The 261947-nt window shown below is 40.8% G+C and overlaps 24 protein-coding genes across 42 annotated transcripts; 9 read left to right on the top strand and 15 right to left on the bottom strand.

Annotated features, from left to right (window-relative positions):
* Nucleotides 1-3843: 3843 nt before the first annotated feature.
* Nucleotides 3844-10513, bottom strand: LOC136774447 (uncharacterized). The gene is made up of 4 exons (XM_066728748.1): nucleotides 10503-10513; nucleotides 10254-10425; nucleotides 8982-9106; nucleotides 3844-4158 (listed from the first exon to the last, which is right to left on the bottom strand). The coding sequence occupies exons 1-4, from the start codon at nucleotides 10511-10513 to the stop codon at nucleotides 4053-4055; spliced, it is 414 nt and encodes a 137-aa protein (XP_066584845.1). The 3' UTR covers nucleotides 3844-4052.
* A 2406-nt stretch (nucleotides 10514-12919) lies between these two features.
* On the top strand, nucleotides 12920-16826 carry LOC136774316 (uncharacterized). Of its 4 annotated transcripts, none has more exons than XR_010822781.1 (5): nucleotides 12920-14168; nucleotides 14963-15123; nucleotides 15723-15839; nucleotides 15910-16189; nucleotides 16269-16826. XR_010822781.1 is itself a non-coding variant. In XM_066728525.1 (5 exons), exons 1-3 carry the CDS (start codon nucleotides 14713-14715, stop codon nucleotides 15776-15778), a joined length of 390 nt encoding a protein of 129 aa, XP_066584622.1. In that variant the 5' UTR covers nucleotides 14177-14712; the 3' UTR covers nucleotides 15779-15839; nucleotides 15910-16189; nucleotides 16269-16826. The 4 variants fall into 4 exon arrangements, 1 of the variants encoding a protein (XP_066584622.1); XR_010822782.1 differs by lacking the exon at nucleotides 12920-14168 and adding an exon at nucleotides 14177-14850; XM_066728525.1 differs by lacking the exon at nucleotides 12920-14168 and adding an exon at nucleotides 14177-14885.
* Nucleotides 16827-17618: 792 nt separating this feature from the next.
* Nucleotides 17619-30041, top strand: LOC136774475 (uncharacterized). The gene is made up of 4 exons (XM_066728790.1): nucleotides 17619-18255; nucleotides 28255-28403; nucleotides 29205-29495; nucleotides 29908-30041. The coding sequence occupies exons 2-4, from the start codon at nucleotides 28358-28360 to the stop codon at nucleotides 30036-30038; spliced, it is 468 nt and encodes a 155-aa protein (XP_066584887.1). The 5' UTR covers nucleotides 17619-18255; nucleotides 28255-28357; the 3' UTR covers nucleotides 30039-30041.
* LOC136774098 (uncharacterized) lies at nucleotides 20924-28010 on the bottom strand. The gene is made up of 7 exons (XM_066728193.1): nucleotides 27601-28010; nucleotides 26989-27203; nucleotides 22878-26101; nucleotides 22626-22687; nucleotides 21877-22483; nucleotides 21634-21754; nucleotides 20924-21518 (listed from the first exon to the last, which is right to left on the bottom strand). The coding sequence occupies exons 1-7, from the start codon at nucleotides 27681-27683 to the stop codon at nucleotides 21325-21327; spliced, it is 4506 nt and encodes a 1501-aa protein (XP_066584290.1). The 5' UTR covers nucleotides 27684-28010; the 3' UTR covers nucleotides 20924-21324.
* A 3877-nt stretch (nucleotides 30042-33918) lies between the features above and the next one.
* On the bottom strand, nucleotides 33919-48322 carry LOC136774473 (uncharacterized). Of its 6 annotated transcripts, none has more exons than XM_066728786.1 (9): nucleotides 43733-44670; nucleotides 42840-43217; nucleotides 42514-42777; nucleotides 41407-41852; nucleotides 39453-41316; nucleotides 38427-38512; nucleotides 38246-38319; nucleotides 36146-37975; nucleotides 33919-36015 (listed from the first exon to the last, which is right to left on the bottom strand). In XM_066728786.1, exons 6-9 carry the CDS (start codon nucleotides 38470-38472, stop codon nucleotides 33925-33927), a joined length of 4041 nt encoding a protein of 1346 aa, XP_066584883.1. In that variant the 5' UTR covers nucleotides 38473-38512; nucleotides 39453-41316; nucleotides 41407-41852; nucleotides 42514-42777; nucleotides 42840-43217; nucleotides 43733-44670; the 3' UTR covers nucleotides 33919-33924. The 6 variants fall into 6 exon arrangements, with proteins under 6 accessions (XP_066584883.1, XP_066584881.1, XP_066584884.1 ...); XM_066728784.1 differs by lacking the exon at nucleotides 43733-44670 and having other exon boundaries at nucleotides 39453-40182; nucleotides 41111-41316; nucleotides 42840-43294; XM_066728787.1 differs by lacking the exon at nucleotides 43733-44670 and having other exon boundaries at nucleotides 39453-40182; nucleotides 41196-41316; nucleotides 42840-43294.
* A 2394-nt stretch (nucleotides 48323-50716) lies between these two features.
* On the bottom strand, nucleotides 50717-95918 carry LOC136774476 (multiple PDZ domain protein-like). The gene is made up of 38 exons (XM_066728791.1): nucleotides 95557-95918; nucleotides 95371-95442; nucleotides 94916-95295; nucleotides 94723-94848; nucleotides 94536-94651; nucleotides 75023-75165; nucleotides 74352-74662; nucleotides 73909-74043; nucleotides 73620-73778; nucleotides 73366-73530; nucleotides 72879-73113; nucleotides 72511-72812; nucleotides 72213-72434; nucleotides 71942-72115; nucleotides 71688-71849; nucleotides 71369-71611; nucleotides 71033-71263; nucleotides 65012-65120; nucleotides 62930-64553; nucleotides 57788-58715; nucleotides 57199-57303; nucleotides 56782-56907; nucleotides 55563-55721; nucleotides 55302-55399; nucleotides 55024-55228; nucleotides 54856-54946; nucleotides 54589-54785; nucleotides 54418-54512; nucleotides 54282-54348; nucleotides 54086-54136; nucleotides 53914-54015; nucleotides 53726-53797; nucleotides 53490-53622; nucleotides 53244-53398; nucleotides 52993-53148; nucleotides 52783-52917; nucleotides 52527-52700; nucleotides 50717-52448 (listed from the first exon to the last, which is right to left on the bottom strand). Exons 2-37 carry the CDS (start codon nucleotides 95384-95386, stop codon nucleotides 52530-52532), a joined length of 7899 nt encoding a protein of 2632 aa, XP_066584888.1. The 5' UTR covers nucleotides 95387-95442; nucleotides 95557-95918; the 3' UTR covers nucleotides 50717-52448; nucleotides 52527-52529.
* A 1360-nt stretch (nucleotides 95919-97278) lies between these two features.
* nompA (no mechanoreceptor potential A) lies at nucleotides 97279-107457 on the top strand. Of its 3 annotated transcripts, none has more exons than XM_066728402.1 (17): nucleotides 97279-98036; nucleotides 99540-99675; nucleotides 100203-100288; nucleotides 100422-100683; nucleotides 101137-101418; nucleotides 101723-101998; nucleotides 102146-102442; nucleotides 102605-103481; nucleotides 103554-103958; nucleotides 104297-104478; nucleotides 104794-104972; nucleotides 105311-105459; nucleotides 105970-106206; nucleotides 106324-106699; nucleotides 106785-106954; nucleotides 107033-107176; nucleotides 107247-107457. In XM_066728402.1, exons 2-17 carry the CDS (start codon nucleotides 99600-99602, stop codon nucleotides 107452-107454), a joined length of 4206 nt encoding a protein of 1401 aa, XP_066584499.1. In that variant the 5' UTR covers nucleotides 97279-98036; nucleotides 99540-99599; the 3' UTR covers nucleotides 107455-107457. The 3 variants fall into 3 exon arrangements, with proteins under 3 accessions (XP_066584499.1, XP_066584498.1, XP_066584497.1); XM_066728401.1 differs by having other exon boundaries at nucleotides 102134-102442; nucleotides 105311-105450; XM_066728400.1 differs by having other exon boundaries at nucleotides 102134-102442.
* A 493-nt stretch (nucleotides 107458-107950) lies between these two features.
* LOC136774233 (myb/SANT-like DNA-binding domain-containing protein 3) lies at nucleotides 107951-109279 on the bottom strand. Of its 2 annotated transcripts, none has more exons than XM_066728404.1 (3): nucleotides 108821-109279; nucleotides 108434-108684; nucleotides 107951-108367 (listed from the first exon to the last, which is right to left on the bottom strand). In XM_066728404.1, the coding sequence occupies exons 1-3, from the start codon at nucleotides 109087-109089 to the stop codon at nucleotides 108012-108014; spliced, it is 876 nt and encodes a 291-aa protein (XP_066584501.1). In that variant the 5' UTR covers nucleotides 109090-109279; the 3' UTR covers nucleotides 107951-108011. The 2 variants fall into 2 exon arrangements, with proteins under 2 accessions (XP_066584501.1, XP_066584503.1); XM_066728406.1 differs by having other exon boundaries at nucleotides 107951-108361.
* Nucleotides 109280-109460: 181 nt separating this feature from the next.
* Nucleotides 109461-110623, top strand: bisc (biscotti). Its single transcript, XM_066728407.1, has 3 exons — nucleotides 109461-110135; nucleotides 110200-110281; nucleotides 110345-110623. The coding sequence occupies exons 1-3, from the start codon at nucleotides 109934-109936 to the stop codon at nucleotides 110619-110621; spliced, it is 561 nt and encodes a 186-aa protein (XP_066584504.1). The 5' UTR covers nucleotides 109461-109933; the 3' UTR covers nucleotides 110622-110623.
* A 290-nt stretch (nucleotides 110624-110913) lies between these two features.
* LOC136774232 (mitochondrial potassium channel ATP-binding subunit) lies at nucleotides 110914-113851 on the bottom strand. Its single transcript, XM_066728403.1, has 10 exons — nucleotides 113636-113851; nucleotides 113229-113538; nucleotides 112984-113151; nucleotides 112499-112912; nucleotides 112115-112426; nucleotides 111838-112061; nucleotides 111594-111768; nucleotides 111345-111523; nucleotides 111110-111257; nucleotides 110914-111051 (listed from the first exon to the last, which is right to left on the bottom strand). The coding sequence occupies exons 1-10, from the start codon at nucleotides 113692-113694 to the stop codon at nucleotides 110971-110973; spliced, it is 2070 nt and encodes a 689-aa protein (XP_066584500.1). The 5' UTR covers nucleotides 113695-113851; the 3' UTR covers nucleotides 110914-110970.
* A 14675-nt stretch (nucleotides 113852-128526) lies between these two features.
* On the bottom strand, nucleotides 128527-132105 carry LOC136774091 (forkhead box protein D3-like). Its single transcript, XM_066728186.1, has one exon. It carries the CDS (start codon nucleotides 131398-131400, stop codon nucleotides 130276-130278), a length of 1125 nt encoding a protein of 374 aa, XP_066584283.1. The 5' UTR covers nucleotides 131401-132105; the 3' UTR covers nucleotides 128527-130275.
* Nucleotides 132106-137938: 5833 nt separating this feature from the next.
* On the bottom strand, nucleotides 137939-150690 carry Dab (DAB adaptor protein). Of its 2 annotated transcripts, XM_066728900.1 has the most exons (7): nucleotides 148881-150690; nucleotides 146403-146617; nucleotides 145787-145930; nucleotides 144565-144717; nucleotides 143795-144043; nucleotides 143464-143709; nucleotides 137939-143395 (listed from the first exon to the last, which is right to left on the bottom strand). In XM_066728900.1, the coding sequence occupies exons 1-7, from the start codon at nucleotides 148915-148917 to the stop codon at nucleotides 139223-139225; spliced, it is 5217 nt and encodes a 1738-aa protein (XP_066584997.1). In that variant the 5' UTR covers nucleotides 148918-150690; the 3' UTR covers nucleotides 137939-139222. The 2 variants fall into 2 exon arrangements, with proteins under 2 accessions (XP_066584997.1, XP_066584998.1); XM_066728901.1 differs by lacking the exon at nucleotides 143795-144043.
* Nucleotides 150691-151429: 739 nt separating this feature from the next.
* cue (Protein cueball) lies at nucleotides 151430-158653 on the top strand. Of its 2 annotated transcripts, none has more exons than XM_066728902.1 (7): nucleotides 151430-151715; nucleotides 154281-154490; nucleotides 154845-155028; nucleotides 155214-155831; nucleotides 155921-156238; nucleotides 156323-156605; nucleotides 157116-158653. In XM_066728902.1, exons 1-7 carry the CDS (start codon nucleotides 151634-151636, stop codon nucleotides 157218-157220), a joined length of 1800 nt encoding a protein of 599 aa, XP_066584999.1. In that variant the 5' UTR covers nucleotides 151430-151633; the 3' UTR covers nucleotides 157221-158653. The 2 variants fall into 2 exon arrangements, with proteins under 2 accessions (XP_066584999.1, XP_066585000.1); XM_066728903.1 differs by lacking the exon at nucleotides 151430-151715 and adding an exon at nucleotides 151857-151956.
* Nucleotides 158654-159301: 648 nt separating this feature from the next.
* CIAPIN1 (cytokine induced apoptosis inhibitor 1) lies at nucleotides 159302-160670 on the bottom strand. The gene is made up of 5 exons (XM_066728907.1): nucleotides 160369-160670; nucleotides 160004-160299; nucleotides 159795-159939; nucleotides 159608-159720; nucleotides 159302-159524 (listed from the first exon to the last, which is right to left on the bottom strand). Exons 1-5 carry the CDS (start codon nucleotides 160520-160522, stop codon nucleotides 159411-159413), a joined length of 822 nt encoding a protein of 273 aa, XP_066585004.1. The 5' UTR covers nucleotides 160523-160670; the 3' UTR covers nucleotides 159302-159410.
* Nucleotides 160671-160796: 126 nt separating this feature from the next.
* LOC136774533 (tRNA (guanine(37)-N1)-methyltransferase-like) lies at nucleotides 160797-165682 on the top strand. Of its 2 annotated transcripts, XM_066728905.1 has the most exons (6): nucleotides 160797-161043; nucleotides 163392-163564; nucleotides 163639-163885; nucleotides 164168-164582; nucleotides 164659-164800; nucleotides 164877-165682. In XM_066728905.1, the coding sequence occupies exons 2-6, from the start codon at nucleotides 163421-163423 to the stop codon at nucleotides 165297-165299; spliced, it is 1371 nt and encodes a 456-aa protein (XP_066585002.1). In that variant the 5' UTR covers nucleotides 160797-161043; nucleotides 163392-163420; the 3' UTR covers nucleotides 165300-165682. The 2 variants fall into 2 exon arrangements, with proteins under 2 accessions (XP_066585002.1, XP_066585001.1); XM_066728904.1 differs by lacking the exons at nucleotides 163392-163564; nucleotides 163639-163885; nucleotides 164168-164582; nucleotides 164659-164800; nucleotides 164877-165682 and adding exons at nucleotides 161362-162790; nucleotides 162883-163288.
* Nucleotides 165683-165988: 306 nt separating this feature from the next.
* Rh3 (Rhodopsin 3) lies at nucleotides 165989-168441 on the top strand. Its single transcript, XM_066728906.1, has 5 exons — nucleotides 165989-166257; nucleotides 167105-167320; nucleotides 167400-167781; nucleotides 167854-168038; nucleotides 168107-168441. Exons 1-5 carry the CDS (start codon nucleotides 166034-166036, stop codon nucleotides 168210-168212), a joined length of 1113 nt encoding a protein of 370 aa, XP_066585003.1. The 5' UTR covers nucleotides 165989-166033; the 3' UTR covers nucleotides 168213-168441.
* A 64-nt stretch (nucleotides 168442-168505) lies between these two features.
* On the bottom strand, nucleotides 168506-193739 carry Shab (Shaker cognate b). Its single transcript, XM_066728908.1, has 11 exons — nucleotides 193527-193739; nucleotides 186823-188289; nucleotides 182200-183046; nucleotides 181759-182066; nucleotides 179027-179110; nucleotides 176874-177146; nucleotides 173708-173935; nucleotides 173308-173533; nucleotides 172399-172761; nucleotides 170933-171142; nucleotides 168506-170843 (listed from the first exon to the last, which is right to left on the bottom strand). The coding sequence occupies exons 2-11, from the start codon at nucleotides 187942-187944 to the stop codon at nucleotides 170608-170610; spliced, it is 3897 nt and encodes a 1298-aa protein (XP_066585005.1). The 5' UTR covers nucleotides 187945-188289; nucleotides 193527-193739; the 3' UTR covers nucleotides 168506-170607.
* A 455-nt stretch (nucleotides 193740-194194) lies between these two features.
* Nucleotides 194195-195447, bottom strand: Tcs3 (Probable tRNA N6-adenosine threonylcarbamoyltransferase Tcs3). Its single transcript, XM_066728490.1, has 4 exons — nucleotides 195308-195447; nucleotides 194790-195231; nucleotides 194543-194721; nucleotides 194195-194466 (listed from the first exon to the last, which is right to left on the bottom strand). The coding sequence occupies exons 1-4, from the start codon at nucleotides 195420-195422 to the stop codon at nucleotides 194195-194197; spliced, it is 1008 nt and encodes a 335-aa protein (XP_066584587.1). The 5' UTR covers nucleotides 195423-195447.
* Nucleotides 195448-195572: 125 nt separating this feature from the next.
* UK114 lies at nucleotides 195573-196499 on the bottom strand. Its single transcript, XM_066728492.1, has 5 exons — nucleotides 196376-196499; nucleotides 196143-196303; nucleotides 196007-196075; nucleotides 195887-195942; nucleotides 195573-195800 (listed from the first exon to the last, which is right to left on the bottom strand). The coding sequence occupies exons 1-5, from the start codon at nucleotides 196444-196446 to the stop codon at nucleotides 195729-195731; spliced, it is 429 nt and encodes a 142-aa protein (XP_066584589.1). The 5' UTR covers nucleotides 196447-196499; the 3' UTR covers nucleotides 195573-195728.
* A 141-nt stretch (nucleotides 196500-196640) lies between these two features.
* LOC136774298 (serine/arginine repetitive matrix protein 5) lies at nucleotides 196641-200146 on the bottom strand. Of its 5 annotated transcripts, none has more exons than XM_066728486.1 (6): nucleotides 199759-200146; nucleotides 198773-198829; nucleotides 197841-198679; nucleotides 197587-197738; nucleotides 197116-197495; nucleotides 196641-196780 (listed from the first exon to the last, which is right to left on the bottom strand). In XM_066728486.1, exons 3-6 carry the CDS (start codon nucleotides 198672-198674, stop codon nucleotides 196740-196742), a joined length of 1407 nt encoding a protein of 468 aa, XP_066584583.1. In that variant the 5' UTR covers nucleotides 198675-198679; nucleotides 198773-198829; nucleotides 199759-200146; the 3' UTR covers nucleotides 196641-196739. The 5 variants fall into 5 exon arrangements, with proteins under 5 accessions (XP_066584583.1, XP_066584582.1, XP_066584585.1 ...); XM_066728485.1 differs by having other exon boundaries at nucleotides 199902-200146; XM_066728488.1 differs by having other exon boundaries at nucleotides 199984-200137.
* Nucleotides 200147-200331: 185 nt separating this feature from the next.
* Nucleotides 200332-202357, top strand: bora (aurora kinase A activator-like protein bora). The gene is made up of 7 exons (XM_066728491.1): nucleotides 200332-200444; nucleotides 200539-200719; nucleotides 200797-201122; nucleotides 201193-201487; nucleotides 201567-201652; nucleotides 201722-201913; nucleotides 201984-202357. The coding sequence occupies exons 3-7, from the start codon at nucleotides 200871-200873 to the stop codon at nucleotides 202161-202163; spliced, it is 1005 nt and encodes a 334-aa protein (XP_066584588.1). The 5' UTR covers nucleotides 200332-200444; nucleotides 200539-200719; nucleotides 200797-200870; the 3' UTR covers nucleotides 202164-202357.
* A 1163-nt stretch (nucleotides 202358-203520) lies between these two features.
* LOC136774445 (zinc finger MYM-type protein 1-like) lies at nucleotides 203521-204032 on the bottom strand. The gene is made up of 2 exons (XM_066728747.1): nucleotides 203936-204032; nucleotides 203521-203861 (listed from the first exon to the last, which is right to left on the bottom strand). Exons 1-2 carry the CDS (start codon nucleotides 204030-204032, stop codon nucleotides 203521-203523), a joined length of 438 nt encoding a protein of 145 aa, XP_066584844.1.
* Nucleotides 204033-207577: 3545 nt separating this feature from the next.
* LOC136774698 (carboxypeptidase B-like) lies at nucleotides 207578-209797 on the top strand. Its single transcript, XM_066729116.1, has 8 exons — nucleotides 207578-207690; nucleotides 207772-208081; nucleotides 208186-208497; nucleotides 208586-208676; nucleotides 208758-208903; nucleotides 209000-209056; nucleotides 209138-209222; nucleotides 209472-209797. The coding sequence occupies exons 1-8, from the start codon at nucleotides 207590-207592 to the stop codon at nucleotides 209675-209677; spliced, it is 1308 nt and encodes a 435-aa protein (XP_066585213.1). The 5' UTR covers nucleotides 207578-207589; the 3' UTR covers nucleotides 209678-209797.
* Nucleotides 209798-210281: 484 nt separating this feature from the next.
* Nucleotides 210282-257463, bottom strand: LOC136774082 (uncharacterized). The gene is made up of 9 exons (XM_066728165.1): nucleotides 257319-257463; nucleotides 253544-253651; nucleotides 236398-236476; nucleotides 222344-222361; nucleotides 214660-214862; nucleotides 214262-214396; nucleotides 213400-213605; nucleotides 212676-212900; nucleotides 210282-212584 (listed from the first exon to the last, which is right to left on the bottom strand). The coding sequence occupies exons 1-9, from the start codon at nucleotides 257461-257463 to the stop codon at nucleotides 212489-212491; spliced, it is 1215 nt and encodes a 404-aa protein (XP_066584262.1). The 3' UTR covers nucleotides 210282-212488.
* Nucleotides 257464-261947: the final 4484 nt, after the last annotated feature.

Genomic DNA, 261947 nt, shown 5'->3' with positions numbered 1-261947 from the left:
AGCTTCTCGTGAGAATTTTAAAATGGATTTGCCAGCTTTAAGATGCGCAAGCGCAAATAGGAAAATCTGTCGATACAATCCTTCTTACTTTTCTTTAAAAATTACAAAAGAATCTCGCATCTGCTCGCATCGTGTTAAAACATTTATATCGCATATCGCTCTCACAAAACTATAAGTATCCACATTGTGCAATAACCATTTTCATATAATTTCTATAATTGTATTTTTGTATACAATTAATATAATGATTTCTAAAGGCCGTGGTACATTTAAGTCTATGATACATTCATATGTGTATATATACATAATATATATACAATAATTTATCTATTATAGAAACATATATGTACATAATACGTAAATTTGTAATCACAATTCATCGATACATTTATAGAATGTACTCTATATACTATCCCTACTATTTATATTTACATAGAAATAGGTACTAACTAAAGTTTGGTCGAAAATCTTAAGTTAAACGGACTTTCCTAAATTTGTCTGTAATCCGGCTACTTATAAATTTCTTTAATCCTAATAAATCTCCTACTTTGGAGTACTTTAATCGACTTTCGTGAAAGATATTCTTACTACCTATTGATTTCGAGCGAACTTTGCGAATAGATCGGCCTTTGTTATATATTTAACAATAAAGAAAATCTGACTTCTTTAGCGCTGTAAACGAAATTCGGTAGTATAAGTTAAAAATCTGTTAAAATCGTTATAAAAAATTCTCGTTATTGTTTTATTACTCGTTATCTAGTGGAATAAAACTCTGGTGGAATAATGGGTTTTCGGTCCCAAGCGTTGGTCGCTATTGAAGTTGACAAGGGGGGATTGTTCGATACGTCGGATGCACCTCTGTAATGCTACGAGTTACGAAACCTTAAAGAAGAACAGCGAATCGACTCTACAGTGTGCGTTTAATCTTAGCACTCATTGTGCCTTAAAATCACCTTAAATTTTCTAGTTTAACACTTTTACATGAAACTCATTTACGATACTATACACATATCCATTATAGGTTTTACGCGTAGTCTTTTACACCTTTAAACTATCGCTGCACTTAAAACCAATTTACTTTGTTTATTACCTTGTGCCCTTCTTTTGAAATATGGACCATACGTTATCGGCAGAAACTGTGCCAACGCAGTGGCTGACAAATTATGGAAAATAACGCTTATAAATAGACTTTCATTCGCAAATTCGCTCTACAAAGCTATCATTGCTTTCGGTAATAAAGCTCATTGCGCTTAAACTTTTCTACGTGCTTTGTATAAACGATTAACGCAATACACTATTATAAAAATGCTACACACGCATCAGCTAGTGAACTTCGCGCATCGCATCAAGCTTTGGTTGATACTGCATCACGGTGGAAACAAACTTTTAGAATCCAATTGTACTTTCCATTTTAGTGGACAAATGAAAAATCGAGCTTCTAATGGGGAGAATAATGGTACGAGCTCCAATGCAATTATCATGGTGCGAAGTAATAAAAGTTAGAGAACAGTTTCTGACAATGCGTTTGTTGAGAGTTTGTATGGTACTGAAATACGGTTACACATACTTATCGAGTTGGCGAAGCTAAAATACACTGAAAATTCTAAAAAGCAATTCGTATTCCTTTTCCTCCCCCTTCTATCTCTCACTCTCTCTTCAAAATTTAAATCAGCATAACGTTAAATATAAATAAGCACTTTCTCGCCTGAGAGAAAGTAGTGTACAAAAAAGTTTCTCTTTCTTTGCTGTAGAAAATTTTAAAGTTTTGCTCCAAAAGGGAGTTCTGCTAAGAGAGAAAATTCAGCTAAGAGAGGGACGATGTAGTTAGCGTTGGGAACGGTTAAAAGGGAGCAAAGCAGAAACTAGCAGGGGTAGACGCTATGAAAAACACTAAATTACTTTAAAAATTCTCCACAGTGTACTTGATACCAGTGTATATACGTCCCCGTGTTACGTAATCTTACTCGGCTAGCAAATTTGTAAAAAAATCATATTGCCATACTAATTTTTAAAAAATGGTAATTAATACCAGCTCCAATTATTTTGCACTTTACCTCGACTGGAAATCTTGTGAAAACTATTCGATATAATTTTAGAATAAATTTTTTGGAATTATAAAGAAGCAACGATAGAATAAATTTTTGATGGTCTCAAGTACTTTTGGTTTGATGATAATGATTAAGATTAAATAAGACTTGGACGTTAGACGGTGATATAGTAAGCTCTTGGTTTCCCTCTGGAGATGGTAGGGCTGAAGAGAATCCTTGGTGTTGACGGGGAGAACGACCAGGTCGCCCAAGAGGGCGGTGGACCTGTTCGTCAGGAAGGGTAATAGCCTTCTTGTCGTTTGCGAAGCTTTTCACGAGCGATGTAGCACAGTGCGATTGTAATCAGTATCGCGATTGTAATCCCCATTCCAATGCTAATCCAAATGATCTCTTCATTGATACCGCTGTATCCTTTACCTAAAAAATCAACAATTATTCTTTTAGAAATAATTATACAAATTGGGTATTGCAGAATTTTTAATTACTTTCTTCGACATTTTCAAACAAAATGTACTACAATAGAAATTCATCATACAGATTAAAGTGAAATAAAGGACGTCATTCCTGGTTCTATTTGCTCGTTCCACAACATTTTAAGCCAATGTTGCAATGTTTTCTCTGATTTCTATCAAATACATTGTAGATACAATTGAAAGTTTATCAGAGAGATTAAACTTAAAATATAACAATAACATATTTTCAATCTCCATTACCTTTCATTTATCTACATTTTAACACCACTATTTCCAATTTATTTAGCAATTTTCAAGAAAATATACTGTTTGTACAATAGAAACTTTATCAGAAAGATTAAATGCAGAATAAAACAACATTGTTCCATATTATATTTGCCCTTTCGTTCATATTTTAACTCACTATTGCCATTTTTCACTGGCATTTAACAAATAAACTGCATATACAATTGAAAATTAATCAGAAAGATTAAACATGGAATAAAACAGTGATTGCAGTGGCAATGGAGCTATTTAGTTTTCGTTAACGAACGTATTTTTAATCAGATCCTTTGGAACGTGACAACGTAATGGGGGAAAGCATTCGAGTGCGAATTTCATAGTGTATCGTTTTGCATTTTTACGAAGGCCAACATTTTAAATGAGGTGGAATGTTAACGATTATAAATTTACCTGACCGAATTAAAAAATGAGAAAATTTCAAGTTTAAGAATTCGATCAATAGTTTCAGAACCTCTTTTTCTCGTTCGTAATAATTCCTACTGTGCTCATTCAGTCACTATTTCTAGTAGACTACATGAATTATTGGTAGCTTCAGCATTTTTGGCAACACTTTTAAATTCAACGTACAATGATCAAACATCCAAATCTATGCACTACATATTTGAAAAATTACAACACTCATGGACTACTATGTGCTGTCATTGTAAATTTAAATAGTTAATTTTAAAGCAATTTTATATATACTAATAACTATTAATCCATTACAAACAGTTGTTATATTATTTACATAAATTTCAAGCTTTGATAAATTTACTACATTTCCCCAGTGTTTAATTTAATATCTTAACATTTTAAATAAAATACGAACAATAAATAATAAAGCATAATTACAATATCAATAAATAAAGTTATTGAAAAGTGGTATTTCGCAAGTTTTATGGCAATTTTTCGTATATAGAACGTTTTGTTCAACTCTTCGATTCCTACTGGTATTATATCTATTTTAGTGACAGTCGTAGTTTTTTTATTACCATTGTAACGAGTGCTGTAAATGCCAACTTTGCCGGCGACTCTTCCTCCAACTGGCATGGCGTACCGTTTCTTCTTCTATGCAGCTCTTGATTGCTCTGTACCGCAGGATCAGGAAGATACTGGTTTCTCAGCCGAGTCTAAACTCAGCGAGTGCCAATAGTAGCATTCAACTTGCAGCATTTAGAGCGACTTGAGAATCGACGTTTCCAAACTTGAAGTAATAGCCAAGTTGAAGAGAGGAGGCTGCAGCAATTAGTCGCTTATTTGATTGGTTTTCTTAAGCTAATCTTGAGAGAGCTGGTATCATCTCTAAACTTTGGGAATACTTGGTAGTCAAGTTTCTATACCTCCGGTCAATTTCTCTCTCCTTCTGATGATAAGACCTAAAAAACACAAGCCAAACAAAAGTTTTATTTTACTCTTATTCATTTACTAAAAAATTATTTACCTACTGTGAGACATTTTTTGTTCAAACTTTTTTCTCAAACTAACTTTCAGCTTTTTAATGGTTCTCGAGTTTTAATTTTTATCGATAAAAGAAAAGTTTTTATGACAAATTTATGAGATGCTTTGAGGTAAAAGTGTGGTTTTAAAGCCCACACCCACTCAGACTAAAATTATTTACTCTTTTCAAGAGGCTTTAAACCGGAAGAAGCCAACTTTATTGTTTAATCAGAATCTTGAGCTGTGTACTACGAGCCTGCTGCATACCAACACAATAACAGTGAAATTAAATATTTAATTGTATACGTATATGCAAATGCTGCCCTAAAAATAATGAAATTTATCTATAGGGTGAGCTGATAACGTGCACATGCATCACTCCACATTTTAACTATATAGTTGTGTTAGTATGCAGCAAGAATATTGGATCTCCATTTAAAATTTTTATCGCGCGAACAAAAGAAAAGTCTACGGGAAGATTTACGAGACGTTTTGAGATAAAAGTGTGGTTTGAAAATCCACACTCACTAAGGGCACAATTTAGCCTTTTTAAGCGATTTTCTACCAGAAGGAGCCAACATTTTTGGTTAAACCGTTTCAGCCAAAAATTATCCAATTTTATCTTCTATTTAAATTACTGGAAATAATATAAAACATAGACGGATTTTTTTAACGCATATATTCTTATAGTTTTGAAGTGTGATATTTTAGGATATGTTTTTTGTTTTATTTATTTTAACGTATTTTTAATATGCCCATTTAAACGTTAAAGAACGTAAACATTTTTAGATTTATTCCAATCAGCTATAATTTTAGTTTGGAAAATGGAGTTGTATTATACTAAAATTTAATTAGTATTAGGTGGTATACAAATTTGTAATTTAATAAAAACAATTTCCACGGTTTTACTTGTCCGACTCACTCAAGCGGTGAATTTCCAAGCATTGTCAATGTGTAAGAAGCGCTACCATAATTGAGTTAACGATGATGACACTCACGATATTATTCACTCGCGAAAGATTAATTTTCTAATTTCAATAAATTACGCGGATTTGTTAAATGTCGCTTAAGCGACGTGAAATTTTCAAACGGCACCACGCGACACGGATTTCTTAAACGCGCACTTTCAGCACAAAGCGCAAGGTCACACACCCACTGCACAAAAAAATAAAACCAACGAATGTTCACTCAAATTCTTTCGAATTAATTTTGTATTTCTGCAACTTTAATATAAAGGTCGCTGAAACTTCCGGACTGTGAGAATCGCACACGACACACGTGCTCTTATGATATTGTATTTCAAAAGATTGTTTAATTGCGTAGATTTGGAAAAGTTCGGATACACAGCACACTGGTTAGGCACCGACGTTTTTCACGATTTTTTCGACGATTTCACTGTATTTTGGGAGATATTTCGATTTGGAATGGGGAGAAGCACGAATTTCGGCGAAATAATCGATGAGAAGCGTGGAGAGTGCAGCGGGGCGCGCGAAAAGTGAGAAAAAGTGAAAAAAGGGGCCCGGTCGGCCCCGTTCGCCGTTGATACCAGTTTTCGGATTTGTGCGAGCAGGTTCTACCCTCTCCCCACCCCCGCCTTCCCGCTTTCCGCCATGTTTTTTTTGGTTTGCCGAATCAGCCGCGCCGCGACCGGCCTTTCCGAATTTTCCAACGGCGAACTGGGCCGACCGGGCCCTTTTTTTCACTTTTTCTCACTTTTCGCGCGCCCCGCTGCACTCTCCACGCTTCTCATCGATTATTTCGCCGAAATTCGTGCTCCTCCCCATTCCAAATCGGAATATCTCCCAAAATACAGTGAAATCGTCGAAAAAATCGTGAAAAACGTCGGTGCCTAACCAGTGTGCTGTGTTTGTGATGTGTATCCAAACTTTTCCAAATCTACGCAATTAAACAATCTTTTGAAATACAATATCATAAGAGCACGTGCGTCGTGTGCGATTCTCACAGTCCGGAAGTTTCAGTGACCTTTATATTAAAGTTGCAGAAATACAAAATTAATTCGAAAAATTTGAGTGAACATTCGTTGGTTTTATTTTTTTGTGCAGTGGGTGTGTGACCTGGCGCTTTGTGCTGAAAGTGCGCGTTTAAGAGATCCGTATCACGTAATGCCGTTTAAAAATTTATTTTTTGCGAGTAAATAATATTGTTGGTTTCACCATCGCCATTGCATCTTATGCTTAATGGCTTGAAATTTACCGAATGCGAGTGAGTCGCACGAGTAACACCGTGGAAATTGTTTTTATTAATTAGAGCCTCGAGTTATATATTGACTCTTCAGTTTGAATTTTTATTGATTTAAAGAGGATCATCCAAGATAAATTATTAGACTCTTCACAATAAATTAGCATGTAACCAATTTAATTAAACGATTAACGATTATTTTTATAAAATTCTCACTGTTAAGAAATGAAAGTTCAGTGGAGTGAAAGGTTTTGCAAGCAAAAGTTTGAATTTTCTACCTCAATTAACCCCGGATAGAAAGCTCTTGAGATTTTGTACCGCAACGAGCCAACTTTTTTTCAAAGGAAATTTCCAACTGTCGTCAGACGCTCCAAATGGAATCTTTATCGATCAAGAGAAAGCTCTCTTCCATCATTTTCTTTAAATATATTTCTAATCTATTGATTAATGGCAGAGCATTTTTCTGATTGAACGATTAATTATTATTTTTCGAGACCCCCTATAAAAACAAATTGAAGCTCAATTGACTTAAAAGTTGTGCAAATAAAAGTGCTGTTTTTCTTGCTCCATTTACTAACAAATTAAAGCTTCGTCGACTGAAAGGGTCCCCTGCTAGGAAAAGCTTCAATTTCCAACCCTTATTCATTCGAGAAAAAATCTTTACACCTCGCGCGAGATTTTGCACCGCAACGAGTAAACTTTTTTTAAATGAAACTTCTTACTGTCGTTAAATGCTTCAATTTGTATCTTCATTGAAGAAGAAAAATCTGTCCGACAAGTTTCTTTAAATTTGTTTCTACTCTATTGATTAATAATAATAGGACGATCTTTTTAGTCGAACTATTATATATATATATATATATATATATAATCACAATTTTTCAAGACTTTCCGTAAAAACAAATTAAAAATCTATTGCCTTAAAAGTTGGGCGAACAAAGATGTTGTTTTTCTAGCGACCCTCGCTCTATTCACTATGAGTAACAAATTAAAGTTTAGTCGACTTAGGTCCTACAAACCAGTCTTGTTTTTCTACTCTTCTTTATCCCATTCAATATATGAGCAATAAATTAAACTTTATTCGTCTGAAAAGGTCTGCAAGCAAAAGCTGGAATTTCCAGTCCCATTCATTCGAGGAAAATTCTTTACACCTCGCAAGAATTCGAACCGCAACCAGTCAGCTTTTTTGCAAACGAAACATCCTACTGTCGTTAGACCCTATAATTTAAATCTTCATCGAAAAAGAAAAAGCCTCCCCACAAAATTCACAAGGCGTATTTTGAATTTATTGATTTATATGATAAGGCTCTTGAACAATGCACGAGAACGAATAAAACTTCGACTGATTAAAAAGTTTTGCAAAAATAAAATATTATTTTTCTGCCAACCCTAATCCTCTTGACCATCATCAACAAATTAAACTTCAGTCGACTTATATATATAGGTTCCTCAAACGAGTTTATATTTTCCACTAAATTTTACCCTATTAACAAAGAGTAACAAATTAGAGTTTTTAAACCTTCTAAAAGATTCTGCAAGCAAAAGCTGGAATTTTCAACTCTTATTCGTACCAGTGAAAATCTTTACTCCTCGCAAAAATTTCAACCGCTACGAGCCAACTTTTTTCAAACAAAACCTCGAATCGCTGCTGGGTGTTTCAATTGGAATTTTTCTTTATCGATCAAGACAGAGCTCTGATATAATTTTTCTATAACAATTTTATCTATTCACTGCACGAGACAATTTTTCCTTAGAGTAGTGAATAAAAATTATATTAACAATGTAGGGTCAGTAGTAGTGCCTAGCGTTACCAGGAGACCAATGTGGCTCCATGGACCAGTTAAAACTTTCACCCATATATATATACATACACAAAATACACTCCACACACATTTAACTAAAAGCGCCGGAATGTCCAGCGGGTGTAGCAAAAAGAAAAAAGAACGCAGGGAGTTGCTGGCAATGGGCAAGCAATTTGGCGAAAGGAGAAAGGAGAAATCGCATTGGGATTAATGCGATATTCTTGGCAAAGCTTCAAAGCCCACTCGACTTAGCGGAAATATCGATGCTTTGCATGAATTTTCGCGTAACAGTCGATCAGGCTTAATCGCTTAAAATGAAGGACGAATTGCGAGAATGAATTTCAAATCAAGCAATTCACCCGGCCCTGTTATTCTCCTTTCGCTACCTGCGTCTGTATTTTCTACATGCACATGCACATGCACCTAACACAAACACGTAACGATTATCGAGCTGGTACGTGCGAATGTTTAAGCAACGATCAACGATGCCAAATCGGATTGTTCACTCACGCCATTCTCAGCGTTAATTATTAATCAAACTTGGGAGATAATTCGCGTCTTCGTAATTATCTCGATAAGCTTGAAGCATTGTTCGGTGGTTGAAAAGTTCGATTGGAGGCGGAACATTTGTCTTTTTTAAGAGGGCAGTCTCTGGGATAATTGAACGATCTTGGAAGAAAGGGAGGAAAAAACAGGATGAAGGATAGTTCTAGAGGCAGGGGGAGGGGGAGGGTGGATAAAACTGTGGAGGGATCTCTTACCGAGTTTCAGAAGTTGGCGAATGAGTGGCGAATCTTGTCCGGAAGCAGGTAGCTTTCGCAAGAGCTCTCACGACACTCCCGAGGCAGGAAATTGTCAGCGATAAGAGAAGGTGGAAAGAAGGAGGCTGTGGGAAAGAAAAAGTTTAATGTTACAGAGAGAAAAGAGAGTGGTGTATGGGTAGGAGTGAATCGGGGGGTTTTTGGTAGACAAATGAATTGGTGGAATTGAAGATTCGCTGATGGTATATACGAAGTTCCGGTGATAAAAGGGCCAGGGTGTTGGAAGTAAAAAAGTTTGCAATTGTAGAGAGTAAAGAGGGTAGTGTGAGAGTAGGAGTGACCTCAGCAATTGCTGGTAGACAAATGAATTGGTAGAATTGAGAAGAGTCACTGATAAGAGAGGCGCAAGGTGCAAGGAGTAAGAATTTACAATTGCCAGAAAAGAAGAAATGCTTAAGTAGGAATGACCTTAGAATTTTTTTGTGAACAAATTAATTAGCAAAACTCGAAATACACAAATTTTCAGTGATAGAAGGAATTTGTGAGAAATGAAAGTTTAACTTTTAATAAAAAAAGAATAAACTGTATGGAGAGATTAAATCCACTAACTTCTAGTAAACAAATGAGTGAGTAAAGTTGAAAATTCAATAACAATACACACACGCTGTTAGCTATAGCAGGAGAGAGAAATAAAAGAAATCAACAGTACAGATAAAAAAGAAGGTAGTTCATTGTTAGGATTAAATCAACGAATTTCTGGCAGACAAATGAATTTGTGGAATTGAAGATTTACTGATGGTACACTGTGATAGTGAAATAAAGAGGGGTGGGGGGTAAGACGGGGGATGAACGACGAAGTGGGGATAGAAGGTTGGGTGGCAGGTTCAGTAGCGAGAGCGTAGGAAAGAGCTGACGCCCGGGGAAGTAGCGTGCGCGTGTTTTGGTCAGACACGGTTCTCTCGACTGATTCGTGAAAAAGGCGCGGTCCGTAGCACAATACGGCGTGTCACGTCACAACACGAAGCGTCACGTCTGAGTCGGCGTGGTTTACCATGGATAGTTGAGGGAAGGGGTGTAGGAAAGGGGCAAAAAGTGCGTTGACTTTGCGTGAAAATCGTGCACGAGGTGGAGGGGGGAGAGGGTGGAGGTGATAATGAGTCGGATATAGCTGGATACATACATATATATGTGTAATAATATTATGAATAGAGGAGAGAGAAAGAGAGAGAGAGAGAGCGCAAAAATCGTAGCTAGAGCGTAGCGAGGCAGGACCTGGTGGAGGTAGATCCTGGCAGCGCTGCTAGGTTGCCGTGGAGCGACTGCCACGCCGAGTCGAGCCGAGATGGGCTTGGGATGGCTGTGGTCCTGGGGGTGGCTCAGGGTGGGGGTGGACCAGTCGAGAAACGATGGGCGTGTGCGTAGAGCAAGCGAGACACTTTCGTTACTCGACAAGAAGATTCCAGCGAAAACAGGATGGAAAAACCTTCTCCACCCTCTTCTCTCTCCCTCGTACAGCACTACTTGTTTACCATCTTACTCTTGGGAAGAGAGAGAAAAGGTAAATATATATATATATATACATATAAAGCGAGGTATTTTTTACAAGGATAAATGAGACATGTTGGATCCCACTCCACAAGATTCTTGAGATATCCTAAAGGACATCTAAGAGATGACTGGCAAAGCTCTTAATTAAACCAGTTTCAGAGATATCTAATTAAGAGTGAACTTTGTGGACACCCATCGGGTGTTTCATTAATGAATTTTCAGAACGTCCTTCCGCATTCATTCAACGTTTCACGGATGAGCTGCTCAATTATTCTCGTCTAATTCTAACTCGAATTGACTCGTCGAGTGCTAATTTACGGATTCCCAAACTCGAGCTATTGTTTAGCTGGACAAGGATCGCTGACTTCACGGTCCACTGATGCGAATTGCTCAAACAAAATTATATATATATATATATATGATCAAATTCATTGGGTTTTGTTGATCATGCTGCGTTAGTTTTGATATTAATTAACCGTGCTTTTCTTCTTGCTAATTAGCTCACGTTCATTGAATAGGTCAAAACCTTTCAATCCGCTTAGTGTTAATGTAAATCGCTAGGTATATGTATACATCGCCTCTAGTTAGCAGGGAGAGGCTAAAATAATTTGCATCCCTCGTTAATTTCAATTGTACCTTGTGGAATCAGCTTACCGTACTCTTACATACCAAGTTCAGAATGTCTGTGTTTGCATTTTTACGATAATCTTACTGTAATGATTTTCTTCTGTTGATGCTTTAATTACTCGTACCTAATTAGTTTTAACTCCTGGTAGGAATTTTGAAGCAATAACTGACGAAAGTTGATGCTGAAGCAAATATGCAACAGATAAATTCCTTGGAGTTTGAAATTTCGCTTATTTTAATTTGTAGCCTTTCATCATCAATATTTGGTTTTAATAGAGTTTTCAGTGTATATATATCAACACAATGAACCTATAAATTAATAATAGCTCTTATTAATGATTTCTGGCTGGAGTTATTTGGTTTACTGAAGTAATAAGCTGTTTAAACTTATAATAATTACTGTGATTCTGTTGGTGGCAGGAGAACTTTGGTTGGCTGAAGTTTACGTTCACAATGTCGCCCAGTACAGACTTCTGCTTTAATATTTATGTACATATAGATATACTCTGCATAAGGCGTAGTATGTTTTATGGGTTGTTGATATATTATGAGCCAGTTGCACGCGTATGCAATATCGAGTAAAATACTGTACGATAATCTCAGTACTCGAGCAAATCGTGTAGCAAGTCTTGATAGAAGCAGCGTCTCTTCCTTGGATGAGCGGATTATATGGGAATCAAAAATCTCCCCCGAAGGCTTCGATGAAAAGAATGTTTAGCCAAGTGGAAAACATTCATGTTCAATAGTATCTCGGTGAGCCGATAATCAGTCCACCTTTAGAGTTTTTCCAGCAGCAAAATACTGTCGCTTCAACAGCTATACATACCTATCTTGGCTCACTACTGACGAAGAATTCTTGAAAACGTTTTTGTTTAGAATTCTCCTCATATCGCGACATCCAACGACTGACAACAGTGACAACCTTATACTGAAATTTTGCCAGTACTTTTTCTTTCCTTCCAACAATAACTGACAGTACGGCTTACCGCTCTAATCTGCTCCGGTTTTTATCTGTTCAAGAGAAATAAAATATAAATGTAAACACTACGCTACGCAGTAATATTAATTCGAGGAATTATCGGAGGCCAAGCTATAACCGTGATACAATTTCAGCAACGGAAATGTTTGTAAACAAAAAACCAAATTTTAAGGATAATTATATAACAGTGGTTATTATTGACTCATTGCAATTATTTTTCAGTCTCGCAATTGAAATTATAAATTCGACTGTAGTAAAATATTTGTAAATTGTTTTTTTAACCTACCATAGTTTGCAAAAAGTCCTTTTGAAGTAGTAATGAAAAAATTATGTAAACATTTGAATATTTTATAATTCAGTCAACCTTTGTATGTTTTATCGTATAATTGTACATGAGCAAGGATGATATAATCTTGTAAAAAATTAAACACGTGTAAAATTTTATATCATTTCCCCCGGAGCCACTTCCTTTGACGCAGTCAGAGACAATGCACTTAAATCCTCTATATTAAACTAGGAAAACTGGCATTCATTTTTAGACGTCCATTGAAACGATCAAAGCGGTCTTGAACTCGATCTCTTATTCATCTTTGGATTTGCTGGCTTACTCGATTCTGTCATTTCCCATCTGAATGCTTCCTGCATACTACTCAATTCATATTTACCCTACCACCACACTCCCCTTCCATCTGCCATTTAGATTCTATTCAAAGTTAACGTTTGAATATTAACAATAAGCATCTGGTCAATAAAAATTGTTCATCTTTAATAGACTTACCTTGTAAAAAATAATCGCCTAAAAATTAAGTTCGTTATAAAGACAGATTATTCAAAGTTGCTAATTACAATTTGACTATAGCTTTTAGGTTATCGAAGCTTGGGTTCGGTCATAATTTGACATGGGGCAAATATGAAATTTGCATATCTCTGATATTGAGCGTGTCGCCTTCCGCTGAGAAGGTGATATGTATCGAAAAAACCTTCATAGTTCTTCTACCTTTCCTTTCCGTTCAGTGATGCTAAAATGATAAGAGCATGCAGGACGAATATCGATATTGCTACTGTCTATATGTACCGAAAAGCGTCTATATCGAGGTCGATCGCTAAAATATCAAGATAAGACCACTCTCGTAATATACTGCAGCTCTACCTAACTCCCGCTTTTTACATTTACACGTGAAAACACTGTACAATTGCTTTTTGTTTCTTGAAAACCATCTTACACCCAAAGCAAAATCAATAAGCTCCTCCAATTGCTTATACCAAGGTTATTGTTGCATCAAACGCCCACTTTGCGAAAATAAACGTTTATTTCCTCACCAAACACAAATAAAACTTCACTATAAACACATTTTTCGAGAGTAGCGAACTTTTCAAATGAATTTGTATTACGTGTAGGAGTTTTCCAAGACTGCAGACTTCCCCCATCAATTAGCACCGGAAGTCAGGGAAATCTTGCGAGCCAGCTGTTTAGATTTAGAGAGGTTTATTAGCTTGGAATTCTGGTAGAGAAAATTAATCCGTTGAACTACAGGGCAAGCATGGATTACACTTAGCTTTGACATTTCGCCGTGTCGATAACTATCAATATATTGGTTGTGCCTGTATAGTAGTATACACCTGCGTCAACTTCTAAAAACACATACAGAGGACACAACAGTACGATTAGGTGTGTAGCGAACGGATGGGGAGAGTTGGAAGCTGCAACAATAACGCTAGAGGAGAAATGTATTATTCAGTTTCTGTATAGCGACTGTATACCGGCCGGATTCCGTGAGACGAGTAAATATGGCCGGCGGAAGTTACGAAGCTTTCACAGCCGAGGATGGGAATTGAAAATGGCAAGCCGCGGCGGCAGTCATCCTTGATTGAATAAAATTTATAAAAAGCTAAAAGTTCAACACTACACTGCTCTTCCTGCCGGAAACGGAGATCTCTGATAAAATATTGGATTGGATCTTTTCGGAAGGATCGTATAGAAAGCTTTCTCACGAATAGAACTTGTGCAAAGTGGAATGGTCGTTATAACGAAGGTACGTGTTGCGTATTAACATGTCGGATATGTCGCGAGTTAGAGCAGCGTTGGGTGTCTTCAAAAGTTTGGACGTGTTGAAGTTGAATTGAAAACGTCGGGAGCTAAAAGTGTACGAAGACTACGAAACGAAGGAAAAGTAAGAAGTATAAGGGAGGGGATAAGTAGGCGCGAGCTCTACCGGCATTGGCGGCACTACCGGCTGTGACAAGAGATGTCAAATGTCAAGTGCCTGTGGAATAACCTTAACCCATCTACTTACAACTTCACAGTATACCGGACTAAGTTTCATAATTATATTCGTTCATTCATGTTGATAAGATATTTGATTAATAATATATTTTTAACAAGAGAGTTCCTTACACTTTGATACGAAAAGCTCACAGTCCCCGCAAACGATGTAAACAACTAGAGGTCAAGTTGGAGTAGGTTATATGCACGGTGCAACAAATATGATGCAATCCAATCCGGACCCTATGAGGCGTATAATTATATCATTCGGCTCTCAATTTCAACAGAAAGAGTGAGGAAGAAAGGAATGAGAGATGGAGTTTGAAAATAATATTGAAGTCGTTAGATCGGAATTATTGGCATCGGATTATCGAGCCTATCGGATTTTCCTTTTTCCGATCACCGCGTCTAGAGGGAAATCATCGGTGATACTTATCAGTCATCGTGCAAAAGTGATTAATACATTCTTTCCAAAGATAGAAAAGCCGTAATAGTCTTAATATATCTTTTTTATGCCATTTCACGTTAATTGCAATTAGTCTCGGTTCTCTCTGCCTCACATAGAAGCGCATCATCTACAGAGCACCCAGCATGGCGTCTGTTCGTCTCGTCCCCTAACCTATTAATTTTTGACAATCGATTACACCGAACAAAAGGAGCTTGGAAACTGGAGCGTGCACAATCTATGGGAAAATACGAAGACTGCAAAATACGCCATCTTCAACGTAAGATCGATGAAAATTCAAGTTAAACGGAACCTTTAGACAGGGTTAACGATGTAACCTATAATAACCATGTTCGACAATTTTTTCGAAATCACTCAATCTTGGCGCTAATAATTCGACTCAACCTAACAGGATGTGGCAGTTTTTCACGGTGGTTATGCGATGTAAACAAAATTTAAGCACGGAATGGTTATAGGGCCATAGAGGCCGATTTAGTAGGCACATATTTATTTTATTGACTTCCGAGTGTAAGTGTACGTAGTATTGGAACAGCCATAAGCTCTCAGCGCTCGCAAATTCAGCAACCTCGTCTCGCACCCTAGGGACCGAATCTCTAGCCTTTGCCTCTAATGCTCGTATGATTTAATTTTGCACCAGCCAATCTAACGGTCAAACCCTTTACCAAAGTCCCCCTATAAATTATTATAAAACCACCGGTAGACTACGTGTCGTATTCTATTTCACGTTTAATCGCGCCAATGGTGCCTTTACCCTGTAAATAAACGTGTTATCTATTAGCTTGTCAATAAAATTGGTTAGAATTCGATTCACCATTCGTAATTGGAATATGACTCGACTTTTTTATCATCCCAAAACAGGTGCTGTGTCAACAATGCTTATGTACGTATTGCGAGTGTCACTTCAACTCCAATAGAACAATGTCTAACTAATGGAAATGCATTATCCAGAATTTGATACTCCAGAGTCATTAACAGGTAAAAAATCAATTCTATTACACAAAAATAATAACAGAGCCATGTCTTACTAGCTTATTATTATTTTCAGGAAGAGATTCAACAAGTTTGTTGATTACGGCCTGAAAATTAAGCAGTTATTAAAAAATGTATCTCTGGTAGTGACAATGTTGGATTATATCAAGAAATACGATTGGTAGTTAAATAATAAACGAGTTATTTTGGCCTTCCGATCTTGCTCAAGTTGGGCCTGCCTCCTTGGATCTGATTACATTATCTACTAACGAGAAGCGCAAATTATCGATAAACAAGTACTGCCTGGCGCCTCTAATCATTTAATATTCAACGACGCGTGAAAACGCTTGAGCTGGGTAAAAAAGCTGACGCTCTCGTGCAAGATTAATGAATGAAGCGAAACAATACTAATGGAGAAATAATCTGTTCCATTAGGAATCATAGAGACGCGCACCGAGCCTATTAGTGAAATCTGTTATTCGAATGGCTGTGTCAAAGGCGTGACCCCAATTACAAGATTTGCCTCTTCCATCAGCTACGTGGACCAACGTAAATTTAATCTCCAATTCAGCCGATATTAATTTACTTTATCAACATGAATTGCACCAACTATAATGACTGGTGCACTATCGATAATAACTAGCCACGTAACGCTTTAACGTCATAATAGGAACAGAGGAGGGGGTCTCCACGCAGTATTCAATATATGTCAATAATTTTTAAAGCCCCATCACTTTCCCATGTCCTATAATCAATATACAATATCTATACATCCCCCGTTACTTATTCCTCAACCCTCAATAAAGTATAATGTATGGCAGAAGAGAAAACTTTACTCATCCGTCATTTATCACCATTTCTTCTTCTATTTCTTTTAAAAATCAGCGATAATATAACGCAAAAATGCCAGCTGTACGAAAAGTTTGATTAAGTCCATCAAAGTATTAGTCCACTATAAAATATAAATGTAAAATTGCTCGGCACCATTTTCAAGTGACAATCCTTGGCAATTGATTCTGACAATAAATATATGAAGATATTTTATCGCCTTTGATCTTGCACAATTGAATTTTTTAATATAGTATAAGGCTGAGGACAAAAAGGACGAAAGCCGGGAACAAAGGGTTAATGAGCGCGAAATATGGATTAAATTTACAGCCGTCAGTGGTCCACTTTGGATTAATTAGTGCCGCAGCATTATTGATTTTACATTCGAGGACACATAATTGTGGATTTTAGAATATTAATCTGGCTCGCGGACGCTGGAACGTGAAAAATTGATAAGGAGAAAGTCCGTAACGCATTAGTTGCCTACTGACTCTAACCATGCAGCATTCGCAACTCGAGTCTCCAGAGTCAACGTGACCCACCTAACCTTAAACGCTCTTACGACCTTTTTCCCCCTGCAATTGAAGTGAAAAGGTTCCGTGGAGAGGAGAATATTTTTCTAATAATCGAATATAGACCATGATGGATCGCACCAAGACCTTTAACGGTCTTGAATTAAACTTGCTGGATGTCCCCTGTATCATTAATAAGGTTAATATTGGAATAACACTTTAATAAAACTCATAGAACGTGCTGCCATTCGTGGCAGGAGTAGAAACTATAACAAAAAAAAAATCCAACGTTAACCATAACATAGAATAATAATCCTTTAATTACAGGGCTGACTTTGATCGCAACAAGGATTCCAGACTAGATCCTATGAGAACAACGAGGGATTGGATATTGAGTAACGGAATGCAAGCCTCTCATTGATTTTGGCTTACAGATAGTCAACGCTCTCTCGTATCGGATATTAATTTGCTTAGCGTTCCCGGCAGGATACGCTTTATCTCCTATGGAAAATCGAGAGGACGTCAACTCTCCGCGAGGTCAACGGACTCACATGCATGAAACGGGATTTCGGATGACTTTTAATCTCGCGCGATATCACTCGTACGACCGACGAGCTTGAAGAAATTAATATGGAAAAGGGGGTTGGGGGATAAGTGGAGAGACGTAGAAATACGCACCGGAGGGTAAAGGGTGGAGGGTGAGGGGAGGTGGAGTGGTGGAGGAGGCCAGGATACGAGGAGCGAGTGCGTCCAGGAAGTGGCGAAAGGGGAGGAGACCCAGCGCCTGCGTCCTAACCACTCGCGGAGCGAGCCCTCATCCGAAATCCAGGATCCCAGTCGCGACCAGAACGCGCCACCGGTACACACGACTCGGGGCGAGAATAGTCGTGGAACAACATCATCACGACCTGCCGTACGCCAATAGACCAGGGCGTTCTCCTGCCCTGCCCTGGCCGGATTCACCCAACGCAACGCGATCCAGCGTGTCCTCATCGAGCCATCTGACGCAGAGACTTCACAGATCAGTAGAAACAACCCACTTGGGTCAGACACCCGAGCTCTCCAGTACAATTCAGCTACAGGTACTTGCCAAACTCGCGGCGTATTTATACCGGCTGGCTGCTTTATCGCACAGCCAATTCCAAGATTATATTTTCTAATTTTCAATGTTCATCTCTACCAGATGGCTTTTCCGTTTATTTTGAATTCGTGCGCGTTTGTTTTGGATCCTGCGGCGCGTGTGTGAATGGCTCTCTCTCTCTCGTGGGGCAGGTCAGTTTCAGCCTGTTGTCGTTTTGATGAGCCTGCTCCGTTGCTTCTCTTCCAGTTTAACCATAATTCGCCTCTTACATTGTCCTCGAGAGCTTTTGAAACTCGAGTTTCCGGCTCCAACACAAATTTCCTTTTTCCACTTTCATGCCCCGAGCTTATCAAACTGACGTCATACCCGGACCAATTTCTATCGCTGGATTGGACCACCCATGCTTTCCAAAACCAGAATCAACTGTGCGCGATACCACTGCGAAAAGACGAATTTACTCTCAGGGGTCTACGTCCTTTCCTTCTTGTCGATAACAGTGGTTTTGCATTATCGAGAGCAACTCGAGCTTTCCATTTAACAGTCCTTTATCTCCTTTTCCTTGAGACACGATTGAATAAGCCACAAGCTCGAGGGATCGATCGTGAAAACGTACATTTTCCAAGAATTTCATTAATCTCTGCGTCCAGCCGCATGCTATCCTATCTAATCTCGTCCCTTTTCCTCCAGGCGATCTGGAAAAAGATATTTTTCAGATAATGAACATCTGTCCTCGTGGAGCAAATACGTCTAGTGTTAAATCTCATTTCCCTATTTGTACCATTCGATTCGCATCCTTCTGGATTACACATCGAAGGAGACAAATTGGTAGAAACATGCGTTTGATTTAACGCTATGCGTTTTAAAAAGATATTTCACATCGTAAATAGTACAATTCAACAGCTAAGCGATAAATCCTATTAATCTTGATTCTCAGTGTTACGTGTATATCTAGAAATTCAACCATGTGACAAAGGACCGAATCATGTTTCAGAGCCGGTAGCTGGTATTCGCTACTATTTTCAGGTAAAAGGAAAACTGGATTGTACGCTTATCTCTGGAAGAGTTTTAACACTGATGCTCCCCTAGCCATGCGAAAGCAATGATATAAATCATCGTGGCAAGCGTCGTATTTGGCAAGAGTGAAAATAGCATTGATAATAATCAATCAGTGGCGTAATCGCAACGTGTAAATTTTTCATCGTGTCCGGAACAGTCCTGTGTTTTCCAATTTCCTACGCGAGGTTTTGTTGTCTTGGCTACCGTAGAATTTTAATGGTCACCGGGCGTTGTTCCGTGTCAGTGGGGCGTGGTGGTGGTGCTCCAGGACAAACGGGTAGCTCGGTAGGTAGGCGGAATAAAAGGCGCAAAGCCGAAATCGAAGTTACCCGAAGGCAAATTCATTCAAATGTTCCAGCGACGAATATGTATGAATATGCAAAAAATGGTTTGAAGAGTCAGTGATAAGCACAGCTACGTCACTTATGTGGCTTCGAGGATCTAAAAAACAAAATTGATGTAAGGAAAATGGCAGTGGGAGAGTAAAAGAGATAGAGAAACGAGGCGACACCACGATACAAGCTGACCTGGTGAACTTCTTTAATATTGTGTGGACAATTGCGTTGGCTGCACTGAAGAGTCATTGAAAAGGTTGGCCTTCTTTTAAAGTGCAGTCCATCCAAAGTACATCTCTTTCTTTTAAAGCCGAGCGTCAAAATGTTAATCGCTCTGCCTTCCGCTCCAGCTTGAAAGCCAAACACACACTTTGCACCAAGGACACCGAGCGTACACATTACGCTAGACTTACCCTCTTTTCTTGCTTTTCTCCACTAACTTTCTCCTAAGCAGAAGAAAATGGAAGAAGAGAAACAGAAGTTGAGAAAGAGTCTAGCTGACTATGCTGTATTTCCTATTTCGTTAATTGTGAATTGCACTAACGAGGAGGAACCCTCGGGATAGTCTTGATCGCCCTTAGACATTTGCTTCGGATAGATTGCATTGGTGCAATTTGCAAAATGAAATACAGCTGTATCACTGTCGGTCAGACATACTGCTCCAGAATTCTGATAATGCTGAATTCTGTGGCGGTCATGAGAGACGCGAAACAGCTTTTGTACTAAATTCAAACCATCTAGCCAAGATTCGCCATTGTTAATTGGTCGAGATAGAAAAACTTCTCTTTTTGTATCATTCCATCTTCGTTGTATCCCATGTCGTATATCCAATAATTATTGGTCAGACGTGAGGGGCTAATATGTGCCGTGCAGCAGGGGAATCTGCCTCCCTTAATCATTCCCTCCGGTTAGGTCTGAATTCCATGATATTCATAACCATTAGAATACTACTCGAGGCCGGATCACAGTTGCCTACAGGTGGTCCCGGGCAAATCAATATGGCTCTTCCGCCGCGTGTTTCGTGGACGGAACACGTTCTCTCTTTCTGTACCTCATTCTCTCACCCTTCTTTTCATACCTTTTACTTCGCAAAGCTGTTGCGAACGTAAAAGAACTGACGTCGCATTGCTCATTTCCTTTCCAACTATTCGTTCCAACCCTATTTCGCTCCGATACATCTATTTACCATGGCTACCAATACATCGATTTGTCACTGTTTCAGTCATCGTGGTCAGGGCTTAAGAGAAAACATTAATAAGAATACGGAATAAGATTTAATCTTGGTTTGCCTGAAAAAAATTTAATTACTGACATTGATATCGTTAACGAAAACCTAATTTATGTACAATCACAATTAGATATTATAAAGATAAATTAAATAAAAGATAATATACTGTTCTAAAAAAAACAATTGTTATCTTAAATTACTATATAACAATATATAATGAACACCTTGTTTACGATGGTGGTTCTCGTATTTTTTTACTTTGCTAAAAACTTTTATTATTGTAGAACTTCCATTTGATTGATTAAATCGAAAAGAAAAAGATACGGACCAGAAGCTATTTTCATTTTCCAACAGACGCCGGATAATGTTTTCTGGTGGGGAGGAAAGAGTGTCCAGTAAATTTGGAAGGCATAATGTACACACTCTGTATTATTCAGGTGTGTACTTGCCTTCAGCTAGACGTTTCCCCTGTGCTATCCTGGTCGTCCGGTTCGATAAGCTGAGCTGGATAGCCGAGTGCTAACAAGTGTTCCTCCGGCAGTAATTCGTGAAGATAGGAGTAGATAGAAATTAGCGTGTATCGGCTGATGCAATCTACCGCCCACGCTTCCGTTATCACAATAGCACCAGTTTTCCGATGCCAAGCTTGAAAAAAAAAAAAAAAAAAAGAAGTGTAGTACAAACAACCTATTACAGAACCCGAGCCAATAATGGAAAAAGTATTGTTGCAAGCAAAAGAAACAACTTGCGAGAGACTTACTAGTAATGTCATCTTTGCCTTCGTCTGGCTCGGCTATTACAATGGCTTTCAATTTGCTCCTCTGAGCGGCAAGAGCGTCCATCGATTGAACCACAGTGCCACCGGTGGCGCGCAATATATTCTGAAACAAAAGTTTGCTCATACTATAACACAGCCGCAGCTTTCAAATAAGAAGAAACTTTCAGGCCAGAGGCAGAGAGCGAGGCGTAAAAGTCTAAGGAAAATTGTGAAACGTGAATTCACCTGGTACTGCAACAGAGTAATATCCATGAAAGGACCAATACAGTAGAAGGCAAAGTCCTCGAAGAGATTTTTGGAGCGTAGGCGTGAGTTTCTTGGGCCTTGACCCAGCGTGTCGCAATCCACGGCTTCGTAGGGCTCTTCATCTACGAGCTCTTGGCTCCTTACGCAAGCCTCCACCCATGGAAACCCTACTATCCATCTTCCATAGGCGACGCCTTGCAGATATTTGAGAGTCTTGGGAGCACCTCCGTTACCCTTTATCTCGACAATTACGTGGGTCACCTCGGTCTCGAATTGGGTAACAAATTTAGCTCCGAACATTCGTGCGAATTCCAACATACGATCTGTCTCAGACACCGTTAAACCGGTGCAAACGAAACACAAATCCCGCTGCTTCACATTTCTGCTTTTTCGCATATGCGTTAATCTTTCATCGTCGTTTCTCGAATTTACATTCACGGCCATTGATGATGCACCAGGTCCAAGACTGTTCGTTGCTTCGCGACTTTCAGCTACAGAATCTATCATCTCCAAGGAGAGGCTCGACGTTATTGGAATGGTCGTTTTTTCCGCCGTCAGTCCACTGTCCAATTCACTCTTCACTGACCTATCGATTAATAAGTTACATATAAGTATTCTGCACATGTACATGATATTAGTTCTCAGTCAAAGCTCAACCAAACTTGGTCTTTATAACGTTACACTAGGAACTTGCCAAATATTCCACTAAACAGACAAACTTTACTTACACAGTCTCAATTTGCTGACTGCACTCAACGTAATCATCGTCCACGTTCTGCACAGCTTGCACCTGTAGATTAAAAATAAACATAAAAACAAGGAAACTCTTTAACGGAGAGTGCCTTACGTATTTTACGCTTTGTGCTGGCACGCAAATAAACTTTAGCCCTTTATAGGTTGAGATAATTATAATTCACGAGCAAGGTGCTAGTGTTAAAGGAAGAAAAAAGTTATTGGTGGATTAAAATTACGTTGCTTACCTCAGACCTTTCAATGGTATTTTCTTTGTCGGCTATTTGTTTGCGTGGGCTTGCTCGGCTAGGTTCGACCGCGCTATTTGGATCAGCCTCGTCGCTATAGCCGAAGAAATCCCTTTCAAACTCCTTTAAGCGAAGCTCTTCCTGCGTTATGTCCATAAGAGAATCCAACTCCATCGTGAATTCCGCGACTCTGTCAGGCGCTTTGGCTTCTTTATTTACCCCATGATCGTTTGCCGCTACATTTGGCGATGAAACTCGATTTAGCGCCTCGTATTCTTCATTGTCGTCAGCAGCCCCATTCTCGCCATCCCGCAACTTTTTATCATTCACGCTCTTTACGAGACCTCCACTCGCCAAGATATCGTCGCTTCCGGGGTGCTCGAGATCCGCAAAGTTATTTTGGGATTCCTGCCGAATCCCAACGGAAAGATCGTTGTTCTCCTTATTGGATCCCGTTGAACACGGGCGCTCCCTTTGCGGAGGCGACGAGCTTTCGTTATTTTTACCTGCTGGCTCATTACGCAAGCCTTCCACGTTTTTCTGCTCGGTGCTCTCGTTTAAGCTCGTTACTCTATTATTAGGAATTAAACTGCTGTCTGGCATAATGGATTTATGAAATTTATCGGGCTGCACGCGGCTCTGTGCCTCTTGCACGTGCATAATCGACGAATTCCTGTGGGAGTTGCGACGAGACGGTTGCAGCGTCCTTGCAGTCTTTTTATAGGGTGACTCTGAAAGTACGGAGTTGGCATCCGAGAAAACGGACAAGTTCAGGTTCTCTCCCTTGCCGGGGATGATCGAGCAGACTGGTTTCTTCGCGCTGGACGTGGCTGCAGTATTTCTATTAGCCCTGTTTCTCGTCAATAGACTGAGAGTCTTAACCTTCTTGGCTGGTCCCTGGGATGGCTTAAGCTCAATCAGGGAATGGTTATTACTATCCCTATCCAGGCTCGGATCCAGCTGGGTCGTCGTCAGTGATTCACTGCGCAACGTACGTTTTCTCTTTGTTATTACCTCGGACGGGCCTCCTGACATATCGCTCTTGGCAACACTACTGCTGCTACCCAGCTTCTTAGAACTTTGTTGCTCTCTCCTTTCCACCAGAGTTTTTTGCGGCGACGGTGAAGCTCCGATAGATAAATTGGACGATTCCGCCTCTCCCATTGTGCCCGATACGTCGGCAAAGTTGGAAAGACGTTTGGAGGCCAACCTTACGGATTTCCCACTTGCCATCCTCGTGGATTTGGGAGTTTGCTTTACGGGGTGCGGCAAACTTTCGTCACAATGCTGGCTTTGTTTTGTCGGCGTTCGTGTCAACCTCTGTTCCAGGGTTGAATCGCTCGGCTTTGTCGCACTTGCCTCTCCGTGCAAAACGGCCAGTTTGCCGAAGTTACTCCTGGTACGTTGAATGACCGTTGGTAAACTGCACTCCTCGCTGGAGTCGCTGTCCTCGCTGTCATCGATGCACACCGAGCGACGCTTGATCTTATTGATCTCATCCGTTAATGGCCATTTCCTCCTCTTGCGCGATGTTTTTTCCACGGGATCCATCTCGCCAGGTTTAATGTCCTCGGCGGCATTTTCCTCGTCGAGGAGGGCCCTGGCAGACGCTCCGTAAACCCCGGGGAATACACTGCTATTGGAAACAGGATCTTCCATCACTTCGCTCTTTGGCACACCAGCCTCGTCGACCTCTACAGCGCCAAGGCTTTTAGAGCTCCCACTTTTGGTAGACCCTTTTCTCGGTACACCAAAATCTTTCAACTGAGAGTCTAAACTGGGTGACATCAGTTGGACGTTTAAAACGACCTGTTCGTTTGGAACTGTCGAGATTGGAACTCTATCTTTTGCTTTTACCTCGGATACTGTTTTCTGTTTTTCAATCAACCCATCGCAAAGCCTGTTTCTCTTGAGAAGTCGTGCTTTTAACCGGTTCTTATCGGTGTCCAAGTCAGTTTCGCAGGCGAAGGGCGACGGAGGGATCGTATTCAGGGAGTCTTGTATTTCCTTTGTAGATCCTGTTTCCAAAGGTGCTACCAAACAGTCCTGCGACGACTTTTTCAAGTCGCACTTTCGAGTAACGATTTGAGAATCAGTGCTTTCACACTGATCTGCCTCTGACGTGCGTGGAATTGAAAGACGTACGGTCCTTCTCCTGCTGCTGCTTTCCTCGTTGTCGTCCATCTTGCCGGTAACAATGGAATCTCGCCTCGGAGAGCTTTCCCAATTGCAAAGACCGTCATTTTTCCAGTCGCACGAATCCGACTGTTGCAAATGACGTGGTTTTCTTCGGAAAAGTGCACGAAATATGCGCGGAGATTGCTGTGGACTGTTGATCTCAACGCTTCTAGGATCAGAGTCCTCGTCTTGGTGATAATCGGTGACATTTAATGGTCCCAAGTACAAGAACCTTGCTACTTTTGCGCGTCTGTTACGGGTTCTATAAATTTTGCCTAATTTCTTAAATTTACAGATATTCCCGTCTTTCCTTTGACTGCTTTGACTGTCTATTGAACTTATGCTAGCATGCTTGAGCAACTCCTGTGGCGCTTCGTTGCCTGACGAATCTGGAGCATTCGGTATTGCTTTGCTCGGAGTAGCTTCTACCCTAACAAGATTTTCAATCGTCGACTTAAAGGAGGTATTCTCTACCGAGGCTGCTTTAGTTTCCCCTGGATAATAAAGTTTCGTTCCAGGGTTACCCGATGCCTCATCCAATGCATTGCTCGGACTATTTGTACTTGCTTGCCGCTTAACAGACGAGCCTTCACCTAGCTCTGCAGCCCCGGAATTAACGACTCCCTTGCTTGGCGATGGTACTCCTATTATATTTCTTAGCCAAGCCTCCACTTTGCCATGTGAGTTTACTTGCGGACTGCGTCCAGCGGGAGATTTTAATGGCGATTTCTGTTCGCCCTCGTCTATCGTAGACAAGGGTGCAGATTTTATTGCATCTAAACTCTTCTTTTCCGCTATTTTTTCACTGTTATTGCTGCTGGCACTGGTCTCGACGATAACTTGTGTCTCCACTTCTCTACTTCTGCTGGTACACGGCTTGGCTTCGTTCTTTTCAACTGTACTCGAATGTTGTCCTGCATTTTCTTCTGCATTCATCACAAATTCAATCGATTTCGTGGAGCTGGAACGGATTGTATGAGGCGCTGAATAGTCTGTCGTTGAAACACTTTCTATGGTGTCTCGCGGCCTTATGGATAATGTTGACACTAATAGAAACAAATTTAAAAGAAATTATTATTTTTCTTGGGATATGTATACAAAGGGTGACAGGAGAAAGAGAAGAAAAAATCATAGTATTCTACCATTATGTAATATTAATTTAAAAGTGACATCAATTGTTTATTATTTATATAAAATAAAGAGGAAAGTTTGTTTTAGTCTCTATAGTTAATTGCAACAAGAATTTATTTTATTAATGCCGCTTAAATCATTTTAGTTTTTGCAAGTATGCTTCTAACAAATAATTGTTTTGCGTTTCCTGTAATACTTTCAGACAAAGAAAGATGATTGAAAGTCATTTAATATACTATATCTTCTTATAGCAGCTTAGAAACAAAGATGAACTTCCTTATTTATTCTAAATATAATCCTAAATAATTGAATACTTTTAAATTAATAAATTGAAGATAGAAAATTATGATTTTGATTATTCTTTTTTACAATATATTACATTATTTAAATGTGTTATAGAATGATAACATTAAAACATTTTTCATACTCTACAACAGAATAAAATAAACAATCTTGTAACAGCAGGAGATTGGTATTAAATAAATTTAATTTTCTTCAGCTATGAGTCTAAAGTTTCAAAACCTTTTACAAGATTGCATAAGTTACCATAATACAAAATTCAAATATAATTTTTATACAATACCTGTATAAATTATAATTGAATATGCAGAACTATATGTAACTAATATTGAACAAAAAACTTAAAAGAGATAAAACAAGATTTTCAGACATTCTCTTAAACAGTTATTTATGAAACCTGGGGAATATAATTTTCATAATTAAACTGCTCCGGAAAAAATACTCTTGAGTAAGTTATTTCTTTTCATATTAATTAAGATATTTAATAATCTATTATACTTACCATCAATACCCGAGTCTTCTTGAACACATGTAACTAGCTTTTGAAACATAGAGGTACATTTCACAATATGTTGATCATCAAAAAAGCTCCGTCTTGTTAAGTGATTGCCACAGAGTGGACACTGAGCATTTCGTTTTTGTAAGACTGTTTTGATGCATGTACGACAAAATAAATGACCACATTGTGTTCTCACTGGGTGGTTAACTGTTTCTAAGCTAAAAACAGAATTATTTGTTATATATACACATATAAAATACAATTCGCAACATGAGAATTTGGGTGAATATTAAGAATTTATTGCGTTATGATATAAGCTTGTTTTCTTGCTCTGAATGATTTCTTTGTAATCAAAATAAGCATTAAATTTTATTTAACTAAATAAAGTTTGGGGTAAATATGTGCAAATTTAAAACTCTTTAATAAACATGAAGTGCCAAAAATTGTAGTACTCCATGTCAGACTCAATATCTAGTTTTGTCTACTAGATTAGCAACTCATAACATAACCTTCTACTTTTTAATAGATTAGCAGAAAATTAAAAAGTTGTCAAACCAGCAAGAGGAATCATTGTAGCTAACTTAATACTTTTTAAGATGTATTGCAAAAAATTACCATATAACACATTCAAAGCATTTTTTTAATCGTCCTATTATTTCCAGCATACTGTCAATGGTTTTGTTATAGTCCTCAGCCATTTTTACTGAATAGGGACAACAAATTTAAAGAAATAATTTATACGTAAAATATTGGATAATCATGAGTGACATATGTGGTGCATGACTCCAGAGTTCCTTTCTTTTGCAAGTGTTTTCAAGGCATTCAACAAGTGTCGGTCGCTAACCACATTTCTCACTCGCACTAGCAGTTTGGTTATGTTATACCAGAGTTATACTCAGCTAGCTGCACTGCCTATGCCCTATACAGTGCCTACCCTGGCTGGCCTGCCCTGGCCTACCCCAGCCTACCCTACACACACTGCCATAAGTATTTTATTCAATTCTATTCATTCTGCACAGACTCCATTTACTACACTACTCGCTACTGGTACTACTACTACTGTATCACTACCAATCCACAATAGTGCGAGTGATAGTACCTGAAAGCATCTCTGTTGAGATAGAAGTATATGTATTAAATGTGTATATGAATTGTGCGGTCCTTAGACAATATGGCGGTTCCCGCGTAATACTTTGCCAAAAAAGTTAATAGAACAGTACGAACAAAGTGCAATGAGAAATTTAAAGCACCCTCTTCTTCTTGTTTCAGAATCGCACTGTATGAAAACAACCTCTTGATCTCTGTTAATCAGCAAACAAAACTATGCCGCGTCTTACTACAAAATATAACGAAGGAACCTGTTGACGGCGATATGGGCTGGTTCTTAGTCGCTGGTGTTTTGCTACTTTCATTATGCGGTAAGCATACTTCCAATTACCAAACATGGTGAGAAACTTAATATGTTACTGTACAGCGGTACGAAATAGATGAATCTCGGTTTCAAATCCGCTACCACGCGAAACGAAATTTATTTTTTTTCTCGACAATTAATTGACATTATTTCAAGCCCGCGTATCTATATATAGATTCCCTATAAATTGGAGTCATATCGAGTCAATTTAGCTCGATAAACGATATTTATTGAAACGGAAGAAAGTAATAAAAAGACTTGTTTTATGACGTCCGGGAGACAAAAACAAAAAATAATTTCTATTTCAAATAATGAAGGATTCCCTATTAGCTATATAGCTTGAAATTACAAGATGGGATCTCGTAAAGCTATAATATTGAAAAGTTTATCTCGAATGCAAATGCTTCAAAGGAAAGTTAAATACCGATCATTAACTCCCATATTGAAAAGAAGCTAAAATGCATCAGTGAAATTTGCATAAAACCTCGGACAAAGAGGTCCGTTGGCTTGAGAGTCGAGTAACTTTTTTAAATTTCATTATAATAATTAATCCAAAATAATTACTTGTATTGGCATAGTACGTATTTTTTAGAAGTGTATGGACGCTCGATAGAGGAAGAATAAAATTGAATGGAGCATTGCGGAAACGAAACAATTTATATTTAAAATAAATTGATGAGAGATTTGATTTTGAGTGATGTTGAGAGTACGGAGTGGCGTGAACAAATAACGATGGATGGGTGTGACGTAAATTTTGCACGCTGTCATCGACTGGCTGGACTGGGAATTTGCCATGGTAAATATACAGCGGCGGGACTACCATTGCCGCAGGGAGGGTCACATGGTCAGCCACAAGCTGGGTCGCCGAGCACCCCGGGCCCTGCTGGAGGTGGAACTGGTGGTGGCACTGTGACTGGAAGCGGTAGCAGCTCTGGACCAATAGGTGTCACTGGTGCTGGTACCGGGGGAGGCGCAGGTGGTGGCGCTGCTGGAGGTGGCTGGTCAACTGGACCGCCACGACGGGGCCGCGGATGGCGTGACTGGCGCCACGGCGATCCTACCTTGATCAAAGGACTTTGGAAATCCAAGGGACCTCTGGGTAAGTTCATATTTTAATCACGAATCTCCGACCCTTTCAATATCTCTTATCTTTTCACCTCCAAATTAAACGAACCAATCGACTCCTCCCGCTATTTGCGCAATATCATAATTTTACTAACAAAACGATCGACCGGAAGACCTAAGCACGACCATTTTGCTTTTCCCTTCCGAGTAAGAAGCCCATTTCCTTTAACTCGCGTTTTATTTCGTTCCAAATGAGATCTTCCTTTCGTGTCCAAGCGTAAAGTTCATGGCCTATCACTATTATATAGCTTGTAGGATATGTCTCAGAACATATAGGACTTGGTTTGGTATAAGGGTGTGTAATACAAAATGGTCACTAGCTTGTGGTCATTCTGGTTTGATCGATTGTAAAAAATGGTAAGGCTTTATTTCCGGTGGCTGTATAGATTCCCTAGGGAACGCCGAGGTTTACATCATCTTGGCACTGCTGATCGGCTTCATTACGGTGGTGATTGGATGCTGGTTATCGGACAACTGCTGGTCGCCTGAGCCAGAAGGGGTGGTAACACTCGCATAGCCTAGTGCTGACTTCCGAGCATCGAGGCGATAACAAATAGCACGACGCCCCTCCTCCTACACGATTCTTCGGGATTCGAACGCGGCATCCGGTAACACAGCTGTTCCCAATCCCTACCAGAGTCAACAGCACTTAGTGGCCGGATACTACCACCAGCATCAACAACCGCCGCTTCTCGACATCAACGACAACAATACGCTTTTGCACGCATTTACCGACCGATAACAAAGCTCACCAAATGTAATTAAGGAGATTAGCCAGCGGCAAATGCAGCTTATAACTCACTCGCGTCCACGCACACAGTCCATTTTTTCTAGTAATTGCTACTAGTTACATTCATAAACCTCAAAGCAATTATTGACAGAGAAAAAGTTTACTTTTTGTTGATTTCTTTTTGTCCTCTGGCAATATATGTCGCTTTCTTTCGAATCTCCGTTATTCCGAGCTACACACTCGTTCGCAAACTCATTCGCGCTTTAGCTTCCACGAATCTCTCTGTCGTCCCGAAGAACGAGAAACTAAGCGGTCCAATGAAATTGTCCCTCTTTGGTTGGGGAGGGGGGAGGGGCTCATCGTCGTCGGCATTCGTTGCATGCTCCGGAAGTTTTTCTACAATTAAATGTTAAAGTAGACATATTTGTGGGTAGCAGCAACCCGCAGACTTGTCAACGAAAACGAAACGCAATTTAACGAAAAATTCAGCCTTTCAATAATCTTTACTAATGTTAATATAAATTCGACTGTACCGTCGATAAGCCGAAGCGCCCTCTACGAAAGGAACACAACGGTAAGAGAGTGTCGCCATCTCTGATGCGCGTGAATCGAACGTGTACCAGAAAGAACGAGCGAGTTGTTGAAAAGTTCACGACATTCAAGTCATTCCAAATGATTCAAAAAAGGGAAAACACAGTGGATTCCCGAGCGTGGATAAATCCCTGAGTCTTACGAGTTTTTTCATAATTAAGTATAAGTGATTGACGAAAAAAAAGAACGAAGCTTTGCCCAGTGTACCTTAACCTCTGTATGATATTATACAAGGAACACGAAAAGTGCTAGAAGCGTCAGAGTTTAATGGTTAAGTACAGTATACAGCGCATTTAGTGCCTTATAATTGATTTGAAGAATTTTCGAAATTTGCTTTCCCTACTTTTATGCCAATCGATAAATCCCTTTTAATTGTTATGCTAATTTAATAAAGTGAAATTTTCTAAATACGTAAAAAGTCATAATATAACCAGTAGCGTAAAAGCTGGTTGTAATAGAGGTAATAAACTTTATAATAATGTATAATTGAACAGCATAAAACCTCTCGTATAACTTCTTTATGGATCTCTATGCGGATTTTATCGCGTAGAAGGATTTTTATCGAGGACCATATTAGTCTCAACTCAAGGCTATCTCTTGATTTTCATCAATCTCCCTAATTTTCAGCAGGGTTTATCTCTTGTTCGCGCGAAGAAAAAGTGCCATTGGTACGCACGTTTAGGACGCTCATCGAGCAAAAAGGGTAAATGAGATACTATCTACTGAACCAAAGTGGACCAACGCCAAAACCACATATGAAAATTCTAAAAAAGGGTCTTAGAATTGTACTACGATCCGTTTGAAAGTGTTATAAATACTCGTCGTTTTAATTCCTCGGCTGACGACGCTAATTTATTTTTGCTTTCAACGCAAAAAGAAACAAGCCTATCCTATAACTTTATGGATCGCGCCGAGGGCTTAATCGTCGATAGTTAAGTCAAATTTATAGATATTCATATATATATATATATATATATATAATATACTAAGTATACATGTACAACAGCTTCTACTCTATAATACTGTTTATGTACTACTGTCTAAAAAGTTTTATTGAACTTTATTAAGTATTTGCAAAATTATAAAATAACACTAATATGAAGCTTGAGCAAATGCGAACACCTACATTACACTCATGTACTGTAAACCACCATAACATCTTTTTCTAGCACCTTCTTTATTCGGAGAAACGTTTTGTATGTTTATTGTAAATAAGTAGCGTTTATGGATTTGAGCAGCACAATTTAAACACTGGGTGAGTGAGTATTCAAAAGTTCATTCCTCTACCATTGTCCAGTTATGTCATCGTTTTCTTCAATCACGCGGGATAAACGCTGTATGGTCCATAAGAATATGTACAAAATTTTTCTTTTCAACATTGGTCGCATTGATAAACATGGCAATTTGCTTTACATGATTTTTTTCCCTGAACTCTTTGATCGAACGTGCCCTGATAACGATGGGACACGCATCGATACACTCGAATGTCGCTAGTTTCCGGTACATTTCAGAGGTCTCCAAGCACCGATGGTCTTCAAGATATCGCGTCATGGCTGACCTGGCGAGCTCGGTCTACCGAAGCTTTTTTCTCAAAGCAAAACAGAACAGTGTAAACAAAAAACAAAGCAACAATACTCATTATTAGATATGTCCATATCTCTCTTACAAAGCCGTCTATTAACCAGTATTATGTATGTGTGCCTATACTTTTTGTCTGATATAGTATAATCTACATTATTCATTGTAAATACTATATATGCAACTGTACCTTGAGTGACTGATGCACTTTAACTGACTGTCAATTATATGGAGTTTTACGATATACACAAAACTTCATCCGGAGTAAGTATATTCTATGTATTGGTATACCGTGTACACCAGATAAGCATGTACCATTTTCATGTGCGTATATCAGTGTGAGATGTTATATGACCTCAGTATAATTCTAAATTAGATACAATCAAAATGATATCCGTAGGCCTTTGTGCGTATAAAGGGAAAGGATATATATTGGATGAAAAAGAAAAACTGTTAAGATTAATGACATTATTATAGTATACCAATATAGTATGTATGTCGATAAAAAAATATGATGTATGTATATTATATCTCGACGAATTAAATCGTCGATTGATAGATATTGGCAGCACGTTACATGCGAAGAACGTGTAATTCTTACCTTTTACAAGTTACTCTCATTCTCCATTATAAGAGAAGTCGAATTTCTCAACTTGCACAAAGGAATTGCCAAATAAGACGAGCTCGTAGCGATTTCGATAATACTCTTTATTCTTCCTCCTGTATATTTATGTATTTACAATATCCAACGATTCGTCCATTTCTCTGCCTTTTATTCTGTTTTCATAAATAATACATTATTGGTGATGTAAATAGCGTGATAATATTTTTCAACGGAAATTTGCGTTCTTCCACCCCGTTACACGTAATACATATATTATATAGTACACATGCTATACGTTATAAATCATTGGCTCCGCTATGTTACACGAAGGTACCTGTATTTACAGTTATAATTGCAGAATGTTTATTTGCATCCCCAAATGACGCACCAATATTATTGAAAATGTAATTAATACGTCTACACGCTACCAAAACGAGCGAAATGATTTAGATGCCATGTGCTTTAAATAAATTAATATTATAGTATAGATAATTATGCTTACAAATACAAATACAAATAATAATAATAATAATGTATCATTATTATCATGATTCCAATCCGAGTTGGATCTTACTTTTGGTATGATTTATACTTTAACCTGTGCAAAGGTACTACAGAGGGAGCGAAGAGAAAGAGAGAGACAGAGATGGATTATCACACGACGCGACAGCACTAAATCAATTCATACTTTTCGTTATTAAAAATTCCAAAGAGTTATATTGTTATAAATCGTCGCTATCATTTCTTATTCTCAATTTCCTTCGTTCTAGTCTTTTAGTACCTTCCCGGTTACACCAGTACGAATAAAATAATTTGCTCCACGCAGAGATTGTATTGGGGAGGACCAGATTATTGATCCGAGCTACAAACGTAAACGCCGGAGTACTCCGTCGTGCCATTTCAATTCTTCTTGGAAAGCTCCTGGAAGAAAGCTTCTATCGGCAGAGTGGGCTCATCAGTGCTGATCTTGAAATGCGGCGATACCACGCGGCTCTCAGGTGAAACGGCCTTGAACATACCAGGCTTATCGTATAACGCTGAGGCCGAGCTGGTCAAGTCTGCTACGCTTTGGGAAGCCTTCGCAAATAATTCCTCCTCGTCGGATTTGACCTCGAAACGAGTCGTGTTTTCAATTTCATCCTTCGTTTCCGGTTTCGACTGCTCACCGCTCATGTCGGTTGGAGCCTCGACACCAGTTTCCAGCACGCTCGCTTCCGGTTTGTCCTTACCAGAGTCCTCAGAGTCTCCACTTTCACTCTTCTCCAGTACTTCAGCTTTCTCTTCCGGTTTCTCCTGGGAGACCGGCGACATTCCGGAAATCCCCTGAAGACTCTGCGGCCCAACTTCGTTAGTTTCCGTGCTGAACGTGGAAGTAGCAGTGCTCATAGTCGAGTAGAAACTGGTCTCCTCGGCCGCCATTTCGGTAGCAAAGTGGACCTTCTGTTCGCCGGCCTCCCTATGAGGATTCAACCTCTTCATGGTGGGTCTACGACGTATGGACGACGAAAAAACGTTCTCCGGCCTAGCAGTGCTTTGTTTCCACTGATTCTCCGCACTTTCGCTATGCTGAGTGCGGTTAGAGCTGCCTGCACTTCCGGATATCCGGCTGCGATAGACGTTACCGTTGACGGGCTTCCGTTTCGGGACGAACCTGTTGATCCTGTCGGCGGCGTTGCTTCCGTCCTCTGGCCTGCTGTCGCTCGGTGTTGTGGGTGATAAAGTGCTCGTTCTATAATTTACTCGTGACACATACTTGTACCTGCCAGTAGTCTCTCGTTGAGACTCTCCGCTCTGCTGCGATTGACCCTGTTGACCCTTGACACTTGACAATCTTTGCTTCGGAGCGACGGATGCAGCTGTTGAAGCCGTACTAGCTTCCGTTGTCGATATTTGCGCTATTCTACTTTTGTAATCCAAACGACTCTTGTAATCCTTGATGCTGAACCTCGGTCTGGTAGCGTTTCCGAATCTCATTGGTCGTATCTTCTGGGGCTTCCCTGTCGTCGAGCTTCGAAATTCGGTTGTAGTGGTCGACGGTGGAGTTACTGTGGTCGCTGATGCTGAGTTCGTGGTGGTACTGATCGGTGACACGAAGGAATTATCAGAAGCCACGTTTCCGTAATTGACTTCCGTTTTCCCAAATAGTTCCTCCAGAGGAATGTTGGACTCCGAGTTTACCTGATGCTGCCTAAACGGATTCTCGTGCGTTGGAATCCTGTCGGGTTGAATTTTAAAACTATCCGTATGGTACTCGATTCTTGAGATCATAGTCGTCACTTCCGGTCTGTCATTGACGCTTTCTACATCTTTGGATGATCCGTGATCAATGATCGACTGGGAATCGTTTGGTTGAACGGTCGTAGGACTTTCCTCGTTCTCGTATTTATGACCGTTTTCCGTAGAATCTCTGTAAGGATTCGCGTAAGTGTACACGATTTCCGTTACAATTTCTGCCTCGAACGGTTCACCAGGATTCACCCTGACTCGATGGCCGGGTCGTTTTCGAATATTCGTTCTCTTTTCAGTCGTAGTCTCCTCGTAATTTACCTGAGACGGTTTGACTCGTTTCCGTTTTGGTCCTTCCGGCTGATGCTGGCTGCCTTCCGGTTTGCTGTACTTTAGAAAATCGTCGTCCAGACTCTGAATCGTTATTGACTCCTCGGTAGTAGTCGTAGGACGTCTTCTTCTGAGAGGTTGACCAGGCCTTCGAGTTCTTGGTCTTGGAACGGAAACAGGTGTGATGATTTCTGGTTGCGGAGTACTGCGCGTGGGTGTTTCCTCTATTGGGAAGGTTGGTAAAGCAGTTTCGGGTGGTTCCGTGGCTACCTCGGTTACCGGAAGTTCGTACGTAATCGTGGTTGGTTTCTTTCTTCTGTATGGATTGAGCGTTGGCTTGTGTGGTCTGTAAGGACGGACCTCCACGTGTTGCTCCGGAAGTCGAGTGGGACCATCATTGCTCTCCAAATTAATAGCTGGTTCATCCTGGCCAACCTTGAATCATAAATATAATAAGAATCTGTTAATAATTTAACTATGTACAGAAATAACTAATAATGCAACTTCGAGAACTCCACTAAATATTTCTTGAAAGTTTACGCTACAGTAAACCAGTTTAACGCACCTGGGGCTGTTGCACCCTGTTTGGCTCCGAGTAGGGAGCCTCGGACGTGACCCTGGGAATTTCGTACTCAGCGAATTGAATAGTGTAAGGCTCCTGAGAATCGATGAGAGAAACTTGGCTAACGGCGTGTTGCGCAGTGACATTCGCGAGTTTAGAATTGGCAGCTCTCAGTCTAGCAACCTCTTCAGCCTCAGCCTCTTGTTTCTCGAGTTCCTCCTTTTCTTTCTGTTGACGAATTAGTTGTTGGATCTCCTCCTGCCTCCTCTTCAGCTCCTCCCTCTGCCTTTTCTCAATTTCCAGCTTCTGTTGTCGTTCTTGCTCAGCCAGTCTCTGTCGATCTCGCTGGATCAACTGTTGCTGGATGAGAAATTGTTGCTCGTTGAAATGCTTCAACGATATGCTCTCTGGAGTCTCGTACTCCGGCTCGTCGGTCTGAGGACGCAGGTCCAATGGCAAAATGGAGCTCTGATATTGTTGACCTTGCTGCTGCTGCTGCTGCTGCTGCTGCTGCTGTTGCTGTTGCTGTTGCTGCTGCTGTTGACCCGGTGTAACGTATACTATCTTCGGAGCCTGGTTAACCCGATTAGGCCTCACCGCAATTTCCGGTTGGAACTTGCCAGGTGGATTTACCCTCGGCAAAACTTCGTTAATATCTGAGGTGTATTTGCTCTTGGTACCCACCGTTTGCTGCCAGTAGGGCTGTAAATCTTGCTGCTCCGAGACGTAATAAGTCCCAGCTAAAGCTGGGTACGAATTTTGCTTATAACGATTGTTGTTCTTGTTCTCATGAACTCGCCCATCCTGGGTGGTCGTAGCTTGCGTAGAAGATTGCATGACCAAGCTGGACTGCGATTGAGAAGATGGCGTCGGTGAATGAAGCTGGGGTGGTACCAGGGTATCGTAGGGCGAAGAGGGTTTAAAGCTGTAGCTAGAGTACACCGAAGAGGGTGTGACGTAGCTGATCTCGTGGCTCTCGTGAACCAGAAAAGCAGGATCCCTCTCGTAGGAAGTCTTGTAGGGTCTCTGATGAGTCACTTGACTGTAGAAATTCCCGCTACCAGCTGGACTCAAGAACTGACCGTTATGAGACTGGGACTCGTAACGCTCGTAATTCTGCGATACTCTTTTATCCTTGTGGAAGTCTCGAGGGGGCTCGTTTCCTGGTGGACGTAGGTAATTCGTCTTAGCAGAATCAATTTTCAACGACTCAAAATGATTAACAGGCTGCCTGGCAGGTGGCAGCTGCAGAGTCTGTGGCATTGCATAGCTGAGGAAGGGCCGGTTGTTCTTCGTGGAAGAGGGGGAATTCGAGGACGAGGAAGCTGAAGAAGATGCTGAAGAGTCGCTGCTGACGTAACCCTTGACGTAATAAGTTGCAGCTCTAACAGGTTCCAGAGGGATCACGTGATGAGTGGCGAACTGCTGATGGCGGATGGGCTTCCGCTGATGGTCCAGCTCGAACCTGAAGGCATCCTTCGGTGGAGGTATCAAAAAAGTGTATTCCTGGGTCTCGGTAGCCCCGAGTGGTGGGGCCGGTTTGGCTTGGCCACGAGCCTTCGTGGCTGCATGGCCAAATACCGTGAAACTACCAAGAATCGAGGGTGGACTCATGTACTCCTGATCGTTGGACGCCACCGGTTTATTCTTACGCGTCGACTTCAACTTCTCCGAGGCTGCCAGGTGCTCCTGAAGCTTGCCCAAGACGGGATGGAGCGGGCCGTTTCGCTCCAGGTTACTGGAAGGCGAGACATTCGTGCCGATCGTATCCTCGTATCCGGTTGCTCCCAGCGGCCTCCATCCGTTAGCGATCATCGATGATCGTGCCGGTGCCTGTGTTTCCAAATCAAAACAGAAGTCAGTCAATTTTAAAGCATCAACAAAATTCTCCTCGCGCTACAAACGGATACAATGATTTCCCGCAATATCCGCAGCTGATCCTAATCTCGCTAATTATGCCAACGAGCGTTTCTCACTCGCTTTCACTCCGATCGCGGCGATATCGATGCTGTTGGATCGAACTGGACTGACTACTGACGAATTACTTAGTATATATGTATATATATATATATATTTATAGTATGGGTGTATACATATACATACCACAGTGGGATCGGAACGATCTACTGGCACCGTGATGGCTCCAGTCAGAGATGCTAGAAGCGCCACCAACAAACCTGTTTTCATTAAACACAACATGTAATTGTGTAAGTTGGCTAATCAAGAATTGTTCTATATATATATATATATACTGTGCTGAATTTTAAAATAGTGTAATACTGACAGTGTAGCGAGAAAGTGCGGGACATCGTGACGATGCATGGAATCATGTATGCCGAGGTTGGTCCTGGGGACGAAGATCGATCCAATCTGAAAGATGAGTAGTTTGTGTTAGAGCGTGTAATATATTATGTATGTGTAGTACTTTATGCTCTGCAGTAGGACGATTTATCGTAAAATACTAGAAATTTGAATGCATCGCCAAGTTTGCCTTGCACGTGGAGCATGATCAAGTGGATACAAAAACGAGTCATTATATATAAATCGTCTTGCGAGTGGAAAGAAGATTGGGTCCAAGATTAACGTTGATGTATAATTCGGGGCTGAAAATACAGTAGACCTCGACTTTAATCAATTTTAAAAATTGATTAATAAAAATTCTTATCTATACTTTAAGATAGCAGAATAAAATTTATACAGTTTAAATAGTTAATTCTTTTGTCATTAAAGTGCTTTATCTATATTCTTCTATATATTTAAGTTTCTAAAACATCTATCATTAGTATTGCTAAATTAACATGGTTTGGAAAAAAAGAATATCATTGAAATATAATTTTAAAATACGATCATTTGGTTTAAAAAATTCTATGTCATGTTAACAGCTTCAGTTTCATTCAAAGTCTTTTTTACAGACTTTATAAATTTGTCTTTGAAAAATGAATACTCCATCTTTAAAGCATAAAGTTTTTACCGAAGAAAAGATCTTTTCAGGTTTTTCAAAATAACGAGCAGATTCCTAGTAAAATTAACCTGAAGACGTTTGGAGTTTACTGGACCAAAAATAAACTGCTATTTGTAAGTTGATATCTCATACATAAATACATCATACAAGCGTTAAAGGACGGATGATCAAAGTCATTACTCCAGCATGTTAATACGGTCGCAAAGGCGGTACTAAGAGTGCTGCCACCTGGCCGGCGGATGGCGAGGATCAATAAAGCTCGATGCATCCAAATTTAACGCGGATTTTCGCGAATGATTTATTCCGCTCGCTACTTCTGACGCTCGCCACGAAAGCGCGCCAACTTACACTCTTGCTTGAGTTTAGGGATTCCATACTCCTACTCCACTTCCCCGATTACACCGTCCTATCCAACCCATTACCCCACACACCTCCAGACGCTCGGATATACAACTCGCTACACCTTTCCACCTCTCCTGGACGGCGCTGCTCGATTTAACGATATTTGTGCAAAGTGAATCTTTCACGCAGTAAAATCAGGTTAAATATGTTTGAAAGTAGTATATTAGAAACGTTTGTTTCCTCCCGTGGTCAACCTAGCGAGACCAGACACTGCATAGCGCAAATTCTCAGAAAACACAGCGCTCATTTGATTAAACGTGATTTCTCCCACAGAAAAGCGTAATGTCATTGTTTTCATGGCTCTTCGATTTTGCATACAAATTCCACCCTTTTGTTATATCTTGCTCCTTTATGCTGCACACAAGAGTTTTTGCCGCCAAAAGACGGCTGGAGTAGAAGCTGGTCAAAATGGACAACCGCGCACTGTGCAAAATCGTTGAATACAGGATGCTTGCTCGCTGAATTATAAAAGCTGCCCCTGGCCAAGGCCGACGCTTTTGCTGAATTAAAGAACCCACGTAGGACAAAGAAAATATTCTACTGTTCTCGTCAAGTCCATTTTAATCAATTTTAGAGCAGATGTAATTTTTTTATACTCGTTCGCAGGTTCTACGTACAGTAGCAGTTCCTTATTGCGAGATTTTATCGATTCCTTCGAACATTTTCATTTTTATACCTGAAAAAAGTACATTCGTCGTTTATATAAAAAAATATAGCAAAGAAAAATAGTCACGTGATTCTCGTCTCTTTTTTTTCGACAGATGTTCTTATCTGATGGAGTGCGTTCGTAATAAGAAATTACAACAATCGTCTTGCATTGTACAGAGTTTTACTGTTACGAAGATAAATGAATGTTTACGTCCATCTACCATTTAGCGTTCAACTGAACCTTGTTAAATGTAAATACACGTGCATAAAAAATTCATCGATAAGGTTAATCTTCAGTGCCTTAACCCAATACATTGACGAAATTTTAGAAGCATGGTGAGATTTCATAAAGAAAAACTCCCGCGCTATTAAGTTTCGTGGGATCAATCGGCGGTTAATTTGGTAGAGTGGGAACTTGAGACTCGTGCAGGAAGTTGTTGGTGCAGTATAGAGGCAAGTTTCAGGATGGATGGAGAAATAGGAGAATATTAATTTTGAGTAAGATCAAGATGGATTTTTGACGCTAATTTATCAAGGCAGAGGCGCTAAAACTAGTGGAAAATGAAAAAAAAAAAAACAGAAAGTGGCGGAGGCGGGAAATTCTTGAGATATAAGAGTTTTGAGAATTTTTCCGCGCCGCAGCCGTTAGAGGCCGTTCGCGATCCTACGGAGAGGCGAGTTCTGCTCTGCTTCCTACGTATAGCCACAACTGAACGGACGGTAGGTATACGGCCTTTCGCTTTCCACTCGCGTGGAAGGAATAGAACAGAGCGGAATGGAGCAGCACGCATTCATCCTTACAGTACATTACTGTACGGTACGCTATAAACCACTCATTTCTTTCCTTTTTCTCCTCGATTCTCACTGTGGCCACTTTCAATGCCCCAAATAATTATCAACGCGCTGCAACTTCATTAATGCACACGCGACTCTCCGATATATCCAACAATTATTACCCTGGCGACTCCATTAAGGCAAAATAACTTTCAAACAAACTGCCAATCGCTCAAAGCATTTATTATCCACCTCTCTGAGCGTCACCTTTCCTCTCGCTGAATGCTCGACACTTTCGTTAGCCTGGATAATTATTCTCACTGATTATTTCCTTTTTTATCTCGAGCAGATAGCCTTCGGTGTAAAAAACTGCACCATCTTGCGTCCGCTGAAACAGTTTTAAAGGAAATCCTCCATTAAACTATTAAATCTTTCTCGTCGCAAACTTCCAAATAATTCCCAGTAATTTCATTCGTACGGTGAAAACACTCATCGACATTGAAACTCTATTTTATGCACGAGTATCGTTGCTTTCTCATAACATCACTTTTTTCCTCCTTCAATTTTAGATAACAAAATGGAGCTTGAAAACTTGTCGCAGCGCTATTCTTGACAAATAATAGCTGCATGATGGATCTTACAGAATATTAATATTATTCCTGCACTTATATGTGTTGGTCGAAACCTGGAATATATAATATATAGAGATGCAATATTTTTGTTTAATGAAAGGAACGAAAATGTGTAAATTTTGAATAAATAACAATGAGAGAACTCTTAATATAAAGATTAATTTGGAGATATCAATCATGTGAGAAAAGTTTTCCTGATGTTTTTCTTGATGAATGACAAAGCTGTGTGTCCTATGGTTCTTGCAGACTATCAATATCACTGTTATCCTCTCTTTATACAACAAGTGGAAACCTGGAAAATACAATAGGTAGAGAGTCAAATCCATTGTTGCATGGGAGTGAGGAAAATGTGTAAATTTTGTCGAATTAATACTGGTCCTGTGTGTTTATGCGATATTCGATTTGAAGATATTAATCGAGTGAGAATTCTCGGCACGTGCAACGGACACGTTAATGCCCGACTATTGTTTGTTTAACGTACAATAATTTGTAGTCAAGTAGGGGGATGGAACGAATACGTGTTATTTATCAAATCACGTAGGTAATTTGAGGTTAAGCGTCGAAACAATCGTCATTGTGATTTAAATCGAGCGTGTTATCTTTGCTCTTGTCTGGTTTTGCTAAGCTCTTTATCGGCACGATATAATCTTGGCCATGTAATTGTACGCTTGTAACACACTACTGAATTTGAATGGGATTAGATGCTCGTAGCGATGAAAGAGAGTAGTTCAAGCACATAGGTGGAAAGAGCATGTAAAATCGATCCTGCCATTTGTATACATCTCTTCCCAAACTCTCGCTCTCGTGCTACTAATGTCGTTTGTTATTGTACTCTCCCCCTCTTACTCTCCCCACTAACTCACTCTCTATCTCCCCCCCCCCCCCAACCGCCAGCCCTCACAGCCGTCCCATCTCTTTAGTATTAATGCAACATTCATAGGTACGTATATTACCTTACGTGAAAACGGAAGCTACGAATGTGCACGGAGGAGAAATAAAGCGATTTCTCAAGCAATCATCGTGGTGCAACAGGACCGTCTAGCGAAGCAGCGTATACCAGGTGCCTTTCCCATCGAGTTACGTGAAACAACTGGAGAGGATTCTACAACAATCACGAGCGCCGTTATCGAGCTATGCTAATATTCAGTCGAGACAGCTCGTTTCATTTTAAAACGCTTGATTCGAGAACAATCGATCCAACATTGATTTTCCGAGATCTGAAAAAGGCGTAAACTGTTAATAATTTAATTATTGATAGGACGTAGGATAGTTGTGTTACTTCTCGTGAAATAAATTGATGTTAAGACATCTCATTTGGATCCAGAAATGTTCCTTTTGTTGTGACGTCTTTCACAAACTGTTTTTTTAAGTGTTGATACGTGTTGCAAGATGGCGACTGAGAAGAAGATCCGGCGCGCCTCTGGCTAGGATATTGAGCAATAACGAAGAAGCGGTGGAGAAGTTTGAATGGCTTTCCCCGCGAAATAATGAAAAACTTGGTAAATTATGAGGCTTTCCTGATAAGATCGGGCCGTTGAAAGAATGACGAGCTGCTTCGGGTGGCTTGGGCAAGATGAGAGAGGTCACGCTTGACGCGTGGCATCCGTGGACAGATCGAGAGACGAATATCAGATGAACGTCCTCCCTCCCTCCTGGTCTATTTGAACATTTTTGTATATTTTCTATTTAACCCGAAAACGTAGTTAGGAAAGTTACGGGACAACGGAAGCCTATCTCGCCGGCTAATGATTGAGACGATAAACTTTTATGCGTAATTAAGACATTGATGTAGGAAAGTTGAGTCACGCGAATTTCGTTACTTAGTTCTGTTCCGTAGCAGATGGCGCTGAGAAATGTGAATACGAGGGTAGAGAAAAAAAAATAGCTAAGCTGGCAAAATTGTTAATGCAAGCGTGAAGAAAGTTGGCGCGAAAAATTCAGCAACGAGATCGTTACTTAATGAGTTTATACATTCAGAAGTTACACCGATGGACGCTTAGAGTTAACATTAACGCTATTTGAAACGAGTACTACCGGGAATTACGTCACTGCTTTCCTTTCGAAAAATTCATGAGCTATAAACTCACCCGTAATTCACTAATTTGCATATTGAAATTGGTAAGGAGTTTGTAATGGACAATGAGCAATGAGCATTTTTCTAGATGTCATTACCTGTGTAAACTTTCCATTTGAGATTGAGAGAAATTCGAGCATTGCACGCTTTGTTATTAGCCTTACATATTTTCCATGATATAGCATCGTGCTTAACGCAAAGTAGTACAAGAATTCCGAACAAGAATGTTTTTTTTTTGAAGGATTTTCATTTTAGCTTTGTTTATCTTCATACCATAACCTCTACTACGCATGTGTTTTACCACCAATTTTTTCCAGTCTAAAAAATGCAGAAACGTCGAAACGCTTTGACGAGACGATTTGTAGCTAGTGATGTGCACGATATTCGTAGTTTCCTGTTAATTTACGAGTATTTCCCAGAGGCAACGGGAAACATTGCAGCGGTTTTATCTCGCGCAACGATCACGCGTAGATGAGCGAAGAAACGAATTTCATAACGAAGAGATATGGCATGAGGTATCTGGGGAAATATTGCATTAGATGCAATTCTAACGAATTAAGATAAGAGCATTTGGCGTCCCTAATAAAGTATCGTTTATATTTAAACGATTTTTAATGCAGTTTGTATCGCACGATGGCGTTAAATATCACTTAATAAATTGCACAATCCTGTTACCTTCCAATTCCACGCATAATTACAAGCTTTTCTATCACGTGCCTCTAACTACATACTTCAAGCCAACGAAAAAAGTGCCAAGTTTTATTTTTACGGCAATATGAGTAATAAGAATGTGTGTATGTTTTCCTTGCACTTGCAGCCAAGTCCCAATGGACCGTAATTGTTTTCAGTACTCCGCAAAAAATCACAGAAATTTCACAGTTCCGTTCCGTTCCGTCCTTTGAGAATTCTCCGCTTCTTTCTCTCTTGCGATAAATGTAATTACTGTATTAAAATTTATGACTTTTCCGGTATGTAGAATTTCAATATTGGCGATACAAGGAGGCAGCAATATTGGAAGTTTCACAATTTGTTCATCCGTAAACGCTGATAATACATAGCACCATCTACTTTTAACATTCGTAGTTTCAAAAGTGTTCCTAAAACATTCCAAAGTGTCAAAATGAGTTCTAGAACTTTTAGGAACGTTTTTGATACTAGTGTGTTATGTGAGTAGGGGGACGGTGTGAAAGTGTAAAACGAATAGGAGTGACCGGAAGATCAAGAAATAGCGGAAAGGAAAAAGTGTGAAAAGCTGTGTGTATTTGGGGGAACGGAAGGAATGATTTGTGGTGAGAATGTACTTACTGTACGCAAGGTGTGTTGGATGGAACGGAACAGACCGGAGAGGGCGCGGAAGAAGAACATGAAAGCGCGTGGCTAATCGACGTAATGATCCGTGTAGAAGGCGTAATCAAGAGCTGTCCACTGCCTTGGTCAGGTTTCCAATGTAAATGTAGGTCGTTGTGGCATTCGACATATAGTATCTTAATATGCATACCTTAAACTGGTGAGTTCCGCTCGCCTTTAGGTCGCGCCACGAATGAAAAGTTTTGCCTGATCAAAGGGAAAGTTATTACGATTTCAGGTTAGAATCTGTTTAGGTTATGGCGCCACCTGTCACACGGCATTCGAATTTGCACAGTTTCCTAGGTGTGTTTCTCATTGTTCAAATTTCGACCGAATAAGTGGATCGTTATTTCTCTTTTCGCGATGAATTTAACGCCTTGAATTCCACGCTGAAACGTTCGAAGGGAAAGTTATGACGATTCGAGGTTGATACTGATTCTTGCATGGACTCGTTCGCGAGTCACGTGTTTGCCGTGGCGAGTGGCCATTGTCATCGCGACCTCGATGTATATACGATTGCGATCGAACGTTCGTGTCCGGCAAACCGATTCTAACCTCTAAGTTCGATAACAATAATAGCCAGACGAACAGGTAGAGAAAACGTGGTAATATTTCCGAAAGTGCTACTATGCGTATTGTAAAGATAACCAAGCCAGAAGTAATTCAAGCTACTCGAGCGTGTCGGTAACGATAGTAAAAACAATCTTGCTTCATAAAATCATATACACGTATGTACATGTAATATATACTAATATATACGACTAATATTCACTACAATACTGAATTTCTATCCGGGTTTACTTTCTTGAAAGCCGGAATATCCTTAATGAGATTATTTCAAGAAATATGCGATTTTCAACCATTATTCAACGGCCCGTGTTTACATACTGGCTTTCGAGCAAAAGCATCGAATTAGCAATGTCGTCCATCATAATTACGAAGAAAGGATTTTAGAAATAAACCAGATAATCGGCAATATCCGCCAGTCGTCATTCGTTTATTATTGTTTCGGATGTCAAGCGTAAAACCGACTGGTTTTCGAGATGCTTGAGAAAGCTCATTTTCGGAATAGAGCCAAGTGCCTAAATAGGCAATCGAAGCGGATATAATCGTTGTAAAATATCATCTTTTCAAGCGGAAAGTGCTGGCCTCGCTGAAATATCGTTACCGCAGAGGGTGGAATTATGGAAGAAGCATATATGTGTATATCGAGAGCTTGAAAATGAGAATGGAAATAAAAGCATGTGTGTAGTTGGTCACGCCGTTTCTAAGTGGGATTCAATTTTATATGGACGCGTGGTTTCTCGATAACTGCAATGGTTATCGATTTAATTATTATGCATTGCTTGCATTAGTGGTAGGCTTCGGTAATGTGTATGCATAAAATACAGTTCGGTATACTCGCACCATCCGTCATTTACATATTGAGCAGCTTAGATTATAAACCTCTATGTGCACACCCTACCCCTTCTCCACACGGGCGCCATTTTTTATTCCCTTAATAAATGATTCATAACTGTCATCCGTTCGTTCGAACCACAGCTCTGCATTATCTTAGTCGGCTAATCTTTTTTTACATTTCTCGTTGCACGAAGAAATTTCATTTGATAAATCCATCTTCTGGAATCCTGACTCGAATAAAAAAATCTTCAAGACGCGCAATGAGAATTCTAATCGACGTTGAAGGTGGAATCTAATATTTCTGCACTGGCATTTATTTCTCTATTTATTTCATTTTTTCCCTCTCGTATCTCATTTGCAAATATCACCAGAATTGCAATTTTTACGACAATCACAAATATTTTTAACGGTTAAATTGTTCCGTCGGATTGAAATTGCGCACTGATAGATGAATGATTAACAAAGATTTTTTGTTCTAGTTTATGCAAGGATAATTACCGTGAGGTTAATGGAGCCGATTGATGAAATCAAGCGGGAGCAGGAGAATGATTAAAGGCGAGTAAAATTGAAAAGAGAGGAAGTAAAAGTGGAATTAAAAGGAACGATGGAGCAAAACGTTTTGAAAACGGCACGTACGAAATTGTGTTTAAACCGAAAGAAATATTTATCTTAATCACGTAGCGGCGTTTCTCCGTTGGCGCATGACTGACTGTGCGTTACCAATTATAATGGGCATTAGGTAGCGCACAAATTTCTAATGATAACACCAACTCCAATCAAAATGCTTTGTGCCAGAGAGAGACAACTGCCTGCCAGCCAATTGGGAGATTTTTTCCTCATCGAGTCGGCGGTATTACAAATTTCTGGAAGGAAAAAAACTTTCACCCATGCTAGACGATCTCTCTGTCTTTCTTCATCTAAACACAATCGACTACCGCTGCAGTTTTTCATAGCACGCACGCGAGGCTGATTTTTTTTCTAAGAAAATAATAAACGAGAGTCGGTATCCCAGGTAATCGAAGCACGCAGCTACGCTCTGGGAAATTGGCGAGCGTTTTTGTAGAAACCCTCGAGGCTCTCCGAATAATTCTATTACCCGAAATCCAAAATACGACTTCATAGTTCAACGTCACCTCTCTTCACTGTCCAACGAATTAATTAACCGGCATGTTTGTAATGGCTCCACACTGTCATCCATGCGTCTTTATTAATAGTCCTTTTAATATTTTCAGCTTTACGATGGACAACTTACCAGAGAAAATGACCTTGAAAAGGCGGTTGAATTTCTAGAACGACTACATGGAGGAAGCTGGATGACACTTTGGATAAAACGGTGATGTCAGAATTAATCCACAGGATTTTTGCGAAGGGTTGGCGGACGAAGGTTCGAGTAGTGGTAAACGTGAAACGAGTGTGGGGAGAAGGAAATTAAAGAGGAGAAGCGTGGCCGAACGCGACCCAGATGGCCAAGCGAGGAAACAGAGAAGAGCGGTTCCGGCTCGGAACGTATTAATCGTTCGTACGGAACTTCAGTTTCGTCTGTTTCAAAGCTGAGCTTTTCATCATCTTTTCTTCTTTTTGCCACGCCGATGGAAATGGATTTCCAGGCTGCTAACGCATATAATCTTCGAGTGCCGCGAGTACCATCGGAGTTCGGAACTTCCGGTTTGGGAAAACGATGGATTCGACTTACCTTCGGTGGTTGGATCCTGCGCTGTCGATATCCTCCGTTTGGCGCAAAAGGGATGAAGGAGTGATGATCTTAGGGTTAAGTTATCGAGTGATACACGCGTAGGGTTGACGGTAAGTCAACATTGGCGTCGGTACGCTTGCACGGTTTACTGGTCCGCGGTAGACGAACATACTGGCTGACCACCTGCTAGCGTTTCCATTCGTACGCTCGAAACTTGCCGCTCTTCCCCCTCCCTCCTTCTCCTCCTACCGCAGTCGATTCAGAAGAAGAAAGTAGGCTTCGCCTGACCCTTTTTATTCCGTGAATCGACTTCACTATTACTCGCCACGAAATGAGATGTCTCCTTCGATCCCGATCGGCTTTCCACACCGTGGAAAGTTAAATGTGAGCGAATCGGTATGGTCGACTCGACGAAATCTTCGCGCCAACTCCCCTCCAAATCTTTCTCTCATCATCCGGCCAATGTTTACTCGCGGCAGGTGAGTCCTCGAGGATGCGATGGCGGGTAAAAGAGCGAACCAAGTTTCGCATCTTTCCTGTTTTCTCTTCCATCGAGTATGAAATTATGTTCTATACTCCATTAATAATAGTAATAACGTGTAACCGGTAGCAGTGGCAAGCTGTACCGGCTGCGATTTGACAGTCGCACGAGACACGATATTACATCACGAGGTGCGCTTCGACGATGAACGATTCCCTCGAATGAGGGAGAATCGTCCGATCCCTCAGAATCGAGCTGCGTGAAGAGTTTTCACGAGAGATTTCTTTTCATCGCGGTAATGCGTTTATTATAACGATGAGTAGAAATCTGGGCTCCGCCGCGATTTGGAGAAGAATCTCGGTCGCGAAGCGACGACAAAAAATCGATCGATTTCTGTAGCGTTGCTTTTATCGCTCGAAAGGAATCGATCGTTAATTCCGGAACGATCAGGTTTTCGGAGCGGGGTGATATAATACTTACGTCTTTTCTGGAAAGGAGCAGAATGCTCGGTCGTCTAAAGCAAGGTAAGGTAAGGTAAAGGTAAGTTAAGTTAAGGTAAGGTAAGTATAGCTTTTATATACGCACGATTCTGGTCGTGGTGACAAGTTTTGCGAAACGCGCGCGTAACGGCGCGCTGGCCACTTGACGCTTGCCTGGACTACTTCTACGCCGTACGTGTATTCGCATTCCAAACTTTCTTAAGCAATTATGTCATAACGCACAGCCACTGCCGAGCCCGTGTTCTCCTTTTCGCATCTCTAGCAGATGCCACGTAGGCCTAACGCGTTACTCATTTTTTTCCTTTCCTCGCTCTTCTTCTCATTCTTATTCGATCCAGCTCCCCCCCCCCCCCCCCCCCCCCACTCCGCTCCATTCACAAAGCTCCCACTGGTTCATTGGTATTTCCGGTGCAAGTGTCCTCTTCATCGCCATCCTTCAACTTTATCCAAGAAACTCCTCGCGATTTATATATTCGCATAATAAAAACAAATAAAAAGCCCCATTCTAGCTATGAAAATATACGCGGGCTGATCCCTACAGAATTTTCTACTAGCAAAACCTTACCGCAGAGAATCGACGATGCCTGCGGCGAACATTTTATTCTCGAACGGCGAGCTTGTTTTATTTACGAGACGATCCGCCAATAAAACGCATCCTGCCTTTACCGCAATTGCCCTGATAAACGTTAGATTTCATCGGCAGGATTATAATAAACTGCCGATGAAAGTCCATTGATTTTTCAGTGGCGCTGGTAAGTGGTAAAAGCTCTCATGGTGCAGACATAATGGGAACGAGAGTAACAGTTCGCCTAAAATCATGATATGTCATGCATAGCTAAGTGGGAGCGTAGAGAAATAAGCGAGCAGTCGCTGAGATACGGGTCGTTAAACTCGTGCGACAAAGCGTCATAATTAGCGCAGACTCGTTAATTAAAACTCATTCTGATATAAGAGCCCTTTCGTCATTCGTTTCTATCGCTCTCTCGCATCGTTTGTTTTTGTCATATTTTCGTAAGTGGAACGCTAAGTATTAATGATTAGCGTGCCAATTAATTATCCTTTCTCCCGTATATGTGGCGGGGCTAACGACGCCATCTTTCAAGGTCAAGTTTGATTTCCAGACTGACCAGCTCGATTATAAAACTGCACGAAGCAGTCGTATGAACCGAATCTCGCAATTTTCCCTGCAATTTTATCAGTCTCGCGTTGAATTGAAAATAAAAAAGATTACCAACGCGCCTAGTCTTGCGAGAGAATCGTGCCAAACCAATCGAAAACGATTTTATTGGCCAGGGCTAGCCTACGGTAAATCTTTATCCGTCAAACCAAATAACGCTCCTGACAGATCTTTATATGCACGTATACAAATAAAAGTTTTTCTTTTCACTCGTACTGATTATGCAAATCGAGACTTTCCTCACGATTTTACGCAAAGAACGGATCAAAATAGAAATTCGCTGTGTGAATCTGCTGTTTCGTACAATCGACTTTAAAAGTGGTACACCTAATTTCGCAAATGATCAACTCTCGGCAATAACACTGGCGATCTCACATAAGCGATAAACAGATGCATCGATTTGCGCGAGCAGACGGGGACCCTATTCTACTGCATTATATATATACAGTATACAATATGTGTAAACGTGATAGAAATACGCTGTTGCTTGTTTTCATCAGAGTTTCTATTTCTTATGTATAAATTATGCTGACTGAGAGACTTAACGTCTATACAAACGTATTAATTAGAACTAAATACAGGACACGCTTTTAAAAGCTAAATAAATATTAATGGTTAAGAAAGATCGTCGAGTGAGAGGGACTAATTGTTAATGGAGGAGTCGACGGTGAATTTTGCGTGTGTGTGTCAAGTTGAATGGGTGTTGCTGCGGATGGACAAGTTGCGAAGGGCAGAATTTTTCAAACAATTTTTTCATTCTTCACTCTTCTATGGATTTCGGTACAATGAAGCGTAAGTTAGAGCGAAATTAACGAAAGCTTATACTACATGCATAATATAACAAACCGGGTAAGGCCAGTTTCGATTCGATCTACATTCTCAGAGTCCGCGTTCAATCCATTCTACTTCCTCCACTTTTCCAACGTTAAACGGTAACATACTAGAGAATTCCAGAGACCAGAGTTCGTTTCACAATATTCCATTCAATCGTCGAATATTGCGCATTCTCCGCCCAAAGGAAACGCGATTAGCGACTGACTCTGGTCTCCGAAGCTCGCAACTCTTTTTTCATCAATTAAAAGGTAGAAAGTCGAATGTACGTCATTATTACCATTATAATGGCGGATTAACCATGAACATATCCGAAACGATAGTTTTGATTGAACCAACACTTTGCTCGCGCACTTTTCACTTTCTACTCTCTTCAGTTAATTAAATCTAAAACTACGAACTAGAATAGATAATTGGATAAATTCAACTATATGTATTCAACAAGCAGTCTAGTCTTAACAATCATTATTTTTTTTCCATCGTAATACGCCTACTGCCTCAGTGCAGTTGGCGATGACGATGGATCATACATAACGGGTAACTTCATAATTTCCTCTTCCTTAAACGCATCGTGCTTCGTAAATGTAGCTAATAGAATTCTAAATTGCTCGACTTAACTGTAGGTATAATGCGAATCGTACAAGCGATGTCGTTCGGATTTGTATTTAAGACGCACAGCACGTTCGCAAAGAAAAACCGACATTTTTTGTCCTGGAGCTCGCATCTGCAATCTCACATTCGTAAATCTCGTCGAATCGCAGACTACGAGCCCCATGACCTTCTCAACAATAAGAGACGCTTCACATCTTCTACGTGTAATAACTTGCCACGGCTATGTTAAGTTACAGTATAATCTGTAGTTGCATAAATAATCTGTTTCTTACTATAATATAGTATATATATATATATGTATAAATTTATCAGTACCAATTAATTGCCGAATATGAACGATGGCAGACGGAATCTTTACAAATTCAACGTAAATCGACATTGGTGCCTATAATCGACTAGAATAATCTGTTACCGGCGCATCGTCGATATGTATTATCGACATTTTCCCTACTAAATATAATATCTTCTTTATCCAGTTCGGTCAGAGATACCCACAATGGCCTCCGATTAACTTGAACTGCTCTATAACTGGTATTTCGTGTCTTATCGTTAATATTTTGTTGGTTACCGACGCAATAAGGTATGAGTGCTGCCCTCTAGCAGCCAGCGCTTCAGGCTTCTCGATCTCCACACAGATTTCTGCTTCCTTTTTACACTTTAACGCACTTATTACAAAGATAGAGTTATTTCTTGTATCACACTAGTTTCCGCGGTACCTGCAGATCCCTGATCTCCTGTCCCTACAACAATCTTGATTTCTGCCTGCAGAATCCTAAAAAAGCAAGATATAATTTTTTTTTTCAGAATTGTACGAGGTTTGCTGATAAAAGGTGGTATACGCTTTGCTTACCTGTCATTGCTTAGCGGCAGTGTACCTTGCCAGCTTTAGTCGTAGCGGATTAGAGACCTTCATGTGAAAAGCAATATCATCGGCGGATTTATCTCGAACGTCTTCGCCACAAACGGAAAGAACTCGATCGCCTTTACAGATTTTTCCACTTTCCAGCGCGCTACCGCCTGGTGCCTGTGCAAGCGAAACCATAAAATCTTTTATCTGACGATGGAGGAAGGAAGATGGAAGAGCAAATAAGAAAGATGAACGTTACCATATCCGACACGTAAACTCCTTTACCACTCTTGAATCCTGTGCAACAGAGACCAGCTCCTTTGCCGGATTTCTTCTGCAACTCAACTTCTGTCTCTTCGATTGGATTCTCCTTTCTGTGTACCACCATTTTTACCTACAATTTATTTGCGTCGCTGTTATCTCTTTCACTCTGTATCACGCATTTATGCTGATGCGAAAGTAAACTTACAGTTCCAGACGCCTTCAAGACGGCCATGTGTGCTTTATTGTACTCTATCGCTTTGAAATTTTCTCCATTCATATCTAGAATCTGGTCCCCTGCCTGCAGCCGATTATCCTTACCGGCTGCGCTATCCGGAAATACTTCCAGAATAAAGACTCCGTTCTGAAAGTTGAGCGAATGAGAAGTCCAGTGATTTTTTGGTTGATTAATATTTTTGTTTTATACAAGAAATCACGGATTTTTTTTCGTGAATATACCTGAGGCGTGTCAGAACCACCAGTAATAGTGAAGCCTATGGATTTATCTTTGTCCCTCGTAAATTCAATAGTGGTGTCCCTGTCGACTCTGATTTGGCAGTCTTTGGGGTCTTGGGGAGGCTCGGGCTCTTTAGGCTTTTCTGGTTCCTTCGCAGCTGCATCAGAGAGAAAAAGGGAGGAAAGAAAATAAAGTATCGTCGGTGTGTCTGTGGCAAATCCGATATATCGATTGGTCGTGACAGTTACCCGGCTTATCACCGCTGGCGGACGTGTCTCCACCCTTCGCTCTTTCCTCCTCCTCTTTGGCAACTTTGCTCTGGTTTGGATTGCAGACGGTCAACGTCACTACGCCTTCAGCTTTCTTCAGCAGACTGGTGGCCTACATTGTCGTGCCGATAAAAGAAACCGTTAAAATCATGTACAGCCTTGGTCGCTACGGTTCTTAAGCGCTAATTGTGAGTAGTAAACATTAAAGAGCTCACCTGGTCATAAGTGGAACCCAATAAAGAATCCTTGTTGACCGCTAGGATCATATCGCCCACTTGCAAACCGGCCTTCATCGCCGTATCGAAGCCAACGGAGAAGAAAAAGAAATATGAGAAGTTAAGAGATGTAAAACTTGCTGCATTCTCATGCTTCGTTTATCTTTATTTCAAAGACAAGCACGTACCTGCTCGGCAGCACTTCCTTCTTGAATGTCGGACACGAATATTCCTTGACCCACCTCGGCGTGCTTTCCTTCTATTATCATTATGCCAAGTCCATATTGACCCTAAAACAACATATGTTTGTGTAATAAATATCATGGATATCTCGATCGTTAAAACACCAATGGTTCTTACCTTCTTCACTGGAATATTGCGAACACCTTTGTAGTGATTGAACAGGTCTGCCTGCATGTTAAATAGAAAGAAACCAAAGACAATTAGACGACCAGTTCTTTCCTACAGTTTTAGTTGAATTCTTTGCGTCAAACATGTAATGCAGTACAGGAAATTTAATACATATGTATAACGCAATAAAGCAAGATCTACTCACGTCTTCTAACGTTGCTGGGAATTGAACAATCGGTTTCACAGCAAGGTCATTCAAACCTGATGATTTTCTGTTTGTAAACAATGATTAATGATAGTAACAATAATACAGTTTCTTTAGGCTATCTACTCTCGCTCACCTGACGACAATGATCCTGAAACAAGTGGCAGCCATGCCCTTGATCATTGCCGATGCGTTCAAATGGCAACGACCTTGAAATACCTGTCCATTCACCTGTAAGATATAAAAGTAAGATAAGCATTGGTTCTCAGAGCTACGAAAAATAGAAATTGAAAAACGTGGCAGGTACTTCTAAAATCTCATCGCCAACTTGCAATCCTCCTGTTTTGTAGGCTGATCCCTTGGGGTTGAGGCCACAAACGAATACAGCCATTTTGTTTCTGTCTCTGTGGCCAGCTAATGAAATACCCAAACCAAGCCTGTCCTTTTCCACTTTAGCCAACATCACCTGCTTACCGTAAGAGTGGTACTTCTTGTAAATTTTCTCTGAGAACAAACAAACATAACAATGCAGTTCCAACAAGGCCACATAATTACATAACAAAATTACACTCACTCAAAGTGTAACCATACTCGTCTTCCTGTTCCGGATCCGCATCCGCTTCCTCCTTCGACCTTCTCACATTGCCAGCACTTTTTCGGGAAATCTGTGAATTAGAATTTAATCAAATAGCTTATTTATACTAAATAAAGAAAAAAAAGTTGATAAGTAAAGACGACTCACTTCCATACCACCTTTGGTATAAACATTTCCCTCGAGTTCACGAGTGTCCTCTTCCTCCCCCGAGCTCTCCTCGGAGGAGTATTTCCTCGTCGGTCTCTCGGGTCTCGAGGCATTATCATCGCGTTCCTCGCTGACTTGGCGAAGCGTGCCGGAATTCGACGGAGGCGAGGGTGCCTTTTTGCGAATTGACTTTTTCATAGAGGACCTGCGTCGACGTTTAAAAATAATAACAACTCTCTCTCTCCTGTTTTCTTGCAGCAAAAATTCTCAACTAGTACCTCTTTGCACTGGGACCAGCGCCATCTGAAGCTCTTGTACTCTGCCTCTTAAAATCTGACCTTGAAGCAGTCGTACGTTCGTTCTCAGCAAAATCCTGCTGAAACAGGGATGTATTTTGAGAAAATCTGGATGAGAGATAGGATTGGGAAGATTGCTCGAAATGTGCACCTTACAGAGGACGATGCACCAGTAAAAAAGGGGAAGAGTTAAGGTGAGAGAGATACGGTACGAGGTAAGATTTAAGATAAGCCTGCACCAACCTGTATTACATCAGCCTCGTCCAATCCGGATGACGATACGGGTCTCTGGTGGAAAGAGCTGGTCGGTGCTCCTGAAGAAGCTGGCACTCTGCCCCCACTACTGGATCTCTTGTCACTGTCTCTCTCTCCCTCTCGAAAATGACTCTCGTGTTCCGGGCTCTGCGTAAAGATAAAACACAAACACTGAGACTCGTTTAGCCAGGCGTCCCTGCTGACATTCAACGAGACTCGGAAAACATCAAGGCAAAAGTAGGTCACTTGAAAAATGAACCGACGTCTTTATCCATACAAAAGGCAAAGATCACGAATAAAGATAAACAAATATACATAATAGAATAGATTGGACAGAGCTGAATAGCAGCTTCCTACGAGACTTGTATACCACTTTTTCAATCGAAATCTCTTTTCAGCAAAGAGCAATCGAGGCTTCTTAAGGTTACAGTGCATCTATATAAACATGGACGTTTGTGTATATCTGTTTGGCTTTGGAATGGTATATAGTGGAACGTACGAAAGTGACGCATTTACGTCCAAAGAGTCGATGCATTGCGAAACGAGTGACGACTGAGCAGGGAAAACTGGTATTGTCTATCAGGAGGTTTCGTGCATAACAGGGGGATGGAGGGGATCAGGGGGAGGGTGGTGAACGGGGACTTCGACCCAGGGGGTTGGTAGGTGATATGGTGGTGGTATTTCATCATGGTATGGATGATGAACGCTCGGTTGCATCGAGGTAACCCGTTCACTCAATCTTTACAACCAAACACACACGTGTATCACAGCTACCCCTCCCCAATTTTCACCTCCCCCACCCCACTCCCTCCATCGCGTTCCACATTGCCCTCTTCCATCGCTATATTTATTCCATATTTCTGTCTTCGTCCTTGCTCACGTTGCCCCAAAGATGACGCTCGTCAATCCACTCTGTTTGTATATTGATATGCCTCTCTCGCTTTATCTCCCTGTTTTTGTAGGAAAGCAGATTACTGCAGATCTGTGTATTGGAACGAAGCCCCTCCCTGGATTATTGGAAAGTCGTAGCTAGGTGCATCGTACGCGTGGAAGGGCTGTTCGCCGATAATGGCTGTTCGAAGCTGCTGGGTCCTTCCATTTTTAGCGGAGGGTGCTGAAGAGGGGACGAATAGTGGTCATGGAAGGGGAAGGGGAGTTAATGGGAGGAAGGAGATGACATCGAAAATCGCTTGCCAAGGGAGCTCACCAGGTGCACCAGGGACTGGACGAGGAGACATACGGGATTTCCTGCTGCCTGGATCACCTCTACTGCTCGTTCGTGACTACTATGTCGCAAATCCACCCCGTCCACTTCGATGATCCTGTCGCCAACCTGCAAAAATCCATTATTTTCGCGGTTTCCCGCAAACTCTGTTAATCCAACCAGTAAAATATTTGCAAATTTTATCCTATCGTCCAGGTTTGACCTTGAACACCTTGACTGTAAGGTAGCAGAGCTCCGTACAGCCAAATGGAGTTATCAGAAAACGATATATCTTTCCCCCACCATTCCTACTCCCAGAGTGTATGTTTGTGAAAGCTTGGAAGTCACAGTGGGGCAGAGAAAATATATTTTTCTGGTAATTCTGCAGTCAAGAGGTGTTTTATTGGTCGTTAACGTTACCTTCAGCTCTTCTGTTCTCCCTGCTGGACTGTTAGGTAGAACGTTTTTGATGAATATACCGGATATGTTCTGCGACTTGCTGGATCCGCCATTTCGAAGATCGACCTTAAAAAAAAAACAAGCTGTCAGTTGAGTAACGTCCGCTTATTAAGCGTGGAAACTGTGTCAAGCATCCATTGTTAAGGAGTATAGACGATCAACATCTGTGTAATGAAAGTAAATCTCGGTCAGTCTAGGCTCGATCGTTTCTGACCTTTTATCATGGAAATTTGTAAAGTTAAACTATAGCAAAGAGTCGTTCAATGCTGTCTCTTGCAGTATGGGTAATTGATTCGGTTACACTTCAGCTAACTTCAGTCTCTGTACTTCATCTACTAAATTTATACATTATACACAATAGCACTAATGAGAGGACTTAATCTCTTAATTTTTACAGAATGAATTTTTTCTCATGGAAAGTCGAGAAAATATATGATAGATGTAGTATTTTACTTTATCACTAATAATACTTAATCTAACACTGATTTTTGGTTCTAGAAGAAATTTTGTATGGAAAAACGAGAAACCAGTTGGTGATGTATCAACTTACTTTACCACCAACAATGCTTAGGCCAAGACTGGTTTTTGGTTCTCTGTGAATTTTCACGAGTCTTTCCGGTCCCCAGTGCTTGGACCAAGCGACGTTGCCGTCGCGATCCCGGTGCGTGACGGTCATGTCTGTTCGGTTCGTGACGAATACCACGCTTGGGAACTGTATGGGTGAAGAAGTTGGGGAACTGCGAGCAGATCCGTCGGACGTGTAACTCCCGGGGTAATCAGCCTCGAGTAGCTCGTCGTCGCTGCATTGAATGGCCTTGCACTCTTGGTAGGTCTGGACCTCGACCTCCTTTCTTGGACTGGTCAAAGGCAGCTGCTGAAGAGCGACGAATTCATCGGCAGAGATTTCACCAGGAAGACATTGGACACTTTTGGATTCCTGGAATTGACTGGGTAAGCCGATGGAGGCTAACCGAAGGTCACCTAAATCCTCCAAGGAGCACTGGACAACTTTATCCTCTCCTTGAGTTTGAGTTTGCACCTCTTTACGAGGACTCTGCTGGAAACTCTCGCACACGTGAAACGGACTCCTCCTGGAGAGTTCTTCAGTGGGACTTCCGGTACTCTGTTCAGGACTGCACTGCGTGCTCTTGTTCTCCTGTTGAGTCTGTGTCTCAGCCTCCCGTTTCTCTCTAGGCGAGAATTGTGTCTCCTTTATGTTCTGCTCGACTACCCTCTGCAATATCTCCGAGGCGGAAGCCTCGACTGGTACCGCCGCTTCCGGTAGATATGACAAATCCGAGAGAAATCCGTCCCGTTGGCTCTCGAGTGTCTGACTCTGGTACTGCAAGGAATGCTCCTTACTGATGGGGACGCCCTCTGTTTCAAGAACCACCGACTCCTCCGATGGCGATCGTCGCGTCTGCCTCTGAAGACCTCGACTCGGACTCTTCCGGCTCTCCGATTTGCTGATCCACTCACTTTAACAAAGAACAACGAGTTTTAGCAACAGCCACTATCCTTTCTTGACCAATGAAAAGATATCCGTTGGATGAAAAGTATACCGTTGCTGCTAAACGACGCTCAATTGCGTGCAATCGCTCTCTTAATTATCGTTATCGTTCCCAATGGCGCCAAATAGCCCACGTGTCTCTTAATCTCTCCTGAAGAGGCGCTCGTGCACACTTCAAAATTGTGCAACTATGGCCGAAAATACGAAAATTCACTGGCGGGAGAAGGATTACCTTTCGAGATTTAATCGATAGACTTGAAACTCTGGATGCACTCGATAAGTTCAGAGAAACGAGTTCGTAGGACGCACGGAATAAGGCGGGATTATGTCGATGCTCGAGAGTGGCTGGAGAAAAATATCCGTGAGTTGGTGAAAAAAAAAAGGAATAGGGAGATATATCATACCGTAGGATGGAGAAATAAAGAAAATTAAAGAATCGTGGAGTTCGGAGTTGGTTTGGTTACGTACCGAGGCAGCCGTTCACTGTCGTTCTCCGTTGATGCCGTGCGTCACTGCAAACTGGCTTAGTCTGATCTAATAAACAACAGTGGCGCTCGCGAGTACTCACGCGCACACACACCGGATATACCGACGGACAAACAGAGCGCGCTGGAGAGAGAGAGAGAGAGAGAGAGAGTGAACTGAAGAAGGACGCAGTATCGGCAGATGCGTCTACGCGATTAATGGAAGGAGAATGCGAACGTGCAACCAGACATTCGCGCAGCTATTAGCGTACCACCACAAATTTCCACCACGTGCTACCGACACCACCACAAACGGCACAAACCGTTTCGAAGCTTCACTCTCCTTTCCCTTCCAAATCCTAAGTCCTAACCTCTCTGTCAGTCTTGACGGCGCTAATACATTTCTGACGATAGGCTCCCCACCACGAATCCCCCCTCTCGCCCCTGCTATATCTCTCTCACGCTCGTAAAGTTTTCTAACCTAACCATCTGTCTTAACCCACCGCGAATATGCATCGACTACATAATCCCGGCAAACGCTAAACAACCGATGGCCTAAATACGGTTATGTCTCGATTCGACGAAGATTGCAACGTAAACTTATGTACGGATATATACAAATGTGTTCTCGAACGAGTACTATATTGAGTATCGTACTGACTGACTGTGCTACGTGACGCGACAATGCCATATTTTTCTTGACTCTAACGTTTCTCTTGATAGATGGGATAGTCGAGTGAACGACGCTTCTCTTATTTACATAGTAATGCTCGACTGCTCGAGTGCTTAAGAGCCTGATGCTAATGTGAACTGATTCTTTTCTACGAATTTTTGTACGAGGAAATTGTCGTTGGCGGGGAAAACCCATTGAGAGAGCAAGCGTAGCGTCTCTCGCATGAATTTTGATGTCCGTGTGGGTTTTAGTTTCCAACGTTGGAGCGGAATTGATGACGATGATGTGCTCGATTGGTGGTGTCTGGAAAGCAATTTGGACTGTGGTTGTCTGGAGTGCTGCTGCTGCAGGCATCTTACGTAAATGCCTGAGACGATAGCTCCTCCATAACTAACCTTACGAACGTGAAAACAGATTTCGCTTGGAATATATTAACGACGCAAATACAGATTCGAGGTTGTTATGCTGAAATGTTAATCAGTCTTTGAAACGCAAATTTCAAGCGATTGAATGGGAGAATAATTTGACGAAAATGGAAAATATTTTGAAGATTGCGTGGTGCAAAAAGACGTCAATTGGCTAAACAGCGAGTAAGGTTATTGAATTTGCAAGAGGAGTTTGAACGAGCTTAATGCGAAGAGGTTGAAATCATAGCAGGATATGTTCTCCTAGTTTGTTTTTACTTTCTTGTAAACAGAATTGTTTGCCATCAATCTGCTAAAAGCACAAGCGAGTAACCATAAAAATAAACAAGTTTTGTTTTGGGTTCCATTTCAATCGCACAACGCTGTTCTTCTAGAATTCAGCCGAATTGTTATTATTATTAGCTTTGGGAAACCATTACGGAACGAAATCTAATGAAGCCTATCAAAAGCGAGCATCCAGACATCGCAGAAAGTTATTGGAAGAATTGGAATTTCTTCCACGAATGGGAATAAAAGATAGCGAAGGATATATTTTTGCTTATTATTATGCAAAACGATTTTTCAAGCCTGGAAAACGCTTTGAATTTCAAATATGGTAAACAGCGAATACTTCTCGCAGATTTTGAGAAGCCATTGAAATCTATCATGGAGTGGCGGAATGGAATTGAGCTATGTTCATAGGGAACAAGAAGAATTTACAGTAGAAAAGTACTTAAAGAAAAAGTTCACCGTACTCGTCTATCGCTTTAATTCGCCCAAGAATTCATTTATCTTCGTGACTATAGAAGATATCATTTTTTGCATAAGACCACTCCGAATGCAAATAGGAAGAAGTTTCACAAAGGCTCTCTCTCCATGTGAAAAATATATATGTCTCATAGCATAATTGAATTTTAAATCCATGCTCCAGGGCGATTTAGGTAATACGCCTTATACAAGGTGTTCAATTAATTCCTGCCAAATGGAACATTTCACATACTAGAATGGATAATTTTTATAAGAACTTTTCTATATTATTTTCATTCTAACTTTTAATTAAAAATTTATTAAGGTTCAAAACTTCGTTAATTGGAAATCCCTATTGGTCAAACTAACTGATAGAACCAATAAGAAATTTTTTGAGTAAGAAATGTTCAATCTTGAAAAACTTTTTAATTAAGGTTTAAGTAAAAAAAAATGGTATAAGAATTTTGTTCTAAAAACGTTTCGCTTTGTATGAATTTATCTGTTTGGCACGAGTCAACAGAACACTCTGTATATAAAAGTTCGTATACTTTCCTCAGTCCAGCTTGAACAACAATTAGCAAAAATTAATCCAAGAACTTTGTAAAGAAGCTCGGCTGTAATATTGTATAATTGAGAAAGCTTGGTTCCTGGAAAACTTTGCCAACTCTCTCTCTCTCTCTCTCTCTCTCTCTCTCTCTCTCTCTCTCTCTCTCTCTCTCTCTCTCTCTCTCCAATTTTCCGCAATGTTTCCCGTCGATCCTTTGATGAGCTTGAAAATTTTCAGTAAGTAATCGGCTTCGGAAGCCGATTTCATTTTACGATCGAACGGAGAACCGTGACGGTGGAAAACTTGGAGATTTTGCGCCTTCTTCTTGTAATCGATATTCTCAGTTGAGAGTTTATCGAGATGTACGATAGAATTAGAAATTGAAATGGGTTACATATTCGGTAAAAGCTAAGAACGGGAACGAATTGATTGAAAACTATTGAAAAGCGTTGCACAAATTTGGCAGCACTTTTTTGCAATTTTCAGCTAACGTAGAGGCTGAATCTAGCACGTCTTCTCCAAGTTCTCGAAGCGTGGAAAAGCTGCTTTAGATTTGGTACCACGAGACGCTTAAGTAGTGCCTCGGATTTCGGGAAGCCATTGAAGCTCTCCCGAAGCAGTGATCGAACAAAAACGCCAAGGAAAGTGATCGAGAAAATCTCTAAATGCAAATAGTGGCAAAATGAAACCGAGGCTCGATATTGAAAAAGTCTCCTTACCCACGTATTAAAAATACGTTAAGGCAGGGCCGAAAAAAACAATTTGACAGAGTGACTGAGAAAAGTTTTCTCATTCTTGGAATATCGAAGCTCGCGGATTTTCCGGAAGCCATCAAAGCTTACTGGAATGAACGATCGACTTCCATGAATAAGCGCAATGCAAAAAAAGTGGGAAAAGAAGCGAATTCCTGAGATATCTACTAGCCCCAGTAGTCCAGGTCAATCATAGCCGCGACCGACTTTCGAGCTTTGCGGTGACCAGCGGCGCAAACACTTTTTCCCCACCACGGGCTCCAGCACCTCGGCATCGTTCCCCCATAACTCCAATTTCCCGATTTATAGCAGCAGTGCGCGAAGGGTGCCAGATGCAGACCCGCCAAGGCAAATCGAGCGGAAAATACAGGGGATTTCGCGACGACCTACATTCTTCGGCAATTATACGTATTTCTTTGGGTTTCTACGGACACATGTGTAATCCAATCCTAATCTATGGAAACGACAAGGCAAACAATATCGTTCGTTGATCGATGTTCGAAGCCCCATGCGATATCCGAGTATCTGAGTCTCTTTCTCTCTCTTTGAGAGGTCACGCAGTTTTATAACTCATTTCTGATAAGATAAAATTTACCTTGAATCGGTAGAATCACTTCGCTGTCTATCAGAAGACTCGTCCAAAACGATCAGTTCCACTTGCTCACGCGTAGCCAGTCTATCGAGTCTGTAAGTGTGACGTTGCGACGTTTTGGACCTAGAACCTTCACTTCCGGTTCTACTCAAAAGTGCTTTCCCCGCTTTATCCGCTAAATCGTCCGTAGCGGTTGGTGACGAGGAGCCCTCCTCCGTCGAATTGGAGACCTTCGAAAGATCCAAAAGAATCTCTGGCTTCAGGTTCCTTTGCGACACCTTTCCGTCACCTTTGACCTCGGCAGGCCCCATCAAAGCATTGTCCGAAGTGGATTTTGCCAACGGGGGTGGTTGCAATCCACTACACTCACCCCCGACGTCAAACGACGTCACTGTCCTCACTGTGGAAACACTGAGCACTTCCGGTGGTTGGTGAACCTCGACCTTGCAAATTGGCATGGAGTCGAGGCTAGCAGCAGCCTCTTCAACGCTGATGATCCTGGCTTTGACCAGTTGAACTTCCGGCAGTGACTGGCTCAAATCTTCGCTAACCTCCTCGAAGAAGATCTCCTCGACGTCTTCCTGTATCCTAACCTCCTTCCTCACGTCGTCCAACAGAGACTCCTTCGACGATTCTCTGGAAACGTTTTTCCTCTTGAGGGACGAAGGACGACTGGTATCATCCAGTAATTCCAAACTGGATCGCTTCGACAGCGTCAGGGATCCTTCCTTCGGCGGGACCGTCGCTTCCTCATCGGGAACCGGAAACGACGAGGGACCAGTCTCGCTAGTTCGTCTTTTGAGACTGCTCTTGCGACTGGAAGCTCGCGAAAATTCGCCAGGGCTCTCCAAACGTTTCCCACGTTTTTCTGGTTCAACCAGCGGTACTTCCGGTGCCACTCGATGCTGCTGCGTGACGTCAGGACGGCTCAAGCCCATATTGTGCTTAATGAGGAACTCGTTGACTCTGTCGATGCACTCCTGTTCCCTGAGACTCTTCCTGCGCTCCCTGGACATACGCAGCTCGGATCTGTCAGTTTCCAGACAAGCCCAAGACTCTCTTCTTCTGGGAGCAGTCCCATCCTCCCGGTAGCTGCGTCTGGATTTGTCCTTCGAGCTGTCCTTTCTCCTCGACCCCCTCCTCCTGCTCTGCTTCTCCGACAAACTATCCGATTTATCCAGCGACCCCTCGTCCCCTTCCGTCGATAATATAGTCTCAGAATCTAAACTCTTATGGCGTTTGAGAGTCTTCTTCTTCCGTCGCTCTCGATGACCGAAAGATTTCTCAACTTCCGGTTCCTCGGTCCCCTTTAATTTCACTTTGGGCGCCGCAGGCTCGACGCTCTTCGAAATCTCATCCCCTCTCCTCACGATCTGCGTACCCAAGTCTGAACTACCGTTGTCTCGCACCACCGGAAGTCGATCTTCCTCCGTCGGGGACTCGAAGGCGTCTTGGCCAACTTCCGGCGACACTTCGGCGATCGACCCTTCGCTCTGCGACATTGCTAGCCTCTTCGCAGGGCTGCAGACGGGCGTTATCGGGGACGCATCTTTCCACTGATCCTCGTCCTCATCCTCCTCCTCCTCCTCCTCTGCTTCCTTCTTATCCAACGACAAATCTGTGATTCCTGTCGAGCACACAAAACACGTATTCTCGTCATAAAGTCCTCCAAAATCCACGAACGAAACGATACAAACCAACTATTTTTCTACTTGCTCCTTTTAAGACCAATTTTTCTAAACGATCCTCGTTTCTCGTAAAACTAGCAGACTTATTAAGCGTTTATGCATTAAAAGTAGCAAATGCTAATTCTTGGCAAAGAAGTATCAACTTCGCAGTATTTGCTTTTATAAGGCAACGTGCAGCAAAATAACCATTAGCATTTACTACTTTTAATGCATACCACTCTCAACATGGTAGATGTGCATAAAAGTAGTAAATGCTAATGGTTCTCTATATGACCTTATAACAGCAAATGCTAATGATACTTCTTCGCAGAGCATTAGCATTTATTACTTTTGATGGATAGAAGCCAGTGTCTGAGAAATAGAAACAAAACTAAGGAGTCGCTACGTCTGACTGTACCTGATCTGGACGAGAGGAAATCCTCAAGGTCAGCTGCACGGTCGGTGGTCTCGCTTTCATTTGGCAGACTGTGGCTTCGCTTGATCATGCAAATCGGCGTGGTCACCCTCTGCCAAGTCCATCCAAGGTCGCGAAGGCAAGACACAAAAGTCACTCGATTAGTCAACGCTCGTGGAGTGAACAAATCGATGACCTGGCGCACGTGACTCTTAGCCTACGAAATTCTATCGTGGAATTATTGACGTTCGGGTCAAAACTCGACCTTCGTACATTTTTCGTCGTTTTTACGGGACGTGGCTTTGGAAAGAAAGGTATAGTATATATTACTATAATTATTATATAAACACGGACGGATGTAACGTGTACAAAGAGTGGCTTGACCCTCTTTGACGTTAGACAAGAAAAGTTTGGATGCAGAGTGGGTGGGTCGACTTGCGAGTAGCACGACTGAAACCATACAGGTGAGCTTTCGTGAAATAAAAACTCGGTAAAGCTCCATGTACGTTTTCACTTTGAACCGTCAGTGATATAATCCGAAATTTTCCCTACACCGACCAAAACAACTTTCGTACACCCTTCTCAAACGTCAGCTCGATTAACTGTACGTTAATTATTCACGTTTAATCAGCACAGGGATACCGGAAGTTGTTGCATCGCACAGCCAAAACTGGATTGCTCGAATCCTCGCGCGAGAATCGTTCGGTCGACGTTCCCCACTTCTCCGCCTCACACTTCACAAGATTTCGAAACACACTGCCAGTGGATCCTGCCTGCCTGCTTCAAGCATCGACAAAGCGGACAAAATGTGATAAACAATTGCAGAAATTTTAACGGAACAACCAAAACTGAGTATGTCAGAGAGAAAAACTTACCTTATTTTGTATGCCACCTCCTGCTCATCCACTCGATTAACCTTCGCATACTTACGTCATTTAGCCCCGAGGTTTTTCTTCCACGCGAGAAATGTTCAGTTCCTTCGTCGGAATAGACAAAGCAATCTCCACAGACTTATAATGCAATTTGCAATGAAAAATGTGCCAGAAATATTTGTAAGAAAACTCTAGAATTATTGTAACCTCGTTTCTACAACGAACACGATGAATCATTTGCTAAATTCGCAAGGAGTTTGAAGAGAGGAGGGGATGAGAATGTGGGATTCGCAGAAGCTGAATCGATCGTTCGTCGCCGAATTCGATGTTAATTCTATGGAATCTTCATTATTATTATTATCAAAGTAGGCACACAAAGAGGACGTTGTACTTTTGGTTCTCGTTTATTTTTATATTACTATTATTATTAATTTTAATTAATATCAGAATTAGTGATAGTACTATTGTTATTTTCAATAATTAGTATTAATATTTTGGTCGTTAATTGTGGTAAACTGATATAACTCGCTTCGGAAATGATCCGCCTCTGGCGCTTACGCGTCGTTCTGAAAAATGAAAAGAAATTTCAGAGTTAGAGGAGCCTGCGAGCCGATCGTGATTCTGTTATTTTTTTTAAATAATACGTAGGGCTTGTGGTGTCACGCTTATTACCATATGTATTCCACTCGGCATTCTCTATACTCTAAACAAAGCAGTGCTTGCGGTGTACCGCTGCAAGAGCGAGCATTCTACAGCTAGAACCATGTTCACTGTATTTGTATGTATATATATATTTATGCATGCTGTGTACGCGCGTGTGTGTGCATATGCGTGCGGTTAGAAGGAAACAAAATTCGAGCGAGGAATTTCAGGAAAATCGTGCTGTGTTTTGGTCGATTTGTATCAAGCGGCCAATAACAACAAACATACGTGTCCTCCTTCCAACCTGACTGAAAGCTTCGAGCAAAACAAGCGTTCGTTTGCCTCTGCCTGAATTCTGGGCTGAGACGCGATTGAGCTGCACTACTGCTACGAATGAAACGAGGGAATTTCTCAACGACAGTGCAGCCAAAATCGATTCGGGACCACTGCTACGCCGTTTCTCAAAGTCAATGTACTCAATATACCCCACTAAGCTCTGCTTTGAACAGCAGCTGACGTCATTTTCATTTATTCAGCTTGACAAACAGCACCACGTTTTCTACACCGTTTCGTTAATCGATAGAGTTCGTTTACCTATACTACTTCCTGTACCATTGTATTAAGAAACAAAACACCTCTCTCTCCCCCTCAAACGCCAAATTCGTTCTATTTAGTTTGTTTATAACTATAAACATAAATCTTAGCTCGATAAATAATATATTACGAGTAATGTATTAGCTAACTGTAATTTTCTATTAAAAATACAATTGTTACCAAAATTTTTGTTATATTGCATTAATATTCTGAACTACGAAATGATAATTGACAAAATGATTATAATTTAATGTTAATTGTACTTTTACTGAGAATTTTTACTGGCAAGATTGTTTAAATTATTTTCCTTTATTGCATATAATTAGAGTGTGAAGTTAAATATCCATAGCTTGCATTGGTTCGCTCTTTGATTGAATTTTAGCAGATATATGTAGTTATAATTAATTTAATTACTTTAATTACATGCGTGATGAGCACTAGTGTATAGTGACAGTGAGGGGGTAGGGTGTGCATCGTGAGTGTACTTTATTTATAATTTCGTGCAAAGCTTGAAATTCGTCGAAATGGAACTTTGCACGTACACTTTGTGAAATTGATTCCTAGGCACTTCATCTATAGTGTACTATAGGAAATTGGCAGAGAAAATACGGAGTGAAGTTAGCTGAAGTGCCCATGAATCAATTTGGCACAGTGTAAGTGCGAGAACGTGTGATTAAAAGCTGTGCAAGAAAATATAACACGAATGGTGTAAGAAAATCAGAGTACCAATATGCATGTGTATGTAAAAAGGTTTTAAAGAGGCCTGTATCGGGCGAGCTTTCTCGAAAATGTCGTGTAAAGCTTAAAATTCGTCGAGATAGTGCTTTACACGTATGTGTGCTTGGGTGATTAAAAGCTCGAAGAGTAAAAAGCCGCGCAAGAAAATGCAAAACGAATGAAAAGTTAGTAATGACAGAGTGGTGGGGATGAAGAAGAGGAGAGGGGATGAATCGGTTGATATGATAAATGTTTTAAGAATCAGTACAAGAAGGCAATTTTAATATCGGGAGAAATAGCAATAACAATAACAAAAACAATCACAATAACAATGATGATAATCGTGACTCGCGCGTGCCTTCGAGACTTGGCGTTTTAAATGAGAAAAAGAGGGTTCCTTTTTCCTTATTTTCTTTTTTTTGATTTATCCAAGCGGTGAAGAAGAGAAAGCCTGGAGAATCGATTATTACGTAATTGCGTTTTGCGAGGAACGGATAAAAGGGTTTACCGGGAAAGCCAGGTGTCCAGTTGCGGTTACCCGAGCTAAAACTCATCCGTTTCTCGTTCTTTTCCCGAGTATCGGGGTCAGAGTTCAGGTATACTATAAACGTAGCATGATAAGAGAAGGAACGTATACGATCGATCCCACGAGCCTCTTGATAATAGTGAAGAAAGGTGCCAGTGAGTAGTACACAATAGCGGACTAGTAGTAGAGCTCTATAAAAAGGTGAACAAAATTTGACAATACTGTGTGATATCGAGTTAACTTATTATAGAGTCGAGCAGTAGGAAAGGTTGCTAATTAAATGTTAACGTTCCACATATTGATTTTACTTGCCTCACTTTCGGTCTCTTTTTACTTCGATTCTATCAATACCACCCCCCCCCCCCCCTATACTAAAACTGTAATACACTCTCAATTTCACACTTTCCATTCAAGGAAAACTACCAGTGGAGGAATTATGGGATCAGATATCACGTTGAAAGGCAGTCTTGTGTTATTTATTTATTTTTGGAAAATTCTCTCATTTACCCTCCTCATTCACACTTACTTTCATTCAACCTGTTCTTTAGTCATATATATATATATATATATATATATATATATATATGTATATGACACTTCTTCCGTGCAATGCAATAATTTTTCTCGAACGTATCACACGCTGGATAACTTCCCTTTTCGACCAAGAGAAGCGACCAGGCGTATAAACGTGCATGTGTGTTTTGTGAGTTTGGAGAGCATGTGAACTTGCTGTCGCAATGCAATGAAATGGTACACGTATAGAAACTGTTTTTTCAGCTACTCTACCAGGCAACTTTCATTCACTATTACAATCGTTTTGGTCTGTACTTACTTAGTCGTTGGTCGAGATAAACCTCGCATTCTCTCTGTTTTCGCTTTGTACTCCCGTTTCTACTCTCGTGTCCCTTCCTGTTCTATTACTATAGCTCGCGTGTGCCACGAAAACAATAAATTATCGAGAGGGAACGTCGACCCGAGGATTTTTATTTCACGTTAATTGCTATTTTTTCCTCATGAATTTTTTTAACGAGCCTTACCACCTCTAGCTTATCTAACCAAGTAACAATAACTTTTCGACGAATTATTTTGGATTTTTCTATCATTTCTTTCGTATCTAGTTTAATAATTTTTTTTTTATTGTTTATATAATTATATACACATATATATCATATGTATATACACTGCTCTGCATGGAATACTCGAACGAGCACCAATTTCGCGCGTCGAATATCTTCGGAGTCTTAAAATAAGCCAGTGCAACGAGAATCAGCTTTTCGAGCTGTTAAACTCTGCTTTTAAACTCATCGAATTTCAAGCCTCCTGACCAATCGATTGATTTAACTCTGGAAGGCTGGCGTAAAAATGACGGCTATTTTTGGAACGATTGGTTTCCTCCAGGGTGCTTAGCATTGAATATTATTATGGCTTGTCCAACTCTCAACCAAACTTTTTGCCTGAGATATAATTTTAAAGGTCCTGTTCGCACAGTTGGTTTGGGACAGGGTGAGCACCAGGAATCACAAAAGTGGATCTGTCCATTATGTAGATCACCTTTACTTGCCACGGCAAGTACGTAAGCTTTGAGGGAAAATCCCTTTAATAGGATAAAACGAAATCCTCTCATGGTAGGAGAGCTGGAGTGGGGGCGGTTGGCAGTGAATTATCTTGTACGTGTATAACTTTGAAAGATGAACAGAATTAGATTTACGTTTCCTGATATGCTCAACGCTTTCTTTCCAAATTATTATTATTATCATTATTATAGGTGGAGCAACTCCGTGCTGATTATGGTATGTACATGTGTCCTTGACCCTGACTCGTTGGCAAGAAAAAAAATCTGTGAGCGATAGACAGAACAAAAGCGTATAAATGATAAGAGACAAAATAAACATTAGGTGCGTGCGTTAATTGGAATATATAGTAGTTGGGATGGAGGCAAGGAGGAGTGGATATAAATGAATGAACGAAACAAAATAAACGTGTACGGCACCCTATTTATTCACTGGCAGTACACAGCCCTTTAAAATAATCTTGATCGCGTTTACCTTACTTAAAAAAAGTCACTAGATAATTCAAGCACTACAGAGGTAAAAAATTGAGCGTTTCGCACGATTATGCCGTAATCACGAGAGAAATAAAAAAACAATAATGTGACGTGGAGATAGGACTTATGATATACCTAAGGCATATGATGAGGTTTACAAATTAAAAGCTAAAAGTAAGCTATGCCAATGAGAGCGATACGAATTTAAATCTAACTTGTGGTGTATGTATATATATATATATATATTCTGTAGGAGAAAAGTCACGTAGTCAAAGGATAAACGATTCGTAATCGTACGTCACCCGTCTCGAAGACACGCGAGTCGCAATAATTGACCTTAAGAGGCAATAAACCGTTCGAGTCGAGTAATAGGGAGTTGATAGGTTCAAGCGGAATGGAACTGGTCTCTGCAACCGAGCCACTTAAAAGCTTTCAGATTTAACGAGGCTATGCTGGTGTTTCAAGCCCTCGATCAAATCCATGTGATGCGGTGGCTCGATCACGTTGACCTTTCGTTCCCTAAAATATTCCCGCCTCTGTTTGTGACTGTCCGTGATCGAGCCCGTGCTCGTCTCATTATTGCAATAATTCCTCGTCTCGTTTTGATCCTCATCCTCCTGATCGCTCACCTGGACAATGCTATCTGGTATAGGCAGTGGCTTGGCCACTCCGATGCGCACGGTCCCCTTCGGGGCACCTTTCAACGCCTGCACTGCCATATCGAGGGAGGCGTTCTCCAGAGCAATGTCATTCACAAACAAAAGACGGTCGCCGGGTATCAATTGCCCGTCGACCTGAGCCACTCCACCAGGTACAAGCGATCGTATGACTATCACAGTTTCATTGGGGTTCATTGGATCCTGATAAAGAAACAACAGTTATTTTTAATCTTTCGTGTTCTCCAGTAAAGATATACGTAACTATTGGTTTATTACAAATTATATTCTTCAGGTTCGTTTGATTACCTGATAATCCAAAATGGAGAACCCAAGGCCCCTCTCACCCTTAACCAGTTCGATAATCTGAGGTTCGGAGCTCCACATTGCAAGACCCGTTAATGGCTCCAAGGATCGTGATTTCATTTTATTCAAACTTGCATCCGTTACTGTAGCTGTTGTCGTTGTGGACGCCAAGGAACCATCGGATTTGGCCTTCACCAAACGATCAGTTGTTGGTAACAAATTTTGCAACGATCCTCCAAGGATGCTCTGTGAATCACAGATTCGTCGTAAGATTGGAGAACGTTTATGGTGGGAAAAGATGAGTAGTTGTCATATTGCTTACTCTAGTTTGAAACGCAGCTTGATGCTGAGCAGTATCAATAGGACAGAGTGGATCTTGAGATGCGATGTTCCGTCCACAAATCATTCGAACGTGTATGGGTAATTCTTTGAGTACACTAACTACTTCCATATGATTTATGCCTAGCAGTCGGTAACAATTTACCTAATAAACAATGATAGATTTAATTTATAATACTATTACAAAAATTATTTATCTATTTTAAGTAATTCTATCATTATCATTCTGTAGATCACCTCGAGCAATTCATCTCCTGAACGCAGCGTGCCATTTTGTCCAACTGGTCCTTCAGGAAGAATAGATCGAATGTAATGATGAGGCCTTACTTCCTGACCATTTTCAACATCAACGGTACCTTCCAAACTGATACCAAGTCCACTACCTTCCGCGTATTTCTTCAGTTGAGCAACCTTTGAACAAAATTAATAATTAAATCAAAGATAAAAGCAAAAAAACACGAATCAGTGCAAAGCCTCAATTTAATAAAATCCTTTCAGAAATATTTACCACTATCTCAGTCTCTGGTCCAACAATTTTCTGCCACTTATTTTTAATTGCAGCTCGAACTTGAGGCGTCAGCTCGCTCGATGGATCGCACAGCAGAGCCTCGACATTGGCGTCTTCAAGATGGTCAATTTTCTTATCTCGGTCAGCTTCTTGTAGAACAGCGCTGTCTACAGTCGTGTGGGATTCGCCTTCTGGTTCTATTTCAGTGGTCGTTTCTCCATCCTGTGATAAATTAAAGCATCAAGCCTTCTTCTTTGACAACGCTCTTTGAGAAGACTAGAATGGTCAGGATCCTTACCGCACTGATTGGGAAGCTTGGTAGGCTCGTGATAGACGGGGAGCTCGGCTGAGGTAGTCGTAGTTCGCTAGCAGCAATCGCCTGCTGCAATTGTTCGAATTTTGGTCCCCTAAGGTATCTCTCCAGACAAAGAACCACCGTCTGTCCCGTGCTTCTCAATACTTCAACAGCTTCATGATTAGAATAACCTTGAAGAGAGTGTCCATCAACCTCCACTATTCTATCATTGATTTGGATCTTGTTGCTCAAATCTGCTGCACTGCCTTCGCTTATGCTTTTAACAAAAATCCCAGAAAGCTCCTCTGTAAAGTAACAAATCAAGTTATAGCTTCCTGCTTGAATCTCTGAACTCTCAACAGTTTATTTACCTTTCTCACAAACGTATCCAGCAATAGTGATTCCAAGGCCGTAAATATCCTTCTTGAGCTCAACGGTGAAGCGTTCCATTTCTGGCAGTGAATTAATATCGATGGGCTCAGTCATCGTCAAGACTGGTAGTTCAGCTGGAAGCTGGATGGGGAGTGGGATAGTTGTTGGTGCAGCTGGCACAGCTCCAATTGGCATAGGATTTCGCACCACGTCCACGATGAGACTGGGCCTTGCCTATAAAAGACAGAAGCCACGAATTTATAGCTGCAAGTTGTTGCGCAAAAAGAAACATTGCCAATGGAGATACGGATTTCCTGTCGCTTGAATAATAGCAGTGGTACTACTAGTAGTAAGAAAAGTAGTAGGATCCGCCAGTAGTACTAGTCAAGGTAGAAAGAGACACACTCGAATGGTTTCGATGAAAGACATAAATCGTCCTATATCCTTTTTATTGGGAGTTCTCCTCGGCTGCACATTTACACTTACATGAATATCAGTATCAGCCTCTTGCGCGTATTTGTAATCATGGTCGTAGCTGCTGTCGGCTGGACGAGTATAGGACTCGGAGATGCTTTGCTCCAGGTATCTGTCGAGCTCTTCAGGGTCCCACAGGATCTTCGTAGGGACGATTGGTGCGTGACTCTGGAGGGCCTGATGATAAATTATATTCGGTTATACAGAAAATCAAGGATCGCTTATAAAACAAAATAATTTTTAAAAAAATATATATATATAAATACCTGAAAATCCGGCGAGGTAGGCTCGACCGGTCGTGCAACGACCAACCGCACGTGCGTTCCAGACTGTCGCAGAACCGAAGCAACCATTTCGCTCCCCATTCCACGCAGGTTGACATCACCGATTTGCAATATGTGATCCCCGCTTTGGAGCCGATTATCCTACAAAGAGTTTCATTCCACGATCATCCAAATAACAAACATTTGCCTCAGGGATTCGCAGGTTCACCGCAATCCCTATTGTTTCATCGTGCCAATAGGTGCTCGCTTTATCAGCGATAACGACACTCACTCGATCGGCCACACCTCCGGGTAATATCGTCCTGACGACGACACCTGTGCTGCGTCCACCGATGATCCCAAATCCAAGACCAGTTCCATCGTTGATCAAGTTTATCACTTCGACTTGTGCCCACTCTGTATTCAACTATGTAAATAAGAGAATTTAATTAATATGAATGAATAAATATGACAATTGTAAAATGGCGATGAAAAAATGACTTGATTCTAATTAAGCATTCCTTGAATAGTCTCAATGATATATTATTAACTTGTCATTAATTAACTTTAATTACAGTGGATTAAATTTTATTTGTATTAATTAATTTTTTGTCAAATCAATAATTTATTTAAAAACAATAAGTTAGTTCATTGAAATCAAGTCATTTTTTTACCTGTTTATATTATATATATATATATATATATATATATATTTTTGTTAAAGGAAAGTTTTACCACCATGTCAGAGCTACTCTTGGAGGCGTCGCTGACGGCGGAAGGGCTTCTCTCGATGACGGGGCCTCCAGGAAGCGGTGTAACGGTTGGTGTAGGGGTTTGTGTAGGTGTTGGGACGACCGGTGGCTGACCAGGCTTGTTCGTTGGAGTGACCACTGACGAAACCGAGTGTTCCTTATCACTGGAACTGGTCTGAGTAGTCGTTGAGCCTCCTGCACCTGCGACACCACCTGCGGATGCCGCTGCTCCTGCGACCGGTGTCGGTATAGAACCTCCGGACAATTCATCCGTCGGCAAAGAGCTCCCAACGTCTAAAATTCGATTAACACACACACATATATATGTATATGGATTACAAGAAGAAGGCTTTTTAAACGAACAATTAAGTTACTGGCAAAAATTTCTCAAAGTCTAAATTCGATAAATCCACACACGTTTCACAAGAAGAAGGCCTTTTAAATGGATAATTAAGCCTTTTAAAAAAATTTCCAACGTCGAAATTCAATAAAGACACACGCGTGTTACAAGAAGAAGGCCTTGCATGGAGAAAATGATGGATAATTTTAATGACAAGGCCAGATTGGTCCATTTTTCTTACGGTTGCTACTGGTTAACGAAGTTTCGGTAGAAATTAAATTTTTTCCTTCTAGCTGTGCTAGGAACTCAATTACCTTGGGCGCTTCTCGCTACTACTAGCTCAACCAGACCACGGGCCTTCTGAAGAATGGAGATCGCCTGCTCATGGGAGATATTGGAGTCTAGCGGCTGGCCATCGATCGCCAATATCTGGTCTCCTTCTACCAGCCGACCGTCGCTGTAACATAGATAAAGGACACCTTGAATTAGAAAAACAATCATTTTTATAATCCATATAAATACATGTATCATACATTAATAAAGATAATCCTATAAGTTTTTATTTAAACAATTTATATATGTATATGATAAAGATCAATTTAAATTCATACAGTCTGTCAGCAAACAATCATATTTAAGGATTTTCTTACTTCGCTATAGAATTGAATTTGCAATTGGCATCAGAAAGGGATGTTGGAAAAGTCTTTGGTTATACCACTGTTATGCTACTGGAAGCACTCGACGCGCTTTTCTTGTGAAAAGGTCTCGTCAACTCGTTGCTGAATTGCCTGGGGAGGGCGAAGGCGATGAGTATCCGTGCTTTCTTACTCCGTCGTGCTTTGTAAATTATGAATGCAAGGAATATTGCGAGAGCGTTATACGCGCGCCCCACCACCTTGCAGATTACTTTCGCTCTTTCAGAGCTGCAGCTTTGCAAAGGAAAACTAAATGGACCGGAAAAGCCTGCAGAGGTAGCTGTACCCCGGAAAAAGGCGACTATATAGTTAACCAAGCAGCCAGCGAGTAGAATAGGCACGAGAATCGACGATAATAAGAATCGAAGTAGTAAGCCCAGCCATTGGTCAGCCAGAACGCGTTTTGCCGGGTTTATTCAACGATACTCCACTGACTCGCCTTGCCAAGGGGAACTAAACAAATTTCACGTTTGCCTCGGTCCCTTCTGGAAAATTACATTTTACCTCTATTATTTAAACAACCACTCCCCACGACAATTTCAACAATAAAAAGACTCTGCGAGGGAAAAGCTAACCTAGTTCAAATTTATTTATCCTAAAGAGCTTGAAACAAGCGGTGCAAAACTTCTTACGCCACAGGGCATTTTTTGCTCTTCCAGTTCATTGGATTTCCTGTAAGATTCCAATTCTGCAATGAACTAAAATCATTTCAGACAACGTGTTTTTCGTGGATTCTTTTCTCTTTCGTATTTACGTGCTGTCTCTCTCTCTCTCTCTCTCTCTCTATACATATATATATATATATATATATATATAACGTTTACAGGTTTTGGCAAACGGACTATTCTAGATATTCCAATGTTATGTACGTTTTGAAAATATTGCGTTCCCTCGATACATTCTGCAGCTTCGTACGACAGGATGCTCTCAATGTACTTGAATGAAAAATGCAGGAAAAATGTCTATGCAAAATAGAGTGACATACAAATATGGACACCCAGACTTCCGGCAAAACCAACTACTATATATATGTATTGATTTGATATTCCCAGAGAGACGAGTGATAAGATATGATATAACGTATACCAAAGTCCCAAGATTCTTCGTTTTCTGTCCTCCTTTATTTTCCTCCCTCAACTATCTATCTATCTATCTATATATATATGTATACGTTACTCAAGATTCTCCTCGCCAAACTTCCATTCAACGATGCTCCAAACTTCTCAGCTACGAATTCTATCGTGATTAAACGCTGCGTCACGATTGTCGATGAGAAAACCTCTCGAGAAAACTGTGACTTACGTGATGAAAGCACAAAAATCTTCAGAGTCACAGATACTTCTTCTTCTTCTTTTTGTCTTTATGCGATAAATTCGTATACCCATTTATATCACACGTTGAGAAATTTATGGTATCGGTATTTTGTTTCTTTGTACAAAATTCTGGACAATTTTTTAAATTTTACTCAAGTCAAAATTTAATATTAACCAGGATTGTATTTTTTCTAGTTAAATAAAAGATGAGAATTGTCGATAAAAAAACCCCTGAAGAAAATTCAGACTTGCGTGATAACAGCACAAAAATCTCAGAGTCATAATTCCTTTTTCTTTCTCTCACGCCATACGGTAAATTCGCAAACCCACGTATATATATAAAACGTTGAAAGATCAATGATACAAGTATGTAATTTCATATAAAAAAATAAATCAAAAATTCTGGGCCATTGTTTTAATTTCACTCAAAAAACCAGCATTGAATATTAACGAGGATTGTGTATTTTTGGTAGTTAAATAAATGATGAAGGGAGAAGCTGAGATGAAATTAGTGGGGCTCGAAAAGCGAAAATCAGAAAAGTTTCAGAGAGAGTATTATTGGATCAATATTGAAGTGATGTTTCATTGGAAAAAGCATAAGTTGTTCTTAGAGGAATGAGGTATTTCTGTCGATCCATCAAGACACGTTTAAAATTATACAGGTCATTTTGGATTGATCGTATCTGAACGCGTTAATATTTCACTACTTCCATTCGTTATCAATACGACATGATAATTATCATGGTATTTACGAGTTTCCATCCAGAAAATTTTAAAAATTTACAACTCTGGTGAAAAATAGAACATTGTTTTCCTCTAATAATGCCATACTACTCTGATAAATTAAAACATTTTAACAAACATAACCATAAAACTGCTAGAAAAAAACATTCGAAGTAGTACAACTCACTTATTTCGCAGACATGACTAAATTTAAGACTTTTATAGTATAAAAAATAGCCAAGACATTCTAATTTATGGGAACAAAACGAAAATATAAAAAATGTTTATAATAAATTTTATTCAAACTCAGCAGCAATGCTGGAAGCAAGAAAGAATCTACGGTTTTCTCTGAAAACTTGATTTACGTCTTGGCTTCGGTGAGGTAAAATAAGAGGAGAGATAAATCGTACATCAGGTAATAAATAAAGAGCAGGTATAAAGGACCAAAGATATCATCACCAAACGATTGATTTTCCAGCTTCGCGAAACATTTTAAATAAAAGTACAGAGAATTTAGAAAATAATCTCCTTAATAATTCCAACCCCTGCAATATTTCCCCAGCGCATCCGTCTTCGCGTTACTTTTTCTGTTTCTATTGCGATGGACGCTCGATATTTTCTGCCGGCTAACATTCAGCCTCGTTTACTTTGTTTTATCCGGCACCGCGTGTGCTCAATTTTCAACACGTTGAGAAACAGTCTTTTTGTTTTTTAAATCACCAACCTGGCGTTTCCGCATTTTGACGACTCCAACTGCGTCAACTATGCTGAACCGTGTCGAGTTCTCGAATCAATAACGAATCTCCCTCCCCCCTTGCTCAACCTGCTAGTATCTTCTTTCTCTCTCCCTCTCTTTATCTTTCCCTCTCAATTTTTGTCTCTTATAAATCTCCCCCACCCCTTCATTTTTATTCACCCCCTCCAAATTCATCATCATCATCCTCCCCCCCCCCCTCTTCATGGTTCTCCCACATTCCAACGCAACATCCATCATCCATCCCAGCATCTCAATCAACCACCGTTTCTGCCTTATCCTGTTTCATAACTCTTCTTCTCCAAGCCATACAAGCTCCTCCAGCTTTCTTTTTCATTCAATTCGTCCCTGCACAATATAGTACCCTGTAATACGCTTCCTTCCCAGAGGCTGCATTCATTATTCTTATTCAAGCCGGCGAGATGAAAGCAAGTATTTAAAAGTATTGATATGCAGTGAGCTATCGATCGTGTTAAAATAGGACTCGTACCACTTGCTAGAGGGGGGTAGAGGGGGACACGCACACATAGAAGCAAGTGAAGCATTCTCTCAGTCCCTAAAGTACCCTCTTATTTTTGTTCATTTTCATTAGCTGCATTGCGTGCCACAGCACTGCTTAAAAAAACACCATTTATCCTACTTTCCTTTAATCCGACATCTCAGCTTGTTTTCAGTGCGCAAATGCCAACCCCCCCCCCCCCCCTCCTGCCTCCCATCGTCCTCTTCGCCATCCCAATCCAGTATTTTCCACTGAAAAGTATTTCACGATTCTTGTTTCGGGATCTTCCGCTACCAGTCTCCATTGATTCTTCGTTAACGAAGTTTTATGTAAATTCCATTCATTGGTTTCCTCGTTGTACTGCCTTTTCCAGAATCCTCATTTTTGCCCGATGTTAGAACGTGTCCTTCGACCTTTGACCCGAGCACACTACACACATGCAGACTAGTCACGGCTATGAAGCAAATTGCTGACCGAATATCTGGGCGAGTGGGAATTCTTTTTTCTAACCGAATTGTTTGAGAATATAGGAAAGTTTCAATATTTTCTTTTCCCAGTTTCACCCAATAGCAAATAAATAAGCAGACTTGCTTTTTTCATCTCAATTTCGTTATTCGCCCCAGCTGAGAGTTAGACTGAACTTTTTACCCAATAAAATTGGCTACGTAATTACTCGAGGTTTCACAAAGTTTCCAGTTTTTCACAGATTCATCTGCATATTGAAAGGTTCGATCTCAGCACTCTCCCTGTCTGGGGAGATGGCGCTCGAAAGGATTTTAATTTTTCGAAATGTTTACTAATTAGATAGAAATATGCTGAACAACGAGAATTACGTTTTATACGCGTAAGCACGATCAAAGATTTAATTTTAATATAACTAGTTAGGGAAAAGTAGATGGGTACTGATTTGAGAGGGTTTTAAGTCTTAAAAATGATTACTAATTAGATAAAAATATGCTGAACGATGAAAAATATATTTTGCACGTGCAAGCCATGATAAAAGGTTTTATTTTAATATAGCTCATCAGAGAGAAACCGATAAAACGTGATTCGAGAAGATTGTAGCGTTCAAAAGTGATTACCAATTATCAAGCACAAATTTACAGGGTGAAAATTATTGTTTACTCGTACCACTTGTAATTACAAGTGTAAACGCAATGAAAGTTTCGTTTTCAACGGTCCTTATCGAGGGAAACGAGGTGAAATGAAAAACCAGAAGGAATTTTAACTTTTAAAAGCGATTACCAACGACATACAAATATGCAGAACGATGAATATTACATTTTACATATGTATACTCCATAGGAAACTGACTCTTTAACCTTTTAGCTAACTTCCTCTTTCGGTGTAATTACTATAATTATAACAACAATATATAATTAACAATAAAAAGCATAAACTTATAGGTAAGAATAGAATTACAAAAATAAAGAGTGACAGCTCAATTTTTTAATTAGAATTTCCTGATTGTTAAGTACACTTAATTTAATGTTTACTCCACTGCGAGTCAAACGCTTTGGTACAATTGTAACTGCATCAACGAAGCGACCCCGATGTAGTCTTAGTATATATAATAGGGAATTGCACCACGGTGCACCAACACACACGTACACTAATGTCCAGCACATTCCTCCCTCCCCCTCGTTCTCTCAACAGAGTCTTATTAATCAACGGAAATGCCATCTTTGTTAGAGTACGTCGAGCATAGGTCGAAAAGGACAAATTGGATGAAACTTTTCGCCACATCCAAATCCTTTATATTTGCATATTAAATTTTTATCACCACCCTGGGACCTCGAGTGTACGCTTCTCAACTGTTGGTGGAAATATTTCATGACGCAGCCCCTTAGCATTCCCATTGTTAACTCCAATTGAGACGTTAACATTAATTGAATACATTCACCCTGCATATTGTGCAATCTCACGAGTAATTTACAAACGTTTCTCCAAAACGTCTCTCTACTCCTATAGCCAACCCTCTCTTCCTCACGTTATTACACTGTAATTTTCACAGATGAAATCCCTCCCATTTCTTACAAATCTGTCTCTCACAATGCTCTTGCTATTAAACTCGGAGAGACTCGACTTAGTCTCTCTATATAAATTCTTTAAACCATTTTTTCATTATCACAAAAGATTTTAATAACGAATGACTTTCCAGTGAAATTGCAAATTTCATTTTGAACGTTTCAGGAAAATCAGCATTTTTTCTCACTGAGAATTGTAATTTATGTATGTACGAGCATACAGGAAGCACAAGGTATGTGCGTCCCATATATCGTGTTTACTGAAGTATGCTAGCAATGTATAAGTCATACGTTAAAAAGAGGAAGTAAGCTTCGCTGGGAGAACTTTTTGTCCTGGATAAAAGACGAATTTGATTCGCGTCACGCGCTGATTTTTCAGCCTGAAACTACCTCCGACATATTTAAATGTTTACCAGCTAAACATTCGTTTATACGATCCACGTCTGCTGGAAAATTTTTTTATTAAAAAGTTGTAAACATTGCACACGGATGCGTCGAGATATAATCGAATTCCTTGATCGATCAAGCAATCATTTACGATGGTGCATTATGCTACGCACACAGGGAACTTTAAAATGTCGACTACCAATTTTCATCGTGATTTGTTTATTCTCTCATAACGAAATTTCATTTTGTTCCAATCAATCTTGCACAATCGAAAATCAAAATTTAACTTTACTTTTTTTCTAACGAACGTTTAAATTGCATCGAAAGCTCTGCTCTCTTTATTCAGATATTTTCGTTTGTTTGGAAATAAATGGTATTTATTGGATCCAGCCTTTCCTCATCATTTATTACGTATTTAATTTTCCAACGATACTAGTTTACTTTTACGAAAAAATTTCAACGTCTGGCTCCTGTACGAAGTTAAAAAATAAGCCAGTCGATGGGAGAAATTATTATAGGTTCAAGGTCGTCCCAAGTCGAAAGAATCTATGCGTCCTGGAAGAAAATTTTCCAGTCGATATTGGCTAATAATAGTTGTAGCGGTTGAAGAGTCAGCGGCCGGCAAAGTGTTATTTTGATTTCCCCAAGCCAGGCACGCGAATCATAAATCCTACCACGACCCAGATTAATAACAGCGTGAAATTCATCGCACTCTCGTAAATATTGTCCCGAGCTGCCCATCGCGCAAAACCAAATGTCGCTTTAAAATTACCGCAAAAGCAGCAAAAGTGAAATTTTGTCGAGCCTCAAATTTTACAGAGATTATTCCCAGCCACGAAACTTTTCTCAGAGAGTTAAAAATATTTTACCAAATATAAGCCAAGCGAGGAGTAATCCGAGTATTTTATTTGTTGCTTTAAAACTATTGCAAGAGCGAGAAAAGGCAAAGTTTTATTAAATAAAAATCTGACAAGCTTCGTATCAGTCACGAGGCTTTCTGAAGAGAGTTGAAAATATTTTACTAAATATGAGCACAGCGAAAAACGACACAAGTATTTTATTGTTCCTTTCAAATTACTAAAAATGCAACAAAAAAAAAAAGGAATTTTGTTGGGCTAAAAAATATCACGAAATTCTTTCCAGTCAGGAAATATTTTCTAGAGAGCTGAAAATGTTTTACCAAATGCGAGGAGAACGAAGAGGGAGACGACTATTTTATCGTTGCTTTAAAATTTTACTGCAAAAGTATAAGAAAAGCAAGATTTTATCAAACCACAATGTGACTAGCTTTCTCTGAGTCACGAGGCGTTTTGAAGAGAGTTAAAACTGTTATACCAAATCGGTGAAAAAAGTAAAGAACGATGTGAGTATTTTATTATCGCTTTAAAATTACTGCAAAAGTAGAGAAAATCGAAGTCTTATCGAATCAAAACGTGACAAGCCTCGTGTCAGTCACGTTGCTTTTTTGAGAGCGTTAATTATATTTTACCAGGTCCAAAAAAATCAAATAATGATAGGAGTATTTTATCGTCCCTTCAAATTTACCACAAAATTTAACAAAATAAATTTTATCCAACCAAGTTTCATAATGAAATTCCACCCATTCACTAGATTACTAAAAAAATAATAAAAAACGTTTTCTCATATTGGAGAAAATTGAGTAACTACTTTTTCATTAATTAATTATTATAACACATTTCATATAACGCATAATTAAGCATCACTGACTCCAAAAATCCCAAGGGACTACTGTGAAGCCTGGAAATTTTATTGTGTCATGTAGCGCTTCATTAATTTATTTGATTGGCGGGCCTGAAAGTGTAGCGAGCTCACTAATGGTGGAGAAATTCGCCATCCAACACATTCGCAGGGAAATGAACCAAATGAGTCCAACTCGTAGTTGGTTTGTTGAAAACAGCAAATGAATGAAACGTCGCCTCGACATTATGGTAAACAGGTCGACACTGTGAAACGTTGAAGGGACAAAAGGAAAGCTACAAATGGCGAAAAATCTCAACATGATTTATATTAAATATAAGGGAGGAGGGGGGGGGGGGTGAAGGAGAAGCATTGGAATCGAAAGAAAAATTTAATACAATAAAATGATAAAGAGAGAAAAATCGTAAATCTCGAAAAATGATTTGACAAATTTTACTAGGTGGCTAATTTGTTAATAGGAATTGTCTTGTAGCGATTAGAGAATATCAATGAGAAAACATTGAAGCGAACGAATAGTGACGTAACAATAGAGACGTTATAGAGTTTATATAGGCATCGGTATATAACTGGAAGAAGCTAAGAATGGAAGAAATTAATCGACTGAAATTAAACATGGAGAAACTACGCTCCTTGAAAATTGATTTGACAAATTTTCCCAGAAAGATAATTTGTTAACAGGAACTGTCTTGTAAGAATTAGAATATCAATGATAAAGCATTGAAGCCAACGCGAATAGTGACGTAACAGTAGAAACATTATAGAGTTTATATACAAGTGTGTGTATAATTGGAAGGAGCAAAGAATGGAAGAAATTAATCAAGTGAAATTGCACATAGATAAATCGTAAATCTTGAAAATTAATTTGGCAATAAAAACGTGACAGGAAGATAGTTATAAAATTCGCACAAATGTAATTTATAATCGGAATTGTTTGTGGGGATTAGAATATCAATGACGAAACGTTGAAGTTTACGACTGGCAACGCAACGATGCGAACGTTACACTAAATTACATCCAGCATTGGTATACCTAAGTTTGACAATAAATTAAATAAAATATAAAATCCTGTGTGGTACAGTGAAATAACATATAAAGTCAGTTCCCATATGCTACTATTACAAAAAAAGTCCTGCAGATATGACATTGGCATAACATAGTTGGAAACCGAACAAACGATGGAAGAACGTCGAGGAGTGAATCGAGGGAAGAATAGAGAGACTGTTTAGCTCGCAGCTCGTTCGATGTGCGCAAGTAATGAAAAAAGGGACTACAATGGATTAGAGGGCTTCCACAGTTCACATAAATTTTTCGTAAATCATTTTACTCCATGGAAAATATATTCGTCGACCTTTCGGCTAACTTCACTCCGTACTTTCTCCACCAAATTTCCATACCACACTATAGCACTAAAAGGACGATTCAATTTTCCAAAGTGTACATTACACATTGAGGCTGGCTTATAAACTTAAACTTGAGAAAATAGCCACACACGAAACATTCTAATAATTTCTTTTAAAATCGCACTCTATCTCTTCCTCGATCAGAAAACAATTTAAAATTAGGATATTTCGTGTGCAACACTCTTATATGTATATGTATATAATTTAAAGTACATCTTAACGAAAGGTGGTAAAAAATGTCAGAAAACAGTGCTCGGAGGCCCTTGAAAGGAAAGAGCTGGAAAGACTCAAACAAGTTCGCAGGTGCTATGCTAAACCGTAACGTATATCTGTGCGTGTAACATTGGTGAACCGAGGGGGTTTTATAAAGCTGGTGCGTGGGTTGGGCGGAAGTATAGAAAGGAGGAGGGGGGGGGGGGGGCAGGTTGCTCGTATGGTTGCCCTGGTGAAGCGTGCTGAATATCGATTTCGGACTCTTGGGAGCGCGTGGAAAATGATATTTCCAAAGCAGTGCTCCAAGTAGCTGGCGGGAACTTTGAATACTTTCAGGAGGAAAAAAAGAATTGCCAGAAGAGTGGCTGAACGCGAAAGGAGCGTTCAAATCGATTCTTCGGGATTAGGCTCTTCACGCCACTTTATCGGAGTCCTGGTCTACTTTTACATCGTCCTCCGCACTCGAATACGTGAAAAATATTGACAGAAATCGATTTCATTCAAATCTGTTGATATTTGAAGGAGTTTGGGTTTCTGCAGCTTTCAGCCGAGCTTTTAGCTCTGGGAAAGTCTGAGAAAAGAAGGGACAAAGAGAGAGAGAGAGAGAGGGTTTCGATCGCGTAGTTTTGCCGGACTGTGCTCCCTCCAGTTTTCCCTGTTGGTACGACGATCGATCGTAGTCCGTCGGGAAACATCGACCGTCAAGAGTATAACGAGTCGCGAGAGGGAGGGGGAGGGGGGGGGAGAAGAAGGAGAGGGGAGGGAACGGTGGCCGTCAACCGTCGTCGTTGTGTACGTCCGGGTGGGACTAGTTTAGGAGAGGGGGTTTAAAGAAAAAGGAGGGGAGGGGGGTGCAACTCCAGCAATAGGTGGAGGCATGACCGACTTTGCTCCTCGTTAAAGTTGCATTAGGTAGACGTAGAAAAAGAACGTGGAGCACGACACGAACCACCGAAAATACTTTTAAAAAATTAATAGCTCTGTACGGCAAGGTAACGCTTTGCAAGAGCTTATTACATTGCACCGTGAAAGAAAGACTGCGCCTGTAGGTGAACAATTGCCCGTAGTTGGAGTTTCGGGACAGAGGGGCGAGGAAAAAAAGTTGTGATAAGGCATTGTGCAGGAAGCTGGCAAAACAGAAGGAAAAAAGGAATAACGGACGAGAGGGAGAGCTAGGAGAGTTATTTATGTACGCGTGGAGGAAATTTGCTATTAGGCGGAGAGTGAGATATTCTGGAGGAGGACGCCACACGCTGAAGTGGAGAGAGAGTCCGAGCCTAATTAGGAGAGACTTCTCTCCGTATACAAAAGAAAACAAGAAACATTATGTAGTGTATATGTATATAGCTAGCTGCTTGCTACGACCGGACTGAAATATTGATGTCCCGGGGGTTAAGCACCTCGAACGTTTTTCCAACATACTATAGCTGGCGAGTTCAACCCTGCCTCTGTACAAGGGAGAACCGTTTGAGAGAAGATTACATCAAAACAGAGAAACGAGGAAAGAGAGAAGGAACGAAGAAAGCAAATTTTATCCATTGCCTGGAGAACATCTGGGACCAAAGTGGCAAATTGACGAGAAATATCGATACAAATTCCATTTGCTTCTAACCGGAAGTGTCCGTAGGTCCAATCTCTAAGACATAAATCACGAGTTGGGTATTGCCTTTGTGCAACGAGGAGTTGTTTAAGGAGATTAATTTAGAAAGAAAGAGCATCGAGAGAATTTTATCCTTAGCTTTAAAAACAGCTGATCGGACCGGCAAGCTGGGAAGAAAGATCAACACAAATTGCATCTGCCTCCAACCGGAAGTGTCCGTGGTGCATCTTGAAAGGGACGAGAAAAGCTCATTGGATAACACTGCTGGGTATTTACGAATCGTTTGCAGGATATTCGCCTCTCTGGAGGATCAACTCAGGTATAAACAACGGATTAAAGTAGCTGCGAGTAATTCTTGACATGGCTCGGGCTTGATAACATCCGAAGGGTCGTTGACTGAGAACGTGTACAAGTAACGCACGAGGGAATAGCCGTCGTACAACCGTCGACTTGGGTAAATCCTGCTAAAAACTGATACACCATTGCATAATTTACAAGCTTTAGATTGAATTACAACGCAGCTAATTAAGGGATTCGGATAATTACGTGGAACGTCAGAGGATATTGGTTACCCAAAAGAGGAGCTTATCAGTCTTAGAGGTGCACCGAATTGCGACCCAGAGGGAGGGGGTCGTTCAATTACAAATCTCTCCACTGTAATAACATCTGCCTTCGCGTGTACATACTAAATCTAATACGTGGCACGGTAAAGATTAAATGGCGAAGGTGCATTAACGTATTTTACGAGGTTTCAATCCTCTTAATGAAACTACCACTACAGTACAACCATATATACATATACATAGATATACACTAGGAGCTAGTTGGATCGCAAGTTTAAGCAGCTACGCCAGTCGCGTATTGGGAAATGGGAACTTTGAGATTTGTGGAAGCTTAACGGGGGAATGGAGGGAAGGTTATATGGGGAGGAGGTGTTAAGGATGAATGAATATCGTTTATAGGGAAAGAGTGATGTCACGCGGATAAGAGGTCTTTAGGAAGGTTGCCTTATCGAAAAAGCTGTTCCGGACTGACGCGCTGCGAAATGGAAACGCTAAAAGCTTGTATGGGAAGTTCGCTTTCTCTCGAGCAGGAAGAAACGAGGCGACTACCGGGGCTCGGCTGAGTCGGGGATGAAGCTGGAGATGTCGGCTAGTCATTAAGAAGCTACGAGGGTGAGCTTGGATGGAAAACCCTCTCGGCCTGGTTGCATTCACCGCTGGTTCTCCCCGATCTTTTTTTTTCTCACGTCGCTTAAACCTGTCGAGACATCCATTAAATGATTATACCGATCAGAAAAAAAATCCCTGCAGATCTTTCCAACTGCGTCAGAAGCTTTACAAAAAGTTCAAACCACAATATGGAGATCCAACGAATAAATACTTGCCTGTCTTGATTCTCTTGTGTCGATTTCTCACTCTCAAGCTGGTTGCTAGCAGTAGCGCAGCTACGTAGCACGGTTTCCTCTTGCCGAACTGGCACATTTGATTATCGCGGCTTGCACGAGCGTTTTAATGGATCACAAACTTCCGTTTCACTGGGATCGCCGGATAAAAAGCACTGGGAGGCTCCAGCTAGGCAGTCTCTTCGCTCGAGCCATAATGGCTAAGCACAAGTGTTGTGTTTCCCGAGAGTGTAAAGCTGCCTGTTTTTTTTTTTTTTTTGGTTAAATTCTTAATAATGATGAAGAAGAATGAGAAAAGAGAGACAGAGAGAGCGGAGTGGGAGAAAGGAGAAGGAAGAAGTGTCTGCAATGGCGTCGTTGTCTTCTTTTTATAGCTAAGAAGAATGGCTTATGTGCAATGATCGATGCAGTTTTCGTTTCTCTCTCTCTCTCTCTCTCTCTCTCTCTCTCTCTCTCTCTCTCTCTCTCTCTCTCTCTCTCTCTCTGTACATCTATCTATCTATCTCTTTCTCCCTCAATATTTCGCCTCTCTTACTTTCCCAGACAGATATGCTCTGGAATCTCCTACATGAAATTCTGCCAACAAAAGCACATGCTATTTTCCATCCGCATTGTTTTGGCATCAAAATTCAATTTAATGAGTTCTCCTACTATTGTATATGTGAAAATTATGCAACACGTTATTGAAGCTTCCAGTTATTGGACGTCTCTGTTTTTATAATGCTCCTATATATATATATATATATTTATGTGTTAATAATGAACACTACTAAACTTTCACAACTTTTTTTACAGAATCACAATTTCTTAGCACGTCTATTGTTAAAGTCTGAATCTGCTTCTTCGGTTACACTCAACTTGAACCGTTTAACGCCTGGCGTAATAAAATAACAATAAAAAGTGTTTCTTATTCTTGTAATCTGTTCTCACAGTCGGTTTATGCTTTGTTTAAATCGCAATTTTCCGTTTGGACGGAAGACTGAGGATAAGTATAACAATTTTAAAATCCCTTGCAGCGAAATCAAAAGTGGAACAAATTTTGATTCATCTCATCAGCAGATAATTTACAACTTTGTTTCTGTATTGAAAAGAAGATTCAAGATCGGAAGTATTAACAGTGTGTTTTAAGACAGATTTTACTGCGAGGATCAAGAAGAATCTTGGTAACTCTTGGGTCAATTTAGAATTTTGCTGGAAAATGATAAAAAGTTAAAACATTAAGGGCTGCAGGGAGACCCCAGCATATTCGAGGTACAGATTTATAGCTGATATCTCGGGGACCAAGTATCGTTGTCACTTTCGGTCCTCCACTTTTATAACGCTATAAAAATGTCCAGAAAGATCCTAGAACTCTGGTGGTAATATTTCCTCAAGGCATGCATTTGCCATAAATATTTTTGAAAATGCGTTATTCGACTGGATTTCACGCTAGTATTTTCTCAGCACAATAAAACAAGGACGACTCCCGTTCATTGCAAACGCCTCTGGTTTCCAGCATTGTTTCTACCATAAAAAGCGTTGCAGGAAAGTATCGTTCGATGGCGTTCGAGAAACCCAGTAGCGTTCTCTCATAAGTTACCATAAATGTACGATCACGCCTGGAAATTAACAAGAAATTTTTTTCTCTTGGAAATTATCTACTTTTCCTTGTACCGTGTTCAAGTAAAAATAGTTTAACTAAAAAATACTAAATAATATATAGCTACGGTAATCGATACCGAAGGCTGGTCGATGGATAAAGTTTTGGAGTAACTCTGGAATTTTCGTTAGTTTCGTAAAATTGGAAAAACCTGGTGTGGAGGGATATAAAAGATAGCAATCGCACCTTGAAATTAACAATCCCAGAAATTATCCACTTTTCCTTGTAACACGTTCAAGCGAAAAAGTTGTATTACAAAAATATAGCTACACTCATCGACACCGATGACGGTCGATGGATAAAGTTTTGGAGTAGCTCTAGAATTTTCATTAGTTTCGCAAAATTGGAAAAACGCAGTGAGGAGAGACATAAAAGATAACAATCGCAACTTAAAATTAACAATTCCAGAAATTATCTGCTTTTCTCTCTAACGCGTTAAAATTACCAAATAAAACTAAAAAGAAAGTAATACAGTTATACTTCTGGATAACAAAAACTGATAGATGAAGAAAGTTTCGGGGTGAAGTTGGAATTTTCGTTGGTTTGGCCAAATTGAAAAAATGTAGGGGGAGGTATGGATGAAAGATATACGATAGTAAGCGAGGTTGAAAGGGACGCGTTTAAAAGTATGTAGAAGGAAGCTTTGATATAGTTCGGTCAAGTTCAATAAGTTTTCTCGCACGAGTTGGTGGAAAAAGTGCGTTGATCGAGCAACAAGTGAAGAGCTAGTCGAGACTCAGTGCTGAGGCAACCGCTGGTATAGAGAAAGCTACTGTTAAAGACTCCCCTCTCCCTTTTTTGGCCAAGCAACGTAAGCTCCTACACATAGTCCCCGGGCAAAACCAGTTAGCGAACTCGCCGGATTAACGATTGATACGCTTAATTTGTGTACTATCGATGTCTCCAAGCGCACACCACCTACGCAATCAGCGTCCAAAATAGAATTTATTTACGTGCGTTTCAAATCCAGTTTAAAGCCCTTCGATCAACCTATAATGTTTATTCCGAAGCTTTTCAAATGGTATTTGCGATACACGTGAATACAGTTGAAAAGTAAACTAGTCATGTATATAAATCCAATTATTAATCGATAAAATTCTATATAAGATATTATGAACAATAAATGGAGTCTTTGTCGATAAGCTCGAAGGATATTACAAATTATCGTGCTTTACAGTTCTGCATTATTTGATTCCACACGTTACGCTCTGTTATCTGCACAGCTCGTTGGAGACAAGAACATTTGGTCAAGCCATATCACCTTCTAAATCAGATTCAAAAATACAATTTATCTACGAGCATTTAAAATTCGGTTTAAAGCGTTTGACCATAAACCCTCAAATTTATCGAAGCTTTTCGAATGGTATTTGCGATATACGTGGATACTGTTGAGAAGTGAACTAGTTTGTCCATAAACTCCAATTATCAGTCGATAAAATTCTATAAGATATTATGGACAATAAGCGGAGTCTGTATCGATAAGCTCGAGAGATATTACATGTTATCGTGTTTTATAGCTCTGTATTATTATTCGATTCTGCACGTTACACTCTGTATTTGCACAGCTCGTTGGAGACAAGGACATTTGGTCAAGCACGTATCACCTGCTTAATCAGCTTCAAAAATAGACTTATATTTACGTTCGTTTAAAATCCGAGTTAAAGCCCTTCGACCAACCCATTAGGTTTATTTAAAGCTTTTCAAATAGTATTTTTCATATACGTGAGTACAATTTGAAAAGTAAACGTGCAGTGTCTATAGAGACCGTGCACGCTAACACAATGACAGTGAGATAAGAATGTATATTGGTGTATATGCATACTATCAGCGCAAACTATCGGTCAATTTTCGCAGTTTTTGAGTGTAATTTATTTATACGTATACAGTTATACATTGGCACTTCGCTATCATTGTGTTGGTGTGCACGGTCTCTATAATACAATCATTATGCAATTCTATTGTATAATATATTATAGACAACAAATAGAGTCTGTGTCGATGAACTTGATGAGTATTACAAATTCTCACGCTTTACAATTCTGCATTATTATTATTCGCTTCCATACGCCACGCTCTGTTATCAAAATTCGTCGCAGATAAGAACATTTGGTCAGGTTCTATTCGAGCTTTACGGATTTGGTTACTCGTGCATCGATATTGCATCCCCTTTGGTTCTCAGAGAAATTTAATACAGCCTCTCCGTTATCACTGTGTCTTTATCAGCAACGTTTGCTAAATTACAGCGTTTTACGAACTCGAAAACGCGAATCGCGCGTTTTTGAGAGAATCCGTGTAAATCTTTACAAACCAAATAAGCAATTTCCAACGTTTCACAGTTGTTATTTGCTGCGCTCGAATCAGCGATTTTACACGGGCCACAGCGTTTGTCGGTGACGGCGTTGAATGGATTTCGAAGGAAAAATATGAAATCAACGGTGACGATTGCCAGGAAACTGTTGAAACGCTTCGTAAGTGCGAATAACGTAGATATGTAGAATAAGGATCTCGTTGAGAATGGATAATTCAATCGGGGAGAAAGGATCCTCTCGCTCGTTTCACCCAATTTGCTCAACTCTGTGGAAATAATTGGAGTATCAGCACAGTGTGGTCATTAAAATTAATCGATGCGTATCGCGCAAGTTGGAGTAAAATAATTCGGTTTAATCGTATTGTCGCTACCACGATGGAAATCGAATTTCAGTTGCATAACTGTTATTAATTGAAGAATGGTACGATTCTCTTTGAAAAAGGCATAATCGAGGAAATTTTTCCACGGTAAATGTCTGATTGAATAAATCTACGGATAATAAACGAATGGCTCGTGAGGAAAATGAATCGGAGCTCGTTTGATTTTGCGAAAGAGTCGGTCCCTTGATTGATCGATGCTTGGAGAAAATAGAGAAGGATTATACGGAGAATAAAATGATTGAAAAATGACCGAATGAGATTTTACAAGCTCGAAGGTGAAGGAGCATTTAAAGATCTGACTGAGAGCCTACCGTCTGCGTCTTGGAGTTCCTTTGGAAGGAGGACGTTCTTAAGTAGGTACGAGGCTGGTTCTCGTTAATTTCCACTGCAGTTTTGCGCGCGGTAATCGATAGCAAAGCTCCCCGGCGCCGCGCACAAGTAATAAACAAACTCGATCCACCGTAACTAATTAAGCCGAATTAGTCGAGAGCGCATTGCGAGTGAGAAGCTCGAATGAGTCGATCGACGGAAGTGATTCTCTCCGCGGTATAAAGCTTCTCCGAACGAGAGGCGTAAGAACTTGATAACGAGGATGGAAAAGAGAAATGCTGATCAGATGAAACGCTGATAAACGAGATCCACGAGGTAACGGAACAATGAGAGTTGGCGGAAAGGAGAACAGCTTTAATCGATGGATCTGGCGTGGATAAAAGAAAATCTGAGAAGAGTACAATGCACGTTGAGAGTGTTGGAATAAAATATAATGAGAGAGATCGATATTGTCCGGTGAAACAATGAGCAAAGAGAGTGAACGAGATAAAGCGATTAGGTGATTAACCGTGACTGTTAAATAAAGCTATGTTTCCTGGCAATGAGTTTCCGTCGAACATTGTAACAAAGTTTGCAAATGGCGTACAAATGTGCTGACGAGGGATTATTAATTAAGGTAGATTGATGAAAAAGCGATCGTATTGATCTGCTCCGATTTCGCACGGAGCTCAAACGTGGCGAGTCAAGGGATTGATCAATTTCCTCGTTGAGCCGGCAAAGTGTTAACTGCACGTTATTAGAGCGAGGTACCAGCTTCCACGTGCCGAGAGAGAATACTCGTTCAGTCACCCCCGACTCTTCTTCCTTTTTTCCACATTGGCCGCTTTATTCTCGCCTCGCACGCTGAATTTTTTAGCCGCGAACAATGCGAGGCTTTGCTTAATTTCGCCCAATCGCTGCCACCCTTCTGCATTATTCCACCAGACAGCGGCACCATTAATAATTCTCGTTCTCCAATCAGCTTGCATCAGCCTTTCTTTCTCTCGTGATTCATCACCGTCAGGAAGCTCGCTTCATTCTTGCCGAGCTTCGTCTGGACGTACCGAATTAATATCAAGCAACGGCCATAACTTGCATTCGTATCCTTTCCTTCTGTTCCATCAGAGTTTTATGAACACTGCAGTGTTTTTCTTCTCATTTTTGGCCACTTTGCGTTGCACGCTTCAAGTCTGCGTAAAAAAAAATAAATAATGAGGAATGGGGATCACTGGGGGATTCTGCAGATATAGAGATAGATAGATAGAGTGGGAGAGAGATAAAAAGGGGAGGGGGGATATTTAATGTTACGCGGCGCGAATTTGGAAATAAAAAAATGGATAGACGAACCTCCTCTCGGCGAAGGCTCCTCCAAGACTGAACTGGGATGGGAATGGGAGGTGCTTTTCCGAAGGCACCTTTTCCTCGAGCAAAGCTTGCGAGCATGCGTGACATGACCGACCCGAACACTCGCTACAGGGTGTGCCATGAAGCGCGTTGCTCCCGGAAAATATGCTCTCGTACTTTACCGCCTACAACTATCCTATTCAGAGACTCTTCTTGCGTGTGAGGGATCTCTTCCCCTCGGCACTTTCATGGCCACATCCCTTTTCATTTCTATACAACTCCGAAGATACCTTGCCTCCACTTCCTCTTCTTCTTTGCTTCCTCTCTCTCTTTCTCTCTTTCTCTCTTTTGCCTGCCATCCAAAATACTCTCTTGCTCTCTTGGAAAATTCATCTCCAACATTTATGCTCGCTGAAACCATTAAATAATGAGCCATAAGAAAACTTTTCCTGTATAGTATATGCAAATTGTAGAGTCCCTTGGATAATTGATGAAGATATATGAATGAATTATATTTTGTTTAAATCTTTTAATAGAGAATAGTGGAAGGTCTGTAATTTGTTCTCTGGAAGACTGTAGAGTGATAAGGGACCTTCAGAAGAGAATCCTCTTCTGGTTTCTTATCCCCATGCAATTTTCCCTCCTGCAGCATCATCCAAATGCATCGTTCGACGTTTCGACAGAATTGCATAAGAATTTAGAGCAATGCTATCATTTGCAGGAGCATGCAGTGAATATTTATGCCTCGTGTGGTGCGAGCAAACTTTCCTGCGTGAGCTTTTCAGCTTGAATCGTTGAGATAACGATGGAAAGTTAGAGAGCTTCGTTCCCTCGTCTCGTTAGTTTATTCCCCGAGCAGGAATCATTGGCTGGCAAATAGATCGACGTGCCAAGCTATATTGGCCAACCACCGAATTGAATGCACAAATTTACACTGGGGATGATACTCAAGAAGGATATAGATTTACACTGGTTGCACCATCTATGTAAAAACTATTAGCTATGCTGTAATTGGATTTTCAACACTCTTATTGGAACTATCAATTAAGTTTGAAGTGTTTAATGGAACGTAAGGATAAAACAATTTACAAAATCTTTATTCTAACACTTACCAGCCAGCAATACCGCTTGACTGAATTTCTTGTAAGAAGATACCAAGCTCTCCTCTGTCCTTACTGCGAAGACCAACCACGCTGAATCCCAAACTAGTTCCATCTGGCTTGTACAGCTAAGCATAGAGAAATAAATTGTTTTGACGTTTCTTATTGTAAATTTTCATTTTATTTCTCTTTAACTCACCTGTACAGTAAATATTTGACGTCCTTTTGCAGCAGCTTCAATGACTTTTTTAAATTCCTTGGCATATGTAGGTGTTGTTATAGGAGGCATCCCCATAACATCAGATGTGATACTAGGGCTCGTAACCTGGTCAAATGAAAAATATTATAAAAGAAAACAAAGTTTTTAATATTGATAATAAAAATTAATTTACCTGTGCACTAGTATCTTCACTGCTGCTGTGTACCAAAGGAGCAACAGGAACTCTTTGGTCCTCCAACTCACTACTATCTTGGAAAATATCCGAATACATATTTGGAAGGGGCTGGGTAGAAATATTTGGCACAGATAGTTCTAATTGACCACTAATATTAATGTCAAAATCTCTTGGCAAGATAGATGGGTGTTGTCCAAGCTGTCCATTTAATTCCAACAAAGAATCCTGTATTGTTACTATACTACGGAATACAGGATCTTCCAGTAGGGAAATTAAAGACTTCAAATCCTCGCTTGTATGCATTTGAAGCTTCGGATCATCGCAATCATCCACACGTTCCTGCACATGCTCCAATAAATGGAGAGCAGTGGATATATCTAAAAAGCAATTTTGTATAAACATCTTTTCCTCAAGTAAAAAGAGAAAAATTATACTCAAAAATGAACTCTTACCTGTGCTTAAAGGCATTTTGATCTCCCTCGGTACAACTCAATAATAATGTAGAAAATGCAGATCCAGCTCTCCTTTAAACATACATAAAGCCAACTAATTAGAGTCCTGGCAAACTCCCAAGAGAGTAGAAAAATAAAGTAAAATTATGATGTGTACTCTGCAGAAATTAAAGCACTATTTCTCACCTTTTCCCACCGAGAGACAGCCTCCACTAAGAAACGTTCTAGATATCACCGGGCACTATTGAACGATGAAAATCTATTCGTTAGCGTCAAAAGTATATTGAATGTTTAATAACATTTTTACACGATCCGAACTTTGACAATTCTTTCTATACACAAGGAATTCCGTGCGCAGCTGATTCACCCAGAGTCGCAATGGCCATGCGCGAAATCATGTATCAATACCGAAGCCACCCTCTTCAGTGTTAATTAAAGCGTTAAATAGTTTACTCTCATTATCACGTAATTACACACCGCTTAGGGAATGCGTAAGTGAAAAAGAATGTGAATGTGTTTTGGTGAAAACAGCTGGTAAATACCCGCGATAGGTCTCTAACAAGTCATAGATGGCGCCAGCATCCGAAAAGCAGCTGATTATATAGCTGTATATGTTGTATTATACATATGTACATAATGTAATAGTGTTTAACGGTCAGTAACGTTCAACTGGTAAAACTCGTGAAAACAGAAATTCCCTTGCTCTCGCAATTATTCCACCTTTATTCTTAACGCTTTGTTATTATTCGTCCATGCATGCTTGTTGTTGAAGAGCTTCCACTGCGATACAACACAAACTCGACGACGTTATTTGGAATGATTTTTGTTCCTGCTGTTCTTCTCACAATGGAGTCGTTAGCGTGTGTCAAAATCACTTCTGGTACACTGCGTGAAAACGCAATGCTGAATGCCAGCATTAAACGTTAACGAATCTGCTTGTAGGAACGATATTTACGATTCTTCTTAGAAAACTGCTGTATTATTGCAACTTACTTTTCATCTAGGCTACATTTAAAATACATTTCAGAGATACATTGTTCAAAAGAAATGTTAATTTCAGACTATTCAAATATTTATAATTGAATAAAAAATATTATTTTTACTTATGAAAGTAATGCATAAAAAGCATTAGTGAGGGAGAACAGAGAGGAACTAACGAATTAATAATAAAACGTTTGACTATATATACAAGGAAGAGCTGGAAATTTTTATCATGTAAAAATTAAACAGACAATTATCCATGTAACGTATTCAACTATATCTGTAGCTACATTTTATTTAAACGTCTCTTGTATTTTGCAGGTGAATAAAACATTCTCTACCATTGAAGTGTATACAAAATAATCATTATACATCTTCCCAATAATAAAACAATTTTTGCAAATTTTCAATCTTTTAATTTCCCATTACTAATTATTCCTAAACATAATATCTCTCAGTAAGCACTACCAAAACTTTTAAGTGAAATCTGAGGTGAAATTAATAATCAAAAGTTTGTTCAACGAACTAAAACCATTATCCATATCAGAATTAGTTATTCAGCGTTAATGAAATACAACAGAAGATAATTGAAACGACGCTGTATGTCAATGAAGTTACACCTTAATGAATAATTTCCGTCATTACTATCAAAATTCGGTGGTATTAAGAGAGAAAACAGGCAGGTATAGTTAATTAATTCGCAGCGTCCTGCTTTGCATCCGGATCGGAAGGGCCAAAAGCATGAGATCGTTCCCCGTATAGATCGCGATAATAAGAACGATCTCACAGGTCAGAAAAATGAAATGTGAATTTCTAACGAAGACGAAGTAATGGAAACTAAAATTCGGAATGAAAATTACGCTGGCATAATATATATATAACCAAACACAATACGCTGGTTTGGTTAAATATGGAGTGATGAACTATGACCTTTGCGTAAGAAATTTCTATAATCGATGATTCCTGGAACGCTAGGACAACAGTGGTGGCTGGCTTGGCACAGGATGGATGTTGATGTGAGTGCCCTGAGTGCAGCGTAGTCGGGTGAGAGTGGCGTGGAATAAAGCTGGCAGAAACGGTCGGAGCGTTTTCCCGGATGGCCCCACGGAAACCGGACAGTGGTCGTCGCACAATGGGCGAACTTCCGGCTTTGCAAGGCCAGAAGTCGGACGTGGGGGCGCCTCCCCTCTCCATCCCCCTCGCACGGATCAACCTGCATCCACCTGCTCTTTCCAGCATTTCGCTCGTTATCTCACAGGCCTATTTGACTGCCTCGCGTTGCGTTATTTGCCTTTTGCCTGCCCCCAACGACGACCACTGCCATTCAGGCCCCCCACGTTCCACACCAATACCAACGCTCCTCTCATCCGTATTCTCGCGTAGCACCACGTTGTCTCTTGTTGATTCGACGCTTCTCGTTTCGTCTCGTTGACCAGTATTTCCCGGTTCACACCGATCTCCAACGCCAGTTTGATTACAGGTGCCATTCGCGCTGCGAGTGCTCGCGGGACGCGAACGTTTTCTTCTTTGTCGTCCAAATCTTAAATTGTTGCGATCAATATTCCACAAAAAAAACCAACGCCACACAACGATTCATTCATCGTCTCTCCACTTCCCTGCAGTGAACGCTCATAATCCAAGAATTGGACCACTTTGGCTGCTTGGATCATCTCTTATATCCCTAAGTAAGAAATTTGTTATTAATTATTCATTTTTATTATATGTTTTCTTAAGAAGAGTTTTTTAATGGTTAAAAATTATTCCTACCTTTTAACATTTATATTGATTATTAAATTTGCTACTTACGACAGTTTCAAGTTACTGCTAGTAGTGCAGCTCGATCATTCTTGTTCCCCGAGACGCCAGTAGTATGAAATTAAATTGCGCTTACCTTAACGCTAACTTGGTAAGACTTCATGATAGAAAAGCTTTTTTTCAATGCTTCTTGCATTACGATCAATGCGCTTTGAAAATTTTCCAATTTGTAAAATTGAATATACAATACATCAACAGTTTTTCAGTTTATGTGGATAAAGTTGTTTTACACACACACGTTCTCGTGAAATTTCGTTTGGATTGAAAATTCGTCAAGCTAGATGTGTTATTAATGTTTGAACGATCCACAGGACAGCAAAGGTAATTACCGAGGCGATAGAGCGTGCTATAATTAATAAGCATTAAGCAGTTTTGCCAGTCGACCAGCACGCTCCAGGCCAAACACGATAATTGATGCTTTCTGTCGTACGATCCGCGTAATTTTACGCTGAAACTGCGTATACGAAACACTTTGACCGATGAACGTCCAATGATTTGGAAAATGAAGCTCCGCCAAAGCCCATAATAGTTGTTTCTTTGTTACGTCAATAGAGGTCCAATTAAACTACGAAATAAAATAGCTCAATCAGTTTTTTCTAATGTTAAATATTTAGTCAGATTTTTCGAAAAACTTACCTGTAATTTTAGTAACTTGACAAAACAAACGATTCGTCAATTGAAAGTAAAAAATATAACTATATATAAACGGGACACAATGACTATAAGGTTAGTTTTTTTTTCACGACCTGTACAGGGTTTTATGAGATTCCTAACGAGCACTCACCCTGAACATTTCACATGTTGCGACAACTCGATGTGCGTATACAACTTACACGTGGTTTGGACTGTGTGTGTGTGCATGTAGGAACACGAATGGAGGGCCACACACGCCCGTAAGGGCAACCAAGCGTGTTTCCAACTTTCAGCCATTACATTATTAGCTTCCTATTATCTTCGCAGTTATCGTGACTAACGCACGAGAACGCGAGAACTCTATGAAAACCTCTCAAAGAGATTGAGCCAAACTCTGCACGGATCAGCCCTGATCACAGCCAGTGCTCAGCGTCGTTCCATTCTCGATCGATAAATCTCTCATTTCCAGACTATCTAAATTAATCCATGTATAGTATCAACAACGTTCCTGAATTACATTTAAATGTAACAGATTCACTCCTGGAATGTTTTAGAAACGTTTCGACACTTTTTTCGATATAATTGAGATTATGTCAATCGTAGCAACAATGCTTTTCGAACTCATAAACGTCGTTATATAAATCTTATCGAGGCGATTTTAGCGTCTGTTTTTCGTTTGGATGAGAGATTTATCATACCTGTCCATCGCTTCCTCTTAATTAACATATTCCCGCTTGCAGAAGGTCATCGTGGATGGCATGACCGCTCGATAGCAACGACGTATCCATCGTACCATCAAAATGGGGAGGTCATACATGCTCCTAGGGCTAATTTGCATCGTTGGGCTGCACTCGATGCTCAAAGTGCTTGTCGCAGGTAAACATCAGCCTTGCATTCTTCAAAATGATTTATAAATTTTTCTTGATACCCCTATTCTTTGACACTATTCTTCAACAATAACAAGCTTATATCTAATATTTTTTTATTTTTGAGATACCGGTCGGGTGGGGGGTTTGTTAAATTCCAGGTCGGTAAAGCAGTTTTCGCGCGAAAAAATAGCTTGGGAATATCGAGTAGTGAATGCAATCGATTTCCGGTCAATCGCGCTCTGAAAAGTCACTTTGTTCTGGGCAAATTTCTCGTTGGCACGTAAAAAGCGTTCTATACCGGACATAACCTATAATCGGGACATGTTGCGTCGTATGTTCTTGCGAAATGGCGGGTATTCATTGTTGGAATCCGAACGTCCGTGCTACTTGTCGCGCGAAAAGTGTCCCGGAGGTGATAATAATCACGCTGGTCGAAGGAAGTGCCTCTGATATTTTACGCGAAAAGGAAATAATAATTCGTGTTTGACGAATAATGTGCATGATGTCGATAAAGTGATTTTGTCGCTTTTCCAGCTCAAACAACGTGTAACGGGGGCTTAGGACGAGTGGTCTACGAGAGACTACCGGATCAGCAGCTTCAGGGATTCGATGATGATGTGGTACGCCCCTTCCCCAATTCTCCTCTTCCACACATTTCCTTCTCGAATAATAAGCCATTGTGCCGGAAACATGGCTTAAGGAAGTGTCTCGATTACGAAAAGAGATCGATTAAGTATTAATTAAATTCCACAGGTGCGAGATTCCTCACCACCCTTTAGAGTTTTGGAAAAGTGCCAAGATCTATGTTTACGGGATAGGACGGCGACGAATAATTTGGTGCGTGCTTGTACGAGCTTCGATTTTCAGCCTGGTAGCAGAATAGCCTCTTTCAGTGGTTCTGCGGAATACGAGGAGAGCACTTGCTATTTAACCAGAGAGCAAGCGCAGCCTGAAGGCATCGGCAACCTCATGCTAGTCCCAAACAGCGTTCACTTCACCGAAGTTTGCCTTGGCTGTGAGTATCTATGTACAATTCAACCATAGACCGATCCACATTCATCATTCCAGTCTCAAATTAATACGAACACTCATAACGCTCTGGAACTCTCCAAACTCCACCGTCCATTACTATTCATTGCTTGCAGCATATTCACATTCATCCCACAGTTGCTTTTCATCATAAGGTCACTATGAGACATTGCAAACTCCCTTCTGTCAGAATAATAATAAAGACACGGATAAGTTTATCAGAGCCCGTGTGCAGGAGATTATTCAGTAATGCAATTAGAAGAAAAAAAAACATTTTTTATTATAAAAAATTGACAATTGAATATTTTTTAAAAGAAAAAGAAAAGGTGTATCAATATATCGATCATTACATTTTAAAAGATTGAATATATTCTACCAAATCTGTTTATAGATTGCTTTTGTTTTTATCGTCTAACGTAGATTGTTTTGAATTTTAAAGCCAGCCGTATCGAACGGGAATGTCCGAATCGTCGATACGTATTCGAAAGACATCCGAGGAAGAAGCTGAAACTGCCAGTGACGGATATCAAGGAAGTTAGCGCTTCCAATAGAACGGATTGCGAGGACAGATGCTTGAACGAGTTCAGCTTCGTTTGTAGATCAGCAACCTACGACACAGCTCTAAGAAGCTGTTCCCTCAGCCGTTTCACCAGAAGGACTCATCCAGAATTACTAGAAGACGACCCCAACTCGGATTACTTAGAAAACACTTGCTTGAACGGTTAGCTTGTTTGTTTACGTTTCCTCCGCTGCACACAGACACTGTAACTCGATACTGCACTATTTTGTCGAGAAAGCGAATACAATGCATCATTCTTAGGACGCGTTTTCGTTGAAGTTCTAATAAATAATAATTGAGTGTAAAGAAATAAATTAAAACATTGCTGTGTGTTTATATTATACAAGCCCCGTCGCTTGTTGAAGTTTCAACATAAACTTAACCTAAATCGAATTTTCGGGAATGTTGACATGGAACAGCGTAATTTTAAGGTTAACTAAAATTTATTTTTTCGGTAATCCGCCAGCGGAACGCAGATGCGATGGACTTGCCGTGTTCGTGAAAGAAGAGAATAAACGACTTCGAGGACCATTCGAGGTTGATATCTTCACGAATCTTACATTGGACGAATGCCAGGCCCTCTGTCTACGAGCGGACAAATACTTCTGTCGAAGCGTCGAATTCGACGAGCAGACCAGACAATGCGTCATTTCCGAGGAAGATTCTGTCTCGCAAAAGGATGATATTGGCATTAGCAGTAGCCCTAGTCATCATTTTTACGATTTGGTCTGTTTGGATAATCGTAAGTCCGAAGTTACCATTACTACTTCTCTTTATATTTTGAATTCGACCAGTGCAGTAGAGATGTTTCGGAAAGGGAAGGGAGGGGAAGCTTGAATCGAGAATTAGTCAGCAATACCAACTTACGAAAACGTAGATCCATCCATAGCACGTGGTTCGGAATACCCAGAAAGTTCGACGTCGCACCTTTTCTCCGATGGACGTCGACCGGACACGGCCTTTCAGCGTTACCGGAACTCGAGACTCAGCGGAGAGTTCCACTCGGAAATTACAGGACGCAGTTTGAGCGAGTGCCTGGACGAGTGCTTGAGGCAAACTAGTTTCCAGTGTCGGAGCGCTGTTTACTCCGAGCACTTTCACACTTGCCGACTTAGCAGATTTAACCAACGAGATGGACACAGAATAATCTACGATGCGGATTATGACTACTACGAAAATCTCATGAGTGAGTAATTATTTTATAACCTCAAGATCTTGTTAAAAATGTAGTATTCTTATTCGACAGAAATAAGCTTTCCTGGGAATTGTGTTATATATATATATATATATATATATATATTCCATTCGAACGAGCGTTCACCGTACTGAAGCTAAATAATTTTCGCAGATCAATATCTCGACGGCGATAGAGACACGAGCCCCGGATATAGACCGGATCCACTGGGACAAGATACCAACTACGGTCGACCTTCGGTAGGAAGACCGGGTTATCCGGATGATTACGACAAGAATTATCCAGGAGGGATGAAGCCGGATCGATTTCCTCTTGATCGATATCCAGACCGTAATCAAGATCGTTATCCGGACAATAGATACCCAGATCGATACCCTGTTGACAGGTATCCTGATAGATATCCAGACAATAGATATCCAGACAATAGATATCCAGACAATAAATATCCAGATAATAGATATCCAGATAATCGATATCCAGATAATCGATATCCAGACAATAGATATCCTGACAACAGATACCCGGACAGATTTTCCGATAATCGGTATCCAGACCGATATCCATATCCTTTAGATCGATATCCAGACACAAGGTACCCAATGAACAGTCAATATCCAGTTGGCAATGAATATCCGACGAATGATCGATATCCAATGGGTGACCGGTACCCGGTTTCGGATCGCTATCCAGTTTCAGATAGGTACCCAGTGATAGATCGGTATCCAGCCTCTGATCGGTATCCAATAAAAAATTCCGGTGACAGATACCCCTCCGTAGAACCTGGGGAGAGATATCCGGTTGGCAGTAATCGATTTCCAGTTATGCCAAATGGTGCACGTTATCCAGTTAATCCTGCTAGATATCCAGAAACTCCAGAACGTTATCCTGCCACCATAGATCGGTATCCATCTCCCGTCGATCGTTATCCCATTCCCGAGGACCCACTCGACAGATATCCTTCAGGATCTAGACCCCTAGATAGATATCCCATCAGCGAACGTTATCCCGATAAAGATTCTTATCCTGGTCGGTGAGTAATGAGTTTTATTAATGCCATAAAACATCAAATCCTTGGTTTCAACTATTTTATGCGATTCTTTAGTTATCCAACGGCAGCAGGAAGTAATGGTCCATTCCCACATGGATTTGTTGATGATGTTCGAGGTACTCAAGGATACCCTCCGGAGAGACCTTTGTATGGACCAGCTCGGCCTCCTGGTGCTGGATTTGCCGGAACTGTAGCAGATGTCACTGCAGGTGGAGGTATCATAGGGGGAGGATACATAGGCGAGGGTGGAGTTTACAACACCAGACCATTTGGTGGAAACGTTGGTGGACCGATCATAGGCAGACCTCCACTCGTTTCTAGGTGCGATGAGCAGGACAATTTTCGACAAGTTGGCCAGCGCACCAGGGTACGCAAACCCTTTGTCAGGCGTTACACAACAGCGTCCTCGCTGGCCCAGTGTGAACGAGAATGCGCCGATGCCAGAGATTTCGTCTGCAGGTCTGCTTCTTGCTTCTCCATAAAAGCTAGTATAGCCTGTAGAACGTTGTTTAAGAAAGAAGAGAAATACTACCTTAAATTAAACGTCCCTACTACATTTTTAAATTTTCGACCCATATGCAAATATTTGTAATTTTAAGTTGGAATACCTTACCTACGTTGAACAACCCATGCAAATGCCTTCAATTTTGTGCTATGTACAAAATAAGTAAGGTTGCTTACGTAGAAAACCTTGATGTTTAGCATTTTTATTATTATGTAAAGTCAGGACGTTTTAATTAATGAGGGTAGAGTAGCGGTGGAATGAAAGGTAAATAAAAGTAATGTTATATACATAGGTCTTTCAATTACCGGCATTACGCGGCGCCATACGGCGCCGAAAGGGACAACTGCGAGCTGAGCGACCGAGACTCGAGGGACATGGATATGGGCAACCCAGTTTATTACGACACTACTTCGGACTATGACTTTTACGAGAGGAACAACGGCAGGCAAGGAGCGGACTCCGAATGTCTGGACGGTAAGGATACATCAGGATTCCCTTCGCAACGATTCCAGTCACATTCGCCGCGATGGCCATAAAAACAATATTAACAATTATCCAATCTAATTCTGTATCACTATCTCTCTCCAGTAAAAGACAACGTGAAAAATAAATTTCTGTGCTTCATTTATTGATGCTTTCCTGCAATTGAAACATCCATGAAGAATTTAAATTTGGAAAGAGAAGTATAGATCATGTTTGTAACTGGAGAACCGTGATAAAGACATTAGAGGAGCCTTTGATTAAAGAAGATGTCCAGTGTTGGTGATACAATGCGTTTTCGACTTGCAGTGAGTCAAGTCTGCAGCGAAGATGGCATGGAGTTCACTCTGAGGACACCGGAAGGTTTCATAGGAAGGATTTACACTTATGGTTATTACGATCGTTGCTTCTTTCGCGGAAATGGCGGAACCGTCAACGTCCTCCGCATCAGTGGTCCCCAAGGCTATCCCGAATGTGGCACTCAAAGAGTAAGAAATTTGCTCCCATCTAATTCTCATCTCTTCTTCTTTCAATCGTCGTAATGCAACTGTTTATCATTAGCAATGAAATTTATTACTGCGCGATACGCTATTATAGCCTAAACGATGCGCTTTTATGTAACATCAATCAAAAATGCAATGATTGAAAGCAAAAGAATTAACATGTCTATTTTGCTCACATTTGCATAATGACAGCAATTTGCAGTTTTTCTTCGCCATTTTTATCGTATAGATTATGCAACTCTTGATAAAAGTATATCTGGAATTGGCATTGTTTTGAAACTAAAATTGTGTGAATCTAAAGTATGCATTTTGTATTGTTTCAGTATGGTGACACGATGACCAATATAGTCGTTGTTCAATTTTCCGATTATGTCCAAACTGGCAGGGACAAGCGGTTTAATCTGACCTGCCTGTTTCGAGGCCCAGGAGAAGCTGTCGTCACTTCCGGCTACATCGGTGCCGGGTATGCCAGGTCATGTCGATCGAAACCAAAAGCCCGTCCCATTAGCGTTGGTCCGACTGGTGCAGGCGTTTACTCTTTATTTTTAAGAAATTCTACAAAAACTTTCCTAAACTTAAGAGTAACTTTTCACGAGCAATGTAAACGCCGGATTTATAAATCGAACTAAGCTCGAACTTTAGCTTAGCAGTTATTCAGTATATATATATATATATATATATTAAGTTAAATGTAGTGTATTGAAAATTGAAGTGAGATAAGATTATCTTAATTAAGACATCTTTAGATTTAATTTTGAATTATAAAAACGGCGTATGAGTTTTTCTTAAAAATCTTTAGTATCAACTGAACCAGTTGGAGGGAAAAGAAAGGAGAGAAAATCAGTGCTAAGGTCTCGGGCAATCTATAGTACACAGTTTGCACAATTTCAAACTATCCTAAAATTTATATGCACTTCCTCAGTGGCCTATCCTGGAATTTAGGTGGATGAAGGAACGTTACTAATGTGTAAATAATTTATAGATCAGGGTCCCCGATCCCCATCGAATACCTTCCGGCGGAAAACACCTTAAGTTCCAGGGTCCGCTTGTTAATACTCTATCAAGGAAGGCCGACGACAACCATCGCTGTCGGTGATCCACTAACTTTCCGCCTCGAGGCACAAGACGGATACAATTATGCAACCGACATATTTGCCACGAACGTTATAGCCAGAGATCCATACTCCGGAAGAAGCGTTCAACTTATTGATCGATACGGGTACAAGCTTAACTATATAACACCAAGATATAAATTTTAATGCAGAATTTGAAATCTGCTTTGTTTTATATTCTTCGCAATATTTCTATTTTGTAACACTAATGTAATATGACGTAGCTGCCCAGTGGACAATTACGTTTTCCCTGGTCTGGACCGTCTGCGTGACGGCGACAGTCTGGAGGCCAGATTCAACGCTTTCAAAATACCGGAATCGAACTTCTTGGTGTTCGAGGCTAACGTCCGAACGTGTCGCGACGGATGTCAGCCAGCTTATTGCTCAGGCGGACCCGGAAGGAGCGAGCCCTCCTTCGGACGTAGACGTCGCGACGTCAGCAATGAGACGCTGGAAGAAAATGCTAACTCGACGATATCGAATTTCACGTACGAGGAAGAAAATGGAACGAGTATTCTCCCAATTTATAATACAACCGTGGTAAACGTTAACATGGTAAACGATGGCGAACAGGAGGAACAAGTACGAGAAATGATTGAGGTAATTTTACTTGGTTGCATCGCAGCGTTTATTAATTGATTCAATTTTTTCTCTGTTTATAAAATCTGGCGAATGATCGTTTTAGGTACTCGACTCGAGATTGGATATAGATGATGAGCTTGTTTTAGAAAGACAAACAGCCGTTCAAGAAACAGTCTGCATCACACCTAACGAATATTATGGTCTCGTAACGGTTGTCGCAATATTGGTCGTACTACTTGCGTCTGTCGTTTTGCTATCTATGATGGTGTACAGGTAATTTGCATGAAAAAACTCGTACAGTTGACTAAACTATTTTTTCGTTCGTTTTTTTATACTGAGATTTTTTTATAGGAAATATGCTTATGCTGTACTAATGAAAAATCGTCGCGTGGATAAGTCGAGTAGTCGCAGCAGTAGTTCAGGAGAAACTTACAGTTCTCGAATAAACAATTTTTCATTCTTAAGAGCAGGATTGCAGAAACCGTTTCAAGCACCGTAAGTAAAAGTTTTGAGATGAATGAATGTAAATGAAAAGTATAAGTAAGTTTTTCTTATCACTCTTCAGGTCTATATCGAGATCCATTAATAATACCGTAAGTCATCGCTCTGAAACTTCCTCAGCTGGAATGGAAGGAGCAGTTGGGCTATCTAATAGTAGAAGATCAGTATTCGATCCTAGCGAGCCAATTTACACTGACCCATCACTTTTCGAAGTCGGACGCTCGTCGAATGCGCCAAAATCAGCACGCAACGACAACTTTCACCTTATGTAAACAAATATCTTTAAAGCCGATTTAACAGTCTACTGTATCAAAGAGAAATCGCTGACAATATTTCCATCGTCGCTAGTCAAGCTTCTTTTTCTCTACTTCAACTCGTAACTGCCTATACACTGCATTTAAATGCGAGACCGTTCAAAGCATCTCCACCAAAGACGAAACTTTTACGAAACTGTGTTGTAAATAATTATACCAGCACTTAACATTTGCAATCCTATGAAAATTCATATACCATCTTCTATATCTATAGGTTGACATACTACTAATTAATACTATTTCTATTTTCATAATGAAAGCTAAGGGAGGAGCAAGTGTAATTTAAGTATTAAGATTGTACTGCGAAATTCCAGTACGTATTTATTACATTCATATATCAATTTGCATTAATGAAAAATAAAATTACATTACGTTGGTTAATCTACAGACACACACTTAATATTATTTACTTCATGCTTTGTTTCAAGCTTCTGAACTACGTGAAACATTTTACATGTGTGTGAGAGAATTGTAGAAAAACTTGCTATTATTGCGATTGTGATCACTGAAAACGTTTAATTCTCCTTCATTCTGTCTAGTTTGTTGTTAAAAATTAGCATGCGAAGTCTAGCTTCTTCCTTGCGAAAATGAGCTTCCTCCAGTTTTAATCTAGCTTCCTCCTTCAACGTCGCTGCTATATCAACTTTCATTTGGGCTTCCGAAAGAGCAAGCATATAAAGCTCCTCTTCTCTCTGTAAGGATTTTCTAGGCTTCCGAAGAATCGGTTCCTGAGAAGATACTGGAAATGCTGTATGATTCTGAAACGAATTGGATTTAATGGTGCAGCGTCTCTTTTCCGGTATTTCATCTTCGATTACATCCCTCATTGACCCTGCACCGTTACCGGATTTGTCGGAGCAGTTGCCTGAAACTAATACCGGAAGTACATTCAAAATATTCATCATACATTTGTTGGAAAATGCAAAAACTGTAATACCGGCAGAGGTTGGCTCCTGGCAAGCTTCAAGCTCCATTTTCAAATTGGATCTCAGAGGTCGAGTAGGAATGCTCTGCAGTGTGAATGGTTCAGAATCATCGGGTTGGAACATGACGTTTGGTGGAAGACCAACAGTCGTTGGAGGAGGAGCAGAAGTTTCGTAAGCAACTTCCTTAAAATGCTCATCTTGCCAGCGCGATTCAGTTGCTTTATTTTTGTCCTTGCTTAAGTTTTCGGCTCTCGTACTACTCCTTATGATCATAATAATCACCATTAATATGTAATTAATTTTAATTCCTTATATATTTTTTCTCTCACAAAAGTAAGAAAAATATTTTACTTGTAACCGGTACTTTGTTAATTTTAAGTGCAATTTTAGATTTTTACCGGGACTTCCTTTCCTCTCGATTTTTTTTGCAAGCCTTCATATTTTCCCAACAGCGTCTTAATTGGACCGCAGATCTGGATCCTTGAAGACCAACTATGGAATTATACTCCTCGGCAAGTTGAGTCCATGCAGATTTCCGCTTGCACACTGACACGGGATCGGACTTTTTGTCCTCGACGTCTTCGTATTTATTAATTAAATTTATCAGAATCTCTCTCTCTTCAAAGCTATAAGTCTTCCGTGTACCTTTCAATGAGAAGGAGGCCATTTTCGCAAATAAAGATTTAACCAACTGTTTATAAGTTTCAATTGTTTTCTACAAGTGAACGCGGTTCACTCCGATAAGTATACCTTTGAACTTATTCGCAGTTTTTGCTGGTCAATTATTTCCTCATGTTTACCTCCACTCTCTTCAATCGTACATTCAAATTTAAACTTGGTTAATTGAAATCTTCACATTTAATTAATGGTTAATCGAACCTCTTTATATCATGGTGAAGCGGTGATTATAAATGATGTATAATTAAGCATATTGGAGAAGTAATAAAATTATAAAATCTACTTCAAATATGTGTTTAGTATATATAAGATTTCTACTTTACCTTTTGACTGTTCTCGTTTCCCGTTCGAGATCTCGAAAGGAGTCGACTCGCGTATAACCTCTCAAAAATAGTATAACCGAATATTTATCTCTGTATTTATATACTTGCAAGTTTCAAAAAACAATGGGGATATTTTCTATTTGCTTGTAACAAAATACATTATTTAGCAGTATTGATACGATTAATAGTGTTGTCAATGATCTGTAAATATATAGGATTAACATAATTTTCATGTGTGTTGATATTTCAATATATGTTTAGTACACACTATTGTCAACAATGCTGTCATCATCTAAAAGTTTTCTTCTTCATTATCTAAATCTTAGTCTCTTTATTAAAGAAAAAACGAACACCTTATAAATAGGCTACTGCTAGATTCATGAAGGATCCACATAAATGAATTTTTGTAGATATGCTCAAGATTAATAGGTGGTTTTAAACAGTAGCAAGATTTTGTGTTAGTGTAGTGTACTAGAACATTATTTGGAGTAAATTGTAAAATGAGACGGCATGTATCATCTCGCGTATTTTCTTAGCGTTTTTTTTATCTTAATAGTGATTACTTTACCCAGCAATGGTGCTGATTATACATATGAAATTGATTGTAATAATTTACGAATGGGACAGTATATTTGCCCTCATCCCGATTATGATTTCATAGACCCAAAAACTCAACAGCCTAAGGGCTGTACGAAAGAAAATAAGGCCAAAGGTAAGCATTAATTTATAATATTTTGTTCTGATGTATGATTAACAGTTAATTTTTTATTTTCCAGTGTTATGTTTAGCAGCAGATGGTCTGATTTGTACAGAAACTAAAAATAATACATTTAAGAAGGACATTCCTTGTAAATGGACGTGAGTATACATTTTTTTATGTTTAAAGTAATCAGCTTTTAATTAAATCCTCATTTGTTACAGTAATGGCTACTCATTTGAGACATCATTACTTCTTTCGGTATTCCTTGGAATGTTTGGAGCAGATCGATTTTATTTGGGATATCCAGCAATTGGGTTGCTTAAATTAAGTACATTAGGATTTCTGTTCATTGGTCAATTTGCTGATGTGATACTAATAGCAACACAGATAGTTGGGCCAGCAGATGGTTCACATTATGTTATGCCATATTATGGCGCTGGCCTCAATATTGTTAGAAGTAATAATTTCACATATAGAGTGCCACAATATGATTGTTAAAATATGATAAAGATTATGTTATACCAAAATTTATCAGCATCATTTTGTAATCATACGTTATTTTTACCTATCTAAAGTGCAAATCTTTGCTTTTACAAAATACCACTCTCTTGTAGATAGTAATTTAAATGAATCATATGTAAAAATTGTTAACTACATAATGACTATAATATAGTAAACTTGGTATAATCTATATATAACGACAGAATAAATAATTGTTTTTAAAAAAGGAAAAAATTTATTCTCTTAGTACTGTATATAACACTAACAAATAATTACAAACTATTAGCCAATGGAATAAAAGATTTAACTTGTACTTTTAGAGTTTTAAATGCTAACATTTATTATTTTAAGCATTCTCTCTCTCTTGTTCATTTATTAAAGTGTAGTATATTCCTTTCTTCTTCAAAAGGCTTGAGTGACTGCCCATCTAAAACAATATATTTCTCTATAATTCTATATATTTAATTAATTATAATACTGCTTACCTCTGCTATAACACCACGTTGTAGCACAACTATAATATCAGCGCCTTTGATTGTACTCAATCGGTGAGCAATGACGACTACTGTTCTGCCTTGAATAGCATTGTCCAGAGCTTTTTGTACAATCCTCTCACTTTCATAATCCAAAGCACTGTTAACATATTGTTTATGAACAAAGTATACAATATTTAATCAGTTATTTGTACACTCCCTAAAACTATATTGCTTTCAATTATACCTAGTTGCTTCATCCAAAATTAAAATTGAGGGCTTCTTAATCAACGCTCGGGCAATTGCGATACGTTGTTTCTGTCCTCCAGAGAGCTGAGCACCTCTTTCACCAACTTTAGTCTCATATCCATCAGAAAACATTGAAATAAATTCATGCGCATTAGCCTCCTTTGCTGCACCGATTATCTTAAAAAAAAAAAAAATAATTCGTAATCGTCAATTCCATACACATTTATTATTTCGGCAATAAAACTACCTCTTCGTCCGTAGCGTCTGGTTTCCCATATCTAATATTTTCCATGATACTTGTTGCAAATAAGATTGGTTCCTGGTCTATGTAACCCAATACATTTCTTCTTAAATAGCTTGAATTCAGAGTTCTTATATCCATACCATCTATGCTAATTGAGCCTTCATCGACGTCATAAAATCTTTTGCAAAAAAAAGATATGTAATAATACCTAAGATAGTTTAATTACTAATCAGAATACTATATGAACCTTTCTAATAGTGCTGCTACTGTAGACTTTCCATTTCCACTAGCTCCAACTATAGCAACAGTTTTTCCTGCTGGAATAACTAAATTAAACTTCTTTAAAATTACTTGATTTGGTCGTGTAGGATAACTAAATGTAACATTCTTAAAGTTAATATTTCCTACTAGAGACTCATTTTCAATCATTTTTCCACCAATCATCATTGGGGAAGGAGGCATATCTAAAAACTGGAATATTTTTAAGTTAATAAATACATTATATTATTTAATTGTTTACTTACTTCAAAAACCCTAGCGCCAGCGCTAGCTCCTCTTATATAAGAACCAAACAATAAAGACAGTTGTGACAGTGATCTCTGAATGGTTTGTGTTGCCATCAGAAAAGCCATGAGATCTCCTGGAGATAACTGTCCAGTTGACATTAAATATCCACCAAAATATAATGTAGATAATAAAATGCCATTCAGAAATAAATTTGTTCCAGCTTGAAATAATCCAATACCAAAACCTAATCGTTCATATAATTTAGATCCTAATTCAGTTTCCTTATAAAAATTTTCAGTTTCCTTGTCCTCTGCTGCAAATGCTCTTACCTAAAGGATTGGGTACATTATCTCATTTCTCTTCTCTTTTTCCTATTTAAAAATATGGAAATGTTGCTTTACCGTTTTAATATTTTGAATTGCTTCTTCACAAACAGCTGTTGCCTTAGCAAATTGATTTTGGGCTTCTGTAGATAACTTTCTTAAACCTTTTCCTATAATTGTTCCAATAATTATTATTGATGGCATTGTAATAACCATTGCAGTGGTTAATTGAGGAGATATCACAATTACAGATACTACACAGCCAGCAATTTGTATAATACTTCTTAATCCTTGTGAAATACATGTTTTGAATGTACTCTTAAATTCCTGTATATCAGTGGTTAAACGATTTACAATTTCTCCTGTGCGATTTTTATCAAAAAATGCAATATCCTGCATAATAATAGATCTAAATAATTCATGACGCATCTGTGCAGCCATCCTTTCTCCAATATGGGATAACATAAAAATATAACCAAATGTAAACAAAGCCTGCAGAGAAGATACATAAGAAAATTGTTCAGCAAAATATAATTAACAGATATTAATTGAGTTTTACTAACTTGTGTAACATACATATGAATCAACTTAATGGCTGGCTCCTTTAATTGTTGAAGTACATCATCTGTAGTATTGCTATTACCACTTTTTGCTACTCTTGTTAACGCATTTATAACATCTCCCACACTTTGTGGTATCCAAATATTTAATAATGCTACAACTAATGCACTCTGTATACAAATGACCACTTATACCATTTTTAAAATTAAATTTTAATAGTTCATTGAATCTTTATTGTTATACTTACCGATAAAGCAAGTAACAGGTACCAAATATGTGGATATAAATATTTAAAAAATATTTTCCATCTAAAAATCTCCTTGGAATTTTGATTTTGCACATTAGTTATAATTGGTTTAGCCTTAGCAAGTACTGAATTTCTATGTGATTTTAGAAGAAGAGCTGTAAACGTCCCTAAGCTTCCAAGTCCAATTATAACAAATGATGGTATTTGTGAACTTCTAGATTGTTTACTAATTTTTGGTGTAGTAGTAAAATTTCTCCTGACATTTTTTTCTAAAGTTCTTCCTCTTAGGTTACTATTTAATGGGAGAGTTCTGAAAAATTGATTTGTAATAAGCTTCATTTATATTAATAAATGTTTTTGCCTTATCATGGATATGACGTGATAAGTAAAAACTTAAAAATGAATACCTTGTTTGTACAGCATTTATATAACATTTATAAAATAAAGGTAAGCGTAAAATTGACATTTTTATAAAAATATATTTTTGTACAGGATATGTATAATACTTTTAATACATAATATTTAAATCACCGTATACTTCATAATATCTGTCGATATCTGTTTTGTCCAGTATTTGCTTTACCGTGCCTCTTCACTTGGTTTTAAAAAGAGATGCCAAGAGAAAAAAGAAAATTGTACCCTCTCTCCCCCCTACCCATCGTTCGTATACAACCAACGCATGCGCAACAGATAACCCGCTGCTCGCTTGCGCCTCGTCGTCCTATCCAAGGTAAGAGTTGTGTACTTCATTGTCGACCATCGGACTCTTTTGCGGTTGATAAGAAGCGCATGCGCATATTGTGTTGGTAAAACAATTCTTTCTTGCGCACAAATTAATTTTACCGACACTACCAGATGACAGTATTGACCCGAATGTCCTCAGTGTTTATGAAAAACCAAATTAAATCAAACGAAATGAATTGAAATTCCTCAAATTCATTCCTAAATTGAGGTAACCTCAGTAGCAAAATTGGTACCAGTGACGTTAAAATGATAAAATTGTTCTATCGGAGAATTACCACAAGGAGTCATATTTTTGCACACTAATAAAAAAGAATATGAACCAATCCAATTGTATCTTGAATAAATACAGTCTTATGAGCGATTTAAATCATTAGGCCCAGTTTCCACCGTATCGAATCAAATACACTACACAAGAACCACGATATATCAAATGTGTGTGACTTAAAATCTACCGGAAATCCGTTTCTCTATTTTAAACTAGCAGAAACTGATGAATAGCTCGAATGAGGCCTAGGTCGTTTAATAAATCGATCATAAACTATTATAAAAAGCAAACTAATCGTAAAACACAAGAAACTCTCTATTGCAATAAATATGCAAAAGCAAGTCGAACTTGAAAATTTATTATTTTTCCAGGCATCTATTTTATACGTCGATTATGTTTTTGTACCATACGACCTTTTACAAGCTCCTGTTTAATTGCATTACAACTGTGTGGCATTTTTTATAAAATGGATATAGCACCACGTCGGTCGCAAAGCAGTAATTTCATGGAGTATTTGTCAGTAAGAGCCGAGTAGGTAAAGTACAAAAGAAGCATCGCGGGTCTCCCCCGTAGATGGCGAAGGGATGTTGAGCCAAGGTAGCGTGCGTTTTAGAGTGGAGTTAATAGCAGTACAGGCAATTAAACGTGGCAAATACATAAATACACGTTATTAACTTTGCGCTCAAAGAGCTTTGCAGAGCGATTAGGCCTTTTACTCTCAACCGTTCACCCTAAAGCCTAAACCTCCTCCTGGTTTATCGTCAAGCTGCAATTTCAGAGCTTTTTTATCCTTGTGTTGTATTACCTTACTGATCAAAGCCCGTGCTCGCCAATGACATGGAACGCCATGGTCTTAAATGTGCCAGGCGGAAGTAATTTCACGTTCATTCTACAATTACATTCTTGCAACTGTGCAATCCACCAGAGTAAATCTCTCTCTCTCTCTCTCTCTCTCTCTCTCTCTCTTCATACTCGTCTTTTACCATTTTTACACAAGACCTACTACAAACAGCAATTGCTTCTATAGTCATCCATCCGTACAATAAGCCTCCTCGAAATTATTCCTTGCTACATTGACAATTAACCCTCCCCCTCCCCTTGTTATCACAATTTTTATCCACTACAAATTAGCAATTTAAAGAAAAAAAATTCCTCGTCCAATCGAATTTCGTTGATACAGCAATTTGTAATTTAGCAAATATAAATTAGAATACGTTACTGCAAATTGGTACTTTACTGCAAAGAAGAGGGCTTTTTAATTTGCATGAATTTTACATACTATCAACCTCGTTGAGATTTTTCTGCTTAACCCATTTTTTTTTCTCAGCAAAACGACACTTTTTTTCTGCTACCATATATTCAACCGTATATTGTCTAAAATTATAGCAAACACCAATGAAGCGCCGGCTGTGATTGCTAAACATAGAGTCCACGCAGTGTTGCATATATATAGCAACATTTCGATGGTTTGCTGAATGATAAAATATTTTACGCTTGGATTATTTCACCAAATTACACGATGCATTTTTTCACGCTACGTTTTATCAGCATTTTCACAAGAGGAAACATATGACAGGATGTAGATTTATTATTAAAGTGTTAATAATCACGGGCTGTATTGATCCGTCGATAAAAAAGATCATTAGAGTGAAGGTGACCTTTAGCTTTAACGACTTCTAAACAGATACTTACGAAATAATATTAAGACGATTTCGAAGCGAGAGGAAAAAAAGAAGAAGGAAGAAAAGAGTTCGAATTTATACATCGATTTCGTAATTCTGCAAAATACAAAGAGAGACGGGTTGAAAAATTATTGCAAAATTGAGGAAGGAGATGAGAGATGAGATAGCGCAAGAATATAATAATGGTGGATAGTGGATTAGGGAGGAGAAATGTGGCAGGTAGGCAGGAATCGTTGCAAGAAGAATGAAGCAAATGAAGCCTCCTAAATTTCAACACCCTCTTTGCCACTGGGCTCTCCCTTCTCGATCCCCCCCCCCCTTTCCCCCTATCCTAACCTCTCACAAACCACCTCTTTCTGCTTTATCCCCGGAGGCTGTGCTACATAGTTATACTGTTACTCTCGCGTTCCCATTCGGTTTACTTCCATTTATTCCATAATCCCTGCCACCTTTATTTTCTCCGAACCTAACCTTACCAAAATCCGAAGAACGTTCCTATATCTTCTTCAGTGGGCCTAGAAGACTGGCCTAGACCGCGTAATGAAAATTACGGAACGAGCGTTCCTAAAGTGCCAATTTATAGACCATGCAAGAAGAGGGGCGCGAGAAAGAGAGGTTAGGAAATTTCAGTGGTGAAGGAATCGAATATTTAATAAAAACAGAGTAAAGGGCTTAGAGCTTTGACTTTGGCTGTAAATAAAGAGAGAGAGAGACGAGGAGGTAAAGATTGCCTGCATTGAAGAGAGAGAGAGACTGTAGGAGAGAAAAGGAGTGGGGAGAACGAGCGTTCATCTATGAAACAGCCTGTAGGTGGCGATGACGCAAAGTCAGCACGAGCCAATAGACTGGCGGCTGGTGGCTCGCCGAGGTGACCGGGGAGCGCCGATTGGGCGTGGTTCGAGGGTTTCGACGACCTGGTGGGGGTGCGCTGAAGTGTGCCCCGGGGTGTAATATCATACCCCGCTAGGTGGATAAATAGACGCACGAGACGACACTGCCAGGGAAGAAATCAGAGAGGACCGGAGCAGGGGCCTTTAAAACGGGATTCTCTTCCTGGAGAGGGGGATTGGAGAGGGGATTCTCTACTGGGATAAAGGGGGGGAGGAGGACCAAAAGGGGATGAAGGAAAGTTTGTAGGGGATTACATTACACGAAGGGATGAAAGGAGATGGAAAATGGAAAGGGGGAGGTATACTATAGGGAGGGGGTCGCGCGCGCACACGACCAGAGAGAGAGAGAGAGAGTTTGGGGTGGCTGAAGGAGGGTGCCCAGAGGAATTGGATGGCTGTGCCGCTTGCCAGGCTAGAACAAATAATGGTTGTAGTCAGCCTCAGCTTCTGAGGTATTTTCCTCTCCTGTGAGTTATACCTTGCACTTATGCCCGCACGTACCCACGTGCCATGCTCTTTCTCTCTCTCTCTCTCTCTCTCTCTCTCTCTCTTTCTTATCCTCTCCCTATCTATTTTTCCCACCCTCTATTTATATGCATTGTGCCTTCATTCAGAAAATTATTTACAAGACAAACGAGAGGGATTAAAAGAACAACTGTATAACTATATATATATATATATATATATATATAATTATTATCTCCCTTAAACACAATCCCAAATTTGATGCAGTTGAAACTATAAGAATAAAATTAGAAACGAGTTAAAATCCAAATTCGAAAGAAAATATCTTCAACCCTTTGCTCTTTGTCCCCCTGCGATTGATATTTTTGACAAACGATAGCAGGATCGATTTACTTTATTATTGACACAGCAAGAATCGTGACGTCTATAAAGTGTCATCGTGAATTATGACAGAGCGAAATCGACATATTCCTGCTATATGGTAAATAGTATTTTAGCGCGAGCGACGGAAAGCCACGCTTTCGAGGGATTTGGGGGATGAATTGGAAGGATAGTTGGCAAATATCTCGGGTTTAATAACAAACGAGTGGCGGAAAGCATTAATGGTCCATCGTTGGGTCTATTTACCGGTGGCGCAGAATTACTGCCATAAATTGTAGGGGCGTTAAAACGCGAAAGTGGAGGGCGCGACCATTGATTTCTTCGGGGGAGTCGCCATCCCTTAATGTACATCGCTGATTCGGTGGCTTTGCACGTCGAAATTTTCATTATTGCCGCCATAAATCATACCGGTCAACCAAAGAAAGGGAAATCATTCGACGAATCACCTCTTCTTGCAAAATGCAATCGTATATATTTGTCGATTCGATACTTTGATCACCCTTCGTCTCTCCGCGTCCTAAATACATTCTAATATTTGTCAGCTTCCCACAAAACTCTCTTACAATGAGAAGCTTTATTAGAACGCGTATCAACACAATAAACACTGACACAATGGCAATAAAGCAGGAGAATTTGTGGTATTATAATATTTATAAAATATATATACCGTCAACTTTGTTGCTATTATTTTTTGCAAGTTTTTCGTAAACGTGTATAAAATATGACCTCTAAAAGTTTATTTTTCGCAGGAATTTATACAATAACCTTGTCCCATTTTCCTAAAATATAGTCATTGCATATAGGTGTACCCATATACGAAGCAAATAGATAATTAAATTTATATAGACATTAATATTTAACGAACTGTGCGTTAAAAGGGAAGTTGAAGAATTTCGTGAGGATGAATATTTTATTGGGAGCAATATGTCGGGTGTTTCGGGAGTGTGGGCCCTAGTAAAATGATGAAAAGGTATTTATGAAGGGTCGGTAATAGTTTTGCGTGGTGGCTGGTGCATCTGGACCACGCGAGCAGGTGCCAGCTCCTTTTTTTTCAATCGTCAGGTCCGAATGGGCCAGGGGCCGAGGGGGCCAGTGCGAGAGGTTTTGTTGGGTCACGTGCTGCGATCAAAATAAATCTCATCGTATAATCGGATTTACGCTTCGGTTCGCATTAAACGTCTCCGATTATAAACTCGGGAGCTCATAAGCCGACACCGAGTCAATAAATTTATATCTCTCCTGTGCACATACATATATATATATATATATACATATAGAATCAATGTTTTCCAAACAATATGTTCCGCAGTGTCGAATTAAAATTAAATTCGCTGTGCGACAAGGAAAAAGACTCCTTTGGTCTTCCGCGCACACAGAATTTGATTGAAGAAATTTTTTAATATCTCGACATGCATAATAAATTGCAATTAAACGCCGACGAGTTTTCCCAGGGATCCTGGAATGCGGGCTGGCGGGGGGTAAATTAGAAAAGTGTTTGGTGGGCAGAATGCGCCAGCAGCAATTTTCCATTAAACTCGAGGCCAGCCAAGCATCCTGGCTGGGCCGAGGGAACTTTATAAAAATGTTATGAGGAGTTTAATTAGCCGACATTTAATTACCCAGCGCCGAGGAAGACCGGCCGAGCAACGGCGAGCTAATTGCAAAGTTTTCCACGAGACACTTCGATCCAAGTGCCGTATGCTGCCATTTCTCGCTATTGTTCGGGCTAAATGCGATGCAGTTTAAAAGCACGAACGGTGCCTCGGGGAAAGGAAGTGTTTTCAACTCCGGGAGAAGCGCTAAGATCGACTGAGACCGATTAGCCACCCGGAATTGATCAATTTCTCATAATTCATCCTGTGCTTTTTTTTTATTTCATAATTCACGAGAAACCATAAATCGCGCGCTGATGGAGACCCGAATGCTTCGGGAGAGCTTTTCCGGATATATATATACAGGGTGAGGCAGGTAAGCCGCCACAGAATATGAATGCTAAAAGGCGCGTATCTTTTTAACTATAAAAGATATTCCATTTTTCCACAGGACCTTTCTGAATGCAATTAACAAGAGAGGCTTCAAATATGGTCTATGGAAAAATTGAATATTTTTTATAGTTAAAGAGATACGCAACTTTCTACGTCCGCATTCTGGGGCGGCTTAAGTGCCTCATCCTGTATATATATATATATATATATATATAGGAGTGGAAAGCTCCGATTTAACGAATTAAGTGGAGCTTTCGTTTATTGTTTATATCACGTGAGTTTTCCTTTATTCCGTGTTGAGCTTTTTAGAAAAGAATTTTCCGGTTACGGAAAAGCTTGAATTTTAAAATTAAGCGGAGCTTTCATTAACCACGTGACGCGTGAGCTTTTTGTTATTGTGTTCTGAGTTTTAGACTATATAGGGGTTTTGAGGTATACACATGGAAGTTGAGTTAAAAGAATTAAGTGGAGCTTTCGCTGATCGTGATGCGAATTTTTCATTAATCAGCTTTCAGCTTTAAAGCACAGCTTCTGGAAAATTAAGCGGTACTTTTACTAATAGCGTCTGTTGTTAGATTTTTGTCAGTGTATTCTGAGCTTTAGAAAAATATTTTCCCGATACAAAAAAAGCTCTAATTGGAAAATTAAGTAAAGCTTTCACTGATCGCGTTACGAGATTTCCGCCGGTTAGTTTTGAGCTTTAGACAAGAGTTTTTCGTATACAACGGAGCTTAAATTGAAAAAATTAAGTGGAGTTTTCACTTATGGTGATGTGAATTTTCCGTTTATTCGTTTAACGTCAGCGTCGACTGCTCTCGAATTGGCGAATCGAGCATGAGTTAACTCGACGTAGGAGTGTATCTCACTGAATGACAAAGCGAAAATCCCTACACGCGAATTGTGAGTTCTGGCATCCATCGACACAACACACAGACAGACGCGTGCAAACCGATCTCCTTGACATATTTACCAATTGCTCTTTGTGCTCTTCCTCCTCTATCAAAGGAAACGCTAATCTTTTCCAATACGCCGAATAACAATGGCCTAACTTCGCTCGCCCCCTCGAGAGAGAGAGAGAGAGAGAGAGAGAGAGAGCTTGCAGGAAAACACAGATCTTAGAGTCCCCAAAGAAACTAAATTTCTTTTAAAAGCTCGATCTTGATCATGAAAAATCTCCTAATTATCAATTTCGAAATAACGAGAAGAAATAAACATTAATTCCTGCCGCTGAATTAAAAATTGCAAGAATACAAAAAATACTCTAATTATAAATTTAAAAATAAAAAAAAACAAGAAGAGATATTAATTGATAATAAAACTGAAACAGAAATAACAAGAAAGGTTATTCCTTATACAAAAGCTTTGAGAGTCTAGAAAAAAAACGTGGAACAAGCCGAGGTTCGGCAGATGAGCCACAACCGTTTGTGTCGATTCTTGGGGGCGATTCACACGATGAAGCGAAGTGTGCAAGGGAGTTGGCGGCTATTGGCGAAAATCTTTGATCGAATTTGTTGTTGACGGAGTTGGGAGTTGGTTGGAGCTAACTGCTGAAAATCGTCCCTGGTGTAGCCGAACGCGGTTGGTGCGAGGGGTGCCCGATCGAGTGTATATCGTCGAGGCAGCTCTAATTGTTTTACCCCCTGCACCCCTTTCATCCCCTCTCCCTCCGCACCTTCCACGTTCGCCGCACCCTTCTTTATCGCGCACCGCGTCCACCGTCGCTTTCTTCCTTCATTTCCTGCACGATCCTTCATTATTTTTCCATTTTCCAACTTAATCTGGCATTCTTATCTCGCGGAACGACGCAAAAACTAATCGCGTTTGATTAATTTTAAGGGAGTGTGAAAGTCGCGCTACGGTACGCCCCCACCCTCTGCGGAATCACAGTGGATATATATATGTATATAACAGAGACACCCGCAGTGCCTATCATCCACGCCACTAATGCCTAACAGGTTAACGTCTCGCATGATTATTCCATTGCCTCCCTCGATCCCTCCGATCCCCTAACTTGTCCTAATTTACCACGCGCTTTATCCACCCCCGTTCTGCTACTTTTCCTCCCCCCCCCCCCCCACCCTTTCCCCCTGACAACTCGTCAGTCTTCTTATTAAATCACCAAGTGATAAGTATGTTATATACCACGTTGCAGTAAAATTCTAATTCTTCGATTATAGAATTAATCGTAATTCGTTTTGGTTACTCTGAGAATTTTTCTTGAAACTATAAATTATTCATAAAGGATAAAAGCTGGATCGAGGTTTGGATATTAATTAGAAAAGTATTAAAAAGTGAGTTTGTTAAGGAATGCTCTAATATTTTTGTTACTATTACTTAATAATACGTAGGTGAAAAAAAAAGTTTTCATCCCTCGTTCTCCATAACTATCAATTTTAGTTAAAATATAAAATTTCACGTATAAAAATGTATCACAGAGTTTTTCAGAGATAAAACGTAGGTTCAATTGCAATTCGAAGTTTTGTAAAATGAAAGAATAATATTGTAAATAATGGAGTTATAGTTTGGAGAAGACTCTGATGATGAACTACAATCTATAGAAACTATATTCCTTGTTCTTAACTGTTTATTTGTCTCAATTACCAAAAACATAGAAAAATCAGAATTTGAAAATCGAGCCTTCGTGGTCAAGAGAGAAAACATAGATTGGACATTTGTTTGAATTTTGGTAAAATAAAAAAAAATGATAGAAAAAGTGTGGGAGGTGAGTTTGAGGAGACCATTGGAAAGTTTTGATTACGATCGCGTAATAAGATGCGGAGAGAAGCGACAGAGCGTTAGCGCCGGGGGTTATGTAACTCGAGAGGATTATTATGGAAAGCGAAGTTTAAATTGTCGCGACGTCGTCGTCCTGCCGGCGGCGGCGTCCATGAACCGTCAAATTTAAATCTCGCTAAGCCCGGCCATTAGAGCCCACTGCAAACAGCAAACACTGCATTAAACTCGCTCTCTCTCTCTTTCTATGTATATACGCACACTACACATAGACACGAACCTATATATACATGTATACATTTAGCTATGGATACATAAAGGGTCCCGCAGTCCTTAAACGCGAAGCCAAGTGTCCATTCCCACGGGGATTTTCAGAAACGTCCTCGATGCCCAGCCGTCGAGACGCCTAAACACACGAGAAAATCACACGATTTTGCATCGATCGATGATCCTTCGCTGGATCACTCGGATTTTCATGGATCTTCTTTAATTTTGAAATATTTGTTTGCTCTGGTCCGACTAGTTTCAGTGTTTTTCCACTGTTCAGTTTGCAGAAAAATGTAGATCATTGATCCTTTGCTGGATCATTCGGATTTTTATCCATAATTTTCATAGATCGTCTTTAATTTTTCGATATCCGCTTGCACGTTCTTGTCTGTCCAGCTCCAGTCTTTTTCCACTGGCCAAGATATTCAGAGGAAAATCTAGCGAATCAACGAGGCGTGATGAATAGATATACAGAAATGGAGGAATGTGGCTCAACAAGCGGATCTTCATTGTTTCGCATCGTATCGGTATTTCTAGCCGCGAGTATCTTCTAGAAAACCACTTTGCTCGACTGCCAGTAGAATCCTAGGAAAGTTTTCAGATATACAACCATTCCAAGATACTCCTGTTCATTATAAATCTGTCTCGCCGAAGCTCACCTTTCACACTGGTATAAATAATACATTCCATATTGAAATTATTTGTCCAAAATCTGTCTTAATTCTATCTCGAATAATCTCAAAAATGTAATTTTTAACAAGAATAAAAAAAAAAGAAAATTTAACGTTAATAAAATTAACCAGATTAATTCTTTTACATCCAAAATTTATTTTACTAGAATTCACACCTTTAATACTTACACGCCTCTTAAAAATTTCATTTTTAAAACTCTCCCCAACTAAATCAGACTATAATTTTTCAATCTGTTTATCGTCCAGGATAAGAGATATGTGGATAAAAAATGAAGAGAGAGAGAGAGAAAAGAAACGAATAACGTTAAGATTAATTGGAGGTGTGGCGTGGATAAAAGTAGAAATTGGATGGAGGGTTATCGATAATCAGTAGTGGCTGAGACCCGTCTGAAAGCGGTCCAATAACCGAGGGTAAGATTTTCTTTAAGCCAGCGCAGAGCATCGGAGAGGGGAGGATCGAGGAGGGTTGAAAAAGAAATCAATGCCGGAAGAAGAGAAGAGACACGCGCTCGGCTGGTCCCTCTTTGTTAGACATCTCCACCTCTGGCTTGGACTCGGCGGGTAGGCGACCACCCCCTCCCCCCACCCCCAGCAACATCTCCTCCTCGCTCTACGCCTTCCACCTCCGCAAAGACTCGGCTGCTCGACATCCCCAGAGGTCTCGACCATGCGAAAACTTTGTCCAAGAATCTAATATCATCCTTGCCTCCCACACATTCTCAGCATTCTTCCGTATAGGGAAAAGCGTCTCCGTTATCGGTCATGCAGTACACACATACATGCTCAACATCCTGGAAGGATTTGCTGCTCCAGCTGCCGCGACATCGTCATAATATTTCTCCAGGACAACTCTATGCAAAATTTCTACTTCGCTCGGATCTTATTTTTATATATCATTTTTTAAATAAATTCTGTTTCCCTTTTTTTTTATTGTTTTTCACAAAGAAAATTTCTACTTTGCTGAAGAATCTTATCTTTAAAATAATTGTCTTTGTAGTTTTTTTTCTACTATTTAATAGTTGCTTTATACTACTCATCTTCAAAATTCTTAAGAAACTTTCGGTTTTCGTGAAGCAGGATATATAATATATATAGGTTGAAATTTACGGAAGGATTTGCTGCACCAACTGGCGCGACGTCGTCGTAACGTATCTCCATGCAGGACACCTCCATGCCACGTTTCTGCCATTTTCAAAAACCAAATTGCCATTATTATTTAACCTACCTAAGTTTATATTTTTTACATTTCGCTAGATATACACTACAACTCTCCAATATTGTTTTTGCGCACCAATATTATAATAATAACAGTATGTAATACGTATTTGTGTAATATTGTAATCCCTGTTATCATGGTGAATTTGCGATAATGAATTTACTATCAAAGGGAGATATTTACAGTTGAAAATGTTTTGATGGAATTTAGTGCCTTAGGGACAGGTAATGGAAGCGGCTTCCGGTCAATTTGTCCGACAAACCAGCTCGCTAAAACTGATCGATAACGACTGGCACGAAGTAAAATAAAGCCAAGAATATATCCGCACGTGTTTCGACATTCCTCTTGGTCCACGATTTTAATAAATTCCTACGGAAAAGAATAATCCTCGCAAAAATTCCGGCAACCGGAAGTGGAGCGGAAGACGAACGGTACCGATAAAACTGAAATAGAGAAAACAAAGCAAGAGCAGTGGAAAAGAAAATCAGATGGACTGGAGAAAAAATGGCTTTTTTGTATCGTATAGTTTAAGGTAAACGGACAGAGAATACGGGAGAGCCAGCAAAGCGGTAAAGCATGTGTAATTCCTGAAAGCAGATCTCTGGCAAAGAGTGGCATAAAAAACTTTGTCGAGGATCCTAATGCGATCCACGAAACGAGACGAGACGATATGCCATATATATATATATAGTGGCTGGTTTCACTGGTGTACGTGGGCACGATACTCTGGATTGGCTTGGGAGCAGCAATGGTAACAGGGATGGGAATAGCAATAGCAACAGCAACAGTAGTAATGGAGGATGGTGGGTGTAGGAGGAAGAGGAGGGTGGGGGTGGGGGGTGGAAGTCGCAGGTGTCCTGAAATTCGAGATAGAGAAGAGAGTCTGGGAAAGAGAGGAGAGGTGGTAGAGTGGGAAAATAAAGAGGGAGGGTGAGAGGGTTCGATGGAGGGGATTGGGAGGGGGTGAGAGGGGTAGTCAGGGAGAAGGTGGGGTTGCTATCTTAGCCACCACAAAGCAGTGATAACATTTTCCCTCCCGGACAGAAGCCTAGCAACCCTTCTCGCCGCTTCCAGGTCGATATCCGGATAACGCGTTGCTCTGGGCAACCGGAAGGCCACGCCCGAATCTTTCAAGATGGCCGCCGTCAGTGGAGTTTCAGCCCGATACACCGACGCGTTCGCCTCCTCCCTCGATTATTCTGCTCCCCCCTCCCCCTCCTCCACTCACACGACTCAACAGCGAGTCTCGAATTATCATAATATTGGTCATTGCTTGCTGTCAGCCAGATGAAGACCAAACACCCTGTACCTTCCACTATACGCCACTTCCTCGCGAGCTTTCTTCGACAACCTGTATAATTCACCACTTTTCTCCTAACTTTTTCCTCGTGCCTCTTCCCCCCCCCCCCCCTCTCTTTCTTATTAGTCACTTCATCTACTACACCCTGTATGGACACTCGAAGGATTCGAGATGAATATACCTGATGTAAATATTAATTTTACTCTTTTTTGTGAATAAATCTATGGGGAACCTTGAAACTTTTATCGTACTCGTCGCAGTTTTAAAAACAGGTATTTAGCTACTGAAATCTGTATACTCAAAAAATATATAAATATCTACTATGTAATTCCTCTAAACTGGAAGGATTCAAGGAGAAATTATTACAAAAATTAATATACCATTTTCTCGGTACCTACACCTATGGCAAAATTAAAAACATTGACAAATATGCTAGTTTGGAATAAAAATTTTGCCCACTCGTTAAATAATTATTATCAGTTACTCCTCATGAAATTAAAGATTCCTGCGATTTGATCTTGTATTCGTTCATCGATCGTAGGTGGATATTAAATTTCTTTTGTGATCGCAGTGGATGTTCGTGGCTAATCAGTGGATAATCGGGGGTGTAAATACATCGTTGGGTATAAGAAGCAATTTCTAGAGTGGAGGAAATTCTTTGTCTTGGGGACTATTTAGACGGATAGTAGGGGGGGGGGGGGGATATACATTTAATTTTGAGGACGATGGCTGAACAGAGGTGGGGAGGGGGAGTAAAGGAAGGGGGGTGAGAGAGATAAAAGAATGGTTGGTATATCGTTGTCACGATCGTGGTTCCTCGCGCGTGTACACCCCTTTAATCGTCCGTCAAGTGTGTATGCACTTGGAATGTAATATATCCTGCTCGGCACGTGACGTCCACGTGTCGCTAAGTGTTTGTTTCGGTTTGTATTGTCACCACGGTTAGAGGGCTTTGCCAACTATCGAGAAGCACTCTGCCCTTCCATAATTTTGCACTCAGGGGTAAATAATTCGCTGTGCTAGTCGACAATTAGCTCGATGGGAAAAAACTTCGTTACGTATATCCAACGATGGTATAGATGCTCCGATACAAATACTCGCCTCCAATCCGTGTAATCTTCTGCACCCAGCCCCCCCCCCCCCTCCTTTTCTGCAACTCTAATTATAAAATCGCACACGTTGAACGCCGAGTGCGGAAAATTTGTCTCGATTCGCTTATGCAAACGCGCGCCTCTTTTGCTATTCTTTCCTTGACCCTGAATATATCCCCACTCGTATCGCATTTATCGTCGCTAATTCCACAGTTTACATACGTGCAGCGTACTTAAGATAGTCCAATCATAGTTGTTTTCCTTTCTGCTCTCGCATATTCGGGAAGCAAATATCGTGCACTATTATTCAATAATAAAACCTGCAACGACTGAATAATCTACGGAGAATCGCATCGACAATTTTTATTATCAAAGAAAAATTTCCACGTCTCAGTTTGGCTGGATACGATTGTTTCGTTGATTGACAAAATTACGTTATAATAATAATAATAGAATAGAAGAAATAATAAACACGATTAAAGTCTGTAATTAAAAAATATTAATTAAAATCGTTAAACAATGTTTATCATTTTCTCTGATTCAAGAAGAGCAAGCAGAAATACCAATTTTAACTATTTAATGTTAATTACTTTAATTTATATATATAGACTATTTTTATTTTTGAAGAAATTTATGAATTTAGTAAGACAGGGAGGGAATAGAGAGTTCGTGGGGGGGGGGGGGGGGGATAGATTAGTGGTGGAGAAGGGAAATGATAAATTTTCACATGGAATTAAAGAGGTGAGTGTGCGAGTGGGAGGTTGAAACGTCTGACATAAAAGGCAGCAGGCTAGTGTCGACTGCTACCTTCGTCACTATCGAGGAATGCAATATCGTCACCCCAAGCGACAAGAGTTGTCTTCGTATCGCCTTTTGGAGCCCTGCTACAGGGAGTGGAGCTGGATTAAACTGCAATGAAAATCCACTCAAGCTTCCATCCCTTGTTCCTGGCTGTCCATTGGTTCTCCAAGCCTGCGCCGTAGCGTGTAAACAACTTATTACATTGCATCAAGCTCATTTTACCTTTCTCCCTCTTTTTTTCACCAAAAACAATAAGCACCCTTACCTGCTAATCCTTCTGGATTATTAGCAGAGCCCCATTGTTTCTTATCTCACATAATCTAGATTAAACCTGCCACACTCGTGTGTACTCAATGATATTTTATCCTTGCTGATATTGTTATACATAATTGCAACTTTTTTCTTTCAAATAAGAAACTTACCTGCCAATTTTTTGGATTATTAACAGATTTTCATTATTTTTTCTTTCGAGTTGTTTGTTTATCGTTACTGGTATACTATATTTATAAACAATTTCGTCTTTTCTTCTTCTACCAAAAATAATAAATAAACTATTAATTACTAATCAATGTTTCTTCAATATAAGATTCTTTCTATTATTTATTCTCTTGCTGAATAAAAATTCGCATTTAATTGTTAATTAAATCATTCAACCCTTCCTCTGTTTTTTCTATTCTCGCTAAAAACAATAATTACCCAAACGTATCTGCTAATCTTCCTGGATTATCAAAAGTTCCCCATTGTTTTGTCTCTTCGAGAATCAAGATTAATTCTGCGATACTCGTGTGTACTTAACGATACTTTATTGTTGCTGATATTACATATTGTTATAAATCTATCCTTATGACACATACAGTCGCTAGTTTCTACGAAGACGGACTTAACGATAGGAGATTTTTCAGATAATTGTGATAACCTATAACTAAACATATATTTGCGCCTCTCGCGTTTATGCAAAACGTGGCGCTTTACGCTATTAGGACCCATTGTTCGAGATACACGAAGAAACTTCTTACATTTTCTATTTGTGTATACTTATAAGTGTGTATATGTGTTTGCATCGCACACACCCATCAAACTGACATTATACGAACGTCTGTACTTTCGACGTACAACTATATATATATATATATATATATAGTATATCAATCTCGAAAGGTGTCATTTTTACAAGTCTCTATACAATATTAATATTTGTCAACGAAAAGAGAAATTAATGATGCTACGCCATTGCATTGTTTCAGCGGAAGAAACGGTCTTTGAGATCTTATGCCAATGGGAAAAATTTGCCTCGCGTTCCTCTTCATCATTATAATTATTATTGTTTTGCAGCATCGCTAAACAAGCGAAACTCGCGCGAGAGTCGAGATGCGAGTGATCGATTCGGCAAGAATGAATTTTCGCTATCGCAAATACACGGGATTAATAGTTCCCTCGCGAGTGTGCTTCTTCCGTTTAATAATAGCACGGTATATGTACAATGGATGTCTGCTCGAAGGTTCGCGGCCAATTGACCGGAGCGTTTACATGAAAATCCAAAGAAGAACGCCCTGAAATAACGGAGTGCTGGGCACATATTTGATCGGGCCAGTATTTACAATGCCGATATTAATCGACCGCTCCTCGTTTCATAGACCAAAGGACCATCGGGGGACTCGACCATTTCCATCTGGCAAAACGATCTTGGCCTTGCGAAACAATTCGTAACAATCGCACATATCGAAGGAAGCTCTCTATACTCAAATTTCTATTGCACTAACCTTTATACAATTTTTGACGATTCGCTCGAAGAGTTTCTTCAGCTTTTTTCTTACGTTATGGAAAATATCTTTTTTTTCTAGAAGGGGATCCTAGACGAGAGGGAGACGAAAGTGGGATAGGGTTATTTGACTATTCGTGATTTTTTTAATGATTAGAAGGGTGGTCTCGTTTTTTGTTCAGGGATTCTTTGGTCGATTCTATTTGGAAAATATCAGTTTTTTTATCTAGGAGTTATCCTAGATAAATGATACGAGAAGATAGGATAAAAACAAAGTCTGACCTTGGATGTTTTGATATTGATAAATTTTGTTATCAATAAGTACGTGGATTCAAAAGTTTTGCTTTTTTCTCAGGAATAATTATCACTTTTAGCTATTTGTTTGCTGATATTCCTGGAAAATAAAAAATAGAATTTTTAACCCAAAAAATTATCCTAGACAAAAAAATTGAGATAACCCGATTCAGACTCTAGATTTTCAAGATATAGTTGAATTTCTTTGTTAATAAGAAAAAATAAACAGGAAAATTTCACTTTCCAAAGAAAGAATTATCGCCCCAACCAAATATTATAAAAAAAAAACTATCCTAGACGAACGAGAAGAAACCCCAAGCCAGGCTTCGTAGTTCTCGCAACATTAGCAAAGTTCAGAGTGGAATTCCAAGAAATACACGAATGACGAGATGTCACTTCTCGAGAACCTTAATGTTCCTTCGATCGAAGTGATCCAGTGAGCAGGCTAAAAAAAATAGACAACCTATGGAAGAAAAATGATCCTAGACGAGGGGTGAGAAGGCCGAAGCCTGGCTGCGGATCTCTCGATGCTCGGATGGGCTGAGATCGAGGAGTCCAGCGCAGGATTGCTCGTTGGTGGATTGTTTGCCTATGAGAGCGTCGATGCTGAAGTTGCGCTTCTTCTCGACGGAGGAGTGCGGTGTCAGAGTGTGCGAGGTGTTCCTGGCCGCAACGGAAGCGGCTGCGGCGGCTGCAGCGGCCGCGGCGATGGCGCCGGCCGAGGGTTCCATCTGCCTGAGCGGAGGGGCAGTGATCGGTACCGGTTTGTAGAGCGGGGGTGGTGGTTCCAGGAAGCCACCGAGTTTCAAGGCCTCCAAGGTCGAAGGGGAAAAATCCAGTAGGGGCAGACCTGGAGGCGGCGACAAGTATGCTGCTGGGTAGGCCAGGGCTCCGGGGTGACCTTGACCGGTGGCACCACCACTGGGACAAGGCCCCCGGTCCCCGCAAATGGCGAACGTCGCCATAATCGCGCGGTCTCGCAAGACGTAGTGGGGGGGAGGCCTCTTGTACCTCTTCCTGCGCCTCAGGAAGCTCCCGTTATCGAACATGTCTTCGGCCAAAGGGTCCAGGGTCCAGTAATTCCCCTTGCCGGGATTCCCCGGTTCCCTCGGGATCTTGATGAAACAGTCGTTCAACGACAGGTTGTGCCTGATGGAATTCTGCCAAGCCGGAAATTTGTCGTGGTAGTAGGGGAATCTCGACATGATAAACTCGCAGATACCGCTGAGCGTTAGTTTTTTCTGGGGCGACTGCAGAATCGCCATTGTTATCAGTGCTATGTACGAGTAGGGGGGCTTTATCAGGCTCGAGGACATTTTGTCCGTGGAGTAGGCGCTCGTTTGACCCGAAGAACTGGAACTTCCGGTCTTCTGCTGCGACATAGAAGAGTAGGACTTCTTGGAGGACCTTCCGTTTCCGGTCCGGCTCCTCGAGCCGTTTCCCACTTGTACACTGGGGATCGGTGAGCTGGGGATGATGGGACTCGACGAGGACTGCGAGGGGGACAGTTCGTTCTTGTCCAGACTCACCGGATCCACTATCATGCTGCTACTGTCGGAGTCCCGGTCACTGTCCATGCAACCGTCGCACGATAAATTCGACATCATCGTCGTCGTCACCCGGAGAGACCTTTGCTCCGGTCCACGAGCATCGGCACTGCACGACACTTTAGATTTTTTCTCTTACCTCTGTACTCCTACCTTTATTATTATTATCATTAACACCACCACCCACTATCACCCACTACCACTCCCTGCTTTCTTCCAAAACTCCTACTCTCCTCTAACCTACCATCTCTTCTTCGCTCTCCCGAAGAATCTTTCACCGAAACGCTCCGTTTTCCCCCATTCCCCTCGTCCAAGTCATTCAGTAGAAAAATAAACGTCGGGCCAGACCGAGAATCACGGGCGAATCTTCATGATTCCAAGGTCTTTCTTCTTCCTCTTGCGAATCTTCTGGGTTCCCTCGACTGCGTCCACTTTGAGGGATTTCAAGCCACCCGAAGACACACGATCCACACGGTTTCTTCCTCCGGCATACTTCACCGTCGCAAACTGTCACACGCGACTGTACCACCGCGCTATCTCGCCTTAATAGACTGTTTTCGCAACGATAACAGATTTTTTACAGTCCTCCCACTGCAATCACTGCTCTGCCTCTCCACTAACAAAATTCCTCTTCCTCGAGTTTGCCGCGAAACTCTTCACCGCACTGTTTATTATTATTATTGTCAAAAACCCACCCCCAGTCGAAGAACAATTCTCCCGCGCGAGGATCCGTTAAAAAATTTAAGGAGGGGGTGGGGGGGTGGGTGAGAAAAAAATACCCGAAGAAGATTCGCAGCAGCGGAGGTTTTTTTCACGATGGTTGCACGAGGTTTGAGGTTAGGCAGGCGCGAGCGCGATTGTAGGATTGCTCGATGCGACGGTCGTTCACGGGGTGAGACGAGACGAGAATTGATTGGAGGGTGAGCGCGGTGGCGCGTGGGCGGGTTGATGGACCGTTCTGGGCGGTGCTACCCCTCCACGGGACCAGTTCCAACCCCTCTATCCACTCGCAGCGTCCCTCTCGTCATTTTCTTCATCCCCCAACCCCTCTCTTACGGAAGGGGTGGGGGTGGATGCCGCGGAGTTAGGAAAATAGCGGGATAGATAAAGGGACTTTTGACGGAGGAGAGAGGGCTAAATTGTAACACTCCGGGGGCTGCTTTGCTTTGAGTGCGACGATAAAGGAATGGCAAGCGCGCTACCGCGAAAAAAAGAAGTCTCAACGTCAGCCTACCAATGTATATATACATATATATATACGTGTACCAAGCCACACCGGCTCCCACCGAGTCTTCCCGCGTCCCCGGAGCTTTTCTTCGAGCGCCCGGTCCGTGCCAACCGTCTTTTTCTACTTGCACTACTCTCTCCCGGTTCGCCGATTTTCCAAGCGATTCTCCATTCGATATGCGAATTGAGAGAGGAGCTGCACGCATCACGAGTTAGTTTCCCCGAGGCTGCTCAAACAGAATCTGTATTACGTCGCGGTGGTATAATACGAATAGGTGGATGGATGGATGGTGAGAGGAGGGGGGGGGGGGGAGACAAATAGACAGAGACAAAGAGAGAGAGAGGGGGAGAGAGAGAGAGGGATGAAAATGACGCGAGAGACTTGTTTCGATCTAACCGTATATAGCTTTTGGCTTGCGACACGGTTCGGCTCGGCTCGGCTAGGTTCGGCTCGCTTTCGTTTGGTAGGGATAACACACGCGAGAGAAGAGGAAAGAAACACGGACAAACCCACCTGGAAGCTCCATCCGTTCACAGAGCCAGCCGAGAGAGCGAATATTGTGTTTACCCATACGCACAGCTTTGCGATGCAAATAATCTGGTATTATTGCACTTACTCCACATACCGAAGCTCAAACATCTTCTCCAACCCCAACTATCTACCCCCCCCCCCCTCCCTCTATTTTACCTCTCTCACTCTCCTTCCTCTTTGCTCCTTCCCCTCCAACCATCAACATCCCTCCAGTCGTTCGACCTCCTTTGTCTCCTTTCGTCATGGTACTTGTACCTACCACATGTATATGTATCTGTATTTATATATGTATATAGGAACGTTCGCTCGGCTCTCACGACAAACGAATTTGCATATTAAATTCATACCAAGCGAGAAACGCGAAAATCAGTTTTTCCTCGTAAATTAAACATTTCGAATCATCGTTATTTACTCGTTGTCGACCATGACTCTTTCCCGCGGCTTCATCCACTTGCCTCGCTCGGCCTCTCCGTAAAGCGAAAAAGCGAATTTTCGCGTCGATTCAGCGATCACGGGGACTAAATCCGCGTCAATTCCGGCAAGCTTGGTCAGGGTTGACAAGTGGTAGGGCTTCGAATGGAGACGGCTCCTCTCCTATATTCAACTGCAAAACTCTTAGACGCTCGTCATTCACCAAGGAGGGATTGCGGATTCCAAGAGTTCCTACCTTCGATTCGGGTCGATTTGATCCCGTTGCTTCTCTCTCTCTCTCTCTCTCCCTATTACTCGTATTTACCTCTGGACTTCTTCACCCCCTGCAACTCAATTTCCCAAAACTCGCCATTGTATCACCTGAATTCCAGGAATTTTTGAGTCTCTTCGAATCGAACGTGCAACAATACAGTCTAATAACGAGAATTCCAAAACCTAAGTAATTATTACTCTTATGATTAAAAAACAATCACGAAATTCTGTTGATTTTATAAGATTAAACAACATTTATAAAGAAATAAAAAATCTGTCGAGTAAATAATAATTTAAAAAATATTTCCATAAAAGAACAAAATTAATGCAGTGTGACATATAGAAATAAATAATTGGAAGATATTTTCAAGAGCCACATTCCGCAATGGACATATTTCGGAGGATGAAAGCGAATTATTCGTTTAGCAAATAATGAACGACTGTGAGAAGCGCGAAAGTTTCCGAGTTAGAGGGGGATGAGGCTGGGGGGAGGGGGAGGGTGGGTGAGCAGAGGAGAGTACTCAAGGGGAAAAAAGGGAGCAGTACTCGGGCGAAGGATGACTCGTCGACTTTGGCTCGGAAGATTATGCCGCCATCTTGGATGTTGGTAAATATCTGGTGAAAAAAAGAGGCTCTCGTGGATAGCAGCAAGGGAGCCGGCGTGGGCGGAGAAATAAGCCGACGTTACTACTTGCAGTGGTCTAACCTCGCGTGTCAGTGTGCAAAAGTGGCTGCCAGTCACACCATTGCGATTCATTGCAGACTCCCCGCTTCTCTTTCCTCCCTAACCTGCACCTACACCACTACGCGATTCCCACCACTACTACCAAGCTCTCTCCCACACTGGCTCGAGTTGACGTTGCTGACGACCGAGACGAACCTGACGAGACTGCAGAGCGAAGAGGCTTGAAAAAAACGCAAAGAAGTGCGAAGAGGTCTTCGCTACAAGGCGAATATTCCCGCTACAAAGAATATTGTCGGCTTTGCACCTTTTCCAAGACATCCTTTTCTCCCCACTTTGGACCCTCGTCTGCCCTCCACTCGTCTTTTTCTACTTAGAAAGCAACGATTGAAAAAAGACTCTCTCTCTCTCTCTCTCTCTCTTTCTTTTGCCAGTCGTTTAATACCCCCACTATTTTACCAGCTGCCACAAATTTTACGTACACTTGGACTGTACAAATGTATACTGTATGTAAATAGAAAGTTGTTCGGTGCAAGATTTAATGTTACAAAATTATCGTGCTTTATGTGTGAGTATTGGTTACAGGGGAATAATAAAAACTTTGAGAAATTTACTGAATTTCATTGCTAAATTTCTTGTGGTTTTTTTTTCATTATTTTAGTATAATGTTTTTTTATTTAAAAATGTTTTTAGAATTTTATTTTGTTTCTGGATTATCATTTGTAGCTCTGAGGTAGATTTTGATTAAATATATTATTCTATTTATATATGCACAGACTTGACTTATATTTTCGACAAGAAATATTCTAGAAAAATTCTAATATGGTAGATTACATTCTACGTAATTAATCTTGACGATAATCACCATTGACGATTAGACGTTATTAGGTCCAATCTGTTGGATATGTACACGCTAGCATTGCTATTGGCTTACAAGGCCAATAATGTCAATGCGTCAATACAGCGTTCGACCACTTTAATCGAATCGATTGTTACATCCTATTAATTTTTCTTTATCATTAATACTAGAAAATTATTTTTGTGTGCAAAACACAGTTGATTTGACAAATATCAAGCGACTCTATAGTGTTCCAACAGGTATTCTGCAAATAAACGTGGCTCATTTGTTTAAACAAACTCTATTAATGAAAAATTTGCAAATAAATATTAATATTTTCAAGAATGTTGTCATTAATCATTTTTTGTTAAGAAATTGAAATCAAACAATTTTGTAATAGAATATTTCACTTGTCATTCTTTAATGACACTCTGACATATATAAATGGCAATAAAACGTCAGAGACTGTATCAGGAAATTTCTTGCTGACGTAAGAATCGTGTGTTAATCGTGGTCGTACGGATTTCCATAGATTCGTGTTTATCTCTCACCCCCACTCCCCCCCCCCTCTTTTATATTTTTTATTAACGTCAAGAAAATAGACTTTAATTTTGCAAAAATAAAATCCAAGTTGGCGTTAGTCCACAGGGTCGGCCATTTTGATCGGAAGAAATCTAAAGAGACGAGATTAAAATACAGGACACGAGTGACTGTATTAACAATTTCATTTTGAGCAGGGAGAACGAGTAGCGTGGCTGTAGGTTGGGGTAAAAGGGGGTTTGAGAGTTGAGATGGGTACTCGAGACTCGGGCGGCACGGATTTGAAATTCAATTCGATGCAAATGGTCGTCAGGCTATGTACTTACCGCTAACCGACCAACAAGATCGAGGATTCGTTGCTTGGGACGTGGCAAACACTCGCCACCTTTTATCGTACTTATGAAATATTGATAATGAACCGCCTAACGTGAATATATGCACAGAGTTAACGATCCTGTCGTTCCTCAATTTCACTTTCAAGGCCTAACTATACTATTTCCTTCGTTATTTTTCACTCCTATTAAAATTTAGCGAAGTTAAGTTTTTTATATATTTTATTTTGAGTTCTCTCGTAATTAAATTTTAATAATTGCAAACGAATCTATAATTCCAAAAACATGGAATAATTTTTCAAGAATATTTTTTGTCGCAATTCCATTGAATAAAAGTGTAAATATAAAAATGTATAAGTGCATTCAAAGATATTTTCAAGTATTCGTCTTTCTGCTGTAGATTTACACTTAAAAATTCAACAAAACAAACGAAAACTTTGCAATTTTACTTGCAAAATATAAACAATGCAAATATAAAAATAAAAACTGCACAATATTCTCAATAATTTTGCAAGAAAATTTCGCAGCACTCGATTGAATTGACTCGTAGGAAAAATGGCAAATTCACGACTATATTTGCGAGTGTTTCAGCAGCATGAAAGCGAAATCAAGCGTAGAGGAGAATTGGAATTAGAATGGATGAGGATTTGTCTGAAAGCAAATGGCTCGAGCACAAATGAATACACGTAAATTTCGTGGTACACGTACTATTATATACTCTAAGCGAGCTCTCTAACTGCACAAGTTTGTATATGTAGAGATGCACTTGTCAGGGTTTGGCGAAAGCAGAAAGGGCGAGGTGGAAGGAACGATCCCAATTACAAACATTTCTCGTGGCCTTTCAGAGTTGCATTTTGCCAAGAGGGTCCGCGGAAAAGGGCATTTCAGGCCTCCCCGTACCCTTCGCACTCTTTCAGCCCTGCACCAACCAAAGTACTTTTCACCCTCGAGTACTCACGAGCACATGCGGGTTGATTTTTTCTTTCGCCTTTTTTCTCAGTCTCGCGCGAATTGGTGCACCAACTTTGCATTAAGTCATCGAGAAATCAGAGGCCCCCGAACCTGCATCGAGTTTGGATCGAGTTTTGAGAGAGCGAAATAAATTTTCGGTAGAGTTCTGCGAGTGCTCGAGGAGGCAATTTTTTTTCTGTATATTTTTTATCGCGTTTCTATAGGGAGGTGATGCTGAGAGACAGGGACGATTGGTAAGGCGAGGATTTAAATAGGAGAGAGTGATTTAAAGAGGTGGGGGGGGGGGGGGGGGAGTAGAAATAGTACGTAGGTGCAGGGCAGACTGGCAAGAGAGAAGGAAAAATAGGAAAAAAAGTCTGGGAGTGATAATTTGTTAGCATGCGCGCACCCCAAATGCGCGAAATCCCGTCCAAGTGCGGCTCGTGCGCATTGTTTCTTTGTTTGCCAGGTGTTTCGAGTGGGGGAAACGAGTGGGGGTCGCGCCATTGTTACGAAAAGTCGTGCAACCCTCGACAAAGACCGCGATCTAATGCTCTTTTATTGTGCATTGTGTCCGACCAAATGAAGGAACGGGAAGCACGCGAGCCTAGGGAACTGCTTGCTCTGACCTAACCTCACCTCACTCCCCCCCCCTCACCCCTCTCTCACCCTCTACACCTGCCAAAGCACTAAATTCTGCTTTCTGGAAATTTTCAGCCACTCTTGTCTCAAATTGCAATTTTATACTCTTGGGAAGGGATATTTTAAAAGAAAACAATTGTTTTTTTTTTTTTTTTTTTAATTCACGTATGGCAAAAGATTTATTGTGTTATCGCTTGTCTTCTATATATATATATGTATATATACTATATATATAAATTAAATCGATAAAGACAACAAAGTGACTTGACACAAAAATTCGTCGTGGATTTCTATCTCCAATACTCGATAACCTCCTGTTTACCAAATTTTGCCTGTATTTGTATAGTGTCTCCTGTTTATATCTGGTTGCGCAATGTCAAGCGTGCAACCGCTCGAAAGCTTTTGAAAACAGTGAGTGTATAAACAAGGATTTTGCGTGCAACAAATTACTATAGGGGAACGAGGAAAGCAGGCAATTGAAAAATATTCTCAAAAATATCGCTTAAGAGCTTTACGCATCGCTCCCTACAATCTTCCTGCAAAAATAATCTCACGCTTTGTGCCCGGATGACCCGATTTCCTCTGCTTTGATATATTTTACGTCAGGTGAGTCCAACTGGGGCGCAAGAAGACACTTTTCTTTTGGCCAAGTCATGCGAGTCTAAACACAGAGATTCGTGTCCCAATGACGAATGAAATTTCAAGGTGAAATGCGTTGCTTAAAAATGTATAAAAATCATATTTTGATTATTTTCCCTTTCATTCACAGACTATAATAGATATGTGACCCCGACGCGAATGCTTTGGGAAAGTTCGTGGAATAAATAAATATTCTAATAACGGAGGTCCCTTGCAGCCAAGTTATATCCCTGAATGTGTGACTAGAATCTCTCACTCTCTCTCTCTCTCTCTTTTTGGAAGAAACGCAAACATACACATTTTTTCATCGCTCTCACTCACGCTCGTTCTCACACATACACAGCACATGTGCGCGCAAAACAATGGAACACAGAAAGAACTCATGGCCATACCGCAATTGCGCTAAAACTAAAACTATACAGGTCCGATGCTTCGATCAATCTCTTACTAACATCGATAACATTATGTACAAATTCATTAGAAAACAATGACTAGCTTTTCTACGGCAATCATACATTTCGAATCGAAGGTCATAATCGCCACGTTGATGAGTATCTTGAATCCTCGATAGATCGCTCGAGGCGACGCGACGAGTCTTTGTCGATCGCTCGCTTATTCTCACTACTGCTACTGTGTTACTATTATTATTAATGTTACTATTATTATAATTATTATTCTTATCGTTATATAATAAGTAGTATTCGAGGGAAAAGATGAAAGTGAAGGAGGAGCAGACGAGAAACGCGCGTGAGTGGCGAGTGAAGATAAATGGAAATCTGGTAGAACATTCATTCGGCTAACTAAATTAGCTGACGCTAGTTGAAGAAATCGTCGTCGTCGAAGGGATCGTTCTTCCTCACGAAGATATTCACGGATTCGGATTTCCTGATGTACTGATCGGATCTGGCAGATTTGCTGTTGTTATTGTTCCCGGAGTATTTGCTCTGCCTGGAGTTCTTCAGGGCCAGATTGGTGATGCGCGAATCGGGTACACTGTCCTGGAGTTCGGATTTGAATGCGAAGGCGTCGTCGTCGTCGTCGAACCTGAGGTCGCCGTTGAAGAAGGAATCACGGTTGCTGTCTTCGGTGGAGAACGCGTCGATCGGTTGGTAGGGGTCTTTGGAATCCGTTGGCGGTTCTTCGGGAGTGACCTTGAGGTCGGAAGGTAGCCTCTGGCGTTCGGATGTATCGCTGGAGACGCTGGGAACCGACGCAAGGTCATCCTCGAAGTAACTGGATCTTTTGGAACCTTCCCTGGTGCCGCCGTCTCGCCTAGAATGTCCCTCCTTGGATCCCCTGCTACCAGCAGGACTCACTTGGACCCTGGAAGGACTCGGCAGCCCCGGAGGACTCGGACGTGGACCCTCGCGCTTCTGATCGACCAGCGCAGCGCGCAGTCTGAACTCACCAGGAGTATCAGCAGCTGGAGTCTCAACGTGCTCGATGCTTTGCGAAAAGTCGTCCTCGAAGGGACTCTGGGTCTTCGTGAGGGGCGGAGGTCTCAGCTTGTGCCTGATGACCCTCTTCCTCTTCAAGGCCTCGCTTTTGACGTCAGGACCTTCCGACCAGTAGGATCTATCGACCCAACTGTCGCACTCGACGTCACTCCCCCAGTAAATTTCACGACTCCTGGATCTCTGGGAGGATCTCAGATATGGATCAAGGTCATCGCTGCACTCCGACCTTGAAGTGCCACATCTGTACCTTGGCTCGTCGTAGACGATGTCTGAACCGTTACGCCCATCGTTGGCGCTGTTTGGCCTCTTGGGACCGAGTCGTTTCCTGCCCGAATATCTGTGAGGATCGTCCTGTATGGTCTTTTCAGGGACGTAGTCCTCTTCGTAGGGCGGATAATCGTAAGGTGGTCGTTCTCTGCTGTCCCTGTAATAATAATAAACTTCTCTGTTAGGATAATCAGGATCGGGTGGTGGAGGTGGTCCCCTCCGGTTCCAGAATCTTCCATCGTCCTGCTCCCAACGTCTCCTATCATATTTTCGTCTGACCCGTCTATCCTCGTCCTCCACATAGCCCATGCTCTCTTGACTACCGAACCTCTCTTCCTCGTTCCACAAGACAATTTTCCTCTTCCGCTCCTCGTCGTAAAAAGAACCTCCTGCGTGCTCGTGACCGTGACCTCCGCAGCAACTTCGTTGACTCTTCATGGATCTGCATTTCCAGTGGACCTCGTACGGCTCCTCTTCGTCCTTGTAAGAAGGCTTTCGTTGGGTGTATCTCCTGAGCGTTTCTTCTCTTTCAGGACCCCTCAAGGACTCGTCGTGCCAAGGTGGCGAAGATGGGGACAGACCTCTGGGTCTGTGGCAGGGTTTCGAACGAGGACCGCCTCTCGATTTCCAGCTTATTCTGTCCCTGTACATCCGGTCCCTCTTGTCCCCTGGTATCTCGTCGTATATAGGTCGCTCCTCGAAGGCTGCAGGTGCTGTATCGAAGTGAGGATGATGACAGCAGTACCTGCTATCCTCCCGCAGTCTACCATTGTCCTCAGCTTCCTCTTCATCATTGTCACTGTCACGCATGTGACGATGTCCCTTGAAGTTCATCGGCTCTCGGTGGAACTCCTTGCCATCCGGTGACCATGGCGAGGTACCACCTAAGCTTCCACCTCCTCTGGAACTATCCTTGTGACCGCCGAACTGGCACGTGTCGAACTTTGCCCAATTCTCGTCCTTGCTCTCCACTTCCGGTTTCGTTTCCACGAATGGACAAAACATGTCCTCGAATCCTGACACAGGCTTGGTGCTCTTGGCCAGATCAGTGTTCAGCATTTTGATCTCCTCGAAAATGTCCATCGCGACAGCCTTGAGGTCCTCTTCCTTGGACCTGGATTTCTGTTTTGGACTCGCAGGTGCTGGTAAAACGTCCGAGAAGAGATTTAAGAGTTCCGCCTCTGCTAGACTCTTCGAGGTGGAGGAAGGTTGAATGTTTGGGGAAGATTGCCTGGATAAAACCACGTGCTCCTCTTCCATCTTCGGAACTTCCGGTTCACCAATGATCTTACGCAGTGCTGCGTACCTGTCGTTGGTCTCCTCGACGTCAGTTCTGACGAGAACGCCAACTCTGTCGCTGTTGATATCGTTGTGCTTTTCTTGTGGTTTCTCCTCAGCATCCACCATTGCTACATTAGTAATTTTCTCCTCCGAATCAAACTCCATCTCGTTCTGAACGAACTTCAACGACGACTCTGCAGTAGTCTCGATTTCGTCCCTTTCGTTGTAAGTATTGTCAGTTTTCTGCTCCACGTCTCTGATGGGACTGGAGAACGTATCTTTGGCGTCCTCGTAAAGAGACTCGGGCTCTTCCTTGAGGGAATCCTCGGTGGGTGGTAGCTTGACAGTGAGGTTTACAAGAGAACTCAAGGATTCAGGCTCGCTTCTGCCTTCCTCCTGTTTATCCAATTCCTCAGATTCGCTTCGTTTCATCCCTGTCGCGTCTTCCTCGTTCATGGACTCGTCCTTGAATTCCTCCTGCGTCTGTTCCATCTCGAGTAACTCTCTGAGAGCAGCGTACTTGTCGTAAGTGGCTTCCTGCAGTTGCTGTGGTTCGACCTCGAAGCTAGCTTGAAAAGAAGTTTCAGTGACGACGAAGGAAGTCTCCACAACCTTGTGGACCGACTCGAGCTTTGGTGTGTCCGGTGATTCCATCACCGGTGGTGCTACGTTGGTAGACTCGGGTTCGGTGGAAAGGTTGGCACTTTCCTTCGCTGCCAGACTCGCCAAGCATTCGGTGAGTTGGTGCAACGTGAGACTGGTCAGTTCCGAAATGGTCATGTTGAGACTGGTTGCAAGCTCTGCTAAATTGGACGACGTGAGTTGACTCATTATAATGTCGAGTGATGGCTTGGTCCTCCTCGACTCCGTTGTGGAGCTCGTGCAAGTGAACAATGATGATAGTGTGGTAGTTGGCAGGATGGAACTGAAGGAATCCTCGAAAGTGGAGGCTGTCATTGTGCCAATGACGTCGGATCTTCCAGGAAGCTGAGGAGGAGGGCTGAAGTTATCGTCGAATTGACCCTTGCTCTCTCGTAGAGGACTCTTGCTCCTCTCCTTGGTCTTGGTGGGCGAAGGCGACGCTTCCTCTCTTTCTAAGAAATCGTAATGGAAATGACCCTCTGTGTGAGGTGGCCTTGGTGGAGGTTTCATACCACCCCTACCCCCCTGCTGCTTTTTAGGCGGCAGTGGAGGTGGATTTATCAGAATGCTACCAGCACCACGTGGCGGTGGCTCTGGTACCAATTCCAGTTCTGCGCTAGAACTAGATAACCTTGAATTAGCATCCGAGGAACAGGATCTTAGTGGGGAAGCTGGAGACTCGGTGGTCGTCGTAAAGTCCACAGGGAATGACTTTTCCATGGATTGTCCTCTGCTGCTGGACAATTCAATGTCGAAATCTCTTTTGCGAGTCGAAGAGAGATATTTCTTGGGACTCGGTAGTTTCACCATCGTATCGCTGTCCTTTTCTTGTCTGTTGATGGTTTTCGTCACTGTGCTCGACGATACTACAGAAGTATACGTGGTCTTCGTTATTGGACTGTCCTCTGGGGGTAGATTTACGGAAAGAGGTTGATGATGAGTACCCCTAACCGAAGAACTAGAAGGCTCTCTTTTACGCGGAGACTCTGCTCTTGCTCGAGGTGTCGAGGTCGTCGCCTCGTCCTCGAATTGCTCGAAATTCGCAAAATTACCATCCTCGAAACCGTCGCTGTCCCTAGACATGACCGAGTCGTTTCTAGACCTACTAGAAGACTCCACGGAGTCTACGGTAATGCTGAAATTCGTGGGGAACGTCTCGGTGGAGTTTGTCGTCACCAGATCCTTCAAAACCTTCTTCGGGGGATTCTTCAGGTGCTGGAAAAAGTCTTTCTTATCGATGTATGGTTTTATGAGGCCGGTACCCAGTGGATCCAACTCCGTGAAGACGTCTATTTGGGGACTCTTGGACTGCGAGTTCCTGGGCGTGGTGCTCAAGGAGTTCTGCAAGAAATAATTCGAATAAAACTTAATCACAAATGTACACTTTGAGGAATAGAATAATCCATTACATCATCCTGATCCTTTTTGTCATTGGCTGCTATACTGGTGAGTTCGCCATCGTTGAAGAGGTTCTCGGTTTCCTTGTCGAACCAGTGAACCGAGCCCTGAGGAGGTGGGGACTTGTTGGTGACTGTGAGTGCTGGGCTTGAACTCGTCGAGGTGGATGGGGCTGGGATGGTCTGCTGGCGCTCCAGGTGTCCCCTTTTCGAGGAGGACGGTGGTGGTGGTAGGATAGGCCTAACCGTCTCCTTCAGCTATAAAAATGCAAGCAATTTAAGAACTTGACAAGATCGCTCATCATGCGATTCGTGAAGTGATTGATTGATCGAGAGATAGTACCGTCATATTCGCGAAGGAGTCGCCAAAGGGGTCAGTTTCGAAAAGATCGTCGGTAGACGGAACAGGATTTTCCGGCGTGATTTTATCCATCTGATGTATTCCCTGTTGCAGCGAGTTTAATTCGAATTGCAAATCCAACAGATCCGCTATCACTCCGCTTTGAGACTCGTTCTTTCTGTCGATGGACGACTTTTCCGTTTCGGCGTTAGTTCTGACTCGATGAGCCGACGTCTCGACTCCTGACGCACCCTACAATTCAAACGAGTGCTCGCACGCTCAATCGTCTAGCCGCTGGAGCATCGACTCTACGCTTTGAGCGCAACAATTTCGTCATCTAGCTCGAGAAAACTCGTTGACACGAGAGAGGCTCTGCCAGATTTTAGCAACACTGGCCTATCTTCCTTCCGATCGGTCCACGCGACCGATCGAATGGAAAATACGCCATTTTCGTGTAGCATATATATATATAAATTTTTACAAGATATACCAGAGCAAACTCTTCATCAAGCAAACTCAGTGAAAATCAAAACTGGCTCATTCACAGAAATCAATGGTACTACAGCTTGCAGAATTTAATCGAACGGAAAGAATGAGGACAGAGACGAGAGCAGCGGTCAGGGGGACGGCGGTACATAAGGGAATCTTTAAAAAGAAAAGAAAAAAAAACATATGAGATGACAACGAGACGGTAATGCGTGCGTGATAATAGTAGAACAAAATGGATATATTTTAAAACGCCGTTGGTTTCTCTTGGCTCCGCTGAGACTCACTTTGGCGTCTGGCGAGGACTCGCCGAAAATTCGACCAGACTGGAACTTGATGGAGTTGATGGTATTCGGGTCGATCAGTTGTTTCGCCAATTCGATCTCTTTCTTCTTCAGCTCGAATACCACTTGAAAAAGATCCCTCATGGCTATGACCACCTGCGAGAAATAACACAATTTTTTAGTGGTTTCTTTTTTACATTCTGAACAAAAATTCTCATTAATAGTGTTACTGAGATAAACAATATTCCACGATTCAGTCTCACTCTCGCTACAATTTCCAGTATTCCCCAGTCCCCTCCTCTCTTATACAAAATATTATGAATAAATTTTTTAGCTTCCTAACAAAAATCACCATTCACCGTGTTTCTAGGAAGAACAGCGTTTCGCAATTGCCATGACCCTCGCGCTGCTATTTCCAGTATTTTCCAGTTTCCCCTCTCTATTTGCGTGGCACGGAGCATCCACGACCGATCAAACGAACTCGCTCGTCGATTGTTTACGGTCCGAGCAAATTAAAACTGCCCGCTGCATTTTCTCCCAGGTAAATGGAGAGTCTCTGGTTTTCAAGATGTTCTCGCGTGTACCGGGTCAGGGTGAGAAACGAAGCGCGAATAATTCGACAACAATCTGCCGCACCAGGAGATGAGAGAGAAACGCGCTGCAGGGGCTCCGAGCGGTGTAATACAATTATTTACATATACGCGGCTTGAATTTAGTGGCGCGGCGATCGATATTGCTTCTGCGATTGGGCAAATATCATTTTAGACCCTCGTGTATACATATATATATATATATAGCTCGGTGGCTGGTCGGTAATTGACGCGCGCACGCTTTAACGACATTTAAATCCACGCGCTTCTGTCACGCGTGTGCACAGTGCACGCTCTGACAAATCGCCAAGAGGATTACAGCGCAGATTCTAGCCATTCAAAACACTTTCCCTTCCATCATCTCTCCTCTCATTCAATTTCTTTCCAAGCTAACCGCGTCCTCTCGTAATCTCGTTACACTCGTGAAATCGATTCCCATCAACTTTTCCAAGCCTTCCAAAATTCACTCCTTTGTCAAATTTTTCTCAATCCCATTTATGTATGTGTGTATATACATGTAGTATATGCTGTACCGAGTGGAAGCAAGTTTCTATACGTTCAAGTCCTATACGGTTTAAAAAGGAATTCGAGTAGAATTCTGCGTTAATAGTGAAATAAAGAGGATCTAGCTTTACCTGACTGGCTGCTTTGTCCGTTTTGATACCAAAAAACCGATGACCCGTGTCCGGTGAGCCGAAGATGTACCCAAATGCCCTCGAGTCGCTCATGTCCTGTGCGATGAAGGATATTTTGTGTACTGGATGGTGGTACAAGCAGTCCTGGAAAATATTGATAACTATAATTTGCTGATATTATATTAACCATTGTTTTTATGAAGGAAAAAGTTACAGAATAAATTTTAATTGCGAAATCACACAGTGGAATTATATACACAGTGTTTAAAATTGATTCCTTCATATTTCAACTAACTTCACCCTGAATTTTCTATATAAGCTATTTTTATATATTAAATTATCACAAGAGGCTAGAAATATTCAATTTTCTATAGTACACAGTAAGAAAAGATTGTTAAATACCGAAGAATTTTTAGTTACAAAAATGGCGAAAATTTATTGATATAATAAATAATTAATTATATCAATAAATATTGGTTGTTATTGCCATATAAAAAATTGTACATCGGTTGACAAATTTTTCTCAGTGTGCGACGCTCCTATATATTGCTCATTGGATTAGCCGTAGCTGCAAAAGTGAAGTGAGCGAATCAGCGAAATCCAATATTTCACTTACTCCGGATTTTTCGTCCCTCAATCTGAGCCCGTCGATGTTAACTTGAACCGCGATGCGCTGCTTGTGCTCCCCTGCGGCGCGAATCGCCATTTTCAGATCCGCCAATGCAGCCTGGCACATCCGGTCTCCGCGAGCTTCCGACACCTCCAATATGCCGATCAGCTTCGCTTTAAACGAAACCCCATCGCCCAGAAATCGTGTCGGCTCATTTTTAACTAAAATCAGAAGATTCGTAATCTTGTAAAATAATTTAATATTTAATATAGAGACTATGGGCGAAAAATTCTGTTTATTCTTGCATTTGGAAAATATATCCATTTTTTGTATAAAGTTTTTCCGAGCCTAAATCGAAAGACGCTTCGATCTGTATAGTTACGATAAGTTAAATAAAATTTTATGTTCATATTCCAATGGATCGTTTTATCTGACAGAACCTGTATATGTTGTAGAAAGGAAGAAATTTTGAGGTTAATGGACGAGAAACGAATTATCTGTTTCTGCTGTATACAAGGTGAATCAATGAAACGTATCAAGACTTTAAGGGACTAAAGGGAAGAGAGGAATTTTGAAAAAGATTGATTAATGAAACATTGGTAGCTTAACTATATTCATATCTAAAAAATCGTGAGGAATAAAAAATGCCATGGACTCTCTTTATGGTTTACAATACACGTATATGTATGTATATACAGGGTATCCCACGAACGATGGCCATGCCAGTACCATCGGATAGGGGACCAAAATCTAAGTAAAAAAGTTAAAAAAATTTTTTTGCTAGCACTTTTGGTTAAAAAGTTATTTGCAAATTAAAGATTATCGATTATAGTAGTTCCTTTCTTAAAGAGGAAGATTGTTTTGGTCGCGTTGTAAAGTCAAAATACTAAGATTCTGTGAATTAGAATACTAAGAAAAACACAAGGCCAAACATCCACTTGAGCCTATGGTGTGTTTATGTTTTGATTGTTTTTATGGAGCTCGCACTCGAAACTGCCGTTCGGCCTTCACCTTATAGGTTCAAGTGGATGTTTGGCTTTGTCTTTTTCTTAGTATTCTAATTCACAGAATCTTAGTAGTTTGGCCTTATAACACGACCAAAACAATGTTCCTCTTTAAGAAAGGAACTACTATAATCGATAATCTTTAATTGCAAATAACTTTTTAACCAAGAGTGCTAGCAAAAAAATTTTTTTAACTTTTTTACTTAGAATTTTGTCCCCTATCCGATGATATTAACGTGGACATCGTTCGTGGGACACCCTGTATATTTATTGTTCTGAATTTCTTTTCTGAAAATAAAACATTGGTAAATCCCAGCACTCGATACGAGTCTACCACCGTAGAGTGGCCGTTCATTTTGATAGAAATTGACTTGATTGTGTTATTTGAATTTCAAGTGAATCGAAAGACAGCTTGGACGGGGTACGATCATTTTCTGATGCACGTAATACACTTTTCACGCAGCCCCTGTATAATTGAAATAGCCAAGGCCGCTGACTGGCTCACATGTGTTTGAACGCACTCGTGCGCTCGAGTGGAGAACGCCAACTGTCGGGGTACTTGTAACTCGAGCACGCGCGCGAGTATTTGCTGGCTATAACCGTTAACCCGGATCCCTTCCTAAATAATCTTCTTATCCGCATCCTTAAACGACGTTCCCCGTTCCCTCTCCTGATTCTCATCCTTCTCTATCTTTCAGATGCGAAATCATGCAAAATCAATTATTTTGAGCAGAGAGAACGCTGAGATAGATGGAGATCCATTAAAATGGTCAAAAACGTTCCGGGAATCAAAATCACACGTTGGAACGTTTAAAATTACAGTAAAATAGATTGAGATTGTGTTAAATGTAATATTTGATGGTGAATTAGTAATGTACAAGGTTAGTGTATTAAAAAATAAGAGAAAGGGGCAGTAGAGAGAAAAAGAGTACTAGTGGCGCCACCTGTGAGCTAAAACTGAAACTGCAATGGATGTGTCTGATCGACCGGGGTAAAAGTAGAGAGCTGTATTCTCATTGGATAAAAGTAGAGAGAGGGAGAGAGAGAGAGACGACATGCAAGCCGCGATTCTCGAGTCTCACTCACTTTCCATCTCTCAGCTAATCGCGTGTGCGATGTGAAATTGAATTTCAGACGTTGCACTGCTGCAGATCCAGCTGCCACCTCGAATTACGATTAGATGCGTCAACACGCGCCTATATAACTGCGTCGCAGAAATTAATCTCGTGGTGAAAACTCGTCACGGGGAAGCCATTTCGTAGCAACCCCTTCCAAGGGTTGCTTCGACGACCCTTCGGAAGGCTTTTCGCAGAAGTCAAGCACTTTAAACGTGATAAAAGTGGCTTCTCGAGAGAAATCGACGGAAAATTATTGCTCGTCGGTTCAACGAATGAGATGCGAGGATTTTGGCAGCGGGCATCGATTATTGTCAATGGGGAAAATAGGTATCGTGTCACAACTAGGGGGTTAGATTACTCACACTTGCAGGGACTGTTTTTTCTTCGTAAGGTCTGCATGGGTGGCTCCTCGTGTTTGAGCAGCGAGCACTTTTTCCTGCCAGGAAAATTGGTGGTCGTCGACACACCCCGGAGAACGTCTTCGTCGGCACTTTTGCCTCTTTTATCTTCACCACGGACACATGTCGTTCCCTTCTTCCGTTCTCTCTGTCGCCCGCTGCACTCGCGCGTGTTCACTCGTCTCTTCTCTCTCTCTCTCTCTCTCTCTCTCTCTCTCTCCCTCTCTTGCTCCGTACCTCACAAATCAACCTGCGTATACTCTTCTACATACTATGTACATGCATCTCTCTCCCTCTTTCTTGCTTCTCTAATCTGCCAATCCCATGCGTTTACTTCAATACCCCCTCCGACGCCGATACTCTCTCTCTCTCTCTCTCTCTCTCTCTCTCAAGCTCTTTCAGTATTTCCCTGCGCGGTACTCGCAGAACACGTCGTCACCTTGACCAAATTCTAACACCGAGTCCTCGCAAGCTCGCTGGTGACCGTGGCGAGCTTTCTTTCCGTTTTATCGAAATTTCCCGTGTTTGGCTATACTGCCATCGCGGCTCAACTCTCGATTTGTGTATCGCGACGCAAAAATGCGGAGGACAGCTGACACCGGCACCCGTCGTGGCTCACCCATGTCGGTCGCCTCTTTTATTGATCGATAGCACAACTAACATTCGACTAACTACTTCCCTCGTGTAGTACCAGGCGTCGCCGATTGGCGGCATTTCGACGCAGTCACCCCGAGTTCCCTACATTTTCCCGTCTTCCATCCTTCGACACCTCGATCCACTCACTCTCGCATAACCTCCCCAATCGTTCGATAGCGTCTTACCGACCCCCGGTGATCATAACCTCAAAACTGTTCCATCGATCGGACGAAAACACAAGTGAAAAAGAAATTTCCATTAACCTGTTGGGAAATACGCTACCTTTGAGTACTGTTTTGGGCCAAGAGCGGGAAATTCGTGAAAATGGAGGACGTTAGAGATTCGATCGAGAGAACGCGCATGAGAATGTTACGGAAGATAAAAGCGTGCTTCTTCCTGTCAAGGTTATCGATGGCGAGTGTCGGCATTAGTAGCTGATAGAGTCTTCAAAGGCTTATAAGTAGCCAACGTTGGCATTAACGATGCGAACGGTCGCATTAAATAAGCGAACGTGCGCAGAAAAGTAGCGCGCGTGTCAGCCACGCGATGTTCCACACTGGGACATTAACTCGTGCGTGGGATATCCCACGTCTCTGCTTCTATGCACTCACACACGCACGTGCGCCTTGCTCCAACAACACCAATACGAACCTTCGCACATCCGCATATTCATAATTCCCCTGTCATTAATTATCTCGCTCGCCGGGAGAAACTCGTTTGTATCTTCGGAAGGCTCGTGCTGTTTTCCGTAGGTATTTTTCGAACTCTTAAAAAAGCGATTAATCTTGCAAATCGCTTTACCGCTGTGTACCTAACGCAGTCACCGACTGGTTTCCGCGCGTTCTATTTTCGTTTTTCAGAGTGCCGCACCTTAAACTTCCGCCGCATTGGCGCTGAAAAACTTTAGATCGATTGCATAAAGCCTCTGTTACAATGAGAACTCGCTTGATCTGTACAATAAGAGCACACACATCTGTGCAATGCATATTTAAGCTGTAATATTCTAGATCAATTGCCTATTACAAAGCGAGCAGTCGAATTTACCAAGTATGTACACATATACGTATATATACTCCCTGTGGAAACTGATTTTCATCGATTTTGTTCCAGAGATTAGAATCGACTAAAGCACCTCGATCATCGATTTTTTGGAGCAAGATCGATGCAGGTCGATGCAAACAGTAAAAACTTTACACGCGTAATAAAAACAAGCCTTTTTAGCTTTTGACACTTGGAAACATCTTATAGAAAGCACTCAAAGTAATAGAGCGTAGGCTGAGACTGCGAAAAAAACAAAGTTCCATATTAATCGAGGTTAGAAGTCGGCGTAATTGAGAAAACTGACAAGCGTGAACGATAAGGCAGGAAGAGATATAAAAAAGCAGTAATTGTGCGAGGTTTATTAGTATCGTGCAAGCTCATCGATTACGTAAAAACGAAGCGGTGGAATTAGGATTGAATGGTGATAGGTCGTTGCCTGACGAGCGGAGGCAGAGTCTGGCTGGCAGAGTGGAATGGAATGGATAGGCTCGAAATGCTCGAATACCGAGGAGAAATTGGGAGAGATGGGGAGAGACGGATAGTGGCGCCTGCACACGCTCTCTTCTTGTAACAGCAGCAGGCAGCGTTTGTCTCACTCGTAATGTTTCTCGTGCCTCCGAACGTTCGACGAGAGCGTTAGGTAGGAAAGGCATTTCGGATTTAGGATCGGGAAGCTTCGCCGAACGAGGGCAAAGGCGATTGGACGACAGATAGAACGCGCGTTCTTTCAAATGTCGTTTCGTGCCGTGCCGTGGCGCAGACGCTGTGCACCCTGGCGGCTTTGGCAAGCGAGCTGCGAGCAAGGCAAGTGACCATCGGCGGCACACTATCACAGTCTTACAGTTCGCGCACGGCCGCCGCGACGAAACGACCGGTCTCCGATGTGGTAGTTAGTCCCGCGTGTGCTCGGAACTCCTAGGCCACACTCGCAACCCGTCCCACCGACCTTTACGCTATTCCCGATTCATACCACGAGGACCCTGACAAAACACCGCTATATCCGACTGTACTCGACTAACTCTGCATGATCGCATAAAATCATGCCGTATACCAGGCCGTACTACCTCCACTTTGGACTTTTATTCGCAATAATTGCTGTCAGTAATTCTGCCAGGTCTTGGGGTGAGTACTGTTCGACTAATATTTACATGTACGTTCCACGCCAGGTCCCCTCCCCTCCCCGCCTAGTCCATCGATCGAGATATTTTCGAAACGTGCGAGTCTCGGATTTAGAGTACGTCCGATTGGTCCTTTTATTGACTGAAAGTAGCAGAGATAGGGAAGCTCAGTGTGTTTACTGGATCGACCGTGATTCAATTTTGATAAATCGATATGTTTCGAGTGTCAGTGAGCAATAATAGAGGTAGAGATTGAATTTTAGTTGGCTATATTGGCCGGGTAAAGAGTGACAGTGTAAGGCACATCGTGACTTTAGCGCAGCTACGAGTGCGCCACCATTCGCGCGGCTCGACTAGTCACGTAGGCCACTTCTCCCGGCAAGCAACCGGAGCTCCTTACGGCGTGCAGTTTTGTATTGAATTACGCTAAGCGATGCTGAATGTAACCGATATCCTTCCCGTAACCGTGTGTTTAATAGGATATTCGTCGAATGGTCTCTGAATTTTTTTCCCCTGTCCTCGAGCAGTTTTACGTAACGAATGTCATTAAGGGTTACGCACGTAACGCTCTTCTCGCGGAATAGAATTAGGCTGAGAGTCTATCTCCGCACGTACACACGAATACTGTTAATTGATGAATGAACAGCACGATTGCTATTGGATGAACAGCCTTGAATCGTCGTCGAATAACGTACATAGTTCTATCTTGTACCTCATTCCCTTCCCCCGGACAAATAATCCCTTTTAATTGAGGCCAAATTAACGATCCGTCTCTTCTCGATTGAGCTTTTGGCGCTTCGAAGGAGATTTCACGCGGAGAAACCATCGAAGCCTTCGCTCCATTAGTTTTACGAGAACGTTAAATTTACAAAGTCAAGCATTCATAATTAGCTTTGACCTTTTACTCAATTAGCTGGTCTTACCATAGTAGCCTTAAAGATTTAGAGACTAAAGCTCGTGTTCAATTTCACTTTAAAATATCATTCTTACGAAGACCAATGCCATATTTTGTACAGATATATATATATATATATATATTATTTGTACAGATATGTGCTTTTCGTACGATATATGTTGTATTGCTTTAGGTTGCATTCCTAGTCACGCGCATAAAGCGTTCCAATTCTAAAACAAACGTGAAGCTCTAGTATACACAAGGACTGCGAAATATTGTTAAACTAGTAAAATATTTCAGTGGTATAGCTTTACGACTAATACAGCGTGAGTCAAAAACAAAAGGTTGCTACTGAATTTCAGGTTAAAGTATATTTTACAAATATCAATTCTGTATTTTGTACATGATACACCAGTAACAAGATTTTCGCAAAAGTTAGTAATAATGAGATAAAAAATTGACGTCACACACGTGTAAAAAGCATTCGAATTCTAAAACAAACGTATTCTTAGTAAAGTAGCACTCAAGAATATTGTTAAACCTTGCAAAATATTTCAGGAGTAGAGCTTTACGATAAATGCGACGTCGTTCAAATGTAAAATTCTACTGTTGAATCAAACGTTGAAATAATTTTTCCAAATGCAAGTTTAGTATTTTACATAAAAAAACATTTATGAAAACTTACTTTCAAGAGATACATATGTGTATCATTGTACAGTAGAAAAATACTGGAAAATTGGTGGGAATCGGTTGAATATTCCATGGAGCAGGGATTTACGCACGACAAGCGCAGTGCGATTCAAATGTAAACAATGAATAATTCGCATTTCCACGAACATTCGTGAAACAGGAGATATTTAGCATCATCGGGTAAAACTTGAGCGGACTATCTTATACTTTCGGTACTCCCGAGTTAACCGATGATCGACCTTATACGCTAATCAGTGTCCTCGGAAATACGAAAGCTTTGCGTTAAAGTTTAATAAGACGAAGAAAGCGCAATGGTTTGGAAAAAAAATATAAGTGTTACGATCTTTACGTAGAACGATAGTAAATAATTTATTTACTCAATGTACGATAACCCGTTGAGTTTTGCTCGTTCCTGATTACTTTTCTCCATCGGAGAGACGCAATAGACATCCGAGTGGTGTCATTGAATTATAAAAATGTTATTCCAGACGTTGGTAATTATTAATTAACAATTTATTATTTAATTACCTTCGCTCCAAGGATAAGGATTGTTAGGAGGCATATCGCGTTATTATATGTTACTCTTATTAAACTACATGGAATTCATTTTCATCCCGGAATCGGTTCTCAGCTTCGATAAATATTGCATTAAACATAAGTTTGACTGTGACGAAATATTTGTGGGATTTGTTATTAATTTGTATATTTACGTGTACAAGCTGTACAAAAATCATTATTCCTTCATTTTACTGGCAAAAGCTACAACGACCGCTATTTGTTCAATTTATATTCTAATTTACCTATACAAACTACGAAAACCGCTATTTGTTCACTCTATCCTCCATTTTACCTACGCAAGCTATGACGAGCGTTATTCGTTCATTAAATATACAAGCTACAGAAATTGTTATTAATTTATACATTTACCTCGTTAAAATTATAATCATCAACCGTTCGATTAATTGCTTAAATTAATTTTTCCAGATCAGGCAGTCGTAATCGGACGCGACGTGAATTTCTTTGCTAATAAGACACTCGTGGGTGAAGCCAAAATTGCTGACGCTGCTGACCTGAGCAGCGCAGCGTACGATGATACCACTCACACGATGTTCTTGAGCGACACCAAAGGAAACTACTCCCTCTTCAGCAACGATCTCAAGCAGGCCGAATTCCAGCCAAAACCAATCCTCAAGAGTAAGTTCAATGACCTTTCGATAATTTTCTACTCCAAGAGAAATCACTGGGAAAGTTACATTACCAGTTGCATTTACATGTCTCTGCTTTGCAGAGTTTTTGCGTAGCTCCCCACCATTCTTTGAGTGATCAATTAATCGCAGAGGTTCGTCATTTTTATCGGCCTTAAACCGTAACGACTTTCCTTTAAGGCCTTTGAGCTGATAAGCCATCTGAATGAAAACTAACATAAGAGGTCTCGTACAACGATAATCCTCGTTGAGCAATCTGGGATAAAATTGGCGAATTTCTAAGTTCAATTTCATTGCTAAATCAGAGCAGGGATTTTTACTGATTTGCTTGTTTGGTTTGCAGGGGAAAACGGTAGCTATATCTTTGGAATAGCCTTCCACGTGAAATCTCGGACCTTGTTCTGGACGGATGCTGGACTTTCCGCCATTGTGAAAATGCACATTCCGCTGAACGGTCCACCAGGGGAGCCAAAAGTGTTACACGATCACCTGAATCCACGTGGTATAGCGTTAGACGTGTGTAACAGGTGTGCATCGACATTTGCCACACACAGTGTGCTCGTTTCCTCCTCTCTTTTCCTTATTTGCTCCAACCTTTGACCTGTCGTAAATACAGGTTCATTAAAGTATAATAAATTAATGCAGCTCGAAGCTCAACTGTGGAATATTGTTATAAGGTTAAAGATTAAAATATTTTAAATTCTTCTTGTAGCCACCTGTACTGGACCAACGTGGACGGATCGAACAGCAGTATTGAACGTTCGAGCTTGGACGGTACAAATAGAACGACAGTTTTGAGCAAAGAACTGTACGAGCCTTTGGGAATTACCATTGATCATGCCGAAGGTCGACTTTACTGGACCGACGACAAGGAAGGGATTCATTACCAGATCGAAAGCAGCGACCTTGATGGATCTTCGAGGGAGATCGTTCATCGAGGAAGAAGGCAGCAGCCTGTACATCTTGCCGTTGACAGGGATAACGTCTACTGGACGGACTTCGCCAGAGTCACAGTCTGGTACCTGCCAAAACATTCGAATACCAGTGATGACCCAGTTCTTTTTAAAAACTACGACCATACAGACTTTGATCCCAAAGGGATCTTGACTCGAGACAATTCTGGTAATATCAATTGTGCCTTGATAAAACCAACGCGGAGAGAGAAAGACGTGGTTAAGCCAGCTACAGTAGTCCTGCCTCAATCTATTCAATCGTACAATAATTTAACCACCAGCACGGAGGAAACCGACTCTACCGCAGATATACCGCCAACTTGTCTCAATGATGGATACTTTGATAAAACTAGCGGTTCCTGCAAGTGTAAGCCAGGGTAAGAAGCCACTGGAGCTGGCGCAAATCGACCTAATTTTTTTTTATTACTTTGTAGAAATTGCTGCTATTTGCTCCATGTCTTTACAGATTCTCTGGAGCTGTTTGCGAAGTCTCTTTATGTTACAATCACTGCCTAACGGGTAACTGCTTCATTAATAACTTTGGCCTGCCAGAATGCAAGTGTCCAAAACCATTCGGTGGACATCGCTGCGAGAAAGACTTGTGCGATGGTTATTGCCTTAACGATGGTTACTGTAAAGTGGAGAATGGAAAACCGTCTTGTAAATGCAAAATGTCCACTGGGCCTCGATGTGAGAGTTTGTACGATATACTTGAAATTTGTGCCATGTATTGCGCAAGTGGTCAATCAGTAAACCTCAGAACAATAAACGTTGATACTTGCAGGTATGATTTTAACGCTGAGACACAGAATTTATATTTTGTCTCTCACTTTTTATAATCTGCTACATGTTAAATTTTATTCAACAGCTGCGAACAATCAAATCATACAGCCGAGGAAATTAAGAGCTACAACGAAGATTTTGCTTACGTCGCGCTCTTACCAATACTCATTAGTCTTGTTGTCATGCTTATTCTAGTGATCGGCGTGCTAAGTTATTATGTCAACAAATTAAGACGAAGGCCACGGATTAAAAAGCGCTTCGTAGTTCGAAAAGGCGGTATCACGCCACTTACGTCCAGACCACAGATACCGGACAATCAATGCGAGATTACCATCGAAAATTGCTGCAACATGAATATCTGTGAAACCGTGAGTGTGGCATCTCCTAAATAATCTTCTGTGTGTCGCATTTCATTCTGTTTGTAAATACGAATTTTTCATATATTTATTATCAGTAAGAGGAACAATTGCATCCCCTTTTGTGACCAAATAGTATTCACTCTTCATTTATCACGTAATGAATGCAAAATGCATTTTTTTTCAAGTTTTGAGTTATTTTGCGAGAAAACATTTTTCACCCTTGCTATATATTTACCACGTGTTTTATTTTTTTTTCATCTTGCTTTTATTGTAGTATGTTTTTTTTTTGTAAGCGCACTACACCTTAAGCATGTATTAGTACCGCCTGAATCATTTCGTTGCATTATTTATAGGTGTAATGGCGAGAGTACCTAATTTAGATTTGAAAGTTTTAATTTTAAGGCTTTAGAATGCTTATCGTAGGGCGAACTCTCCACTGCTAGTTTGGGAATTCATGCTTCGACGCACGTTTTACTTAGATTAAGGAAAAAACTTTAGAAAGGAATAATTCTTTTACAGCCATGCTTTGAGCCAAATCTTCGCACACCGACGTCGAGAGGTAATAGCCTAAAAAAAGAGGAGAAGAACTCTTTGTTGGATAATATGGAGGGTAACTTGTGCTAGTATAGATTGCTGACGCATCGCCGCACGAAATGACGAAAGCTTTATAAACTCTACATTAAGCTCACCGGAGCTTCTTCCCTATGCCTGGAAAAGCTCGACGTGTGTAAATAATGGGAAGAGTACTAAATAGTATTGTTGTTAAGTTTGGCAGTGACTGCATATAGGAAGAGTATACCCGTGGGCCAATGCACCACCGATAATTTATCATTTTTTTAGGCGGAAAACCAAAGGTCTTTTTAAAAAGTCCAATTTTCTTATTACGTCGCAGTAGGGCTGTGTTTATACAATCATGTGTTTCAGCTAATCATTGTCATGCAATTTTTCGTTATATATTTACTTTCTTCATGAGAACTTTTATATATATATGGAAGAACAAATCGCTCTGACGAACTTTAAGATAGATAGAAATAATCGAAATGTCGGACGTGGAAAATCCAAATGAAAATGATTATTATTATCAAGCGCTTAGATATAATGTGATAAATTAATCGTATTTTTATAATTCATTTCCATCTCACATGTATCATAGAATTCTTTTGAAGAGAATTCAAATGTAATCGACAAAACAATTTTCGCCACGTTTAAACAATTTTCTCAAGAGCTTATTATACACATATACGTATAAAGTTGACAAATCAATTTGTTTTGAATTTCATTTACGAGCGAAAGAAACAACTGAGAAGATTTTCACGAAACGTATTTGAGGCATTTCTGCATTAACGAAAGTAGCAGATAATCAATATTGGTTGGTGCGTCTCTTTCCAAGTATATTTTATACCGCAAAGAGAATACAAAAGTTGCCTTAAGCGTAGACCATGCTCAAATTATCATTGAGTACATTTCTCCAGAATCTATCCATTGGAAATGTACACTCATCTCGTAATAATGTGATTTAATTTTCATTATTTTATTGGGTCATTCTCATAGAACCCTTACACATTCGATGACAAATTTAAAGTAAGTCGTTCGGTCGTAATCTAATCACAATAATGTATCTCTTGGCTTAAACGGAGAAAACACGATCGTTTGTTAGAAATGAAGGAGAATTGAAAGAATGACTTTTGATAATGATATCTATACAATAATTGCAGCTATCTTTCCACATTGCAATTGCTGTGCTTCAACGGGAATCAATCTAATTTGAAATAGGCAACTGTTTAGATTGAACCTTATACCCCTTATACACACCAAAGTCTTTTATGATTTTGTTTTTTATTTGTTATGAATAATTTGTTTCTTAGTTGAATCAATGTTTCACGTCATTTGTACAATTGTCTGTTAAGTTATTAAAATACGGACTGATGTTCCTCTCGTCATGACGAGCAAGTAAAAAAAAAAAACATGACGGCTCGGTTTCCTCTGTCCTTTGTAAGACAGATGCTGTTTAAATTAATTTGTGCTTCTTCAATAATAGTACATAATTTTATACCAAGGATTTGCGTTATTCAGTAGTTAACTATATAAGGAAAACTAAGACATAACAAAATTAGATAACGCAAAGCCACGTTGTCTTCGGAAAATAATCCTCTCCCACACACTCATCCCCAGAGATGGGATAGTGGATTTATGGTGAAAGGGTTGTGTTCCTAATTTAGTCATTCAGATTCATTATATGCAATATGTGCAATATATTTATAAATGCATATAGGAGATGAGAGCTCCATTTACGTCTTATCAGAAATACCCCGATAAAGGTTTGATTTTATCTGTCGCTATTTCTAAACACTTAAATTCAAGTACTTATAATGTTACTTGCGATATAAAGAAATGTTTCTTTATGTACTTATATTATCTACTTCAATGCATATCATTACGATTGAAATTGGTTCAGTTGAACTACTTAACACGTAACATTTTGCATATGATGTATCCTAAAGCGACCGTTATAAAAATTAGTTACTATTGTATACTGATAATAGAAATAAAATGGATATTTCTCTCTAAACCCATTGTATTCTTTTTCCTGTTTGTTACTACAGTCGCTTGTACACGTAAATGACAAAAGCGGTAAACAATAAGCACCATTTTATAGATTAACGTACGTGAATGTAAGTGAACTAAAGAGACAAAATATTTAGTAGTTTAATAGATAAATTATCTCTTTATTATATATAAATATTTCCTTATCAATACTTATATTTTTAATCTATTTTAATTCAAGTTTCATTACAGATATGAATCCTAAATCTTTCAAGAATCATCAGCTAACTGAGTGGTAGGTATAATAACTTTTTCACCTGGCTTAAATGCTGGCATACCAAGATAGGGACAACTGGCACAGCGAAATGCATCACCGAGGTAACACTACAAAATAAAATGATGAGTATAGTTTTTACATATCCTTCAATTAATAAGCATCTATTAAAAAAGTTACAATTGACACATACACTGCCACATGAAGATTTTGGAGCATTCGCATCAGACTTTTTGCCACTTAATTCCTCGGCTAACCCACAAGAGCAATCCTTACATGCTTTTCGTTTACCTGTAGTACCACATACTGAAAGCAATATAATATTAGAAGCATCTATAAGTCATTATGCCTTAAGTTTCATTACTATAAACCAAATTTACCTTTTAAGCTTTCAGCTTGTGGCTTTAAAATATCATTTTCATCCAACAAATCATTGTCATCTATTAAATCATCATCTGCAATGTTCTCTAACTTCCATATATTTGGCTTGTTTGTTGAAAATGAAATTTTAACTTGGGAACCAACCTATTAAATAACAAAATAGATGTCAAACTACCTATTATATAGTTTACTACACTTTTGCTATTACCTCAAAGGATGGCTTGTGTGCGGTGGTTTGATAAACATCAATATCATTACCAAAGATTTTTGACAAACAGTTGTTAGATTCATATGTTCTATCAAGTTTCTGTCCTTTTAAACCATCCGCATTAAAACCATTTATTATCAGACTCGATATTCGATCTGGATTTGATGGCTCATAAACAGCAATTAAGCCATCTGGCATTAAAACTCTCAAAGATTCTTTTAAAATTTCAATATCATGTTCATAATGATTTTTTAGAATGTATATAATTACATTTACTGAGGACTTATCAAAATTACCTATGAAAATGAAACATTTGTTTAAATTAACTAATCATTAGACTTGTAATATAAATGTGATATACCAACGTTTTTGGAATTCCTGTACATTAACAATTGATGATTGTTCAATAGTGCCTCCTAATTTTTTAACAGTTTCCCTCAGATCTGCTATGTCACTATCAGTAATATCTGGATATACTACAGCAGCAACTTTATCACACTTTCTGATGTACTGATCCATTTTTAGTTCATATGTTTATGTCTTGTATGTGTTATTAAAATTTCTACAATTTTTTATATTTGTCTGTTATATACTCCTTAAAAGCAGCTGATAACAACAATGTATTTTTTACGATAAAGATAACCAAGAAGTAAATCAACCTTTGCACCTTAATAATATAAAATATAACTAATCGAAAAGAGAAATTAATCGATACTCACAAATCTAAATTGATCGATATACTGCGAAACAATCGAGATCATTAGTCGAAAGTTTCGATAATCGATAGCTTCACGTTAATCATTGCATCAGCTGTTTCCCGCTAACCTATTATTTACGCGTATTTACAATTTCACCACGCACCACGCTGAACAAAAATCACAAAATAACAGTAAAGGAAAAGGGTCAAAACTTCGAAAGTATCGTTGAATAAACTGAATACCTCACTAGTCGCTATTTACTGTTAAAGTGATTAGTGATAGACACTATATTTTCTTCAGTTTTGTGATTGTACACAATTAAAAGACAAACACAAATATCAGGTAGATATTAAACATTACTTCCTGTATAATATTTGCATGTTTTAATATGAAAATCATTTTGATATTTAACATATATTTTCGCGGAATAATTCTAATAGTAGGTTAGAATTATATATTATTGAAAATCATTTTCATATAGGCTCAGACACTTTTTTATTAGTTTTACAATGTTATTAACTAAGTATTGTAAGATGCTGATTTGCCGATTAATGTTTAATTAGTAATTTAAATTAACCAAAAGCTTTGGTAATGTGCCTGACCCTTTATGAAATTATGGGATAATATGTAGCTGAAGCACTCCCATACATTATTTAACAGGGCTATACCAATATGAAAGAGAAGACTTCTTTGCTGGTTCCTCCAGCTCTAGTTCGTGGTATGACAAGCTTAGACCGTAGTGCATTTGACACCATTGTTAAGATACCATATCTGTTTTTATTTAAATCAGCTCTATATAAACTTATGCCCGTGTTAAAAAAGTATTTGCTTAAGATTCAAAAATTAAAGCCAATACAAAATAAGGACAAGGGTACCATGGTTTATTTGAATCCAGAGAGAATATCAAAATTCGAAGACTTTACCAAAGAGGATCAGGTAGCAATAAAGGGTCATTATGATCATTTTGGTACAACAGATGTAAAGTTGGTTTATGAAAATTTTAGATTCAATGAAATTCTCAAAGCTGTTATGCCTCAAAATATAGAGGCTCCAGTCTCTTTTAGCCAAGTCGGTCATATAGTTCATTTGAATTTACGTGATTCACATTTACCTTTTAAATCATTAATTGGACAAGTTTATTTGGATACAGTTCCAAGAACTAAAACAGTTATAAACAAGACCAATACGATTGACACCACATTTAGACATTTTAATATGGAGATTCTAGCTGGTGAAAAAGAGACAGTAACAACTGTTAAAGAGAATGGCTTTACTTATAAATTTGATTTTGCACAAGTTTATTGGAATCCTAGATTAAGTACGGAACATGGAAATTTAGTCTCACTATTAAAATCCGGGGATGTTTTATATGATGTGTTTGCCGGTGTAGGACCCTTTTCTATACCTGCTGCAAAAAAAGGTGTAAAAGTTTACGCAAATGATTTGAATCCTGAATCCTATAAATGGCTTCAAAAAAATGCAAAGATTAATAAAGTGACAGAGAAAATGAACTTCTTCAATATGGATGGTAGAGATTTTTTAAAAGCTGTAGTTAAAGAGACCAGCCTAAATAGAAGGGATAAAAATGAAGGAGGATCTGAGCACATAGCAATGAATTTACCTTCATTAGCTGTGGAATTTTTAGATGTGTTTACAAATTGGTTAACAAATGATGAAATAAGCAAAATTTGTCTTTCACCACCCATTGTACATCTTTACTGCTTTGTAAAATGTCAGAAAGGGGATGACCCAGTGGATTTAGCAAAAGCACTTATAGAAAAGCAGTTTAATCATAAGTCAACTAAAGATTATTTAATTTCTATACACAATGTGAGAGATGTATCTCCGAATAAAGAAATGATGTGCATATCGTTTCGTTTAACCGAGAATATTTTAAGAGGCGGGGAGCCAGCAACGAAGAGGTTAAGAATAGACGAAGATACTGATTCACAAATTAATGATACAATTGTAGGAAATAATGGGAAAGAAGAAGGGTCAGCAGAAAACAAACAAAGCTTTCAAAGTAGCGACAGTTCGCAGCATCAAATTAAAAGCAAAAGCTCAAAAAGTGATGACTAAACTTAACAAAGTAAGTCTTGCTAATTGGCATAAGATTTCATGAATAAGATAATTTGTAAAGATTTATTGAGGGATGAAAACAAAAAATTTACTTTTGTTTAGTTGGACATAAAAAAAGAAAAGGTAACTCGTAAGGATAAAGTGGAACGCATAGATAAGCAACTGGAAGAACTACGCAAGGAGGCGGTAGAAACGAAGAAATCGCCCATTTTGAAGCCCACAAAATTGAACCCAACACCACCTAAAAATAAGAAATCAGCCCGAAAAGCCCCAGTGAAAACTGATGCGGCGACCTCTTTGGTAGAGAAGATGCAAATATAACTAATAAGAGGAAATCAAATCATTACACAAACAAATAAATACTATATTGAATTATTCTATGTATCGTTTTACATAATGTGCTCTCAGTTGAGTACACAACGTATTCAACGCTATGTTCGATAACACTATTTTTCTTAATGTAAAGCAAACTGATAATGTTTTATGTAAATAAATGTCTACGTGAGTACGTGTTTCATTATTTCTTGCTTACTTATCACCAATATTCATTACTACCCATCTCTGTCAATCCATATATATTCCTGTTATTAATCTTACCCCAAACTTTTTAGCAACATACGTTTGATCAACGGTGAGCATCATGGAGAAATATACAGCCTGTTTGATCGTGATTGGAGATGAAATCTTGCGTGGACAAGTCATAGACCTCAACACGTCATACCTGGCAAAGAATTTAAGGAAGGCCGGAATAAAGCTTTGTAAAGTGACTGTAATCCCTGACAACGTGTGTATCTCTTGTTTGAAGTAAGATTAAAGATCTTTGATACGTCCCTCGCGTAACCGAGACTCATGCGTTAGGTAAGCGACATTGCTGATGAGATTCAGAAGAGCTTCGAGCGTTTCACGAACGTTTTCACTTCCGGTGGTGTTGGCCCTACGCACGACGACGTTACCTACGAAGCGGTTGCCAAAGCATTTGACCTGAAAATCGAACAAAACCAAGAGTTGACCGGACTGTACACGCGATTACTATCTGGAAAACCGGATATCGCTCGTTTGGCGCTAGCCCCAAGCACTTCTGAGATCGTTTACGTTCAATCCAATGGTATGTACGAATTAACCTCTTGAACATTATAATTTAGAAATGAGGTTTTTGATTTCTGCTGACATCTATATCTACAAGCGCCTAAAATTCTTGTCATTGAATTTATTTGGGACCGGTATAATTGAATAAGCTTCTTATCTTACTAAATCAAATACAACCGTGTTTGATATAATTTTTTTATCGAGGTATTTTTAAATTTATATGATGAAATAAGACGGATATCGAAAGTTTTCATAATTAATGATTGTGAGTAAATAGATAAATAAATATGAATATTTGCAGAAACCTACGCGGTGATAAAAGTAAAGAACGTTTATGTACTTCCCGGCTCGCCAAAATATTTTCAGCCTGCAGTCGATACAATCATTCCTAAACTCGAGGGGAGTACTCCGTTATGTTTTGAATACATTGATGTGCATCAGTGTGAATTGTCAATTATTGAAGTCTTGGACGAACAAGCGGCTCGTTGGAAAAATAAGGTTAACATTGGAAGTTATCCTCAACAGTCGCAACAACCTCTTACCAGAATCACATTGGAAGGCTCTAAGGAAGACGTAGCATTAGCAAGAGCAGAAATAATGAGCTCCTTGAAGGATTCATCAGTAGTGTTTGGCCTTGAACAAGCAAAATCGATAATGTTGGACGAAGATAAGCACGTAAAACAAGCTTTGGATGTTTTGGAGGAGTGCTATGATAGGTGAGTATATTTTCGTATGATGTTCAGTTTGTATTTTTCAACGTCAAATACTTGTCTTTAACCTGTGAATCTTTAGGTTTCAAGCCAAAGAGATTTTCATAAGTTTTAATGGCGGAAAAGATGGTACCGTTGTTCTCCACTTGGCGGCGACAGTAGCAAAATTACGAAATGCTTCGTCGTTGATCTGTTTGTACGTGACAAACGACACTTTTTCCGAGGTAATCTAACATTTGTTTAATTAAATTAATGATGACGCAAAAGAAAAAATATGGCAAGTTTAAAATGTTTTTATAGGTTGACGAATTTGTAGAACAGGCAGCGTCATATTACGGATTAACTTTGGTGCGTAAGGACGGTTCGATTCGTTCCTCTGTAGAAAGACTCTTGGAGGAGAAGCCAAACTTGAAGGCTAGTTTAATGGGGGTGCGCAAAGGAGATCCAGGCTCGGAAAAATTAAGTTTTTTCAGCATTACCGATCCGGGATGGCCCTCGTTAACGAGGGTCAATCCAATATTAAACTGGTCGTATAATCAAGTTTGGAAATTTTTATTAAAATATAACGTGCCCTATTGTAAATTGTACGACCAAGGTTACACGAGTATTGGTACAAAATCGACAACCTTGCCAAATCCTCTTTTAAAGGATCCTAACAGTCCATCTTATTTACCAGCCTATGTGCTAGTAGATGATTCCACTGAACGAAATGGCAGGGAATAATAGTAATTTTTTAGAATTTACTTAGTTATGTTTTAGATAATATTTCAACGGGCAACTCATATTTTAAGATTTTTATGCAATTCCGAATAATTTTTAAATTGTTATTGTTATATGTATTTAAAGTTAAAGAATCGAGAGAGGCTTTTATAAGAAAAAGGATCCATAAAAAAATAGAACAAAGTATTGCAATTAGGAAGGCAGTGTTCGTTTGCATACGCTGTGCGTAAAATCGCATTTGCCTAATTAAAGTATTGCTTGCAGAAGTTTGCCTCGAAAAACTATTTTAAGCACTGTTTAAGACCATCATACAATGCATCTTGTACCGTGTATGAGACATATAAAGCAGTTATTTTTTTACACGAAACAACAAGTGTCATTTCAATATTACCATTCCTGTTGTTTCTAAAAGTTTTAATTACCACATGGTACTTGGACGTTATTATATTAATTAAAAGAAATGGAGAAGAGGTATAAGATACAAACAAGAGTATAATAATCTATTGAGAAAGTTAAAATGCGTACTGTCCTTCCTCTGGGGCAAATGTTTGACTTTGATGCCCTTTCTTGCTGACGGCTGGCAACTGGAGGATGATCCTCGGCTAATCTTGTGGGGAAGCCCCATAGCTGCGGCGTGGGATTAGGGTTTCTCGAATTTGACCTAGTGCGAGAATATAAAGCGTGTGTGGTTAGTGGTTTCGGGATAAGGCAAAGGACTGGCTAACGGTGTGGCCGACATGTCAAACGACAGCATTCATTGGGAGGCGAGAATTTCTCCAGCAGGACCACCACGTTTGCTAGGATGGAACGTCCCTCCTGAAGAATTAGTCCACATACCAGAGCACTGGCTGGTCTATCCAGAGCCAAACGCTTCCCTTCATTATCTCTTAGCCTTATTGTACATTCTTTTCACTTTCATCGCTTTACTCGGCAATGGACTTGTCTTATGGATATTCTGCGCGTGAGTGATAATTTTATAAAATATAATACACACATTCCCTTTTTTTAATCAGCATTAAGGGGTACATTTAATTGCGTTGACAACTTTTTTTCTAAAGGCCAATGCTTTCGACAGTTTTTTCAGATAATATGTTAATGTATAATTTAAGGGAAGAGATACATTTTTCTTTAAAAGAAATGATTTTAAGGAAAGATTTTCTCTATATTTTAGGAACTTTAATATTTAATAATTTACATATTGATATAAAAGAGTAATTTTTTTAATTATCAATTAACGTAAGATTGTGCCTTCATATCGGCAATTATTTAGAGCAATCAGCGGTATTTTAAAAACGATAGGAGCTCCATTTTTGTTATACAAATCTTAAACCAATAGAATATGAATTAATGTCCTTTCTTAAACTTTTTAAGAATTCCAAATACATTAAATGAAATTAAAAACAGGCACATTTTTGGTCTTATAAAATGGAGTTCCAAAAGTATTTTTCTTACTAAAAAATATATGTAATAAAAGGATTTGTTTTAAACTTTTAAATGTACCTCAAATTTCCTTTGAATCAAGCATTTACCAGATAATTGTTTCTAAAATATCATATAGGAATATTAATATCCGAAGTAGCATAGCCAACTTATACGCATACAAACGCGATGACAAATATAAAAAGAGTAAATCAAAAAACAGAAGGCTCTATTTGAAAAAAAATTAACAACAATCTTTATAACCAAGAAACAATGGTCTTTAGAAACAAATACAAGCGTCGTTAAATGTGAAATATTTTGAAGGTCGTGTGAAGATAATGCACACTTTAATAACGCTTTTAAAAGATAGAACTGATCTTTCATTCAAGAGCTCAATCGTTGAGGACACCATCGAACATGTTCGTCGTAAATCTGGCGCTTTGCGACTTTTTCATGATGCTGAAAGCGCCCATCTTTATTTACAACTCATTTAACACTGGCTTTGCGTTGGGAAACTTGGGATGTCAAATTTTCGCCTTCATCGGCTCCCTCAGTGGAATTGGTGCAGCCATGACAAACGCAGCAATAGCCTACGATAGATACAGGTAATGAATTATAACAATAGTGTAAGATAACATACCGTGGGTTATGTTTAGGAAAGATTTGATTCTCATATTCGAATAGTACAATAGCGAGGCCACTGGACGGAAAGCTCTCCCGAGGTCAGGTTATGCTGTTCATCCTGGTGATCTGGGTTTACGTATTGCCCTGGTCACTGATGCCGTTGATGGGAGTGTGGGGCCGTTACGTGCCCGAAGGCTTCCTAACCAGCTGCACCTTTGACTACCTGACAGATACTGCGGAGATTCGATACTTCACAGCTACAATATTCGTTTTCGCTTACGCTTTCCCTATGTCGCTTATCCTGTACTACTACAGCCAAATAGTTAGTCACGTGATAAATCACGAAAAAGCTCTACGGGAGCAAGCAAAGAAGATGAATGTTGAGAGCCTAAGAAGCAACGCGGGATCCAATGCTGAATCAGCGGAGATTCGTATAGCCAAGGTTTTTTGCAACTGTCCGATCATTCCGTTCCTTTAGTTGATCATATTATATATCGTATGGCGTTTATTCTAGGCCGCCATTACAATTTGCTTCCTATTCGTCGCTGCTTGGACCCCGTACGGAGTGACGGCTATGATTGGTGCGTTTGGCAACAAAGCACTGTTGACTCCTGGCGTCACGATGATTCCTGCTTGCTTCTGCAAAAGCGTAGCTTGTGTCGACCCGTATGTTTACGCCATCAGTCATCCCAAATACAGGTATCGTTATTCTTCATCATCGACGAGAGTACGTTAATTTTTGTTATCATTACTATTTTTGTGATTAGGTTAGAATTGCAAAAACGATTACCTTGGCTGGAGCTTCAAGAGAAACCACCGGCGTCCGATTCTACCAGCACGACTACAGAAACTGTTCAACCAGCATCCAGCTAATTTTTTTATACCCTTCATATCCGACATATCTCTCTATCCTTCTTCAATACAATCCGCTGACAATCGCGTACCTTAACTGTTTATTGGTTATACAATCACTAAACGTGTCAACTGCAATACTAATATGGATTCTGTTGTTTATTGTTTTTGACGTAAAGCTACCATATGTATTCTTGTACGAAATGAATTAACGACACAGTGAAATAAAGATCCTGACATTTGAAACACCCATACGCTGTAGACTAAGATGCAAGATGGACGAAGAAAAGGTGAGGAAAACAATGAGGCTGCAGTTTAGGGAACAAGAACTCGATAGTTTTAACTTTATTTGTTTTTTCGATCGCTACAATTGGTCTTATATATAGCTAGAGAACTACGGGGGAGTAGGCCTTGGGTGAAATCGAAAAATGAAAGATCAGCATTTTATCTTTTTCTTCTTTTTATTCACCTCACTCGTCCAATATTCCCTTTTGCGCTATACTCCTATTTTGAATTTTTACGTAATTTTTTTCTTTCTCTCTCTCTCTTTCCCTCTTTATTTCTCTCCATATATATCTTTGTATATACGCCTAAAACGTGGATCTTTTTGTACTGTATCGCTGCTAATCGTGCTAATTACAATAATAAACAATAATCACCGGCTGTAACACAGTCTAGGAACTTTCTCTACAAGAAAACTATAGAATAATTCACACTGCCTGGTAACGTCTCGATACTAATAACAGACATTGGCCAAGAGCTCGAAGCGAAATGAGGCATCGAGATGGAAAGATTTGGAACAACAGGTACACGAGAACGTTCGAGAATATTAATATATAGTTTATATATGTATATATAAATATTATATTTAACGGTGGAAGTAAAGAGAGGTGTCTCTGTCACAATTATATTTGTACATAGAATACACACCCTTCGGCCTGTTTTCGCTACGAAGAAACTGCGGATGCGACTATGCCAAAAATCCTTTTCGACGAAACGTTACATAGAAAAGTGGCGAGCTTAAGGCTGGGAGTGAGAGGGGGCGGGCGGTGTGCTACGCGTATAACCGAACGGAATAATTTTACGAACGTCGTACAAAATACTCGAGGCTTTTTTACACTACTGGCTCATTACATAACAATGGCTCCCGCAAAAAATAACGACACACGGGAGCATGCAACTGTACATCGGATTCTCTACTACTTACAATAACTATAACAATGAATAAAAATGCCATTGCAGATATGTCCTTAACAGTGCCTGCTTATTCAAGAACTCGAAGAATATCTATCTGAAACAGCCTCGTTCTACGAGTCCAATTCGACTTGGCGTGAAATACGTCCTTATATTTTATATCACTTTTCGCGCTAATAGTCCCTGTAAACGCTGAACACTTCTCGGCTCTTCAAAGCGTACGCCGACACCCATGCGCACCTCGTCCAAATATCTAGCGGCAATTTTCCATCGTCGATAAAATTACTGATTTAGAGAACCGTCACTGTGCAGCGTTTACAGCGGTGCTAGACGAATCAACTTGTAACTTAGCTTTGCTACGAATTCTCTCACTTCGCTTTAACGTATTATCACCTATGGACAGCTGGTTACATGCAGACGTAATTTGGTAGCTGGTCTTCTTAAAAAAATGAATAAAAAAAATTGTATCGCAAGAGCGCCTATCATAGCTCGCTCTTTGACCTCTTTCGCATGCGAACTAGCCCAAAGCTTTTCTCTCGAATGCCGTTTTGCACTATTCAGGGAGACTAACAACGTTTAATCTTTATAACTTTTCGTTATATACATATATTTATCATTTTTCGTGTATACCTTATAGAGATACCTTAAGAAACGACGCAACAGGATAATAGTAAAAAAATAATAAGTTCTGTCTATCCCACTGAAACATTCCGCATGGTCCTTCGCCGTTTGCTACATTTCTCGCTTTCATTCGGTGAATCGTGATACTTAACTATTAATATTTATCATCGTCTTAAAACGATTTTTGCGACACTGAAAGCTGCTGGCCTAATTGAGCGTTTTACGTGAGCCGTGTCGATGGTGATGATGCGTGTCCGTGTGATATCGTGTGTGCTGGCGCGTGTCCACTGACTAAAGCTTTTTACGGAGGGGAGTTAACGAGGCCATACAATAGGCAAACACGCGTTTCTCAAGCTTTTGCCTGCGTATACAATCTTGCTGGAGCTTTAAGCGTATATCTATCTGGATATTGCTGACGAAACTGCTTGATTTTCCTGCTCTCTACAACAGTACCAATACTCTCAATGGTACTCGTCTCGCAAAGCAGCATGTTTCCTTCGCTAACAAGACTAGTTTTCCTGCTTCGTTCGTTCACTCAAGATTTCGGGTAACGACAATATCGAATTTGAGGTGTGTCATCGGCTAAAATCCTTTCGAAAGGTCATCCTTCGACCTCGTTACGAGAGCGGTGGTACTCCTGCTGGGGAAGACTCGGTGGCTCCGCTGGAATTCTTGATTGGTCGTCCCTGAAGGACGCAGCCATCAGTCGGGACGACACTTCCCTCAAAACCTCCTCACTTGTCCTCCCCTTTCTTTCCCTTCGTTCTTCGACAACCTGCACCTTCCTCTTGCTCTTCCTCTTCTCCGTTGCTTCTTTCTCGTGACTCAGCTTTTCTCCTGAAAATCCCACCTGCTTTTATTCTTAACGTGCCATCGGCCTCTGAATATCGTCGAAATTTCGCAAAGATAACCCATGTTGATCTCACTTCGGGAATCAGAGTTCCTGCCCAAGGCGTTTCGAGATTTCGATCTCTCGAACGCTTGTCTCAACTGGTACTCTCGCAGCGATGCTATCAGCCTGGATGAACCGTCCTTCGGGCTCTCCTCGAGTTCCGTCTTCTCCCTCCTTTCCCTCTGACCATCAACGTCCCTCCTTCCCTTCTCCGACATTTTCTCGTCGCGAGTCTGCTTTTCCTCTGCAAATATTCGTGGCTGGCTTAATAATTCCAATTTTCGCGCTGTCGAAGCATTCGTCAACGGGGAGCTATTTGCAGCTGCTGGTAATCGTGAAAGCGGAAGCTTTCACGCTTTGAAATTGAACGTTGGAACGTGTTGGTGGAATTGACAAATGCAACGTTGGATCATCATTGGTTGGGTAAGGAGAGAGTAGAGCAGCAAAGCCGAAGCGAGAAACAGTTTCTTACAAAAGATTGGAATACACGGGAAAACTCGTGTTTCTTACACCCGATTAGTCTCGCTTAATCGGTTTATGCTCGTTATGCTTGGCCAAAGATGTGCTCGCAACAAGCTTAAAATTACAAAGAACTTGAGACATCCAGTTTACTTACAAGCAAAGCACCAACTACCGAGTAAAACTCGCGTTTCACACAAAGTTAATGAAAAAACAAAGATTAGTCCTACAGGCTGAGGTTGTTTACAATGAAAATAATCTACGGGAGATTAATGTGTCACCGCAACAATTATTAACGAATCTTACGATAAAACAAAGATTAGTCCTACATAGGTGGAAAAACTGATTACGGTATATAAAAATAATCTACTGGAACACACGTGATTGTTCGCCATCGCAATAACTGTTAACGAATGTTACAATAACCAATAGAAAGAGGAGCAGAGGTACATCCGTTAATGAAGCAAAATATCGTTACAAATACTTTTTCACAGAGAAGCAGGAAATTTGACAGAAAAATACCCACAAAGCTGGATGATCGATCACAGTCGAACGTCAAGCTTACAAAGCGTATCAATATACAAGGATTGAAAACGCGATTCGTCAATTAAAAGTATAAACTTACACACTTTTCAATCGGAAATGATTCTTCTCTAACGTGTGCTACATTCAAGAACGACCTTGGAAAAGTTTAAATAATAATCGTGCAGATAGAAAGAAGATCGTCAATGGCTATTTCTGGAAAAATATCTATTGAAATAAAGAAACGTGTGTATATCGAAGAAAGATAAAGTTAAATGGAGTAAGAGAGTAGCTGATCGGTCGAGGCACGCGATATCGTTCCATTATCGTGATGCGATGCTATAACGGTACAATATACCACACAGAGATGATGCATCTAAATGTCAGAGATTGAACTTTAGCGTTAATAAATGGAAGGATAAATATGCTCGAGTCGAACGGCCACCCTCCACTTGGGATGAATGGATCAAGGGAGGGGAGGGGAGGGGGGGGGGGGTGTAAAGCTGTGAGAAAATTAACCTTTCAGAGGGTCGTCGATGAGAGATTTCTTGGACACGTGATTCTCGTGGCTCCTATCGGTGGCGTAGCTGTTGCGGAAGAGCGACTCGAGGACCTGCCTGGACGACGGTTTCCTGATCCTTGGATCGCTGGCGTTCACGAGATTCGTGGAGAGCGCGTTGTTCTCGTTATCGCAGCTCAACACCACCGACGAATTGTCCGCAATGAGCTTCTCCGTGTCGGAGTCACCAGCGTTGTAGTAGTTGTTGCTGCTCTCGGACTTCTTCAGGATCGACCTGGAGACGCGTTGGCTCTCGATGAATGGCACGCCCTCGCTGTCTATCGAGTCCGCGGACAGCGAAAGCTTGCTCTCGCCGCTCGCTCCTAAGGATCCGTTCAGTGGCGAGCGAACAAAACAATCGCGCAATATTCTCCTTAGCTTTTTCAACGCTCAACGGGTTCAATTTTCAGCTAGTGCGACGAGAGTGTTTTGCGTGTGCGTATTTTACTCCACCACGAAGGTCTTTGCCAGTGCCTAATTCCACTCTGCCGCATTTCCTTCCGACAAAGCAAAAACTTCATTGCAATGTGACAATCATGCGCTCGCTTTAATGAAACTCCCATGGGAAGCTAATGCGTTTGTGGATGTGCTTGACAATACCAGGCTTGAATTTTGTAAATTTTTCTTGTGACAAAGAAGGTTTTCTTTGTGTTAAATCGATCGGTTAACGTTGGTATTATCAGGAACATCCCAGCTATGAAGTAGGCACTTTCAAATCCTTAAATAAAAACGTTTCTTTCGCCACAGGCTTTCGGCGATAGTACAACGAAGGTCACGAGTTTTACGGTTGAGAAAGTGTGCCAAGCTCTGTGGAGTAAGAAACGTTTCGCTTCCAGTGATACCGCGGGTCTCGATTACTCATATTTTACCCGTGTAATGCCTGGAACCACCAATGGTCCAGAAGAGGTGATGGTTAATATTTCGCGAGGCCGATACCAGGCTGTTCGTTGGATTAAACGGATTTGGACGGCCAATGGTGCGAACCTGCTCGCTGCGTTGATCGTTGTTTTCCTCGGATGACCTCGAGTCCTTCATAGAACCACGAGTCGATGAGCCTTCTTGGCCGTTGACGAATTGCGCCCTGCTTCTGCCACTCTGCAAATTTGTCCATAATATTTGATAAATCGCAAAACAATTGCTAATTCACACACCCTTAACTAAACATTTTATTTGCAATTATTCAGTAGTATTTTTTTTTTTTTTTTTAATATAAGTGTAATTAATGCGTTAGGACGAGTTTGGTCCACACTTGAATCTGCAGGATCTCACCTGCTGAATTCTGATCTTTCTGTGCTTCGGTACCGGTTCGTTGACGAAAAATTGCTTGTTCGTTGAATCCCCGAGCATTGTTTTGGTGTCCCTGAGGGACTCAAGACTTGGAGACGCCTCGCTCGCGACTCGCTCCACCTCGATCGATGCAGATTTCTTCACGCGTCCTCCAGCACACTCCATCGGATTCACGTACAAGTTGCTATCGGCTTCCTCTGTCAAATCGCCCTGCAAAGTTACCAAATCGTCAACGGACCGCTTCTAATCGTGACAAGATTACGAAATCTCTCTCCCCCTCCCCCCAACCATGACTCTTCTTACGCTCTATTTCGATGCCTCTACACGCCACTTATAAATAGAAGAACAGTCAACGTTCAACGATACTTCTGTTTTCGAGGTAAGTATACAAATCATGGAATAATCCTGATGATGTTTTCACGACACTGGACAGTTCAGACCTTTTCCAATTGAAATCTCGAGAAATCGACATTTACTTTTATCGCACAATGAAACTTTCTTGCCTTATCGTTAAATTTACGAGACTTCCCCTTCCTGCATTTCACACCTCTTTCATTCTCGAACCTTTGCTCGTCTCCAGTCAAATATTAGAATTGCTCTTTTCCACAGAGTTGAGATTTTTTTTCGACTACCGCTTCGATGCTTCGTACGTGCAAAAATATGGCGCTACTGTCACGCGAAGGGACGCCGGTGGTTTAGACGTAAAAGAATAGTCAACGTTCATTGTTCAACGATACTTTTTTACTTTCCTAGTTACTTCCATAAATTATCGAATAACCTTAATGGGCGTTTTCCGTGCATTTAAAGAGTTACAGCTCGCACCGACAAAAGTTAACAGAAATCGATACGTTTACTCTGGCGAACCGGTATTCTATTCTATTTAGAAACAGACATTATGTGATGCTGTGTCGACCCGAGTTTGCAAATGGGAAACGCCTAATTATATTTTCACGAGATTGAACAGTTCAGACTTTTTTCAATTGAAATCTCGAGAAATCGACACTTACTTTTATCGCACAATGAAACTTTCCTGCCTTATCGTTAAATTTATGAGATTTTCTCTTCGTGCATTTCACGCCTCTTTCGTTCTCGATCTTTTACTCGTCCTGAGTTAACTATTAGAATTGCTCTTTTCTACAGAATCGTGAGTTTTTTGAAACATTACCTCTTAACTTTTCGATTACCGTTTTCTACAGCGAATTTGGCACTCCTGACACGCGAAAGGAGTGTGGTAGTTTAGAATTTCTAAACAGATGCTCAAAAATATTTTTACAAGTCGTAAAAGGGAAATACGATGTAGTAAACTGCGTCGACATTGTAGTTACCTGGGACATGTCAAATAACACGTTTCACATAAAGCGTGATGCTATAACTTTTATTAGTCATGTAAAAAAGGAAAAAAAGAATTAAAGTAACATCTTTTATACGAGAAATGTTTGCGTGCCGTTTAAATGATTTCCCCTGTGAGTTGGATTGACCGAAAAGTCGATATGTTTGTAAATGGGATTCCCCTCTATATATGTGTATACGTACATGTATATTATAAGTTTAGATTCCTAACGTGATACGAGAGGGCGTGTTGTAACGCGAAAAAGGAAATGAAACGCTTGCAGATTGACCGAAGAAATATTTCGATAAGATCGCTTTTGCGTCTATTGAGAGTGAACGAGAATTTATATATTACACATATCTCTCTCTCTATCTCTCTCTCTTTCTTTCTCTCTCTCTCTCTCTCTCTCTATCTCTTTTTGCCTTTCCATCGATTAATGTTCAAGGTTATTATTTACTCAAGGGATAAACGTCGAAAAGGGGGTGAAATATTTGTTTGATCTACTTTGAAGTTCGAAGGGACGATTACTGTAGAATATTCCAGTGCTTCACACAAATCCTCGTAATTCAAAGTATACCAACAGAAAATAATTAATTATTCCTTTTAACAAATTTTGTCATTATAATTTTCAAATGAGCATTTTCATACAAGAATATTAAAGACTAGTCTTTTTTGCAGAAAGGTATTCGATCCATTATTATATGGGTAAATAATTTTCTATAAAATATAGAATTTATTGTTTATATTTCTAAAAAACTAATTAGTTCTTTAATGGAATCTTATATGTTCTTAGTTTCAGTGAATTATGATTCATTTTTGAAAATTTAATGAATATTTATTGTTTGTAATCAGATATATTACTGTGTCGTTCAATAATTTCTCATTTAATTAATTTATACACTTCTTGATTAATATCAGCTAATATTCCTCTCCGCGGGGATGGAGATTAGTTTGATGCGAGTTTCCACTTTGACGACAATGTTACGTTCGTTGTAAAGTACAACTAGCCATAGGGTTCGTTTGAAATTGAGCATAAAATCTATAGCTTCTGTTATACATATAGACATTTCTCGTAATTCGAAGTGTACCAATAGAGAAGAATCAAGTAACGCTTTTAACTGTTTTATCGATCCATTCTTATACGAACATTTTATTTTAAGAAATTTAAAATGCATTTTACACGTGCTTCTATTCTAAAGCCAATATTATATTCGTTTTAAACCCTATAATAACCAGAGTCTATTTAAAATTTGGCATATAAAGCGCATTTATTACACTAACGTACGAGGGAAGAAAACCGTATGATCAAGAGCTACGAAATGAAGAAAAACTAATCATATACCACTAAACGGAGATAAGCTGGGATTTCAACTAAGCATTTACTTAAGATGATCACTGAGCCAAACATTTCATTGAAGGTTAAATCGAGACAATTTGATCTTAGCTAAGACAAGTCTAAGAGTGCCGTTTAATGATACCGGACTGAAAGCTATTACAATATTCAATAGAACTTATCTTCTCTCTATAAGATCTTGAATATATAGATACTTATGTCACTAATAATTTATAATAAATGTTATTAATAATGTAAACTTTTATTTTCACGACTTAACGTTTGTTGCAGATACTGCATTACTGCATTGTGGTGCAGCAAAAGTTCTGTTAGATACTTTTTATTGTAGCACTCAAGTGCTTCACTAATCCTAGTAATTCGGAAGGCACCGATAGAAACGAAGCACTTACCTTCATTGGCCGTTTGAACGATCAATTTTCACACTAGCCTTTTATTATGAGAAATTGAAGAGTAGGGAAAAGTACCTGGGAGTGAGAGGGATGCGTTTGACAGCTTGCGTATGTATCAGAGCTATCGACGCTGCCTTGTTCGTTGTAATGTCTGGCATAACCAGTAACGTCAGGCGCAGCTGATTGGATAGGTGACATTCCCAAGTCCCCGAACATATAACCAATCCCAGAGCCAGGCTCAGTACCACTTCCAGAACGAAGCGACCTCATCTCTTGACAAACGGGTATTCGAAAGTCGCTGGTCGCCAATGGCATAATGTCCTCAGCATCTCGGAATTCTTTGTACTCCTAAAATCATTATGAGCCAAGCTGAGGAACATCCATTCGCGTGGGTCTGATTCCAGCTGAATCAGCTGATAAAAAGCCATTCTATGCCATTCACAAAACTACGCATCTGCCACCTAGCGGAGAGCAAACACAACCCTTCAAAAATATAACCAAACTGTTTCCTCTCAAAAACGACGCGTACGTTAATTACTGTTATTATCAATGAAGGTTTAGTCGAGTAGTTTCTGTTTTACGACTCCCTTGGAACCGTCTAATCAGGCTGAGCGAAGCAGGCAGAACGGTTAAGAACACCTCGCATAATGCTTGAAAATTGAAATTGCTTTCGTGTTGAAGCAGACGTTCGATGGATATCGCGTGCTGCGTGGGACGCCTTCAAACTATCCACCGTCACGTGTGTCTATACTATATTATCCTCCGTAATGATCTCTTTTCATCGCAGCTCACGCGAATCTCCTCGAAAACATTCTTAACGAGCTAGTCTGATCGAAAAGGCCTTTTCTACTTCGTCTGCAATCCCACGCTTTTTCTACTATTTACGCCAAGCTTCTCCTACAGAACACTTGACTAAAAGTCGTCTAAAAGATGTCTATAAGTCATTTGGTGCTGTATGGGTTCAGACACCGAGATAGGTTAGCTTTTGCTTTACGCGCGGAAGCATACACGAGAGATCGGAAAAACAAATTTTGCTCGAAACCTTTTCCGTTTAGAGGTAAAATTTCCGAGGGCTAAACTGTATTTTTCTACCAGCTCGACGCTGTTTTTAGCTACTTTCCTCGTGCAATTGGAAGTATTTTCTTTCTACTACACAAACATAGGTATAGTCAACTGCCTTTATTTGCTGGCTGTGTTCGCTCCCCACTCGAGGAGGCAGTTCTAGCTTTGTTCACTCTTTTTTTCTCTTTCTTTATTTGTGATGTTCCGTGCACAAGCGATTTTCTACGAAAAATTACTCAAGCATCGGTCATTTTCCTCTCTACCAAGGATTTGCCAATCTTTCGGGATGCTAATACTCGCCTGTTTCTTCCCTTCCCCGACCGGCAGTACTTTCGAGGAGGGACTTACGGAAAACAGGATTATAACCTCCAGGGTGTACACAAACCGAAAGTGAAGAGAAAAAAAACGGGCATTCTTGAAAAGCAGACTAATTTAGTATCGTGCGATCGATGATGCTGCGACATAACGGCAGGAAAGGGAAGTAAGTAAGCTGGTTTCTGATGGAAAAAGGAATACCATAGGTGGGTGTGTGGGGGAAAATCGTGAACCAATGAGTGATTTTTGCAAGAGTGTGGATGTAAATTGGCGCGACCCATCATTAATTGCTGGAATTAGGTATGGCGTGTATCAGAAGCGTTAAGCCAGGAGTTCCAGAGGCTCGTATTGATTTAAATGCAAGGGAGTGTGGGGTGTTAGAACGGTTAAGACGTCGCGGCGTCGGCGGTCACACCGACACGACGCGACGCCTTGACCCACAAATTACGTGTTACACGCAAATCAAATTGCTCGAGGGTAAGCTGTGTAATCTACTGTTTATGGTATATATATATAATATACGTGTTCGAAAGCTGAATGAACGTAGTGGCTATCGTGTGAATGAAAAAGTGTCACGGTATGGTGCGCGGGTCACTGCGTAAAACGGCCGAGACTGCGTTGTGTTTAAGTTTTTGCGTGTGTCCCCGACACACCGTGAAATGTATAACGAAAAACGCGATATAACGGTACACAAAGAGTACGCTAAAATAGCTGACGAGATTCTCGTTTTCATCCGTGCGTGTATAACCCCGCCCTACCCCACTTTATTCGACTCACATATTTCTCCGCCGATTTACGCAGTACTGCAGCGCCATCACCGGCTATAATATACTCTTACTAGTCGTAAATACCTTTGTGGTGCAAAAGCAACACTCGAATTCACTAGGTAATTCATCGATTTTCTCGAATTTTCTGCCATCTTTTTTATCTTCATCCTACAACGTCACACACACACACACAATGGTCTATTTAGCTTTGCTGATATGAATGAGTAATCTGGCGCAGCCCGGCAGCGAACGAGCAGCCTCGCTTAAAACCACATCAAATATCGGCTCGATATATTGTACATCGATAAAATCGAAATTACTGGATACCGAAGGAAAAGTTTTGTAAGGAATGAGAAATATGCTAAATAAGGGATAAGGCTCGAATATTTTCAGTCGGAAGAAACAGTTGGAGGTGAATAGAAATTGAAAATCGACGGAAGGCTCTACGTGAAAAATCAAGGAAATCTCGTGAAACAATGGCTGCGGAAGAAACGAAGCGAAGGGGGAAGAAACGAGGCAACTCGAGCGCTTACCGAGCGAGCAATCCGACAGTTTGTAAAATGAGACGCGCGAGCGTAATACACATAAAAATGTAAAAATTTATGGGATTGGAGAAAGAAGGATCACATGGAGCCAGAAAAAGAAGACATAGATTGACAGAGAACAGAGAGACACGGATAGATAGAACCGATGACGGGTACAAAAGCCATGTGGACAGAGAGACATTAGACACGCCGAAGACAGAGCGGCTAGATAAATCGTGTGTGTTGGCTTAAGAGGGAGAGATAAGGGGGAAAAGTTGGAATACGTGTTGAAGGAACGCGAAGAGTCTCGAGAGAGCACGCGTGCGAACGTGCGTGGGCGTGAGAGAACGCGAGAAAAGTGCGGGACAGACGGACTAGAAAATGAAAAACGGTGAGGAGAGACAACACGGTGTGATATGAGAAACTTTTGCGCGAGTTGTCGAAAATTGCCGTGCGGTGGCGACACTGTGAAACTCCTCCCCACTCGTGGGACCCAAATAGAAAAGCCGTTGATCTGGGATTTTCTTTTCGTCGACAATTACTTACGCGTGTAAACGTATTATGCGTTAGAAATGTTGATTACTCTTCGAGTCTGGAACGGAAGGTTGAAGATTCCTTGAATGGTCGTTTGTGTTAATTTGTTTCCCCGATTGTGGACGGCGGTGACATCCGGAAGGGTCTTCAGTAACGAGCTGTGTTTGTTGATTCGAGTTTCGTGTGTCGACTGTCAAGTAGTGCTGTCGGATATGCTATTGTACAGGCAGTGTTCTCGAATGTCAACCTTCTAAAACTGTCCAGTTAAAGCTTCTCTTGCTCTTTCATCTTTTTCCTCATTGGTTTCTTTTCTGTTCCTATTGGATAGGTTAGGATTCTGGACTTGTAGCTTTTGCGCATTGCACACCAACATTGGCCCAATTACCGCCGATCATCCAACTTCGCCATGGACCGTGAAACACGCACTAACCTCGTTCCATTATTTACGTCGTTAATCCTCGTACTGCTGTTCATTAATTCCAAAGAATTCTAAGCTACTATAAGGAATTTAGCAGGCGATCGAGCAAAAACGAAATGACGCTACCTCTAATTCTATGCCTATACTGCATGAATACAGCTACAGCTAGTAGTCATCGTTTGCAATTGAAAAATGCTCATATACAAAATTAAACTAGGACCAATGCGAGATAACATGTTAAAGTGTATTTATAATAAACTATGTCTATATATTACGCATACGATGCAATTTATACGAATTTAATAAGTATTTTACTCAGCATAACATATAGATATAAATGTATAGATAGTACATATATTTATATTGACAAGTGTATTTATATTCGTGAGAAAAATGGTAGATCTGGCAAAGTAAAAGAGATAAATGCACTGCGTTTGCTGTTTCTTAGTGGAGATTCAGTGTAACATGAATCTCAAAAAAAAAAAAGCGTTTCAATATTCTTTCGCGCTTCTCCCTATGTTATGTATATACATATTCGTCCATTTACTCGCACTTGCTATTCTCACGTCTGTCTCGGGATAAAGTAACGATGTTTTCGTTTAACCAACAGTAAAAAGCACTTGCCAGTCGAGCCTTTGCACATTTTTCCCTCTTTCTCTTTACAGTTTTCGTTTTATCCGAGTGTTTCACAAGTTGCGGTAAGGTCCGATTTTAGCGGGAATTTTCGGCATCTTTGCCCAAGGCTGGTGGTCAATGCGCGCTGTCGGACATTGCCTGTAACACATCGACAACACGTGATCCGTCAGACGATCCTCCGATTGGCCGACCACGGAACGTTACACTCTCGTCTTTCTCATCGACCGCTAAATCTACATATAATACTTAAATAAATATATATTCTTTTCATGTTTGTATAAAGTGTACCGCGCTTGCAATAACAAAAACGTTTTCTTTTCAGGGAGGAACGTTCGAAAAGCCAAGTGTCGAGAGAGGAAGGTTACGTTATATCCACGATGAGAAGAGATAGAAGAAAGTGAAGTGCCAATCTTTCGGGCTCCGTGGATCGTGGCGCTAGTTTCGTCTCCACAGTGGTGAGGTGAGAGAGGTATATCTCTCGTATGATTGGAAAGGGGAAGAGGGTGGGGGTAGAGTCGCGTGACTTCGAAGACCACGCTAGACGATGTCGAGTGATGAAAAAGTGGAGAATTAGTCGGTCGATGAAGAATTCGTTAGAGTTGGGCGTCGCGTGGTCTTCGATGGGATATTAAAACTAGCAAAAATGGAGTTATAGAGGATCAATGAGAGTAAAGAAGAGGCGTCGTTCGCGTCGTTGGACTTACGCTAGGCGTAGTGTTTCCCTGATTGGAGGCATGATGGGCCGGAATCTCGTCTTGATAGTAATTATCGTCGTTCTGCGTGCCCGGCAGACTTTGAGCATAATCGAGCAGTCGACGGTTAGGACTGTCCGGCGTGCTCGGTATATCAGTCGGCAGATTAGCCGGGAAGCAGGTGGACGCGCTGCGGCGGTGTCGAGAGACACCGTAATGCTCATAGTTACGGTAACATCCGGCTCCAGTCTGTGCTGGACCCCGGCCACATGCTGATTCACCCTCGGTACTGTTGCCGTCGACTCCGGACATGTTGTGACCTGTAATCAGCATGCACGCACACACACACGCGAGAAATGACGAACGGTGGTTCCTAGAGAAACGAGGTTTCTGGCAAATAACAGATATGCCAAGAGGACGGGGAGTGGGAAAGTGTCTCGAGGAGATTCTTACCAGTCTCGACGATAACGTCGATGAGATCCATACTCTTGGCGAAGGCGTCCCTCAGGTTGATGTGGTGGAAGGACACGATGCTGCCCTCTCGCTTCGCCCTCTCGAGGGCCTCCCGTCTCTTCAGGGCCTTCTCGCGCCTCATCTGATTCTTGTAAAACTCGGCGAAATTGTTGACGATAATGGGAATGGGTAACGCGATTACCAGGACACCACAAATACAACAAACACTGCCGATCATCTTGCCGAGAGGGGTCGTGGGTACGATGTCGCCGTATCCGACGGTGGTCATGGTGATTCCCGCCCACCAGAAGGTCTCTGGAATGCTTATGAACTTGGTCCCGGGCTCCTCCTTCTCGGCGAAATAGGCCAGGCTCGAGAATATGAGAACGCCCATCGCGAGGAAGAGCATCAGCAGGCCGAGCTCCTTGTAGGAGTTGCGCAGCGTGAAGCCGAGGCTCTGAAGCCCGGTCGAGTGGCGGGCCAGCTTGAGGATCCGCAGGATCCGCATTATACGAAAGATCTGCACTACCCTGCGCACGTCCTGGAACTGGTCGGTCGCGTTCTTGTTCGTCTCGACCAGGAACAGAGAGACGTAATACGGCAGTATCGCCAGCAGGTCGATCACGTTAAGACCACCCTTGAAGAACTTCCACTTGTCCGGCGAGGCACTGAACCTGAGCGCGTACTCGAGTGTGAACCACGTTATACATACAGCCTCCACCATCGCCAGCTGTGGATTGTCTTGAAAGTTCCCCTTCTCGTCATTCACTTGCATACTAGGAATGGTGTTGAGAGTAAGTGCGATCGTCGAAAGCACGATAAACAGTATCGATATCACAGCTATCACCTGCAAAGACCATACAACGATCCAGCATCTCCTTCAACATCCACGCGACACCCTCGAGAAATCCTGCCAACGAAGGACGATCGACTCGAGAGAGAGAGAGAGAGAGTCAGAGAGACGTGGTATATAGATACAGAAAGAGAGAGAGAGAGAGAGAGAGAGAGAGAGAGAGAGAGAGATTCGACCTGGCTGGCCTCCGATAGAGCTCACACTGCCGTTTACCGGAAAAGCACGAGGCGGAACTCGTGACTCCATCAGGATGTAGATAGAGTTCCGAGCTCCGCTTCGTTCAAGCGTTGCGGCTTTGGCATTGCGTCCATCCTCGTGGAAAAAGCATTCAGATCGATCGCATCTTACAAAATACTGCTCGGCGATTAAGCGACAGTGATTAGCTTTCGTCCGTCCGTCCGTCCGTCTCGCAGCTCAAGCACAAGAAAAATACCGATGAGCCCGATAAATACGCAGCACGAACAACCATATACATCGTATGTGTATGTACACATGGGTGAATATCAACGAAAGCAAGCTAAAGTAACTGCAACTTTGGGCAGTAGTGGATCGAGATGGTAATAACTGGAGTGGACTCTTCTCTCCATCTCGATCATGAAAGATGGTTCGAGATTCGGCAGTATGTTTCAATGCCGTTTCTTCGTTGACCCTTCAAAACCCCGCTCCCTACGTCCAAAGTTAACCGAATAAGCGTCACTTGCGCTACATTGCGATATCAATTCTTCGTCTTACCAGGATCGATCGGCGAGACTCGGGAGGGAAGAGGACGGGTGGGCCAGTTTTGCATGTAAAACTGGATACGGAATTCATTTCCGGTTACACCCTGGACATACTCGGCCCTCCAGAGTCTCCGACCAATTAAATCACGATAAAAGCTTAGGCTTCGACAAAAACAACTGGTGCTACGACTATAAAAACACTCCGTCCCTGCACCATACTGATATATACGGCCACAAAATTTCATGTGGAGAAAATTGGACCAGTATGGAGCAGTGGGAAAATGTACAATATTAATATATAAATCCGTGGGCCGACTGGTGAAACAATGAAACTGTGTGTTTTATGATCCCATTATATTTAGAGACTCCCGAGCTTTCATTATCGACCACAGTCCGCCCACGTGACGCACAGATGCAAGCAAAAGTAAAGAAACGTGAACGAAAGAGAAAGAAGAGTTGTTGAAGAATAAAGTGTACGCTTTGCTCTCCTGTAATAATGAATCGGAAAGCGCTTGGCTTACGGCATGCATTTGTGAGTTTATTGGTGATTTTGATATATGATTGTGATAGTGTTGACATTAGTGTGCTGGAGGTTGTGTGATTAGGGTTTGCTCGTGGGTCAGTGAAGGCGTAGACTACTATAGCGGTGAAGCAGCTTGTACAAGCAATCTCTCCCGTTAACAGGTTGTAGTTATTTACAGAAACCTCTTCTCCCAGTTGCCCTCAGCGTCGCTCTCACACACCTAAGAACTATTGACTATCCTCCCTCCCACTTTATAACCAATTTTCTCCAGCTTTTCACGAGAATTTTCTCCACCGATTAATCGCTCGCGCACCACGAAACGTCCTCGCGCTATATTTTTAACAAGCCAATCTACAATTAAAGATCATTCCGTGTTGATAAAAATAGCAACGGGTCTCCAAAGATATACTTGTCCCTGAAGTAGAAGTAGAATTGCGTAGAGCTCGTTTAATTTTAGACGCTTATTGTTTCCATCAGCTTTGAAAATATATCTTTACTCTTTATTGTGTTTTGAATACGTAAATCTATTTTCTCGTTTCTTTGGAAATTTAATGTACAATTTGTCTACTCGATGTTGATTCTTACTTCTCTCTGTCCGGTCGAAAGTGAATTGGATCGATTTCAGAAGCGGGATGCGAGCTAAAGACTCGGAGGAGTGGTGGTGAAGCGGAGGACATTGAAAAAAGGAGAAAAGGAATGGAGAATCGGACCGAGTGTGAGAGATTTGATGGAATCGATAAACATTTAAGTGGATGCTTGTGCTCTCGGAGGGTGTTCTGCCCTTCGTTGATCGGTGTTAGTTAAAAGACGCCTAGTAAAATAGAGAAGAACGCTCAAAGGTAATAATAGAAAACAGTGAAAAATAAAGGTTGACAGAATTTTCAAATGCAATGGTCGCGTACATAGTTACTAATATCGAGCGTGGTGCTGGTTTAAATATAACAGGGAATCGATATTACTTTGTGTAATATTGAGGAGCGCGTTAAACAGAGACCTTTAGGGTGTTCTCGAGAAAACGACTTTCTTCGCGAATGTGGCCCTGGATCGATTGGCCCGAGTATTTTTGCTTCGAAGCCACCTGATACCGGAGTCTTCGCGAGAAAAATCGAATCCACGTCGAAGCTTCCTCGAAGGTGAAAGAAACGAAGGAAAAACCTGGCAAGGCCATCGCCCCAAAACTTTATGTACGTAAGACAGTGATTAGAAGAAGGAGAAAGAAAGAGAGTGAGAGGGGGGGGGGGGAGTGGGAGAGTTTTGCAAGACTACAAATCGCGTGAGCCAAACGGTCTAAAAAGTGATTGAAAATGAGAGTAATCATACTGAGACTGTACAAAGTGAATTTGCAGTGTAATAAAAGCGTGCGAATTAGAGTTCCTTTGCCACCTTACGAAGGAGTAGTTGTGTGCAACGTGCAGTGTATATCGTTCGTCGTGTGTATGTGCGATTGTCCATAATGTGTACAATAGGTCTCGCAACAGCCGCCCATTTCCGGCGCTTTGCATTATTTCGCCCTCCGGAAGTAACTGGCACGCGAGTACAACGTTGATCGTTCCTCTAATTCCTCCACTCGTTACACGTGTATACCCGAAATACACGAAAAATCATTACTCAAAGTCCAATTCCGAAGGTCGAATTTAATCGGAGGAGAAGCATGCACACACGCACACACACAGATGTTAAAGTGTACTTGATCAATGAGCCAGAAACGATTAGTGTGTAATTGGTTTGAGAGAGAAATTACAGTGCAATGCTTGAGCTATTAATGAGCAGGTATACACGAGTACGAATCGAAATCGCTCGTAGTGAATTTATCCATTATTTCTCGCCTTAATATCGTTACGATTATCATTGGTAGAGGGAGCGGTGTCGAGAAAGAATCGTCGTGATACCTGGTAATCGCGTATAGAACATTCCTATTTTCATCGTGTTTTTATGGGAAAGGTTATCGACTAGCTAGAAAGAACGTAAGGAGGATTAATTAGAAATCGTGATGTGGCGCCACCTAGAAATAAAATTAAGATTACAGAATCGACGTAAAAAGTGTATAGTTTTGCAAAATGCTCAGTGATTGATTTCTCCTACTGTATAACTCCTCAACGATAAATCTATTTGAACTAGCACTATAGTTCTAATATATATATATATATATAACAATCGGGGTTGCGTACAGAGCATAATTAACGAACACAATAACGTTAATGAGCTGTAACAGGGGAGTCGTGCCATTTCCTATATAGGAGCTCGACTAATTGATACTCGAAGGACGACTATATAGATAATGGTCTATCCTAGAGTAGCTTAAACACGTGTCTGATCTACGTAACTATTAGATCTGTGATTCGATTAAGGTTTCTGCGGTACCTTGGCTCGGCTCGAGAATCCGGCCCAAACTGTAAAGTTGGAGAAAGCATGAAATTGCAGTAGCAAAAGAGCGCAACTGTCGGACTCGTAAACAAAGTCGAGAAAGGAAGTAGACGCCTGGAGTTCCGTTTCGGGTAAGGGAGGAAAAATCGCGAGAGGCGACTTACCCTGGCGGCGATGGAAGTGGTGGGTTTCTCCAGAAGATCCCAGAGCCACTTTTGATATTGGGCACACTGACCCTCGCCGAATTCTTCCTCCTCTCGCTGCCTGAGGGACTCGGCTTCCTTCCTCATCTCCTCGTGCACGTGCTCCTTGCGCTGATGGTACTTGTGCTGGCAGCAGCTCTCCAGGTAGAGCTCGTCGATGCCCCAGTACTCGAGGTCGTCGCTAAAAGCTAGCACGCACATCTCGTCGACGAGATGAAGCTTGCCGGTCCTGTAAAAGTTGAGGATCGAGCTGAAGGACTTTGGATGTCGGTCGAAGAAGTACTCGTTGTCGACGAGGGAGTAATCGTCGCAGAGTTCGATGAGCGCCTCGTGGGTGTTGCAGTCGCGCAGCCTTCCGAGCCTGGTGTGCGGCAGCCTCTCGAGCGTTCTCCAGAGGACCTCGTGCTTCACGCCTCCGACGTTGATGGAGACCCTGCGGCTGAGAGCCTTGGACCGCATGTGCATGAGGGGCTCCGGGGGCAGTGACGTCATTGACCTCGAGAAGGCACGCTGCTGCTGCATCTGCATCTGGAGGTTGAGAGGCGGCGGCAGAGGGGGCGGAGGCGGGGGTGGCGGTGGTGGTGGCGAAGGGGGCTGTGGCGACGTAGGCTGCCCAGGAGGAGGCGGTAAGGGCGGTGGTAGCGGCGGCGACATGGACGAAGGTGGCGGGGGCAGCGTGACCGGCGTCAAGGGGGCAACCCCGACCGCTTGCAGCGGTGCGTAGCGGACCTCCTTGGCGAGGCCGCTCTGCCCCCCTAGGAAGCTTCCGCTTCCGGGCACCGTTCCCATCCCCGTACCCGTCACCTGCCCGCTTACCGCCTGCTGCCCGTGACTGCTGTATCCTCCCGCTGTCCCCATACCACCCCCAAGCCCAGCGACGCTCTTCCTGAGAATAGTGGAAGCTCCGTCGCTGACGTTGCCGCCTCCGCCGCCGGCGCCGGCGCCGGAAGCCTCGAAGCCGAAGCCCTGCTCGACCCCGATGTTGTAGGAGGCCGCGCACACAGGCGATGACGAGCCCCCATTGCGATCGCTACCCACGTCCGCCAGTCTGTCCTCCTCCGAGAATCTCTTCTCCTTCAGCATCGACTTCTCCGACCACCAAGAAGCCCCGAGACCTCCCTCTCCTCTTCCTGCTCTCTCCAGTCTGCTTCACGCGCCGTCCTCTTCTCCACTCCTATTACACCTCTGCTTCCACTTTCACTCCTCCTCCTCCACCCCCACCCCCTCCTCCGCCTCTTCTCCTTCTTCTCCTTCGCCCTGTCCTCCCCCTTGATTTTCTTCCTCTCCGGTATTCTCTCCTCTCGCTTCCTTTTCCTTCCTCCTCCGCCTCGTCGTCCTCCGACTTGGACTCCTTCTCCCTCATCCGTCCCAACGGCGATCCCAGCACGGCGATGCTGCTCCAGGTCCCCGTCGACAGCGTGTCATAGCCTGCAAAACGAAATTTCGCATATGAGAGTCGCTTATTCGAATCCTGGCCGCAGCGCAATGGGACCAGAAACGAGGCCATAGCGATCCGAGACTATTTTCGTTCTGTATAATCGAAAACGGTCGCTCGCGTTGCACGCGCGGAATCGCAAGGTCGGAATCTCCGCTGGCCTATGCCAGCAACCGCGGAAGCTGCGAAAGCTGCTCTGCTCCACTGTTTACATCTACGCTATCGAAACGATCTACTGTTTAGCGCTATTTATAGGTCTTCTCCGGGGTCGCTGCTCCCTGACCCAGATTCCCCTTGGAATGCACCTGTCCTCGCCTTGCGCCTTGCTCGATTCGCCAAACAGCATGCACGTGCTCCCTTGTCTCCCGTCAACCCTTGTATTGTAGCTCCGCGTCACGGCGAGTCCTCGCTCGCTACGCACCTAGGTATACCTATATCACTGTAGCGCCGCTATTTCGAGATGGCACGTGGCCTCATCGCCGGCAAATTGTCCCAGCATGTACTATAGACAATGCAAGAAAATAGCCGCGACGCTAAATACTCGGTCCGTTAATGCCAAAACTCCGTCGCTCCTCGAGCCATCTTGCCAAACCTCCTCCAATTTTCACCGACGTTATTTTCGAGTCTTCGGACCTCCGTGGGAGATCCACCGGACGTTGCAACGTCCCCTGCACGTCCTACGAACCTTCCACCTCTTTCATCTCGCCCCAGAAACGCTACGAATATCCTCTCTCTCTCTCTCTCTCTCTCTCTCTCTCTGTCTTGCAGGACCATACAGAATTCTACATCGACGATACAAAGTTTCTCCTCGAGAAAATAGCGAAACGTGTCAAGAATGAGTTTGCTCGACGAAATTTCGACAGTTTTTCGAAGGCCAGCCAAATATTTGGTGTCAAGGTTCGTCGATTCGAGCGGGGATCAGGATAATTGGACGAAATTCGGCCAGGTATTCGAAGGGTTGACGGCGCTGGGTCGGCGCCTGCGCGCTTTTCGATCGATATTTACCACTGGCACGCACACATAGCCACGTGCGCGCGCGGGTTTGGCTTCTCTAGTGGTCGTGGCCATTCATAGTCAGCCGTTACTAATCGTACACTCGCACCGCGCTCAGCTGAACTCTTCACGGTTATCGAGCGAGCATCGCAGGATCCTTTCGCTGATTTTTCGCATTTTTCAGGAGCGTTATTTATTTTCTTTTTCTTCTGTTTTTTTTTAGCCTCGCAATCGATGCTCCCTTTAAGCGCGATGCCTACCAGCAACTATAACCTGCGCTCGGTGGGTAGTATAGCAACGACGCTACCGCAAAAGGTGATTTCTCTTCGATCGCCAAGAACTCGAATTATGGATCAAGGCCTCTTGATGCAACCTAACCTGCGAGACTCGCGCGCTTGCCATGATTCACGTTTATTTGACTGAAATATTCCCTGCGAATGCCGTTACTGCTCTGTAAATTCTCGTATTATTAGCTCCCTCGAACTTTATCTCCGCGAGACCGGTTTTCGGGATTTTGTAAAAGACTGTACCTGTTATCCGTGTATATAGCACAATTGCGAGAACCGCGAATTTCTCTCGTCCATTCTCGCGTTTTTATATTATTTTTGATTCATGGTTGAAGCGCGGTATGTTTTATCGACGTGTACGATATATTACGCATATATATAAGCTTCGTGGAGTTTCATCCAATTCCAGCACTCCGTTACTTTGGAGGGGACAGTTTTCCTCGAAGCCAATTGTGGTAAAGGGTAGTCCCTAGATACAAGTGACGTGACACACTGCTTTGCCTTTACATTATTATTGGACGTTACATTTTAGACCCCATTATTCCCGGAACGTGACAGCTGAATATTGACGCGAAGCTACTAAGGGGAAAGAACTTTAATGGAGCTTCGATAGTTTTATATATACGTATACGAGTACAGTTGGATTGTCCGAGGGAAAACTTCCTTTTCCACTTCGCGATAAACACTGGCTTTCGAATTCTGTCGTTTTGTCGCTCTAATTTTCTTATCATTGTACAATAACCGGACGAAGGAAGTTATTTGTTAAGTGTCAGTTTCGGTAACTCTGCAAAGTTTTACTCCACGAGCGGCCATTTTAATTCTGGCACTATAAGGAAGAGAGCTTCATAAATCGTTAGAACAGATTTAAGTAGTAAAGTCGTTAAGTACAAAAGTCGCTGAGACTAATTGAGTCTAATTGCTGAATTGTTTCTCCACGACGAGTCTTTGTAAATCGTCGTCCTATAGTTTTTTTAATAAGTATTTTTTTTTTTGTAATAAATAGTAGATTCTGAATTTTATTATTTTTATGGATTTTAATAGCATTTTCAAAATAACGATGCGATGAGAGTTATTTATCGCGTGATTGTTCCGGCAACTCTGCAAAGTTTTTCCTCAAGAGCAGCCATTTTAATTCTGGCACTAGGAGAAAGAGCAATCTTCATAAATCTCTGGAGACAATTCAAGTAGAACAGTCAATAATTAGAAAAATCTTCTAGAACCAATGGAGTCTGATTACCGAGATCCTTTTCTACTGCGGAACCTCATAAATAGCAGCAAAGCTCTTCCTACGGTTCAGCGATAAATAATTTTCTATAACGAACAATAGCTTTAAATCTTATTATTTTCTATTTCAAATTTTATAGCATTATAAATAACAGAAAAACGAAAGATATCGATCGCGTGTCAATTCGACTAATTCTGCAAAGTTTTTCCTCAAGAGCAGCTATTTTAATTCTAGCCTCGGAAGAAAGAGCAAGCCCCATAAATTGACGAAGAAGATTCGAGTAGAAAAGTCATTAATAATAAGTAGAAAAATTCGCTAGAACCAATTGGGTCTGATTACCAAAGTGTTTTTCCACTAGGTCCTCGTAAATATTCGCAAAGCTCTCGCTACCGTTCACCACTGAATATTTTCCCAAGAATAAAACTCGCATTAAGCATAGATATACGTCCCCGCAAGGAATAAGTTTCAAGCGTTAGCATAATGTGCTTAGTACAATATTCAATGTGTGTAATCGAGGAGAGGAAACGATCTTCATGAATCATAGGAGGTTTTAACGGGTGTTTTGCCAACTGTCTTGGTAGATCTTGAAATACGAGTTTTCTCAGAAAGTTGACATAACGGGTATTAAAGGATGGTCAACGAGGTGGGGGAAAATCGGTAGTCATAAATCAAGGTTTTAGTCGAGATAGAAGCAGCAAATGTTTTCATTGTCCGCGTCGAAACAATGCGAGCTTGGACAGAGAATGCCGAACGCGACGAATCGTCGGAACGGAGAAAAGGCGGGAAGAATTTTGATTGGCTGGCCGGAGTTTCGAATCGTTGCAAGAAAACAGCCCGAGCACGACGTGTCGATACAAGGAGAAACAGCAGGAAGACATGACACCCCGGGGGGAAGCTCCCCTTGTGTCTATAGGAAAGTGGGGCTGTGCGTGCCGAGGGTGAATACGGGGCACTGCTGACGGTGCGGGCGAGGGTGGGGGTGGGGTGGCGTAGGAAATCGATTTTTTTCCTCTCGGTGACCCAGCCAGCCAGCGTGTCGCAAAAATATTTGGCAACGCTTCCTATTCTCCTACTAGCATCGGCCCTGTACGACCGTACTGCAGCGGGCACCTCGCGAACGTCGCACGTATCACTGCTAGACAACGGCTGGCTGCAACTTTCGTTTACCACTTGGCATCCGTATCCACTAACGATATATGCACGAGAGACGCACACTCTGGAGCGTTCCCTCCAACGGACAAACAGACACACGTACGTAAGGAATGCATTTTCTACTTCCTCGAGAAAAGCGAGGATAACGGGCCATTGAGAAACGTGGATAATGGCTCGTTGGGAACAGCGTCTGGCTAAGAACGGAATTATCCACTTACGTTTTACGAGAATCGCAGGTCGCACTTTGCGGTGGTAATGCGAAGTAGAAAAGGCAACACAGCAGCAGCAGCGAGAGGCAAGAAAGAAGTAGAGCAAAGCTAGGTAGCTCAGACCTCACTGGCCATTGGAACTCGGTCAAATCTAGGTCGCCAATACCAATTTCATAAAGCTAGTCCTGCATCGTGATATACTATACTCGCTCTGTCCCTTGTTCTCGGACGTTAAACGTTGCAACGAACCGACAGATCTCGAGCTGTCAGTGAGCCAAGCCTCGAAGCTTGGCAGATGCAGCTTTGCGAAAATTGTCGTCGCGCCACTCGTCGCGCATCTAACGAAATTTGATCTCGTTATCGTTTCTCACTTTCTAGTTCCTCGAAGTTTCATTCCACCGCTCATTTTCCCCTTTCTCATATATATGCATATATATATATATATATATATATATATATATTCCCTCCGACTCCTCGCATTTAATCTCAACACGCTCCCACTACGAATGGTTTCAATTTCAAACCCTTCGAAAGGGAAAACAAGAGCTTTTACCCTTCTAGAAATCACTTAAGTATCGTACTAAGTATTATTGGAATATCCGTGAAAAACAAACGAGAACTCGATAAGCTTTCAGCTGGTTGGAGGTCACGCGAGGAAAGACGTAACGTGGTTGGGCTGTGGATAGTCATTTAGTGAGTGCACCAGTGGAAAAAGACCGGACTTCCCATGGGGTACCCCCTACGTGGAAATAACGTGTACAGTATCGTTTGAACGAATATTCCAAAGTTAATGAAAACTGATCTGATTGACATTGGCGATCGACTCAAACTGATCTAGAGAATTCACTTGAACGACACCACTCGACGTTGAAGAAAACATATCGATAATAAAAGAAGAGAAAATTTCCAAAGTTGAACACAAAATTGAACAAGATCAGTTTTCGTTCGATCATTCTAAACCCTGAGAATAATTTCTCCTTAGCTCTGTATGGCTTTTCCAAGGCACTGATGAATGGTGAAAGCTTCAACGTGATTCACTATTGAAGTTAGCATTGAGTTAGAGTCCTTCTGCGTTTGGGGTCCGCAGCGACAGTGGTTAACCCGGTCCCGGTGCTCAGGGTTACCGAGTGGCGAAATCTGGAGCAAGTGTAGAGCGTCGCGACGCCTACCTACGATGATGGCGTCCTCGACAAGCACGCGGTCGAGCACGAGTGGCCGTCGGTTGCTGTCCCTGACCGCGGTGGCTAAGAACGGCCTGTGCGACTGGCCAGTTAAAAAATAGCAACTGTCGAGTCACGGAAGGCTTCCAAGTCCCAGCTGAGCGGCTCTTTTCAGTGATCGCGACATCATCCGGTCTCACTCACCTCTTCCTTAAAATTGCACGATAGACAAGAATACGTTGGCCGTTCCGCGAGTGAACGTACACCGCGGCACAGCCAGCATCTCGTCGTCAACGACGAGGCTTCGTACGAAGACCGACGGTGACTGACGTCGTCGACTGACCGCGACGAGCTGCTCTGCCTCTGTGCTCGATGCTTGCTAGTGTTGCTACTGCTCTCTTCGTTGCGTGCAGACGACCAACGGACCTCGGCGTCGCGACGGCGACGGCGCTCAACGCTACCACTTGCTCTCTCAGCCACTTAAGCACGATGGCGCTGCTAACGCATCTTCTCTATCGATCCGTGCTTCTTCCGCCTCTGCACGCGGCTAACAGCTCTAACTTCTGCTTGCTCGCTTATAGTCTTATAGCATTTTATAGCTCCAAGACTACCAAACAAGAGTGCCCAACTTTTCCAGGCCTTCGAAACTTATATATCCTTCAAACTACCTTGTGTCTATTATTCCAACCCTGTACTCAGATCTTTTCTATTCGCTACTTCTTTTCGATACTAATGCTAAATATTGCTTATTAGACGGATTTTTGTTGATAATTACTAAGCAACCCTTTCTTACAGTAGGAATACGGTTACCGAAGTAGGACATGTCGAGGGTTTTGAAAAATTTACAGCGACAGATTTGGAAAAATAAAGTATTATTTTCTCCAGGAGACGTGCACGTCGTCTGTACGATAACGCTGTACACACGTAGTTTCCTCCCACTTTGTGGCTCCATCAAATTTATATTGCAGTAGACCCGCTACTGCTATCATAACACCGTTATCAATGCAATATCGTTCGTCCGTTGCATGTAAAATTGCATCTCTCTCCTTGCACATGATTTCCATCATTTCTTGTAATCTCTCGTTGCACCCAACTCCGCCAACGATTAGCACTTCGTTTGTTCCAACGTGTGCCATTGCTCTTTCTGTAAAAAAAAAAAATGGAAACAATAAATCAATACTGTAATTTATTTTTAATTTTATTTGCATCTGCATTTATACCAGTAATTTCAATCAACATAGCAAATACGGTCTCTTGGAGTGAGAAGCATAAGTCTTCCGGTGTATACTCTTCTGTTTTTAACCATTCTTCTAGATGTTCTTCTATATGACTCAGTATTCCAGAAAAAGATACATCCATGCCCTTTACAACATATGGTAAAGGAGCCAGTTTCTTACCCCTTTGTTAAGATATTTAGTTGTTGATGGTTATTTTCTTTCGTAGTATACTAGATTTGGTTCTACTTACTTTTTTGCAAGCTGCTCTATATTATAGCCAGGACTAGGGTCATTTGAAAGCTTTAATAGTCTAGCAAACCGGTCTAAACAATTGCCAACTGCAATATCAATAGTTTCTCCAAAAATTCGATATCTTTGCCTAGAATAGGCGATTATTTGTGTGTTACCACCAGATACATACAAAACTGTTGGATCTTCGCTACCAGTGATCAGTCTTCCCATTTCTATATGACCAATGCAGTGATTAACTGCAACTATTGGTTTCTTGTGTAATTCGGCTATTGTACGAGCCACTAAAGCAGTGACTGTTAAAGGTGCTCCCATTCCTGGTCCTTTTGTGTAACATATTACATCAATATCTTTTATATTAAGTTTTGCATCTTGTAATGCTTTTTCTAAAACCTCCAATACATGATCTCTATGATGTTGAGCTGTTTCTCGTGGTAAAAATCCTACATAACAACGAAGGATATCGTAAACTCTAATCATAAAAGTACACATATAAAAATATTTATAGGTTATGTTTACCTTCACCCGGCGGTGTAATATAAGTGTGCCTTACATTAGATAAAATTTTATCGTCTTGAATAATTCCTATTCCTAATTTGTTTGCACTTCCTTCGAAACCAATTGCAATTACCATTTTAATGGCGAATTACTGAATAGTTTAGCGAATAACAAACTCTATAGTTTGTTCAGACGATGGATGTTTCTACAAATCTTTAAACTGTAATCTAACCAAAGACAAGCGTCATTTTGTATGGTTTGTCCTTATGTTTGCAATTAGACGCAATTACAGTTTTAACAATCCTTTATTTTTATACATATAGAATATTTGTTTCTTTGCTATCTACACAGATCTACATTGCAAATAGCCTAAACAATACATTTTCTTATATTACTATCAATTAAAAAACAAATATAATAAACTATGTGAATTATTTTTTTTTTATAAATTTGAGGGAAGCTGAGTCTCCACCTCTCCACTTAGTGCGATCGCTTCAATTTCGACCCCCGCTCCCTGTGTCATAAGCAGGAGAAAAAGCACTCAATATAAAATAATCCTAAAAGATATACCATAAATTTTAGAAGACAAATGAAACAAACCAGAGGTAATTTCCCGACTTGGAATGTTGACCGGGCAGGAAAATTTTTCGTAAAGACTGCAAAATATTTAAACTGTTAAAACTGTTGTACAAATTATAATTATATAGCTGTACCACATACATTCTTTGTAAACATCGTTTACTGCAGCAAAATCCTCAATGTTATTGAGAAATATTGTTACTTTAATAACTATAATTAAAAAAATATATGAATTAAAAATTATTGTTGCAATTGTTTGGATATCAATCATTCAAACCATTGTCAAAACTTGAATTCGCAGCTTCTAGAACATTTTTCATGTTTATAAGGCTTTGTCTAGCCTCCATTGAAATTCCTCCTTCAACAAGCTTATTTGTTGTAGGATCCAAACCAACGACTCCTGATAAATACACAGTGCGGTCCACTTGAATTGCTTGGCTGTACAGCAATTTATGAATAGTAAAAGTTATCTTGGAAATACAGAACTATTATTTGTCATCGTAATCTTACTTATATGGCCCCACAGGCTTTAAACCTAAAGAAGAATGAATAATTTTGCGAATAATCGTTTTGGATGCCATGGTAAACTGTTCACAAGCACAAGTAGCCGTCTACTGCCAGTACTGCCGTTTAGCAACCAATGTTTGCTTAAACTTCTAAAATAACTTTGCAATCGCATATAGACTAAAAAACTGCAGAGATAAAATCATCTTACATGTAAACACACCCCTCCCCCTTCCGATAAAACTTTCAGTAATACAATAACGATGCTACAATTGCAATATGGTGAGTTATGTTGATCCAATGTATTTCAATTGCAATTAGAAACCATTTACTTTTTTTAACTCTTGTCGTCTAAGTGAAAACAGCCAGTTTAGTAAAACCTCTTTGCAGAACACAAAATTGGCAATAAAACTAAAAAGAAAATCATTATGGCATTAAAAAGTATATAAATATTAAAGAAGGAAAACTTGGGATTTTCATACAATAAGAGTCAAATTTATTCTAAAAAAAAAAAAAAAATAAAAAAAAAATAACTCACAGCACAACCATACTTTTATTATTTATGTATGTATATATATGTTTATTATATCTATATCTATGTCCTATACGGCGTGTACATATTTCCTGAATATTATGTACGTTCTAAACACAACAGTTATTAGAGGATTTTTTAATCGCATCTGTGAATAGTAAGCTACGGTTGATTTATTATAAAGAGGTCTAATGATTGGAGTTGTTTCGTCTACCTCGTCGTTTGCGACTTCCGCCGGAAGAACGATTTGTGGAAGCCCATTGTTCGTAAAAGCGCTCAGCTTCAAGCCACTCTTGATATTTGTACCACCACTCTTCCCATTTTACGTAGTCATCAAGAGTCAGATCACGTAGGTAGCCTCGTGCTTTATAATAATCGTATCGAACGCGCACGTCGTCCCAACATTCCAATCCCCTTGGTCCTTGAGTTAATAAAGATTCGGGATAATGGCCAGGTGGTGGGGAATCATATCCTAATCGCGCAATCCTTTCTTGACCCTCAATGACGACTTTCATAACATTCTCGCCGTCTTTTGTGATACGCATGTTTTCCATGTCTCTTCGATCAACACTCCATTGGGCCATTTTACCAAATCTAAAATAACAATTCAAAAGTTAATGAAAATTGAATAATCTTTTAGACATAACTTCCAGAGATCGTGTGGAATTAATTTTCCAAAACATACCGTTCTGATAATGTCATTTTTGGTGGCCCTACGTGTGAAGTATTAGATGAGCTATCGCTATCATCACTAGGAGAAGATTCTGGCTGAGGTCTTAGCATCGAGGTTGAACCACGAGTTGTGTGAGTTTTCTCAATCTTCACTGGCTTCCGCATCTAGAAACATAAAATAAAAACAAAATCAATGCTAGTTATCGAATAAAATTAAGAAACAACTATTCATTGAGTGATATAAAAATTTTCTTTTGCAAATTATACCAAAGGAATCGGTTCTGGGACTCGAGGATCTTCGGGTACTCTCGTCTGATGCTTTTCCTTCCGTTTGACTTTTACTCCTTTTTCTTTAACGGCTTTGTAATCCTTTTGATGTCGAGATGGAGGTTGAGGCGCGGGAGATGGAGTCCGTGGACGGGGTAAGGGCGGAGATCTGGGCCTGGAACGCGCTGGTGCGACCCGAGAACTCGATGGTATCACGTCTTTCGCATAAGAGCGATTTCTAGCCGATGATACGGATCTCGATTTGGTCCTTGATTTGGATCTGGTTCTTGATCGCGACCTAGACCTCGATCTTGACCTTGATCTCGATCTTGACCTTGATCTTGATGGCGGAGCAACCCTACGATGTTCTCTTGGTGAGCATACGGAGCAAGATCTGTCAGAACATGTACTACCAGAACTAGGACTTCGTGCAGATCTTCCTCTATTATGAGATCGATCCCTCGGAGTTCTAGGACTCCTGGATCGTGGGCTCCGTGGTCGTGGACTGTGTGGACTACGCGGTCTTGGACTTCGTGGGCTTCGAGGATGTGCTCTACTAGTTTCACCACCACCTGCATCACCCACATAAAGCTCTTTATATCCGCTATGACGCCACCTGTTAGGGTCTCTCTCTTCTACTTCCAACAGCTTCTTATTCCAATAGCTAGATTTTGATTCGCGTGCTTTCCTCATAACATTATCCAGCTCTCTACATTTTCTAGAGTTTTCACCATGTAGTCTTGGCAGGGAAACATTGGTGTCCATTCGCATTTTGCTGGAGCTACTTCCACTGCCATTGCCACCTCTTCTTCTTCCTTCGTAGTCTCTGGACATCTTTGCTTGAAAAAGAATGGTTATGACAATATTAGTTTCATTCCATATGACCAGTTTTTTTATTACTATCTTCGGACTAGCAAAAAGTTGTATCTTACCACAGGTTGTGATCAGTGATAATAATCCTGGCAGCAATTACTTGGCGAATCCAACTCCTGTGAGAGCAGTGAACACATTAATTCTCAAGACATGATAGAACAGCCATATGGGGATAAACAAGTCTAATCATTGCAGGACCACCGGAGGAGTCACTTCACTCTTCCTTCTGGTCGCTTAATAACAAAAGCTAAAGAACTTGAAGATATACAATTATGGGAAGAAAGTTAAAATTGTATGTCCTTAATCTGAATTCGCGAGATCCATATCTAGCATCACTCGCTGCGATGCCTTACCGTCGAGATTGTTCTGCATATCCAGAATTGCGGTGCACATCAACGTAGTGACGTGCATCTCGCGATCTTCGTGCTAGCGAAGATTTTTTCAAATTCGCGAGCCGTTACCCGTTAGCCTTTACCGTTGGCCTCGGCTATTCCGGCGGCCGTCAGCCGAATTCGAAAAACGGCAAAGCTCGTCGCTGCTCTACCGGTGGAGCAAATCGCGGACAGTTCTCGCCGACAACTGATAGTTAAATTCATTTATAACGTTCACCGACATAACGGCGACGAATACGACGATAGGAAACACGGCGACATCGTCGTGATCGTTTCCGTGAGCGACTTGCGCGTGGTAGCTGTTTAGCATTAGCGATCCTCCAAGCCGCCATTAGGCACGAACCGATTTGAACGGCTCGAGGAGCGTCAAGGCCGCGGAAATGCTCATTCGCGCGCGCCCGTGAGCATAAAGCACGCATTCTTGACGCCATGTTTTCTCTAATCTTACCCGGGGACCCGGATTGGCCTCGAGTAAGTATCGATGATCTTGCTCTCGAAAATCTCTCAAGCTCCCCGAGTGAACGAGCGAGCGATCTAACAAGCGTCATCCAGCCGCCTGCAATCTCCATTTTTTCCTCCCTGCTACACACCTTCGCACTTTCGACTATATACTATATACATATATTTATATTCTTTAAGATGGTTTCTCTCACTCCGGCAATATCCAAATTCATCCAAGCGCGTTTAATCGAGCTCTTCGTTTTGTTCTTGCATGCTCAGCTCGATTTTCGGCAACTCAGCTTTGATTCTCGACTTTTTTCAATAACACCTTCAGATCCGAAACCAATTCACCCACCTGGCTTCGAGTTACCCGTGATATATCTATCAGCCGAACTCTTCCCGGATTTTGATGACTTTTTCTTCGTAACGACACTCACTTTTCTCAACGCTCAGACGCAAGAGCTCGCATTTTCTCCTCCCACTAAATTCCGCCAATTCACTTCCGTCTTGGCTCCTGTTACCAATTTTATCCTTTTCAACACAGACAGAAACCAAGCCAAACCACAACAGAATACCCCCGTTGGCCCCGTTGAGAAACGACACGAGTTAGCCGTTAGAAAGATTTGAAACTCAACCACCATATTTAGCGATTCGACTACGACGACCCTGCTGGAAATAGCTGGAATAATGAATCTGCTAAACCATAATAAGGTAAAAGGTATTTACAGCTGATGGTAATAATGGAATAGCGGGGGAGTAGTGGAGCGCGCGGAAGAAAAGGAGAGAGCAATAGCTCCTCTCTTTCTCTTTGCTCCAGTCCACTGACGCGTCTGACGCTCACTGACGCTGACTGACGACGACCAATCGCAACATTCGCAACCAACAAGTTTCAGATCAGGTTAGACTATAAGCGGTTAAATCCCATGACTGTAATTTGTAAACGCTGGAATGTTTGGGAAGATTTCGTGACCAAGATTTATGTCTTCCCTCAGCCCTTAGCTATTCCAGCAGTTCCAGTTTCTTTTTCAATTTAGTTGGTTTATCGTCATTTGATTTTTGAGATGAGAAAATTAGACGTTTGTTAAGTCGCTGCCTACCCGAGACTCGGACTCGAGAGTCAAGCCAGAAGCCAGTCCCGGACCGCTCACCGCGACACATCTCCGATTTCCAATAGTATTTATTGATCAGTCTTTTACGGGTAATAATGAATTAGAAAAAAATAACTTTTTCGAACAATTTGAAAATTCCAGATAAATTTAAAGATCCCCCCGGACGTTCCTGTAACGTTAATAAAAGAGGTTAGTATCCGGGGAAAAGAGGACAGATGGCAACTCTATTTACACCAAACAAAAATCGAATAAGATATGAAGGCGTTGAAAGCCCAAGACCATTTAAAACTCCTGTGAAACAAAGTTCCGTGAAATTAGGATCTCATATTTATCAGAACAGTTTTAGTATTTTGTCTAAGCACAGATCACCATCTGGCTTAACAAAGTTTATAGCAAGAAATCCTTTCGAGAATGATCTTAGAAATAAGTTACACGTATCTGTTATTAGTCCTACTGTATTTCGTAAGGTTAGTGTATTTGTTATAAAATTTATTATTTAGTATTCATTTAATGTAAAACTATCAATTTTTCTTTTAGTCATCTAACACACCAATAGACTCTCCTGTATTTTCATGGAGTATAGACGAGCTGGCTAATATGAAACCAGTTAAATTTGATGATATTTGTATGGAACAAACCCACCAGACTGATCCTGAATTAGAAGTTGAAACTCAGGCTGCCATTACTAAATTTTTTAATGAGAATGAAATAATACCTAGTCCATGGGAACTGAAAAGAATGGATAGCAAGGTCAAAATGGTGTTATATACTCCTACTAGTGATTCTGAGAAAGAAAATATACACAAGGAGGCTGTAAAATTAAAAAAAGATGGTATAATTTTCTTTAATCTTTTCTTTTTCATATAAAGAATTATAAGATATAATTAAAAGATCTTGACTTATTTTTTCAGCTTGGTCTCAGACGCTATTAACCCTTCCACCTGAGTTGCCTGAACATGTTGAAGCATGTTTGAGGCCATATTTAACGTTTACTCAGGTAACGTAAGAGGAACAAAAATTCAAAATGTCTTTTGAATATTTATACATTTAAAGTTTTTTATAACAGGAACAAAATGAGGAAACTGAGGAAGCAAATTTAAGTAACAGTTCCTTAAGAAGAAAGTTATTTTTTAATCATGATGAATGTCTAGAGAGTGACGATAGCAGTATAACTGCATCACCTATTAAAAATGGAGTATTATTGATGTCATGTAGCCCACCACTGAGTGGAATGTTAAATTTTGGAACTCCATTGAGGGTAGAAATTTTTGCCTATAATTATAGCTGAGTAGTAATTTTCACATAAAATAATATTCATTAAATTACAGACCTCAACATCCAATTTAAACAGTAATCATGGAATACCTATGATGTATGGTGAGGATATATCTCCTATAAAAAGTATAGCTGAAACTAGTGACAGTGGCGTAGCGTATGTTTCTCCCACCCGGGGCGTATCCTTATCGCCCCCTCCACACTACGGACCGTTTACACACATACATACTTAAAAGGATTATTATAATTTAAAAATAAAAATAAAAATATTATTGTAATAATATCATTAATTGAAAAGCAATAATTACTGAATAATATAATAGTTATAACAATTTAAATTATTTATGAATAAGTTTTCATATAAACTATTAATAACAAAAAATATTGAATACAAAATCAAAATATAATTTTAAAATTAAAACTTAATTTTCCTCGTCTCAATCATAACGAATTTTTTAATAGCACTATCAACATCTATTGTATCAGTTATTTCTTGTTCGATATCCAAGATAGCCAGATTAGTCAATCTTAGTGTGCTCATAATAGATCTTAAATAATTTTTTATCAACTTTAGTTTACAGAAACTTCTCTCACAAGCGGCATTGCTTACAGCAATCGTGAGGAATATTTTGAGTAATATTATTATTTTAGGCAAACTAACTTTCAGCCTAAACTGTAAAATGAACTTTAATAGTTGAAGTAGGCTCAATTTCATTTTTCTTGCAACAACTAAAAAAATTCCTAAGCCTTACGATTTCTAGCTAGAACTCTTCTTTATCAATATCTTGAGATGTGTGTTCTAAATTCCAGTCCAGTTCATCAACATTCAGTAGCTCAGCTGGCATAAGAAAGCCAAATTTGTTTGCCAAATTCTGAAGCTGCATAAATCTCTCATGAATTTCTACACTTACTTTATCTAGGAAAGAAAACAATTATCTTCTTACTTTATCTACATAAGACAAAACAGAACTTTCACTTCTATCGCTAAATATTTTTTTCTGCTTAAATTTTCTGCGAGGTTCCATTAAAATACCAAGTTCTTCAGACAAGTTTTTGGCATAATTTAAAGCGACAACTACCATATCCTCTCGTCTTTCTGCGAACAGTGTCTGCAATGCACTTATTTTTGTAGCACAGTAATAAACATTAAGTCCTTAAGTTTGCAAATATTTTTGAGCATCATTTATTTCATGTAACATAGGTTTCCACAAAAGCTTAAAAAGAATAGAAGATAAAATGATTGGAATGCGTCTATATAGCAAAGTTCCTGCGTCCGCCCGTATGTTTAAGCTTTCGTCTGCTTCTGTTAATTTTTCTAAAACTGTCAAAATATCTTTATAATGGTTTCACGTCATATTTACAGCATCAGCTCGTGCACTCCACCGTATATCTTGAATTCTTTTCAAAGCTTTGCCTGTTGCAGCAATTAAAACTTCCCAATGGTGAGTAGATGTGGAGAAGAATGCAAAACCACGTTCTAACATACCAAAGAAAGTTGTAGAATTCGTCTCTACTAAAGCAGCATGTAAACAAATCAGGTTGAACGAGTGTTTTGAACCAGGCATAAATTCGACATAAGGATTTCTGGTTCTAATCCTTTGCTGCACACCTGTATATATATTTATGTTTTCCAGCCATAACAGCTGCACTGTCATATGCTTGACCACGACAATTCATTATATCAAGGTTATCAGCTTTGAGCTTATTTAAAATCATGTCAGAAATGTCTTCAGAAGTTTTATTCTTTGTCTCAATAAAATCTATGAACGATTCCACAACATCTACCTCTTGATTTTCAATCTTTACGTATTGTAATACTTGACTTGTTTGATCTTTGTGATAAATATCTGGAGTGCTATTAAATATAATGGAATAATATTTAGCCTTCTGTACTTGACATATAATTTGTTGTCGAATTTTATCTCTCAAGACTGCAATGCATTTGATTCATGACTTGCTACTTTTGAATTAAGCTTTTGTCAATTATTAAATCCACTAGACAAACTAAATTTTGACTCATTTGTATGCGTGCTCTTGTTACTTCCATTAAATGAACGGTAACAGAAACAAGATAATGACGTTTTCGAAGAAGAATAAGTCATCCAAGTAGCACTTTTTCGCCATTTGTCAATGTGCGGTAAAAACATCCTCGAGTAAGTCGTCTCGTCAGCTGTTTCGGCTCGGTAGAGTCCGTATCCGAATGTGATAATACCGACTCTTTGGCGAAATCAGTATTTAGATGCTGCGAAGCATCCATACCTTGCTGCGCAAGTAGCAATCTCAAGTTTGCATCTATGTGCTCGGGCCATTTCCCAATATCATACAAATCTCTATAATGTGTGAGATCTGGCGTCAAAGCTATATTAGCCTCGGTCTCTTCTGAGCCCTTCAGAACTGTCATTGAACATTTTCATGTATAGTTTTATATCCTTATATTCCTTGTCTCATATGAGACTATTATAGTACACTAGAATCCTTTGATAAGAATTGTATCAATATGTAGTCAAATATGTTATTTTTGGATTGGCTACTTCATTCAATATTAAACAAGATTAAGGTGGATTTATGGCGTTAGCCGATTAGGCTTATCAAAAGTATTATTTGATTTAAATTATGTGAAGATGATCGAGTATATTGTGATAATACAGCCTTGATGCTATTGAAATTGCTTTGTTACAGATAAATTATTGCTACTCGGTTCAACCAAATTAATTACAATATAAGCCCAAATTTTCTGTTATCACTTTTTGTGTTTCTACTAAGAACAGCATTTCACCAGAAGAGAAGGAACGAACTTTATCCTGAATAATGGTGGATTTTGGAGATATCGCTCACGGAAATCACGCGCATATACGATAGCACTGGGGAATTCTCAATTATATTTATCTGATGTTCTTCTGGCTAGACTCGTTATTAAGAGTTATTCGATTACATTATATCAAACTGTGACTGACTTAATTAGACTTAGAAAATTTGATAAGCTATGCTTATTTGGCAATGATAAGGAAACCTTGGCACAGGATTGTTGTACATATAAAAACGGAGGTTTTTTTACATCTTACGCAACTGTAAGGACGAAAGGAGTTGTCGATTAGCCACGCTTGTGTCTTATATACACATATATAACATAGGTGCTTAATTATTGTCGAAAATTCTAAATAGGCGAGATGTGTATAAGACCAGGATTCTGTGTGTGTGTATAAAACCACTAAAATATATATATATATATATATACATATACTTAATGATAAATTACACTATAAAAAAATTCCACCTTATCGCCTAGTCACCGGTGGGATAAACCCAGTGACTAATGGGAGCGAGAAATCTAGAATTATAACCATTTACATACAATCGAGGGACCAGGAGTTAAATATGATAAATAAGATTTTTTATTAGAATCATTTTACCTCGTCTGAAATTTTTTATTTAGCTATTTTACAACAAAACTCCACGTATTTGTATTCTTCGTCCTATTTTTACTCCAAGCGAACGTTTACTCATTAATAAAATAACTAATTTATTATCGGTATATTAATAGTGTTATATTTCTATATCGATGCTACTATTGTTTCACTTTTAAGAATCAATAATTTGCACAAGCATACGCAACACATTGGTAACGCTTAAAATCGTGAAAATTGTAGAACGTCATGAAACAGAATCGAAGCGGTTAAAGAAAGAATCTTTAGCATATACAGGGTGTGCATTTAAGACGTTCTACAGAGCTAGAGTTTAAAAATTCATTTATTCTCGTAATTGCAAGAGATATCAATTTTTTGCATGCGACCAGTTTGGATGCAAATAGAAAAGTGTTTCAAAAAAGATCCTGTGCAAAAAATTAACGTCTCTTATAGTTACCGAGATAAACATTTTCTTACGCCTATGTCTTTATGCTCTGGGGCGTTTAAGTGCCTCGCCTTGTATAAAAGTGTGCGTTAATTACAAAGTGGTTTGTTCGCGGCGAATGTTTTGTATGAAATTTCCATGAAATTTTATCATTCAGGCGCACATACATTTTTATTTCGTTAATTATACAAAGCTACATTCCATAATTCAATCGCCATGTGTCAAACACTTGCCATTTCTCAGACTTTTAATGAATGAATTACTATATTTGAGTATAACAGTCAACTTATTGGCGGTTGTAAATATTGCTATGATCTATCGTTTCTTTGTTTTGGCACCAATGACGTGCTATACCTTTTTACATGTAATTGTCGGATCATCCTTTTCCAATTAATGAAAATGAGGGTCGACGTATGCCTTTTTCGCACTTGACTAATCATTCAATTGGTCGTTATTTACTCGCCCGAGCGGAAAATGTCCCAGGTGCTAAACACGAGTAACATTGAATTATCCAGATAACAATTTAAACTGACGAATGATATGAATTGAGGGAATCGAGAAACGCCCCATCCGCTTGTTTGCTGTCCAAATTTTGTTTCGGCAACGCAGGGTGCTTATGTTTTTGACACTTCCGAGCCCTTCAAGGTTGCCGCTTCGATTTGCTGCAAGATAATAATAATAACAATTAGTATTAAAAATGCGAAAGTGGTTGGGGGAAAAATTGGAAAGATTCAGGTAAGCGACAGTGTCGTAGGGCACATTGCTGGAGGAGGGGGAGAGGGGGGAGAGGGTGGACCAACGTCCAATTAGAATTGCTGTGTAACATAATAGAGCGCGCGGAGTAATGTAATGCACTTACACAGACGCTTTATTATAATGCCATGCACGCGCCGCTGGATATTTGCAGGCATACGCGGCCGGCCACGCATGGCCTGCAAAACTCTGCAATTGTACCGCCAGGGATGCTGACTGCATACCAAACCAGCAGCAATCTCCGCAAAAGACACGCACCCTCACTACCAGCATCATCAACAGCCATACGGCTATTGTATTATTTTTCTCTCTTCTTTCTCGCTTCACTCTTCTTTTTCGTCCCTGCTTGCTAACACAGCCAAGAAATTATGCGACAGAAAAAATTACCTTAATACACGATCAAAAACTTGAAGAATTTGAAAGCCTCTTCTATCCAAGCGAGAATATCGTTTAATCGCCAAACATATTCTATCGATAAAAGTTCTTCGTATCGTTTTCATTCCGCTTTCGAAATCAGTGCACGTATCAGATAAGTCCGGCGGCTACACCTATTGTATTATTTGTATTTCTTGTGTATACCGCACGCGCTATATATAGTTTTATTGTTTAACTCCATCAGATGATCAGGTCCAACCTCTAGCTAGCTCAATGCGCTCAATGTACGTTAATTGTCATCTCGATGCACACTCCATCTAGCACACAGTGACAGAAAGGAGGTTAAAACATTTAGCGCGTTAGCTCGAATCCTGCAAGAAGGTTTTCGTAAGGTTTCTGACACTGTGCGCGCTCTATGGGCTTATTATGGTACTATCGAATTCCCGAATGAGATAATGCACGTGTGCATTCTGCAAGAGGTTGAATATTAATGGCAGCGAAGAGATTGATAATACATGGAATAATGTAAATAGATAAAGGTTCGATTGGCGATACTCGAGACATCAGAGGTAATATAATCATCATTCCGATAATTAAGGTGTCACGTGATAGAGATATGGGTAAATATAAAAAGTATGGTCCTCCGCGATTGTTGCTCAAAGACTGACGAAGTGCCGGCAAGATGCGTTCGCTTCACTCTCGCGTGTCGATACTAGCGACTCTGCTGCTACAACTGTTCATTTTCTATCGTGTTTCAAACGCGGAAATTACAAGCTTGCACGGGTAAGTGATTGTATGTTATTCGCTAGTCTACTGTACTTATGTACTTACACCGATATGCTTCACACGTTCGTTTGTTTACAGAGCACAATCCATCTCGGCGTTTACGAATAGCGAGGAGAAGGTAAAGTTTCTCATTGGATTCGATGGACTGGTCGGTTATGACTTGGCCCACGCACACAGAAATTTCGTAGACGTTTTCGTCGACGCTGCGAATGCGACGGATTTCAAGAAGCAACTCGAGCAGAGGAACATTACGTATCGAGTTAACGCTGACAACCTTGAGAAGAAGTTCAAGGAGGAAACCAACGCTCGAATAAAGGCGCAGCTATCCAGTCGTTTCTCCTACTTCGCTCAGAGGCCCAGCCACGATCGTTACTCGGATTACGATGGTGTGAGTCTCGACAAACGATTAAATCAAGCATGCATAAAATCGAATGTAAACATACAAGTTTTTTTACCTGCAGTTTATAACCTTATTTATCGATCGTTATTCAGATAATCGAGCAAGTGCGGGAGCTCGTGAGGTATCGGTCGAACGTAGCTCGAATGGGGATAATTGGCTACTCTTATGAGCGTCGTCCGATTTACGCCGTGAAGATAGGAAAAGGAGAGGGCGGCGTGAAACCAGCGATCGTGATCGATGCTGGAATTCATGCGCGGGAATGGATAGCACCTGCCGCTGTTCTCTACTTCATCGATCAATTACTAACCAACCAGACCAACTACTACATGTACGAAAAGGTCGATTGGTACATCATACCAGTCTTGAATCCCGATGGCTACCAATTCACTCACAGTTCGTCCGAGGTTAGCTTTGTGTGCATAACGCGCGCGTACTCGGAACGCTCGTTCTCAGAAGAGCGCGTAAACTAAGCCAGTATTTTCGAATGTTTAGAACCGACTCTGGAGAAAGACTCGTTCCCCCTCCAACTATCCAAAATGTCCAGGAACCGATGCCAATAGGAACTTTGACTTGGCGTGGATGGGTAAGTTAGTGGAGGATTATTTGCGATCGACAATAACATGAAAATAAATTCCTCTAACCTCACTGATTGATCTTACCACAGCGGTCGGCGCATCCAGCTACCCATGTGCTCAAACTTACGCCGGGCCAAGAGCATTCTCAGAACCAGAAGCGAGAGCGCTCAAAGACTTTATTTTGCTGCTCGATGGAACTGCCAAGCTTTATCTCTCTTTCCACTCTTACGGTCAGGTAGGCATAAATTATTAAACGTTGCCTTTGTTCGATCTATAAATAACTATTTCCTATTTTACTAATTTATCTTTTTCTTGCTCCTCTACCTTGCAGTACATTCTCTATCCCTGGGGATTTACACACGAGGTACCGGAAAATGAGAAAACACTGGTGAGTGAAAATCTCTTGCAAAATTAACGAGAAGCGAATGTATAATACACTATAATGACGTGACGCAATGATGATTTTCAGCGCGCTTTGGCCAGTTCCGTCTCGAAAGCAATCTACTCGGTTTATGGCACGAAATACGTCTACGGAACTTCCGCCAATGCGTTATGTAAGTAAATCATAATTGAAATAATGATTGTTCGCCGAATTACCGCATTTCGCGTGACTCATTATACAATTAGTTGTGTCGCTTTGTTACTGAGTGAAGGTGTGTGGGAGAGGGGGGAGGGATGAGGTAATCTTTATTCGCTGTATCTTTGGAAGGCAATCGGCTGAGTAAACATCGGGCCGGCGTTGCTTCATGGAAAAATGAGAGGGCTCCACTTATTGATCGTTCTGTTTGAAAATCTTGTTTTAGATCCAGCGGCTGGCGGTAGCGACGACTGGGCGATGGGTAGAGGCGGGGTTGATCTGGCGTACACGATTGAATTACCAGGCGGCGGAAGCGTTGGATTCGATATGCCACCGTCTCAAATCAAACGCGTTGGATATGAAACATTCCAGGGTCTCAAGGTTTTTCACCATCACGTCGAGGTGAAGTACGGGTCCTACATTTGGCACTGAGGTGATCAAACAGAACCGATCAACGATTTTTACGTGTATATATGTGAAATATTTTGTAAATATTTAATGCGATAGCCGTTGTTTGTTTGTTTTTAATAAAAATAACTAATAGGAATAAGAGGAAAAAATGGGATTTCCCAAAGTGACTTGTATACTCACCTGGCTGAAGGCTGTTTCACGCTACACCGTTTTCCATTGTTTATATTGGTAGAACCGAGTTACACAGTAGAGTCCGTAGAGTGTGGCAGTGTGGCGTGAATGAGCCTTAAATTGTAGAGGCGAGGTAGATGTAGTCGCTGATGTTGTTGTTCGTAGTTGGACGTCCGCGGTAAAAGTTCTCCCTTCATCTGGAGAGACTGCTTGTTACGCGGATTTTACTTGGCAAACGAGACCCTAACGAGCCTGTTGTTTCCCAATTAAAGCGAGATCTGAAAAAGCCTAGAAAAAAACTAGCCGATCCTTCCGCCAAGATTCCTCCTCGAAACGAGAATTCGACACTCGACTTCATTCCTTCTTTGCACCACACTCTCTCCACCGCTTTTCCACTCCCAGTCACGTAAGCACGGAGGGAATTTGCCCAAGTAGCCATTAGCCTCACCAATTTTACGTGAGCTTTGGAAAAAATGTCACCGGTGCAAAAATTCTCTAGATAGCGCTCTCGCGCTCGCACCATCTTGAAATCGCCGATGCACACAGGCGTACCAATCGCATTCCTTCGAATTCCCTAACCAAGAAATAAACGAACGACATGGGGGATTCACAGAAATGAACAAAGAGTTTTTAAAAGACGTGGTACATGTTTTATTCGAATAATAATGCTCGGTAAAACAACTGTTTTTCCTTTTTTTTTTACTTTTTTTATGTTTATTATTTCATTCCTTTCTTTCTTACTTTGGGACATGAACAAATAACTTAACCTCCGCTGCGCTACTCCTAATCACCACTCAATAATGCATCAACGTGGATCGATAATATGTTTCACTGATTGTTAGAGAGAAAATGTATGCGTTTTATATAATATATGTATGTGTTTGTTTGTGTATATGAATTAACATAACGCTTCATAACTCTCTTCTCCGTATCAGCGCTTGTTCGTCTCTGCTGGATATGTTTCGTAGCGGTGATTGAAACTAGAGATCACACTAAACATGATTAGTCCGATATGTATAACGAGACTTTATCATCATAGTTCACAATAATATCTATGTAAAATATGTAGAATTTCTTTTCTCATTAATCAATAACGTGGAAGAGTTATTACCGAACGTGACAATCGTGGAAGCAATTCTTTAAACATTAGTCATGTAATACATAATATACATATAGTATAATATTATACATACTATATATAAATCCAAGTGCCGAAGATAACGAAAGAAGGAAAAAAGGGGGAAATAAAGCAAAGACGAATGGAGGAAAAAATATTTGCCAACGCTACTTTAAAATTTATTCAGCAACAAGAGCGCAATATATGCGAGTGTAAATCTCATTGATTTTTTTTTGCCACTTTTCGCAATACTGATCTACAATAAATCGGTAGATGAGTTTATCGAAATGAAGGAAATCAGCGCGTATGCTATAAATTGTTGTGATTCGAATAGTTGAACACTGTTGACCCCGTGGCCAAAGCTCTTACAGCTCGTAATAATGTATTACAATTCTATACTTTAAAATTCAGTACCACATAATGGTGCATCTCTCAACAAAATAGCTTTGATCTCGACATTAGATTAAGAAGTGTACCTCGTATGATAAAATATTTTCTAAATTAATAGCGTGCAATAATATTTAATGACGAAAAGCAGATTTAATATAGGGCATCAAAAATACACGTTTGATATACGTAGCATACAGGTCTGATTAGTGTTGATGAAATATACGAATGAATAAATTGTTTCCTCGTTACCTTTGTTTCGCATTGTGTTTCAGCGTGTTGTTACTCACCTTTTTCACTATTCTCTTCTCTCATCAATTGTCTCTTCCCATTTTATCACTCAAAGGAAAAACAAATTAATTTATTCTTTACACATGTGTAGTTCAGTCACCTCCCTCCCCTCCCCCCCCCCCTTACACGTGCACTCGTTCAACAAACTTCCCACACCCTCCTCTGCGATTTTACATTAAATACGAGAAGGAGCTTTGGGAAGGGAATCGCGTTTCGAGTTCTCTGATCGTACCACCGCCTCCTGCAAAGATCTTGGCTATAATATAAGATTTTGTTTAAAATACCTTAATCGATAAATGGCTCCACGAAAAAATGTTGGTCACATTTTTTTGGCAAATCAATTTTCATCCATGTCGCAAACTGCATATATCTGAAGCGTTAAACAGGATTCGTCTCTTGTATCACTATCATTATTCATAAGGACGGTCTGAAATGTACCTATGATGCAAATGAGAACGTTGATCGATCTGTAATTACGAAAGTACCCTAATAACCGGCGTATATAGCGGGTATAATAAAAATCGTTCGAAAGAATTCGTCATCTCGCGTCTGAAATCGATTTGCCAAAAATAGTTTCCTGTCTAGTATCCTATCGGTGTATACGAATGATCTTGTACGTGTGTGTGTGTGTGTGTAGACGTGTACGTGCGCGCGTGCGCGCTCCTAGTAATTCATTTTATTTTTTTTTATCATTTTTTCCTTTTATGCTGTTGACTCTGGTTTCATCTTTTTTTTGTTTGCAGACATTTAAGCTATGTACAGACGGGTTTATCCTTAAAGGAGATCGATATGTCTCGTTGATGGCGCTCGGAGTGGATTCCCTGTGGCGGGATGTGACAGCCTTTTTATAGGAGCAGCCTTTTGACTTACTCCTTCGCCGACAGGGAGCCATTGGTCAACGCCACGATCGTGCCAGGGCTACCCCTCGAATTGGCATCCGAGTTGAGATCCAGCGATGATTCCTATAACAATAAAAAATTATTCAATTTTTCCACACAATTCCCTCTTCTCATTACCAAAAAAAAAAAAAAAAAAAAAAAAACAAAGACTCACGATACTAAGGGCGTGCATGATGCAAGCCTGTGTTGTATTCTCAACGTGAATAAGCTCGTCGCAGTCCTCGTGATCCAGTCCATTGACGACATCCGAGCGTATTTTTATCGGTGAAAGAGCTGCCTCGTTGTCGGTTGACTTGCCACTGTCCGGGGACGGGATCAGCTCGTGACCGTCGAGCTCCTCCTCCTCCACGCGTTCCTCGCAATCTGACGCTTTGATCTCCTGACATAAGACGGCCAGTTTACGAAACTTGATTTACTGCTAACCACCCCGCAATGCCTTCACGTACACACACATACATATATATATTTCGATAATTCAGCGTTCCGATCAATTTGCAAAGAAAAACCGCCGTTGGCAAATTTATAAACCACGCATTGCACACAAATTCAACACAATTGCAGTATTTATAATTATTGGATAATAATGGCTGGAACGCGATGGTATAGCCGTGCGCGATACGGCTGCATGCCGTTGGCCAACGAATTAATTATTTATGGGCGATAACAGTTAAATCGTTAGTGTACTATATATGCATATATATATATATATATATATAAAGGTTTTATTAATAATATCGCTATTCGCCATAGTTTATATGTGCTAGCGCGTTGATTAAACTGCGAGGATTAATTGGCTAATCGTCATGATAACGTTACAACGTTTCGCACGTGAATATATATATGTATGTTTGTATATATATATATATATATAGGGAAACCTGGAAGTCCTGAGGCGACGGTGACGATTCTTTGGGATGCTGGCTGGGACTCTGCGGTGGACTTTGCGTTGATCTTGGACTCTGCGAGCGCGCTCCCAGCTCGTAAATGTTAATCATATGCGCTGCCTGGGCATGGACCATTAATTCCCAAGCGGTGGGAAACGATACTTTGCAGAGAACGCAGAGCAGCGCCGTTGTTGAGTCTCCTGTACACAAACGTTAAACACGCATCTACAATATTTACGTTCTCGCTGTGTATACTCTTCTTCTTCTCCTTCTTTACACATTCTATATGTATGTATATATATAGAATACGATAACAAACATTCGTCTTTTCTCCCTTCTAATTATCCGGACACGCGAAACGATTCCTATTCTGCATATATATATATATATATATATATATATGAGTGTGTGTGTGACTGAGAGAGGGAAATAAAAGATTCGTCTCCCACTCAGCTTTAATTTATTCATTCGATGTAAAATGAAACATTTGCAACGCGTCGGACTATCGCGGATAATATTTCCCAGCGCAGAAATTAAATATTCAATGATAAAAGCAAACGCAATGTAGTGTATGTATGTATATATATATGTATATTGTATATGCAGAATACGAATGGTAAAAAATGTAATGCGATAGCTATCGTTGGAGGGTGAATCAATTCTTTGCTAATTGAAAAAATTGACAAATTGTCGGGCTGTCCGTGTACGTCGAGCAGTCGAGCTGTCGAGTTACCGCGAGCTCTACAGCGGTCAATTTCGCTATTATTAATGTGGCGAAAATTTCGAGGATTAATGCAATTTTCAGATCCGTCCCCGATCGCTCCGCAAACCTTCTATTTAAGCGTTCATCACGTACTTGGCGCTGCTCCGTTGAATGTATGACATTTACAAGTGAACCGAAGCTTGCAATAATTTCGTTTATGCTCCAGTAATTCGCCAAGATCGGTGAACATCTCTCGACAGTTGCCGCATATCAATATGTCAGGATTACCTGGATCAAAATTAAAAGAGAGCCTTTCGTTAGTCAATTTTGTTTTTTATAATTAATATCCTTTCTTTAATCATGTATTTTGCTGGATCGTAATTGTTCCGTGGTCGAGTTTTTTACAAATTTGTTTTTCTTATTGAAATTACACTCGATGCATCGGTTTAGAAAAATATTGATTTCAATCAGCTAAATTGCGAGCGACTAAAAATCAATTTAATTGATCATAAAACTTTTTTAACTCTCCACGATTCTCGACAATTACTCACTGTAAACTTTTAACTCTTTCAAATCCGCTACGACGTTGCAGTTAGCTGCGGGCTGCTGCTTCTGTTGCTGTTGTTGTTGTTGTTGCTGCTGCTGTTGTTGCTGCTGCTGCTGTTTCGGATGCTGCGAGCGAGTCGGTGGCATCAAACGTGGCCTTTTCAGTGGCGGTGCGAGACGCGGAGGGAATGCCGTCGATGCGTAATAGCTGCAACGGAAAAATCTCGTTTTTATTATTATTCCAGACTCGAAAGTTTCATTCGCTGCTCTGAGAATTTTTCTGCTGTAAAAATTGTGCGAATATATTAATATTTTAATTCAATCGCGGTGCATAGTGGAATTTTGCTTCATCGCGTGGCTCGAGTGGCAAAAATTGAACTTTGCAGAATATAATTGAAGAAAAAATGGAAAATGTTGAAAAGGACGCTAGTCTATTCCTTATTCGACTATTATCCGAAAAATCTTGTATTTATCGTAACTCCAAACTCAAAAATTGTGTAGTATAAAAACTGTGCGAATATATAAATATTTGAATAGAATCAAAGTAAATTAAAATTGTACTCTATCGCGTGGGTCGAGTGGTAAAAATTGAACTCTTTGCAGGACATAATTGAGAGAGAAAAAAATAGAAAAGTGTTGAAAAAGGCGTTCGTCTCTATCTTTCTGTCTCTCTGGTCGAGGCTCGTCTCCTGGTTCGGCTATTATCCGAAAGTTCGAAAGTGAAACAGAGTGCACCCGGGGCTAGGAAGGTAGTAGGAAGTTTTAACAACGCCAGGAAGGCACGAATTCTCGGATACTCGTAGAGCAATGTCGTCGTTGAAGGGAAAAGAAATGCGAGAAAAAAAAGAGGAGACAAATTTGGGAGGAGGAGGGTTGGATGAAGGGTATGGGGGAGCGAGAGAGATGGCAGAGTGAAAAAAAAGGGGGATGAAAGAGTAGCAGAGAGCAAGGGGATTTTTATTTCAAGGAGGTGGATAAAAACGGGACAGACATAGGTGGTATATAGTCGGATAAATATGAGTGCACTGTGAATTCACCACACACCTATCCAACACACACAAGCCCATCTTTTTAAACCCACACACGGACTCTCTACTCGTCCAATCCCCTCTTCCCTTTGAAGACTTGGCATCGATTTTATCAAAGGTCCAAACATGCTCGATTAAATTTGCGACTCGCCAGTCAACCGAATTGGGCCAGTCCTCTCTCTCTCTCTCTCTCTCTCTCTCAAACACACACGTACAGTATCCAACTCCCCCCATTCTCCTTAGAAAGCGATCGACTGACCAGTTTACCTCATAAGAGACTCGTCTTCTTTGATAATTGCTCCGTGTGCCAAACATACCAGGTCACCCGAAACAACAATCGAATCACGAATCCCCCCCCCCCCTTGAAAAATAAATTACCACCACACACCCACTCTCAAACCAGTTTAAACCGTTTTTCCCCTGCATCGGAGAATAATGGAAAATTTGCAGAAAAATCTCTTTAATTAGCTGACAAAAATGGCAAGTGCCAGTGCCACCGCGCGCACGCGAATAAATATTTCCATTTGATATTTGTGCTTCGCGCTTTTGAAAAAGTATAAAAAGAAAATATGGCAGCTCTCTCCACTTTGACCAAGTTTTTCAGGCCGTGGTAGTGCGCGATACGCCGTGTTACCAAGAATAATGCTTATTCTCGGGCTCATGGATAATTATTAAGCCGAGTCCAAGCATGTTGTGGTAACTGCATTTATATTTTATTCCTTTCAACAACCTACGAGTACCACAATGAGCTTGCGCGCTAAACAACCCCCTCCCCCCCCCCCTCCACCCCCTTGTATATCTCTCTCTCTCTCTCTCTCTCTCTCTCTCTCTCACTAGTTTATATTTGCCAGTCGAATATACGAGAGCCCGGCTGCGGGGCTGGTAATTCTTCTTCTTTTTCTTCCTTTTTCGTCCTTTCTTCACTCGATATATTTCACCATGCATTGTACTCGGAGGGCTGAATCGGTCACGCTTTTGCAACATGCTAAATAGTCAGCTCTTGGAATTTGTGCCATTTATGCAGTTTCCACCATTAACCTCGACGTATGACGTCAAGTGTGAGCAAGTGCACTTTGAGTAATCTCCGTTATTAATTAAGGTAAGCATCATTGGTGTCTATATACATATACATATATATGTATATGTATCGAGGTTCTGGAGGGTACAGTTTGAGGTGGGAGGGGGGGGGGGTAGAGCGTGTCGTGTCCGGTAAAGCCGTGTCTTGAGGGACGTACGTTCCTAATCAAGTTGACAACATCCGCAGAGCGGCTGTATTAGTGCACGGGTGAAACGCTTGTTCGCTCAATGACGCCAAACACTGCTTGTTTACTGTATATGTATATATATATATATGTATATGTATATATATATATTAAATTATCAAATGGAACAGCACACAGAGATTGAAAAGCTTCATCTCGTTTTGTTGTGGAAATATTGATCCCTATCGCGTGATTCGCTATCTCGAAAGGATCGAGCTTGAAAAAAACACGTGGAAAGAGCTAAAAGGCTTCGCACGGCCTAGCGTGACATATTGAAAGTTCGTGTTTGGAAACGGCCTGGGCTACTAACAAAATTACATCGCGGCTATACCGAAGATGGATGAAGCTTTGATCTCCGACAGAGCTTGCAAGCGAATTCGTTAGCGAGCTTTTACAGGTGGAAACAAGGCTAATCCCACTCGCTCGACCAGTAACAATTCAACCAACCTTACTTATATGGTCAAACCAGTACAAAATCTTTACGAGGCGAGTCCGGGTGATTTTTTGAAAAAGCTCGGCTGAAAGAGTCGCGAGCTTTAAAGGAATGGTAGAGCTGGAGCTTTTAACGAGTGTTGTGGGTTGGAAGTCTAAGGGGCTGAGAAATTATTGAGATATTCTACTTGCTCGACCGGTAATAATTAAAATAATTTTATTCGTACGTGGTCAAACGTGCACAAAATTTTAATGTGGATTTTGGTAGAATTTTGGAAAAAGCTCGGGTGAAATAATCGCGAAATTTAAAGAAATGACAGAGGCGGAGGTTTTAACGAGTGTAGCGGATAAATCTCTAGGGGGCTGAGAAATGATTGAGATATTCCACTTTCTGGATCAGTAATAATGAAAATAATTTTATTTTCGTACGGTCAAACGTGTACCAAATATTAATGTGGATTTTGGTAGAATTTTTGAAATAGCTCCAGCAAAATAATCCCCGAGCTTTACAGAAATGACATAGAAGGAGGTTTTAACGAGTGTAGCGAATGTCTGTAGGGGACTGAGAAATTATTGACATATTCCACTTACTTAACCAGTAAAAATGGAAAAAACGTTATTTATGCATGACCAAACGTCTGTCGGAACATAAAAAGTGAATTCCGGTCGAAATTCGGAAAAAGCTTGGGTGAAACAGTCGCGAGCTTTAAAGAAATGGTAGAAGGAGGAGCCTCGAGCGAGTATAGCGGCTAATAAGTCTAGAAAGGGGGGAGGGGAGGTGGGGCTAGGAATGAATGAGAAAGCGTGATGACACAGAGGGCAGAAAAAAGTACGGACCGCGAGATAAAAGCTGTTCCTGGTAGGTTCAAAGCGAGAGGGAGGAGGGGGGGGGACTATGAAAGCTGCGTCACACGGTTTGCGGCGCTTGTTCCGAAGAAAAGAGCAGCGCACGCATTCATATATTTTTCCCAGTTTTAATCCTACCTCCCCTACTACCCCCTTTTTCCTACCCCTTTCGAAGTTATGATTTTTATTCGCCTTCTCGTTCCGCTCGCTATTTCGTTTCTATTTCCTAGGCCAGTCACGAACCTCCTGTGAATCGCGACAATTAAAGCAAAAGAAATATTACGCGTCCATCTCTAACTCTTTTTATTACGAAAGTAAATACATATTTTTTATCGTGTGTAAAGTATCGAATTGGCGTATACGGTGTATATCACATGTTACAGTATGGATTAATGCTGATAATAATTTGTAGAAAAGTGACGGCAGCTTCATAATTAAAACAAAAAGGACCCTTTTGATTCACTCTAACTTTGCATAAATAATAAAAATGCAAATATATATTCCATAACTCGTGAAATATCGAATTGGCGTATATCATGCACATATATACCAGAGATTAAAACTAACAATAATTTGTAGAAAAGCGATGACATCGCGTAAATGGTACATTCGATCGTGGAAAGATGTCGCGAGGCATAAATATTGAAATGGAATTAAGCTGGAAAGTGGCAGCAGCAGCAGTAGCAGCAGCAGTAGCAGTAGTTACTCCTGGTCGATATTGGAAAGTCATAACCACGTGGTGGTGAAATTCGGAGTGGTAAAGGAGTCCGTTTATTCGAGAGAGCGTGAAAAGAGAAAATTAGCAGAGATAGAAGAAGAGGAGGAAGAAAGGTACAAGATTGTCGAGGAATAGCAGAACTGACGTATAAAGCTGTATGGAGGTATAAGTCGTACGTTTGTTTCACTGTGTGTTTGACTTGACGCGCGATTAATGAGTCCTGTCGGTCTTTCCATTTGCATATACTACTGCCAGCACACCACTATAATTATGTATATGTTTCGTTCAATCAATGCTGCGACGAGTCGAACGCTTATAATACCATCCACCAGCTTTGTTATAATATAATATACATATATATATATATATATATATATTTAAATCAATGAATTAATGCAGACGTGATCCGTTTGAAGAGGATAGATGCCATGCTGCATATTACAATTATTCCTGACAGCTACATAACATTTATAGCGCGCAGGCTCAAACGTGACAATCTTTCACGAATATATCGAATTAGAATAGAATTTCTATTGCTTCCCCCAGAGATTACGTTCCGATTGACATTTTTCGCGCCTTCGAGAGAAGCCACCACGAGGCTGGATATGATTTAATAAAATTATTATCCAAACTAGAATGCACTGCACTATTTTAATAGATACGTCGATCGGTTTTAGCAAGACTCCCTCTGCTTTTGCTACGTTTAATTGGATTGCTAATTAGGAAGATGTATTTAGTCAAAGTTCGACGACGAGGCAGGTGTATTTGTGGGGTAGTACATATATATATACACACACATATATATATATACTATATATAAGGAGTTTGGTTATAAAGGGAGAAATAGATAAAAAGGAAAGTTGGTAGAAGATCGCATTCGACGAAACAAGTAGAACGAGCATTGAGTTACACTCGAATGATGATCCTCGCGTCCTTGAAAAGATGAAAGCTCCGAGCAGAGACGAGGAAAAGGCTAGCTAAGCTTTTTCGTGAAAGGGGCATCTGCAAATTAAAGGGCAACACGAGCAGCCTGAAACTAGCTGTTAAACCAATGCAGATTAGTGCAAGACAATCCTTGTTTCCTATGGCTGGTCTTCTGCTCGGTCTCTAATTACGTACTATATACACTATATATATATATATACAGAGAGAGAGAGAGAGAGAGAGAGAGAGAGAGAGAAGCTCGAGCAACTTTTGCAGCAGCAAATTAGTCAGCAGCCGCTGCTCCGGAGACGAATAAACCACGCAAAGCTTATTATCTGCTCGAGGGAAGCTCTCATCGCTCTGCTTAGCTAATATGTTAGTTGGTTCTTCTTCTTTGGTGAACGCTATTATAAACGAATAGGCCAGGATCGATCTGTACAAAGGAATGGTGGAAACGGTCCGCTTCTGCTTCAGGGAACCTCTCATCGTTTTGCTTAGCTAATATGCTAGTTACTTCTCTGCTTCTTCTTCCTCTTCTTCTTCTTTAGCAAAGGTTATAATAAACTAGTAGAGCAATAGCAAATATTTATTCAATTGTTATTATTTTGTGAGGAAATAGTCGAAGAGAAGAATTTTCAAACGTTCTTTGTGCTTTTATTTTGGGAAAGCAGTGAAATTGTGAAAGTCAAATGGTAATTCAAAATTTTTATGAAGAATTTTGTTATTGATTATATAGGGATATTTTTATATTTATAGATGAGTGTAATTAAGAATTTTGAATAAATTTATTAATATATTAAAAGTAATATTGAAGGAAATTGGTATTTTCAATTCTCTTTGCATTCTAGAATTTATTTGTTATGAGATGCTTAGTGTAAAATGATTCTTTGATTCGATTCGTATATTTATCATGTTTTTTTTCAATTTTATATATAGGTAATCTTTTCCTCTGTACAAAACCGATGCAAACCACAGAATATTAGAAATGGTTTAATTTTCCTAAAAAAAACCTTCACCATCCAGTTCAATTAATATATTAGTTGGCTCTTCTTTGGTGAACGCTATAATACAACAATAAACTGCAATACTCATCTGTATATAATGAAAATGGTCTAGTTTCCGTAAAAAGACCTTCATCGTCCGGTTTAGTTAATATAATAATTGACTCTTCATCTTTGATGAACGCTATAATAAACCAATAGGTCAGGATCGATTTGTACATAAAAATGAGGAAAATGAATTATCCTCAGCATTCGATATAAAGCAGCATTAGAAATGACCCAATATTCCTGAAAAAATTCTAATCAGTCTAAATTCTTATTTGATACATTAGCTATAGGCCTTCTTCTTCGGCGAACGCTATAATAAACCAATAGGCCAGGATCGATCTGTAGAGCGGAATGGTTGGGAATGGTAGAGAGATGGTGGAAATGGTCCAGTGCAACTAACAACGCTGCCAGGCGCACCCGCCATGCTCTTTAATTGCTCGTAGAATCCAGCGGGTACCAAAGGGGAAGCTTGCAACCACCGGGGCAAACTTTCCTCGTGAAAGGGAATGAGCTGCCGAACTATGTAATCGACCGCGCAAAAAACTTTACCCTTATCCTAATCCAATCTTCCTGAATCTCCCGAAATCTTTATTGACCGTCGCCGTGCGTCTTTTACACCGACGAAACGACCTTTCACCTTAAGCCCTTTCCACTCTTTACACGGATAGAACAAAGAAGCGACTAGTCCAGTAATGAATTATATCACTCGATCCTGTTCCCTTAGAAGCCTCAGCTATAATATATATATATATATATATAGTACACAGAGACGACTCATTTCCTCCAACAGCACAGAAGATGGCAAATATCGACGAATTGTCGTAACCAGTCGCGTTTCCGGTTGAAGGTTCTGCCGAAGGACGATGGTGACCAGACTGAAAATAGAGAAAAAAGAAACGGGAAGGATGAAGAGGAGTACGGAGCAGTGGTGTCTCGAGCTTGGGGAGGCGAAGAAGAGGACGCGAAGATCCGGACTTTCCTGGTGATTTGTGGAAAACAAATAATTGTCAGGGCTGCCAATCACAGGCTTGCTTCGCGAAATTGTCCCGTGTCTCAGGGTTAGTCTTTGATGAAAATCTGTCGATTTATCTCACCCTTCTCCAGTCTCCTCTCTATCACCCTGTACTACAGGCAGTTACACAAAAAAAATCATTAAAAAACAAAATACTGCTGGAGAAAAGCTCGATAAAGCTACTTACGGTTCACGATTATACGATTCACCTCGGGATCTCTACCTCGGGTAGGATCGTTAATGCAAAATTGAAAGTTCCACCGAAACCACGACCCAAAGTAAAAAAGTGTGAATAACGTTCGTCCATCGTTCGAGGGTCTCGGTTAAAAGCTACCAAGTACGTGTGTGTAATCCTGGCTTTCTTCAGGGTCTCCTTCGGGTCATTGTGGAATCAACGGAAGTAGTAAAGTTTGCTCACCTGTCATAATAGTAGTCCCTGAAACAGATAGAGAAAATTTTATTAATAAATCGATGGATTTTCTTGAATTAGCAAAATAAATGGGGGGAAGAGGGGGGGGGGAGGTACTATACATAGAAAGCAGCAAGGTGCAACGCGCAAGGAGAAAGATTTAGTAGCTTGCCTTGTCTGGTGTGCACATCCGGCGTAAAACAAAGGAATGTTTTACATGTATGACGAATGTAATGACTATACGAGGTGGATGAAATATTCAAATTCTTATCGCTCGAGGCACTCGAGTCGTCGTAAAAAGTGAATTAATGTACTTTCCGTCCGGGAAGTATCGATTGCCGAAGAACTTGTTTTTCGAGCTTCGATTCTACACTCGCACAGTGGTACAATAAATGCTAAATTATTTCTTCTCTACGTATATTCCTAGCTATCGCGAAGCATGCATCTTTCGCATTAAGACTATTCTATCGTGGAGTCTCTCGGAGCAACCAATCAATATTCACGTCGAGTTTGCTTCGCGCGAAATTGGATCTTGACTTAATTGTATATATATACACATATATATGTGTGTGTGTGTGCATTACGCACACTGTAGCAAAATCCTGAAGGAACAGGTGTTACCCAGTGTAACTATATATTGTGTAATGGAAGGATTTAGCAGATTCTGCATAAAAAAAAATGTACAGTTTCTTCTTTCAAATCAGCTGTTTAATTGTGTTCTCCAAATTCATCTCTTCCTGGTTCACCACTTCATGGAGGAATTCTCTGAGTTTCGAGGCGGTTGAAAGAAGGTTAAAGATTTGAAAAGCTTTACAAAGGTCTTAAAGGGTGCACCAGGAATGGGGTATTATTGGGAGAAAATGATTTGTCGCTTTTATGGGATAAATTATGACGCAGCGTAGTATATATATATATAGTAGTGAAAAGAAAGAGGAATAAGAAGACAAGTAGCTGGACGTTTTCGCAGTTGGCTTAATTGTCGTAATCCTCAAAGAAGCAAAGTAATTGGCAATTTTGTTCCGGTAGTCGGAAGCTCCGGGACTAAGAATACAGTCTGGACGTCAACTCTCTCTCTCTCTCTCTTTATTTTTCTCGACGAAAGAGTCAGAGAGGACAATGCAAAGCCTGACCACAAGCTTCTCTCAGCTATGAACTTTAAACAGACTAATCGAGTGTTCATCGCGTGCTGGCAAGATAAATTCAAGTGACGTCAATGAAAATTCGTTTATCCCTCGGTGTTCCTCATTTCCATCTCTCTCTCTCGTGTCGAAGAAGAGAAAGCTACAGCGGTCCTTTGCCGGACGAGGAAAATCATCGTCCGAATCTTTGCAGAAACGCGCGTAGAGCATCGGTATTTGGAATTAATAGTGGTTGCGAGCAACAAGTGCTGACTGAGCACAAAGTGAAAGGACACGGCTCATTTGAGTTCTTGTGGCTACTATGCACTCACATACACATATATACACACACACGCGTATGTAGTATATAAATGCGACCATTTGGAAATGTTAATTAAACGGAGCTGTTAATTAACGTTTCAGGATACAAATAGAAGAGAGCATTTTCTATTAGCGTTGTGAGTAGAGAGACTTCCGGTTACGTCTGCGGGCTACTGTCCACTACTACTACGAGTTCTACTACTGACGCGAAGTAGCGAAGGCTAATATGTGGCCAGACCATTCCTCATCATAGGCGTAGGCACACACACACACACATAGTATCGCTATATTTCGAGAATTACTCGCTTCGATAATCCTCAATCGTTTCGCTTTATTCGTGCTCGACCATGCTGGACTCCCTTCTCCTACAACCCCCCCCCCCCCCACCCCCCTCACCCTTTCCCAATCCCGAAATAGTTCCAGGAATAGGGAACAGGGATTGGGAAACAGGTGCAGATTCGAACCTGCCAGGAATATTTCATAAATAAAAAATTCCTTCTTCCTCTTTATATGCACGCTACCACTGTATTTATTTTTTTATTGTTCTCCCCCTTCCCTACTCCTTCCCAACCCTCTCATAAAAAATTGTCAGTTACTAGAGATTAAGCTATATACAGCTTCTAAGAAATTTCTCGTTAATCGTAGCGATAAAATTTGCATTTTTTATCGAACTCCAGTGAAAATGCTGAACGCAAGGTGGTCGGGGCTTATATTGACTTTATTCACTTCGCGAGGATAACAAAACGTGTTTCACTGGTTTCCCCCTCGCGCACACATACGTATCTATATAAATATACATATATGCACGGAGAGTAGATAATTTATTTTCGCTTAGTTAGCTACGTGCACTCGTTTGATTGGAGCCAACTGCCATTTATCAATTTTTCCTCCCCCTCTATTATTAGATTTGATTTATGCGCCAATATAGTTTTCTGCTTCAGGATTCTGCCTAGCCAGAGAACTACTGCTCAGGATCCATATACCTCTACGTGCACGTGTATGTACATATGTATGTGTGTACGAGAGAAGTTGTAAACGTTATTGGTCGTCGCGTGCAAAGTCAATTTAAACGAGATCTAGGCTTGAATTAATAAACGATAGATTTTGTAGGAGAGAAAACTAGCTTTCTGTGATAGGAAGGGGTAGCTGGCATGAATTTGCCATTGCCCCGCTACTAAGCCATTTGACGTAGTGTTGCATTTCAGGTTAGTAAATATTATATCCGTTCGCTGAAGCTCGCAAGCCTGCAAAGTTGGAAGCGTAGCGGCCATCAGCAAGCTCTACCTTATCACAATTTCAATAAAATTTTTAGCAACGCGATACAAACAATGCTTTTCGACCAATGAAACCCGCTGGATGCGCGAAAATTATTTCTCGCCTGCTCTTTAGATTATTATTATTGTTGCTCTAAGATCCGTTATTATTGTTATTATCATAGGAAGGCCGAGAGTTCCCGGAGCAACCTTCCCCCCCCCCCCTACAGCCCCATATACAAATACAAGCGTGCCACTGTTTGCACGGACGGTACACGCGCGCCATATACGTATATATAGCGACATTATCGCTAAATCGCGTTGGCCGCAAAAAGGAAAAGCGCAAGAGTGGTGGGAAATCGAGATGCGTGAATCGCCATCACCGGATTCTGTTTTCTAGCTGAGTTCAGCGCGAACGTGATTTTCGAGCACTCAAGCGAAGTGGAGAATGGTGTCCAGAGCACGTGCCTCTGGGCTAATCCAGCCGTAGTCATTCTCCGACCCCCTCGCCCCTTCTGCCTTCGCTTCAAACCCTCTCCACCCACTTTTACTCTTTCGCTTCAAACCACCCCTCCCCCCTACTCTCCACCGTCACTCTTTCCAGCATTCTAAACTCGTGCATTTTTTCCCCCCACCATAATTGCATTCGGGTCTCGTGCATCGTATTAAGCCTCGTTTATTATTATATCAGCTAAATCCAGTGGTTCATCGAAAGGAAAACAGGTGGAAAAACATAATTTTTATGTATATATATATATGTAGTTAAACAGCTGGTCGTGGAATTTGAAAATATTCGCCCATTTAGGCTTCATTATTACTGAGAAAAATATTATTTAAATGAAGGAAATCATTTGTGCGAATATAATGATTATTAAATATTTATACTGAATGTTCTTGTGAAATTTAATTAAAGGATGAAATGTTATTTTGTTGAAATAATTTTTTTAAAATTATTTTTTATTAAAATCAAGTCTTTTTTTGGTATTGTTTAAGTATTGGTTTGGTTGCCGATCATTATTTTTTTTGTACTTCTATCCTCCATGTACTCACTCTGAGAGTTTCGTTTTGATTTTCTTGCTAAATTTTTGTGATTGTTTTTCTTCTAAAAATTGTTAATTTCGGACCACATAAACTTACGATTCATTTATTATATTAGCCGTACGTCCATCGGTTCGTTCGAAAAGAAAAACAAATTATAGAGACGCGAATGCGTTCGTACAATCAACAGTCAGTTATAAAAAATGAAAATACTCGCCAATTCTGCTTTCGGTATCTCTAAAAAAAAAAAAAAAAAAAAAAAATCATTTAATTCAAATAAATGATTCTCTCAATAGTACCAATTAAATATTAACTTGATATTCATATAAAATTTAATCAAATGGATTAAATCGGATTGAAATGATTTTTTTAAAATTCAATCAGTTATTTATTCAAATTAAATACACGTTTAATTGGTACTGTTCAAATAAAGATTTACTCCAATCAAATGTCTTTTTTTAGTCCTTCATCCCCGTCCCCCTCTACTACGTTCCAAATACTCATCAAATATTTTTCCTCCACGATAATTCCAGCAAAGTCCATCAAACTTTCGATTCATTTATTATTAAGCACATTTATTTATACATAAGTAAATAGTGCAGTGAAAAATAAAAGAAATTCTCGTAAAAACAGGAAGCACTTATAGCCAACAGCCAGTCTGAACTATACATATATCTATATTTATACAAATACACAAACTGAAAATATTTTCATAAAGCGAATGAATAAATCGTTGATGAAGATGATGATCGTTTCATTTGACATTCCGGTGGCCATTGAACATTCCAACATTTGAGCGTTTTCCACAGGAAAACACGACACTCGCAGACGTTTCATTTTGTACGGCTATTGATCGCCAAGTCAATTCATATCCGACTTTGAGTTATCGACACGTAAAAGGGTCCTCCTGTCGTCGCACGGGAATAAAAATATCGACGCTTGTACAAAAGTCATAAATACCTATATTCGACTAAAAGATTATCACTGCATGCAAGGTATACGCATATTAAAAATAATAAAAAAAGAAATCGATTTAGCAATAGCGTTGTTTATCCTTTAATTCGTTTAATATAGCGCAAGGGGACAATAATGCCAGGCCAGTATGAAAATGCGCTAACCATGACGTCAAAACGGCGTCCGCTTACGAAGAGTTTTATTGAAATTCTTGAAGAGGATCTTGAAAAGAATTCCATTCTTTTCTCCGTCGTCTCATCTCGAAACTCACGCGCTCGGGGATGAAGCATCGGATTAAACGAAAGTTTTCTCACGATGCGTCATGCGATCTTCAACACGACCAGCCAACAATCAGAGGAATCCCTTTTATAAGAATGCAAACATTATTAAATGAAACTCGATCATTCTGCACGATTTAATGCTACCTTCGAATTTTATCAAAATAATTCCACTTTAAATTGAGTCTCTATAGAATAATCATGATTGTCACACTCTTGTTGTTGTAAACATGGCTAACAAAAAGAGAGAAGGTTTTCTCACGCATCATTGCGACCAGCCAACGATCAGAATCCCTTTTATAAGAATGCAAACTTTATTAAAAGAAAACTCGAGCAAATCGAATTCGTTCAACAAAAATAATCCACTTGAAAGTTGCTCTGCATATTATAATTATGATTGTGTCACACTTGATATTATATAAATATGGTTCGCAAAGAGAGAGAGAGAGAGAGCGAGGACTATATCGCCCTCAATATTATATATATATATATATATATATATATTTATACGGTTAACAAAGCCAGAGAGAGACAGAGAGAGGAAATTCGATTTCACGCGTTAATTTAGCCCGTGGAATTTGAAACTTTGGCTCGCGTCGAACGGATTTGTCCGCTAATCGACCAATAACACACGCGCTTGCTTTCGGTTTCTCGCGAGCTTGCATGACAATTATAATTATCGCGACGAGTGTCTATTGAGTCCGATGTACGGATCCATATCGGAAACCCATGGGTATATCTAGAGGAATTTGCAGGCCGACAGACAATATTGACAGGCTCGCGTGGGAGAAACTACCATATGCCGTGGTATCGGGCAAATAATCTATGGGAAACGTTATGCTAAATCTAAATCTATCCATCTATAACGCTACAATATATATATATATATATATATATATATATACATATATATACGATAAATCACTGCGGCTTTAAAGAGCACGACCGATAAAAATTACAATTATAAACACAGGAGAGTTCCCCAGCTTGGATTTCCATAATTGCGAGGGATTTATACTTGGCTAAATTTCAGCCTCGAATTTGAGGCTCTCCTCCTATGTACTGTATATGTACATATATATACATATATCGGTAGATACATATACACGTGGTACGCCAGGGACCATTTCTCAGGCGAAAGCGTTATTCTGGATGATGCTAAAATGGCCCCCAGTCATTAGATATGCATTGCCAAATATGCTATAGTATGTATATATATAGTCATTGTTATTTTGGAAATTTGAAGCATGCACGAAGAAATTCATAGATATGAAAATGACCTTCTCTTGCATGCATATGCGCGCGAGGAGAGGAAAAGCGGACATGTCCATTAAACGTAACGAACGCATTTGCATACTTTGTCTCCGGCAAATAGGACTCTTTGCTTCGCTCGTAATCTTTTCCGATACAAACTTCAATTATATCAATCGATTCCAGCATTCCTTTTCTGGCTTATATATATATATATATATATATATATGTGTATGTGATTCTCGTACAAGGATGTGAATGTGTGCACTTTGAACCACACGGTTGACCGTCCATCGAGTTCTCTCTCTCTCTCTCTCGATGAAACGCGCGGAATAACGAGGAAAAAAATCGAGAGAAGAGTATATAGGAATTCTGCTGTGAGATGTAATTTGATCGGGAAGCTCGTGGTATTTAGCGAGTAGCACATAGACCTTTTCAAAGTCCACGCCTTTTTGACGAATGCTATACGTATATCTTTATATATGTATAAGCGCACTAGCGACACTCGTATATATATATATATATATACACACACGCATAATCGCGGAGAGTCTGTTTCGAGTGCAACAGGCTTCGCGTGGAATTGATCGAATTAAAGCTGTGATAGTTGCGAGAGCCAATCGTTGATGGCGAACGATCGATTAATCGAATGCAGTTTTCATTGTGTGTACAGTTGCTTCTGTCCTGTTGACCGGTCGAGAGATTAAAGCTTCCTCTGTGCAGCCGCATCTCGTCCTTTTTGGATTGCTGCGGGTGAAGGGGGACGTGGGATAAGTGAGATTTTTTGCTATGTTGCTGGAACGTGTCCTCCACGTGTTACCGAGGACATTGCGGAGAATTTGCTAGTTTCGTCATTGGAGTTTGGACGAGTGTTCGGGAGGAACCAATTTGTTTCAATTTTTTGTACCTTTATTGCAGTTTTTTTGAAATTAAAGAACTAATAATTGCTGAATTAATTTGCATTGTGTACAGTCACTGCAGTCATGCTGACCAGTAGAAAGATTAAAGCTTCCTCTGTGGAGCCACATTTCATCCTTTCTGGACTGTTCCAGGTAAAGGAGACGTGGGATAAGTGAGATTTTTTGCTACGTTGCTGGAACGTGTCGTCGAGGACCTTGCGAACAATCTGTCATTATTGTCACTGGAGTTTAGATGCGTGTTCAGGAGGAACCAATTGTTTTCAGTTTTTTATGTTTTTATTGTAATCTATAGAGATTATAAAGAGCTAATAATTACTGAATAAACGACCGATTGATTCAATCCAGTTTGCATTGTTTAAAGTTGCTTCAGTCCCGTTGACCGGTAGAAAGATTAAAGTTTCCCTTGTAAACTCGAATCCCATTCTTTCCGGACTGCTGCAGTTACACTGAAAAGTACAATAAGTGAGATTTTTTGCTACGTTGCTGGAACGTGTCGTCCACGCGTTATCGAGAGGACCTCGCGAACAACCCCCACCACCACTGCTACGTTGGACACGCGTGTTCAACAAGTACCGATTCGTTTCGTTCTTTCTTGGATTTATCAGAATCTTGCGGACAACGATGCACGCGGATCCAGTGACAACAAGATTGCAATCAGTGGGAATGAAATGGAATTAATGGAGTTTATCGCGCAGGCGCGTTGTTGTTCCTATTCAAAGGCTGTGTGTGCTTATTATTGTACACATATACTCACACACACACGCCTATACATAGATGGCACACGAACCAGAGCAGTAGCGCATCGGGCAATAGCATTTGGTTTACCGCAAACCACGGCATAACTCGGCAAACCTTACCCCCTCCCCCCCCCCCCCTACACACACGTCGCCATGTACCCGCGCCCCACCGAGCACTGTCCGTTAAACAACATTGATCGGTGGCATCCGTACAGTTAATATTCCGTTAAATTGAATAATCCGATCATTTTCGTGCGCTATATTGTTTAATTACTCTGGCAACGCGCGACAATTCGGTGGCACGAAGACGCGTTATTAATAATATCGTGGTTGTTATTACGGAAATAGCATTGCGTGACCAAGCCGCGAGCGAATTTTATAATTTTTCGGAAAATTTTGAAACGACCTGTAGCGGAAAGAAAGGCGGTACCTCGGGCGAGCCGCGTGGTGGGGGTAGCGGAGGAGTGGGGGTAGCGCGAGACCCCCAACACTAGACATAAATATTAATAAGCAGCGCTGAAATTCACGCTTATCGCGCTACCGTGAAGATTTACATGAGATAACGCGTCTTTCCCTCTGCAGCACTCTCCCTCTCGGTATCCGACAGAAAACATGTCAACATTTACATACGAGCACCGGATAAGCGAGTCACGAGGATCGTTTTGCACTCCGACCGAACTCCTCCCCCTCGCCGTTCGTTCACACCCACCGACCCAACCGAGCAAATCGGTACGACCCCCCTTTTCCACCGCACTGACCGACCGCGATACTTTTATCGCTTCTTCTTGCACGTATCCATCTTGCAATAATATTTAATGTATTCCTTCCTCGATACTTAAATTTACAACTCATTAATGACAAACGTGTCCGATAATACTCCGCAGTCGTCCTTTTTGTTATTCCCGCGCACTGCGCTATTTCACTTCCGGAAAATTAAAAGGAAAATTGCGAAAATTCCATAGACAAAAAATTACCACCGCTGCGAAACACTCATCGTGATTTTTCGCTTCGCCCGTGACTGCATTCACAGCGTGTCAAATTTTCAGTTACGCTACAAACGCTTTCAGCACCCGCGTCTTCGCCCTCCATCTGGAATAATATCAATTTTCGTTTTGTACGCCAGCGATATTCTGGATTTCCCGGAGCATATTTCATATCTCCTTTTGCCGGGACATTTAAGTAAAAAATAATGGGAATATTAATTGTAGATTTCATTCTCGCATGCGTGTCTATATAGTGCGGCGTTTAAAAATTATACTTGCAAACAGAGGGTACATAATTAACGTCACTGACACGCACCGTTATCCAAGCCCTCTTGTAGCCCCCCCCCCCACCCCTCCTCCCTCCTACCGCACATTTCGCTCGCACCGTTCCACGGTAACAGTCTCCTCGTACGGTTGACCGTGTGTGTATATATACGCGGAATCACGTATGTTTATGTACCGGTCAGCTGAAAATTTATTGCTCCGCTTAAGAGCTTTCTATTCAAGCAACAATTTCCACGAAACTGTTGAGGAACGTAATTGTAGCGGTCTGGCAGTTCTGCCACAGGCCTGACTTCAGAAAACTTCACCGTATACGTCAGCCTGTCGATATCACCGGCAATTTCAGAGTGGGCTCGTTCAAATGAATTCTCCCCCATTCACGCGTTCTCATATAGATTTGCTACGTTTAAAATGATCAATAGCCTCTCTCTCTCTCTCTTTCACTTGGATGTACTAATTGTCTCGCTTGACTTTTCGGGAATATCGATAAATTATTGGTGTATAAACGAGATGATCCAATAGCAATTTTTGGAGAAAAGCAAAACAGCACAGTTTCTTTTCGACACATTTTCCCAAGGCAGGAAAATCGTGTTTAAAAACGGCTATTTATAGTTACAGCTATTTTTCGTTAAAGGCAAATTTATCAGGTGCGAAAGTGGGCTTTCGGGAAAGTGGTTTAAAAAAGATTTGTCCTACATTCGCGTACAATCCCCCGACTGGAAAATTTTATCAGGGTCACGAATAAGGTACGCTGGACTGGAATGTTGGAACCTGATCAAGGTCGTCACGAGTGGTCACGTAACACCTTGATGAGACAAGGAGCTTATGAGATAACCTTAGAAAAAATGGATAAATTGTTTTATGCAAATTTTACAGGGAAGAAACATATTGCAGTATATTTTCGTGAAAATTGGGCTATTTATCATATTTCTAGATATACCGTGTTTGATGTACCGTAGTTACAAAATTAATTTCGAAATTATTTTAAGTTATAGTAGAATTATTAAGACTTTCCTCCAATTAGTTTTCAATAAATTACATTACTGCTGCTCATCAATATACTCTACACTCAAAGTTAAGAGACTGCTTAAATTTTCTGGCTACTGTTACTATCATTTCTTGTACTACATTGGAAATGGGACTATGGGAATTATAAGTGGGCAGAAGAAATGACTCTCCCGTTTCTAGAAACCGTGATATAACTATAATAATATTATATGCATGTGGTTGTATTTATAGATATCACTCAATCTCAATGGACCCTTCGAATCTACAGTATACACTAACATATTAGATAGCCAACTGCTAAATTGACTTTATTAAAGCCCTTTAATTTATTTTTTTTTTTATTCTTTTTAGAGTTCAAGCTCAAAAACTTTACTAAATTATTAATGTGCTAGTGCACGGCGTGCAAGTTAACGCACAGAGTCAAAATTTTTACACAACATCAAAAATTGGGCACGGCCTTGAGAAAAAACGCGCAATCCAGAACACGTGGGTAAATGTAATTTAACCCTTGACTCAGACCACTGATCATTTTTAATTATAAATAAGGATTTACACTTACCAATATTGATAAATGTACTTAACAATTTTGGTACTAAATAAATTGTTTTTCAATTAATGCGGCCCCAAAAAGGGGCCAGTTACCTAAATCGGTACAGATATTTATTGACCTCATTTGAGGTACAATATCTGTAGACTGCCCATACAGAACACTTGACTAGAAGCTCTCTTACAGTCGTTTGTTGCTGTACGGGTTTCGTACATTTAAGGATATTTAGTACGGTAACACTTCCTTCGTATATACGTGTCCTGTACGAATAGTACTAGCGAGAAACTTGCGTAACGTCGCCACTTAGCGTCGGAACTGCAAACTAATCAAATACAATGATCCATCGGAAAACCTTACAACGGTGCTATACGACTCAGGTTGAGTATTTAATAACATTAAGCATCAAGTACCGTTGGTCGTGATTAGGGGGAAGAGCGAGGGGTGGCCACCGTCTCTCAGTATTCGCTCTCTCTCCCTCACTCACACTATCTCTTATTACGGCGCGCTTGCGCGCCTCGCTGGGCCCGTTCACGGCGAACCAGCGGTAGAGCTTTGCACTTTGCCTCTAGGTGGCCCCCACAATTACAGGCTCTCTCGCTAGCGATATTGATGTCGCGCAATTATATCCATCGGTCCCATCTGGCAAGTGTTATCTGCCCTTATCAGGGCAAACACAGGATTTTCGGTGATATCCCCGAATTTCCACTTTTTGATGCCTACTTGGGTATTATGCTGACGCGAACAACACCCGAGCAGCTATCTCTTCTGTAGATCGTGATGACCAAGCTTGGTAAGTATCACTCACCGCCTTCCAGCGAACGATTACCATTTGGCATCTTTGCTCTCTTTACGGGAAGGATTCGGAGGACTGCCTTCAACATTGACTCCCAGGGACTCGTCTGGGACGGCTCTCCTCTCCTGGTTCCCCTCGGCTTCGGAATAGCCGTCGAGGGTGGGGGTAGTTTCAGCATCTAGGAGGCTTGAGGGCCACGTGGCCAACTAGTCCGCGTTAAGGGGGGCTAGTGAGGTCTCCCGTTTATCTAGGGACTTTGGTATGGGGACTTTTGGCGGGCCTACTCACCGCAAAGGTTCCTACACTCGACAATCAGACATGCTGGATATTTTTGGGGCGACAAATTCCCTAGGGTTTTGTCGTTCGGGATTTCCCAGGGATCGCCTAAAATTCTTTGTAATTTTTGCATGCGGCACTTTCAGTGCATTGTAACTTATACGTGTTTGTAAATACTCTATATATTTCGCTTTTAGTTAATTGAATAAATCTTAAACTTTGTCGACTGACAATTCTGTCACTTTTATTTCGAGCAGACCTTCCCATCTCTTTTTAGCAGTTCCTCGAATCGACGTCGGCACATTATTCGCAGGATCATTATACAAAAATTCTGTTCGGTTCCTTCCATAGATTTGCTACGTTTCAGACGATCGATAGTCTCGCCCCGACTCTATACACTAATTACTCTATCTTGACTTTTGCAAAATACCAATCTACCATTAGAATACAAATAAGCGATCCAGCAGCAAAGTGCGAAGCAACGCAAAGCAGCAGCACTTGTACTTGACAAATGCTCCCAAGGCAGCAGAATGGTGTCCCAAAATAGCAACAGCAGCTATAGCTAAGGGTCAATGGGAATTAAGCGACGGATTTATCAGGTGCGAGAGAGCTTTGGAGAAAGCGGCTTTAAGATATGGTGTGCTGGAAAAAGGAAGGATACGTATGCTGCTGCGCTGGTATGTATGGCATAGTACATGTACAAGCATGTATCTTAGTATCGTACATGGGAGAAATGCATTTAAGCACGGTACAGTTGTGTGTACGTCTGGGATAGATAGTGTCGTGGGAAACGTCGATTCCCTTTTTGCGAGTTTCCATTCTGTTTAGTCTCCTTTTATTCTACTTTCCGGCCCCTTATACTCTTCCAGCCGCTTCTTGCCGACTGTCAACCGTGAGAAACAGTTTCACGACGATTGTTCGACGCAATGTTCCATTTAGACGGATAGTAAAGCGCGCCACTTTTAGATAGTCCCCCCCCCCCCCTTTCAACTCCATCCGTTTTTACGTCTCCGCGATCCCCACGAAGCTTTTTAGTCCTTGTAATTGTTCGCCATCATCCAAAGAACAGCGAGTAATGCCCACTGCATTTTGCGTGCATACATGCACGCATTTCGCGTTAAGAACGATCTCAATACTATAACTGCCTTTCGTCAAAATAATTACTGCATCGTAACACTGTACTGCTTTAGTCGACTGATCGTGAGAATAGCGACGAAACATTGATGACACTTTACAGAAACCGGTATACTATTAGTTTATGGGCGTGACGTTTAGTGTCGCTCTGAATATTCAACGGATCCATGCGTATATGTTTTATTTTTCGAGCGGCTTAAAATTTCTTCTATATATATATATATATATATAGTGTACGTATATAATATATACATATATATATATACGCGAGAGAGTACGTCCATAAATCCGGCAGAGCAGCAGCGTACACTCGACCCACGAAAATCATGTTGGATTAATGAAAGCGGTGAAAATGGTTTTATTGTATGAAAAATTACGAGAGGGAGTGGATATGTGTGGAATTTAAAAATATCCCCTACCCTTCCTCCCTATCCGCAGAATTTTACGTCATAAAGAAGCCGGTATAGCTGCTATTCGTGGAATAAAATCGGCACTGAATTTCCGCGTTGGTTTTACCTTGTTTTTCTATTATTACTCTTGTCAGAGTGTCTCTCGGGCGAGGATTGCCGGATTTCGTGACGTAACGTTATAAAGCCGGAGAGCATAGGCCCTTTGCTCGACGAGCCAGACAATCGACACTCGCAAAGTAAATCCTGTGAGTCGAGGCGACGCCACTGCAAAGGAAATGCGCGGTGCGAGCGCCGTCTAACGTCCAGAAAGTCCAACATCATCCCATTTGCTTCGGTCTCTCCGCCGAGTGACGCGAGAGACCCTATTCGGAGAGCCAAAGATGTGTTTTACGCGAGAAACGTGAGGCTGAATTTAGCGAAAAATCCACCTTAGGAATACAGCCCTAGCCGGATACTCGCTAACCTTCGACTTAGCCAGGCTAAAAAGAGATTTCGCTGGTCCAGTTTCGCATAAATTTATCCGTTCTAAAGAGGACGCTCTTGCTTCGGCCAGAAATAGAACTGCCGCACGTTCGCGCTCTTACTCAAATCTTAAATCTGCACTTGAAACTCTAAAGAATCGCGTTCCAAATCCAAATGCGTCTTGGCGACGACAATCGATCGCGCGTAACTATTGAGAAGCTGCTAGGGGGTAGATATAGGGGGGAGTGGGACATGGGAAGAGAGAGAGAGAGAGAGAGATTGTAAATATTTGGCTTACCAGTCGTTGCCGGTCTTCGTAACGTTTTGCCGTTTCCGTCCAGTCTGATGAGGCTTCGGCTCAGCCACCATGTTTACATCTGCAATTAAAGAATGGAGAAATTATCACGCTATATAATCCGCAACGTGAGAGAAAACGATTGCGTCGTAGTCTGCGAGATAAGGGCTTTTATTCATCCGCTATATTGAATTTCAAAGCCGTAAAATTTGATAGAGCATTAAGCTAAAGTTTAAACTAGCTGGATTGGTGTCTGCTGCTCGTTAGAGTTTCGCTCGATTTATGTGTAGGTGTATTAGTATTAACATTACATCAAGTTGGCGTTTCAGGCCGGCCCCGTCGTGCAGACCGAGCGAGAACCGACCTGCTGGAACTGGAAGGGACTGCAAGCAGCTAGGAAGGTAGCACAGCCCTTCGGTGTAGAGTACGCCGCCGGTGTGATAACGGGGCAAAATCTCCGTAACGAAACTCTCTGTCAGCGCAAATTAATAAAGCGTAAGACGGCGGCCTGGCTCTGAGCCTTTCTGCAAACAGTTATTAATTTGCCCCTTTTTGAAGCATCATTGTGTGCGTGTGCCCGGCATCCTCGTCTGCATAAGGGATTGCGCTAACTAGAACGCTATACAGCGGATAATCGTTATGCATTCGTATCAGTATTGGTGTTGACACCAGCCGATCCATTAACAATGGAGAGTGGAGGGTAACGCGTGTGTATGGTTGTAAGAAGGCGAGGATGACGATAATCAAGGACGATTGCAGGGTAGGAAAGTTTAGCTCGTTTGCTCGATAGATATGGTAGGTGGTTTGTTGTTGCTTCTTGCTGCTGGTGTATACGGGAAACAATAAGTCGTGTGGATGGAGCAGGAGAGTATCGATGTCATCTGCACGGAGAGCGCTGTGTACTACCACAAGCTTTTCTCTCATTGGTTGCTTGCTTGGCTGGATCTCTCACTGTCTGTGGCGTCGTGGGCCCTGTACATGTATCCCTATTCCGTATTGAATCAACACTATATTAGTTACTGCTGTTTGTATACATCGTGCACTGCACTCGACTCGACTCGTCTGCGACAACAGCAGCGCCACCACAGTCAAAACTCACGTCGAACCGAGTGATCGCGCAGTGGCGCCACCTACCAGTCCTCATCCGCATCTGTAACCGGCAGCGTCCCTAATGGAAGATGACAACGGTGGCCCCAGCATAATAATCACTCGGTTTCCAGTCTGAACTTTCTAATAAAACGCGAGTATTGTCTCTGACATCATTCGTCTCTCTCTCTCCCTCCCTCTTCTTGTCCTTCCAATCCAAAGATATTTAACCTTTGACCTTTATAAATTACATTAACGGACCAGACTTGGCGTGTATCGCTCGTGATCCTTTCTGCCGGAAGTAGGTTTACGTTCCGCCCCGTGAAAAACCACTATTTCACGATTTTCCAGCCTGCCGGCCACTCGAGACTTCTGCAGGAGGCTTTTAATTAGCCAGCTAATTCCAGAAAGCCTATCCTCGCATCGCTAGAGATCCGCTTCGCTCTAGAGAGAGAGAGAGAGAGAGAGAGAGAGAGCTGCACGAGAAAAAGCGTTCTTTGCCGCAAAAAAATGGGGGAGGGTAGAGTAAGTATATGGTAGGTACACCGGTATCATAGTCTTTTTTAAATATATATATGTATATACAGTATAAGTCTCTTTAGCTTTACCCTCTTTTTCAGGTTATTCTTTTATACTTGTGGTCTATCTATAGCGAGCCATACAGCACACTTGACTAAAAGTTGTCTTATGAACATTTTTTAGTCATCCAATTGACTAAAAGACGCCTAAGATATGTCTTTAAGTTATTTGGTGTTCTTTGGGCAGCTGAACATGCCTTTTGTGCAAATATAGCCATGACTCTATAAAATTGATCGAAATTAATGGAACAATAACGATTAGCCAATAGCCAATTGCCTATCTATCGTGTAATTTGTCAAATAACAATGTTAAGCATCACTTTGTTCCTGGTAACTGTCTCTCCATCTCTCATCTTTACTCGGTACGCGCGCCATCTACGTAATGGTAAGAGCGGACATGGTGTTTCATCTCAACACGGATTAGATTGAAACTTGTAATTACGTTCCTTATATTATTCAGCTTAGAGACAAACGCTGTTTGCTATTGCAAAGCCAACCAATGTGCCTCAAAGGAGAGCTAAAGACTGACTCGGATAGAGATGGTGGTTTAGGGAGGGAGATGCACATATATATGTATATATATATGGAGAGAGAGAGAGAGAGACGGACTTCTTTTAGAAATATAATGAAAAGTATACATTTTACCATACAACTTGACTTATAATTCGTAGTTAAACAAACTAGGATGAAGCGAGAAATAGGAGGAGAGATGCATAGATAAATCTCCTCGTTAAATCCTCAACTTTTTGGTGTTTCTAGGTATAATCACGTGGAGAGGTGCATAGCGCGTGACGCTTTGAATTGTTGCGAGTTACCTGCTAATTTTCTAGATTCGTAACAACGTGAATTCCTGGCGAAACGATCAATCCACTAATTGGCGAATCTGACAACGGCTGTGTCGCTCCTGGAGAAAGTATACGTTTCAGTGGACACGAATAACAGTGAGGAGAAGTGAGAACAGGACGAAACAGTAACTGACTGTGGTGGTGTACGCGTGTATGCTATATTCATGCGAGAGACTCTGCTGCTTATGACTCTTGAATACCAGCCACCTTAAGCTCAAACGTAGTTCTGTTTAGTAGTGAATACAAATTTCCTGCTACCAGTGCTCCTCGCGGTTACCATATTCCATTATGAAGATGGAAACTCGCCTCTTTCATATAATATTGTATCATCATTTTTTTTAATGTCAAAATAAGTTAAAAGATTAACGAACGTATCGATCTTTGTTAATGCCAAATGCGCATTAAAGTCATTTCAGCCGAATTAAAGCGATCGTTGATCATTTATTTTATGTTTACCATTACGACATTATCATTCGATGACATGGAACTATATTGGTATACCCTGTCAATTTCTATATTTGAAATTAAATCAAATTCGCATTAAGCATAGATGAATTGTTTGCATGAAACGTGATATGTTTATCGATAAGTTGATCATTAAAATATTACATCGCAATGCTATTAAGAAATAGCTCGCGAGGAAGGTATATACAATAGGAAGGTGTGCGTGCGTGCGTGCATGTGTGTAATAAACGAAACGTGTAGCTTATATGCAAAACGAAAGCAGCTTTCGTCCAGAGAGCTTTTTGCTGGAGAGAATTGCCTCGCTGCCCGGAAATGTTCTATATACAATCTGATATAGTGGATATTCTGTTTACTGGCAATACACCTTTTTCATTCGGAACTGTTATTCTATTTATTTACCCGACTCATATCTTATGCTGCCGTTATCTCTCACTGCTGTCCAACCGGGAAGTTTTATAGGTCTAAAGCTCGTACCTCATATTGTCATTTTCAATGTGTATTGCTTCTATATTCTCCAATAGCTTTCTCTATATAACCGCGGAAATTCTTTTTCTTCCCTCTCTTTAAATCTTCCTCCGCTATATACCTTATCTAAAAATGCTGCAATCTACGCCTTTGTAAATTATCTCTTCGGTTTACCAGCCGCTACTACACTCGCAATACCAAAATTACACCTATCAATTAATAAATTACGTCCTTTTGTTCTGGAGCTCGGGGGCTAGCATTCTTTTTTTTTCTGCGAGTGGATGCTGCATTATGTAAAATGATGGAGGTCGCCGACGACGACAACAACAATTCATAATTAAGCAGCGACGCCTAACTAAAGGATATAAATCTGTGGTTAAATATTAAAGGAACAACCTGGAGAGAGAGAGAGAGAGGGCAGAGTGGTTTGTTTTGTACGCATCACCCTTTAATTAGGAAAAACGTAATAAAGGCGCAAGGTTAGTCGTTGTCCTCTGTCTTTCCATACTATAGATGGAGGAAAGTGATTATGGTCGTCGCACAGTGGTCGAGGGTGGACTCGGACGCTTCCGGTTTCAATGTGCGTCGTGGAAATTTGTGGATCAGGACGCGTATGCAACAGTGGTAACGCCAGCGGTAGCAGCAGCAGCGGCAAATATGGGATGGTTGGCTGTGCAGGGGTGACAAGAGTTGGTGATTCTGGAGAGGGGTGAGTGTATACAGTGTGTCCGGGAATGCAGCGGTAGGTACAAATTGCAGCCATTAGTCTTGCTCGCGGACCCCCAGCCGTGTGCCGTCCGTGAGACCATTGTGTACGAAATGATTATGGCAAGCGCGGTATGAGGTCGCGAGGTCGCGCGCGAGGCCGTTCGTCACTTAGATTGGCCCGTTGGCAGTTACAAAAGGCCAAAGCGACGGACCACCTTCCAAGCATATTTGCACGTTCAAGTGTCTTTACGCCTCCCCCCCCCCCCCCCTCGTGTCCTTTCTATTTCTCTATTATTCTATACACTGTACACACACAAAGTTACAACTTGGTCTTCTCCAGATTCTCCCTGGTAGCTTTAAACTTTCCAGTCTTCTTGCCAACTAGTCAGACTCGATGTTCTCCACTCTTCCCTCTTCTTGTCTTTCTTTATTTCGCAATCACTTTAAATGAAGCATGCACTTGTTTTGTGCTTTCGCTCTTTGTTTTTTTTTCAGATTGCAAAACGCGCGCAGGAACGTGTTATTTATGGTGGATCATTGGCAGTTATAAAGGTCCGAAGTCCTGGAATAACTTATGAGCATATTTACATGCTCCACTGTGCTTTACGTGTCTCGTCTATTCGTGTATTATTCTGTACGGAATACGAGAAGCTACGGTCCAAAGCGGTTATGGCAATATTAAGGCTAAAAAAAAACTGAGGTTCCAACCGAAGAGGGTGGAGTTTTTTTATACAAACGGATGGAGTATATTATTCGACTTAAAAATAATATAATGAATATATAATAACATTTTGTGTATCATATATCCCGTTTATATAAAAATTATTAAAAATTCATGCCGCAATAACGCAAATATCCCCAGGACATCCTTAGAACGCTCCGAGAATATCTAGACGTCCGATGTACATTTTGAGAATTCTCCTGAATATTCTCTGATATCAGGGCCTTGCCTCGTATGTTAGTAATTTTTTAACGTGTAACACTATGTGTAAATCCTGCTTAAAGTGAGTGTATGATCAGTCTTTTGAGCAAAGTAGTTTAACGCTTCAAAGTAGAAAGAGAATTTTAGGGCAGACAAATGTAGAGGGAAAATAAATAGGAAATTTACTAATTGGTTATATTTTATTCTTTTTTGATCTATTAACATTTTTTAACTCAAATATTTAATCAATTAAAATCTTTATCAATAGTTCCACTATATACTTACTCTAGAAAGTCTGGTTTAATCTCTTAATATACAAGCACGGTTGATTGCAATCTTAAAATAACCCATCTTAGTGCTTCCTTTACAACTTGTTTAGCAATTAAACAGTAGTAAAATAAAAAGGTAATAATAAAAGAAAATGAATAGTTAAATATTTTTAACAAATAAAAAAAAAACTTACCTTCAAGATTTTTATAAAAACTAGCTAAATTATGAGGTTAGCTGTAATCTTCAAACAATGTTTTAACCGTTCTTGGCAAACCAATATATATTAATTTTTTATATATCACTGCTCGAGGGTCCACTATACTTTCAAGATACCTACCCCTACAGCTCTCAGACCCTTCCAGATTATCCTCAAGGGCTTTAAAAATCTCAGTCTTCGTACTCGCCACTCTCATTAACAACTCTCTTCCTCTTTTTTCATTTCCTGATCACTATGGATCAAAGTATGAAACACGCGTTAGCTTCTGCCCATTATTTCCACACTTTGACAGCACACACACGCTGCAACCCAACCTTATTCGCTGATTAGCCTAACAAGGGAGGCTTCTATTCTCTATCTTAATTTTGGTTAGTTGCAACAAAGGAGGATCAAGTTGCTTCGTCGTCGTTGCTGTTGCTAGTGACGCCGTTGGCCGAGCTAACTAGAAATTTTTGACACGTGTGCGGTTGGCCTTCGTTGGCCCGAGACTTCCAAGTAAGTAACCCCAACAGGTCAGCTCTTTGCCTAGTACCTACCGTTGCTGATGCGAGCGAACTAACGATGAATTTCCCACCGGACCATAATTAACGGCCAGCCAATAGGAGTAGCAATAAGACCCGCCCCGTGTCAAGCCTTTTATAGCCGCTAATTAAAATACCCCAATCATTATCCAAGAATATTTCCCATCGCCCCACACGTTTTCCCCTTTAAGAAGACGCGGACGAAGACGAAGCATTCCGGCGAGTCAGAAGGATTATAGCTAGTGGAATATCGTGCAGTATTCAGAGATCGAGTATTTCCGGCAGCTTTCATACAAGCTGAAGAGTTCAAAGACTGGGCAGGAGAGGGGGAAGAGGGTGGGGGGGGGGGTGGTAAGAGAAATGCGCAACTAATTTTTCTCCTTCAATTCCTTCCTCGACTTTCCCCCTCCATACTCTCCTCGGTATAGCGGAGCGAGAGAGTGCAGCTTCGTACGCGTTTGTGCCGACGACCAGTTGTATATATACTATATATATGGACACATACATATATACATGGCGTTGTGTTTGAGAAATGAAAAACAAGAGGGCCTCGAATGGAAAGAAGTGGCGATGGTGGTAGGAGGCATTGAAAAGCAGCTCATTCAAGCGAACTGTATTGAACCGGCACATTTCGAGGCATTTCGACTGTAGGTAGGTAGTCTCTGGTATTAGTGGCTACGCCACTGGCTCCGCTCCTTTTATACGATTGGCCCTTGTCGGATTCGTCGGCCAATCCGTCCACTCGCGGATCGGCTAAAGAACGACGCACAACGGTAACCCGAGAGCCCTCGGTGAACACTGTCAACCGCTCGTATACCGCTAACCGTAACTGCGATATCTTGCCACTGCAACCTCCGTAAATAAGTATTTTACTACGAACACTGGGAAATTTCAACGAAACGATCTCTTGGTTCGTCACGGGAGCCAAGAGATTCCACAACGAGTTCCGTCAAACTACCACCACACGCTCGGGCCATTGTCGATGAAGGAAATAAGGAAAAGTACGAAGATTTTGCGAAAACTTATTATTCCAATCAATTTCTCACGAATTCGACAAACTTATGCGGTATAGCGGGGCTATAGTGTAAAGTTTGCCGAAACGAATCAGGGAGAAAAGTGTGAGTGTTTCGTATACACACACGTACACATGTATTTCTTAATCGAAGCTCTTGACAGCAGCCAAGCCGCCAAGCCTGAAATCTACCGAACCACCCGAGAACGAATCTCGGCTCGACTGACCAAGGAATCACATATAAACACACACACTCGCACACACACGTATCCTTTCCCAAGCTGATTTAGCTCAGACGAGCTTCCTGAGCAGCGTAATTACATGGAAAAAATTCTAGTCAGGCGAATCGTGCAAGGTTCGTTGTTAGGTTAGAGTCGCCAGTTGTAGCGTGTCTAGACTGGAAATGGCGGACCAGCAATCATCCAATCACGTACGTTACTACGAGAGTTACCTACCAATCGCGTCCCTCGGCTGCGAATTTCGAGGCCAATCAAATCGCGGCGGCACGCTCGGACCAAATTGCGCGCCATTTTTAAATGTTTACTTTTTTCCTCGATTAAACTACAGTCACATACAGGCTACGGAAAATCGCCCTGGAGTCCAGCGGCTAAATTCTTTTATACTCCCACCAATACGGTACACTCTTATGATACACTATATACATATACATATAATCAAGCGAACCTTTGATCATCTTTAATGGATGCAACAATATTTATTCAAATAACTTTCGCCAGATCCCTCCTATGCATTTTTGATGCCAGACTCGTCGATAATGCAAACTTTCGATAAGGTCCACCGAAATTCAATCGTAGTTTGCCGCAGCATCTTATCATGAATGAAGATGGACTCCATCAATCTGCTGAAATGTATGAGTTGCAAAATCATGCGTAAACTTCTTGCCGCGGGAGCCATGGAGGAATGGATTGGGGGGGGGGGGGGGGGGAGGGGACTTCGGACGCTCTCTCAGTCAGTTTGCTGACTGCGGAAAACAAGTTGCAGGGACCAACTTCTTCCTGCGTCATATCTATATACGCGTATATATATAGCTACCATCTCTCCACGGAATGATTAGAAAACTTGGATTGCCGGATTACCACGAGTTACTAATATTGTAAGAAGAGCGCGAGAGAGAAAGAAAACAATGTTCGTCTATATATGGGGAGGAACCGGAGAGAATTGTGGAAATTTTCAGCGATGAGAGTGAGAAATGCTTATCTTTTATATACACCTGTACCTTTATATATATATATATATATATATAGGTGTGTGCGCGTCGAGGATAGCGAATGAGAGTGGAGAGAATAAGTAAAAGGTGGATCCTGGCTAACGTCATTACGGTCCTGCATTTTCTTGGTAATTATAGCGAAATACTCCCGAGGCCTGTCCTTTCCTCGGTTAATTAGTTAAATTCCCCTTTTCCCGGCGGTGATAAGCCCGGGAATTTCATTCTTAACGACCTCTGCCTGGCCTTACACGAGAGTCCCAGCAACATGAGGGACAATGACGAACGTACGTACCATCTGCACTGGCTCGTTGCTAGCTCGTCTTCTGCGAAATAACCTTATGTGTACTAAGATGTATACCATGGGGATGCATTTAAGATGTTCGCATCTTTGTTCCATCTACCTGACGCATACATACATCACCGTGTCTCCTCCTTATCCCTTTCATCCCTCGAGGACACCCTTTTTTCAACGACCGAATAAAGCCACCTACGATCTTTCCACTCGAGTCCTCTCTCTCTCTATATATATGTATATGTGATCCCTGCTCCCGTACTCTTAATCATTAATCAACCCATTAATTGACTTTAACGAATCCTCGTTTGCCCAAAGTCTGGACTGGGGACCTCTTTCTCTTTCTCCTCTACTATATTCTATTCTATAGATATATATAGTGCATTGCAGAATACTATATATAATATATTTCAAAGCCATAGAGTATTATACGAATGTAGTGTGTGCATATATATATATGTGGGTGCACTTTACAAACGCTTCCAGAGACTATAGTGGTTCGAGGTAAATTTAACGAAAAGTGCTATCACAGTTTTTTCATACCTACATCAATCCATTTTCTCTGTCTTCTCTCGTCCCTCGTTTCCTATTCCCCCCCCCCTCCCTCCCCCTCCTTGTCCCGAGCTATATCCTATTTCAACGAAAACTCTGAAACATTCGATGAAAACTGCCTTATATCAGTTTTCGCCCAATAATGCCTTCCACGATTGTTTCAGCGATAAAAACCACGCGAGATAAACAATTAGAACCTTTGTAAAGGGAACAATTCCAATCGAAATAATGGAATCTCGCGTCGCTCGCTCTTCCAAACTTGCTATTCGACGAAAAAGTGAAATGTTTTGTACAGTATATTGTTTCGATTTATAAATTGTATTTTATTCTCGACCAAGAGCGAGAGAGAGAGAGAGAGAGAGAAATTGAGAACTCGGATCATCTTCCCACGCTTACTTATTTATACTCGCTCGTTATTGCAGCATTTGCAAAACATCTACTCAAACTATCGATAAAAGCTGCTGCTATCTCTCGCGTTTGTTTCGCCAAGTACGTATATATGGTGCGATTTTGCATTGACCGGTACGCGAACGGTTAAAACTCGAATAATAGCCGTCAAATGTGTATGACGGGAACGATGATGCGGGTATGTAAAACACACGGACATACACACATGAAACGTCCTTGACTCTCGGTGTTCCATGGCAAAATGTAACGTTACATCGAAGCTTCTCGTATTACGCGCAGCGCAAAATCCGATTAGCGAATTTGTGCTAATTTCCAGCGATCGACGGGGCTCGTTCTTTCAATCTACAATTTATTCATGCGCGTTAAGGTGCGCTCACAACGATTCGTAATTGCAGTTTTTCCTTGTCTAATTAGTGCTACGGTCTGTTACATATATATATATATATATATATATATATTTCTCGTGAAATAGACTGATGGACCCGAAGGCTTCTTATATTCATTCGCCCAGCGAGCTTGGAAATCAATTAGGAATTAGGATTCGGTAACAGGTGCGGCCCTTCCTGTGTGTACACTATATATATATAGGTGTACGTAACGGAATACCGGAAGACGCTTTAGGAAATGGAGCAAACGTGCGAGAATTGTACGTGTGGAAGGATCGATCGAGCCTCATCGAATCGGCCAACTCATGAAATTTATTAAGCAATAAGTTTGTTACGCCTTGCCAATACTTGCGAATTCTATATATACGAAATGCTATGGAGAGTTTCTTTTAAGTGGTGTATGGCAAAAGTGAGAGAAAGAGTGGGTGGGGGTGGGTTGCTTTGGTATGCAAGAGTGGTGGTTCTTGAGAGTGAGATAATAAGAGAGAGAGAGAGAGAGAGTGATAGAGATAAAATAATAGAGAGGGGGGGGGGGGGGGAAGTAGTAAAAGGAACGAATGCTTCTGAAAATCAACTGGGATTCGTTTACGGCGAAAGAAACACCCGGAGGACTATTGCTGGAAGGTGGTACAACAGAGTGGAGAAAGGTCGGAAGGAAGGAAGGAAGGAAGTAAGAGCAGGAATTCGCGTGTCCTGCGACGCGACAGCGCGTACCTACCCTTACCGTCTCCATGCCAAGCAGAAACTAATTTAAGTTCGAGAATCACTTTGGCTGTTTCGATTTATTCAGATACTCGACGTATTTCCCGCGAGAGGTCACCGTTACTTTCCTACAGTTACTCGCCCTTTCACCTTGAACTAGTCGACCGAACGGGTCAACGGGAAAATCTTGCAATACCCTTCCCCACCCCCCCCCCCCTTTCTTACTCTTACGAATCACTCGCAACGTATCTTCCTCCTATCCCCCCCCCCCCCTTTTAGAGTTCTTTTCATTCTCCATCTCTTCTTCTTCATCTTCCTCCACCATCGACCAGCAAAAACTTCCCTCTCATTCAACATTTTTCTCCACCACAAAATTCCAACAATTATTTCCCTGAAATTCTCTGGGAAATTACACGCAATTTTACTTTCAGATGAATCTCGTGATAATCTTTCTACAAGTTTCTTATCTTTTCCAAGTTTGAAGTGGTAAAAAGCGTAAAAGAAGCAAGAAGGTTGGTCGTTATTACGCAATTTATAATTGGCTCGATTCCGCGGGTTGTATATATATATATATAGGTGTAAAAAGGGGACGAGGAGGTGGGTAGATGGGAGCTTTCGGGTTTAATGCTGTATATTATACACACACACACACACACACATATATATATATATAGGAATGGCTGAAGGGAGTATGAAGAATCGGGGCTATGTATTGTATATGTATGGGGGAGAGTCGAGGCTAAGAGCCACAGGCCACAGTACAGCAACGTAACCGTATCCGTACCATCGCTGGCTTGCACGAAACGCGAGAAATTGTTTTTCTTTCTTCCCCTGACCCTTCTTCTCACGAGCGAGAACTGGAAATAACAAGCCTCTGCATCAGAGTCGGTTTTCTGCAAATATTATGAGCGGTATCTGCATTCTCAAACCTCTAACCTGTGAAATGAAACGAGATTACAGAAAACCGGCACAAGGTAGTCTTTTTTCTTCCATTCCAGAATAAGAAACGCCGAGCTACGCGCATTCCCTCCTGTTTTTTCTCTAATCTCTTCTTTGGTCGCCATATAAAAAGCCAATTTTTATTACGCTTTCTCTCTGTGTATATTTCACTGATACACTCTCAAAAATATTTCTTTCCGGTCCTCCTCCCTTCATTTTGACTATAAAAACAATTTGGGAAATGCAAGAATCCTTCTTTTTAATTTATAAATAATACACACGCACATTCCATTTTTTCCTCCAATCTCTTCTTTGATTTGTTGAAAAAAATGTCCTTTTCGATATCCCCCTTATCCCAGCACCACTAATATCCTAAAAAATACCAATTACCCCCTCCCCCTCCACACAATAAAAGGCTTTTCGGAAAACGCAAGGATCCTTATTGTTTTTATCAGTTTTTCTCTTATGAGATAAGGCACATGACAGGGAAAAGCTATTCGCGATATAAGTATAAAGCAGAGCAGAGTAGAGTATACCTTGCGAGATGAGAAAATATGAAAAGTTAAACAGAGCTAAGGATGTATAGTCGCGATAAAAAATTCCTACGGTATTACCTTGGTAAGATTTGAAGAGTCGAAGAGTATCGGAGGTGAGAGACGAGGCACGCGACACATTTGCACAAATCTCCACACACACATACACGGATATATATGGAGAGAGAGAGAGAGAGAGAGAGCAAAAAGCGCAATATTAAAGTGGAAGATTATATTTGCAGAATACACATACACATATATAACGATAATACAGAGAAAGCCGGATGGGGCAAAGGTGCGCGTGGCTCTTTTATAACGAGCACGAGAGAGCTACGGTTACCGAAAGCAAATGCGTTTTATCGAAAGGGTTTAATTACTGGTCTAACGTTTCGCGCGGCATTGGTTCCTGTAACGGCTCATCGCTAAGCGTATTATTGCGCAATGTGCCTTGTTATTTTAATTTCAATTCATCCGTGCAAAGCCCGACGAAACATTATCCCGATTACTAAAAAATGCCAGAGAGGTACCACTCACGTTTATTATCCTAACGACAATGTGACATTTATTTCGTTCGTCCTCTCATCCCCAGCCTGCGGATCTAACCCAAAGCGGATAACCCAGCGACACCGACGACATTTCCCGCCTCTGGGATCAGCTTCCGGTTAAAATCCAAAGAAAAGTTCAAACTTCGCTCGCACCTTTGCAAATAACTAACGCGCAACTTCTTGAATAACTTACTCGAATTTATACTCGTCGCGTCTACTGCTTCTTTTTTTTTCTTGCTTTTTTTTATTTTCTATTTTTGTATTTTTATTTTCTCCACCGACATGGGTAGCAGAGAGCTGCAACGTGGCAGAAGAATCATAACGAAAAAGTCTGGCGGGGGTTGTTCGTCTTAATAAGAGCCATAATGAGGCAGGTACTAGCAAACAATTATGAGATGTTTAATATGACTTCTCCGAGTTGTTTGTTTGGCTCGTTCGGCCGTTTCTGGAAAGGTGATCTTTTACTTCCGGCAAAGTTTACTTTCGCTTACTTTAATGAGGAGCGTAAGCCGGGAATTTCTCCGATTGCATTTATCATCGCGCCGAGGTGAAATTTTCGCCAGTGAGAGATATTTTGTAATTAAGAGAACGGGGCAAATTACACGGGGCGTTGAGATGTTTACGGTGAACGTATAAGCTTTGGTCGTGCGATAAGGGGGGACGAGGAACAGTGGAAGCTTTGTGTGTGTGTGTGTGCGTGCGTGGTTGCCTCAAACTTTTTCTCGACCCTTCCTAACTTATTTCCGATGCTCTCTACATATATATGTATATATGTGTGTACACACGTAGCCCCTGCGGTTTATTTATTAATACGAGCCGATCGTGGCATATTTTATACCCGACGGTAGTCGTCGTCGACGTCGACGCTCCTGTGAACTCGTATGTGTCACTTTACTTTATTTTTCCAAGTAGAAATATTTGGGCCCGTTTCGTATCCCCACAAGTGCTTCGGCCAACTTTATGCACTCATATTGGACAAACATATATATATATATATATATATATAGCTATACTACTTTCTGGCGTGGAATAAATTATTAACCACCAGCGGAATATATATATGCATCTATATATGTATAGGTATCGGGTTACATTGCAAATTTTCAGACCTTTACAGTAATTGGATAGGACGCGACGTTACCTCGAGTAGTATACTTTGGACTTGTGCATACCGCCTACTTTATCATTGACTCGTACCACTGTCCATTAGACGAATCTAGTAGCAACGTTCGCGAAATTCGATCGAACAAACGCGCATGCCGGCTACTCTTGTACGAAATTACTCAATTAGTTTGTAAACTGAAACTTCGAAACACGTGTTAATCTTGTAATAGAACGTATCGATTCCTATTTTTTCCAGATCTGCCTAAACTGCGTTAACGTTCAAATTTGTATGCACGGTTCAGTTATTGATAGAATATCGTGATTTTTGTGGCCACAGAGTCGAATGGATGGGATTATGAACGTTTATAAACCGTAAAAAAAATAGTATAAAATTACACCAAAGTAACAAAATAATAAATAGATAATTTCTACTTGTATATAAATATTGTAAAGTTTAAAATGTATATTTGGACATTGTCTTAGATACGTAATTGTGTTTTAACTGGAAAAGTGTCAATTTCGACGTCACTGAATAATGAATTAGAGAAGAGAGGAGAAAGCACGGAGGAGGAAAAACAGAAATAGTTGTTTGGTAAGTGGAAACTTTGATTGAAAAGTGTCAGCGTCGATTGGATAGCGTCTCGCGCGCATCGATGGGCTTGGTATTGGTGAAGGGACGCGATGTTACTGTACTATACGGTATTGAGAATTCGATGAAAAGAGAGGAGGGGTGGAGGGAGGATGAAGGGTGGCATTGAACGTCTCGCAACAGTTTTCCTCGGGTGTTTCCCTCGCTGATACACATGGACAGGTGGTGGCGCTTGAGGATTATAGCCGAGGAAAGTGGCCGAGGTAGCAGTGAAACTGCAGAGGATTTAGCAGTGGTACATATACGTATGTGGGCAGACAGGTTATTGGGAAGGGGTGAGGTGGAGTAAAGGGTAAACGGGGGAGAGGGGGAGAGCCAGAGAATGGGAGGATGCGCGTCTGTGTGTGCGTTTGAGTGAATGAGAGAAGAGTGCACGAGGCAGGCGTTTTCTCTGTGGCGAGTCACGCTTGTAAATGCACGCTCGTATATAGGAATGTTAGGAGCGAAAGTGGAGGGGGAAACTCGACGAACGCCGGAAGCTGTGTAGGCATTGCTATACGTCGTTGTACACGTATCCACGCCGGAACACAGTTCTTGCATTAGCCAAAGAAAGATTTCTACCGAATCGCTCGTGTTTCCAACCTTTTTCTTCCACCTTCTCTCTTCTATCCACATATACCTATATCTATCTCTATCTATTCCTCCTATAGCTATAGCCCCAAAGCTCATCCAAAAAAACCGAGCTTTTTCCCCTGAAAATACGATGCGCGCGCCATGTGGAATTACCGATGCTATTTTCTAGTGGAAAAGGAAGGCTGTTGCACAGCCTATAGCAGTGGGATGATCAGGCGTACGGTTGTACCACTTGCACGAGTTTCCCCTGAAAATAAGACGCGCTCGCCATCCGAAATTAGTCCATGCTACTTGCCAGTAGTAAAAGAAGGCGGTTCCAGCCTTTACCAGTAGTACGCCTAGTGGTACGGTCGTACTACTTGAACAAATTTCCGCTGAAAATACGCCGCGCGGCTAAATGGAATTAGTCATTGCTATTTTCAAGTAGAAAAAGAAGGAGGTTGCAGCCTATGGCAGTGGTATGATCAGGCGTATGCTTGTACTACTTGCAGGAGTAGATACGTACGTTCGGTAAGGGTAGGGAGCGGATCGAACGGATCCAATGGATCCGGTGGCTCAGTCGGAAGAACAAGAAACCGAGGTTAACCCATCTAGCCTCAACGACTCCGGAATTCCAAGCCCTATTCCCGGATATGGAACGTAATGGAAAGGGAAAAATCCAGCAGACGGTCCTCCTTCTCTCGAAACTCCCGAAAGCCCCATTTCCCAGCACGGGCGCGCGGGAGTATACACACATCCCCACACACACACACACACACACACACACACAGGCGCGCGCGCGCGCGCGCGAAATCTCTTGGAAGCTTTCCGCTGCTGGGAAATGGTTATCGAAATTGGCCAAAAATAATACGGGCTGAGCAGTGGAATTGCACGATTCTCGCACTACCACTATTGTTAGTATAATTGGTAGGAGAGAAGACGATGGTACGATGGGTATTAGTATAATGACGGAGATTAATTATGCGCCGAAGGCAAACACGGAATCTAACGCGAGCTTAAAGATAGGTTTATTGCAATGTTGGCCGAGCCAAGTCGAGTCTGGGTGGGACCCTACGTTACGCTGCCTTACGTTACGTTACGTTACGCGACGCGGTTCGTCGTGTTATCTCGGTAAACATTAGAGAGTCGGGTTAGGTTAGGGAGCATATATTAGGGCTCACGCGTGTGTGCCGGGAGTCTATACTCACTGTGTATGTGCTATATAGTTAGGAGTGTATCCATGGTGGGGGGAGAAGCGAGCTTCATAGTCGCTCGGCAAAACCGTAACGCGGCTTGTTGTTAATTTGTAGCTACTCAGCCCCCCTCTTACACCATCCTCAATAAGATGGTACCCCCCCCCCCCCACCTCTCTCTTCTGCCTGGAGCTGCCTACTCTTAGTGTTTATTAAATCCTCTCGAGTTTACACTCACACGCGACCTTATCACTTTCACGATTATGCGCCGCCAAACATATTTCCTCAACGAGCTTCCTAATTGGATATTTCATAGAAATTGCACTCCCCTCCTCCACCCTTACTCAGTAGCTGACTCTTTTATCCGAAAAGTAATTTGCAACGAGCAAAAAGCTGTACGATTTAACGCAACGCATGGAAATGGTCCATTCGAGCGAATCATTGTGAATTTACTCAGTGGAGTCGCACCTACGCGCATTTCCGTTTGCTCAAGCACAGGATACACACGTATTGTGTGTTTACAATACACGCAAGCTACTCTCCATATGTGAGTATATCTACATAATAAGCGCAATATGCACAGGTGTTTTGGTTCTATAAACTGGTTGCCAACTAAAGTGGTCCAGTATCGAATACTCTTTTACTCGGGTTCGGCTTTTTAGCCCTTCCCACGATCGTAAATCAGGCTCCAGTAGCGCCCTCTGCTCCGGCGAGTACCGGGGCTACGGCGATTATTGCTATTATGCAATTTCCTGCAGTCTTATATGGGCTTGGGAGGGGGTGTATCGGGGAAGACGATGGAGCAAAAGAATCTTACTCTCAACGGGTACACACTCGCGCTCAAAGGGACAGAACTATACAGGCTCCGACTAATAAATGATATAAGGGGGCGTGGCCAGCTTTCAGCTCCTACAGGTTAACAATGAAATTAGCCGAAGAGTCGGTAAATTATCGCTGCGAGCTAAACATTTACTTACCGAGTATCTGGCTGAGAACGGTGCGGCCGTCTTCGCCGAGGCAGGCGCTCCTCGCATCAAAGGGATTTGTGAATTGCACGAATGCATAGCCTTTGTGCATCGAGATACCTGCAACAACGTGAACAGAGCCATTAAATTGTTTGTATCCCTCGTCGATTCGCCTTATGATTGCTCTTGCGAACGCTTCTGCCATCTTTTTATTCCTCTACCATCGATCCCACTAATTTGCCATTTGACCTATCGCCACTGGGAGAGTACCGGCTATACATTATAATATAGGAGAAGGAACGAAGAGGAGACACGAGCTTGTGAGAGCTGCAGTTGGAAAATGAAAAATTTCATCTCCTCTCTCGATTCTCAGGTCTGATAAGATTATGACGAGATCACCGTGGAACGAGCTGTCCTATTGTTCGAGGTAAAAAGTTATTGGAGTCGGGAGAAATCTCTCTTGGTCGTCTAACCCAATTTGTACTATGATATAGCCTCTTTGACCTTTCGTAACTCAGTTGGCCCTCTCGCATACCCTCCGCAACTCTTTTCTTACTTCCTTTCGCGTCTGGTAATATAGTCTATCTATATAAGCTGTATCAAAACGTCCAAACTCCTCCTTATCGCTTATTCCTATATATATATATATATATATATATATATATATAACATTCAACTGAATTTTCTCTCTTCGCAGTTGCACCCTGTATACAATATATAATGCTATATGAAATATATCGAGTAAAGGGCCAAGGTGGATGAAGGGAAGGAGGAACCACTAATTCCACGATTGAGTTAAGCAAATCTCAAAATGGCGCAGGCTCGGTTGGGTTGGTTTGATAGCCGTTCTATTGTCTTATTAAAGGGGGAGGGGGAGGGTTAAGAGAGAGAGAGAGAGAGAGAGAGAGAGAGGAGAAAGAAAAAGTAAGCTGTTTATCGGTAGGTAGCAGAGAGTCTGTCGACGATACGTATACTCGGTATTACATTCAAAGAGAGTCCAGTGGCGTTGGTAATGGTAGTGGTGGTAGTGGTAGTGGTAGTGGTGGTGGTTGTGGCGGTGGTGGCGGCGAAGGCCACGAGTAGATCCCAAGTGCAACGAGAAAAGCAAGCAGGCGAGCAAGCACTGCACCTCTGCCACAACTCGCTACATTCACGAGATAAGGTTACCACCTATCCCCCCCCCCCCCCCCGCCCCACCCTTCTCCCTCTTACTTACTTTGCTTATAACCCTATAGCTTAGAGGGGGGAGGGGAGTGAATTACCGCTGGCCGGAGCCAAACCAAACTTGACTTGACTTGACTTGACTTTAGAGAGAACAACCTCAGACCGTACTTCCTGCGCACCGTGCAAGAGAGCCTTACCCACGCGCAAACAGCATTCTAATTAACCGGTGAAACTTAACATTACTCCACTGTGGATAAACACCATTTTCACACCCTTCCCCCACCCCCTTTCCATTTACGAAGGACAAAAATTAGTTCGACTCCACGCGAGTCCTTCGATCGATATAGAGAAAACAAAGGAAGGTGGTGAAGGAGGGAGTGGCGAGGGGAGGGGGAGGGGGGGGGGACAAAGGAACATCGTTTTTCCATTACGTCAATACACTTGGCAATGATAAAGCTTATCATGTGGCCGTAACGTCGCTTGCTTGTCAAGGGAATCGAATGCGATCGTAAAATGTCTTAGCTTCGAGGATAACTTGTGAAATTGGTTGGGTCGATTTTTATCTGCTCGCTATTTCCACGGATAACTTATTTATATTGCATTACCTTTGCAATTGTTATTGAAAAAATGACAGTGATCGAATTTAGGTAGTTGCGCAGTTTTTCTCGACAGGATTTCATCGGTGCTGCAGCTCGGACGTACAAGACAATTTTTTCGTCGCTAGACAGTCGATAAATAGGTGGATAATCCGGTTTGGCCGTAAATTGAGTACCACTATCATCTGGAAATTACGTTAAAAACCGCACCGTGCTATGGCAGCCTAATTGCAATCTAGCTCTCCTGCAGCACAGAGCTATAAAACAGAATAATAGAATGTCCTGGCAGAAATTTACTGGATTTTAAGCGTAAAGGGCGATGATGGAATAGAACGTCCGGCAGGACCTCTGCTTGCTTGTCTGTCTGTCTGTCCATCTGTCTGCTCCTACCTCTCTCGCCACCCTGCCTTTTTCCGATCAATCTTCCAGTGGAAAACTCAATATTAACTCCGCCAACGGTTTTCATTAAACAATACACGCTAATTTTCCAATCTCTTTGCAGGGAAACTCATTCTATTATATATATATATATATATACCGTGCTAGTTTTTCCTCCTGCTAATCTCCCATTCGTTTCTTCAAACGTTATTTCTAATTTTCTTTGCTCGGCTAATAGAATGTAACGAGTTTACAGCAAGAACCTAGTTTATCGCTGAAAAAGCGTATTTTACTCGGTAAAATCTCAATATTAAAGCTTTCCTCGTGGTAGTTGTTTCATTGAGTAAACTTTCGGTTACTTCGATTCTCTCTGACTTTACACAAGAGTTTCTTTCTGGCACGAGTGATTTTCTTCTTTACCCAGTTTACATAATGCGTGCTGCTACTCCGAAATCTTATAGCTATGTACGTAACGATAATACCAAATATTTCCAATGTATACTGCACAGTCTTTGGTAATTTATTGTAATTTTTGTAAAAAGGGAAGTAGCTTCAAATCGCACGGTTATTCTTTCACAAACGGAATAATGAGGAGCAGATGGCTACCTGGCAAATTATCAATACACAAAGAAAGCTGAAAGTTCAAAGACTGCGTAACATTTCTAGATGAAAAAGCTCTGCTGAGAGGAGAGCTTGAAAGAAATCTTTAAAAAGTGGAAGACAATTATGGTAGTACTGAAACTAATCATAATGCTGAACACTCATGAGTGTGTGTGTGTGTGTATGTGTGTGTTGGAGAAGGAGGAACGACTTAGTTGGATACAATAGTATTTTAAAAGGACAAATGAGTTGTATTGAATAAGAGAGAGAAAAAACAACAAGTAATAACTTTACTTAACAAAATTATAATTACATTCCAGGAGAAAGAAGAAAGTACAGAAAACGAATGAAGAAACATAACGAAGAAAAAAGAATGAATTTTTGTATAAAAAACTATTCATCTGTGTATGAATACACAGGATGTAAACAATGACCCAGAAGGAGGAGGATTTGAAAAAATCGCAAGGTGATTCACGAGCATGCAACTAACTCTACGAGTACCACTGGCCGAAGGATGAAAGACTCAACGAGTTGCTTCATATCCTTTAATCGCCACTCGAACCTTTTACCTTTCCTTACAACTCTATATAGCTATTTACGTAGCTCATGAATTTACCTTGAATCCCCCCAACCACACAACCCTATACTCCCTTATTGAGAATGACGAAAGAAAAATCACATTCATTTCCCTAGAAAATTCCTTTTCGCAGAAAAATCCTGACAAATATCTTGGCAAAGAGATACTTTAGTGGTCCAGAGGAACGAATTCCCATTGAAAGGAGATATTTGATGAAAAATGATTTATTTTGTTGGAACGTTAAAATGTATTTGGAACGAAAGGTATACATATAATGGTACAAGGAATGAAAGTATTATTGCTTTCGTCGAGAGAGACAATCTGGTTGGCGTGAGATATGTTATCCTTATCCGTGGAGGATGGAGAGGAAGCATGAAAAAGGAGAGCTTCTTTCTGGCAAATCTGGTCTGTAGGCATGGAATGCTTCGTGCTGGAGCGAGGAAGGAAATCCTTAGAACGTGGCAACACTCACCGGCGAGTCGACCGTAGCGTTGAAACATTCGCTCCACATCGGTCTTGCTACACTGGAACGTGTTTAGATTGCCGACGAAAACCCGAGAATTCACCGCTTGTGGGTCCTGCGAATTCGTCTGGTTACCCACTTTGCTCATCTTCATTGCCTGAAACAAACGATCGAACAATGTAGAGTGTGACGTTTTTTTCCTTTTCCGCCTTTCCAAAAAAACTGCCCAACGCCTGCGTTGGCCGTTTAACGCCAAGTGTGCAATATTTCAGTGTAAACATGTGTGTTTATACAAATATATAGATATAGATATATATAGAACGACGAGTGACAGAGAAAGCTCTCCGCGAGAGCATCGTTCGATTGGCTACGCTAAAATTGGAAGCGAATGAGGAGCATTTAGTCGAATCCCCCTCTGGTCCCCGACTAAATCCAATGGTTTGCCTGCATCGATCACTAATTCTGACGCGCTATCCAATATTTACCCCGGGAGCTCGTAGTTTGGCCTGTCGATACGAATGGCTGGCCTGTATCACGGTTATTTCACTAGCAGCTAATCGCCAGACACCGTGACATCTAAACGCTCCACGCTTCCACTTTTACTCCTCGTCTCAATTGGCACGGAAAAATAGAAAAACCTCCCCCCCCCCCTTTTCTATAATCACTGCACGGTGTATCCGTCTCCTGTACTATCTACACCAGGAAATCATAAATTCATCATACATTGACAGAGTGAAAATCGATTCTCCGATATTTATAACTTTCAATCTGACGGATATTCTCGGAGAGTCGGGTTTCTGGGTTAAAACCGTGTTTTAAAAGCGTCGAAGATGAAGCAGCGCGACTAGGTGCGGAACTTGAGAAATAATTGGCAGCAGTTTGAGCTTGATGAATTTTTTGTCGACTATCCATCATGACGAATGCCGCTGTCCCATCTCCCTCTGTACAAAGTCTTTTTACCGGCATAAAATTCCAATGAGCTCGTATGATATCGTTGGTTGGCCAGCGTGCAACGATATATATATATATATATATATATGTATATAGTTAGTGGAGGAGCGTAAAACGATAATCCCACGTTTGCATTTGGAAATAGTTGCTGGCCTATTCCTGGAGATCTCTTCGGTGTGGAATCGCTCCTGCGCGGCGTCGAATTCTCTGGAGCACTTGTACCCGCCAGTTTTGGCAAATTCTATCAAAGTTTTCGAGTCAGATTCCTCTCGGTTGGCAACGATTTCGCCCCGCGGATTTCTAATTACACTCTCTCGTATGTTAGAATGGAGTTTCGTTACACCAGCATTGCCATAGCCATTGCCATCGCCATCACCATCAACCGACGACGCTCGCTTCCATCGTCTCGTTATTTATGCCCCTTAACCTTTGCTTCCCTCCCCCCACCAACCCTTGCCACTCTTCCATTACCGCGTTACTTGTTTGCACGCCTCGGCGACAAACTTTGCCAAGATCTGTGAGAATCTCGTAATTAATGCTCCCCTCTTGAATAATCGCTATCAAACTTTCTCTTTCTCTCCTAACAATATGATTATTACTTGTATACAGCCATATAGTGTATATACATAGGTAGCCAACTAATCAACGCCATACACAAGGCCAATATTATTTCATGAATCTGGTCGTTAAACCACAATGGAGAAAAAAATCCTTTGATTCGAATTAATTTTTGCGTGGTTTTAATAAACGTCTGACTTATTTCGAGGAAAACTACTTAAATCGGATCAATTTTAATTCTTTCGATTGAAACGTCGTTATAATATCATTAAACATTTATTTGCGGCTATTCCTATAAGCGAGTATTTGAAACAAGTGATTTTTTGCTCTCTACATATATATTCAAGATAACCGTACGCTTTGCCCGCGAATCGCTTTACGCGGTAATGCTTTTTCTTCCATTTGCTTTTGGTTTGTTTCAGCAAGTGGAACGACACGATGTAGAGGGAGACAACAATTTAGTTCGTTCTCGTGCAACAAAGTTTTCTTTTTCTTCCATAATAATATGATTATTACTCGTACACACCGCGCGCGTATACATATATACATCATGTATTACTGGCCAACTAATCAAGCCATAAGCAAAGCTAATATTATCGTACAAACCAATTCGTTAGACTATATATATATATATATATATATATATATATATATATATATATACACATATTGAAAATAACTATGTATCTAGCTGTACGAATCACTTTGCGCAGGTCACGTTTTTTGTTCCTTTTGCTTTCGGTTTGTTTCAGCGAGTGAGACGACACAATAGAGGGAGACAACAGTTTGTTCGTTCTCCATGCAACAAAGTTGATTAACAAATCTAATTTAAAACGAAATAACCAGCGAAAGTACACAGAGCTTGCTATGATTATCGCACCTGTGAGATGATGTACCATTTTTCCCCACCAGCTTTTCGCTGCGAGCATTAATTAATCATTTCATTATGAAGTTTTTTCAGCGTGTGTGCAGGCACAGCACCGATTTCCGGAACTCGTTTCGCAGCTAATTTTCGTACAAACAACGATATAACTTTTCTGTAACGAACTCTCACGGTATTGCAGGGCAATTATTTATTTTCGACTATGGTTGATGTACAAATCGCGTAAAAAATAAAATAAATAGAAATAAATAAATGAAATGGTGTAATAAAGGATGATAATATAGAGTGGGGGGGGGGGGGGGGAATGGAAAAAAGATTGTTTGTATCCGCGAGACAGCGGTAAATAGGAGGAGAATGAGACTCGTTGGAGAACGTCGTGCACCTCACTGTTTATGCAGCTCAGGTGCGGCGTTAATTGCCGGTTACGATGGGGACGTCGAACGGGACGCTGCACTTGCAGCTGGTCGGAATGAGTAGCAGGAAAAACTGGGAAAGCGTATTGTCCCGCGAATGTCGTTCCGGTACCATGGTCCAAGGACCGCCGACGTCATCAACATTCCCACTCACGATCGTCGAGCTTCTTTTCTTTCAACCCTCGCGCGCATCCCTCGAGCACGTGGCGAGCATCGAGATCAATGAACGCACACATGTGTCTTTGCGTCCGTGTAGCGAAAATACGTTTCCCCCCGTAAGCTTCCCACAGACTGTGTCCTCCATTATAACTGGAGAAAAAAAAATGTTTTGTGGCTCCAAGCCAAAAATTGATCGAGTTTGCCTAATCAGAGAGTCACTCTGGGAGAAAATCGGATCGCGTGCGATCGAAATGAGATTCGGAGCTCGAGAAAGGCAAGTGTGGTGATGCCGATCGTAACGAGCGCATTGAAAGCAACCAGCCCAACTGGGATTACCGTTTTGCTCCTGCAAAGTCAATCGCACACAGCTTCTTCTCCTTTTGCCAGGAAAGACACTCCCAGGATCCAACTCCAGCTGCGATTGAAAGACTCCATCGGCCAATTCCTGCGAAGCTTTTCCACCTCTATTGCCCGATATGCGTTAAACTTTTCCTTATCTATTTCCCATACGTATGCAAATTGCCTCTCAAATTCACTTTTCATCCTTTGTCATATGTTCGGATTCTTAGCTTTGAATAATTCAATTACGATTTCTTCAAAATCAGAGTCTTGTTTTGTTTTTCTATCTAAATTATAATCTTATCAATCTGTGTGTATTAAACTGCGTTGAATATATAGATGTAAGGCTGTGTGTTTCTCAGTTTCATTTTCCCTCCAGTAGTCGTGTATTCAACTTTAGCTACAAAAAAATTTAAATCTACTTTTTTCAAAAACCAAAGCTCGCAAGTTTCGTTAATTACTTCATGTTAATAAATCGCGTATCACGAGTACTCTCATTCCTGTGGCTCGGCTCTTCATTTATTATCCCCTATTTTCTATCACAGTCACTATCCTCGTTTCAATTGGGAGTTTTCCATTGGTAACCGGTATATTCGTTCGGTAAGTATTTTTTTGCTCGTAAGTGGATTAAGAATATATACAGGAGGAAAAAGGGGCAAAAACGTGGATGATGTTGAAGGTAAACGAGTACCGGTACTCGAATGTAGTGCGTCGTGATACACTATGTATAAATTTAATTACGAAAGATTGGCTGGAAAGTGGTAAATACCATGGGGGAAAGGCTCGACGGAGTGGGAGGGGGGGGGGGGGGAGGGAGAAGAGCAGTCGAGGGGGTAGGTTGAGTGTAGAGCAGTAAGGGGGGGGGAGGGGTGAGTGAGGTAAATTCTTGGTAAGTGCAGGGTAAACAATTACGCAGTTTACTTCGGACTGAAAGGTAAGCTACTCGTCGTGTAATAGGGTTGAATGTGAAGATGTGAGAATTAGTGAGGTGAATGTTGTGCAAATATAGTTGTGTTTACAGTAGGGGAAGCGAGGTGTAAGACGGACGAAGAAGAAAGGGATGGCTGACCTATGGTCGAGCTATACCACTGCTTTACACACATGCGGTGAAAAACAGCACCAAAAACGTCACGGGAGACCCACCCCGGGAAGCAACGAGGCAAAAAAATCACAAATCCCTCCTCGAGTCGAAAAAACTCCATACGGAAAGACACTCGACATAAGAAACTATTTTTCTCCTTAGTTTGATATTTTTTAGCACCTGACTGAGCCATTTTATTCCAGCCATTCCATCAGCAGGCTGCAGCGTAGCTGGCGGTGTTTATCTCGCGCAAA

The sequence above is a fragment of the Prorops nasuta genome, unplaced genomic scaffold (assembly GCF_024137725.1).
Source record: "Prorops nasuta isolate Cenicafe-Biocafe unplaced genomic scaffold, Cenicafe_Pnas_1.2 PNAS00006, whole genome shotgun sequence".
In the NCBI taxonomy this organism is placed as follows: domain Eukaryota; kingdom Metazoa; phylum Arthropoda; class Insecta; order Hymenoptera; family Bethylidae; genus Prorops; species Prorops nasuta.
This window is presented reverse-complemented; position numbering and strand designations above follow the sequence as displayed.

Coding starts and splice junctions, on each gene's coding strand:
- LOC136774447 (XM_066728748.1), bottom strand. Junction 9,107..10,253: donor CCAGGATCTACCTCCACCAG/GTCCTGCCTCGC, acceptor TCTTTCCCACAG/CCTCCTTCTTTCCACCTTCT. Junction 4,159..8,981: donor TCGCCAACTTCTGAAACTCG/GTAAGAGATCCC, acceptor TGTGTTTTTTAG/GTCTTATCATCAGAAGGAGA.
- LOC136774316 (XM_066728525.1), top strand. CDS start 14,713: ATGGAGTTTGAAAATAATATTGAAGTCGTTAGATCGGAATTATTGGCA. Junction 14,886..14,962: donor TTTCCAAAGATAGAAAAGCC/GTAATAGTCTTA, acceptor TGCCTCACATAG/AAGCGCATCATCTACAGAGC. Junction 15,124..15,722: donor CAAAATACGCCATCTTCAAC/GTAAGATCGATG, acceptor ATCCCAAAACAG/GTGCTGTGTCAACAATGCTT.
- LOC136774098 (XM_066728193.1), bottom strand. CDS start 27,683: ATGGCTGAGGACTATAACAAAACCATTGACAGTATGCTGGAAATAATA. Junction 27,204..27,600: donor TGCTTTGAATGTGTTATATG/GTAATTTTTTGC, acceptor TTCTGTTTTTAG/CTTAGAAACAGTTAACCACC. Junction 22,688..22,877: donor ATACCATTGAAAGGTCTGAG/GTAAGCAACGTA, acceptor TTTAATCTACAG/GTGCAAGCTGTGCAGAACGT.
- LOC136774475 (XM_066728790.1), top strand. CDS start 28,358: ATGGGCTGGTTCTTAGTCGCTGGTGTTTTGCTACTTTCATTATGCG. Junction 28,404..29,204: donor TTTGCTACTTTCATTATGCG/GTAAGCATACTT, acceptor GTAAATATACAG/CGGCGGGACTACCATTGCCG. Junction 29,496..29,907: donor GAAATCCAAGGGACCTCTGG/GTAAGTTCATAT, acceptor GTGGCTGTATAG/ATTCCCTAGGGAACGCCGAG.
- LOC136774473 (XM_066728789.1), bottom strand. CDS start 38,472: ATGATTCCATGCATCGTCACGATGTCCCGCACTTTCTCGCTACACT. Junction 38,320..38,426: donor CCGCACTTTCTCGCTACACT/GTCAGTATTACA, acceptor TAATGAAAACAG/GTTTGTTGGTGGCGCTTCTA. Junction 37,976..38,245: donor ATCGTTCCGATCCCACTGTG/GTATGTATATGT, acceptor TTGGAAACACAG/GCACCGGCACGATCATCGAT.
- LOC136774476 (XM_066728791.1), bottom strand. Junction 57,304..57,787: donor TAAGCATTGTTGGTGGTAAA/GTAAGTTGATAC, acceptor TTTTTTTTTAAG/GTCGATCTTCGAAATGGCGG. Junction 54,137..54,281: donor TCCCAGCAACGTTAGAAGAC/GTGAGTAGATCT, acceptor TTTAACATGCAG/GCAGACCTGTTCAATCACTA.
- nompA (XM_066728400.1), top strand. CDS start 99,600: ATGGGGAGGTCATACATGCTCCTAGGGCTAATTTGCATCGTTGGGCTG. Junction 103,959..104,296: donor GCCAGAGATTTCGTCTGCAG/GTCTGCTTCTTG, acceptor TTATATACATAG/GTCTTTCAATTACCGGCATT. Junction 106,700..106,784: donor AAGTACGAGAAATGATTGAG/GTAATTTTACTT, acceptor TGATCGTTTTAG/GTACTCGACTCGAGATTGGA.
- LOC136774233 (XM_066728404.1), bottom strand. CDS start 109,089: ATGGCCTCCTTCTCATTGAAAGGTACACGGAAGACTTATAGCTTTGAA. Junction 108,685..108,820: donor CGAGAGGAAAGGAAGTCCCG/GTAAAAATCTAA, acceptor TATGATCATAAG/GAGTAGTACGAGAGCCGAAA. Junction 108,368..108,433: donor CCAGGAGCCAACCTCTGCCG/GTATTACAGTTT, acceptor TTCCGGTATTAG/TTTCAGGCAACTGCTCCGAC.
- bisc (XM_066728407.1), top strand. CDS start 109,934: ATGTATCATCTCGCGTATTTTCTTAGCGTTTTTTTTATCTTAATAGTG. Junction 110,136..110,199: donor GAAAGAAAATAAGGCCAAAG/GTAAGCATTAAT, acceptor TTTATTTTCCAG/TGTTATGTTTAGCAGCAGAT. Junction 110,282..110,344: donor GACATTCCTTGTAAATGGAC/GTGAGTATACAT, acceptor CATTTGTTACAG/TAATGGCTACTCATTTGAGA.
- LOC136774232 (XM_066728403.1), bottom strand. CDS start 113,694: ATGTCAATTTTACGCTTACCTTTATTTTATAAATGTTATATAAATGCT. Junction 111,524..111,593: donor CAGACGCTACGGACGAAGAG/GTAGTTTTATTG, acceptor TTTTTTTTTAAG/ATAATCGGTGCAGCAAAGGA. Junction 111,258..111,344: donor ATTTTGGATGAAGCAACTAG/GTATAATTGAAA, acceptor ATATGTTAACAG/TGCTTTGGATTATGAAAGTG.
- LOC136774091 (XM_066728186.1), bottom strand. CDS start 131,400: ATGATGTCGAATTTATCGTGCGACGGTTGCATGGACAGTGACCGGGAC.
- Dab (XM_066728900.1), bottom strand. CDS start 148,917: ATGCAGACCTTACGAAGAAAAAACAGTCCCTGCAAGT. Junction 145,931..146,402: donor TGAGGGACGAAAAATCCGGA/GTAAGTGAAATA, acceptor AATATTTTCCAG/GACTGCTTGTACCACCATCC. Junction 144,718..145,786: donor CGGACAAAGCAGCCAGTCAG/GTAAAGCTAGAT, acceptor TATTTCTCGCAG/GTGGTCATAGCCATGAGGGA.
- cue (XM_066728902.1), top strand. CDS start 151,634: ATGCCGTATACCAGGCCGTACTACCTCCACTTTGGACTTTTATTCGCA. Junction 155,832..155,920: donor TCCTGCAAGTGTAAGCCAGG/GTAAGAAGCCAC, acceptor ATGTCTTTACAG/ATTCTCTGGAGCTGTTTGCG. Junction 156,239..156,322: donor ATAAACGTTGATACTTGCAG/GTATGATTTTAA, acceptor TTTATTCAACAG/CTGCGAACAATCAAATCATA.
- CIAPIN1 (XM_066728907.1), bottom strand. CDS start 160,522: ATGGATCAGTACATCAGAAAGTGTGATAAAGTTGCTGCTGTAGTATAT. Junction 159,940..160,003: donor CACACAAGCCATCCTTTGAG/GTAATAGCAAAA, acceptor GTTATTTAATAG/GTTGGTTCCCAAGTTAAAAT. Junction 159,721..159,794: donor ACAAGCTGAAAGCTTAAAAG/GTAAATTTGGTT, acceptor TATTGCTTTCAG/TATGTGGTACTACAGGTAAA.
- LOC136774533 (XM_066728904.1), top strand. CDS start 161,374: ATGAAAGAGAAGACTTCTTTGCTGGTTCCTCCAGCTCTAGTTCGTGGT.
- Rh3 (XM_066728906.1), top strand. CDS start 166,034: ATGTCAAACGACAGCATTCATTGGGAGGCGAGAATTTCTCCAGCAGGA. Junction 166,258..167,104: donor GTCTTATGGATATTCTGCGC/GTGAGTGATAAT, acceptor CTTTCATTCAAG/AGCTCAATCGTTGAGGACAC. Junction 167,321..167,399: donor ATAGCCTACGATAGATACAG/GTAATGAATTAT, acceptor ATATTCGAATAG/TACAATAGCGAGGCCACTGG.
- Shab (XM_066728908.1), bottom strand. CDS start 187,944: ATGCTGAAGGAGAAGAGATTCTCGGAGGAGGACAGACTGGCGGACGTG. Junction 183,047..186,822: donor CCACTTCCATCGCCGCCAGG/GTAAGTCGCCTC, acceptor TGGTCTTTGCAG/GTGATAGCTGTGATATCGAT. Junction 171,143..172,398: donor CATCGACGACCCTCTGAAAG/GTTAATTTTCTC, acceptor GAATATTTGCAG/AGGAAAAGCAGACTCGCGAC.
- Tcs3 (XM_066728490.1), bottom strand. CDS start 195,422: ATGGTAATTGCAATTGGTTTCGAAGGAAGTGCAAACAAATTAGGAATA. Junction 195,232..195,307: donor TATTACACCGCCGGGTGAAG/GTAAACATAACC, acceptor GTTGTTATGTAG/GATTTTTACCACGAGAAACA. Junction 194,467..194,542: donor TATGTTGATTGAAATTACTG/GTATAAATGCAG, acceptor TTTTTTTTACAG/AAAGAGCAATGGCACACGTT.
- UK114 (XM_066728492.1), bottom strand. CDS start 196,446: ATGGCATCCAAAACGATTATTCGCAAAATTATTCATTCTTCTTTAGGT. Junction 196,304..196,375: donor AAGCCTGTGGGGCCATATAA/GTAAGATTACGA, acceptor ATTGCTGTACAG/CCAAGCAATTCAAGTGGACC. Junction 195,943..196,006: donor AAACGATGTTTACAAAGAAT/GTATGTGGTACA, acceptor AATATTTTGCAG/TCTTTACGAAAAATTTTCCT.
- LOC136774298 (XM_066728486.1), bottom strand. CDS start 198,674: ATGTCCAGAGACTACGAAGGAAGAAGAAGAGGTGGCAATGGCAGTGGA. Junction 197,739..197,840: donor TCCCAGAACCGATTCCTTTG/GTATAATTTGCA, acceptor TTATGTTTCTAG/ATGCGGAAGCCAGTGAAGAT. Junction 196,781..197,115: donor CGGAAGTCGCAAACGACGAG/GTAGACGAAACA, acceptor TTTTCTTTTTAG/TTTTATTGCCAATTTTGTGT.
- bora (XM_066728491.1), top strand. CDS start 200,871: ATGGCAACTCTATTTACACCAAACAAAAATCGAATAAGATATGAAGGC. Junction 201,123..201,192: donor GTCCTACTGTATTTCGTAAG/GTTAGTGTATTT, acceptor TTTTTCTTTTAG/TCATCTAACACACCAATAGA. Junction 201,653..201,721: donor CATATTTAACGTTTACTCAG/GTAACGTAAGAG, acceptor TTTTTATAACAG/GAACAAAATGAGGAAACTGA.
- LOC136774445 (XM_066728747.1), bottom strand. CDS start 204,032: ATGACTTATTCTTCTTCGAAAACGTCATTATCTTGTTTCTGTTACCGT. Junction 203,862..203,935: donor TACAAATGAGTCAAAATTTA/GTTTGTCTAGTG, acceptor AATGCATTGCAG/TCTTGAGAGATAAAATTCGA.
- LOC136774698 (XM_066729116.1), top strand. CDS start 207,590: ATGCGTTCGCTTCACTCTCGCGTGTCGATACTAGCGACTCTGCTGCTA. Junction 208,677..208,757: donor CTTTGACTTGGCGTGGATGG/GTAAGTTAGTGG, acceptor ATCTTACCACAG/CGGTCGGCGCATCCAGCTAC. Junction 209,223..209,471: donor AACTTCCGCCAATGCGTTAT/GTAAGTAAATCA, acceptor ATCTTGTTTTAG/ATCCAGCGGCTGGCGGTAGC.
- LOC136774082 (XM_066728165.1), bottom strand. CDS start 257,463: ATGAAGATGAGCAAAGTGGGTAACCAGACGAATTCGCAGGACCCACAA. Junction 213,606..214,261: donor ATTCAACGGAGCAGCGCCAA/GTACGTGATGAA, acceptor GTTTGTGTACAG/GAGACTCAACAACGGCGCTG. Junction 212,585..212,675: donor TCATGCACGCCCTTAGTATC/GTGAGTCTTTGT, acceptor TTATTGTTATAG/GAATCATCGCTGGATCTCAA.